The sequence below is a fragment of the Ammospiza nelsoni genome, chromosome 9, assembly GCF_027579445.1.
Source record: "Ammospiza nelsoni isolate bAmmNel1 chromosome 9, bAmmNel1.pri, whole genome shotgun sequence".
NCBI lineage: Eukaryota > Metazoa > Chordata > Aves > Passeriformes > Passerellidae > Ammospiza > Ammospiza nelsoni.
In genome coordinates this window covers 13899139-14142931 of record NC_080641.1, presented here as the reverse complement: position 1 = coordinate 14142931, position 243793 = coordinate 13899139, and the positions used below count along the sequence as shown (strand labels likewise).

The following is a 243793-nucleotide window of genomic DNA, read 5'->3' as shown; positions in this document are numbered from 1 at the left end:
GCGCCGCCGCCGAGGCCGCCGCCCGCCGCCACCTGCCTCCCCCCGGGGCGGGACTTGGCTCCCGGGGCCGAGAGGCTCCCGCTGAGCCGCCGGGGACCGCGGGGCCAGCCCCGCCGCGCCTTTGTGCGGGGCCAGCCCGCGCCGCCCCGCTGCCGCCGCGCCGCTCCTGCCCCCCACACGCCGGGCGGGTCCGGCCGCTGCTCGGGCGCCGCGGCGGGGCTTCCCCTCTCTCCGGCCGGCCCCCTGCCCCCCGCTCCGGGCAGCATGGTGGACCTGGACAGCGAGGTGCCGCCGCTGCCGCCGCGGTACCGCTTTCGGGACTTGCTGCTGGGCGACCAGGGCTGGCAGAGCGACGACAGGTGAGCGCGGGCGCGGTGTCCCCGGCTGGGTGGCGGCGCCGGGCAGCGGCCCCGGGGGAAACTTCGCCGGGCAGGGACTGCGAGGGCCGGCCGGGGCTGCGGTGCCGCAGCCGGGGCGAGCCGGGGCATCCCGCGGGCTCCGAGCGCTGCCGCCGGCGGCCGAGCCGTGCCTGCCCCGCGGCACCGCACGAACAGCGCAGGTAAGGATCGTGTCCCTGTGAAAGCGTCCCAAACAAAACAGGCTTTGGCCGTTTGTCCAAAGGCTAACTGCGGTATGCTTTCGGTGTCCTATACCCAGGCTTCTTCACATGCAGTTTCTTTCCATGCTGGGATCCTAGGCATGGACGGAACTACCATGATTTTATTCCTTTATGAATTCCTTCAAGTCTCTCAGCGCCTTTAATCACACCCGACAGAAAAAGACTTGTTTGTTTCAAGTCAAATGTTTTCCTTAAAATCATAAACAAAGAGCCCTTTACATTGAAAGAAACAAGCAAACCGTGTGCATGTGTTCAGTTTCCAAATGCTGAATGAACAGCGTTCGTGAACAGCATCATTCCACTCTGCTGGACCATACAACCTTGTGTCTCAACAGACACAGATCCCATCTTGCAAAATTATGTGTCATATCCAGTTTCTACTAACACTCTCTTGTAGTCAAATGTCAGAAAAGCAAAATCGGCAAGATATTGGATAGATTTTAATTCAATATATTTGAATTGTCAGAGTATGTCTTTAACTTGACAGTCAGAAACTTTTGATTTTAATGCTGTTCTACACTGGTCAGATTTTCACTACTTTTCTAAGGAGATGTGGATTCTTATTGATTGATAATCACAAGATCATGGAAATATGAACTAAATATTACCCTTGTTTAGGAGAATATGCTCTACATTGAAGCAGTTAAACAAGTGCTGTTTATTCAGACAGTTATGAAATGGTTAATGACATCTTAATATAGTCACAAAAATGAATGCTGTTGGTTAGAAATGACAGCATTGTAACTACATAAGGGAGAGTTAAATAGTATGCTCATCAAAGCATGTTTTTACTGTTTAAAAATTATAAGTGTACTGTAATGTAGTCATTATTTCTGATTCTTTGAGATTTTAGAAAATGTAATCTTAGCATTTTACACCTGCATCTTATTTCCTGCTGGAATAGGAAAAACCTCCACTGTCATTCTTATTTTCACAACTTATTTGTTTGGGTTTTGATGGCTGAAATTTACAAAACATGCTTTGTATACCTTTTTGGATCACTCTGGGGCTTAACGTTTTTTCCACCTCTATTTAAACTTCTGTCAAGCACTTCCCAGATGTCAATTGTTTGACTTGCACTTCATGAAGTTACCTTCTACGGCAGAAGCATCATCTGGTCTCAAATAGCAAATAGTGTAACTGCACAACCCAGAGCTTCCTTTTAGCTATTATCTATTTCAGGTCTATGTGCGCTTAACAAAATCAAAGTAAATAATCCTTAAAACAATCTTGATAGCAGAATTATAGCACAGAAGTCTCCCAGAGCATGCTTACCTTTTAAAAACTCCTGCAAAGAACCGGTGAAAAATTAATTAAATATCAATTTTAATTATTTCATTAATATTCCAACAAACATTACAAGAGAGATCTCTGGCACAATCTGAAATACAAAAATGTAAATTGCTTCTAGATTTTTATGCACTGTCTGTGCTGAGGCTGGGCACAGCTGCACAGTGGTAGGAAGGTGTGCAGGGAATTCCCCACAATGCAAGCAAGATCGTGTTTTACATGAGGCTGTGACAGGAGCATGCTCTCCTCCAGCTCTGCAAGTCACCATAGCAGTGTTTTTGGATACCAGCTTTTCAGTAACTGAAGGAGAGCTGTTCTTACCAAGATCTTGTGTGTTATCTGTTGTTTGTCTGTCCAGATTCTTACTTTCCTGAACTGGAGGCTTTCATGTGTAATATTGAAGTATTCATTCCTTCCTATCTTGCTGGACTATTACTATCCATTATAGAAGAAGCATGCGTGCTCTGCATAGAAATAGTGCCAAGTGGAATATTTAGAATGTTAGACATACTTCCAGGAAATACTGAATGAGAAAGATTGCAGACTAATGGGGACCCTGAGATCAGCTTCTTATTAGTTTGCAAGATTGGTGTTACACAAATATATATTATCTTTGTCTGCTTTATTGTCTTTTCTTTGCACTCTTAGGTAAATGGTTCTGGGTTGGTTTTGGTGAAGCACATCCTTTGTGTTCTGTTCTAAGCAGTGTGCAATATAGAGGGGTTTGTAACCCTTCGGTTGAATGGATGTTAGCTATGAATGGAATATCTGAATACTGAAACACAGTTAAAGTACCCTTATAGCTACTATAGGCTGCAAGTGATCAAGGATAGTTCATTTTAGTTTGTTGGACTTTGGCTGAGATGCAAAAATTTTTCTGCCTGCTTCCAGTTCACTGCAACTTTTTAATTCCACTTGCTCTCAGCTCTGGCAGTGTGATGTTTGCTAAGGGTTTTCCATCTGTGTGATCTGTGAACTTCTGGTCTCTTACCAGCCAAGCTCTGTCTTGTCTTAGTTCCATTCTCTTTTTGATCTTCCCAGTCTGTTTATCCTTGGGGGATCTCTTTTCTCCTTCCCTTTTCTGGCATAATGCTTGCTTTTTGCTGATAGAGTCCATCTCCTGGTTTTCAGATGGTTGTTGGTTTTTTAGAGTGGAGAGGAGATGGAATTATTCCCACTCAGGATCCTGTGTTGCCAAATCAGTTTTAATAGCATGGTTTGCCATTATATGTTATATGGTAGTATTTAATAATAAATAAGACTGAAATTCTGTGACCTCTCCTCTTTTTGTTGAAAGATATATTTCTGACATAATCCTAGTTCAATTTTGGAGCCTCAATGGTTATGATGCTTTAGGGCGAGAGTTTCATCACCTATTTCTTTTAACTGTTCCTGTTAATTTATAAAATACACATGTGCTAAAATGCTTAGGTGATTGTAATAGAACTCTCATTCAGGAATTTTGTTCTTAGATCTCTACCTCTTTGAAGACAGCTTTCTATTTTTCATTTTTTTTTCCTTCCTGGGGACTTCTATAGTGGAGCTTCACTCAGACTTTTCTTTTTAGCTATCTAGTTCATGATCCATTCCTTACCTGATACCATTCCTGAATGATGCCATTCCTGTATTTCTTCAGTACAGTAGCATCCATCTCACTGCTTTTGCATTTCTGCTTCCTCCCCCCAGAAATTCTGCTTTCATAGCTTAGATTCATAGCAGCCTTGCAGTTGGCTTCAGTAACAGATGGGTTCTGGGCTGTCATCTTCCACAAACCGCCAAATTGGATTGTATATTATTTTTCATGAAAGAAGTTGCTGTGTGCAGAAGAACATGCTGAATCTTTGACAAATGATTTTGTTCAGTAAGAAAGCTACTTCGAATAATTTATTGGCATTCCTGAATCTGCTGAGTGGTTTGTTTTTTTTTCCCAAAAAAAGGATGATAAAATCAGTTTTGGTTTTTGCAAATCTAGATTTTCAAAGGAACCTGGTTCCCTTTGAAAACTGGAGATGATGTTTGATGCTACCCTCCACTCATTTTATATGGAGAACGCTTCTGCAAAGCAGTGTGTAAAATACCAGCTCAGCTAGAGCATGTGTGTGTGTGTGTGTCAAGTGGGTGAATTCTGTGGCAAGTAGGGCAATGACTCAGGTTTCCTCTGGCCGTGGAAATATCCCAGGCACTGGGCTGAGGGTAAAGAGAAGATTGGATCCTTGACTTTTTCACTTTTTCTGTAAATATTGCTAATATCCCTTTATGAATCTTACATTTTTCTTTCATTATTAAAGTATTTGCAGATGAAACAGACTGTTTTGATTTGCTGGATATTCTGAGATGTTTATTGACCTTCATCATGAAATTTACCTTTCGGTTGGGCTGTTGGGAAATGAGCAGAAATAGAGGGCGAACTCGGTGATTAGCACAACTATTCACCTGTTAATTCAGCCAGATTTCACTAAATTGTGATTGTAATACTAAACTATGCAATGAAATGTTTCATAACCCTATTGATCATCAGTCCTTATTCTTACCAGCTGTGTGGAAAAGCTACACAAATAAAATTAGAAAACATCCTACCTGGTGAAGAGGTGACATGTTCAAAGTTGGTCAGTTGCTGCAGAGGAGAGGATAAAAGACAATGTTTAAGTTCCCATGTAAGTTTGGGAAAGCTACAATGAAGAGGTTTTTTGTACATAAATAGTTACCACGTGCTTCAAAACAGCCAAACCACAGCATGCTAGAGGTGTAAAGAAAGAATTCCAAGTTAAAAATTAAAAGCATTTACATTCTCTCCATATCACTGCCTTTTTATTAAGGCCTTTTGTATCTTGCAGAGCACAGTTTACCTCACATTTCTTAAATCATTTATGCCCAGACATTTAATCCTTTCTTTAGAAGCTCTTGAAGATATAAAAACTGCATTTGGTTTAGTGAATTCTAGCAAGACGGGAATGTTTCCCACCACTGAAGCATGACTGCTTAGTCGGATGAACTGTTCAAATTCTCCTCTGCCTGCTCTGACAAAAATGTCTTGAACTGTGCAGGAATGGTTTGGCAGCTGGAGTGTCCAAGGAAACAATATGAACAGATAACTTGTGGGTAGTTCAACCCCCACCTTCAAAGCATCCGATTTCATAACTTTTCTATATGCTGCTGCAAGATATTTTTACAGTTTCAGTCATGGAACAAAAATTTACATTTTCCAATTCTGTAAATTTTTTTTCTATTCTGTACAGATATAACAAGAACATTAACTGGTACTGGAAATTCATTTCAAATCCTGCTTCTGTATTGAGATTAAAATTTGAGTCATTTTGCTACAGTATATACTTTAATTTTAAACTTATAGAGCTAAATTTTACCTTTGTGAAAGAACTGTTCTCACACTGAGTACTTATAGGATTAAATTAAAATCAGCCCTCCATTCTGGTGTCCTTTCTGCATAAATGCACATTACCACCTGGCTGGAAAGGAAGGAGATTCACATAATACAGAACACCTCCACACATCACTTGGACAATTGTATCCTGCTGGCTGTCACGTTGGCTGCTGACTTTCAAGGAACAGCTCCCCACTGTAAATCTCAGAAGGCACTTTAGCAGTCATTGTCACAGTGTGAATTAGTGAGTGAAGCCTTCCCTGTGCCTTTCCTTTTGGAAATCACCTGAGATTGTTAAACTAAAAAGGGATAAAAAGCCCACACGTTTCTGATTCAAGTGATTTAAAACAACTGAGTCTAGATTCAACTTGACAAAAAATTCTATTATAATTTCCTCAAAAGAAAATTCTATTACAGTTTCTTCAACATAATCCTCCTCTTTCCTTCAAGAAATACTTTAGTCAATTTGGCATCCACATTTTAGAAAACATTAGTTTACAGGAATTCTTTCATTTAACAGAGGCTACAAATAAAAGGACTTGAGCAGACATTGTCAAATTTATCTTGATTTGCCCTTGTAACTAAATTTTCTAAACCCATAAAGAGATTTAGAAGCATAAACTCTAATGTAAACGCTTGATTTTGATAGAAATTGCTCAAGATCTTAACAGTCTAATTCTCTAAGAGAGCAAGTGCTTTCATACCTTGCAATCAGACTAGTAGTAGTTGAAAAGTTTGGGTTTCCCTAAACCCTGAAAAAGCTTGCTGTGTGCACTGGCCAAGCCATTTCTCACTGCTTAAAGAAAAAAAAAAAGAAAAATATTGATATTGATGAAACTGCTGCATTTACCAAAGCAAAAGAAAGGCCTGAGTTTACACTCTTGTGGGAGGTTTAGGAGCACAGGCCCAGGAATGTAAACTGTTAATATATTTCCATACTCATCATCCTTCTAAATTGATCTTGTCTGGGTCCCTGTTACAGATCAGACACCTGAGAGAGGAAGTAATGCTTTGTAGCAGGCAGTGCCACTAGCCCCATTCTAATTTGTGTTTTACCATAGTGCTTGCAACAACAACAGAGGCCAAAATGCAGGATTGTTTCTGTGTTCCTGTGTTTCACTTAAACCAGCACACACTGTGGAACTGGGAAAGGACATGGAAAGCTTAATTTCAGTGCTGCTATGACCGAATCTGTCCAAAGAAGCTGTTGGTAGCACATCCCAGCAGAAGTTTTGTACTGCACAAACCATTTAAGTGTCTCATCTTGAACACTCTCCCAGACCAAGTAGTTTTCCTCCTCTGGGACAACGTGATGCGCAGTTTGTAAATGAACTTGGTACTTCAGTCATTACTTAATTATAGATTTATTGCTAAAGCTCTTATTTTTCCATCTGCAACTTGACACATACTACTTTACATCTGGCAGACTCTATAATACTCCATAGGGAGCTAAAGCAGTTCTTTCCTTCCTAATTTTATGATTATTATTCCATCACACCCAACTATTAAGAGTATTTCTTTTATAATAGTAAGTTCTGTGCTGCGCTCTGCGTTTCTTTCATAGTGACTCTTCTATACCAAATGGTAGCATTGATTCATATTGTCTTCCCTTTATCCTGTAACAAAGAAATAGATCACTTGGAGCATCAGAAATGTCTGCACTTTCTTTTATAGAAAGAGTAAAGTTGTAAATCTGCTAACCATTTCTGTGCTATACGTTCAGTTTCTAGACTTCACAATCAAAGGTGATCTTGATCTTATCTGAATTCTGACACAGTATGCCCAAATACTTATACTAATCCACTTAATGCTTGAAATGTGGTTTCTTCACCTTTTTTCCAAGTAAATGAACAAGTTAAGTCCTTCCTGCAGGCCTCCACTCCACGGTCCCATAATCTGTGTCATTGGAGAGAATGCCATTCAAGAGCTGGAAGTGCTCTGCAGCACAGAAGATTTGGTGCAGAATACTTTGAAACAGCTGTTAAAGATTTCAGCCTCCCCCGTGCAATCATCTGCTAATTATGTTAGCAGTCAACTTCCTGGTGGGAAGTAGCAATAAAACAGAAACAGTCATTAGGAGACAAAACCCAGTGTTTATCCTCACAGATAAAAACAGTTATATTATTATTTACTCAGAGGTATCTTGAGGGACAAATCCTGTCTCCACTTAGGGAGATACCTGTTGGGAAGTGCAATATTTTTGTGGTGGAAAGCAGGTTGCCAAGTCTGTCATTTCTGTGCCTGCCTTGCCAAGTACCAAGCTATGGAAGATGTGGCAGGAAGGAATTAGGTTGTGATCAGTGCCAGTTATCTACTGAGGTAGCAAAAGAGAGAAGGGTGCCTACCCTTGTGCCTGGGTGTGACAATTCTCCTGCCAGATTTAGCCATTAATAACTGCATCTCCAGCAGCCACCAGCACAAGGGTCATGTACCTGGCAGGGACAATGACACAGCTTGAGCAGCAGTCCTCACTGTGGTGTAGCTCTGCCAGGAAAGTCTGGATTCTGTACCCTGAGTCAAACCCCTTTGGCATTTTGTAAAGAAAAGTGTTTTGCCCTTTAGCTTTCTGTGATGTTAAAGTTAATGGCATTTGCTGTGTTTATAACTTAAAGTTACAGAGCTCCTTCACAGCGTAGTGATTGTTAAAATATGTAATAAGGAGTAAACATTGAAAAATGGCCTTGCTAATTATTTGTTCTGAATAACCGAAAATGTTCTAGAGGTTTTATGTTTTTCTCACTTTGTTTTCTCTTGCCCTTGTGGCTCAAGAAAACTGCAATGCAGACAGAACCAGGGTTACCAAAACCCAATCTGAACCAAATGCCCATGGGAAAAAACCCCAACAAGCTGCACTGCAAATGGAAAACTGTGGTTATGCTTGTCACTTATGAATTAAAGCTGTTGATACACAACATTCCCTGACCCTGGAATGGGATTTAGTTTTTCATCTTCACACCAAATTCAAAGGGAGCTGAGGGCACTGGTCACATATCACTGTTGCCCTGTAGTTCTCACCATGGAGCAGAGACAGCTCTAACAGAGGGACTGAAGGCTAAGCTCTATATTTAGCTGAATGTACCCTTTTGAGAAGTGAGCAAGCTATGTTTTCACTGTGTACAGCAATCTAGAATTTGATCATTGTTCAAAGGGGTTTCAGTTCAACAAATACCTTTTGAAAAGCAATTTTTGTAGATAATGTCCTATCCAAAACATTTAATTACTGTTTTGCTCTCTCAGTAGTAATTCAAAGAACATAATACAAACACAAAAAGTAGAGTAACCTACTCTGTAATGGGCAGATGTTGATTAGTCAACCTCATTTTATTAAGACTATCAAAATCTAAGTATATTTTTCACCCACCTAAAATTCTCATCAGAGAGAAGCTAATCTCACCAGAGCCATTGCAGATATCCTGTATCTCACTGACACTGAGGACTGCATTCAGTGACCCACGTGATCATTTATCTTTGTGCCAGCACTGACCACAGATTGCAAGAAAACTACAATTTAGCTAAAATGGTACAAACAACATTCAAAATGCACTGAGTTAAAGTCTTGATTAGTTTTCCCTTCATTTTTTCCTATTTTTTTGGCAGTTCACAAATCACAGTTTGAGTTCAGAAAAGAACAACAAAGTGAGTTAGATTCATGCAACATTATGAATCCATTTGAGACAATTAATTGTGGCAGTCACTGTGACCAGCTCAGCTGATGATTCAGAATGTTGGGATTTCAGTGTGATGTAGCCAGAGCATTTCATGTAGGAAGAACAAGGCTGGCTGCTGGGAATGTTTCAGATTATGGAGGAAGTACCTCTGACTGTGTAGGAGAGAAGAGAATTTCAGGAGCCTCTACAAGGCACTCTGCTGGGATATAGCATGGGCTGGTCTGAGAGTGTTGTGCAATACCTCCGGTTTTGCTCCTAATTTCAGATAAGAACAAGCTGTTAGAAGATCACTGTTATCAAGATTACAAGATGGATGTCTTCTTCTAAGGCAGATGAGTAGGACACAGAGCTGTGTAGCACCCTGCTGCTATTGACTTCAGGCTTAGCTGAACTGAGCATTTAGAAATTCTTTCCCTTTCTGGGATGGCAGAGCCACTTTACAGTGACAGAAGTGGCCAGATGGAGAGAGCTGGGAATACTGGGAATATTACTGTGCTTTCTTGTGTCACCCTAGACATTGGAGAATTGGCTGTCAGACCTCCTGGCATCCATACACCCTGTTCTCTCCTCATTGTCCCCACATATCCCACCTAAATCTGATCAGCACTAAGGCAGGTCAGACTTGCAAACAAGATGACAGAACAACAGCTGTCCTGACCCACCTCACTGATACAGTTAGCTAAAGAGATTTTAAATAACCTGTCAAAAAAGCCAGCAAAATCTGAAATTTATGCATTCATTTTGGAAGTTATATTTAAGGGAAAAAAAAAATAGTGTTTACATTGACTATGCCGGTATTCTGAAGGCACTTGCTAAATGATTTTCTAAGCACACACAAGGCACATTTTGAAAGCCTGACGTCATTATTCTGAAAAATTAAATACTGGGCAAACTGTTCTGCCAGCCATAAAACGGATGAACAGCATTTTACTTCAGAGAGTACTAAGTGTTATTTAATATGAATAAAGATGACAGAATTAAACTTTTAAAATATTGTGAAATTTGATATTTTATATTTTTCTAAAACTAATGAAGAGATAATTGAAACCATGCCTTATGATTAATCAGGAAGTGTAATAGCTCACTCTGAATAAGGAGACTGAGATTTATATGAAGTAAGTAATTATGTGTACCCTGTTAGCTGTGGAGAGAGCAGTATCAGACAGGTGACATTTTAGAGATAATAATGACTTCTAAAGCACTTGTTCAATTAAGCGTTCAGAGTTCTTGAATCATTGCCACTCCTTAATGAGACATTTATAATTTATATGAAAATTTTGTAATTTTTTCCATGTAAAACAATAATAATATCTGTGCATCAGGCTGCATTTGAAAGGAAGGAATCAATTCCCATCCACTGTTAGGTATGTTGCACTGTATACGTATGTGAAGCTGCAAGTATTCAGAAATCCTACATATTTTATCCTCCATCTGGATGTCATCATTGGAGCCAAAGCAGCTTTAAATACTAGAGAATAAAGACAGATACGTATCAAGGTGCAATTCTTTTGGAAGGAGTCATCACAGGAAATGTCATCAGCACTCTTTTCCTGATGATTTGGTAGAGGAAGTGGAGTCTCCACAACCTTCATCTGTGGAAGAGAGCAGACACTGTCTCTGTGGGAAGCATCAGGAGAGACACCTCCTGTCAAACACTGGGCTTTTGGTTTATGTCTTTTCCTGAGTCTGCTGAATGCTCCTTCTCTTTGTATTTATCTGTTAAATACACTCCTGTTGTGTACGTGTCCTTGTGCACAGCTCCCATCACTTCAGGAAAATTGCTATAATCTGATATTCAGCCCTGTATTACTTCTCAGAGTTGTTGGCATTCTAATGGCATATTTTGGGGTGTTGTCTAAGTGTTTCCAGATTGCATATGTGGACTGTCTCAATATGTAACTTTAAAAAGACACTCCTTTTTATAAAGTTACCCTGCTCCTGGGCATGTGTAAAAAGCATATGTGGTATAATTTTTTTTTCTTTTTCACTTTTTAACACTTCAGCTAAAAATGGAATCTCAGAGAAGTTCTTTCTAGGCTTGTTAAGGTGTCTGTGGGAAGTTCCTGACAAATTTCATTTGACTTCTTATGACTTTTTCCCTTCCAGATCAGGCATGGCTCCCATAATTTCTTGCCCTGTAATAAACAAATATTTTTAATCTAAGTAAACCTGTGGACAGGTGGGGAATTGAGCAGAGTACAGCAAAAAAAGACTTAAGTTTTTAAACTAAATTTATGTATTGCCTGTGATGTCATTAACTTGCATCCTACCTAATCCTTTCCAGCTAGAAGGAAAAATGGAGCTTGGAGAAGAAATAAACACACAAGGAAAAATTAGATGACCTCATGTAATGTTATTCCATGCTCCTGCGTGTCTTGTGACAATGGTCAGTACATAATTTTGGAATATGATCCAAAAGATAATGGTGTAATATTTTTAGTTACTAAAAACTCTAAAAATAGTAAAAATATAATATCATTACCTTTAAGAGTGCTGTTATTAGCTAGTGATATTTCTCCTTTGGGAATACTGCTGGCTATGAATGGAATCAAGAAAGAGCTCTAAAAATGAAACTTCATTGTGTATTGTTTTGGGTATTTTTGCTTACAGAAAAATAAAAAGCCCAAAAACTCTGTTCCTTATTTGCCATGCTCTCCTCTTTTCCTAGTCACTCCACCTCCAACAGATCTATAGTTGAAACTATGAAACTCTGAAAGCCAAACACCAGTGTTTCACCTGTGAGATGCCATGTCGCATAAAGTGCATTTGTACTAATTGTCCATCACTAGTGTACATTATTGTTTTGGCCAGAGTTGTATTCCCTATGTGGCACTGAAATACTGTACACCTACTAAATCTACATGAAGAAAGTTAGCCAGAAAGTGTCCTGACAGTTATGAAGGATTGGGGCACCTATAAACTGCTTTTAAAGTAATTTGCAGAGAGATTTTCATCTTTTCATGTTGACTACCACCTTCTCCTAAAGAGCAGTTCATTTCATGGGTCTTAGTGTTAGTAGAAGGGGTTTGTTTTTTTTCCATTGAAGTACCAGGCAATACAGTATCATGACTTCTGATCAACTTCATTTACTGCACCTTGATCCAGTGTAACTTATTAAGGCAGCAGCTCTAACTGCAGAGAATTCCCTATATATGGAAACCTCAAAGCTGGCTTCAATTGCCTTTATCACTAGAATAAATATAGGCATAATAGGTAAAATAGAAACACAATTGAAACAAAAGTCCAGTAAATTTTGTGCTGAATTTTTCACTATCAAATGTAAATAATAGTTTATTACTCTAAGTCTCAGTTGGATAAATGAGTCCTGATAAATGCATGACTACATTTTCAGCCCCTACAGAGTTAGGATGCATGTATAAATAGTTGGAATTGGAATATATGCATTCCATGTATAATTGGAAACCATCCTGTGCTACCATATATTGAGGTTCATGGGGCATTCTGCCAGTGTACCCCTCTTATTTTCTATATTTTAAATGGCAATGCACACTGTCAGTTCCTAAATAGAATATTTCAGGTGACAGCTTAGCCACCAGTGTTTGACAATCTAAAAATATTCTAGGAGATTGAGAGGTTCACAGATAAGACATGTATCAGTCAAAATGTTGAAAAGAATATGCAAACTTGTTATTCAGTATTCTGAGGATGGAGGTGCTTTGGGTGCTTCTGTAAATACAACCTCTCTACAAGTCCAATGCTAAACAACAAGCAGATACAAAAATAATAACTGCATATTACAGCACTTGGTTTTCTTACAAACCTTAGCACCAGATCCCATTTCAAGTATTATTTCAAGAGAATATAAACTGGCTAATTTGGAGGATCAGGAGTCTGGGGAACTAATTAAGAACCAAAGTATGACCAGTGTTTACTTTAATTTCACTTATTTTAATTTGGAAAGTACCCCAGGCTGAAGTTTACAGCGCCAAATAATAAACTGAAATATTCTTTTGTGTGTAAAACTTTACTTTAAAATGTAATTTATCATCAGAAATAAGCTAGGATTAAAGTAGGTGGCATTTAGGTAGCCAAGAGGAAGTTCTGCTCTCATTAACCTTACAAAGAAGTCTCTCATAAATTACTACGTAGCTCTTTAACCATAGACTTAAATCTTACTCTGAAGTCCTGCTGAGATTTTGATAGAATGTTACAAAGATAAGCATTAAAAAAAAATTACATGTCAAGTTGGTCTTCAGAATAAAAAAAATGTAGTCATATGTGTTTAAAGTTAATTCAGTAGTTTAACTGAAAATTTGGTGATTTTTAAAGGCACGATAGACAAAAGCCAGAGAGGTATAGAAAATTTCTCATTGGTATTTGATCATCTCACCCATTATATGGCAGCATAAGTGGGATTGCTGGATAAATGCTGAAATACTGGCATAGATAGACTCAATAAATACAGTAGGAATGCTATTTAATAGTATATTTGAATATATCTGAGACACATTTTTCCGTATCCAAAGGAAAAATAGTTCAATACCGTCAACTGGAATAAAATTACTCTGTTGATGAATTATACTAATTTCCTTTTCAACTGTGCAGAATTGGGGAAAAAAAAAAAAAAAGATTCTGAGGAAAACAAAACCAAAAATCCAGGTAGACTACTTTATTTAATCTCTGAGTCTAGACTGAATTGGCTGCAGCTTTCCCATCAAATTCCCCCAAGTCAGCCATTATTGCACAGCTTCATTAGTGATAAGAATCTGGAGCATTTTGAAGACAAGGCATTTTACACTCCATCATTTTAACTGAGACTGTTTCATTCACATTTTACTGATTATGATGTACATTTCACAGCACTCTGAGGTATGAGAGCCTGATTGTATAACTTTTATCTATTTGTAGTTTTTTGTGGAAACCTTTTAGAGCTGAAGAGTAGAGTGCTGAAATAAGCAAGAGACCACAGACAACATGAGAAGCCCAGGCTACAGCAGGGGTTACAATCAAAGACATGCAAGAGAAGGGCATGTTTGCTCTTAGTGCCTGTGATAAAATGAGTGGATTGGATGTGTAAAATGCAGGTAGCAACAGAACCATTGTTTTCCTGCTCTTCCAGTGAAGTTGGTAAACTACAAGTCCTAAGCTTTGCATTGCCTTTCAGAAAATTTTTCAGCCTTCCAGCTGTAACAATGCAATTTCAGGCCCTTAGTTCAGTCACAGAGGTACCAGGAGAAAAAGATTCATAGAGCTATTAGGAAGGGAAGAAAAATTATTAAAGGCCTTGGAACTGTTTGATTTTCCAAGTTGCACAATCCTGGAAAATTTTCATACTTCTTTTCCCTTGTTAAAAATATATACCCTCCACTTGCATTGCAAGATAAAATCCTAGGAAAGGGTGCATGCAGTAGAATATCAGGAAACCTGAGCTTGAAAAGCTACTGAAGTAGACTAATTTCCTTATAACAAAGAGATGAAGATTGAAAAGTGAGCACAAAAATCCAAGTTCTTACCTCTGCTCCTGCTTCATGAGATATGAAGATGAATTCTTAGCCTGTGGTGAGACAAACAGCAAAAATCTCATTTAATGTAGCAGAATATATGTCTGCTTAGGGGGCAATTGTATATAGTCTTTTTAGCATCTCTGTGACCAGATGCACAGAGGTCAGAGTCTGGTTAATAAATATTGATGAACACATTTTTACCTAAACAATTAATATATCCACACCATAGAAAGAGAGTAAAGTATATTGACTTACAATTCCTTTGAGTTCAACTAAGTAGATGTATACAATTTGAAAAATATTTATTAAATGCTGTTGCTTTAGTGTTCTTATTGTCTGGTTTCAAGGCAAATAAAGATTAATTTTGCTTTGCTTTATTTCTGCTTTATAGCTGCAGCCAGCCTCTGCTTTGCTATGTCAATAAGTTACCTGTTTTATTCTACTAGAAGGCTCTCTGTTCTATGTGTACATGCCTTTATGAAACAGGGGTTTGTGCTATATTTTTTTTTCAAGTTGTTACCTTCTTATTCAGTATGTTCTTTTCCTCTGTGACTTTTAAGCTGATTTATTACATTAAAAATACAAAAAATGGCATGTTTCTACAGTATTTTTACTGATCATAGGCACTCACTTTATGATATATGAGAACATGTTTAATTTTTGTCTTGTTTACTTCTTTTCCTTTGTATGAGCATGTGATTTTTTACCTTCAGTATCAACCTCTAGAGAACCTTTTGAAATGCCTTATAAAAATTTTAGTACATGATGTTCACTTTAGACTTCCCCCTTATCTATCTCTTCCAATTATCTCATAATGGAGCAGAGTGCTACAGCTCATAGTCTATTTATATCTGTCATTTGCTTCATTCTTAGTTTGTTCCCAGGCTAATCCACCTTGTAGATCTTGGCATGGGGGCCATTTATTTTTTTTTCATCTCTTGTTGACATGCTAATCAGTACTTATATTTTTATATCATCTTGATGCACATTATGAGAATATTTTGGTTTGTCTTTTGCCGTGCATTTGTTTACCTGCTATTTTTAACTTTATTCTTATCTGTAATGCTGTGGTTACAAAATATGTCAACCCAGTGTCTGGCATTGGAGCCTAGACACTGTAGAGAAAGAGAGCAGCACAGGATTCCCCTCTCAAAAAGAGTAGGGCAGAAGTCAAGCCGTGTGCAGTGAGTAGATGGGGCACAGGACCAGGATCTATGGATCAAATATGAATTGAACAATGAAAAATTCAGGGTAGTGAGCAGCCCTTAATCTGGAAGATAAATGACACTTGAGAGACACTGTTAGAGGGTTTTGAGGTTGGCTTGGTTTTCTAAAGACATTTGAAGATAGCAAACATGAAAGTGGAAGAATGAATGCAGGAAGAAGGGCCAAGATTGCAGCAATAAATGGAACCCAGCCGTCCCCTGGGCAGAGCAGTGGCTCAATAGCCTTCAGGTGTAGATTTGTGTTTGTGTACTAGTGTGGGACAGGGGATTTAGCTATTGACTCTGGCTATCTGCAGCTCCTCCAGAATCAGTTTAGCACAAAAATATGACCTGTAACAGCCTCCTTTTGGGGGCACTGTTTGTGCACCTTCTTACTTGTACGTCTGAATTGCACTGCTGACTATAAAATCAAAATTGATCCTTTTACAGGCATAAACACTACAAATTGAAATAGGGAACTACAGAATGCTTTATTTTAGTAACCTAGCAGTGTAGAATGCTGTTTCAGTTGATGCTGAAAATTTACACAGCTGAAATTTACGATTCTACATTTTCTAAATGCCATTTTTAAAAGGGGGAAAGCTCTTACAATATTTTTTTTGCCAGCCATATTTGTCTTTCCTCAATTAGGTTTCTTTTAAAAACTGAAGGGAGTCTGCGCAAAGGCAGACTTAGTCTGTTACTTAGCAGAATGAACTGGTCTGTTTGGTCATTTATTTAGCAGACAGTGGTAAGTGGCAAAAGGAAATACTGTAAGAGCAGAGCAAGTAACACACTGTTGCTGATTTTAATATAGCCTCATTCTGATTTACTTCCATTCTGAACATTTCCCTCCATCAACACATCTCATTTCCACAAATGTCCATATTATCTTAATTTTGTTCTTACCATCAATATAGTTATTATTGAAACAAGTCATCAGCATTGTCCCAGCGATACCCAAGTGATCCACATGCTGTGTTCTGAAGTGCTAAAATGTGCTCTGGAGCTCTTCTGTTAGTTAACATTTATAGGCAATGTCATTAAGAAAAGGTTGCAGAGAAGTATTTGTAGCATCTTAGTAACTTGTGTTTGTGAAAAGGGCTTTGAATGGATGATTGTTAGCATGGTCAAGTAACAATGTGATGCGTTCTGCAAAAACTACCTCTGTGATCACAGTTAGGAATGCACTTCCATGAACATCACCCTGCACAATCCTAGAGCAGAGCTTTTGTTGCCTTCCCATCCATCCTTTCTTCCCCTTATTTTGTTTACTTGGAAATCTAAGAATTTGTCCATTGTGGCAGCAAATTTCTGTTTTCTTTTACACCAGTATGAAGAGACTGCAATCACTGTAAGTCAAACACTGCAAGTGCCCTAGGGGTCTGCAGGGGACAGTTTCCCACTGTCCCACAGTGCTTACTCCTGCCCTACCTTTGCATAGGTGTAAGAATCACAATGATGAAAATAAGTCTGATCACCAAACTGATCCGACTGAAATTCTCCAAAGGAAAGAATATGGACAGTGTCCAGTTAGAGCAAAGTCCCAGTCAGACTAATCTAGAAGTCACCCGTTTGTAGGGGTGTGAGCAGAGGCACTCTCCCTCACTTGTACAGATGGCAGCTTCTTCCACTGGTCATAAACCAGCATCCTCACTTGACAATGTGCCTACTGCTGTCTGCCAGCAGTCAGCACAGCCTGACTTGGGTGATGTGGAGTCTGTGTCTGGTTTGTACGTGAATCTGTACTGGTGCTTTATCTGGTAATGAGCAAATCAAGTGTTGGTTGGTCACTACTGATAGATTTCATGATAGCTGCCAAGCAATTGCATTGTTGAGAGCAGTGAACGACATGTTCATAAATAATCACCTGTCTAGTTCCAAATGTAAATCAAATAGCTACTGTCTCTGTAAACTAAAAACTGCCTAGATGACTCTCCTGAAAGCCTGATAAACATCCCACAGATGATTGAATGAAAGCATACAGCTGACTATTCCTTAATGATTTTGCTGCTTTTGCAGAGATCCTAAATATATACTTATAAAAGAGTGTATGCTGAACACACACACACACACACAAGCACAGACATTTCCCAAACTATGTATGTCCTTGCCTACAAGTTGATCAGTCATACCCTTGGTGTTCTGAACCCCTCTGCATTGCCAGGCTCTGGCAGCAGCTCTCTAATAGCAGGCTCAACCCAAAGCCCAAGGCTTGGTCCTGTCCTCCTGTCAGGGCTGCTCTTTGTTGCTCTGCAGGCTGCAGGAGAAAGGGAACTTTGTGCCCTCTGTCCAGCAGCCTGAGCCTGATGACACTGTGTGCTTGCTACTACAGACACTGAAATCATGGGCAGCTGCTTTTATTTGCTGCATCATAAGGCTTTGCTACTGTTTCCACCAACCTGTGCCTAAGCCTTTTTGTGGTGGTTGCTCACTATGACTCCTTTGTAACATTTTTTTTCTCATACTTTTATGTTTCTGTTTGTTTATCTTCTAGTTGTGGGGTGTTTTTAAAGACACAGCTGGAGAAATAATAAGTGCTATCATTTTGGCCTTTGTGAATTTCTGCTGCAATAGTGATTTGGACTGTCAGACTTCTATTTACACCCTGTTGCCCTACAAGGCACCTGTCAAGCACAGTTTTCAGGCAATTTCTGTGGAAGTACAATAATCTTAACTTGCCAGTCCTATATAAATAAACATGTTTACACTGCACCGGAGATATGTACAAGGATTTACCTTGCACACAGCACATCTCAGCCAGCCTTGTTTGTGCTGTATGAGCTGCTCTGAGCTGCTCTGCTGCAGAGGGCCCTGGAGAGCAGCTTTGGCACCTATTCCACACCCATCACATCCCTCTCCGAGGGGATGAGGAGGTGACAAAGCAAACTGTGCTGACAGCTAGGGGGTGGCAAGAGGAAGTTGTGAGGATTAGGGATGGGAAGAAGGGAGTAAGTAGCAAAGGTGATAACAGGGAGTGAAATTGAGCACTTGTCTTTCCTGAGCTGAAGGAAACAGCCAAGAAGTCAAATAATCAGAAAGATGCATCACAGGTGTGGAGACTGCACACACAGACTACAGATAAGAGCACTGAAGACTAAAACTTCATTCTGGTTAAGTCAGATTTAAATATGTGAAGGTTCTTGTGTCTTAGGAATTTCACTGCCTACTTTCCTGTGATGTGGCAGTAAGTCCACTCGTATTTGAAAATGTAGCTTGCACCTGGATTGCCTTTGCAGAAAAATGGGCATGGGTGAGTTGTAGACTGAGTACCAAACTTTCACTGGAGATGGGTTTTACCTGCAAGATTTTTTCTGCAGCAGAGTAAATAGTTTTTGAGGGAATTATGTGAGTCAGGTTTGGAGGCATCATCTTACTATCACATCGCAGGAAATATAGAAGGCACATTCTGTTTTAATTGGGTCAAAAATCCCAGATAGTGTTAAAATTGAAATGAAAACAAAACAATACTTTGGCTGATGAATGCATTTCCCTTGGAAAAACTGAGTCTACTTTCTACTTAAACAACTGTAAAGAAAATATAAAATACAATTACCTCATTGAACAAAATCTTCAGAGGGAAAAAAAAGGACATGTTTTTGACATGACATGTTGACATTTCTATCTTAGAACATTGCATTTCTGAAATTTCTCTCCTTATGAAATGTTAATCAGTGGGAAAGACTCCATATAAGATTGTGTAAATTCACACTGAATGCTGTAGTTAAAGACCATTTTTCATAAAGATCCATTTCCTTTTGGGTAGGTACGGCTAATATTCCCCTATAATTTTCCCCTATAATCCTCCTATAAGGTAAAATTGTAGATTAAATTACTAAATCCCAATATTTGAGTTTGGAAAAAAAACCCAGAGCCTTTGAAATACATTTTTCTGACTTGATATAATTGTACTGTGCATTTGTTTCAGGAAACACTGAATAAATTGTTGGCTATAATTGAAGACTGCCAAGTATAACTAGCATAATACAGTAAAAAATAACAAAAGAACAAAAGCTAGCAAACAGAAGTAATAATAGAACAAGATGGTGACAATAAAAAGCTGTGGAATTATATTAGAGTCAATATATAGATATGCTCTATTGAATATCACATTGACCTCCCAGTTAAATGTAAAATACACAATGTAAAATACATTGTACAGTTGACATGGAAAGAAATTTACCTTTATTTTGGGTGAAAAATACTAATTAAATGCTTTATGTAATTTGAAAACACCTAGTTTGAATATGTTTACTATTTGATTATTTTACTCAGCTTTAAGTGAATAGAATGTTCCATCTCAGTGGAACATTCAATCTCAGTGATTGGATCAAATCTGCTAGGAAGAGAGTTCTCATTTCAGGTAACATATTAACAAGTCTTACTTAATATAATATTTTACACTTGGTCACGTGATACTTAAAAATGACAGATTGGGATTCACCCACAAAGTTTTTTTGTTCCTTTTAAAAAATTTTTTCTATCCATCTGCTTTTTTACTTCCTTCTGCTTTACTTCTGCTTTGATTTCAGAAAATTTAATCTTATTTCAAAGTAAAAATAAAACTGGGATTAGCCATCTAATCTGTGGGGATACCAAGGTGGTCAGCCTTGTTCTACTTGCTGGTTTTGAAAAGATAAAAAATGAGAACTAAAAGATCCTGAAAAATGAGAAGTAAAAGATAACTTACTGAAGAGGAGTAGCATAACAGTCAGAGACTTAGAGATGAGAAGTAGAGTTTAAGTAAATAGTGATTTGAATTTCTGTGGTAATCAGAGGCTAACTGGAGTCACTTGCAAGGGACCAAAGTGAGAAGAGTTTGCTCAGCATTTCCCTAATGTTAAGACATGGGTTTATCCTTTCTCTTGTTAGCAGGAGACCAGAGTTCACACAGTGTCTCCTGCTGGTTTAAGCTCTGGACTATTACACCTACAACAAAAACCCCCAAACCAACCAACCAAAAAAAAAAAAAAAAAAAAAAAAAGGCAAAGATGGCACATTTCATTTCCAGGTATTCCTTTTGTGTAAGAAAGGTGTATGGACCTGTAAACTGCCATATCTAAAGTAAGCAATGAGTCTCTAAGATTTTTGTTCATGTAATTCTTCAGGCATAACAAAATCTACCAGAACAGTTTGAGGCTGTTATTTCTCTGAACACCTGTTTCTATCTTTATCTGGATAATCTCCATGACAATGTCCCTCATCATGTTTACTGCTTGTTTTCTAAGAGAAAAGTGTTAAATAGGGGGCAAATTGAATCAAAACTTATTAAAATAAAATCTACAGAGAAATAACATCACATGTTTGGGTAGGAGTGACTCAACTCCATCACTACCATCCATCTATTTTGGACATAGAGTGGATATTTTTACAAGTGGTCACCATTAAGTTTCTGTTGAGCTTGAGGAAGAAGGATTTTTAAGGGCCATAGCACCACGAGATGCCCACATGGCGTTTAGGTAGTGCTGCAGAGTTTATTTATTAAAGCCTTGATATCTGTTGGGTATCCTAATATGCAATAGTAGAAGTAGATTTAAAGTTGAGAGAATAGTTCAAGAGGAGAGAAAAGTTAAACATCTCAAAAGACAGATTTCTCAAAGTCATGAAATGATAACTTCAGGAATAGTGAAGTTACAGAGTCCAAGTCACAATTCCAGATGGTGAGAGTGTAAAGAAGAAAGATATGTTGAAAGCAAAGGTCCATGCAGGGAATTAGAGCAAAGAAAAAACCCCCTGGGTGGGACAGTGTGCCATTTCCTCAGTGTTTTCAAGTCAAATAGTCAAACTGTGTAGTCCACAGAGGAAGAAAGAAAGGGAGAAATCTGCAAGGAACTAGAGAAAAGGAACTGTTGACAAAGGGACTGGAAGTTTTCTTAAAATTTGGATGGATGAACAGGAAGAAGGAGGAGGTGGGATGAGAGGACTGTGGACAGTGAACTGTGGACTCTGAGCATGGATGAAGTGGCAGGGAAAAGGTTTCAGATGACCAAAGAAAGAGACTGGGGGCAAGAAGGCAAATAGATGGAGGGCTACCAAACTCCTTAAAACACCCCTGACCCTGCAGACTTTTTTCAGGATAGACACAGCTGTGTCTACTTGGGAAAATAATTAAGGGTTTTTTTTTGAGAGAACAAGAGTCTTACTGAGGTAACAGTTAATTGGTAACATTACATACACACAGAAATTTTGTAAGCAAAAATAAACAGCTCCAAATGAAAGGTGTGCAGCACTCAGCATTAAAATCCTGTAGTAGAAAGTACTGTTAAATTTTAAATGCACAACTTGAGACGTGTTGTTACTCTAAGAACAGTAATTTGTGTGTGTGAGATGTTTGTGCACACTGCCTGACCCTGTGTGTGCCTCACCCATCACAGAGGGGACAGGGAGGGTGCTGGGGTTGCAGGGGAAGGGTCTTTTAGATCAACCACTGATGAGGGATGAGCAGCTGTGATACAGATCAATAGAGTACAAAAAATAGCTTACAATGGGTTACTTTGTATTTTGATCCTAATGCTCTAATGCAGTTAAACCCAGGCTGGCAGAAAGGAGTTATCACAGAACACCTGATTTCAACAAGTTCCTTTCAAGTCTCTTTTTGAAAAATAGTTGACACTATTATAAAAAGAAAAAAAAAAAAAAAAGGCAACAAATTAACTATCCTGCTCTTCAGGTTTGGTTAATTGGCACAACTCCATAAAACTGAGCAGTGCCTGGAATCAAACTCATGGAGCACATCCTGTTACTCAGACTTAGCCAGTAAAAAAGCCTTGCATAATGGATTTTCATTGCAGCAGCTCTGAGCTGGATGTATCCTACATGTGAAGTATTTTTGCCCAGAAGTTAAAAAGAGCTATTTTTACATGCAATAAAAATATTTTAAAATATCCATTTCCTCACCTTGTATGGGAAAAAAAAAAAGTCTTAGAAAATCTACTAAGCATCTTCCTTCACTGGTTTTCTTTGAAACTTGAGCTTCAAAGTGCACTGTTTCTTAATGCATCATTCACATTTGTTTTATTAACTTTCTCACATCAGCTAATAGGCTTGCAACAGAAAAGTATATTTGCAGTAAAAAGTCAAGAGTGTGAGGGAAACTACTTAAAGATTTCTTTTCCCATAGTAAAGCATCATAGTATTTTCTTCTTTAACAAATTTTCTAATGACAATTATTACAGATTGCAAGCTCATTCTTTTTATCACCACACCATTACTAGAATGGTGAATTCTTGATGGATTTTCATGAATGCAGGACTGAGATAATTTCCTTTTTTGAGTGTGCAAGTCTGTGAATAAGGGATTAACACAAAAGTATTATTAATTGATTGAAAAGCATGCATACTACCTGCTGCTGAGTCTCATCTCTTGCTGTTAGTCTTTGTCTTAAAAATCTTTCCCTCAAAGGAATGAAAAAATTGAGATCTTCCCCACAGAAATGTTTGATAATGTCATTTCCTCTCTCTGTTGCTGTAATATTAAATTGCTGCCATAGACCTGTATCGGTTTCACAAAGACAGTTTTATGTAACTGATTGCAAAAAGGAGCATGAAGCTGGCTACATTCAGATTTCAAGATACATTTCTATTTATATCCATAAAAAGGGACACATGTACCATTTAAATTGTAAGGAAGATAATTAAAATTAAGGGCTGAATATTTTAGCATTTTGATGTTTGAACAATTAAGTAAAGGAAAAGTTTGCCTTGACATAGAAAGTGTTTTTTTGTGGTTGCAGATACAAATTTTTACTTGTGTGCAACCTGAAAAAGTTGGTTTGGCCAGTTTTTTCATGCTCTCTTAGCTTTGTTTCAATCAAAGCAGCACTTATGGAAGGGAGACACTAAAAAGAATTTGAGCATAAGATACAGTTCTGATCTCTGAGATTATTTATGCACCCTTAATCCTTTATTTTATAGCTTGTTATTAACTCAGCTTATGCTATTTCTGTTTCATTAAAGCAGAGAATTATTTACAGTGACACTGGTAACACCTGGTATCTATAAATCTGTTAGTTATGTTAACATCCAATTACATCATCCAGTGAATATAGATATGCCTGGAAAAACATCACTAACTCAGATTCACTGATATGAAAGGGAGCTTCTAACTAAAAAATCCCTGTGGAACCTGTGTTCTGTCATGTAGTTTCCCAGTGTCAGATATCATAAAGAATCTACAAGACAATACTGCACAAACACAGTTCTGCGGAGTTCTTGAAAATATTTATTGGCTTGTTCCTATTAAACTGATGAAAATCCCCATCAGAAAATGCCCTTATACCTGTCAGTGTTAAGTACTCTGAACTTGTTAGAACCATATTTAAGAAAGTGCAGGACCATATTGCAAAAGTTCGATTTCACCAGCACAGTGCATGGCAAACACCTTCAGTAAGTGTGCTTACTGTGCTTTTAAAAGAGAGTTCTGAGTGCTCCAGAACTTGCAAAACTTCAAATAGAAGTGTTACCCATGACAGTCATCCTTAAAACACACTAATCCTTTTCAAGCTGCAAGAAAAAAATACCTATTTCCTTTTTTATTGCAGTAAAGTAAGATCTGATAATAGCAGTTTACTTCAGCAGTTCAGGTGCTTAATTTTTAAGCACCCATCTATAGCCTATATAATAAGCTTTCAGGTCTGAAATCTAACAGGATTTCACATATATTGAATTGCCAAATCCAAATAAAAAACCTCCATATTCCTTTCCTATTTTGAGGCTTTCTTTGTAGGAAAAATATGAGATGTCCTTTTCCAAAATGACAGATTTAAATAAATGTAAGTATTTTACTTCAGATTGGCTCTGTTTATACACTTAATACCTTTTCTTGATTCCAACATCAATAAATAGTAAACATAAGTATTTACCGCTCTTGGCATGCACGTAGTGAGAAATCCAGCTCATACTTTCATTTGTGAAGTGATTATTTCTGCCAAATCTGGTTTTTAACATAAAAGGAAGACAATTTGTAGCTTTGAGGGTGGAAGATAATACTGCTACTGTAGTAAAGTGTGGCTATGGGGTTAGAATGACATTGTAAATAGTAATGGGAAATGCAGGAAAAATGCAGAGCACAGAGAGATTGGTCCCAATGTTTTACAGCCATCAGCAATCCTCTGCATTAGTGTCCTTGACAGGAATTAGGATTTTCCTGCTATACTTTGTATTACATTAAAATGTACTTCTCAAATTACATCTTAACTGAATTATAACAATGCTGTGAGGACTTGGGGTACTTCAAGATGATTGTTGCAGTTTGAAAGATTAGAAATTATTTCAGTGACATCTCTGTTCTTTGGGTTTAAACTAGTGATGGCCACTACCAATGGTATTGAGTTTTAACACACCACTCTGTGTTTTCAGGACAATAATGGAACTTCAGTGGTTTTTGCTAGAGGTGCATCATATATTTGTGCATTTTCAACACAGCTGAAGAAAGAGGCAGTAAACATAAGACTAAACATAAGACTTGTTCTTTTAACATCCAAAAGCAGCTTTGCATGTAATATTCAATACCAGCTACATGCACTGAAAAATTCTGAAGCTATTAACTGACTACAAAAACAAAATCTTTAGATTCATCAACCATTTCTCTCCCATATTTATCCTTCAGCTTGACTTCCTTCTGGTTTGGGTAGATTGTCTTTTACAGGAAGATAAACATGAAGCACAAATTGTTGAAACTACATTTTCAAGTTACATTATAAGTACAGAATAAACCCCAATGTATTCTGTAGACCAGGTGATCTGCATGTGTTTGTACTGTCACCCTGATCTGTGTGGTGGGCCATTTGCTTGGAATCAAATTTCAAATATCCTGCAACAGAGTAATCAAGTGTTATATAAGTGTATCTCAAGAACTTCACTCCCTCACTTGAAATATCCTTACTAACCTTTACTAATTTAGTCCAGGAAAATCTTGTTAAAGCCCTTTACCACTGCTGCTACAAAATGTTCTCAGTATTTCAATGGGGGTTAAAATTTATTTTTTGTAGGTTCCCAAAACCCTCCTTTTCTAGGCTACCCTTCATAGTGGGAAAAATTCAGAAAAGAGCAAATACTTGAGGTAAAACATTAACCATTTAAAGATTGTAAGGAACATTCAAGTAGAATGAGGGTTCTCCTTAGAAATAAAAAGTAGTCTTGGGAAAGATCAGTATTAAGAGATTTCTGCCCTTGCCAGAGACTCCTTCAGCCAGTCATACTTTACTTAGTAAACAGCAACCTTCAGGAAACAAAGTGAAATATTCTCTGGTAGCCAGAGTATCAGGAGAGTGCATTGATTATAGATGTGTGATAATGTATTTCTGCAAGTGTACAAGGCCACTACAGTTTTTACTAAAGTTTAAAGAAGTCAGGCGATAGAGAAGGAGCCACAGAAGTGGCATTAGCAGCGTTTGTAATCCATTTTGCCATGGAAACTGCTGCACTGTGGAATCCCAGTTTCCTGTGAGCACAGGTTTCTAAGAAAAGCCAAGTGGACAGCTGTTAGAAGGCCATCAGAGCAATTCATAGTGCTGGTGATAGGAGGGTGATTAGCTCCCACAGCCTCTTCCCTCTTTGTCATTAAATCACAGCCCACTAACGCATGTTGTTTTTTCCGGGTGATTACTGAAATTTTCTTACCAGAATGCTGATAGATTAATTCAGAATGTGTTAAAAAAAACCCCACCATGCATCTTTTCAATAACATCCCTTACTTCAATAGCTTGTGCCTCTTTGTTTACCTCTTGAAATATATCCTTGAAGATTAAGTATGTACACTTAGCATGTAGCAGCTGCCAAATCATGGGAGATGTTTCCCACTAAAACTGTCCCTGCATTAATAACAGTAAGTTCCTTGGAAAATAGATTCTTAAAAATAAGGTTGTGCTTGTGCTTCCTTTGAATAGGAGGTAGTGTAATTACCCATCTTGTAAGGAACACTACAATAAAACACACCAAAGGCAATGGCTAGTTAAAATTACCTGACTTCACTGAGTGAATCACAGAGCCTTCTTTTTATGACCCTGTCCTACAAAGTGATATGCCTAAACTTCTGGTAGTAGGCAGGCATGAAAAGTCACATTGCCTGAGATGTCACCCATTCTAAGTCCATGAGTAAATAACCCATCAATTCCATAGATGTATGGAAATATCTGGTATAGACAACTGTTTGAGAGACAGTACAGGTAACAATATATTGTACAAAAATAGTTTCAGCAAAAGGCTTCACATGCAAGAAGGGAAAAACTAAAGTGAGGGTTCTGCTAGAAGAATATGACTACCTATAAAACCAAGTAGTTGACGTACAGTTATGTGATGAAAGACTGCTGAGAAGAAATGCTGAAATAAAGTTCAGACATGCTTATGAACAGAAAAAGTACATGCAGCTGTACAAAACATGATGAGCTACAGAGAAAGGGAGATGTAGAGAATTAACTCACTCATGTGGTGTTACTTTATTCTTGAGCAATAATAGACCTTCCCCAGCTGAGCTCTGAGTGCTCAGGAAGGCACAGATGTGCTGGGTAGAGATTCATTGCTGGGGGACAACTGGCTTGGGGAGGGAGAGTCAGTAATTTGGGCAGAGCAGGGACTTCAGTGAGAATGAGAGTAATGCTGCTCTCATCTTCCAGCAAGCGCTGCAGCTCCACAGCTCCGAACAGCCCGAGGTTTTCTACAGAACTGGAACCCACCTTCCTCCCTGGCCAGTCCCTGCAACAGTTCTCTCTTCTAGTCTGTGTAACTATTACATGAGTGGTACTTAGGTGAACTGAGGAACAGACAGATGAAGTATATCCAGGCAGATCTCAGAGAATGGAGGAAAGATGCCCCTGTTGCTTTAATATAATCAGGAGGAGGGTTATTTTCTGTACAATATTGTGTGAGCGCAATGTAATTTTGCTTTCAGCTCTCACTGTTTCATGGTGACAAAAACAAGTTCAGAGAGGGTGGTTTTGTTTGGTACACAAGTGATGATGGGTGAGTACAAACAAATGGACTGAAACATGAACATTGAACAGAAATATGAACAAGACAGAAAAAAGAAGGATCATTAGAATGTCACTTTTACAGGAAAGGAGTTAAACTGAGATGGGCGGCTTAACCTGGACATCCAGGAAATCTTCCCTACTAATATGCAAATAGGAGAATGGTCATCCAATGAAAGTCCCAAAAGCATAGAGCCTTCTTATTTTCCAGTGTACACTGTTTGAGTAATATGAAAATTATTCTGCATGTAAAGGGGATAAATGAAAGGTCTTCTGCCTGGTGGTGGTGAGGTTTTTTTTTAATTTGGTTTGGGCTTTTTTAAAAACTTTCAACATTAGTCATTCAAAGCCAAGTGAGCTTTTGGCTGAACACTCACTATAAGTCCCTCCAGTTTTATATCATGAATAGCTGATTAGAGAAACAAGTTATTATGAAATATTGATTTATTATCTTTCATAGCCAATCCTAATACTTTCTTTTTTTTTTTATTTCAGGGTGCAAGTTGAATTCTATATGAATGAAAATACATTTAAAGAGAGACTAAAGCTCTTCTTCATCAAAAACCAAAGATCAAGTAAGCAGTTGGATTAATTTCTGATAAATTTATGGTACTTTTAAGTAAAATCAAATTCAGTTGAAGGCCACAGTGAAGTTATTAATTTTCTTCTGAGCTTAAATATTTGAAAATAATGTGCTCGTGCAGGATCAAGCAATTAGTGATGTCACAAACTATTAAATAACATCATGATTTTATTTCTGTGTCGTGATCAAGTTGACTAATTTGCAATGATCTGCCAGCAATGCTCATTGCTAAGTTGTGACCTTGTAACTAGGAAAGCAAAGACACCTAGGATGGTAAAGGAAAAAAGCTGCAAAAGTACCCAGCTTTTTGAAGAATTAAGTATTCCTAAAATTTCAAACTTTATCTGCACTGAAAAAAAAGATTTTGGAAAGGAGACTGTTGGGGATGTGGTATTTCAGAAATGTAGTCCCTGTCATTAGCTTATAGTCTAACAACTTTTAGTCTCAACAATATAGTCTAACCTAAATATATCTTCATTGAGATATGTGCTTAACGTCAGCGGCCATCATGGAATAAAATAATGGGGAGGAAATAAAATATTCATCTTTTTAAATGTATCCATGCAGCTGGTCCAAGTGGGTGGAAACATGGAATATTATCCAATCTTGGTTAGAACAGTGGAGCTCATAGGTCAGAAGATCAGTAACTGACCTCAATTTTCTTCTGTGTAGCAGGACTGAAGTTACCTCACTTTGCCTTTCACATGTAAAGAACTAAAATTACAATAGCTTTATATATAAAGCTTTTAGACTACAAAGAAGATGTTTTTCCTTTGTACAGTTAAAATTGTTTCATGGTTTTGTGTCTGGAAAAACACAGAAAAAAATAAAAGAAATTTGATGTCCCAGTCTGAAAATATCCAGACAAACAAAACTAGGGAGACTAGATCAAGCTTTCAGAAATAAGACATAGCAAAAAATCTTCTATCTGTAAGAGCTAGCAATAAATAAATACTAGCTTTATATCAGAGACCTTGATAATTTTATTGGCTAAACTGCTTTCTTTCCAAGTGTAGGAAGAAGAATATTCCTCTAGAAGGAAAGTAAAAAGGAAAAAAGGCACCATGAGTAACAAGAAAAATCCCCAAGCCAAAGTAGTCAGTATTAATAAGTGCAAACACTCTTTCTGCTTATGCAGATCTTGGTTCTTGTCCAAATACTCAGAACCAGAATCTCCTCAAGGAAAGCCTCCAAAGAGCTGCTGCTGACACTGTAACCTGCCTCTCAGTACAGTTCAGTGGACTCATTGAGTCCTGCACTGAAGCAGGAGGAGTCTCTTGCCCAGAGGTACCAGGGAGCTGATAAACAATGATAATAGATTTTAGACAGTGTTCAGTGAGAGCACTAAAAACCTTCCTTCCCATATTAAAGATGGACTTGCTGTCGTTGAGAAAAAATTTGTCAGTAGGATCAGAAAACGTTTTGGATAGTGTAACTAAGTCAAACCTGTTCACCAAACAGTTTTTGATAATATCACACGGTTTTGCCAACCAGAGCAGTCAGGTCTAGAATTTATAAGCATTTTCTACAGAATACTGTCCTGCTCTAAATCACATATGGGCCAGTAACTTGAAATATCAACTGTTTTATTAGTTATTATCCTTGTGTAAACTGATAAAACAAGTGTTAATCTGTGTCTCATGTCAACCTAGCTTCCACTTCATCTTCTGCAAGCAGATGTCTAATCAAATTCAAACAATGTATAAAAAAAAATCTTACAAAGGTGTCACTCAGCACCCTCACAAAAAAAAAAAAAAGAGAAAGAGAAAAATGACATAGTCATACAAGCATGACTTGCTTGTAACCTGCCAAGACCACACACTAGATTATCACAGCCAACAATAAGTCTCAAAGGGAAAAGATAAGTGAAGTTTCGAGTCAGTGAAGAGGGAATAAAGAATAACTATCACTAGGATATGAGCTATTAAGAGCATATTTTGGCCCAGCTCTTAGAGCCAGCTGCCACTGAAATAATTTTGCTGAAAATCAGCAATATATTAATGACTTATGAGAAAGGAATAATGGGAGGCAATTCTAAAATCGTCACCTGATATCTGTCACTCTGTTTAGACCAACTCTCTAAATCTGACATTTGATCTACAAAAATGCTTGCAAGGAGAGCACGAAGAAATTATAATAAAAGGGAAAGTCACAGAATTGGTAAAACAGTGTATCACTCTATACTTAAAAATGCTTGCAAAAATAGCAAGTACTTGTTTAAACTGAGAAGAAAACGTTAAGATTGGACATAGTTATATTTAGTACACAAAACAAGTAGATTTTGAAATGTTATTATCAATTCTTCTTTTAAATAAGACAAGAGTATATAACAACTTTGTTACATAGACACAGTGAAATTGCATTCCCATTAAACAATATATAACTGCATAACAGAGCATGAAGGGTGGAGCTGAACACAAGTTTCAGACACCACTCATATTCAAAACATAGAGATATTCTGTGCCAATGGCCCTGCTACTTAAGCAATCTGGCTCTGAATGGAGGAAAAGAAATTAAGTCAAGCAGACGATGTTGATCCATTGACAGCATGTGAAAACAGAACAGAAATAGACAGGAAGCAAACAAATATGAAATGCTTCCTTTGTAGCAGAATAATGATTGAAAACCTGTTTTAAATGCCTTCTGTAGTGTTTGTGCACTTCCTTCCCACATTTGAAATCTTACATCTCCATGATAGTGGAACACATGCATTGCTTCCAACTCACATGAGAATCCCCAGCTATGAGGCTGCAGAATCTTTCTACCAGAGAAAAACCACATTTTTTAGGCCTGCATTAATTACCCAAACTTCAGCAAGGCTGGTTGCATATGTCACTAATGGTTGAGGCATACAGGGCAAGAAGTGACCCAGGACAGACTTGAAGCCTGTTTTTCCTATTTATATTTCAGTAACTGACCCAATCACCTACACTACATAACCCATATTTTGCCTTGTTTTACAAACAACCCCAGCCACAAAATGTACTCTCTATTGAAAGCCTTAGATAAAAACATGAGTGGTTTGAAAACCCTGCCTCCCATTCTGTAGGAAACAGCCCTTCCTATGAAGATATCGAGAGCCTGAGTTCCAGAGCTATCAGAACTAAGATTTGAGTTAAGGGTTTGAGGCAGCAGGCTGAACCATCAGTCTGCTGTACTGATGTTTAATCAGAAAAGAACCATTTTCTCTTGCCATTTAAACCAACGTATAATTTCAAAGCATGATTAGAAACCAGGCTGCTATCAATGCAGAAAACAAGTGCTTCACACCAAGAATAACATTTACAGTGCTAAAAAGCAGGAGAAAAACAATAGACTCCTCTACTTGCCCAAGAAAGTTACACAATACAAAACTAGTAGGGTTTTTTGTTTGTTTAGGTTTAGGGTTTTTTTAAAACATTATCTGCTCTCCTAGTTGTAATAGCCTGGCAACCAATAGGGCAATCATTCATATTCCAGCAGACTTCTACAAAAGGCTTAGGACAAACAAAAAATTCATGTTTTCTTCAGCAACAGTTCAAAAAAAGCTGCAAATAAGGATCATAGCAATAGCCAAGTCAAATAACAGGATAACACTTACTTTCATGCTTCCTTCTGTCCTCTTCCCCCCCTTCAGCCATTTTGGGGAATAAATAATCAGTGGCTAATTACTCTTGATAGGGGAGCAGGAATCCTTAGGTTAATGTTCTCAAGCCCAATTGCCAGTAACAGCTGTGGGACTTCTCACAGGATTTTAACCCTTAGTTCACAAAACAAGGTGCTGTTAAAGTCCATCCAGTTCTTATGTGATAACTGCAACTTCACAGTTAAAGTAATAAGCAGTTTTATGTAGTAAACCTAAAGATTTTGCTCAAAAATTGAATGGTAAAATATTTAAGAGTCCATTTCCTATTTTTCTGTGTTTGTAGTAGATGGAGTTTTAATGTGAAAGGAACTAGGAGACATAAAAACTGATTTATCAGTTTTACCTGATTTTGAACTTAGGACTGAGTAACATTAAAAAGAAAAAAAAGCAATATTACCATAAAATGATTGTGATTCTCTCCTTAGAAGGGAATGTACGCACACAGCTTTGGGTATGCATTATTTGGGTAGTTGCTGAACCACAGAAGTATTTACATTGAGTTCAACGACCTGCTGAAGTATTTGCAACACAACCATAAAGCACAATGTCCTTGCTGTGACTGGGGCAAGGGAAGTCACATCTGGGTAAGACTCAGAGAATTCTCCTTTGGACAGAAGGGCTCAGCCACACAGACCTGGACTCTCAGTTTGCAAGACTAAAAAAAAAAATATTGCTTAAGTGACCTCCAATCCCCTAACATTAGTCAACTCACAGTTTTAAATTGATTAGTAAATGAATGCTTACCTCTAAGAGTCAGAGGAAAATATTCACACTAGCAAAAAAGTCTGCTGAATTCAATAGTAGTACTAAAAATTTAAACCTTAATCCTCCAATGACTGCAAAATCACATAAAAATACAAAAAAAGTTCCATTTCAGTAGGTAATGGCTCCAGTTGGCAGTGAAATAAATAACCTGTGTGATAGCAGTAAGTGCCCATGTGGTTCCCTTTGAAGGAATCCTCTCTGTGCATTAAACCTATGTTTGTGTCACATTTTGTGATAGTATTTGTGGCCTATCTATTCAGCTAGAATATTTACATGGTCTGTAGTACAAGCTGTTGATTCAGTTCAGTTGTGCATTCAGCATGACTTTTACATGTCCTGATTCTTGAACGCATAGTTATTCAACTTCAGCATTAAATAGCTCCAGTTTAATATTTTATAAGTTGGAATAGAGTTATATATTCTGTATGTGCAGCTACTGCATGAAGACTTTTTTAGATATTAATATTTAACTGCTTGCCACTGCATACCCCCTGCCTATGGCTGAAAGTTGGTCTTTTCATGTTGGTCTATCCTGTTTCTCAAAAAGCATTACATAGTTCTGGTTCCCCTCCCAAGAAAGCAAATTTTTCAAACTACCAAAGACCCAAAGAATGGCATCAGTGAAGGATTAACAGCATAGAATAGCTTTCAAACAAGTGACTGCATAGTCCTTTACATTTACATTGGTTCCTTTTATTTTTACCTTGAAGGTCAGTGAAATTTTAAAACCTCTGAACTTATTTTCTCCTCTTCTTTTCTTCTTCTTCTTCTTCTTCTTCTTCTTCTTCTTCTTCTTCTTCTTCTTCTTCTTCTTCTTCTTCTTCTTCTTCTTCTTCTTCTTCTTCTTCTTCTTCTTCTTCTTCTTCTTCTTCTTCTTCTTCTTCTTCCCTTCCCTTCCCTTCCCTTCCCTTCCCTTCCCTTCCCTTCCCTTCCCTTCCCTTCCCTTCCCTTCCCTTCCCTTCCCTTCCCTTCCCTTCCCTCTAGGTCTGAGAATACGATTATTCAATTTCTCTCTCAAGCTCCTAAGCTGTTTCCTATACATAGTTCGTGTGCTCCTGGATGATCCTACACAAGGACTTGGATGGTAATGTTTGAGGGTTTTTTCCTCATTTCTGCTCTCAAAGCATTATTTAAGCTATAAGAAATAAATTATTAAATGCACGAAGGGTTTGTTTTATGTCTTCCAGATACTTTGAAAGAATTACAAAGCTGCTCTTACATTGTGAATGGAAATAAGAACTAAAATAACAGTAATATTTTTCCCTTTACCACTAAGATAATCCTGTCTCTCTCCTTAGATACTGTGCATCAGATGTAATTGTGCAAACATATATTTGAGATGTGTTATCACATGACATTTCTATGTAAAATTGCAAATGTCTGATTCCCAGTTTATGCAACAATTCTTTTCGGATTTTGCTTAAATCACTTAAAACCCCAGATCCCAGAAATGGACAGTCAAATATATGAAACTGAGCTTTCATGCACATGATATTGATGATCATTTTCTAGCCTTCTGCTTTCTCTAAACTCTTCAGAGGAGTGAGACCAAAGGTACTTTCTATACTCACAATGATTTATGGATATCATTTAGCACAATGATTTCTGGAATGATGTAGCACACCCTGAATTGCCAGTACGGTATTCTATATAACCCTTTTTTTTAAAATGTGTTACACAATTAATCACCAAATGTAGAAGAAATTGTGATTTATTTAATCCTGTACTTCTGTTGTATTTATATCCTGGGAATATTGGATTTCTTCAATTTTTAATGCTAATAAGGATCACATTTTATTAACATACTTTCTTTCACTTGATTTGATTCTTTTGTCTTTAAATGCTGAAAGAAACAAAGCACATAAGAAATACTCAGCTTAGGATGATAGAACCAGCAGCCTTCACACAGTTTTACATAGACACACATACTTCACACAATTTTTACATAGAGTTTGATTTCTAATTTTAATATTTGGATATCAGTTATATCTAGTAAGGGTAACACCAAAAAATCTAATGCAGGAGAAATACTCTATTTTGCAAGAATGAAATCCAAAAGAAAGAGAGGTTAAGAATATTTGCTTTATTCAGCAGTGCATGAGAGAAGGATATGTGAACAGGAAGTACAGAAGATACATTTGAGATTTTTTTGGGGGGCAAAATTTATTGTGAGAAATTGTAAGTTCTGGAAAAGGGCCGTGAAGAGATTTCCCTGAAAAACAAGACCCATAAAAAATTACTTTTGACTCTATATATACCTTAGGATATCAGATGAAACAAACAGTAAAGTTTGCACAAGAAGTTGTGGAGAAGAGGAAATCCATCCTTAGAAATTTAGGCTAAGGGATTTAACATTTTCCATCTAATCATGGTTTCTGGCAAGCTGCAATTCTTTATGAGACCTCTGGTGAGCGCAGATGAGTATATTGTACTGCATGGTTCTGTCTGGGTGTGCAGGACAGGTTAGAATATCAGACCTTGTGCCAAATATACTTCTGTATTTATGTGCCAGGATGCATATTCATATACATCTGCAGACTGCTGAATGCCTCACACTTCTCCTGGCATGTCCTTCAATCCAAGTGTTTTACAATTCACCAGAGAGTGTATTTATATTTTCTATACATGTTATTCCCTTACATGGTGTTGTGGTAAATCTAAGAGACTAGTTGGTGTGTTCTGTCTCTGAATAACATTTGTCTGCCTGAGAAGATTCAGGTGAGTCCTGCCTGCTTACTAAGGCCTTAATCTTAGAAGCTGTGCCAGACAAACAAATGGCACCCCATTAATGCACTAGAGATCCTGAGGGCCTGATACCAAAACTCCTGCTTGAATGCATTCTTAAGGATGTGGTGATGTGAAAAAAAAATAATTTCTAGGTACTCTGTCACAGCCCAATGAAAGAAACTACTCAGCATCCTGAGATTGTGGCCACAGAAAATGTTTTCATCTGGTTGGTCTTAAAGTGAAAAATCTGGGAGGAATTCTTTTCATCAGATTATTTCCTGTTTTTCAGAAATGCCTGCACAAGTTGGTGTCTTTCATTTACTCCTTCAGGCACAGTGGGTGTACAGGAAAGAGCTCAGGAATAAAGCATCCTTATTAATTAATGGGTACAGTTTAACACTGTCCCACTCAAAGCTGGTCCATGTACAGTTGTTGCTAATCTGTGGGCTGCAGATCCCTTTATTTTCTGCTGACCTTGCTTGCCAAGGATGAGCAAGGATATTTGTCATCATTTACAAATTATATATTCCCACATCCTTATATGACCATGTAAAAGGAAGATTTGTGCCAGCAATTAAAGGCAAGATAACATGATGTGTAAAATGGCCAATATTTTTACTTGGGTATCAGTTTTGTACTTGAAATACTGCTGCATATATCTCCAGCCCTCCTCACATCCTCAAAAGAGGTTAGCAAGTGTAGTTTGCTGCAGTCTTTCTTGTTGAGAATGTGCTCTTTGTATCACAGCCTGTCGATGGGATAGGATTTCTAGGGTTTCTTGATCTTCAGTATATATTGTGTACTTAGTTCATCTTTACAAAGTATCATTTCAGTTGTCTTGTTCTTAAATTTGAAAAGAAATCTTCAAAAAATGTAACTGGAATGCTTCACACTCCTTTATCTACAGATATGGAACACGTAGAGCAGTACTTCCTAAAAGTTACTTTACTTTTAAAAATGTCTATATTGATTGCCTTGGGTTTCAAATTATTGCATGTATTTCATAGACCAATTAATGATGTAATTAATATGCCTTTCCTCCCATATGTTATGACTGTGTTCCCATATACATTTGCTAATGGAAATGGACTTTGCATGGATGGTGTGGCAACTATCAGTAAGGAATTAAACCGGAGTTGTTCCAATCAAAACTACACACCTGGAACAATTGATTGGTGAGTTCCTAAGTTAAAACTGCAACCCAAAAGTCCACAGAATGGTGGGAAGGGACACAGGAAGACAAATGCATTTCCGTCTGGAGTGGTGGCATTTTAACATATAGTAGGGATTTTTATAAATCTCTACCCATTACTTACATTTCTGAATGTTCAAACTACATTTAATATTTTAATTATTTCTCTTGATTGCAAAGTGAACTGCTGGACTGGATGCTGGTGTGAAATCTGGGTTTCATCAGTGCTGATACCTTGCAGAAATAAAAAAGAATGCCCTTAACTTAAAAAAACCAGTTCTGAGTAGCAGTATTATTAACAGGAATTTATTGTGCCATTGTCCCATTCCAGTGGTGCTGTGTCAAGTGCCTATTAGCATTGATAGGATTCTTCCAAGATATCACAGCCCCTAAGAGTTAGATACCATTTATATCATTGTATAGATAGCAAATCGTTCACACAAAAGGACTGTCAGTTTTCCACAGGAACCTAATGATTTGCTGTGGATTAGAAATACAAGATATGTCAATAGTCAGTAGGTAACTACTGATTTAAAGCTTTTATTACTAGGATTTTTTTTTTCAATAAGTCTGCTCTAATTTCCATTCACATGTACAACATTTTTTTTGGTCTGAAACACCAGATTGTGATTAATTTCATATTTATTTCCTTACTGTAATGAACAGGTCTCCCATTATTTGGGTGAATCGAAGCTTACCTTTATGGGGATTACAGGTAATATGTGAATGACAAATTCAGTTATTTCCATGTAACAACTGCAGATGATATTGATTTACAGAGCTGTAGCAGTGTTGAAGGATACTTGGAAATGTTGATGTCAGCAAGGAAATCTTGAACACCAAGTACAGAAAAAGCATAAAGATCAGCTGATCTGTTCTGATTCTCTCTGTGAAATGTGGTTTTTCACTAAGAAAAACTTACTACTTTAGCTTCCAGATAGGTTATACCATTATATTCTCTCACCATGACTGGTGCAATACCAATGCAATGATTGTACCTCTATGTAATACACAATTGTCTAAGGGAAGAAGCCCTTGAAAACACTGTAGAATATGCACAGTTTGAATAATTTTTGACCTAGTGTTCAGATTATAAAATTTAATTTAAAAATATTGAGATATTTATTTGTCTATGCATGCAGTACTTTTCTAATATGTCTCTTTGGTAAGGGTAAGAATTTATTTGAAAATAAAGCCTGAGTTTATCTAAAATTATTAATATATCAGCTTTGGAGAAGCTGATATATTTTGATTGCCTATTTTAATAATTGTGTATATTTTAATTCTTTCCCAAGTCATAGCATCTTTTTAAACTTTTAGATAGAGACACTGTGCACCCTTCAGAGTTTTCAGCTGTAGGGAGCATTAATTTAAGATTTAAAATCCTGAGGCTTGACCTCAGGCTCCAGCCTGGTAGAATCCATCTTGATGGAATATCCCCATGATACACATTAAAATACAAATACTTTCTGTGCAAAGAACATCAGCAAATTCTTAGTATCTATAAAGTAAGATAAGTATTAGGTATTTTGTTTTACTGTTTTGATATTTGAATATTAAGGTATTTTAAGCTATTTAATACACCCACTAACTACATAATCTAATTGGAAGCTGGTAAAATGAGCTCTACTGCATTTAAATCTTAATATCAATAATTGTTCATCTGTATAATTTTTTTCTGCTTTCAACTTTCTGTATTATACACAGTAAGAAAAACAGTTGCTATTCCACACATTCACAACATCTTCACAAGAAAGTAAAGAGCTGACTGAGTTTGCTTATTTACAGCTTCTTTCTCTCTCTCTCTGTCATGTGGGAAGATTTTGGTACTGCTTAGGAATAAATGAAACTCAGAAAAATAACAATATCTAAGCTTCAAGCGAAATGCTCTTAGCTGAGAGAGTTTCAGAAGTTTCATGGAAGAGCTGTTTTATATAATCTTTTATTTTCATTGTAATGTTAATATCTATTCTCTAGAAGCTGGTATTAATACTCATTTTTTTCACTTCACTTAAGGTGTCTGTGGCTGTAATAAGTCTCTTTGAAACTCTGTTGCTAAGTTATCTAAGCTACAAGGTAAGTACTCTTTGTTACTTTTAGGCAGAATTAATTAAAAACTAATGAGTTAAATATTTCAATCTAAAGTTTATGTACCTGTGTCCATGCTGGTGTACAAAGCAGGGAGTTGAGAAAAACACACTTTTTGAGGATGGCATAAAACACACAGGCAGCCCTGTTTCCCAAATTTATGAGCAAACTCTAATATCTAAAGAGGGGAAGTCAATAATTAAATGCTCATTGTTTTCCATTGTAGTTTGAAAACACATTCTCAAAGGTGACCTTGATTTTTTGAAACTGATTTTAAGTTGTGCAGTTTTATTTGTCTGTCCATAATGTATTGGACACAATTGTCATTGATTTTAAATCTGTAGCTGTTCAATACATACAATTCAAGGTTTAGCCCTCTAAAACTGTGCCCAGAACAACTAGGCCAAGACAGTACTTAAAAACAAAATAATCAGATATCTACATACTTATGTTCATCTGTGTGATGCTATTGGAATAACATTTCAAAATGTCTTGAAGTCATTTGATGTGAATACAATGTATTTTTGTATTTGCATTCTCCTTTAAAAGTTAATTTTTAAAATATAATTATTCAGTTTTCTTCATTCTATTTTGTTCTGCTATATCTCTGCATTTTTAGTATCTTTAGGAGAAAAACACCAAAAGCATTTGAAATCATTTACCAAAGAAAATATGAAAATACTTGGTTACTACAGCTGAAAATATCTTGGGGGATAATTTTTTGGTATTATACTTTGTATTACTGACACTCAGTAGCTATCAGAGCCACTGCTGAATTTAGAGACTTGTATTTCAGTGTGCTTGCCAAGTGATCGTGGCATAAATGTTTTCCTTAGTGCCCAATAATGCTAAGAGGCTTGCAGTTGTCTGCTGTCTAAAAATTATTCTTCTTAATCCTTGGAGCATATATTATTTAAAGGTTGGGGTTATAAGTGCAAATCAATTATGAGCAGAAATAGTCCAAAATTTATATCCTGGTGTCTAAACAGTAAAGGGCAATCACATTTTGTGCTGTTCCTGAGTTTATTGGGCAGCATTTTATCCTCATCCATTCTGCTTGTAATTTGTTTCAGTTTCAGTGGGTACAAAAGATGAATGCTTGGCAAATCTGCTTCCATGAGAAGTTACTCATCAGTGTGTGATGGATGGAAAGCTCCACTACCCTGATTTGCTGCATGCACCTGTCACAGAAGTTGAGGCAATTTTGTGGTTCCACTCCCTTTAAGAGAAAGAACTAAGGGATTAATCTAAGGAACAACAAAATTTCTCAGTCACATCAATCCACTTAATGCAAACACCTCCTTTCCTCTGGTCCTGTTTTCCTAGTTTTATCTTCACCATTTTTTTGAAGCTAAGAATGGTGTTATTTCTTCCACTGTAAGGCTTTTCTGCACAGCCAAGGTGACCAAAGGTGCCTTGGTTTCTGTAAATCTGTGGCAGATTACTTATTTTGTGGAAACATTTTCAAAGCTTTCACCATTTAGGTGACTAACTTCTACAAGCCAGAGAATTAACAAGTGAGAAAACAAGAAAAAGATGATTGTGTTTGCATTGGAGTGCACGTTACTAGGATTTCACAAATAACCTTTAAAATGAATAAAGCGGTCATTTGAGAGAATACTCTGAGAGATTGACCTTTCTGATACCTGGCCCATGACATATGAGAAATGGTTCAACATGCAGAGTAGTGAGGGCAGAGTAGCATGTCATGCTACTGTGATACAGTGAATTTGCATTTTTTATAGCTTTTAAGTGGAGAGGAATGCAAAGGATGTAGCACAGCATTGTGATGCTCATCACTTGGATCCAGGAATTGAAGGTTTACAATCTGCATTCTCACAGCCTAAAGTATTACAGGAAGGTTTGTCCTTGGCCAGAATTCTGAAAGATGTCTACGTCCAAAACCTCCATTGCCAAAAATTACCACAGACATCTGGCAATGCTGCTTATGCCTGGTGCTCAGGTCCTCTCAGGGCTTTGAGCAGCACCATAACATTCTCACTGCAAAAGGCAGTTTTGCAGAACTCATGATGCATTTATGCATTTCCATGTGGAAGCCAGAATCCTACAGCTGCACACATCCCTAATTACCTGGAGCCCATCCATACTGGCACTTTGCCTGCACAGTTAAATTATGTGACATTTCTTCTCTGTAATGCAGAAGAGGAAACTCCTAATGTTAAAAATGAGGAAATTTGTGAAATCACAAAATGGTTACGTTTGAAAAATCAGATTTGATTTTGATTTTACTATTCATACAAAACCCTCTCAGTTTGCAGACTCATGATTTCACTTGTATGTCTGACTCCAACCAATTGCAATTACATGGAAGACAACAATCCCTGTCCCTGAGGTATAGTGGCTTCCAGATGTGGAGAGTTAAAAATGGAGAAAGAATTATATATGATAGGGAGGTTGTATTTAATTTTCAGTGGCTGTATCAGGTGGTTATTTTTTCAGCAAAGATGAACATGTAATTGCAACTGAAAACATAATGCTCTACTGCAAATTCTTGTAATACTGCCATGGTATATGCTACACTATTATTGCATTACCTGTGATGGAGTCCTGCTACACAGCATTAGTAAAGCTGTGAGTCACTGAAGTTCAACTACCTTCCTTTTCTAATATGTGGATTTTCTTCTCAACATTTAATCAGTCACAGCCACTGCACAGATTTGGAAAAAAAGTAGAATTATCCCCATCCTGTTGCTAGCAGTATGTAAATTAAAAGATCAATGCCAATCCACTGAAATATGTGGGAAGACCTCTCATTTCATGGAAGCAAGATCAAGTTCCAAAAAGCCCCGAAGTGTACAGAACAACACTGTTCTGAAGTGTTGGTGGCAGAAACAGAGAACTTGATATTTTAGTCCTAATTCAAATATTAAACACTTGATTTGTTCCTTACTTCCCTTGCCAAAACAGTTGGGAAAGAAAAGATACAAAGTAAGGTAAATGATAAATGCAAAGGATGAAAGGAAGGAGATTTAAAAGTGCATATCTTTTACTTGGGAAGTACATTATGATAACCTGTAGGAAAAAGGTTCCACAGTGATCTGTATGCCATATTCACATGTGTTTAAATCTGAGATGAATGACATTCCTTAATTTCAGGTGTGGGAGAGACTCCCTGTGCTTCATTGGGTCATCACATGTATTTCTCTTCAGAAATTTGCTTGTAAGCTGACTGACATTGTGGGTTTTTTTTCCTTTTCTTTGAAGGGAAATATCTGGGAACAAATTCTGAGAATACCCTTTCTCCTGGAAATAATTAATGCTGTCCCTTTCATCATCACGGTAAACATATTTGAATTAATACATTTGCACATTGCACTTCTATAGCTGCACAAATACTCTTACTTTTAAAAGATTTTATTTAAATTTTATTCTAATGTGGATGATGAGTTTGTGCCTATGGGAACAGAAATTTGCCAACAAGAAGAAAATAATTTGCTGCTGGAGTGAAGCCATACAGATAACTTTTCACTTCTTCTTCCATGGGCACAATCAAAACCAAAACCCTCTAACTCCAACTACAGCACAATCAATAAAATAAACCAGATGGTTGTAGAAATGGAAGAATCACTCATGTCTGCAGTGAAAACTGTGTTCCTATTTTATCTAATTATCTTGCATGTGGTTAATCACAAAGGAAGACAAAAATGTTATTTAAAGCCAAATCTCACGCTAGAAACACATTAATAGTAAGTGTTTTTCCCAAGTGTTTCATTGCTGCTTGAATAGTAAAGCTCTAATCCTCATCAGAAAAGCTCCTAATGAATTTGTTAATTCTTCTTGCAGATTTTCTGGCCAGTCCTAAGAAACCTGTTTATTCCTGTATTTTTAAATTGCTGGCTGGCAAAGCATGCTTTAGAAAATATGATTGTAAGTATGCAAAGGAAATAAATATTCTAGAGTTGTGAGGTTTTTTGTATATTGTCTTTAGGGGGATTTTGGCAGTACAGTCTAACCGTAATAGGAAGCTAACCAGATCTGTATTTAGATTCTCCAAATGGTCAAGCATTACTAAGCTACTTTCTGCATCAAAATGAGAAAAAAGTAAGACATGAAATGAAATCTCAATTAGTATAAATTGTTACTGTGCCAATGCAGGAAATGGCAGTGTATGGTTCTTTTGCTACTCTGCCATTCATACACAATTGCAGGGAACTCAACTGTTAGGCCATAATTGGGCCTTGCAGCCTGTAATTTGTAAGCTAGACATGAGCAGACCTCAAGGCAGCTTGCAATAGGATCAGAATTGTGCTGGGACGAACAAAGAACTACTTAAATAATCACAGAATCACAGCTGGCCCTTCTGCACCTTCTGTATTATCAGCAAACTCATAAATTCATTTGGGTGACTGCATTGCTATCAGGGTACTGCATATTTCCTCTACAGAATCAGATCCTGACTTACTGGTTCAAACCCAAAAATAACACCTATTTTCCATTACTACAGAATGATCTTCACCGAGCCATCCAACGCACACAGTCTGCAATGTTTAACCAAGTGCTCATTTTAATATCTACCTTACTATGTCTCATCTTCACTTGGTAAGTGGCCAAATCCCCTCTGTTTTTGTTATACATGTTGGCTTGCCTGGTGGAAAGCATGCAGTGAAATAAGAAGGGTGAAACACTTCAGTGAAAGTGTTAACTAGCACCTGTACTGCTGGGGTGTGGAATCCTTCTCACTCGAAGGAAGGAAATAGAGATGATGCAAAAACACAGGATAAAGCAGGGGGAGCTTTACATATATACCAACCTCAGCAGAGAAGTCACTCACATGTGAAGAGTACCAACAGAAGTATATTGACCCACACCAAGGTCTCCTTCCTCTGTCTGCTGGGACAGAGAAGTATGTGCAATGTCTCAGCCGTAAGACTTTGACTGAGTCAGGTTCCCCTAAGGATTACAGGGCATAGCTGTTTATAATCCAGATTACAGACAGTGTAGAATGCATTGATCTAGAGTTCTGATGGCACTGGATGGTAGGTTCAAACAACCAAAATGTATTACTCTGAAGAATGTTTTGCTGCAAGACCTGAAAAACTTGAATTGACATCCACAGAAAACACTACTCCATTGCCCCATGTTAATATTGTGCCAGAGAGATACGGTGTTAGCCAGGGCTGGAGGCACATGAAGGAGGCTACATGGTTAGTCTGGCTATCCAGTAGCTCTGTAGCTTACTTAACATAAAGAACTTTCTCATGAGTGGTGCCTGAGAATTGAGAATCATACTCAGGGGGAATACAGGGCTGTGTACAGTGTGATACAAGCTGGTGCACTAAAGGACAGTGAAGAGAGAAGATGGTTCTGTGTGGAAAGGCTAAATCACCTGTATTTGTTTTGCCAGACAAGATGCCTTTAGGTCAGCACATTGATAAAGTTTGGTGTGTCATTTTGGAGACAGTAATTAGATTTTCTCTTACTTTATTTCTCTAGCTTGCTTTTCTGATAGTCACTGTTATGTGCTGCCTAACCCTTTTGGTAATAAGTGTATCATAGCACATGGCTTTTTAGAGGAGAAGTTTGCTCTAGCCAGGCTAAATGAATGGTCCAATTTTACCCTTTGTCTTAGGGCCACACACACGCTTAATAACAAATGCTGCCTGTTCCAGACAGTAATGAATTTTTGTGATATTTAAACTCCTGTTGAACCTGATGTAATTTTATATGCATAAGGACTTGGACATTTTTAATATTGCTTTTTAGTTTTTTACAGTACAAGGTGCTATTGAGTAAATATTCCTTCACCTTTTTTACCTACCCACTTCAATATTTTACTGAAATGCTGCACAGCAGCAAAATGCTGCTCACCAGCAGGGTCTGTGGTAACTGACAGTAAAACATGCAGGAAGTGGCAAGCTCACCTGTAATTATGGCTGGGCTCAACAGCTGCAGATACTGCTTCATTATAGTTCATTATTTACTGACCTAGGACTGACCCTGCTAGACTTGAAAAGAAGCTAAATGAGATGAAACACCCAGTAAAGCAGTAACTAAGGAAACAAAGCACTTTTTGACTGAGAATAGTAGTTCAAACATCTGCAGCTTCTCTAAGACTGGAGTCATGTTCAAGTGATTGTTACTCTTGTCTATGTGAACACACATAATGGCATTTTTACACATTCTTTCTTTATAATACTGATTATATATTTAAAATACCCAAAAGAACCTCTATAAACAGTCCAAATCAATTAACTTAGAGTCTGATTATGTTAATTTATGGTGAATTTGAGAGAGTGTTTAATTTTATAGACATCATATAGAGCTGATATGAGTTCCTTCTAGCTGAAGGAGGACCCAAGTCCACTGCTGGAATCTGTGCTCTTAAGGGTGCCTTTCACCAGACTGATCTTTCATGTTTCTGCAAAGGCAGGCAGTACCCAGGTTACTAGCCCCAAACATGTTTGGGAGCCAGCACTGGCACAACACACAAAACTTTTCAGTCCTCAGCAGTCTGTTCTCATTAGCATGCTTTGGTTCCATTTAGAAACACTGCCCTGCTCCATGTAGTGCCATGGCTCAGTAAAGCAAAATGACTAAGCCTGGATTAGTACAGTGCCTCCAGTAGCAGGGCACTTTGCCCTCAGAGGATGAGGGACATGCTCCTGGTGTGCTTTTGGCACCACTGGTACCTGCCCTCATTGAGCCTCCCTGCTGACACTCAGGGCCTGGGTGGATTCAACTGAAACCCCACAGCCCCCTTAGCTCCTGCCTGCCAGGCTTGTGCCATCTGCTGCAAGAGCAACATCAGCACTTATGAAGCCAATATAGCTTTAAAACACAGGGTTTTCTGTTCAAAGCCACCTTTTTTTGGCAGACACATAGACAGAGATGGAATGGAGCTTTTTATGGGAATTACATGATTTTATAAGATGGTATGAAGCCCAGAAAGATTCCTCACGGCTTTGTTCCTGTCTGCATATAATAAGAATTTTCAAAATAACTTTACCATAACTAGCAGGAAACCCACAGAAAATTATTTTCACCTCGTACATCATTTGTAAAGCCATCATTTACATTTCCACATCAGAATCTTATAAGTGGTGGTTACAAAGATAGGCACATGCCAGTTTATGTCTTACAACTCAGGTGGAAGTTTTCCAATGAAAACTGAAAAAAATAAGTTATCTGAGGTTACAACTGATTGGCTAATCTCACAGTTTTTAGATACCATTGTTCAGGCTGTCCTTTGCACTCAGAGTATAGTAGAAAAAGGCTTCTTCTGTGTTTTTGTATAGAGCTGACAATTTTCAATGTTATTACAGAACAAACAGTAATCACAACAAAATTTATGCTTTACTCCACTCTTTGCTCTTTGGCAATAATTGTTTATGGATGTGGGGGTGGAACTCATTTGCAGGTCAGTAAATCTATAAGACCATTTTCAAGTATCTGTAATTTATAGATTACATACAAGGGTTTTTTTTTTCTCTCTTATTTCCTGACTTCAAAGATAGATTAGGCTGTCCAATGATTTTCTTTCTTTAAACATCTCAGTGGCCTTGTAACCAGAGCAATTTTACATCTACTAAAATATGTGTGCTCCAATATGACAGACTGTTCAGCAGTTACTATTGAGAGTGTTCTAGTGAGAGTTATAGACCTAGTCATAATATGTGTTGTGTCATTAAGCTAATGGATGTTTGCACTTGTTTGTCAAATGGAATACTAATTATTTCTGTAAACTGTACAAGAAGACAAATAACAGTGAATGAGTATTTCAGGCATCTTTCTGTGACACAGTGAATCATCTATTAAGAGTTATTTTGAATGTTAAAGCAGTGTTAGTCATATATCACCAGTGTAGAGTGATTAGCTTGTGAAGGAAGTGGCTACAAATTCTTTGAGATGGACAATTAATTTTTCATACTCAAACCTGCCCAAACTTTGCTTATGCTTTCATGGAAAGCTCACTGAGGTCAGTCTTAACATGTTTTTACACCTCAGTGCTTTCATCATAAGAAAATAAGGATGTTTTCACTCAGTAACTTACAGAATACCTGTAGAATGCCAGTGCTGTAGCCTCAATGGCAGTTACCCACTCACAGTTCTCATCCAGAGGGAGCAGTAGGAGTGAGTTGCTTGAAGGGATGAAGACAAATCCCAACAATGATCTAATCCTAACAAGACAAGTCAAGGCCTTATGATTTGGAACAGTGTCCAAATTCCAAATGTGTCCAGAGAAGAAAAGCCACCCAACCAAGAAAGGATTAATCACAGAAGATTTTAGAGAGGAAAAGGTATCTCAATGCTCCAGTTCCCTTTATTTTCAATAAGTAGATATAAACACCTCAGAAGGTGATATGAAGGGAGCTAAATCACCCCATGGAGGTCTTGACTTACCTTTCTGTGTTAATTGTGACTGGAGCATAATGGCAGTTATCCGAGAAAGATGTCTAACCTTAAGTAGGATGAAAAGTGTTGGTGTATTATGTAATGTAAGATATAATGTGGATTTTTGGGTCTGCAGTTCTTTCTGTGATGTTATGTTTTGTTTTACATCAGTCTCAGTGTTCAGGATCAATCTCAGTTTGATTGAGAGAGATTTTCTGTATATCAGGACAGCACAAGATAAGAGTGGCTTTCTGTCTTTTAGAATCCAATTATTCTAAAGTATTAAAGCATGTGAAATTTCAGGAGATAACAGAATAAACAAGAGTTTCAGAATTTAAATCCCAGAATATTATAAAACACTAATTGAAAGTTCAAAGTAACTGTAAATAATACAAAATGAATTATTCAGCTATTACAAGAATCCCACACAGCACTGAAGTAATAGCAGTGGTACTTTTCTTTCTCTGAAACCAAGCAGGTCTGTCAGGAACGTATTTGTTTCAAACACGGGGTCTCTGTTCTTTTCTCTGAAGTATCCCAGTGCAGCGCTCTCCAAACATCAGCAAGTAGATCTGGAAGTGGGGCAGTGGCACATGCAGTACCTTCCACATGCACTGGAGCAATCCCACCCTCCCCCTGTCCTGCTGCTCAGTTCCTGGAACCAGGGCAGCCTGGGTGGGTGCTTTCTCTGGGCATGTGTGCAAGGAAAATTGAGGTCGAGTTCAGACACTGCTTTAACACTTCCTTAAGTGAGGGGACGGTGAAAAGGCTGTGCAGCTCCTGGGAGGTCAACAGCAAAGCATTTCCTAAAATATCCCCTTGCTATTTGTGAGCAAATAATCTACAAATTCAGCTACAGTTGATGTGAAATACTGCCTTCTGGGAGAAACTGTGTGCCTGAAATCAAGGCCAACATTCTTGTGAGCTGTGGTACGAAAAACACATATTGAATACAGAGTTTATCTCTTTTAGGTACACAAACTTCTAAGTTGGCTTTGCTGAAATCTGCTGTATGAGACACATGCAAAAACAGTGTTGCCAAAAATAGTTGCTAATTTTGATTATTTAAATGAAAGAAATTCAGAAAAAACTCTTAGAGTTTCTCTTGGAATTCATGGGATAGCCACACTTCTTTCAGCATTGCTAGCACTGGGATCCATCTGCTTACATGCCTATGATTAGTACTGAAATGGCCAAGGCTTTTCAAAAGGTGACCAAATGTAATAGAAAATTACCATGAAAGAATGAAATAAAACCCACAATTGTTTCTTTGATGAATGCCTTTTCATATTTTTATGCAACTATTGTATTGTGACAAAACAGAAATATTACCATATACAATTTTCTTTTTTGCTAGCTCTGTATTTGTAATAATACACTTCAAAAATATTTTTGCATATTTAAGTTCAAGAGTTCAAATCTGAAAAAAGCATGTGGGTGATTAGTGCTTTTGAGGAGTGCTGCTGAAGATTGTAGGATAAGCATGGGTGCTGGTTGGCTGCTTGTGAAAGGCAGATCAGAAATCATGTATTACAGGGAGAGCAGAAGTATTGAAGCTCAATCAGAAGTCTTTTTGGCTACCCATCAAAGACAGTTTCTATGGAAACCTAGATAATTATACAGTGATTTTCATGCTATTTTAGTTATTAATTTGGTAGTGACATAATATTTCCTTTGTTAATCTTTTTAGATGTTTCTACATAGTTATTTCTAAAATAATTAGGTCAGCATCTTTCCTATGGCTCATGCAGGGAATTCTCTGTGCCACTGATGTAATGGAATATTTAAAACTAGACACAGACACCAGCAAAATTAATAACAATTTAAGTAGTCTATTTACTGTGATCTGTGGAAAAAAGTCATAAAGGTTAGAAGGTTCAATCTCAATTATCTTCCTAGTGTGAGAGATACGTTTATAGTCATCTTGTTTGCTTAAAATAAAAAATAATCAGACTAAATGATAGCTCAGAAAGCTGCCTTCACAAAACCTCTCTGAAATGGAGTATTATTTATAAGCAAATTCTCACAGCATTATTTATAAGCAAATTCTCCTATTTGGAATATATATATAAATATTAAATTAAGCAATTCAATAGTGTGATTATCTTCTTTTATTTCACCCTGGAAAATGAGTCAGCTTCATGTACTTGTGATCTTTTTAAGCTACAAACTTTGCTAATTTGACCAGGTTGCAGGTCATTTGTTAATCTGAAAATCAGTAGTTCCAAACTAAATGTAGATAAAGGTGGGCAAAGTTAAATTTGTATAAATTTGAAAAGCAAAATTAACTTACCCACATTTTTTGTTCTCTGTTGTAGCATACAGTATCTCAGTATTTCGGTACAATACCGTGTGTACCTTTACATTATCGGTCAGGTGAATCATCCTTTGACAATTAATGTAATTGCAATTTCACAGTCTGTTCTGTGTATAGTATATTCTATAAACCAGTATTTTAAATTGGCACTGGGAAGAATTTTCAGCTTCTCTTGCAAGGCCTTTTCTCTTGGTACTCGAAGTCAGACATCGAGTACTTACTTACCTTTCTGAAAGTTCCAGCCTCTATCCTCTGAAGCATTTTTATCTTTCTCTTCTAATAATTTTTTAATGCCATGTGAAGTATTGAAACTTCAGTAATCAGAATATGGATATTTAAGGAGAGTGCAAATCATGTATTCAAAACTAAGCCCCTGCCCAAGAAGGAGATAAAATGTCACTCAGGCTCCTTCCCAATATTTTCCCCAATAACTTCCATGGGATGTAAAAATCTCTCTCAAATAGAAAGTGCTGCTGATATTTACATCAATAATCTTGACTACATTTAATTAAAGATGCATTGAGAATATTAGGGAGTCACAATATTTTGGAAAACATGATGGACTCTGAATATGCAATTGGGAGAATTTCAGCTTTTATTATCATGACATCCTGCAATAGAGTAATAATATTACCAGATACCATGACAAGCAGAGCTTGTTCTGGCAGCAGAGACCAATTACCATTACAAATGGAGGAAAAAAAAGCAAATGATTTTGAGTCATATAACATTTGGACTGTTAGAAATACAGTTCTAAGACTGCATCTCTATGGTGTCCTTTCTCCAGCAATCGTATTTTGAATTCTGTGAGAGATAATAAAATCAAGCTTATTGCGAATATTAACTAATTATGATTTGCCAACACATGCAAAGCAACATGTAAAATTCCTCAAAGTTGGTCTAAATGCATTCCTGTTCTTGTTCCTTTGCAGGAACAAAGCATAAAATAGAGTGCCTGTGAGGAATCTGTAATGCTTCAGTAAAATTAAAAAAATAAACACAGCAATATATGTCATAAAATGGGGTTTGGAGAAAATCTAGAAGTGATTATCCAAAGAGCAAGATTAAATAAGGAATAACAAAGAAAAATAGAATGCTATATTCCATTAAAAAACCCCAGACGATGACTGTATTTTAATATGTGCAATATGCATTTGAGATGTGCATGTCTTCAAAATTATCAACACTTGACAAAGATTCAGAGGAAAAATGCAGTTAGATGAAAGGATTTGACAGAGGGAGCCAGGGAGGTGAACTAAGCAGGCATGCAGATTATTAGGATTTAAGTTTTCTAATTGCTTTCCATTGGTTTATAAACACACAAGCTTGTAAATAGATCCCTTGTGTGAAAATGTAAATGTTACATATGCAAGAGATGTTTGTTACCTTCAGAATAACCGTGACAAGAATAACTTCTGGAAAATAAAATGCTGGAATGAAAGTTGATCTGGAGTGTAACAGAGACTGCAGGATGTGAAATACTGTATGATCACACTGGCAAAATAAATCTTAGGTTTTGGTTTGGCTTTGGGAAGATTTAAATAAAAACAGGTAAAGTTCCTCTTAAAGGGTCAATTTGATATACAAAATAAGTGTTAGAACCCTCAGTCTTCCATCTCTTTCCTTACAAGAAGGCATTACATTTCATAAGCTTCATTTTTTTCTTTGCAGTAAAAAGAAAAACTTGATACTCACATGCTGTCTTTGAAACTATTCTATCATTGTAGACAGTAGCAAATAGAATGCCAAGTGTAATAATGGTGAGCAATTATGTTGAGAATGTTCATGGTAAATACTTCACCATTCAGTAGCTGGCATCAAACCATCATCACTCACAATTCCTGGCTCAAAAATAAAGTTGTCATTAGCATGCAGACTTAAAAAAATAAATGTATCTTTCATTGACTGATTTATTAGGCTGATAAGCCATTTATTTTACTTTACAAAGATTTGGTGTTTGCAGTGGTTTATGCTAACACATGTAACTGTGTTATCAGATGCCATCAGTTATTCTGGTTCTCCAGTGGGCATTATACTGATTTGGGATCAGCATAACTCTTCGGTGCTTTGTTGACTTTTGTTGTCTTTTTCACATTCCAACTATGTTTTAAGGGTGTGAAATTTAGCCAAGTTCATATTTCTCAAATCAGAAAGAGAAGAGTTAAAAAAGTTGTTTGATATACCTTTGGCCATACAAGCATAACATGACACCAGCCACCATTCCCTCTCTCTGTGTCTGTATTCAGCATAACTTTTTGGCATGTTGAAAGCACATCTCAGAGGCTTTGACAGAGATCAGATTGTGATACAAGATCATCTAAAAAGAAGGATTTTAATGCACTTACCATGGTTTTTAAAAGGAAAAAAATCACATCTAGAATGCGCTAAAAAAATCTATTCTGTATAGTTGATATTCCATTGGAAATTACTATAATGTTTAGACAGATGTTTTTCACAGAAGTGAAGAGGCACAGTCAGCCATAGAGTGTCACACTTGGGTGATAAATACACATAAACCAGTAGTTTGTAGGTATAGACTTTTTAGGGTATAATCCAAATAAACAGCACTCTGATTAGTGAGTTCAGTACTTCCACTAGCAATTAAAACCTTCTAAAAAAAAGTTTAAAAAGTTAGTAAATTAGTTGACTTGTGTTATCTCAGTCAAACAGCTAACTGTACTTATAAAGGAATTCAGATATATTCCAAAAGCTGTACATGTGCCCCCATTCTTTGCACAAACACAGCTGTATTTTTTTCACATTTCTGGAAGTTGTGCATTTCTGCCATACAGAAGTGTATATTAGAGTGGAAGTGCCTGAGTTACAGCGATAAGGCTGTGACTAAAAATAATCAGTGTTCATTAGTAAAAACTGAAGACCAAGCCATAGCTTGACTTTGTAGACTCCAAACTTAACAGCAGGCATGGAACGTGACTGTCAGTTCCTCTGGGCACAGAGCACTGTGATGACCCTGCAGAGCAAGCAGGGCATTCCCTCCTGCTGAAGGGCATCACAGCAGAGACAGGGCTGCTTAAAGGTACCCAATGCATTGCAGTCTGCCGGGACTGCAGGCTTTGTTCAGAACTAAACTCTTTGTGGCGTTCTCTTTCAGTTACTTTTTTTTATATTTTAGGTCATTATTACCATTGGCTTTTGTCAACTGCCTTAGTCAACTGCTGTGAATGAGCACTTAATCTGCTTTTTGGTTTAAATACAGTTTAAATATTTTGCAAGTTTCTTTTCATTAGAGCTGAGCAGAGGAAAAACAAGTAAATGCAAATATCTTACGCAAAGGAGTTAAAAATAAAGTTACTGATGAGAGGGCACAGCTACATATGGGCATGTACTTGCATTTACTAAAATTGGATAAATCACTGAATATTTCAAGTTGGAAGGAACCCATCATCAAGTCTAACTCCCTGCTCCTACAGGTTTACCTAAAACAAAATCATATGACTAAAAGCTTTGTCCAGATGGTTCTTGAACTCTGACAGGCTTGGTGACAGGACCACTTCCCAGGGGAGCCTCTTGCAGTGCCCAAATGCCCTCTCAGTAAAGAAATTTACTTCTGTTGTGCCTCTCCCTGTGGCAAAAGGGTCATCTTTTAACTGTACTCCTTCACTTGATCTCTTTTTGTTCACTTCACTAGTATTCTAAAACTATAAAAGAAAAGAAAAGCACAAAATATTCAGCCAACTTTAAGACAAATATGAAATTTGTCTTAAATTTCATATTGAAATATTCTTCTTGAATATTCAGAGTGAAAATCTAATTTTACAAGTTGTAGTGCGTGTGTTTGTGGTAGGAATAAAATCTTACTGAATATTCTCCATGGGATAAGCAATCAAGGGGAAAACATGCCAGACAAAACATAGCAGAGATTATAGAATATGCTGTCAGTCCTGGTAGGCACAGTGATCTTCCTTCTTCTTCCTCCCTGCCTTCACCTCTCTGGTGTTGTGATCATTAATCCTATTTTCCTGACTGCTGGATGAAGTTCCCTTCTCACTCACTTGTCTCCTGTTTTTTGCTCTGTGCCCTTGTTTTAGATGATGAGTATTAATCATGTACATTATTTTTTTTCCTAAACATGCTTGTGTTTGTTAAACAGTTAAACCTCACATTTCAAGAGTCTTGTGAGGTTTTGGATTTCAATGATTTTTAAAAAGAATAATATGTATAGATCCATTTGAATTTCAGCCAAAGAAATTATTAGACTTGGAAATTTTTCTTCAAGCAAGCACATTGTCAAAGCAGGTGTCCCAAAACAAATTTCTGACTTTCAGCGAACTCTTTAAGGATAATAAATTCAGGATTTTTCACTCAACTAAAACATGTCATTGAAATCACTGGATTTCAATGGAAACCAGTGTTAACAGTAGTGAGGAGGAAAATGATGATGGTGAAATGCCAGAGCTTGCTGATCAAAGTGAACAATACACAGTGAGAGAGTTCAAGGTGTACAAGCTCTCTGGCTCATGGCTAAAAGAATTGCTGGGTTTCCAAGCAGGAACTCCAACCACAGAGGAGTCTACCTTGTAATGTATGACAGAATATATTGTTTTCATCTCCTCACAGATTACCTCCTGTAATTTTCATCCCATTACACAACCTCTATTTAACACTTCCCCCCTTTCTGGTGTTTTAGCAAACCTAAGCATTAGGTCTGGTGCTTAATTATATCTTTTCACAGGCGAGTTGTTTCCTTGGTCACTGTCCAAAGGGTTGTCTCCAGCTTAGACTGTAGGTCAACAAGGAGGTGACTCTGAAGTAAAAATACCTTTCCATAAGGAACACAAATAAGGAAAATTTATTTATGTGGCACACATTTTCATGTGTGCTGCTGTTTTTTTAATAACAATTATTATGAATTAAAAGAGCCAAAGCATACCATATGAGTATTTAAAAAAAACCCAGGCTATATTTTAGATGGCACTGCATTTCCATACACCCCTTTATATCTTGCACTCTGCTCATCAGGAATCTGCAGACAGTGTTCTAAGTGGAACAGAGTGGGTATATCAGTGCACTTTTCTTGGGTCTGCCCGTACAGCCACCCCTCTAAGCAGCTGTGTGGACACTCCCCTTGCAAAGCAGCAGCACAGCAAATGCTTCCATTCAGCTCACTGCCTGTTTGAGCTGTCTTTGCCTTAAGACTGCCATGGAATCTAGCAGCTACACTGAGGACAAACTGAACACACATGCAGAGCATTTACTTTTGTAGCCCAGATCCAGCAAACGTTGCTGGCAAGCTGCAGAGCTCTCTCTGTAATTATTGGCCAGATTTTCTACTTCTAATGTTGACAGGGAGGTTATAGATCTGACAGTAACTGGTGGCCTTTGTTCTTTACTGTAGAGGTGACCTCACTGACAGAGGTACCAACACTTAGAATACCTAGGCATATGAAAGAAACTTAAATGATGCCAAAATTGTGCATGTAACAGCCAAAATATTGAAGGGAAACACTCACCATGAGAATAATGACCATTGATGAGTCAGTGTTTTCACAGGGCATCTTGAAATGCAAGAAATGTACACCACTGTCCTCACATGATCTGACTACAGCCTTTTATCTTAAACAATCTTTCTATATTTAGTTTCCAGAAGGGAGGCCAATAGAAAGTTTCCCATTACCCCAGGTTTCGGGAAATTTAAGCTGGAAAGGGAAATTCCACTTGAGAGCTTTCCAAAGGGCTGCATGCCTCATGGCTGTGGTTAAAGGGGATAAGACAAGAGGCATTTGATTTGAGTCACTTGCAAGTTTTACACCACTCCAGCCTGTATTTGTTATTGGTTTGAGTTTCACAGCAGGATAAGCAGTACAAGAAAGTCTATTCCTCCTGAATATTACTTATCTGTTATTTTCTAAGTTCTTTTTTTTTATGGTGCTAGCATCCGTAAAGTGTTGCAGCTGGAGTAAGGTAACTCAGCTTGTCCTGAAGCAGTTGTTTCAATAGCAGCAATGAGAGCAGCAAAAAGAAGTTGCACTCAAAGTGCAGACAGATGAAGGGCTGTCAAGGAGATGTAAAAATGGATGTCAGTGTAAGGACAATCCACGAATATCCTTAAAAATCAAATGAAAATTCAAAATCTGATGAGAAGAAAATTTTGACTTAACAATAAAATTAAATCCACTTGACATTAAAATATGCCATGACTTGAGTTAGGTTGAAAATTAACAAAAGGTTTCTGTCAGTAGCTAACAGAATATTTTACATGCTGGGTTAGGTTTTTCTTATGCACATTTAACAAATACTCAGATAATGAATCTTTCAATTGTTAGTTCAGTTTGATTGAGGGAGTGTGGGTGGTTTGCATAACAACTGTTACACCATAAGAGTGTTTCAAAACTATTGCAAGAAACATTAAACATGATGTTCTAAAGCATAACATATCGGGTGTATTAAATTAGAGGTTTGAATTTGAATTTTCCAGCACAACACATATAATTTTTGAATATTATAAATAGATTACTTAATTATTCTTCCCAAGGAAGGATAGGTATAGAACGTCACCTGATTCTGTAGCACTCTGCAGGTGAGGAGTATCTGGTGGTTAAGGAGTGAGTGCATGATTCTGTTCCCTGAGTAGTTCCTGACTCCTTGTGTGAGCAGACCAGAGCCTCAGGCTCCAGCAGGCTCTTGGGTGCCACAGTGTTGACACACTGAAGCTGGGCTGCCAAGTTTTACTTTGTTTACCATCAGAGCTCAGGGGCAGACTGAAAGCACACACAAATACAAGTGCTCCTTTGAGCTTAGAGGCTGCAGTGTGGCCAGACCTGCCTGTGGAAACACACTGAGCTGAAGGCTGCCCACAGAGGCACCCTGCCAGTGCAGCCTCAGCGACCAGAGCTCTTTAATTGCTGCTCCACTTCTTATCCCACCACAGGCAGCAGCAGGAGTAGAAGGGTTCTCACTCAGATTCAACAAATATTTATATACACTTGGTCATTTCATAATACCCAATTCTGCTTAACAAGATGTTCTGCAGTTGCTGGAAGTCACATGAGTTCCTAGGGGGAGAGTTTATTTTTATAAGTTGAGCTTTTGCAACCATTAGCTGCATATAATGTTCTGATCTTTGGGGAAGGAAAATGCTTATAAAGGACACCATGGGTAAGTAATAATCGTATCACCAACCATCATCATTTGGGATAAAGATAAAATTGGAATACAAACAAAAATTACCTTTCCATCTGAAGAGAAAGTCTGAATTAATTTCTGACATGGTGGCATTGTTGTGTAGTGAAAGTAAATTCATCGTCCTTACCTCAGCTTGTGTTCCAAGTCCACAGAACTGAAAAGTTTGATTCAAGGCCTGCTGAATTAATCCAACTCTTCCCCTTCCCTATTGTGATTCTGAAAAAAAAAAAAAAAAAAAAAAAGGGACAGTGTTGTATGAAACTAAATCCTGGTCTCTGAAAAAATATATCTGGAAAAATAGAAAGATTTATGTTGAACTGTCAGATGAAGTTACATTAGAGTTGCAAAAATATCTGAGATTGTTACAACTTTTGTCCATTAATATTAAGAAACCACAATGTCCAGTGTCTGTTTTGTCCTGTCAGGCAATAACTTGCAGCTGATCTGCTGCATTTGTTAGATCAGTTGTTATCAGCTAAGAACAGCATGGGAATTTCTCTACCTATTTACTTTAAAGGCAGCATGCCAACCTTCGTCTTTCCAGTCAGCAGTTCCCTCATTTCTTTTACTGTCTTATATGCAATTAATATTTTTTTGTCTTGAAATTCAGTAATTCCTACAGCTTTAAAACCTTTTATGTGGAATGAAAAGTGAAAATAGCAACTTCTCATTGTAATGCTTAAATTTTAAATTTTTATTTTATTTACATGATTTATTTTACATGATTTATTTTACCAAATTCTGTCATATTAGCTTTATGAAAGTTGTACATCTACTTAAACTAGTGGGGTTTTTTTTCTATTTTAATATTGTTTATGGAAAATTGCTTTCAGAAAATAAATTAGAAAAAACCCACACATTTTAGAAAAGACCTGAGAAGAGGCACAAGCTTGGAAAAAATAAAAGCATTTGGTTTTTAGCAAGTCAAAACCTCATCTTCAGGGCTTTTGGATGGGATTAGCATTTTGTTACTGGTCAGAGTATTTTGTGATTGTTGCTTCACTCTTTTACTTGCTGCATTTTCTGCATATCCCTTGTTCTTTTTGTTTGCCTCTTCATTATTTACACAAGAGTCAGGGTTTCTGTCAGAAAGCATCAGGTTCTTAGGTCACTGGTAGGGTGATTACCAACACCTTCACATTCTGCATGTATTGTCACTCAGAAGTCAACAGACAGTATTTCCATATGTATCTGATACAGGGAATGAAAAAAATGCACTTTAATGTCACTCCAGTTATATTAGTATTCAACCCGGAGTTTGTGAAAATTGCATGTCTAATGATCACATGAATACTAAATCTCCACACTGAGAATTGCTGTTCCATAATGTCTAATTTTAAAATATGGGACAAAACTGCATCTGGCTCTACATGATGTTCTAGAGAAGACTGAACACCCCACAGAGACAATTTCTAGTATGAAAAACTGTTCTCCTCTGTAAAAAGCAGGGCATTCTCCACATACAGCATTAGTCCCAACACCAATTTCATTTCAAGGATTTAAGACTGGCACCAGTTTAATATTAACATCTTTGGCAAGTAGGGAGCACCTTTTGCCAGTTTTTTAAGCAAGACCTCTATACATTTATCAGACTTTTATGAGATATTAGATCTTCTAGAGTGAGACTGAAGAATGAAATGTTCTATAGGTACATTTTATTTCGGTGTAGAGATTGAGGAAGTTTCCATAAGCAGTTACAGTCACTAATATGGTAAAATATGTCTCAAATGCTTCTCTGTATTTCCTGGAAAGTCAACATGGTCCTTTTCTTCAGTATTTCACTGTATTTGTACTTTACCCATGAATATTTGCTAGAGTTAGTGGTCTGTTAACAGTTTTGTTGACTGATAGTTAATTCCAATTTTTCTCATAGAGAAAAAAGAAAAAATCTGTGATAGTAAGCCCATAAATTGTTAAAATAACATTAACAACAATTGGCAGTACAGGACAATCAAATAATGAGAGTTTAATTTCTAATTTTTTCTAGCATCACAATTCTCTGGTCAGATATGAGGAAATTGTTCAGAGTTTTAGATGTGAGAAACTGCTGAGGACATTTGCTTAAGCAGGATTGCTACTCTCGTGAGTGAGTTGAGGTGTAGCTTGTGTGGTACAGAAGCACTGAGCCTCTGCCCCAGAGTCACACTGAATCTGCTAAAATGGATCCATGTGGATTTCAAGACGTTCATTAGCCAGGCCCTTCAGCCAGCTGCTGCAAACATGGCAAAGTCATTACACAAGGTGGAGCTCAAAGGTGCAGGTCCAAAGGGAAGTGCTGGCAATTGCTGCCTAATCCTCAGCACACAGAAGGAGCTCTGACTTTTGGCTCAGCCTCTGGTGCATTATTCTAGACCTCAAGAAGCTGCATGTGTAAACAATAATTTTCTCTAAAAGTGAAAATGTAGAAATCAGATTAATTTGTCAATGCTGACAAATGAAAATATAAACTGATATCAAATAGACTCTAAACAATTGGTTATAAATAAGGGTAGTTAATATACAGTGTTTGCAAAATACTATCCAAATGGTTCTTGTTACATCCATTTCTGTGACATGCTTCTGCAGCATGATAAAAAACTGTCTCAGGAATTATTTTACTCTGCAGTATTTATTTTATTTATATATAAGCATGTAGAGACAGCTTATTTACAAACAGGAGTTGGTTTTGGCACATAAGATACTCAAGCAAACAAAGATTCCTGGAACTAGAAAGAAAGCTTCCAGTAAAACAGAGACTGAACTCTCAAATGTTCAAATAATACCCAAAATAAACATTACCAATCTTCAGAGATTACATGTTATTCTCTTTACTTTTTGTTTTCAAAGTGCAGTGGTAGCAGAGTGTTTGGAAAGATACTTCCATCCCCTGGATCTTTGTAATACATTTTCTGATGGTACTTTTGCTTCAGCAGACACTAGTTTGGCTTTCTATGGGGTTTTTTAAAAATACTAAATCTCTGCATTGAAGCAATTTTTTTTTTTGTTGTGAGTGCCTCCCTTAGATCCATTGTGAAAAGACAACCTTCCTGAATTCACAGGAGTCCTAAAATTGGCATAGAAGGTGATGAATTGGCCTTATGTTTGACTAGGGACTCCCTGTGTACTGATTATTACAGTGGTTTATTTTCCCCACAAAAACAAGTAGGTGTTAGCATTGCCTTTACTGTACATTCCTTTCCTGCTTGAAATAATTTTGTTTATCCAAGGATGACTAAATAAATTACTTAGCTTCAGGAGATGAAAGAGGAAGAGGAAGCAAACAAGGAGGTAAAAATATCACGAAAAATATCAAACCAGCCAAAATATGAAGCCTGAATTACTGCACATTTCATTATGTCAGGAAACATAAGAAATAAGTGTACTTTTACATGCAGAATTTATGCTGAAAGTAATGATTAACACTTCATTTCTGAAAAAGAAAGCTGATACTACTACTTATCTAGGAATTGGGATGTATTAAAAGATGTCAATGAGCTGTGGGGAATGGAATAACTAATCCATGTGGACTTGGCTTCTTGGGTATCCACTGATGTTCCACTGCACTCTCTGCAGTGTAATCAGGTAATTCCCAGACAGGTGGGAATGTGCTGTCAATGCTAAGTAACATTTCTCTAAAGGCATAGTTGGTGAGCTGAAAGTGTAATGTTCTTGGGAGAGTAGTCACAGAGGTAATATTTTAATTTTTAATTAGACTGTCTCTTTGAAAATCATTTTTTTTCTGCAGTTTGGTACTCTCTGGCTCCAGTAAAGACAAACAGCAGAGCACCAAAACACCCAGACTTGGTACCCTGATTTTGGATTTATCATTCCCTTGTATACAGGGTGAGGGCTTCAAGTACAGTTTGGTACAACTGCAAATGAGGCGCAAATAATTTTGAGGAAGGAAATAAATTTGATCAACAAGTTGTTAAAAGAGCTGAATTTCTTCTTCTGCAAAGAAGCAGCTCCCTCATCTTGCTGACTTTAATTGTTAACTAAACGTGGGAAGTTCTGGCTCATGCCCACTAAGTTCAATGAAAAACATCTTGAATACACATTTTGGATCAGACACATTATTTTGATGGCTTCAAGGAATAGGAATACATAGAACTGTAAGGGGATAGACCTGATCAAATGAAATCTTGATCTCACCAAATTCAATTAGAATTCTGTTGTTCATTTAGAAAAAGCTGAAATGGTTCATGGTATATTACCTTATTTCAATTCAGCTGGCTGTGGAAATCTTATTAACAACAACAACAACAACAATAATTCAAGATCTGGATTTTTCTATCATTAAGCTATTAAAAATGTTAAGATTTTACAAAAAAAGCAAGAAATAGACATTACTAATTCCTTGAAAATTAGAAAAAAACAGCCTGATGGTACCAAAGTTTTATATTTTAATCCATCCTGTCAGATACAGGTGGTAAAGCTGACCTTTTGCATTTACAAACATCAAGCAATTTCACAGGTATGAGCACCAGAAAAATTACATTTCCACCAATGATAGGCTTATGCATTATGGTTCAATACAACCACATCTACAGATATTTAATCTGCTGAGGGCAGTGGTGTAATAGTCCTGTTGGAGGGGAACCATATCCCTGGCTCAGTGCAACTGTTGCTTTCCTGGCCCTTATGAGCTTAATTCCTGAAGTGAAGGTTATGTATTTAGGGATATATCCACAAAAGGCAACTATAGAGAAGAAAATGCACACTGGTGAATAGGAATAATAAAAACAAAGAATTAAAAATCCATTTCCATTCTGCTTTTAAAACTAAACATAACGTATGTGAATATTGATATTAAAATAGCTCATTTTTCCATGCTTCAGTGCCTTTACAATATACTTCATTATTTCATATTAAAACTAGAAAAGGCTTTAGCTGAGAAACTTCCTTGTCTGAGACCAAAAGAAATCTTCATTAGCATAATTACTTACAGTCCTTCTGTTAGTATTTTCAGGGACAAAAATATAATTATCCTTTTACTAAAAAAAAACCAAAAAAAAAAAAAAAAAAACCTCCAGCAAAACTGTGAACATAGTGAAATAATGGAAGATCTGGATTACAACTCCAGTGAAAAATGTGGGATGAACTGGATAGGAATATAAATATCAGTTCTGACTGAAGTATGAAACTTAGGCAAACAACAGGGAAAAAAGCCCACCCTTTTTAGAACATTTTGAGATGTGTGAAAACTACAAATGCTAGAACTGTGAAAAGGAAACAGGGAATTTGATCCATATGTTCTGGAAATGCCACTGCCCACAGCTAAATTATATTTGGAGAACAGAACAGAGAAAAGAAGAACAACTGCTAACACTGTTATAAACACAGGGTCTCCCTGGTGATGCAAAGGTCTTCCCATGGCAGATATTAATGAGGGACTCTTACCATCTGGATACCATACATGAAGAAATAATATTTAGTGTGTTCTAGATTAATTACTGAGGAATATGGTATGATTTATTAATTATTTATCTAATTCTCTGAGGAGAAATCATCCTGCTAGCTCCAAGGGGGAAAAGTGCTTTTCAGGGTTGTTCACACATTGAGGTTTTTTGGGTTTTTTTTTTACGTAGATGAATATAATTTAAAAGCCTGAAGTGAACTAAGTAATTCCACTGTATCAGAGAAGATCATATTTTAAGCTTGGGAAGCTCTTTGCCGTGATACATATTTACAAAGTGAAATATTTTTGAAATTTGCAATGTTTGAAATAGCAGGATGACCTCTGGAGAGATTCTGTTACAGCTTCTCAAAACCAAAAGCACATCATGCTGATTCCAGGAAAAGTAATTACCAGTTAACTTGGGCTGCTGTTTACTTCTTCTCAGGAATGTGTGACTGGAAGGGATGAACTCCACTTGCTCTGCTATTACAGACCCAGCCAGCCCCGTATTTCTACTCTGTACTTTCTGTGAGCAGAATCTCGCCAGTTGCCACCTCCCACTTCTACCTGAAGGCTGACCCTGGATGCTCTGTCCTCTGATAATTCAGTACACTGCAGTTCTCATATTCACTTTGTTCCAGACAGTCAGTACCCATTTGTACCACAAGAAACCTCCCAATATTCAACTCTGCTCTCAGAACTGGTTCACATCAGTAACTCTGCCACAGAAAGGGCCAGAGCCTAGCACAAAGAGAGACAGATTTACAGAAAGCTGTATGTGCAGTTTTCTTGGCCATGGCAGCAAGCAAACCTCCCTGAAAAAGTTGAAACATATCTATAAAAAATGTTGAATGGTGGCAGCTCTATACCATCTGTTTTGTTCTGGTTTAGAAAGGAATTGCATCAATCCATGATGTTCTATATACCACCTCTCCTTCACAACAGCCACTAAGCACAACCTAGCAACAGTTGTGCCTATCATATTAGAATAATCAAAAATGTGTTTTTTATTACAAATGACTCTTGAAAGTTGTAACAATATAGCACTTCTGGTTTGATACTAATTTTTACTTTTCTTTGAAAAAAATGTCTTTGCTAAGCAATTTATAAATTCTGAAAATAGTTTTCTGCACGTATAATCATCAAGCTTGAACAGTTTTTATTTTTCATGTCTTTATTCATTCTTTTCTACGTAGTATTTGTGGAATTCAGCATCTGGAACGAGCAGGAAACAGGTTGACTCTCTTTGACTCCCTTTATTTCTGCATAGTGACATTTTCTACTGTGGGCTTTGGGGATGTTACACCCAAGATATGGCCTTCAAAGCTGCTTGTTGTCATTATGATCTGTGTTGCTCTTGTGGTGTTGCCCATACAGGTAAATGCGGATTATTTGTTTTCTCTTTAGAATTGTTTTTGAAACAAAGGAACTGAAATAATTTATCGTTACTGCTATTATTGCACAGAAAATGTCAGAAAAAAGAACCATCTATCTCTCCTATTGTGGGTTTTTTCCCTTGTTCCTGTATGTTCTCCTATATACTCTAGATTTATACTAAAAAACAGGGCATTGATAACAGTTTTTAAGTGCTGATGAAAGTTTTTTGCACCAGTCATGTACCACAGAGGCCTTCCTTTATCCTGAGATATGGATTTGTTATTAATGGAGCAATTACCAAAAAACCCCACAACAGTAGCCAGCACTTTCTTTATGAGTACAGCTTTTCCTCTGCAGGCTCTCCCTGTTTCTAATCTTGGTTCTCTCCACTTCCTCTCTTACTCTTACAGCTCAGTGCTAACTTGAAAAAAAATCTCATTAAATCTGCAACTCAAGCAAATTGGGTTCACAGCTGTGTATGGAACACATGCACACAGAGCCAGCAGCACAGTTAGGAATTTTTCATGCCTGCCTAAGTTTAGGACTTCTAACAGTTTCAACAGGGAAAGAGCAATTTATGAAAATCCAAGTATTTCAAGGAGTTAGTCAGCTTTGTTCAATTTGTACCAAGCGTTTTCCAGCTCATTAGGTGAGGCTGGATGGCAGAAACCCTGAGGCTACATGGGAAACCCTGCCAGGATGTTCACTGTTCCACACAGGGTGATCACCCACCCTTGTGCCAGCAAAAGAGGATGTGGGGAGACACTCTGCATTTTTATCAAAGCTTACAGCAGACCTGCTAGACCATGAAGCTCCAGAGTTTCTCACACAGCCATAGTTTCCAGTCTCTGCTTCTTTGGCAGAGAACTAAAGCTCAGTGTGGGCAGACAACACGCAAGCCCTGGGAAGGTGGAAGCTCAAGCTTTCAGCATTAATTTTCTTGAAGTTATTTAACACTCTAATTAAATATTGAATGTATGCATTCATAGCCATATGCACCAACACAATTATATTCTCACCCAGTGAAAAATTAGTAAAATATAGATTCTAGTGAAAACTAAAATGTGCTCTCTTTAAGAAATTTGGTGTTTTCTAGGACATAGAAATTTCATCCTTAAGGTGGTTCTGATATATACTTCAGGCTCCCACAGGAGCAGTACATAACCTAGAATCTACTGGAATTTCACATAAATTTACCTATTATTAGCTGCTTTATTTTATACCTTTGTAGCGATAATGGGGCTTCATATAGTTTTCCATACACATAGTGGAGTGGGAGGCATTCTCTCCTGAGCCCTGCAATGAAATGAAATCAGTTATTATTCATGATCCGGCCTCTCCATCAGTGGAAGGTGGAGGAGAAAAAGATGCTATCACACAGCCATACAGTTAAATTGATCTCAGTATTAAGCATGTGTTACTTACAAGAAGCTTTAACTGGTATTTGTATGTTTCTTTACAGACTGTTATTCTCTTACCTGCATATATTGTTCAGCTGACAAAGGCAAAATTTGTGTATCAGCAGCTGCTTTGTATTTAAGTTGGATCTAAAATTATAAGGCAGTTAAGAGAGTTTACAGAACATCACCTTCAGAACATTATAAAATCTCTGGGAACATTTACTGCCCAAACTAAGAGAAAATGGTGCCTCTTTCCAAGTCTATTCACAGTATGTGTGTGAAAACTTAACTTTTCATACAAGGGAAGCAATTATGTAATAATACTGGAAAAAGAGAGCTCAGAGGCATAAAATACTTAAAGGAATAAGGTACCAGCCATCATTCTTTTCTAAACTCCTGTGATTTAGTGTATTCCTATGGTATTTTAATGAATTTTCATTGCTGTTTGTATGCGATAGATTCTGGCTCTATTGCTGTGGTTTGTGATCACCTTACTTAGAGAACATTTTACAAAGAAAAAGATATTGGGGCTAAAGGCAGCTTTTCATTGGGGGGGTGAGGTGAACAATGCAACATTGCTAAGTCATTCTAGAATTGTAGCCCTCACCTACTGGTCTCTATTTCACTGACAGTCAGCATCTCTTGCAGTTTGAACAGCTGGCATATTTGTGGATGGAGAGGCAAAAGTCTGGAGGAAACTACAGCAGATACAGAGCTCAGACAGAAAAACACGTTGTGCTGTGTGTGAGCTCTCTGAAGATTGACTTACTCATGGATTTCTTAAATGAATTCTATGCCCACCCCAGACTGCAGGTACTGAGAATGGAAAAATAAATCCCCCAAACCCCCCGCCCAAAACCATTGTTTGATTGTTGTTTTGGTTTTTGCTTGGTTTTTTGTTTGTTTTAAGAAAAGTATCTGAAAATGTTTTTAATTTGTAAAACTGATTTTGGGAATAGATAGTTGAATTGGGAACCTATACCTGTAGTAAGAAGCTGAGATTCAGAGTTTGGAGGCATTTTAATTTGAGGTATTGAGGGGAAAAGACTAAATAGGTAGAAATAGTGTCTTGTTGAATTGTGCCAATCTTTTTAGAAACAGATATTTCCATGTAAATTCCTTAGATTCTACCCAAAAAACCAGAAAAGAAATGAAAGCTACTCAATTTAATTTTTCCCCATTGTTTTGGGACTGGATCCAAAAATCCTCACAATTAAAAAACATCTTTTGGTTTTCACATTTTGCTTTGTTTTTTGCCAGTGCTAGGAATCACAGTATGGGTCAGGTTGGAAGGCACCACTGGGGATCATCTGGTCCAACCTCCCTGCTTAGGGAGGGTCATCCTAGAGCACATTGTACAGCCTTGCAGAGATAAGATCCTCTTGGAATTGTGGAAATTAAGAAATAAATACATGTACTTCAAAGGACAAAGATGTTGACAGAATACACAGATTTTGTTAGTGCACACATATTCCCTAGGTAATGCAAACTTGTCAAATGGCTTATGGAACATCTAGAAGCTTATTTCTATGAGATATCAATTTGGATTTGTTATCATTGTCATTGCTACACACTCTCCCTTTTAGTAAACCTTTTCTATGTCTTTTGCTAAGTTACCTGTGGTATCATGCTTCATTAACCACTGCAAGAATCACACAAATACAACCTTCAAACGGCTGAGCAGCAATTTGCCAAATCCCAAATCCAATATATTCCCCAGAACAATTAGCTAGTAAGAGGCATAAGCAATTGCACAGAGAAATCCAGTTCTTTATAGGTACAAAAACAAATTGAAACAACATTTTGTTAACTAAGCTGAAGAATGACTCAAGCTCTGTGATACACTGGAAACAAAGAAGAAAAGCCCCAATACTACACAGGTAATTTAAAAGGGCTCATATACATTCCCTTCACAGCTGAAATTGAGTTGGGCTCAATGATCTTGGAGATCTTTTCCAACCTTAATGATTCTGTGTACCAAGAAGCTGAAGGATACAGATGGTGCACTGCATCCAATAACATTTTGCTTTCTTAAGAAATCTCTGTGTTGCAGGAGGGGAGATTTCTATCACCAGCCTGGCCTAAGCTCTCCTCTCCCATGTTCCACTTTTCCCTCCTTTTCATTTGTGCACTTATGGATTCTTCAAACCATCCTTGCTTTTCCAAGCAGCACAGGAAGCAGTTTGGATAGGCCCATTAATGTGAAGGAGAAATTTTGAGGAAATAAATTCTGCCTGTCAGTGTCTTATCTGAGACATTTTTGACATCTCAAGTTACTGGTGACTCATTCTCCAGCAACATTAACCATGACTATTTCCCCTTTTTCTTCTGTTTTGACAGGACTATTATGTGGTTATTTTGTGTCCTACGGAGATGGATGCTCAGGTCCGAAGGGTGTTACAAATCCCAATGTGGTCCCAAAGAGTTATCTACCTGCAAGGCTCAGCCCTAAAAGATCAAGACCTATTGAGAGCTAAGTAGGCAAATATTGACCATTCGTTTTTATCTTTCATTCATACTGTTTGATAAATAAGTTTAACAAGCAAAGAAAGCTGTGCTAGAAGGAAACCATATTTATTTAGAGGGTGAAGCAAAGCTCTTTGACAGAACTTGCTTTTCTTAATATCTGAAATTTTGAACCCAATGTACAGTTTTGGTTTTTTTAAGTTAGGGGTGGTAACATTAAGCAGCTGTTCTCCTATATATACCCGAACTCTTCAGGGCCCTCCTTTTACCACATACTTCCACCACTGCTAAGAGATGCTCTCTGCCAATTAATAGTGAGTGACATTTATCAAAACACATCAGTCAAGCAGAGTTCCTCACACACACCTCCCTCCAGTGCTCAATCAGATGAGCTGCAAAGGAATTCACAGTGAAATTCATGCAGAAGGGTCATCTCTTTAAACTCTCCAAAGAGAGGGAAAGGTGATTCTTAGCAAATAACTGATTTAACTCATCTGCATTGCTCTGTGCTTTAGATAACTAAAATTAAGCTATTACCTGTCTGGCTATTTGTGACATTCTTTACCTGAGGGGAGTTATTTCTAAGAATCTCATCAGTGAGAAGCTTCATGAGCAGTGTTACCTTCTCAGACTTCTGCCACTGAAAAAACAGTGTTTAAAATTTGACAAGACAAGAAAGCTTTGTTCAAGATTAGAAATTTTCTTTTGGAGAGATCCTTCTTTCTTTTTTTTTTTCTTTTTGCTTTCTTGCTGATTTCAAGAAGGAATTCATATGTGGATTTAGCTGACATTTGTTCTACACATTACAAGAATTAAAATTAGGCTGTTCCCTAAATATAATCTTGAATTTCACTTATAATAACCTGGAGGTAGTCAGCTGTGGAACTGTGCTTTTTCCTGCAGAACATGTAATTGAATGTACCTGTCACAGAATAATTTTCAACCTCTCCTGAGGGAAGAAGCATAGTGGGAATTTAATAGAACATTGGATATGAAATATAACCCAGTACCCAAGATGTTTGTGCATTTCTTTTTAATGAGAACATAATGTACTGAGGAGCTAATAAGGCACATGATAAAATTCTTCTAATAAATAAAGTAATATTTACCAACAACAAAAAATTAATCAAGAAGGGTCTCATTATCAAAATGTATCCGTATATTATATGTGAACCAATGTCAAAATAACATGATAAAGATAACACCAAAAAGTAAAGGAATACCAACAGCTGGGTGATGGCATCAGCAGTGAATAGCCAATTACAAAAGACTGCATTTTTGCGGAAAAAATCTCATCTAATTTTACTGAATTTTCTTTCCTATAACTTCTTTCCTGTCTTCCCAGTACTACTTCTATGCTTAGCTAAAATTACTCATAGAGATCCCATGATTTCTTCTAATCAGAGACACTGTGAACTGAAAGAGTTCATTTAGTGCATATATAGACAGAAATGTCTGTTATTTATCCCAAACACATTACTCTTGTACATCTACCCAACTTTCTGCTCTCACTAGGCAAGACGAGTCTGTTACCTGCCCCTCTAGTTCATTCTCACCAGTAATAACTTCTGCATATTGCACTCTTATCCACCAGGCAGGCTGGTGCTCGTTATTCACCTGTCATACATAAAGTTTTTATCATGGCAGATAAAAACTTTACAAATTAAGTTTAGGGCCACTCTGCTTTTACTACTTTGGCACAGATTTTACTGTCACCAGGGTAAGAAATGAGAACAGAGTCAGCTTTGTCTGTGTTCTGTGTCCCTGTGCAAGATCTGACTGTGTGACACAAGTCCATGGGTGCCTGCTTGGGCTGTGACAGGTTTGTCTCCTCTCTTCCAGGATGGACAATGCTGAAGCCTGCTTCATCCTGAGCAGCCGCTGTGAGGTGGACAGGACAGCAGCAGTAAGTGGGGAGGGAGGAATGATAGGATGGACAGGTTTTACTGCCCTTACCCCCTCTCAGCTCTTTATTGTGCAACAAGGGCAGAACAGCATAAATGTACTGTCATAGTAGATACATGGATACATTGATAACTGCTCATTAATCACTTCCAAGAATGCTGCTCTGTCAATATTCAAAGTACCTGAACTGCTCTAGATATTCAATTTAATCAGTTGTATTTATTAAATCAGAAAAGAGACAGGTATCAACTGACTGGTATATTCAGAACTAATGAAGTAAAGCCTGAAATCAACTTCATAAATAAATTTGTAAGTAATACAAGTAACCAATATATACACTATTTGACCATTTTTCATATTGGTCATTTTTAAAAATGAAAAACTGCAAGATTCTTTAAATAAGATTCTGTGGGTTTGCTCATGCTGATTGTTATTTGCAGTCAGGTAAGTTACTGTCCACAAGGGAACACTGCTAATACCAACTTCTGTGCAGTGCATCTGTGATAAAATAATAAAACTGTACGAACTAGAACTCCTCCAGCTAATGAAATTATCTACTGATCACAGATATCCAGAAAAAAATTCCACTGGGGATGGATTCATGAACATAACTTGAAGTTTTTCACTATGTGAACTACAATAAATTATTGCAGTCTTGCCTCATTCTGTTCAATCTTGAACTCCAAAGGGGTTCAGTATTAGTCTGAATATTCCTGAAGATGCTTGTAAATTGGCTAACAAGAAAGAACCAGTATTTATAATTCAGTAATTATATTTTAAGTGATCTCAACAAAAAATATTGTTTTGGTGCTACTTTGTAAGAAACAGCAATAATTTTTCTAAATGTTGAAAACAGATATAGTAAAAAATTGGAAATGAGAGTTTTGCATGATATCTGTAACATTACTTAATATATTTTCTATCACTTATTACTTCATCTGGCATCAGAACTTAGTTGAAAGATCTTAGCTAAAGATCCTGTTCTGGACCCATCCCTTGCAGAAATTCACTGAGGTCCCTGAGAGACAAACCTGTGCTCCTGCTATAACATTTAAACTTACTGACCTAAGGACTTTGAATTTGATTCATCAGCAGTAGACTCCTGAAAATACAGCAGTGAAAGCCACTGAACTGGCAGTAAGTAATCCCAGAGTAGTCAAGCAAGGCAGAACTACTGCTTGGAAGTGACAGAGGGTCTGGGGTATTTAAAGGTAATAACAAGCAGGAGTTCTTGCAAATACCTGGAAAAATACCTGTAACTTCTAGGAGACTGAAAAATTCCAAAATAGCCCAGGTGTCTTATCTAAATCAGCCACGATTTCATAATTCAGAACAAATCAGCTACAACATCTCATTTCACATAATGTACTTGAGAGTTGCACAGTGGTTACAGATGAGAAATCCCATAAAATCAGTGTGATTTATACTGCACTGGGAAGGTTTATGCAGCATTAAGGACAGCAATACCACCAGTCAGCTGCTCATCTCTGCTCATAACTGCTTCAGAATTTATGCAGAGAAAAGCCAATTTTCAGCTCTGCTGGACTCTGCTGTAGGGCAGGCAGTGGGCTCTGCATGGAGCTCTCAGAGCTCCCATCCATTGTGGCCAGTATGGTGCAGCTCTGGCTCTGGAGCCATGGCCCACTGCAGCTCTTCCTTCCTGCCCTCAGGAAACACCAGGATGGGACCTGGCACACTTCAGCTGCCACTGCAGACTTCTATTAAATCTCATTTCTCTTTGTACCTGGAGCACACAAACAGGCACATCTCACAAAACACTCTCTCCTGGTCCCTTCCCCTGGGCCACAGTGATATCTCAGGGTCAGTGGGTTCTGAAGCTTTGAAACAAGGTGTCACATCTCTGCCTTGTTCTCCCTTTTGCTGTCAGATTACATTTTCACAGAGAATGCAATTATTTATACTGCAAGTGGAAAATTATTAATTTTTAAAAAAACTATTTTATCTTACTGCCCCCTAGGGCTGTGAAATGAAATTTATTGTATTTCCTACACTGCTCCAGCCTCATGGTAGTATAGAGGTTTGTTTGTCACAGGGCTGAAGGAAGTTCAGCTGTCATCCCTGTAACAATCTTTATGAGTACCACTGATTTTCCACCCTGCCGTTGTTGAGAAGCTGACAAACTGCTAAAAGAGCCTTGGACCCTCTCCTATGCATGACAGCTGTCAAAATAAAAGGAGGAGATTCCTGACCAGAAGAGCTGTTGTTACTCAAGTGGTTTTTTGAGGGTTTTTATCCCCCCAGCTACAATGCTCAAGCAGAGGATTTACTCATTTGCCATGGATACCCCTGGCTGTTCATTGCTTGCTATTTTGTTAGTTAATAACTTCTAGTGACAACACTTCCGCTGTTGCTGACAGCTTTGTTCTAATGCTTTCTGAAAATTCAGAGATGGTCCAATTCAAGCTTGCACCTTTTTTTTTCTGTTTCATTAATCAAATTGTGTGACTCTGCTGTACTGGTAATCTAAATCACAGTGTCTTAATGGCATCACAATATGGATGCAAACATAGCAGGGTATAACTAATTTATCAAGTTATGTGTGGCAAAAAAGAGGTTCAATTAACAGAACTATTTTAAAATACATATTAAATGCATTTCCTTGAGTTCTTATGATTGAAATACACCCACTTTAAAACTTGCAGCTTTTCATACATGAACTTAAATATCACCTCTATATTAATCACTGTTTGTATCTGTGGTAATTTTTGATCACTGACTGCGGGTCATTGTGTGGAAATCACACAGAAGAGTGATCATATTTTTTCACTCACCTTCCAAAGAAGCATATATTTAATAATAGGAACAGAAGTATAATTTTGTTTCACTTACCTCTGTTAGTTTTGGGTACATATATACCATATATTGGGAGAAAGGTGAACATTTTTTAAAGTGACTGCAATATAGCATAGAAATTGCTACATTTTAAAACAGAGAGCCACAATACTGTATGAAGAGACTGAATCTAAGAAATCGCTTAAGGTGCCTACCTGTATTTTTCTTTCTCTCCCCTGGAGTCGTTCTTCAGAGTGGAATTTGGGAGAATAACTGAGCAAAAATCTTGGGAACCAAATAAGTAGCTATTGTACACAAACACATGGGTATACCAACTGGAAAGAGAAAAAAAGAAACATTAATGTAAGGTTATTGGATTAACAGTGCATACTCACTGAGTTGATCTATGGGTCTAGGTTTGTTTGAGTTTTTAATAAAATAAGTGTAATTTGAATAATTCTATATTGAAATCTTTATTCTTATATTTAACAATCATTGCACATTCTTTTAAAACTGGGCTTTAAAAAAACTATAATTAAAAAAATCCAAGAAAATATCTAACATAGAGATAACTATATTTCTAGGCATGTAGCATATCTGTGTGACAGCCATCTAGCACATTACCTAGTCACTTGCTGCTTCTAGCTGTGTTGGTGTGTCATTACCTTAAGAAAAACAAGAAAATCCAACAGCACACACAAACACAAAATTCTGAGGAGGGTAGCTTGCCATATGTTATAGAAAAGTAAAAAAAAAAAAAAAGTGGCTGCATACAAGGAAAACCTACAGCAGGTCACACCCATGCTTTTAAATCTCCTAAATGGCAGATCAATCCTACATCTATAAAATGACTAATAAGAAAAATGTGAAATAAGATATTTTGCCATCCTCTTATTACTCTATTTTAGTTTTTCTAGTAGAAAAACTTGCTAACATCTCAATTGATAATAAAATATTATGGTTTGAAAATGTCAATTACACTCTGTTCCAGGCAGAGATTTTCCCTTGTGTTCACAAGTCTGAAACCTTTTCTTACTGCTGATGCTGCAAATATAATGAATCATTCTTTACATTTTATCTTTAAATACCACCAATTTCATGACTAGGTAAGGCATTTCAATCCAGTAATGGATTCCTAGATACTGCTCTGAAATGTTTGTTTTGAAATAAATAAAAATATGATGGATGATACACTGGAATTAGTCTTATGTCACAAAATTCAAAATATGAATGCACTACCACATAGATGACTTTTATAATTAGCAATGTTCACCCTGAAGTTAACTCATTCTTGCCATGTGGTAACAAGAACAAAAACTTAACAGCCTGAAAAATCTCTTGGAATCTTTGGTTAATAGCTGGCTAAATCCTGACATCAGTTGTGCAAACGTTTTAGTTCCACAAAAATTCAGATCTGCTTTTAATTAAACTGATATTTTTAGAATCACCCACAATTTTAAACTCTCAGTTCTTGATGTCATCATTTAATGCTATTTTAATTATGAGTCTCTTTGTAAGGACATCTATGCTACATAATTCTTGATTAATTAGACATGACCAATCACTGCCATCTTAAGTTTTCACACAATCATTTCATATCCAAATGTTACTCCTTTCCAAATAACACAATCATTAGCATGTGCAGAAAAATAGGAGAGGTTCAAAATACCTTATTAGTGGAAGATTGCTGGAAATTAATAAGTAAAGCAATTATATAACTTGCACATAAACATCCATACCAGCTGGTGCCACATCATCTTAAAATGAGTTTTCTTCAATGGAGCAAGTCTGATAATAGATTCCTTTTCTAATCTGACATGGTTATTTTTATTTCATTGGCACCCCCTCCTACTCTTTCTTCTAGGATCACCAAACTATTTTAAGAGCTTGGGCAGTTAAAGACTTTGCTCCAAATTGTCCTTTGTATGTTCAGATACTGAAGCCTGAGAATAAATTCCACATCAAGTTTGCAGGTAAGTGGACGATTGCTGGCATTTGAAGCACTTGTCAGTGTTTGACAGTTTGTTTCATGAACACAACAAAGTGAGAATCCCTGGGCATATTTACTACTTAGAAACTGATTAAATGTGCAGTTTTGTAAAATAATACACATCTTAGCCATGGCAAAGACTTACTTACAAGCACTTTTAAGAATTAATATTTTTATGCTACATAATATAGAGAGTATGATTATTTGATGTGTAACTACTCCTTTATTCCAGATCCAGGTAAGTCTCCAGCTTACTGTACCCATGTCTGTAATTCATTTCTGTCTACTAAAACATAGTTACTAAGGGCTGTATAAGAAGATCTATTCAGATTTAGTCCAACAAATGATAGAGGGAAAAATCTTCTAATTGGACTGTTTTTTACCAAGAGGTATGTGATTTTACCAAGTGATTTTAATTGCTTGCAAATATTTTGGAAAGAGATATATAATTTAATTCTATATCTAGTAAAACGCATGCCTTAGAAACCATGGCATAAAATGCAAAATGATGTTAAGAAATCTGAGAAAATCACTCTTGTAACCACCTTTTATCTGACAAACTATTTCTCTGCATTATATGTTTCTCTTTCTTTCTGTCTTTATCAGTCACTTATGCAAGTACATAGATGTACAAATGCACACAAATGCTTTTGGAGAAATAGCTCTGAAGTAAAAGAGAAGCTTTCCTTTTCAGCTGCAATTTTGAAAATTCAGTTTTCTTGAATTATATTCCAAGGAAGAAAAGATTGCTGATTCATGAAAAAATAAAAACAACTTTGGAAAAATATTAGTCTCCTCCATCATCCCAGAATGTGATGAAAAAGTAAATTCCAGCAGAACTGCTCCAGAGCAACAGTTAAAGCTGTAATTTTAAAAGCTGTGGAATTTACCACTGGGTTAGAAAGAAGAAGAAGCCCCATCAGTGGCAGTTCTGAAGTTATAAAAGTGTAATCTCAAGTATGAAATGGCACAGAGGGGAATAAGGCTCATGCCGTGATGAGAATGATGGTACTTTTTCATCTCCCCCTTAAAACCAGCCAGCACAAACATAATCCCTGCTCCCTTAGCCATGGCCGCTTTCCTTTATCAGTAACTGTGTTAATTTGTTGTTCCAAATTGTGTTTTTAAGAGAGTTTCATTATTCCTAATGGCTTGTCTCTGTAGGAGCTTATATACAACTAGACTTTTAAAACAGAGGCAATTTTTCATGTCTGTTTGAAGTGTTATAGAATTTGGACCATATTAAAAAAAAAAAAAAAAGAAAAACCAAACTAAAAAACAACAACTAAAAAAAAACCTCTTTTGGTAAAATTTCCTTCAGTTGAACTTCAGCATCATCACTGGATGCTCACCTACTGCAAATGTTTAGGCATTGCTGGAGCCACGAGAACAATATTAGTTGGCATACATTTTCCTGAGAGGATCTCCCTTTGGTATTGATGTCACCCAACTCTTCATCATCCTGAAACATGTACCCAGTGGGGGCTGCAGACTGCAGACCTGTCCAGAGTGTTTATGAGTGAAATTTGTTACAACCACCTGGAACATTTTTCTAAGTGCTTTTCCTGTTATGATTCAGGGCTGCTTTATTACTGCCTTAATGTAAAAGCTTCTTTTAAATCTGATATTCCTTGAAAAAATGACAATTTTCTTCCAGAGGCTTCCCAGAACAATAGTGGGCATTTTTATAAACCTGACGTACTTAGTAATAGCATTTATTCTTCTTTTTTTTCTTTACACACTGGTTTAGAGACTATAGCTGTCAAAAATGAACTTTTTGAATTTAGAGGAAATACAACTAAATAGGCCTCCTAACTAAAGTTTAACTTTTAATAACATTAAAAATGTATAAAGCACTAGCAGCCCATTTTCTCAGCAGCTTATATTAGGTTGACCAGTCCTAGATTGCATGAGGCAGTCCTGAAATTCAGATACTGACTGCATGTTCCAATAGGAGTAGGGAACAGTATGTGGGAAAAGTAATTGCTATAATGTATTCCCATCCTGTAAACAAGACTTAAACATCCTCCCTGTCTTTAATGAGAGAATGAGAATTTATTTTTGTCCTCAAAGCAAGAGAATGGAGGCACTTTGGCCAGGCTCATATGACCTGTCAGAAAGTCAGGTTTCTTGACTTTCCACCTGGTGCCACACACACATCCTTGCATTCTGTGCCTTCTGATATTTTTAACAGTGAATTTTAACTATTTTGTTTACAATATTAACCTGCTTACATTGCTATAGTGGCATAAATGTTTGTGCCAGCAAAACCCTTTGCAAGTTTAAGGTGTGAACACTTTAAATACATAGCCACTGTTAACACCACAGTCATCAGATGGGAAGCTATCTTATCTCTTGAGCTGAAATACTTTGATTTCTCCCTAGTAATTTCCAATATAAAAATGCCTTGACATGCCCAGTTTTTCTTTCAGTAATGCTGGCAGTTAGATTCCTAATCTTCCCACTTTTCTTTCAAACACACAAGGCTACAAAAGGCCATGTACCCTTGGTGCAACCTCCTGGCCCTGCATTTCAGCACAAAAGGGAAATAAAGTGAAGATTTTCCACAGCAGAGCAATATATTTATGCAATTCAGAGACTACTAAATTCAATATTTTCTGAGCTGAAATTAAAACTTTTATAATTTTTGTGTGTGTCTGTATGTGTGTGTATATATATCCTTTACTTTGAATATTTGGAAATTATATATAATTACAATTCCAGGAAACGGGGATACATTTGACATTCTCTATTTATTCAAAATGCACCCAATAATTAGCAAAGATTATTGAAGCCTGACATCAAAGCTTCAGTAGTTTATTTCAAAGAAACATAGTCCAGATTCACCTAAATAGATATTAAATGCAGCAGATGATTAATCTGTCCAATTACAGATAAAAATAGTCTAGAGGTAATGGATGGGCATTTTTCTCTATCAGATCTGGTAGTGGTCATGTTAACTTATCAAATTGACTAAAGAAAGGTTTCTCAGAATAATTGTGCCAGGTCTAGGTCATTCTTACCACATGGCTGCTGCTGCAGGCATAAATCAGTATTTTGAGTCTGTTTTATCCTCAGTAACATCACAGAAACCATAACTCACCCCACTGCAGTACTACATCCATTTGAGACAGACTTAGCAACAAAACTGCTGTCAAAATAGATTTTCAACAGAAACAGTGACTTACGGAAATTCTACATGTAATATTTCTTTAGTATAAACTCAATCAAAATACTTCTTTCTCTGGCAAGCTGATATGACATATTTAATATTCACTTCAAGACAAACTGCAATTTCCTGGGCTGCCTCACTGTCACACTGCATGAGTAATTTGCTGATTCTGGTACCTGCTGTCAGGGGCCACAAGTGATGTCCCAGACCTGAGGAGGGGGAAAGCTGTCATCCAGCTTCCTCCCTGCTCACCTCTGAAAGAGGCAGCAGTCAAAGTTCTGTGTAATCCTCCTCAAGACAAGGCCTGAGCATACACAGAATACACAGTTAACATTATAGGAAGGCTGGAAACTGTCAAATAATTGGAGAAAGGAACAAGGCATTTTTGACCTGGTCTGTGTCTAATACAAGAACTTACCTGCAGAAGGTCAGAGTCTCAAACAGGTGCAAAAATAGTCCAAAAGTCCAGCTCCAAGGCTCCTGATGTAAAAACACTTGACAACACCAGGTGACTCTCTTACAGACATGATTAAGAGGCTGTTGTAGGACAGCAATCTCTGCTGTATGCTGTATTCTTTGGTAACATTATATTTTACATAAAGATCTGCCAAGAAAGATCACCATAGATGTTAGAGAGTAGAGTGTATCTGGAGGATTGAAGCTACAGTTTTCGTCTTCATTGTGCCATCTGTGATTTATTAACTTCCATTTGTATATATTTAGGCCAGCGTGTACAGTTGGGTTCAAATACAAGATCTGAAATAACAGAGGATGAAATCATTACCCTGTGTATTTTTTCTTTTATTTTCAAAATGTTTAGCTATAATATGACAACACTCCAAACAAAAAATAAGGGGAGGTTATTTGGCAAAATCCTAAACAAATTAAGAATTAGCAAGAATTCTCTATCTTTCAGTGTCAGGAATGTGGTATTCACTTCCATATATCTCTGTCATCTCACTAATGGTAATGGACTGCAGATACTCTGTTCAAGCCACCAACTATGCCTTACCCTCTCTAGTCTGAAATTCAAGTAGGTTTATTAATGGCATATGGTCAACTAAAAGAACATACTTCTATCTGAAACATTTTCTGCAGAAAATATTTAATTGCTACAGCTGAAATATATTTACAGGAAGAAAAATCTCATTTTGTCCTATATTTGACAGTGTCTTTATATAACTAAATTCATCCCTTCCCTATGACATTTAAATAGGCCCTGATTTTCAGAAAATAGGAGAATTAATTACTCAATTCAGTAGTAAATGATTCTGTTACTGAAAAGCCTCTAGATATTTCAAAATAAAAGGAACAGAGAAGGCACAATATGCCTTCACTTTTATTTTCAGGAAGTGTCATGCTTATAGCTATACAATAAATTCTGTCAGGAAAGCAGCTTAGAGAGGCAAGGAGGTTCTAAGGATTTCAGTGTCACATTGGTGAAACCAGAAGCAGATGTGCAGAGTTCAGGTCTGGCTGGGGAGGCTGTTTGCCTGCCTTTACTCAGCAATTTTCATGTGCCTATGTTTTGATCATCAGCTGTACTACTTGTAATATTCTTTCTGATTAGGAGCAAATTCTGATCCCATCAAAAGAACCAAAGACCATATTCAGAGGGGAAAAATTGACTTGGTATTAAATGCCTTCATGGTTTTACAAAACCTCTCTGAATTGATGTTTCTAGAAGTTTTGTGCTTGTCCCTTTTAATAGCTATTTCAATACTGTCACAGATATATGGGAATTACATTAAAGAATAATTTCTATTTCCTTTTCATGCCATCAGCAAGCCCTGGAGAGCATTTAACTGTGATCTGGGTTTAGAACAGTAGCCATCCATGTTAGATAGCACAGACAGGGAAAATCATACACAGCTGATTTCCAAGGTTCAAGCAGAAAGTTAAGATGTTGGGCCAACTTTTGATTGATCCATCTTCACCACTTTCCTAGACAAGGAAGTGATAATTCTGTTCTGTTAATTTTATAAAACAATTTGTATCCTTCTTTTTTTCCCTACAGATCATGTTGTATGTGAAGAGGAATTCAAATATGCTATGCTAGCTCTAAATTGCATATGTCCAGCTACTTCTACATTAATCACTCTGCTGGTTCATACATCTAGGGGACAGTAAGTATAGAAAAAGTCTAGAAAACAGCTTACCCTGGGTTCTCAAATAATTACAGTTTTAAAAAAGAAAATGGAACTTTCTGCTCAATAAAAGCTTCAAATGCCTTACTCAAGGCAGTATAGTTTTGAAGAGAAGACATCCTCCCCCAGTATTTAAGAGTTTATTGCATGCTGTTGTGCCCCTTCACAATATAAAATACGAAAAAATTGAATTTCTGGTTTAGTAGATTGAAGTGTTTCTATCACAAAGTTCTACTTATGAACACTAACAAATCCTAAGAATATCTATTCTCATAGGTTAATTTCAAGGTCTGTTTCAATGAACTAAAAAAAAATAAAATGTTCTTTTGATGACATATGGTATTTACTCTTCTATGCCCGTATGTTAAGAGGCAAACAAACATCCATGATTTTTAATTTTAACATGACCACACTGCTGGAAGGGGTGCAGAATTATGGTGTCTCTGCAGACTGCATAGTCACAGCAGAGCTTCTCTGAATTCACTAAAATAATTTTACCAGATCTGGTGTATCTCTTTTATGCTGTATTCTTGGAATAATAAGGTATTTTTGATTGAAATGTCGTGGGCAGACAGATGCAATAAAGAGTGAATCTCTAAATATATTTGTAGAAATGGAATAGCTGCGTATACACTATATAAGTCTTGTAACATGCTAACTTCTTTTTCAAGTAATCATGAACCCAGTATATATCTATCTATAAGCAGAGCTATTTAACCTTCTATATGACATTTCTAGTATTCCCCTTTGCCCAGAATGGGGAAAACAAATTCTTCCTGGAACTGTTACTACTGAGAACAACAAATGTCAAGATTTTAATGGCAGTGTGCACTAAAATCTCCTAGTAGGAGGACAACAAAACATTGTTTGGATACCTGCTGAGTACTGTGGTGAAACACATTCTTTATACATTTTTTTATCTGCCTACCTTGTAATTCTGTGACATGCACAGAATCCAGAGCCTGTTCCAGTTATTTCATATTACATGCACCTAAAAGAAGAGCAGTGTTCCTAACAGCTGTCAGGGAATTTTCCTTCAGCACAAAACCAAACACAGAAAAGGGAAATGATTTCTGCTGTACTTAATACTTCAGCATTTCATTGTTTAATACATTGATCATTTACAGATTCCCAACTGAGATACAAAGTAACTGTCTGAGAATTCAAAAGTGCCTAAGATTTCTTTTGCAATCAGAGTTAATAGATGTAACCAGCATAATAAAAATAACTGGTTTCTAGTCTGGTCATTGTATACTAGGAGCAAAAAGAAAAAGGTTTTTGCACAAATAGTTGTAGCATTACTTTGAATCCAGAAGGATTAAAATAATGTGTGTTTCAGAAGGAATGTACACTTTATGTTATTGTAAGAATACTCTTCTGTATTTATACAGAAAGACTGAAAAAGTGAAAATGTCTAGTTATTATTTATCTACTGCAGTCAGCACTCTTCAGAGCATTGATTCTCAGACAGACTCCAAAATAAGGACATTAGTCATTGTACTGCAGACATAAACTGCTTTGGATTTGACCAATTTATAGTTCAGAGAGGGTTGTTTCTTTGCTTTTCCAGACGTATTCTGTTGTTGAACAAGAGGTAAATTAACTGCTAGTTGTTAAAGTAGGTGAAATTACCATTATTTATGCATATGAAAGATGAAGTCAGATGAGCAGTTGGGTTTGGCTAAGTAAAAATATCAGGTGAAAGTAGATTATTTAAACTGCAAATAAAAATTTTATATACATGTATTTAAACCAAACCAAATACTAAATTAGATCTACATAATGAAAATAATTTGTTAAATGGATTTCCAATGTTAATAGTCAACTGCTTTCCTTTACATTAGTTCCTGTTTAATTATCCTTTTATTATCATGATTGCTATTAGTACCTGCATGAAACCTTATGTCGGACTCAGATTTTAAATACCTGTTAAGGTGCAAATAATCCTATTGTCTGTTAAGGTGCAAATAATCCTGCTGTCTTCTCAACTGTTTGTGGAATTCAAAACTTTAGTCTGTGAGACACCAAAATTCTACCTTGAATCTTATTTATAATTTAATTATCAATCTTAATTAATAATCTTAACATTTATCTTTAAGTGTTACCTGGTTATCTGAACTAGTAATACAACTCTATTAGGGTTTGTTTGATGATACAAGATACTGGAAGAAAATAACCTTTCTGACTCGGAGTTAATGTGATCTTTACAGTACAGCCCCATGGGAAGCTTTCAGACAACTCACTGGAACCAAGCAGACATTAAACAGGTGACCATTTTATTTTAGCGGGAAAAGTGAAATAAGGGAAATGTTCTGAAATTACATGGCTATTTGTGCTGTTCTATACCTACTGCACTATTTATAGTGTTGCGACAAAAGTGGTTTACTTATTTTCGTCTTGAAACAAAATGTTTTCATGATGAGAGTGAAGAAACATGGCAAATGGGAGAAAAATACAAATTGTGTTAAGGTATTGAGACTGTATAAATGAGCATTAAAGGAGCATGTCCTGGGACCTTGGGATCTTCACTCCAAATGGGAAAACACAGGACACACTTGGCAGATTCATGACCTATCTGCACATATCTGTGTGTATATGCATCAGTTCCCTCCAGTGAAAATCATGCAGGCAGAACCTTGTTTCCACATTCCAAACTTAATCAAGAAGTTCCCAGGAGCTCCAGGTCTAAAAGTGTTGGGGTTGCTGAGGTTTGGAAATTTTCACTGAACTGTTTGCATTAAGTATAATGCATGGAGTAAAGGGTGATCTGCTTTTTAACTTACTTTCTTGCACCAAAGAAAAGAAGCTATGTACTTGTAATAGTCTACAAGACACAGGAACCAAAAAATACCCAGCGAGTATAAAGATCACTGATAAGCAAATGCAGAAAAATCTCTCTCACAAATCAAATGACCAAAGACAAATGACTCTTTCCTACATAAGTTGGTATTAATAATACTCAGACAGGAACCAAAGAGTCTGCCACAAAGCATGTGAAGAAACTGTCTTTATGAATGTCATGAGAATGCTGCTGGTTTTACCTGTCACTTCAAGCTGCCATGGATCTACTTATTATGGTGTGATTTTAAAGTAATTGAGCCATCTCTCTCCTGGTGTTAAAGTACATACTCTCATATATCTATTACTTAGCAGAAAATGCTCTTTAATACACCAAGATAATCTCTGTACTTAAAATATAACCAAGATTTGATCTCAAATACTTCTTTCAGATTAGCCTATGGGACCTTTTCAGTAGACATTTGTAGTTTCTGTTGACAGGAAATACGAATTCTGATTAATAAGAATTTTGCATTAGGTGTTAAATTATTCTCTTTATGTTTCAGGGAGAGTCAGCAATCACCAGAACAATGGCAGAAAATGTATGGCAGATGCTCTGGTAATGAAGTGTATCACATCAACTTGGAAGAAAGTACATTTTTTGCAGAGTATGAGGGGAAGAGCTTCACATATGCTTCTTTCCATGCACATAAAAAGTATGTTTATTTTTCTTATCAAGCATCAGAAGTTCAAAGAAATAATTACTTGTTTTGCCTGCAGCGTGGCTCTGCACTAAAGGCACAGTACTGCACATTGATCTGTTTCTGGGTTTAAGCTGCTGGCCACTAATATGGATTTATTTCTGTGAGTTGGAGCTGGTCAGGTAGAAGCTTATGTTCATCCTGAATAGCCCATCTCAGTCTGAGAATAGTGTTCTATAAATATAAAAGATAAGATGGACAACCAGCAAAAAAAGGCACTTTTTGGAGGTTTTTCAAGAACCACAATCCTTTTCCAAGTCCAAAACAATCTAGAAATGAATGGGTGGGAGGGTGTGGGGTTTTTAAAATTTATTTAGGACTCAGCTGGAAATCTGGCTTCCTTTGTCGCTTGTTCATATTAAGGAAAATGTTCAATTTAAAGGTGTCACATGGTACATTCTGGTAATTGTTCAAACATAAAACTCTTTTTTCTGTTAGATGATAACATACCTGCTTTAAGGTCCAGATGATGCATCACTTTTCCAGTGCTGCTCTGTGAGGTGAACATGAAAAATAAACACAAATCATGTATGTTTATATATTTGATGAAATAAGCATTTATCAAACCCTAAATGCTGGGTTTATTCTCATACTTAATCAAGGAGAAAAAGAGGGTTTTTTTCTGTAATTCCTTTTTTTCTATCACTAATCAAATACATTTTATAAGTGAATTGGAAAAATGAATTATGAAAATGGTCTCCATTACCTACAAATAATGGAACAATTTAACATATTAATAATTTTTCATATCATGTATCCATTTTTCTACCAATATTTTCCCAGAAAGGACTATTCATCTGACAGAAAAAATCAACTAGAACAACATTAGGAGAATATTATGGGCATTACAAAAAACACTCAACTGCCTGGGAATTCATGAGCTCATAAAATCTGCTTGATTTGATGTGGCCTATTTAGCAGGACACATTTTTCAAACATCCTTATCATCCAGAAAGCTGCAAATGTTCATAATGTGCAAAGAATAAAAATATACCTGAGGTTCATTTTTGACAATGGAAATTCTGGTGTTTGCAGGACTATGCAAAATGAACCATGCCTTTCCTTTTCTAATTAAGGTTTGGAGTCTGTCTGATTGGTGTTAGAAAGGAAGATAACAAAAACATTTTGCTGAATCCAGGTCCTCGATATATCATGAGTTCTACTGATATATGCTTTTATATAAATATCACCAAAGAAGAGAATTCTGCTTTTAAGAAGCAAGAAAAGCATAGAAAAAACCATGAATCAAAATTATCTTATCATGGAGCTTCTAGGTTACCAGTACACAGTATAATAGCCAGCATGGGTAAGTAAAAAAAAAAAAAAAAAAAAGATTACATCACAACCTATTCTTATTTAATGAGTAGCACATTTTAAAGTATCTTCCTAAGCTTTTAAGAAACTGTAATTATGAATAGAGAGAATGACTAGAAAAACTTAAAACATTTACCCTCATATTTAAAAAAGCCCCACAGACAACAACAAAACCCAAACCAAACCAAAGAAAAACCCAGACAAAAACAAACAAGCAGACAAACCAAAACCCCCAAACAAACAAATGGAATTTGATTCTCTTTTACTTGACAAAGTGGAAGTAAACTTAAGACTGTGGTATAAAAAAGTAATAATGAAGTGAATGCAAAGCAAAACCAGTGGGTAAATCATACGAGTACTTGTTTGTCATTCATACCTGATTGTTTCTAAGAAGTTTTCGTGAGCTTCTTTAATTTAACAAACACCTTAAGTAAAATCTGCAGGTTGTTGATGCATAGTAATATGGACTGGTTATATAAGGTATGATTTTAAAGAGGCAGTTAACAAGAAGACACAGACTAATTGTCAGGAAAAGCGTTGCTTTCCTTGAGTACAGTTGAAATATTTGTTTTACTTTAATGGAATAAATGCACCCAGGGCAGTGCTGCTGCCAGTCCTTTGCCAGGCAGCCAGGCAGTCCCCAGTAAATCGGGGAACACCGTTCCCACGTTCTGAGCAGCACTGAGGAGACGTTTTCCCTGTTTTCCCTGCCCAGGGACCGTGGCCATCGATCTGCAGGACACGGGGTGCCGCGGGGCCAGCGGGGCCACGCTGGCGCTGCCCGCCCAGGGGGGCAGGGAGGGCAGGAGGCCCAGCATCGCCCCCGTGCTCGAGGTGGCTGACTCCTCCTCCCGGCCCACCTGCGACCTGCTCAGCGACCAGTCCGAGGATGAAACCACCCCCTCCGACGAGGAAGGCTCTGCAGGCTTTGAGTACGTATGCTAAATGTCAAATAAAGTGAAAAGTTAACTCCATATGTAAAAAGCATCGATAATCCTTTTTGGAATGCAGATCAATCTGAGCACTTCTAGGAAGGAAGTTCCATGAAGTGCAGTTATGGAATTATTCCCATAGAGGAAATGTTAGCAGAATGCCATAAGCCTACTTTGAAATACAAGAACACCCCGCAGATAAACTCTTCCGTTTGCAGGAGATTTTCTCTTTGCAGTTCTAAAAGCTGTAGTCATGTATTGCAGTGCATTCATAGCGTATTCTAGGGCTTTTTATTTTATTTCTATAATTATTACGTGAGCACTCAACAAATTTGTAAACAGATAAGTATTCCTGCCACGCAAATCCAGTGATAATCAGATCATCTAACAGGCTTTGGAATTCTGGAGCTGGGTGTGCGACTTCAAAATGCAGGAATGACAAAAAAGCAGTACGGGACAAAATTATCACATCTAATTCCAAATGCTTGTTAGTGTGTTACTGAAAGTAATGATGCATTACTCAGATAAACCGAGAAGATTCAATCTTGCTGTGCAGATGAGCAATTATGTTTATTAGGATGGCTGACAGGGGTGTTAAAACTGAAATACACAATTTAAACCAGTGCCTCAACCAGCAGAGTTTCCCATTTCCACCAATGGCAAGCATGAGAAGCCCCAGGGAAGATTATCAAGCTCCAGAGAAAAAATTAATAGGACAAGTCATCTTAAATGTGCAGATTGAAACAGCAGGATTTAAAAGGTCTCTCGTAAAAAATGAACTAAGGCCAATTAGAAATTTCATCTCATCGGGAAGAGGGTTTGCCATTAGAATTTATTTCAGCCATTTTGAAAGTACATTATTAAAGCTAAAAGGTGATGACTTCACTCATTCTTGGTAAATGTTTGGAAAACAAAATGGAGAAGGAAGAGCAGAAGTACAGTTACTTCTGCTTTCTTTCCTTCCTTTTTTAACTTAAAAGTTTCCAGTTCAAAACACTATGGCAGCACACTGTAATACAACAAATTATTTTCAAAAACCCGAGCAAAATTCCTTCAGTCCCCAACAGCATGGCAGCTTTTACTAAGTTCTGTTGAACTGGCTGCAAAATACATTCTTTTGACCTCTGTTAAGCATAGTTCATTTTGTGTGCTTGATCTAAAACTTGGACGTATGTATAAACATCCCACAAAACACTTGTGTAGGCAGCTGTGTTTTGGTAATTTGCTATACTGAAAAATGGTTTTTTTTTTGTATTTTAGGTATGCCAAAGGCTATCCTCCTTACTCTCCTTATATTGGAAGTTCTCCCACTTTTTGTCATCTTCTGCATGAAAAAGTACCCTTCTGTTGTCTAAGACTAGATAAGGTAAAGGGGGATTCTGCTACTGGATAATCCTGCACTCTCATTTGTCTCTTGCATCTGAGCAGAGCCAAATTCTGATTTCTCCTTAGAGATTAAGTTTGTGCAGTATTTTCTATAATACTATATTCTCTCCTCCTTTGCATCTCCAAGTTTTATGTCTAATGAGGTCTCTGTTGGGTCATCTGATACAATATTCACATCCACTGAACATGTTTTTTACTCTGATTTTAGGGGTGCCAACATAACTACTATGAAGATGCCAAAGCCTATGGATTCAAAAACAAATTGATTATAGTTGCAGCAGAAACTGCTGGAAATGGCTTATACAACTTCATTGTCCCACTGAGAGCTTATTACCGACCAAAGAAAGAACTAAACCCCATTGTATTACTGCTGGATAACCCGTAAGGAAAATGTTTTTTTTCCCCTTTCTGATAAGTTTTAAACTCATTTTACCATTATTCAATAGATGACCCCTTTTCACATGGCCAGCTGAAAATCAAAAACATTATGGCACACTTGTCTTTGAGAAAAGTTAGTGACAAAAATCATGCTGCATGTTCACTGTCATATACAAAACTGAACTTTTATTGACTGTTAATGGCCATAGTAAACTTAAATGTTCTTATTCTTCATGGCCAATATTTCAGCTAAGGTTTTTCTAAAAATTATCCCCAAAAATGTGAATGTTACTGCTAAAATTAAATAGCTTAATAAACACTGTAAAAAGCAAGCTGTATAACAGTTTCACAGCTACATGACAGCACTAACCTACTTAACACAATGCACTTAGTGGCCTGGACCAGTTAGGTATATTTTTAATAACTCTACTCTCAAAGATAAACAGTTCTTTAAGCCAAAAGGACACCCACAGACACATTTTATCTAAAATTATTTAAAGCCACGGATGAAAATTTAAACCTGCAGTATTATTGTTACTTTTATATCTCTTGGTGACTGCTGGAATTTTTCTCGTTGCTTGATTTTAATATTTCAGAGAAATTTGCTTATGTCAAGACTGGTTAATTTATAATCTGATAAATAATTAGCTTTTTGGGGTTTTTTTTTGCAACACTTTGGTACAGCTCAGCTACTTAAAATCACAGTTTGAAAGACACAGAAATGGAGGTCACCTGTACACAGAATAGTAGAACAAGCTAAGAAAGCAAAAATGTCTTGTAGGTTGTGATTCCAGGGCTGACACTTCCATTTGTGTAGATCTGTTGCAGTTTAAGTGATTTTTTTCTACAAAGGCCTGCTGTGCAGTGTCCCACTTTCCCTCAGGAAGCTCCTTAGTCACCTGTGTTGGCAAAACAGAAGGTTTTTATGTAGGTGCTATGGCATACAGTGAATTACACAAATCGAGAAGCCTAAATGAGGCTACATCACTTCCACTGACAGTGTGAGAGCAAAGCCATGGGCACAGGGGGCCCTCTAGTGCCAGCTCAGTGCCCAACTTCACACACTTCAGTGCTGTTCTGACACTTAATAGCTGAACACACTTTTGATTGATTAATGTGAAGTAAAAGCTCTGCTTGCTAATTAAACCAGCACCTTTACTGTTGTCTCTCTCTATGCAGCGTTTGCAGTGACTCCTCTGAAAGGGAGTAGGCTTGAAAGCAGTGGGTGTCACAAAACCCAAATGATGATTTGATTTCCACTTTACATTTTAATTAAGAATTGTTGATGCTTATTTTAAGTCCTCCTAAGACACCGATTAGAGTATAACTTAGTAGTGTGTCTTTGACGTTACTCATTTGTTCTTACATTTGGAATTGTCCTGTGCCATAACATTTCTGATTTTAGAGGTGCATTTACTAATATAAGCATGTTAATTCTGATCATTCTTTATGATCACAAAGTGTTGATTCACAGCTTTCTGAAAACCTATTTCCTGCTTTAACTGACATCATAATTCCAAAGTTTAAGAAAGTTTTTTGTTTTTTTAAAAACCCCAAACTACCAGTTGATTAAAATATTTTGGAAGAGATGCTGCTGTTGTGATACTGTGTTTCATTTTGTAATTCCATCTGCTGCTTAGGCCAGATATGCATTTTCTGGATGCAATCTGTTGGTTTCCAATGGTTTACTACATGGTGGGCTCTATCGACAAGTAGGTGAAATAACTGTTAGCAAACTTACCTTTGTAGTCTCAGTGGTTTGGTGTGTGTATTGTCATTGCATGTTCTGCTGTGTGTGGTGTAGTTGGAGATGAGCTTTCTGCATGCATAGTCTGTGTCTGTCTGCTGTAATTTGGGATTTCACATTTCTGATTTATAAAGGAGCTCGTTAGGGAAAAGCATGACAGGGAGCACAAGTTAACATGCTCAAAAACATAAGATTAACACTTATTTAGGTGAGTTCATATGTTTCTACAAATGAACAGATCATAGTCCTGATTCTAGTGTCAGTCTGTACTGAGTTAAAATTTCTTGGAATTCATTGACTCAGGTTTTGTAAAGACAGCTACAGAATGTAAACAGTCTTGAATGTGTCCAAAAGTCTTCATCTTACACTACTTAAATTATCACTTACTCCTACATTTCTGTCTTCACCTCTGCTAATATATGTTTATGGATATAGGTTTAGCAACAGAACTTTAATGTGAAAATCAGGCAGAAACAAGAGAAGAGCAAGGACTCTGAATATTTTAGTAAACTCCTTAGTGTAGATTGTAAATTTAAAGAAAACTGCTTCACTACATAGTGCATACTGAATTGAAGCTACAAGCCCATAATGTTAATTTCCCCCCGTAGAAATCAAAAAGCTTATTTCCTGCTTATAACAGTGACACAGTTACAGATTTACCTTGGTGATACCGGGTCCTTGTGAGGTTCAGAAAGAGCCCACAGAATTGTTATTTACTTTACATTTTTTCCTATAAAGCAAAAAGTGTCACAGGTTATTAATATCTACTACTTTATTAAGTATTAATTATGTAATAGTTATAAAAAGAACTCACAATGGCAGAATAATTAAATTGTTGTCTTTTTTCCCAACCTGAAAATGAAACATGAGATAGTTTTAGTAAGGAGGTGATCTAAAAGGAAAAAGACAAAACTCAAATGGCATCAAAATGTGTACTCAAGAGGGAATACTTGAAGTATTTAAAGTAATTAATAACTCAGATGTTAACCTGTTCTACTAATGTAGAAAATTAAACTCTGTTTAAATTTACTGAGTTTATTTCAAAATGGAAATTGCCAAATCCCTCCCTAATGGTGTTTTGTTGTTCTTTCAGAATTAAATGCATTTTTTAAAAAATGAAGCATGTAGTCTTTGGAATAAGTGATTATTCAGAATTCAGAAGTTCACAGTAATACCAGCATGAACTTCTGCATCTTTTCTGATGCAAAAATCACTTTAATTCTGGGTGCAAAAAGCAAATGTATAGTTTGTTGAGGGTGTTTTTGACATCTGTTATCATTAATAAGAATACTTCTAAAAATATAGTTCGTACATATTCCTTGTGTTTTCCTCACCATGCTTTTAAATCTTGTACAATTAATAGATCTGACCATCTGTAGATAAGAAATACATTGTAAAATATGCATATTTTCCTTTCTTAATTAAGGAATATAAAATACATTCTCAAAGTACCACCTACTATCTATAAGTATCTCAAATATTTATCATTTGTTAACCAGCAATGAAGTATCATCATCTCAGAGAGAAAACCACCAAAGAAATTACTTTCATTTACCATTCTTTTTTTGTTAGAAGTAGATGGCTCACAAAAAAAACATCTTCACCAAAATTCATAGCAGAGTTCACTTCATCAAAATATGTCAAGCAGTAGGTACCTTTCCCCTAGTCCTTGGGTAGGATTTGAGATCTGTAACTGAACAGATCTCACAGTTGTGTAGAACTCTAGTCAATCTTGAGAAACCTTTAGCTAGAGGTACCTGAGAAGTAGAGTTATAATACTTCCACATTAGCATTTTTCAAATTCTCCACAAGCCAGCCACATGTAACTGCTAAAATAAGAACAGCTTTTGAGCTTATAAAACATTGAAATGCAGAAAATCTGGGTAATTAAGAATATGCTGCTATTTTCAGGGATCAACTGAGAGTCTGAAAAATCAGAAATACAAATTACTTAGAAAAAAATTTGGACTTATGCACTGCAGTTGTTCATAGATCACATAAAATCAGTTTTTCTTTTGTTGTAGTCAACCATCAGTGATATTGCAGTTTCAAAAACAATGGTATAAATTCTTCCAAAATAAATTGTTAAAAAAACCCACGACACTTGTCAAAAGTTGCTTAGGATCTGTGGAAAATGTTTTTAAAACAGCTGAAACATGCTTCATTTTGGAGACAAAACTACAAGGCATGATGAGAACTGTAACTCAGCTGTCTGTGAGTGTTTTCTGTGGTTGGGCTTCACACATTGTCCAGCTGTGCACAAAGTTCTGCTGCTCTGCAGCTGCTCCTAAAAGCATCCTGAGAACACTCCAGCTAATTAATTAACATTTTGAAACCAAAATAAAACTGTGGGAACAAGCAATCAGGAGCATTTATTTGGGTTTTTCTATTGTCAGATGTAACTGAAATGGAGTAAGTTGTTGCAGTGGGTAGGGCCAAAGTGTTCCCAAGTAACTGTTAAAGGCTTATTTAAAAAAAAAAAACTGAAATAAATTTGTAATTAACAAAAGAGAGGGACTGAAGTAGATTCTATATTCTATTCTACCAATTAATTGAGAAGTTATCCTTGATTATATTAGAAGCTGTTACATAGCTGATCTGCAGATGCCAACCCATGGCTAATCTTTCAGGTGTTCCATATTTAAGTTGTTTGTTTCTTTCTCCCTCTTTCTCTTCACAAAAGCCTAGATGACTTATTAAGGTGTGGGGTCACCTTTGCAGCTAACATGGTGGTGGTGGACAAGGAAAGCACGATGAGTGCTGAGGAAGACTACATGGCAGATGCCAAGACTATTGTGAATGTTCAAACCCTCTTCAGGTAAAGCGTTTTTGCAATCTGTCTACACATCCTCATTAACTGCGAAATACTTGATGCCTCTTGTGCCAAGAGCTTTTCTTTTTTTTTTTTTTAAATTCTACTTAAGTTTTCCCTTGCATGAATTTGTGTCTTACACGGACAAACTTTTTCCCACCCTGCTTAGTAATTCACTTAGAATCCTGAGGTATTCTCCTGAAAGCTCAGATGAAATGCTGTGTGTCTCAAAACCAGATAATCATTTTGCAAGTTAGCTATCAGATTTACAGGAAGGAAAATAAAGTTACTCTTGAAGACATAGGATGAAAGATAGTTGAGGAAAAAAACTCACAATAATACTAAAGCCCATATGAAAAGCAGATCCTTCTAATGCTGAAAGGTAAATACTGCATCACTGTGAAGTTAGTAGTAAGTGTTCACATTTACTTTTGCACAAAAGTTAGGATTTTAGGCACAGATATACAACACTACATATGACAGCAACATGGCAAGAGTCATGAGAGTATATGATCAGTCTAGTAAACAGGCTGAGTCTGTGATGAAAATGAGATTTGCTGTTCCTTTTGACAACTCTCCTAATTAAAGCCTTTGTGTTCAATATCTTGGTTCAGTGAGTATGAAGAAAATATGTCACTTTGAGCTGAGAAAAATATTATTTTCTTAATAAAAACACCCAAAAAATCTCACACAAAACAAAACAGTCAGCTATGAAATGCCTCCCTGATTTGGGGTTTAAGCCTAGCACTTCCTGGTGTTCATTCTAATAAGACCTGGAAGGAAATTGAATATGATTCAATATTGGTTTTATTGCAGTTACCTGTTTTCTGTGTCAAACCTTCCACAAAAGACCAGAGAGAGATGCATAGTAAAGTGGTTTGAATCCAGTGGTTTAGAAAATTGAGCTCATTAAAATACAAGGGAGCTTGTAAATGCAGCTCTGTGAGAATGCAGTTAAATGCTCTTTGCATTTCTGCATGTGCTCAAAGGAAGCAAAATCTGCATTGCACAAGAAACGTTAATTCTGTCTTTTTCTAACATTTCAGTTTCTGAATTGGTACCTGATACTTGCACAGGTGTGTGATTCATACTCACACCTATGAAATTTGGATTGAAGCTAAAATTGAACTTTATCCGGGCATCATCAGATCTGCTCCTAACCATACAGTGCTAGGGCACTCACCAAGGTTTTTCATATATATCGGTTTTTCTGAAATACAGTTTACTCCCAAATGGAAAAAGGAGTTGTATCAAAAGTAAACGTGTAAAATTGGTTTTCCCCTAGCTGTGTTCTACTTTGTAAAAGAGAAATTACATATGATATGTATGCCATTAGATGCTTCTGTACACTCCTTCAGTTGTCTTGCACATTGTTTGCAACTAGATGGCAGCTTTAACTCGTGTATAAACTCTATGTCTGGGTCAGTATTACTTTAACACTGCATAGTTACAATCAAAGTAAGTTAAAATACCTTGGTTTAAGACTTAGCAACACTTTTTCATAAAATTTTGGAAACTTTCACAAATAGTGTATTGCATAAATTAGTTTGGTTTTTTTTCCCTAGGAGACATATAATAATTTCACTGCATTTTTATAATATGTGGAAGTTGTAGAAATAAGTAAGCTTTGGGAAGAGGCATAAAAAAGTGGTATTTACCTGTTCTATAGAATAAACTATATTCATTGCATGAAGGTAAATACTTTTCTAAATGACCTTTAAAATATATTGACTAGCTAATAATATCAGAAAGTAATGAAGAAAAGACTGGACATGGTAGAGAGCAGGAGCACTTTACACCATTTTAATCCCCCTGGATTTAATATGCTGTTTTCAATGATATCACAGCATTGACAAAGGTTCCACTTTGGTCTCAGCAGGTGAGACCATTCGGAGGGTTCAGGCTGATCTAAACACCCCTGGTGTGAGTTACTCAGGCCTGAAAAAGCCATGTCAGAGAGCTGCAGTAACCCAGGCTCTTCAGCCCCAGCTGGCAGTTCTCACACACCAGTTGTGTCATTATTCCCTGATTGACATAAATCAGCAATCCTGCTTTGCCAGGAGAGTGTGCTCCCCACCCTGGAAGGCAGAGGCATTGTTTATAAGGACAGGATTATTAGCACCTTTAGGGCTACAAGCTGTGCCATCCCAATTAAAATGGTGACACAGCACTGACTTACCTGCCATTGGAGTACAGAAGTGTGACTCAAATGGGCACACTGACCAAGAACGAGTTACCACACCTCAAAAATAAAAGGAGAAATTAATAGTCTTGGACTACACCTTAAGGTGCTTTTCACTTTTGAAAATTAAACAGGAAGCCAAGCACCTGTAGACAGGTGTGAGCCCTCCTCAGAAAAATAGCACATTTCCCCAGGCAGTAGGTCTGTATCACTATAAAGTTTTATGGTTAACCTCTTCAAGGCTGTTTTAAATCCTGCAGGAAGCCAATTGCCAGCAGTACACATCACAGGTCAGTGTTTTGGCTGGTATCTAGCTGTCATCACCAATTTAGAGATAAACCAAATGAGGTGCTATGATGGCATTGCATGGTTTTCTGGGTTTGTCATTGTGGTTTGGGAAAGAACTACATGTCTCCCTGGCTTGTCTGATTTCCAAATACGAGTTCAGTAGCAAGCCATGCCTCCCATCAGGCTGGGGGGGCTTTCTCTTCCCCATCAGTCATTTCTTACTAGAATGGGGTAGAGGAGATGTATCTTTGCCCAGAAGGAGCCTGCTCCAGTGCTAAAAGCTGACAGGCAGTGTGCCTTACACCCAGAGCAGGATGCAATCTGTCCCTGACTTCCTAGAGAGCAATTTCCCCTAATTCAGCTAAAAGGCTGAATGCAATCTGTCCCTGACTTCCTAGAGAGCAACTTCCCCTAATTCAGCTAAAAGGCACTCGAAAGTAAAATATTTTACCAATGCCCATTTTTAAACTGATTTCCTAATATAAATCTGTTTTCATATCTCAGTGAAAGACATGAAACCATATTTAAGAGAAACATAGCTGCCTGCATTTTTTCCTGCTGTGTATATTTTATCATGAGATCAGCTTTTAATTTCCTATTACTCCTAACTCTGAATTCTGTAGTGTTAGTTTTCAAATACAATGTGGAATTAACACATACTGGCAGACAGTCTGGATATACATTTCCCCACATTCAGGCTTTGCTTGAATTGCCATTTCAGGGATGTTTCTCCCTGCAAAAGTGAGGGAAAAGGACAAGACTGGCAAAAGGGTGCACTGAATTCCATTTGACACTAACTCACCAAATGCTGCTTCCATGGAAAGTGAGACAGAAACCACACCAATGATGTAATTAGTATTACAATTGCCTATTGCTAAGTGTAGATAAGTAGCCCCAGGGTCAGCAAAAGAGGCTACAAATCCACATCTCATTTTCTGACACAATCTGTAGAGGAAAGAGTTAAATAATAATATATTGTTCTATTCCAACTTGTTTAGTATATAAATAGTGTAAACTATGATTTTCTAGCTGTTTCTTGGAGCCCTGAGTACTGGGGAGGGGCTCTTGAGTCTGCTGCTTGAAGATCTGTGTAATTGAGCCAGTTCACAGTAGAGCTCTCTTCACTGCTTTTAGTTACTGGAAGGCTGAATTGGTGTTAAGTTATAAATACTTTTTATATGTAAATATTTCAAAGTGAGAACATAAGTATACATAAACATACATTTTCTCAGCAACTCCCACAAGTGTCAATTTTCATCTATATTGCTCAGACTGTAGTCACAGCATACAAACAGACCTCAAGAAAGAAAAATCAACTGGAAAGGGTACATAAATCAGTCATACTTTACATGCAACCAGGTACTAAGTACAAGCTTTAAAGTTTTGCATTTTTTGTTGTTTCCTTCAGATTTGTGATATTGTACCAACTATGAAATAAAAATAATGAAATTAAGTTTTTTTTTTTTCTAGCATTTAAGTATTTTGTCAGCTCAGTGTGTGCTTCTTGGTGAATTCTACAGAGAATGTGTTGTTGGACCAGCAATTCACTGGGCCCAGACCCACCACAGGTTCAGGGATTTCATTTAAAACATGGGCACAAGCACAAGCTGAAGCTTAGTGTAGAGCCTTACATTTGTGAACTGTTATAATTAGAAGTATAACCATGACATTATTTTAAAATGCAGGTTGTTCTCCAGCCTGAGCATTATCACAGAGCTAACTCACCCAGCCAACATGAGATTCATGCAGTTCAGAGCCAAAGACTGCTATTCTCTTGCTCTGTCCAAATTGGAAAAGGTAAGAAGATTTGCCCACCCCTACCCTCAGTTTAAATGTTATGTTTTTATTACTTTTTCTGATTTTATAACAAAGATTTCAAAATAAGTAGAAACAGTGATTTATGGTTGTAGAACAACTGCAAAAGATATTTTTTTTCAAATTTCTACCCTCATTTAATAATAAAGTTTGATTTGATTTAATCATTTTACAACGTAATATTAATCAACCAACTCTCTGGTGGAATTTGCTCAAGGAAAATGAAATATTTTTGGATAATTAAATATTTAGAGCTAATGTTGTTGTCCAAGAGGCTGACACAGACAATTAACATGGAACATCTTTTAACTGACTAAATGCTTAAAACATACAGCTTTTATTATAATGTATTTTTTAATTCCTCTTCATTTTAATGGCACTATAATTTTGTCTTCTCTACACATTTCTGTGTATCTGTGGGAGATATTGGCATTAATGGGACAGTTTGAGAACAGTAATTGTTTTCTGTCAGGATGAACAGGGACAGTGACACTACTTAAATGTTAGCTAAAACCTTCATAGTCTATATGTATATTTGACATTTTCAAATTGTGGAGCTGTGGCTGTATGGAGATAAATCTAATCTGCTTGTTCAAAATACTGTTACTTAAAACAGGTGGAGCATAGGAAGTAATATTGTGCATCTGTTTAACTCTCTAAGCTCAAGCACAATCCTCTTTCTCACAAATCTTCCCTGGTGATCTGACCTACCCACCATATTCTGAGTTTGTGAGAGACAAATAATATCACTGTGACAGTCTTCAAGGGCAGAAATCCTTCACTGCATTCTTTTCTTTTTCCCTATCAGTCTATCAATCACTATGATTGCTGGATTTCCTTATGTACCCTCCCAGCTGGTGCACCTCAGATATCTTACATATCTCGGTGAATTTGAATTCATGCAAAATCATTACCATCATACAGATTTAACATATAATTTCCATTTCCTAGGTGTGCCATAAATTTCCTAAATTTTGGGGAATTCAGAGTTCACTATTTACTGTACAAGATTTATGTTGGTAATTTTAATATATACTTCATGAAAAGAGCCTTTCCAAAGAAACTTACCTTCCCAGTCCAGGTTCTTGAATGCTGCCAAAATTCAGCCTGTGTGGATGACAGGAGAAGGATGGGAAGTAAATATTTTACTTGGTTGAATATCACACTTATATGTACATATTTACACAAGATGTAAATATCTGGGTGGCCTTTAGTGACTTGTTATCTTTACCTGTAGCAGCATGAAGGCTTGATCTTGTGTTTAGGTGGTGTCCTGACAGAGACGTGGAGAGCTCTGGAGGAAACCAGACAAAAGTTAGAGAGGAGCTGTTTGAGGAAGGAGGCTCAGCTTTCCTTTAAGGCTTGCCCCTGTGGCTCCTGCAGTTCCTCCCTCCGTGGTAAATCCATGAAGGATAAGCTACAACTGGCTGGAATCTGCATTGCCAGTTCTCTCAGTGCAACAAGGGCCAGAAGCTGGCTGGGGCCTTCAACCCTGTGTTCAACCAAGCTTAATGTCTTGGTGTACTATGACTGACAATGGATAATTTGAAATTATTTGTTAACATATTCCCTTAATCCGATTCTAGTTGGATTCTGGAATTCTCTGTGGGCTGTCTACTTCAATGCAGTGAAACCAGGATTTTTATCTCAGTTCTTTCTTTCTTTACATAGGCTCCTTAATTTCTCAAGGAAATATTCTGGAAATACTTAAAAATATTTTACCTTCTTGACTATCTTATTAATTTATTGTGCAAAAGTTGTGAGGATAGGTTGGAAGCTGAACATTTAATAAACTTCCTATCCAAGCTATGCTCTGCTGAAACAGAGGTAGATAAATTATCTTAAAGAAAGAACATTTTCTTCATTGCTCTTGCAGTTGCCTGGTGTTAATATTTCCCAGTCACTTCATCTTAACATTTGCAGAGAGAACTTCACAGGTGGTGCTGTAGTTCATTTGATCTTTCAGAACTCCCTCATGCAAGATGAAAGGCAATTAAAAACTCCAGTAAAAATTACCTAAAGCAGTCAGACATACAGTTGCTTGTTATTTCTGCATTAAGCGCCTCATTTTCAGAAAGACTGAGAATATCAGGCAAGTTGCCTTGAGGTAGCAGTGAAACACATTTGCAAAATTGGCTTTTCAACCTAATGGGCTGCAGAAGACAGATACACAAATCAGATGTCCATCTGCTGTTGCAGCTGCAACTTTTCTTATTTTAGAGATAAATAAATCTGACAGTAAACTCAGCACTGACACAGGAGAAAGCAGTGGCCTTTATACAACAGAGGAAAGGAAAAACAAAACACCCACACTCTAAACTTGACATGTGTCTTCTCCATTTGTCTTGCATAAGGAGAAAACTGAGGTAACCACTCCCTCTTTCTTGAAAGAAAGGGTTTGTAGTGTTTTGGATAGGATTCACACTTCAGTTTGCTGTGGTTTTTTTCCAAGTAAACATTGCAGGCGTTACTGATAAAAATTCTAAAGCTGTAAGTGATCATTTTGAAATAATGACAAGTTCCTATATCTTTTGATCAAACCCAATCCTGTGATTTTGTATCTTTCACAGGGATAAGCACACAGATATTAGGGGAGCAGAAATCTATCTGGCATGGCCCAGTATATTTGCAGTCATTTGCTCACAGCCAGGCTGCTTTTTTAACTTCAGGATGGGGCCTCCTGTTTCCTATCTCCATTTTCTTTTCTTTAATATAATTCAGGTATTAAGCAGATTTGAATTAACATTAAGTAATAAAAAACAATAATGACATATGAGTTACAAAAAGAGATTGGTACCTCTTATTATTCCTGTCTTATTTCACATAGATTTCTAACAATTTACATAAATTGTAAAATTGTACTAGCAATTAGCACACAAATTTGACTGTTGAACTGACAGGTTTTTAGGAAGTTGTTCCATATCAACACCAGACAATTTATTTGTTCTTTCCTAGAAAATAGGATTATATTTCTCACAGATCTCTTTGAAGCAAGAATAAAGGAAAAGCAAGGCTGTAGAAGAGATGGAAGAAAACTAAACTAGCCTGGTCCAGTTGTATGAGGGTCAGCAAGGCCAAGGGCCAGGTCCTGCCCTTGGGTCACTATCACCTCTGCAGCACTGCAGGATGGGGCAGAGTGGCTGGAAAGCTGCTCAAGGATGGGGGTGCTGGTTGACAGCCTGAGCCAGGCTGTGTCCAGGTGGCCACAAGGCAAATGGCATCCTGGTCAGTACCAGAAAAGGTGTGGCCAGCAGCACCAGGGCACTGATTGACCCCTGTGCCATTCCTGCCCTTCTGTACCAGATCCTGTCCCTGTTTCCTGTTCCTGGGAGACTTCCTGGACCACCTCCAGAGACTTCCAGTCCACTGTCAGCACCAAGGAATTGGAGCGGGTTTACAGGAGCTAAGCACAGCTGATATCCCTCCATCTTTTTCAAACTGAATGGGTGGAATATGCCCATGCAGTTTGAGATGTGATGACTGAAACATATACACTGATCAATGTCTTTCAACCTGAAAAACTGCACCTGTTGAACAAAGATGCTGCATACTTGTTGGAAGAAACTGTGTTGAGAATAAAAGGCTTTTACACTTTTGACTTCTTTCAGGATAATATCTATTTCATGTTTTTGTTACAGTCCTTCCAAAACCAGCATTAAAAATGTTTTCTGTGTTTTAATTCCTTAACAGAAAGAGCGGGAGAAGGGATCTAATCTGGCATTTATGTTTCGACTGCCCTTTGCTGCTGGCAGGGTTTTCAGCATCAGCATGTTGGACACATTGCTTTATCAGGTACTATGAACAGTAATGTGACTTAACACAAGTACTGCCATCCATTTTATTGTGCTTAATTGCTAGATGACCCTATTTTCTGCCATAGGATCCATTAAAGTGTGTCTATACCGGGAGCAATCAATGGCAAAAGACAACGGAGCATGCTTGATGTGTTAGTTCAGTTTTCAATCCCAAAATCACCCTGTGACTGCACAAAATCTGATGTTAGATAATTTGATACTGTTAATGTACCTCTCCACAGTCATATACCTTTGATAAGGCCTACATAAATTACAGATTATATAGAATAATAAGGCTTGTACTCTGCAATAAAAAATGCAGTGCCCATTCCCACACATCATGTCCCTAACAGAAAGGAACAGAATTACTTTAATATGTAATTTATTAGTCTCCCGCATTTGCTGATAAAGGCCTCAATTACTTCATAGTGTCCTTTCCTCTTACTCATGTTGACTAGAGCTGCAGAGGCCCTGTCATTACGCTGTAAAGTAAGCCATGCTTGCCCTTGCAAGGAATGCATTCAGTGGTTACAAAGAGACCACTTTGGGGAAGAAAAGGCAACAATGCAACATTGTGGCTCAGAATCCAGGAAGGAGTGATGACAGTGAGAATCAGGAAAGAGCACAGCTTCAGAAAGTTGAAGATAAAAAAATCAGAAAATACAGTCAGGGCAAATGGAGGCAGTAGTTGCTAGTTTCAGGGTGGAAAATAGGCCAGTATTGCTCACTCTTCAGCAGTGCCCAACACTTCTGCACCCTGTGACACACCAGGATGCCCAAGGAGCAGCCCCCAGCACTACCCTGCAAGGATCAAGGCACACAGCACCAGCAGGAACACCACCATGGCCCATATCATCTGCTCACCTGAGCAGCCTCCTGCCTTGCCTCTACCTGGGGATAGCCTGTGGAGCTTTAGTTCTCAGGTGGAAAACATCCTTGCAGGGAAATTAATTTATTTGGTAATTTGGTGCATGAAAGGTTCTCTTTCATCGCAATTCTACTTCCAAATCAATTTCCTGAAGGCAAATCCAACATAAATATAAAAATTCCTGGAGCTAAACTTTTCTCAAGAAGCCATTAATATAAAAACCAGTCATGTACATGGGCGTACATATTTAAGGTTCTAGAAATAAATGTATTTGCATATAAAACATCTTCACAATCACGTCCCAGAATATCAGGATCACATACCACAATATTAAAAAAGAAATATAGTAAAATATAGTAAATAATATAGTAAATATACCAAAGACATATATATAGAAACTGATCTGGTAATCATCAACAGCTCCCTCCAGCACATAAGTGACTTCAATATTTTATATTTGCTTCTAGACAAGAATAATCATGCATTGACTTGACAGAGTAACACCACTCACCAGAAAGTGTTTAAAACAAAAAGCCTCACATGCTCATTGTCACTTTAATTCCACCTGTCCTTCCTTTGAACTGCTACTGCTCATAAGTGATTTGTCATTTTTCTAGAATTATCTTTCTTACTCCAGGTTAGAAATTCTAAAACTGCAGCTCTTTCTTCTTTTTCATAGTCCCATTTTCTGTCTTTTTCTTCTGCAAGAAACAGAGCAAATGACAGGGGGAATGTCAGGGTTCTTCCCATTACAGACTGAAAGAAAAGCCTTTGAATTATCTTCAGGACAGTGACTGAAAAATGAAAAACTTGGTCTTGCAAATGCTGGTGAATAAATTTGTTAATCTAATGAAAATTCCATGGCAGAAATGATGCTGCCAAGATAACAAATATGTTTAATTTGCAAACAAATTTTATTTGAGATGCTCCTTGGCATTTAGCCCGTCACAACTGGGAGACTACCAGTGCAAAAATTAAAATAGTTGAACCACTATGTATCAAATGAAATCCATCTATTTTCTGATTTTGAACAAATCCAGATTCTACAGCTCTAAAGGATTTCTGTAATACCTTTGTGGGGTGTTTCTTTGTGAAAACCTCTTGGTTAGCTATGTATTTGCATGAGGCCAGCAGAGCTACGGTGTGTGCTGCGTTCCAAGGGCTGCAATGCTGCCCTGCTACACCTGAGTGAGTACAGGCGGCAAAGAACAGCTCAGCCACAGCTACAAGAGCACCCCCATGGACCCCTCTTATTCCAGCAGCCCAACCCAGGAGGAGAAATATTTGTGATTTTAGCTGCTGTAAGGTCCATTTCTGGTCTTAGTCTATACTTCTACACTAAACTTAATTTCTACCTTTTGACCAATAGCAACACTTTTTAGCAGAACAACAAGGCATATCAACACTTAAAAATCCTTCAGATTATTAATTTGAATAAAATAATAGCAGTGTCACCTCAGAGGGACCCATTGAGGACTGCAGAGCCATCTAACATCTGCCAGCATTTCTTTTGCACAGAAGAGTTCATTATAATTTCACACCTCATAGGGCTAACACCTCACTCCACTGACACATCCACCTTTGCTTTTCCTGTGCCTTGTTATCCCTTAGTCTGCTGAATCTTGAGCATTCCTTTAGGAAATTTAGGAAAACTTCCTTTATATAAGTAAATTCAGCCAAAAGAAAGTGATTGGTATTCCTACAGTGATTAAGATACTTAAAGAGATGGACTGTAAACACAGATGTATAATTCCTTTGAAAGTCATACATAGTGCTAATGGTTGCCTACTCCTCTGTTCATTAAAGCTTTTTTTCTTTCTTTTCTGTCTCTCCTGTTAAAATATCTTGCAGTCATTTGTGAAAGATTATATGATTTCTATCACAAGACTTCTGCTGGGACTTGACACCACACCAGGATCTGGGTTTCTTTGTTCTGTAAGTTATTAAAAAAAACCCAATCAGTACAGAGTACCAGAGAAGATTCTGTACTGTCTGCAAAATACTTCAACTTTCTTTGTATGGCATTTCCTTTTGTGAAAGTTCAAGGAAGGCCATCTGTTTCCTTTTTCATCAGGGAGAAGACAAGGAAATTAAACAGAAAACATACTCATTTTTAGTTCCATAGCAAAAAACATCTCCCTGAGAAAACACAATGCATTTTATTCAGCAGAAAATTGGAAAGTCAGGAAAACACAGAAATAGTGCATTTTATATGAAATAGCAATGGCAGTTTAGCAACCAGTGTAAAAATTAAGTATATAAAAGCCAGGAACCTGTATTGTGCAGCCCGACCATGACTATCTCCCAATCTCCATTCCTATGGGCAATGAAGGCCATGAGTAATTTTTAAATAAAGATCAGCTGTATTAAATGACTAGGAGTTGGAATTCAAAAGTCATCTAGTTATTATATGTGTCAGTATTCCCCAATGCAATTTAACTGTGTATATACACAAAAACACAACAGAAGTAATTTTTACTAAAATAAACCCCACTTTTCTGTTTCCTCCCATACCCACTATACTCTGCATAGCAAACAGCTCATTACAAGTTGAGTTATTTACAAGTTGCTTTGTGGCCATCTATAAAGAATGGCAGGAAGGTATCAATGATGGCTTAAAAAAGTTGTTTAAATAAAAATAACATATTTTTTGGCTAATCATTAAGCTTCATTACAGTGAATGTAAGAACACTTGAAAGTACAATTGAATCTCTAAAAACAAACTCATACATCTCAAAACAAGGCTTGTAATTAAGTAAGTGAGCTTCATGTAAGACTTCTATGCCACTTATGCTTAGTGTATTACTTCCTCCCCTCCCTTCAGCCTGCAGTCTGGTGGACAAAATTCAAAATGCTCATGCACTTCAGTCTGTCCACACCAGTTTCTTACTGCTGATAATATTCAGTTTATTCATTTATATTTTAGTCAAAAATAGACACTGGGTGAAGGCTGCCTTGTAAATTTTAAATAATCTTAAACCAAGACCAGAAGTTCATAATGTGAAACTGCTTCCACTACAATGTCTGCTAAACAGGGAGAAAGCAAAAGAACCTGTCTGACAAACTCAATAGAAGTTACAGATTTGTTGTAGAGCAAAGGTGCAAAACTACAATGGGATAATTACCAGCTAGTGTTTAGTTTTGGTTTTTTTTTTTTTCATGAGCTGCAGAGTGAACAAATGATAAACCCTCAAGAGTTAAAATTCCTCCCTCCTGTTATTATTTGCTCAGATGAAAATCACAGAAGAGGATCTATGGATTAGGACATATGCCAGACTGTACCAGAAGCTTTGCTCTTCTACAGGAGACATTCCAATTGGAGTCTACAGGACAGAATCCCAGAAGCTCACAACATCTGAGGTGGGTCACTCACCCTGCTTTCCATTGTGTCTGACTGCAGAGTGCACGAGGCCTCTGCCGGCACCTGGCTGGTCACACAACCCAGGCTGAGCCCGGGCTCCAGCAGTGCCCTTAGCCAGGGCACACCTGGCCTTTGGTTCCTGTGCTCCCCTCCGGGGGAAGGAGGGAGGGAGGGAGGGAGGGAGGGAGGGAGGGAGGGAGGGAGGGATGGATGGATGGATGGATGGATGGATGGATGGATGGATGGATGGATGGATGGATGGATGGATGGATGGATGGGAGCCAAGGGGCAGCTGGGCACGGCTCAGGAGCGAGCTCTGCTCTGACCTCACTGTGCTCTCTAACAGCAGGGTTTGTACCAAACCCTTCACCAGGCCCTCTGGCCCTTGTGCCAACAATGTGTCCATGTCTCAAAACAGGTGGCATTTCACTGCTCATGTGACCTTCTAATTCACTCTCTTGTTGCTCATTTCTAGTTAGTGCTATTCAAAGTACTGTGGGATCTCTCTAAATTTAGCTGCTGAACAGTGATAATATTTTATGTATATATTTCTGTGTTTGCCACATAAATGTATACATTTCTCCATCTCTCTGTTTATAAAAAATAGCAAAAATACTTTTTCCTGATATTTAACATACTTTTTTTGTTTGGGCAGCTTTGATTTCTGTCATATATTATCCATGTGTTTACATGACCATTAGTACTGCCATCTCATTAAGCCATGGCTTTCAAAGGCAACAGTGAGCAACAAGTCTCTCCTTTCTTCTGAAATACTCAGACATAGTTTAAACTAATTTCCAAGATAGATAATTTATATTTTCTTTTCCATATTTCAGAAAAATATTAGAAAACATTCAGGCATATAATGCTTAATGGCAAGATTTGCTCCTGAGGAAGTACATTCAGCTGAAGTTAGTTTTATAAAAGGATGATAAAAAAGCTGTGCAAGATCCCACCCAGCTCATGGGAATATCTCTTTGTGGACCATCACTTTCCCTGCAGGTGGCTTTTACATCTTAGCCAGTGGACTCTGTCACTGCAATGATCTCTTTTGAGCTATAGCAGCCTTAACATAATCCATCAAAATCATTCCTTGGAGAAGAATGTAGTCAGCCTCACTGCTAATATGAAATAAAGGTCTGTAACAGCCTTCCACAAAACAGAGGACATACTAGATTTTAAGAATTCATTAAATAAGGATAAGATAAAATTCATGGCAATGCTTTATTCTCACATTCAGGGCTGGCTCTTTAACTTCAGGTCCACAAAAAGAGAATTAGTAGTTCTGCTATTACTTCCTATCAACTTTCACAAGTAATCTCACAAAGCATTAGAGTTAAATCAGGTAGAAGATTAAGGAAGGGAGGTTGGAGAAACCTCCTAGTTAAATTTTCAAATTATCAGGTGATGGACAAATGTGGAAGAATGGCATTCCTCCTTTATTAAGTGAAGAAAATGCAGTTGTTGGTCTTTCTAAGCTGAAGTCTTTAAATGCAGACCTTTAGTGGAATTTTCACACAAATACTTGTGCAGTTTCTTGTTTAGTGAATCAGAATTTGTACAACCTTTTTCCCCTCTAGAGAGGGGCAGGGAAATCTCCCCTCACCTACCTATTCCCCAGAATACAAAAGAGCAACATCTTGCTCTGCGTCTGTGGCCTTTATGGATAGACCTACAAACACAGAGATGCTGAAAGCCCTAATCTTTCTGCAAAGTATTTATTTTGAAGTTAAAGGATTTTTTTACTTATTTCACTAATGAAATATTAGCATGGGTTATCATTTTAGCTTTTCAGTACATTAAGCCAGAAGAAAATCATTGGGTAAGATCTTTAAAATGGAAAAAAGAGAAAAGTACTTCACTCTTTTTACTCAGGAACTATGAACTTATAGCCATAAAGTTGAAGGTTTATAACTCAGAGAACCTTCAACATGATTATCAATTTGAGTTTAAACAGAAATAAGAAACTAAATTTGTACTGCACATTATTATTATGAGGCTGCTGTCTCATAATAACATGGGTAACTCGAGTCACGAGGACAAAATATGCCAATATTAATATTTAATACGTACAGTTTATCCTTTGGCATTCCTTTTTTCACTGTGCAAATGAGAAGCTCTCGCTTCACTGAAAGACACTCATAACTTCTTTAAAAATAAAGCAAGTTTTTAGTGACCCGGTAACTAAATAAGAAGTGAATCTAGCCAGTCTCTCAATGACTATCATGCCTATGACCCAAACTATTTCCACTACACTAAAAAAATCTAAAAAAGAGATGTGAAATCTTTTTCATTACCTGTATGGCTGCTTTTCTGTGGCTCCTGTTTAACAGTCCATATTTGTTTCTTTAGATTCACTTCTGTTTAAATTGTCTCTTGTTTTCTTTTTCCCCTTCCTTTGTCTTCTTTTTCCCCTTCCTTTGTCAGTCACGAGAAGTGTCTTCACAAGTATTTGCTTATTGTCTGCCTGTTTCTGGGTGTCCTGGTTGAGGCAAGCCTCACACAGCTGCTGGCTTGCTTGCTCCCCCCCAGGTGGAATGGGGAGAAAACTGGGAGGCTGAAAGGGAGAAATCTCTTGGGCTCAGGTAAAGGCAGTTTGATAACTTAAGTAAAAGCAAAACAAAGCAAAGAGTTTGCTCACGCTTCTGATGGGCAGGGGGTGTTTGGCCATCTCCAGGAAAGCAGAGCTCCATCAAGCATTTCATTCCTTCTTCTTCTTGCAGCTGTTCCTGCAGAGCAAAGCAGCCTGGATAAGGGATATCACTTTGGTCATTTGGGATCAGGTGTCCTGGCTGTGTCCCCTCCCAAGTTCTTGTGCTTTCCCCAGCCCACTTGCTGCTGGGGTGGGTGAGAAGCAGAAAAAGCCTTGGCTCAGTGTGAACACCATTCAGCAGAGGGGAAAATATCCCCATTATTAACACATTATCATCACACATCCAAAACACAGTCCCATACAGGCTGCTATGAAGAAATGTAACTTAATCCCAGCCAGAAATTGTACAATTGGTTCAATTGTGGGAGTGAAATCCTCAGAGAAAATGGAACTGTGCAATGGATCATCCTTGAGTAAATGGATCTTAAAGTTAGTCCATTGTTTTGGACAAAAACAGCTTGCTAAAATCTGAAAGCTGACAGACTGGGAATTTCAAAGGTGTCCTGTGGAATTTTGGTTCCTGTTGGGCCTGCTCCTGCTGAATTCTGAAGGCAACAAATCATGTTTACAGTGAAAAGATCATGTGGTGAAAGCCTTAAGCTTACACGCATTAAATGCTAGTGGAGCAAAATCCCCAAGTTTATCACAGAAGGAAAATGTGGCTGTACTTAGCAATGGTTTAGATAGCTTTTGGAGCAGAAAAGCATTTCTAGAGCCCTGGATGCAAGTAGCACTCTTGGTAGGCAGAGCAGTAAAATTTAGTTAGTATAGCACTTGCAGTAAGGTAAAAAATAAGTGACTGCTTCAGGCTAGAACAGAGGAAACTACACCTGCAAATATTTCACATCTTACACACAGCTCCCAGGGAGCAGCAAGGCAAGGGAGCAAAAATCTGAAGTGAATTAGTGATTGTATGTTATCAGCACAGATAGCTCAATCACCATCACCTCAAATATGTACACTGGTGTGCCTGTGATTACATTCCCATTCCTGCCCATGTGTTGACCAGCCTAATGTTTAGATTTTAGGGCATGAAACATTCTATTAGAGCATCATGCCTGAGTAGGTCACAGCTGTCTGGCAGCACAAGTGAACAATCACACCCTTCAGGACACGCAGTGAGACAGGAGACACATGTGTGAGACAGGAACCTGCCCTTAAAAACAAAAAGCAAACAAACCCAAGGGTTTAAAGGCAAGTGTTTCTTCTCTGTGTGGCACAGGAGTAACACTGTGGCATCAGTTATGCTTCTCATGCAACAGATTTACCTGCTATGGAACAAGAAAATGAAATTCAGTAAAAACAATCAAACCTCAAAGTAATGATAATTATGAAAGTATTTTTAAATGAAGTTCAAGACTGGTTAAATCAGAGGGGGACACACAGAAGTACTTTGCATTGGAGTTTTATGTTCTGTGTGTTTAACAGCTGTCACTGGCAGACACTTTTGTGCTGCTTTTGAAAGAGAGTTTGGGCTTTGATTTTGCTTTAAGTTGAATTCCTTCCTCTTGCATACAGCAAAGAGCCATTCTGCATGTTCTCAACAGGCAGGATAAAACCTTCATCATTGCTGAAGTAAATATTTAGCTTTATCACCTTCCTTTGTGCTTTCAGTTCACCTATGCCAGTGTTTCAAAACTTCAAGCTAAGGATTTACAGATTTCACAAAAACAAAATATTTATTCTTTCATTTGGCCTCACCCATTTAATCTCTGACTCAAGAAGTGACTTACCCTCCTGTAGTGATGATGATTGGTCTCTGCCTTTACTGCTGCCAACAAGTATGGTTATTTGTTTTGCCAAGAGCTTGACAAGGAAAGCTGCCAATGCAGGCAGGAAGAAAGGCAAAACAAGACCATCCTCTACACTCAGTTCATACCAATATCAATTTGTTCCTATCAAATAGTCCTTCCTACCCATAAGTAGCTCCTTTTCCTATGGAATATAATCTGTCTACCTTAGTCGTTACTGTAAAATGCCCACAAACCCAAAATGACAGTCTGACAAACAACAAAATCAAATTACATTCCTGTTCAAAGGGATCAAGGTTCTCTCTTCTTCCCTAACCTCAGCGGAGTCAGTAAAAAAACTTCAAAAAATCAGGTTGTTTAAAAAAAAAAAATCCAACCAGAAATCCCTTTTCTATTGCAGACTAAGCCGAAGAGCCTCAATAAATTAGCTGGTCTTTATTTGAGGCTTATTGCAAGATCCTAGTCTAGAATATTAAAAATGTGATTTTACTTGAAGTGCTACAAGATCAACATCTATAGTGTTCTTTTTAATTATGGGGTTTGGTTGTTTTGCTGATTGATTGGGTTTGCTTGTTGTTTTTTTCTTTTACACAGATAAAAGCTAGTTTGTTCAAAAGTTAAAAATACAAGTATCTTTCACACTGTATTCAGCTTACTCATATCAATACTATTTTATGGACCCCAGAAACCTCACAGATCTGTGGTGAGCCTCTTACAGATAGGTTGTATTCAGCACTGATAAGGTCAACAGAATCTTGCTTTCAGATTTCATGTTAGTGGACAAAGGACATTGAGTAGCTCCTCTGTTAAAGTTCCTTTATTCACTGATTGCTACCAGCATATTCTGTCTGAGGGGATTCACACAAACTCACACTGTTCATTTATATCATCTTTTATACTTCATGTATTCATTTTAAACACTCACCACATTGAAATCTGTGACCAGTAACTTAGTAATGTGCTTTTACTGACACCATCAAGGACTTTGCTATTCCAGCATCAATAAAAGACATACAAATAGCACAAGAGGAACTCAGGATTGTTAAGGAAGTGGTTTTGAAATTAGAAATTAAACTACTCATTAAATCTAAAATACACATTGAAACAATTTATCTTAACGAAAGTTATCTTTTGAAATGTTTCCTCTTATGTTCTCTAGGAACTTTTCTTTGTTAGAAATACACCTGTAGTCCATCCACCTGTGTTATTTCAGTACTTGTACATGCACATACCACTGGTCTTATTTGGGTGGCATAAGGAAAACACAGTAATAGAGCAACAGTTTTTGGCTCTTAATTATGGGGAGGATTTGTCTCTACATGGGTACTATCACCATTCTTTATGGTAGGAATCAATTACTGCTTTCACAAGGGGTGCCCTGAATCACACTGAAGGTTATGCATCCTAATTTCATGTGTGCTGGAAGGTCAGGATGACCTGGGAATGTGAGACACAGTTAACAGGCATGTTCTGCCTGTGGTCATAAGAGAGTACTGAAAACAATGCAGCCAAAGTTGAACCATTACTTAATGAAGGCACAACACATATTTAAAAAGCAGTTACACAACTTGGATTTCTGAAAATATGCAGACGGGGAAGAAAGTCATTCAGAACTGATTCCTGGATTCAGGAAGAGCAATATTAGAAGGCTAAATTTGCTCTTCTCGGAATCACAGTGCAGCTGGCCAGAAAGTAACACTTTTGCTAACCTGCTCTTGCACTTGATGAAAGTATTTATGTTATAAATGAGCTTTTTACATGAAAAGTCAAAGTCTAGTAAAGAGTGCCCAGTTCAGGAACACTTGCCAAGTACAAAGAGCTGAATCCCCTCAGCTCCTTTGCAGCCAAACCCCATGTCCAACTGCAGTGTTGGGAAGAGGACATCTAATCTGCTTCCATCTAATACAGCCCTTCATCTCTCTTGTGCTTTTCCTTTCAAGTCTCAAATCTCCATCAGCGTGGAGGATTGGGAGGACACCAAAGACACCAAGGAGCAGTTCAGCTGCCGCGGCAACCACCGGAACTCCACGTCCAGCGACCAGTCCGACCACCCGCTGCTGCGGAGGAAGAGCATGCAGTGGGCACGGCGCCTGAGCAGGAGGGCGCCCAGGCACTCTGCCAAAACTGCTGAGAAGATCAACCAGCAGAGAATGAACCTCTACAGGAGGTCAGAAAGGCAGGAGCTCGCTGAACTTGTGAAGAACAGAATGAAGCACCTGGGCCTTTCTCCAGCAGGATACGGTACCGCTATACAGTACTTCAGTAGCAACATTTGCATGGTGCAAGGTGAACTATTTGTAAGAAATGGTGGAGCCAAAACCAAAATACTAAGTTTATGATTGTGCTTTTTGTTTTGTTGGTTTAGGTTTGGGTTGTTTGCTTTTTTAATTTACCAAGAGTAACTTGGAATCTTTTTAATTCTCACCCATTCCTATGCTGAGATGGCAGGCTCAAAAGGTAGCATGTCAGTCACATTTATATTTAGTAGATGATATATGCATGCTGAATTTATAAACATTCCCCAGTCATTGAACAGCTGCACCATATTTCCACAAAGCTCTTGAAATAAAGATGAAGACAGGGCTGTTGTGAAGTTCACTCATATGTCAGGGTGTGGAGTTGTTTATACGTGAGGGATGTTTCCTTTTCTCCACAATTTTCAAAAATAATGCCAAATTATCATATGAAAGTCATTTTTAGCAAGCATGTTTCCCTAGGTCTTTAGATGCCATTTTTATCCATCAAATAATTCTCCAGCAAGACTGGTTCAGGTTACTTTTTAGTTTGTAGGATTCTTTTGGGGTTTTTTAAGCTATGGACAAGAGCTCTGTAATACTTTTTAACACACGCACCCCAGCTGCCAAGGTTGCCTTTCTCCAACCTTGGCCCTGTAGCATGTTGGGTGGAAACCCCAGGACTATGGGTTCTGATTTCCTAGAAACACCAGGAATTTCTATATCTGTAAATAGAGGCTCTTTATTCCACACCCCATCTGAATAATTTCTATGCCTGCTTTCTTACAACATGTTTCTATACACCTCCCTGCAGAAAGATTCAGGCCTGAGTATTTTCCACGGATTTCACAGGCCACAATAACATTTCATCAAACAGAAAAATGTTTTGTAAATTTAATTAACATTTATAACAAGAAAACTTTGTTGTATTCCTGCTTTTCTTTTCAAATCCTAGTTAAAAGCCAAAAGTAAATATTCATTTCATTACTCAAATTTAGGACTATTAGATACCATCTACAAAGCAGTAAAATCTTCATAGTTAAATGCTTTACCTGATAACATTTATCTGAATCTGAGTTATAGTTTTCCTAAAAAGCTGCAGAGGATTTAACACCGAAGCTCTGCCTCTCCTTTTGCCTCTCCTCTTTAGTCTGATAAGATTAAAACCAGTCTCACTGCAGCAGCCCAAGGAGTGTGCCAACAGAAAATGATACAAAATAAATTGCAATGGCAGCTACAAAAGTGTAGGTTAGACCTTAAAAAAAAAAAATTGTCAGTCTTCATTTCAGCCCATCATTAGGAGAACAGTTAAAAATGCAAGAGACATACCACTTTCCATTTATACAGCCTTCACATTTCAAGCCCTTGGCACAGGTGATAAAAGGGAAGTGCTTCCTAGATAAATAGAAAAAAGGGAAAAAAAGGTTTATGTTGACCATATCTGGATATGGATGAGGATGCCATACACCTGCATTTAACCTTGGTCATCATTTGAACTTGATACCAGCCAAGCACAGGAGTCCCTGCCCACCAGAAACTTACCTAAGCTGCCGGACAGATTGGTAAATCACACTGAAATTGGGTTACATTCAAATTCTATGACTGAAAAAAACCCAAGACTTTTAAAACATTAGAAAACAGGATGTTTTTACAGCTGATAACTCAAAAGATAATCTGATAATGTCAGGGAGTTTCATTGTGAGTACAGTTGAAAAGAAATTGCTAAACTTATTTGAAATCACTCTGACACCAGACACTTTTCTGAAGGTCTATGAACTTTCATCAAATTAATATGTCAGAAGTAATGCTTCTCACAATTCATTTGTAAATGTAATTTACTTGGTAATTTTTCCCCCTGTCCTCTAGATGAAATGAATGATCATCAGAACACCCTTTCCTACATCCTGATCAACCCTTCTCCAGATACAAGATTAGAGCTGAATGATATAGTGTAAGTTAAAGCACATAAACAATCACAAGACCTGCAAAAAAAAAAAGTAGATTTCTATTTAAAGAAACATCTAATTATAGTACATCTGTATATACTTTAAATACACATATAAATATATAATACATATATTTATAATGTTGTTAACTTGTCATCCTCCTCTTACTCTGCATTTTAAACTGAAAAAATCTAACCAATGCTACCACGGGAACCAAACCAAGCTCCTTCAAAGTCTAAGTCCTGCTCAGATCTTTTCAACATTACAACTGTATGCACTTACCCTGGTGTGCAGCATATTGTTTTAGTTACAGCTGTGGTTTCTTTTTGTAGATACTTGATCCGACCTGACCCATTGACTTATGTTCCAAATGCCGGACCCAGCCGAAAGAACAGCTTCTGCAATACAGTGGGACAGGACACCAGGGAGGAGACACAACTTTGATATGGAACTCACCACAACATTCAGAGACAGTTTTCTACACATGTTGTTTCCACTAACCATTTTGCAAACTGAGTGGTATATTTTATTCAGATTTTGGAAACAAAATGACAGTGGGTAAGTGACCAAATGCAGAAATGCGGTGCCTAGAAACTCTGATTTCAGGGATTGTCAGGTCTGTGGCCTGTTCAGTATGGAAGTTGAACTTTGTCAGCCTAGCAGAATGATGACAACCTGTTGCTATTTAACCCACATGAACAAATGTCAGATTCTACCACGTTTTGCTTAGATGCTCCTAAGCATATTTAGGTGGCAGCATGTCAGTGACTGAGCTTCTGACCAGTGTCAGATTATCTGATGCCCATAGGGAGACAATGCCTGATTTGTAGTAGCAAATATGTTAGGACCTAAAGCTGCCAACAAGGCTTTGTGTGTCAAGAATTCAGTCTTTGAAATTATTTTCAGTCTCAGCCTATCTCCCATTTTTTATTAGCACAGATTAGTTTCAGTCCCATTTTAGCCTCCAGGACCTGGGTTTTTGTTCCCTGGGTTTACACAGACCAGGCTGAATGACACAACCTGGTCACGCTGCAGAGGCTGAGATTGAGACACATCAGTGACAGAAGAGCCCAGCTGCAGGAAAGTCCCTCCCATTTCACACAGGCAGCTCTCCCAACACTGGCAAAAAACTGGGGAGTTACTGTGTGAAGCTGCATACAGGGGTAGCTCAGGTGAAACAATCCTTTGAACCTTGGTGGGTTTTTCTATAGAAACCTGAGTGGATTATAACACAGAAGTGAGAGCATCCCTCTAGGGAATGACTCCTACAACAAGCCCTTAACATTTTCATGATTATGCCAGAACTACAGTTTGTCCATAGCATTTCATGCCTAGTCATCCAGATTACCCAAAAGTGATACCTTTTTACATGAAATTACGTATCTCATTGAAGATTAAAGAAATTTATAACCCATTCACAAAATGAATGTAATTCCACATAGTTTGGAAAAGCATTATGGATCTAAAACCTCTGCTTTGGCATGAGGTACACACAAAAGCATCTGCTTGTGTAAGAAGCAACTAAAATTGGTCAGGCCTTCTACAGAATTAAGCATGTCTGTCCATGATCTTCCAAAATCATTGTCACAAATAGGGAAGAACATACTTGAGGTTTTAAACTCCCTTCTGTTACAAGTGTCCATATAGACCCAAGTAATTTTGCAGGTAGTCTAATATGGGAAAAATTATTATTCTCTGAACTCTCTTGAGGTCCTATTTGTAAAAAAAAAAAGAAAAATCAGTCAAAACTGCTTGTATTCTCTTCTATATTAATTGGTAGAAGTACATTCTGTTTCTAAAACAGAAATTACAACCAGATTGCCCAGCAAGCAGCTCTTGAATGTGAGCCTGTTTATCAGCGTTGTACGGATACTGAAATCAAGTCGCGTTCATATTAGGAATGACAGCAAATCTGCTTTTACTTCCTGCCTTCCTTTTAATGATTGCAAGGTTTAACAATTCAGTGGTTCTGCTTAGAGTCCATTATTGCTCAGAGCTTTTCCACACTGGAGTCATTCACTAGTTTATTCACAGATAAAGTATTTCAAATGGGCACTGTGGGAAACAAACAATTGAAACAGCTGCACAGACTGAAGTCTACATTTTTTCAGAAAGAAAAAGAAACAGTATATGGTACAGGATCCTGTCCAAGACCTGCCATAGAAGTTACCCAGAAGAGTTTGCATGGGCAGTGTGAATAACTTTTCTATTTTTAATACCTTCAGGGAGAAGACTCTATTCCAGTTGAATATTTTTTTAAAAAATACAAGTTTCTTAAAAAGGTTCTTTCCAAAATATTAGACGGATCTGTTGTTGCATACGGAAGGCTTCTCTAAGGAGCCTCAAGGAGGCAGAGAGGCTTCCAGAACCATGGCTATGCTCCAGCAGGCAAGCTGGAAACTCTGCTTTTAGCCTGAGTCACAGTTCACAGGAATTCCTGTGTGTGTGTACAGCACACACCACTGATTTAAGGACTCTCTGCCAAAAGGATCCATAGTGAGGGCTTGAGTCCTCCCATTTAACAGCCCACAAAGCAGCAGAAACAAGCAGCCAGCTGTGTCCATTTGCCCACTTAACTCAGCAGAATTGCTGCTCGGCTAGATTAGAATAGTGGCATTTAATGTGACCCGGTATTTCTCCAGGCTTAATGAATTTCTAATTGCTCATTAGCCTCAGAAGATTTGCTAAAGCAAACACAAAGACAGCTGGAGACACTTGGAGTCCCTAAAATGAATGCAAGGCAATCTTTGTGAACCAACCACTTAGTTCTCTTCAAAATCTGCTGGAAGACAAGCAAGGTAGTAAAAACTAACAACAGCTTCTGATGAAGCAGAAGTTCTAATAACCCATGAATAAAGTATCACAAAGTTCAGCTGTTCAGAATAATGCTGTCTTTCATGTTGAAAGCAGAACAGGTTTGCTTCCTCTGGAGTATCTTCACAGACAGACTGCATTCTAGTGGGATTTTGATCTTCCAAGACCAGCCTAAGCACCACTACATTTTCCCTGAATGAGACAGTATGCACGGTCCCTCAGTGGCCAGGGAGGTGATTCTTTAATGGTCATCCTGCAGGCAATCTTATGTTCACACACTTTTTTCTCATCATGATTATCAGAAATGTAACACAAGCCTAACTGGACTGGAGACCAGACTGAGGAACAGGAGTCTCAAGGCTCAGTGCTGGAGAAGGGATGATGAAGTTCTAGAATGGGCAGGGTCGAACGACTGTTGAACAGAGGGGTGTGAGCAGGCAACAGTGCACTCAGTAGAGGGAGAAATGTGGAGCTGTGAAAAAAAGATTATTTCTCTCTGTATTAACTGTATGTATTTTTCCTCCTGGCTCACTTCTGTCAACAACCCAAAGATGGCCCTCTTCCCCAGCACTGCCTTAGCACAGCCCAAGCAGTTTGGCACCCAGAGTCACAGACCCAGACAGGGAAGTGCTAGCTGATAATAACTGCTTCATTCTCAAGGGAATTTCCAGCAAAGCCGGAACCTATGAAAATGTGTTACCTAGTCTGCAATAAAAAAAGTCTCAAGAACTCTTTCAATGGCATGCAGTGTGTTTCATTAACTGTTTCACTCCAATTCCACAACACACATGAATTCAGGTACAAAGTAAAAAGCATAAAGTTCTTGAGTTTTTGAAACTTGCAATGGAAATGAATAATTGAAGTTGTGACATTTTGTCTCAGTAGTTAAGATCAGTTATTTCCCAGCATAGATATTTTCTCTCTCACAAACAACTTTATACCACAACTACACTTTAACAACTTCCAAGTATACAAATGCAAATTACTGAATATTACACTGCTTTATTTACCCATGCACCAAAAAAAGCTAAGGAACAAATAAATGTTAGGCTTCAGCAAAGAGGAAAACTGAAATGACATCAAGTGCAGCAGAGGTAACACACAATTCTCTGGTTTCTCTGGAGAGTTAGGGCTGTAAGTAATCATTCTGTAATTTTGGAACACTGACATGAGATTTTGCAGCATTGAATTCTGCTTGATATCCAATGGAAACCAGCCACTAAAATCTGGAAATGAATTAATAACATGAAGCAGTTCTATGCAGGTACATCAATTTGTACCTCAAGGTTATAAAAATACTTCTTCAAGGCAGTGCTATAAATGCAGAATTTATAAAACTAAGAAATATGCATGAAATATGGTTGCATATTCTTGATATTCTATTAGAAACAACCCTACCCACCTTGAAACAGATGTTCAATGAATAAATGTCTAAAGAGCAGCACTTCAAAATTTCAGCCACTGTTCCTTGTGCTTGTATGGAATATGCATTGCAGTGACACAGGAAATGAGTTAATAATTCATATTAAGTTACGAGAGATGACCCAGACTATGCTTCTTTTCATTTTCTGAAGCTAATTGAAAATATTAATGATAATATTGTTATATACTTAATTATTGCCTCCACTGCCAATGCAAGGATGTCAATAATGGTAATTCAATACAAATATAAACTCCTAAGAAACTTAAACAGGCCAATATTTCTATTTCATTAAGTAAAAAAACAAGCATTTGACATTCCTGTGAACTAAATTTTCTACAAAATCTAGACTTTAAACTGCTATGATTTGGAACTGGCCCATGCCAACCAGCAGAGAGACTGGGAGGCAAAGCATGGAAATGAAAGAGTAAGTACTACTTCATGTGCACACCAATTACTGATCCTACTGATGACTTCTCCTATTTCTAGTATCCTTTCACCAGTATGGGCTGGCTGATGAACTGGTTCATTTTGCTGGCAAGTCTATAGCTTTTAATAGTTTTAGGTTTGGTATTTATTCCTTCTAGGATTTATAAACTCTCACTGTTTCCATAAATGTACAGTGGTGTGGCAGACTTCATAGACTCCAAGCAAAAGCAATGAATTAGTATCTTTATAGCCTTTTATTTGTATAGCTGGCAAGTCTTTGTTAATGCTTATTAGTGATGATGCTGCTTGTGCACTCAGCTTTAGGTTGTGGTGAAGCCTCCATTACCTTATCTTATACAATCATGGAATCATTAGGGTTGGAAAATGCCTCCAAGATCATTTAGTCCAGCCTTTCACCAAGCACCTCCATGCCAACTAAACCACACCACTGAATGCCACATGCCATGCCCTATCACTTCTTGGGACACCTCCAGCAATGTTGACTGTACGACTTCCTTGGGCAGCCTGTTCAAATGCTTGACAGCTCCTTTCTATGAAGAAATTATAGCTGATGGCCAACCTGAATCTCCCCTGCAGCTTGAGGCCATTTTCTCTCATCCTGTCTCTGGTTGCTGGCAGAAGAAACCAACCACCTTTCTATGACCTCCTTTCAGGCAGTTGTAGAATGGGATAAGGTCTCCCCTGAGCCTCCTTTCCTCCAGGCTCCTCATCAGACCTGTGCTCCAGGCCCTTCCAGGCTCAGTTGTCCTTCTCTGGACTCACTGCAGCATCTCAAATTCTTCCTTGGACTGGGGGGCTCAGAGCTGGACACAGGATTTGAGGTAAGGCCTCACCAGTACTGGGAACAGAGGGACAGTCCCTTCCTTGGTCCTGCTGGCCACACTATCCCTGATAAAAGCCAGGATACCCTTGGCATCCTTGGCTACCTTGGCACAGCTGGCTCTTGGTCACCTGCTCTCAGCCAGCATCTCCAAGTCCTCTTCTGCTGGGCCCCATCTTCAGGAATTACCTGGAGAACTTTATTGCCATCCAGGCAATAGGAGAACATGTGAGGGTTGTTGGGTTTTGCTCACCTTTGTGGGTTGTTACTGCACAACCGTGCATGACATGGTACTCCCCACGCAGGTAAAGGGAACAGACTGCAGAGTCGAGCTCATTGCATTGTTTAATGTAAGATAAAGTTGTCAGCTATACAAGTGATAACTTAAGTTTTAGCTTTCATGTTTTTCAGATTCTGCGCTGCCTAGGGGTGTAGCTCTGAGCTTCATATGAAGTGTCAGTAAGTTCTCTTCACAAGGTAGGTAGACAAAACAATCCCATTCCAGCTTGAGATCAAGGACAACCATTACAATTTTCAGGCCCAAAAGTATAAACAATGAAGAACTGAAGAGAGCAACAAGGAGGATGGAACTTCACAACCTGAAGCTGTAATTGGACAACCCCAATATGCAATGGACCAAGAAGTATAAAAGTGAGAGGCCTCGTGACCAGTCATCCATTTTTGTGACCATTTTGGGTGTAGCCCAGGGCAGGCTCTTGTACTGCCCAAGGTGTATCCATTGAGACCTTTTAATTAATACCTACTTTATTTCTTTAGTTCTGTCTAGTCTCTGTTCCAGGTTCAGCCTGTCTAGGCATCACAAGATGTCATGGTTTCTATCAAGTAATCAACATATTATGTCCAAAAAGACTAATTTTTTTAACACAACTTCCTGTAGAACTTCTAACATTTTAGAAATTATGGAGAGACCTCAGGGCCAGGAAAGCCCTGAGGGAATGTTGTCCTTGCTAGCTGTATCTTTCCTGAGGTAAATGCAAAAAGGTCTTGAAAGTCCAGATGAATAGGTGCCCATTTGAGATAGAAAATTTGTCCTGGGTAGGTATTAGCTGAGTAATAATATTCCTTAATAAAAAGGTCTAAGACCAAATTCCTGTAAGGGAGAAATGCATTGTGTTCAGTGGCTGCACCACAGGTTCCCACTGTCTGTCATTGGAATGGAGCTGCACAGAGCACACAAAGATTGCACTGCAGGATTCAGGGGCTTCTTCATGAAACACCATCATGTACATTTACAAAATGTCATTGGGGATGCATATAATGTATACTCACTTTTCACTTCCAGCTGAAGTGTTTGGTATTCATGTGATTGACATTTTGATTTCCATGTGCATCTGATAGGGATTTGGACTGAAACTTTTATCTTCTGAGGTTAGTAAGCACCATCTTATTTTTTACTTAACTATAATGATATTTTGTACACAGCTGAATGTCCTAAAATGCAATTTAATATATCACTAACAGGACAGTCTATCTGCATTTAATTTTCCTCTTTTTATTACATCTCCATGATAACAAATAAGTGGTATCTTGTGTGTGAGGTTTTCTATGTATATATAACCACAGAGAGTAGTAGCCACTCTGGGCACTGAGATCTGGGAAATGCTAATGTTAGATTTTCTGAAGATGGACTTTCTGCCCACATTTCCGGCACTAATTCCCCAGCACAGGATATCTGGTATGCTTCCTTCTTCGGTCACACTGGAATGCCACATGAGTACATTTAATGGTACATAGGCAAATTACATCGAGCAGTATGAAATTAACACATTAACTTATTCATTTTTAAAGAAAGAACAAGTTTTATTGCATTGTCTTTGCTTTTTCTTCAGTAGGGTTGATATGGTCTCTTGCTGGCTTTAAAAATTAATTGATGCTTCATCCAAAACTAAATAAGGTAAATCAGAATTCACTCAACAGAGAAAGGCTTCTTTATGGAGGAAAAATCATTTGAATTCAACCTAATACAAAACCTAGGCACCTGATTCAGGATGTCCGTGGACCTTGAAAGTTATCATTACACAGGTGTGCTGTTGCTACTAAGAAAACATCTGCTGCTTTGCCCATTGTCAAAGCAAGTTCCTAGGATGCTCCAGGATGGACCTTTCTTTCCTGACATGTGTGTTTCTTCTCTTGCAGTGTTTCCCAATAGAGTATGTGCTCATGTGGCTCAATGTGATGAGATGTAATTAACTCATTGTACACACAAGGAGAAAATGGAACCTTGTGTATGTTAAACAGCGATTTAGGAGATGGTGCTATTTCTACTCCCTTTGCATTAAGACAAAACCCTATGTAAACATCTTCCAAATGTATAAATTTAATCATTAAAGAAGCATCTACAATTTTTGCAGCCAGGTCTCCAGAAAACACGTAGCCAGTTCCTGAACAGAAAGGGTGGTATTTGTTTTCTGGGAATTCTTCTTCTGATAGGTACCATTTACTGGCTTTATTCCGAATAGGCCTGTGCCCTGTCATTAAATGGCCTGTGAAATAATTCTGTGTGGGAGGCGGGAGAGGCCTGAGGAGCTTTTCAATTAAATGCATCGTGTTGACAAAAACATCACTGTCTGTCTTCATAGCAAACCTCGTGCCACTGCAGTAGGTGGCCACCCAGCTCATGCCCATCAGAGTTTTAAGAGTTAAGTTGTTGTAAGTGTCCAGGAAGTCCTGCTGGATGATGTCATGATATTGCTCACTTTCTCTCAGCAGAACGTCCCCTTTGTCACCCCTGGGGTCGCTGCCCAGCGTGAACAGCCGAACAATGTCCGCGCCGGGAACCGCGGCTTCGCTCGCCCAGCTCTCCCGGATGGCTTTTCTGTGCTGCAGCTCGGCTGCTGTTGTTGATATCAGCAGTACCAAGAAAGGTGTTCTATCTTTACACTTCTCTTCTTTGTTAATAATGAATGCAAATAGCTGTGTTGGAGTGGGCGTGGCTTTATTCCCAGATTTCTCATTTTCAGGTGGTAGTTCTCCGTTTTGTTTCCCTAAGATTTGTTTGAAATTTATAGATAATTTTCTAAATAAACTCTTTTCACTTTCCATGTGAAGATCATTACTTTTAGGTCGAGTAGCAAGGTGAGGAGAAGTATAAAAATAGGAAATCAAATATATTGTAAAAGAGATGGTGAAAACCAGGAAAAGACTTCTCTTGATGCATTCCATGGGACAGAAGAACCCACTCCAACAGCTCATGTTGGTAGCTGTGACAGGATGCACAATAAGTGCAGATATTTTGTTAGAATAGCAGCTAATTGTTTTCCTCCGTGACACAAAGATAAAACCCACCTTCAGGCTTCTAATTCCTCAGGATTCCTTTCAGTTTCTTATTATTAAAAGAATCCCATTATTTCATTTTAGAATAAATTGCAAAACTTTTTATCAAAGACAAAAAAAATTAAAATTTCTGTATTAAATTTTCAGGCTTTTCTTCCTAAGAGAAATATAGTATGATAGAAACAATAAGAAATAAATGAAACTAAATAAATACACTATTAAAAGTAATAATTTCATCAGATAGAACAGAAATTATTCAGATCTATATTAAATATTGAAATAATTGTAAAATATAAAGACATTTTAAGTTCCTGTAGGCTTTACAGAAAGTTATCACATAATTGAATCATCCAGAGTTAATGAAATATTATGATTGATTATGGATTTATAGCATTGGAGGCTATTATGATAAATCAAAAATTTAAAGCATGGCTGAAAGTGATTGTCTGGGCTCTATAACACATTAATGCAGACAGATTTGGAGATGAATTGCCCCCTGCCAGCAACTATCTCCGTAAGGAATGCCTGAAACAACTGTCTTAATCTAGATCCATACATTTCAATTGGCTTCAGCTGAGGGATCCCATCCTCCCAGACTGCAGACAGGTAAATTATAAATATTGGATCGGTGCACATTCAGAACTTTGGGTAGTTCTTTGTGATTTCCATAATGGCCAATTTGAAATTTTGGGTTCCTTCAATGAAACAATACAAAAAATTATGTAAGCCTTGGAGATGCTCCACAATTTACAGGGAGAAGAATATAATCACATGTATCCCTCACACCCAAGGGAGCTGCTTACACCCAAGAATGCCACCTGGAGAGAAGGGCAAGTTAACTGTGTTTAAGTGCTTTTCTGGTCTCTACATGTATTTGAAATGGACATGAAAAAGTATAGTAAATCATGTTTTTTTCAGATTTTTTTGTACCAAAACTTTTTAACAGATGCAATGTGTAGCTCACAATCAAACAGCAAAATTAAAACAGTTTTTACCATCATCTTTGAAACTGTAGATTCATCCCAGTCATACAACCATGTGGGTTTTTTTGGTAGATTCTTTAGTAGTTTGTTGCTGGTCCACAAAGAAATTACAGGTTTAGGAGGACTGAAATAATCAGAGATCCTACCTCTGTTCCCATGGAGAATCAGGGGACAAGCTCAAAGGTCCTTGACTTGCTGTTTAAAGTCTTTTCCAGAGGAATTGTGTATCAACACAAAGGAAAATGCAGCAGGACATTCATCTTTCTATTTGATAAGTTTAAAAATACTGTCACTTGTAGAAATGAAGAGACAGCCTATAAAAAGAGATTTAATAATTTTAGAATATGCAACAGAAATGCAAAGTAAAAAATCAATTTATGCTCAACTATAATTTAATCTGAGTAAAATAGATCTTTTTTAATAGAAATGTAAATATTGTATGCTGGATAACCTTTGGCCAGCATCCAAACACTCACCCAACATGCTCACCCCACTTCCCCTCAGAAGGACAAGGGGTGAAAATAGGATGAAAGAGTTCATGGGCCAGGATAAGGGGCAGAAAGATCACTTAGCGGACACCATCTAGGACAGAACAAAGCTGGCCAAGATGACTTTAAATGTGTTGCTATTTAAAATACATTTGGATAGTGAGAAACAGAAACAAAAATAAAACCCAATAGCTCCTCCCCATCTTTTGCTGGGCTCAACTCAACTTCTTTTCCTGCCCCATCAGCAGCAGAACAGGGTTGGGGGTCAAGGTCCCTCCCTATTCCTCCTCCTGTTCAAACAAATCTGCTCCAGTGAGAGCTCTCCAAGGGCCACAGTACCTGCAAGGAATATCCAGCTGCTGGAGGTTGAGAGAAAAAGGGCACAAATAAATGTGTGTGGGGAATAAACTGTGATAAACTGGTCAGTAGTTTAATGCAGCTCACATGTACCACATATCTACAAAACATTAAGAACACAGCAAGCAATAGCATAGCTCTAGCAATCTTTCTTATGTTTTTAGCTGTTTAGAAACAGTATGTTTTGGCATCATAAAATATTAAACATCCAGGATCTAAAAACAAAGTAATGTGAGAAAGAATATGGTCACTATGACATCAGAAGTCGAGAGGCATTTCTGTTCCAATTAACTGCTTTACTGTTATTTGAAATATAAGAATTCCAGCATGTCAAAATAAAAGAGCAGAAGATAGTTTTCAATGTTGTAAGTGTACTTCTGTACTGCAGTTTTCTTGAAGAAGCTAAAAATATTTTGTCAAAGTGTTTGACTTTTGTTTATTTTGACAGTGCAATTCTATTAGATGAAGTCCTAGTTCCACTGTGGAAAGAACAGAAACTTCAGAGAAGACTTTTCTAAGAGGTAGCTAGAATATTTATTGTTTAAATTTGATTGAGTTATTACAAGATTAGTAGAAAATCCATGCTGCTAAAGAGAAAGAGTATCTATCTCTTCAAAATTAGTTATCGTTAATCTTGGTTATGGCTTTTTAAAATGCCAAGAAGCTCTCAAAATACAATATGACTTTTCTACTAAATTTTTTTACAGAAAAAAGAAAAATACTTTAGAAATAAATGTTTACCCACAATAATTACCCATACCATTAAACCAAACCAGTTGTAATTATGAAAATTATTTTTCTAAAACCAATTGTGTAGCAAAATACAGTGCATATTAGGTTGCCTTGGAATACACTGATTATTCAGATCCACACACATTTAACTACATTCAGATTTTAAAATTACTTCATATGTGCTAAACTCCCCCCCCTCCCCATAATTAGGCCTTATTAAAATAATAAAAAGGAAGAAGATGACTGAAAAGGAGTAGAGAAAACAGGAAAGGCATAGGGAAAAATGTAAAATTAATATGGTACTGTTTTCTTGTCACTCCTGTTTATGTTATCTTTGCCTTTATTAGAAAAGATATATTTGAGAGCTCATGAGTGAAAATCTACCTCACAATGTTCTAATTCTACTCTGTCCCATCACAGATTTTGGAAGGACATAAAATTGAGAATACCAACCCCTCCCATCGTAGCAATGCTTTGATATTTTCCCAAATTCTTGAAGTAAGGAGCTGAAGTGCAGGCCATTGAAGGTGCTCCCACAAATGGCAAATTTCTAAGTAATCTTTTGAGGAAATGCTAGGTGTGTTTCAAGGCTGCCAGAAAGCATGAGGTAGGGCTGATTTAATCCCAAACTGCCAGCTGGCAAACAAATCACAGCATCTCTGCTACTTGGCCTTGGCTTAGTTAAGCCAGCTTTTAGGTGAAATGTCCAAAAAAGACTAAGCTGGGGAGTGGGGAGGTGCAGGAGGTGGGGAGTGGGGGAAGAGCAGGAGATGGGCAGTGGGGAGGAGCAGGAGATGCACCCACCTGGACCGAAGGCAGTGTCTCCTGGAGAGGAGCTCTGCCAGTGTTCCGCAGCCCTTTGGCTCAGCACAGGCTCACCGTTCTTTGGGAAGAGCACGCTGTGCAAAGCCCTGGCCCCACCTCCTGCAGGCTGTCTAGGGGCTCCCAGGGACAGCCCTGGAGTCTGTGAGATGAACCTGTAACTGTTCCACCCCTCTTTTCTGAATCCTCTGTTGAATTTCAATCCCCCGTGCCTCAGTATTTGGGGGATGAAGTTGGGCATCGCAGTGGCACTTGATCTCAGTGGTTCCAAAGAGAAGCATCAGAGATGTTGCATTTTCTGTCTGTGCTATTTTGTTATTGGGTTATGGGTGGAAAAAAGCTGTCTTGAAACCACACAAGGAGCAGAGAGCTGCTTGTGCTCCCTCTTACCTGCACCATTTGGCTTCCCAGAGAAACCAGGCGACCCTTCTGTGGTTACACGCAGAAACTCACCTAAACATGTGCTGCTGAGGTGTGACATGGATCCGTGCTGGAGACAAGAGAGAGTGAGGAAATAAAATTATCTTGATATGTATTCTTGGAAAGACCTCAGTTTTTCAAAGTTTAAAATAAGATTGTTATGAGTCAAAGACATGGGCCGTGATCCTTAAAACCACTGCCTGTTACAATGATTACAGCAATTTGAACAGCAGAGGGCTTAATTAACTGTGAAGAGAATCAAGCACTTTGCATAAAGCACTGAAGTATATTAATAACAATTGAACATATTTAAGGAGCATATGGAATTAATTTAAGAAATGCATAAAGTATTTTTCTGCTAGGGTAGTGTAAAATCTTTGTATATGTCCTTTTGTGATTTGAATTACACATAGACTGAAGCAATCTCATCAAAATGCTAATTTTATAGAGGAATAGCACCTTTTTTCCCCCCCCATTGGAGTATTAATACTTTTTTTTTTAAAAAAAACCAAATATGTGAAAACCGGAAGAAGAATTTTAGGTTCTTTTTTTCTTTGCATAAGTGCACATTGGATTTAAAAATAGTCTCCAAAGAGAAGTGAACAGCAACAGCTATCCTAGAATTTGCTTGTCCCTAGTTATCTGCTATATAATTTTTTCTTAAAGTACATACAGAAATATGGCTGCCGTATAATTAATCAGACATAAACAGCACAATTCCCTCTCTGCTTTTATGGAAGTGAAGTGCAACAGAGCTTGTCATGGGACAAAAGGGAAGCACACTGTCTGCAAGAAGCCAAGAATTTCTTGTTAGTCTAACAAAATTGTCCTATCAGAAAACAGCTACTAGTTTAATTTTTAATCAGCAAAGGTGGGAGTGAAGAAAGGAAAATAGTTCTGCATGCAGTCCCTGGTACCTCCCTCTCTTCTCTATGTCACATTCACCTTCTTCCATGCCCCTTCTGAGTCAGTGGCACCAGCTTTTCTCAAGGAGATGGACAAGGAGAGGGGTCTGTGGCAAACTGCCAGTGCCCCACAGTCTCTACCAGAAAGAACATCCTGCTGTTGATGGCAGTGCCTTTGCTACCCAAGAACCCAGCAGTGATAATTTCCACATGTTTGGCAAGACAACACTTTTTCTTTCTAGGTTCTCAGTTGCACATGAAGCCTGATTTTATTACACATGCTGTGTTGACATTGAGTATGTCCTCCTTGTGTTCTTTGACTAAGTGACTATGACTGAATCCAGCTTTATGCACTGCCAACTGTGCAGCTATTCTCATTGCAGTGAGTAATTAGCAATTGGTCACACTTTTCCTTGGTTATCATCCCATATCTACATTTCTCTATACTTCTATTTCAGGGCCATAAAAACATACTCAAAACAGAACAGCTATTTACTGCAGAAATAAAGACAGGTAACTAGCAGGTGTTGGGCCACATGGTTGTGGAAAGGAATTGAGTAACAGAAGTAATTCACCACACAATTTGCTTTTCCAGCTTGAAAGAGCTAGAGCAAAACTCCACCCTCTATCCTGTTAACTGACCTGATCACTCAGTATCCATGTGAACGATAAACTATCTATAGCTATTAACAGTAGTTATTTAGTACATATATAACTATGTGCTTGGGAGCATAGTACAGAGAATAATCTAATTATACTACAGCAATTTGCTATCTCACTTATCTTTACTGTAATTAACTGTTATTAGCCTGTAGATAGGGCAGTGTGAAAAAAATCAGTTCAAGATTTGGAATCAGCAAGGAGAGAGTTTATATTTAACACAAACAAAGAAAAGGTAGCTTAGACAGAGGTTGGAAACATGAGATTCAATATTTGTTTGCTGCAGCTGTGTCTGGATTCTTAACTAAATTTATCATGGGCACTAGAACAAGAACTGCATCTCTTTTCTTTATTAACTTTAGTACTCGGCTAGGTTTTTATTGGAATTGGAATAAATTAGAATAGCTATTTGTATTAGAGATGTTTAGCTAATTTATATTTTATAATTAAAAGTTCTGACAATAAGGAGTTACTTAGATCAGTTACAACAAAAATTAACATAAATTTAATTATGGATGTTTATGTGTGGCTAGTTCATAAACAACTCATCTGCAGGATTAGTGTCTCCTAATGCCTTATGTGGAGTCCTATAAAAGCTGCAGGATGCTGAAGTCTTTCTTGCCTCATCTCTTGGTTAATCATGAACTTCTGTAATTTAATTCAGCTGAAAATGACATTTATAAAGCTTCAGTATTTGCTAGAACACAAGCTTCTAGCTTTGTCTGCACAGGGGGATGTGCACATGGGAAGTCCTGAGTGTTTCTGTTCATCTGCCGCTGGGGCAGATTCAAGGGGCTCATTCCCTGCAGGGGCTGGGAACGTTCCTGCACCAGTGGGACCATGTGTGTTCCCCATGTTCTTCAGGACATGGACTCACCACAGGATGCCAGAACACAGGACCAGGAAAAGCAGAACCCCCTTGGCTGGGAGAGGCACTGAACCAGCCCTGTCCTCTCCTGGATGGAGTGCTGCCTTCATCTCCTGTGGGTGCTGCCACATATTTGAATGTCACTCTTACACATCAGGCATGAGCAATGAATGCTCCTCAGCTCTCCAGAGATGAAATCAAAATGTCACCTTGTGACTCAGAGGTGAGATTAGGGGAGATGGGGAGAAGCTGGCTGCCTTTCCCACACAGCAGCTGCTGTGAGCATGGGCAGAGGCACTACACAGAGACCCTGAGAAACACAGGCACCACTGGATTTTTGGGTGCTGTGAGGACAGACTGGAGATTAGCTGAGACTTTCAGCTGTAACTGTGTACATCTCAATTCCAGTCCATGTGCTGCTGTATTTGGTAAATAATTTCACTATCTAAAGCTACACAAGGACACACAAGGTGATGCTGACCACTGGAGCTCCCAGGCTTGCTGAGAGTACCTGATCCAGGCACAGCTTTCACCATCTGTATTTTTAGGTTTGTGCTTCTTTTCTAAACCTTTAAAGATAAGCTGCCATAAATGAGGGGGGAAATCATCTTCATTCAGGGCTTGTAATGAAAAATACGTAAAGAATTATATCTTACTGAGGAAAATATGCCATGAATTCCACACAGATTAAATCCTCATTTTTAGACTATTCCAAAGAAATACTAGCATAGCGATCCACTTATCTCTCATCATCTAACTTGGCCAAAGACATCTGCAAATCCAGGTGCAAAGGTGTCTGGTCTTCTGGCATAACTGTTTCAAAACCACATCATCACATTTCATTCCTAAAATAATGAGAAGACGCAAAGAGCAGGGCTAAATAAAATTTAAAATCACTTTTACTTCCCTGAGTGAGAATATCTAAACTATACTCTTCCTGACAAATACTTCACCTATCTGCTGGACCCCCAGGGATTTATTCTCAGTCCTGACAGTCAAGAAGGATTAATTTAGGAGATATTTAGCAAGTTGTCATATATTTGCCACGGGCAGGTAGTTGCACTGTCTCATTTGGACAGCTTTCAGCAAAATGGGTCATAAAAGGGCAAAATTTTGGTATGCAAAAGGTACTTCAAAACAGGAACTTCTTACAAGTATTCTTAAACCCCAAATACTTTCTGAGCTGATTTTTTAAAAAGAAATTCTGGGAAGGAAGATTTTTCTCATATTATGACTTTGAATTACAAGGGGAAATAAGGTTTTGTATCATGTCTTAAATCCCACATTAGGTTAAAAATAAGCATGTACTGAAATGATCATATGAATCATACTGGACTGAAGGATGAATACAAACAGGACTCACTTTCCTGGCACTCCCACAAATGTTCAGGTTACACAGTAGACAGAGGAGTTTTCATTGGGATGAGAGGCTCTACTTCGGTTATACATAACTGGTTTAAAGTATTTGTATGCATTAGTTCAAAGAGGAACTAATAATTATTGTGTGGGTGTAACTGGCATTCCTTTATCGGGCCTCAGTCTTGGCTGGGCCTGTAGATGGTGCTGTAACATCACTGATAACAGCAGTGGACCGTGAGGATATTCCCTTTGTCACTGGCCAGTACCCAGCTCACGTTACAGATCAGTCATAAAATCCATGTTATCAGTCTCCATAAAACCAGCTGCAAGTACCAGTTCAGCTTTATTGGAAGAATGTCTGGTTTACAGCATCTGAGTTTGCCTTCTTATTGTCCATGACAGCCAAATCATTATTTCCTACAACAGATTCCTCTGAAAATACTTCACTGTAATAAAATAAAAGATTTTTTTATATTACTGTAGAAAAATGATATTTAAATTGTCATTTTAGTCTGGTACCTAAACAAACATCACTTTTATGTCAGCAGTCTTTAAAAAAGTAGCTACAAATTCTTAGAATGTATCATGCAGTCTTTACAGTACATACTTTTGAGTACTTAAAACATCAAAAGCAGAAACAAGTAAGTAAATTGGAGTATTTACCAATAAATTTCATCAGTTCAGAATGAATTTATGCATAAACTGTGCCAAGAGAAAATGCACGTGTCTTCCATATTAAACAATGGATTGTGATGACTGAGCTGATTGCACTGAAATTATTTCATATGTATTTTTGGTTCAAAAGAAGATTCACTTCCTGTGGACAGAGTTCCTGAGTTTGAAAACTCACTTTTCAAAATCCCTTTTACAAAGCTTGCAGAAAGTGTACTTTCCTGGTCATTAAGGAGAGCACAGGAATAGAGTGAACCTTAATCAAGACACTGCAGTCAGTCCATTGTACTTACCATAAGGAGGTACCTTTCAGTTCTTTGGTCACCTCTCAGGCTGCATTCTGAAATGAAGAATAAGATACTCTCTTCCTTATGTCATGGATTTACACTGCAGTAGGACCCTAGCACAGTTTTGTGCGATCCTCTTGACTGGGTTGGAATTCACATCAGAGGAGTTGTGTGAACTTGTTTCTACAAGCATGGTTAGTTCACATCATTTGTGAACAATGGAGAGGGTTTAATCTACAGTTTTCTCAAACACTGTAAAAAAAGATCACATCAGCCACTAAAAATATTTAGCTTCCAAACAGGAAGCTAAACTGTTACTTCCTTATCAAAGACTCAGAATATTTTCCTCATGGTTCTGGATTATACTGCTATGTTTTAAAGACAAGATTATGATGGCTACTAGGAAGTTATGTGAGCAACAGAATTGGAAGTTATGAAAAATTGATTACAGCATATTTGATGCATATGGCTGGCCTAGGAAAGCAATGATGTCTGCAATGTTCTAAAATTAGTACACAAAGTGGTAAAAACCTGTAACTATTTTGATGACTTGCATTATTCTTCAGTTATGCTCTCTCTATTTCTCTTAGTGGTTTCTGCTACACCAAGTAATGTAGTAGCTGAAAATAAATGCAGTTAAAAATTGCCTCAAGGCAAGTACAGAAAGAAGCATTTAGACATGCATATTTTTTTTCCTGAGTTCTAATGTTCTTCCATTTTCTACCACACCCTGAGCTCCTCTATTTTGTTTACATGGTCTATAAATCAGTTTTGTACTGCAGATCACTGTCACATATAGTAAGAACCATAGTTTCCATAGTTTTGAAATGTAGGAGTTATTTGTCATAACATGGAAGTAGCAGAAAAAGAGAAGCCACACTCAGCAAAGAAAGCAGTGGAAAGCAAAATTAGTGATGCTGCACAGACCTTCCCAGTTCTCAGATTTCGCTCTTTGTTGGGTATTTCTCTCATAACCGAAGATTCCAAAGGAAGAAAGAGCAACTGCTCCCTGCTGTCCTCAGAGGATCAAGTGATGTAAAAAAGCAAAGGCTGCAAGTCTAGAACTCTGTGACCACTTGCAAATTTCTTCCTTACTGTTAAAGCAATGAGGTATTTTCAGCCTTTGCATGACTGAAATACAATTGTGTGGTATGAGGAAGGAGAACAGAGCATTGAGAGCTGTAACAACACTAATCTGTGCTAAATTCAGAGATAAGCAGGTCACTATAAACACAGCAGCAAGACCTTTGGAAAATCTGACAATATTTTAATATAAACTTTTATGGTTAGGATTGAAGTAAAGAAAACCTTATGGAAGTAAATAAAGTATTCTATTGTTCTACCTATGGCAAAAATAAAAATCAATTGAAAGTTTCTAACTAAATTTTGATAAAAAAATGCATGTCCCTTTTACAAGCTGGCTGTTCACTTTGCCTGGCATGTAGCAGAGTCCCTTAATTCACCTGTTTTGGTGCTATGTCCATGGGCTTAGAAAAGAACTTTTCCCATCAAACCACACTGACCAGGGAAATGAACCTGGGTTTCACACATCCCAGGATACTGCTTCACTTACTGAACCAATACACACACACTTCTACTCTTTTCTCCTTTATATCTTCTGCTTAAGGGCTGCAGTGGGGAAAACCATCAATTTTCAAATAAATTTAAAAGGTTTTGATTGGTTTTTGGTGCAGCTGAAACATTCTTAATATAGGAGAAGTTTCCAGGAAACTCTCAGCATTAGTAAAAATACTTGAGGTGTGTTCATGAAAAACTAACTTTCCTTAAGCTAAATTTCCTTCCTTTAATACCATGGTGTGTTGGAATTCAGCTTTTGTCCCTCCTTTCTTTCGTATCTTGTTCTGAAGTGTGGGAAATCATCAAATTCCTTACATCACCCCCCTAATTTTTTATGCAAAAATATGCAAATACTACAATTTAAAACAGTGCTTATGATTTCCTTCCTTACAGAGGCTGCCACAGTCACTTTATCTCCTTGTAGAAACCATTTTGTAAATAATAGTAAATGGTTCTTCTGCTAGACAATTCATATTACTGCTCACAAGGGCCATCAAGTTATGGATGCACTAAAAGGCAGCAGAAATAAAATACCCACCACCTTAGAGCTTGTGATGTGTCCAAAAATCTTGGAAATTCTAATAGGCTGTGATATATTTTGTCACTGCAAGTGACTTTCACAATTCACTGTGCAACAAATGATTTAACCATTGCCAGTCTGTTCTTGGGAATCAAAGGCATGAATTAAAATGCACTTCCTTGATATTTGCAATGCCATCCTCCCATAAGCAGAAATGTATGGAAAAGAAATCCCTCTTCAGGGTGAACTTCAGCTAGCAGTGTGAGAACCAGTTGGAGAAGCTTTGGAAATAGCCCTAAAAAATGTCACAGAAGCATTCCTTCAGCTTTAGGGTGGTGCCTGTGTGTGTCAGAAGATGTAAGATAGGGTGTGGAACTATGTGAAGCTGTTATTTAAGTCAACTACCATTTCATTTTCCTCATGCTTCTGTTTCCAGCTTTCCTTTTCTTCATCCAGTTTTAATTTAACCTTTGTGACTTGTGTAAGAATATTTATGTGAAACAGAAACCATACCCTCTCTTAAGAGGATACATCCTGATCCAAACCCAATGTTCTTAGCAGTTTTAAGTTTGGTATGGAACAAAAAACAACCCTATAGGATCTCTTCTGTGCACATACAATAAAATGTGCAAACCACTCTATGAAATAATACATAGACTTTATTCCTACCTGTCTAACTGCACTGCAACATGATATACTTTACATTAGCTATTACTTCTGCAAATTCTCATTTTCTCTGTCAAATGATGCATGAAAGTGAGAATCACTGTAGCTTAATGGAATAAGCCTCTTATCAGTGCTATATATCAAAGGCATCCCTCTCCAAACACCTAAGGACAGAGGGATCATTTGTTCCAAAACAGTTTCACTTGGATTCACAGTAGGTGGCTGGGTTTGAGGTTTTGCTGCTGCTGTTTATTTTTCCCTTGCTGTGGGGACAATGGTCAGCACTATGCTGTTATTTGTTCTGTACAGGCTTAAGTGTGCTGGGGGTCAGCAGGGGGTTACAGATAAGGAATGATGTCAAGAGGGCCTCCTCTGTCTTTAGAGAGGCCTTCTTGACATCATTCCTTATCTGGATTTGTCTCTATTGCTCAAGTTTGGAAAAGAAAAAATACATGTTTGAAATAATTTATATAATAACATCAATGACTGCTGTAACAGCATCGACATAATATGAATAATATAATAATTAATTAATTGATGAAGCAGCCAAGAGGAGGCTGAAAACAGTGTTTTATATCTGAGCTGTTGTCACACAGGCAATGCCCAAAGAACAGCAACACAGGTTTGGGGTAAGCCACAAGGAGTGATGAGGCAGGAGAGGGGAGAGAAAGAGAATTCAAGTCCATGACTACCTTGCCGTGGGCTGATCTCCTCTGCATTTTTCTGAGCAGTATTTTGTAGCTGCAGGGCAGACAGCATGATTCAAGTACCATCCTGGAAGGGAGGCAAACAGGTGTATGAGGGGTTGTGTCTTTCATTAATGGAGATCATAAAAAAACATTCCCAATTTACCTTTATAGAGGGCAGAGGGAAGTCCAAGGCTGTGTAAAAGGTTTCAAACAGCACAGCAGGAATTAATTCAGACAACTTCATACATGTCCTCTTTTTGCACATTGTTGAAAGCCAAACTTCAGCTGTCATTTTCTTTAATCATACCAAGCTTTTGATGTTGTGGGAGAAAGTGAGTCTGAGTGAAAGAGTTCAGCTGGCTGCCTACTATTCCTTCCCTTTCCAAAGTCCCACTTCATTATGAAGCTGCATCTTGGCTAGATCTTCTAGCTCTATGGAGATTTGCCTTATACAAACTCTGCTTCATCTTCTTAGCTGCAGCCTTTTTTAGATTCAGTCAAATGGTATTTAATTCTTTTTTCATGGGACTATGTTATTTTAATGACTTTCATATTATTCTTACTTTATAGGATGTGTTTCTTGTCTTGAGAAAAGGGCTGTGCCCACAACATAGTTTATGCTCCAGAACTTTCGACTTCAATCTAATTTTTTTTTTTTTTTTGTAATTTCCTGGTCACTCTCTGACATTGCATTTATCTGGGATGATTTTCTTTCTCTATTTTACCAAATTCTTAGCAGCATCTAGATGAATCAAAGAGTGAATTATTTCAGTGAAATTTCACAAAGTTTGAAAAAAGCTAATACATATTTGAATATTATTAAGAAGCTGGACAAACAGATTTGAAAAAGTTTCTGTCTTTGCAGCAGAGCAGTGCTGTACCACTGTGCTCATGAGTATTCAGCTCACAGGTGAAGCAGTGTGAGCAATAATGGGGCCCAGATGGAAAAGTGCTGACAGAGGCAGCTGTACAACTTCCCAGGTATGAAGGGACAGTAGAGCTGTAGGCACAGAACTGATATTAGTTCATTTTTTTCTTTGTGAGGTCATGAAGGTTTTATTTTTCTAACCCTTTATTCTCAGTTCAAAGAACATTTCACAAGGGCTGACTTGGTGAACCAATCTTTTTAGTGTGATTTATAGAATCAAGGCATGAATCTTTAAACCTGGTGATATAAATGGTGTCTTCAAAGTATCATGAATTGCTGAATATTATATTATTTTCCAGTTTTAAAAGTTCTGAAGCAGAGAGCAAAACCAGCACCGTATGATGATTGCCATCAATTACACAACACAAAATCAGCACTGATCCTATAGGTTACAGGGGACTTTGGGCCCCAAGTAAAGAGGATCTGTAAACTCCAAATCTAAGAATAGAGTAACCAGATTAATAAAAAGGGCTGAGTGTGATCATAGATATCAGCAATAAATACGGAATATTTCCATCATATTTAATGATCATATTTTGTCTACTTCAAACACTTCTGAACTTGTATTGGAAATGATGAACTATTTCCTCACCCATACACACCTACTTATGTAAAGAAATGGCTGACAATCAACTCTCCTTTCAAGGCCACATTATCTCTACAGGACCTGCTTCCTCGGCAGGTGAAGGTGCCTTGCCAGTTCAAGGATAACAAATGAGAATGCTGGAATGAATAAAAGAATTAGTGCACTTAGCAGAAACCATGGGAGACTGGGCAAAAACACAGGCAGCACACTGCCTTAAACAAGAAAAAAACAAGATACGTTTGGGAAAAGGTGCAAAACAACTCCATACTCATCAGTACCTTAGCAAAACCCACATTTGTCTCAATACCTCCTTACAATGACATCAGAGCAGGGAGAGCACAACCTTGTAATCAACCCAATTGTTCAAAGCCAATACTCACTGCTCACACCCCATTTCCTTACTTGTGCAACTCTAACTCCAAGGATTTTACACTGATAATAAGATCAGACTCTCACTTCCTAAAAAAAGAACCAAAAAACAACAAAGTAATGAACAAATATATTTTAAAAAGACAAAGAGCATACTAGTTTAGATCCCAATTTCAGAAAAAAGAATAAACCTCTGCCATGTTTCTCACCACTGGCAGTAAGAGGAGACAAGAGAACAAGTCTGGATGTGAATAAATGTATTTATGATATTTTCTGAAATAGATCCCATCCCTTCCCAGCCCTGTCTTCACTGATTACTTACTCATGCTCCTTCCTCTTGTTATGGTCAGCATTCTCTTCCATTGTGATCACAATTAATGCTTGTTATTTGTACTGTAACAGAAATTCTGCATTTAGGTATAAACATAAATGCTCTAAAATGTTAAAATATATTTTCCACCTTTTATTTAATGTCAAATAACCCTTTGATTCCATATAACATAGTGATACCCAGAAATAAATGAGAATGTCCAGAGAGATGTTAATTTGCATTAATAGAACTGAAGTATCAGTTACATTGCCGGGTGTAAGGCACAGGTCTGATGTTGATGAAAATAGATAAGATATAGGGGAGCTTTGTTTATCAATATGATAATTTGTGGGGGGAGGGGGAGAGCAGAAGGAAGCTGCACATATATTTTGCACAATAAACATACGTGATCAGAAAAATTCTTTGGAATTCAAGTAACAAACCTGTAATCAAAACCTCACAGAAGAATAAGCCTAAGGTTGGATTTTTTCTAGTTATTATTAGTAATTACTTGTAATAGTAATAGTAATTAGTTATTACTTTGTAGGTGACAAAAGAATCCTATGCATTAAATAAAATTTTTGTTTGAAAATGCATCACAAGTCCTTGGGATTTTCAGCTAGATATTCAGCTAGATTTTGACCTGGCTAGATATCCCCCAGTCCCCCAAAAGTCCCTGTGCCAACACGAGTCCAGATGCTCCAGCCAGCCTGATCCTGGCTGTTGGTTTGACTTCCATCTCTGCCAGCTGAATCCTTAGCAGGCAGTCCCTGCAGGATACCCTATTTTCACTTCTCTAACCCCCTATTTTCACTTCTCTACTTTTCAGTTTACTTCCCCATCCCTACTACCAGCTTCCTTTTTGCTCCCTTTCCACCTATTTATCCACCCTGTTTCCTAATTTCCAATCAGCTTCTGCCTCTGGTAAGGGCACTGGAAACTCTTGATTCTCCATCAGATTACAAATCCCTTTCCAAGATTCCAGCCAGATACCCCAGGGTTGTGTCTCCTCCTGCCTGGCTGGGAGCTCACCTGAGGGAAGGCGTGTGCCTGCTCTCACAGGGGGCTGCCACATTTCCCTTGTCTAACAGAAAAACACCAAAATCAATAGTTTCAAGGAGATGTAAATCTTCCTTTTAGGATCTCCCCTCAGCTGTGCCCAGGTCTCTGCCTGCTTCTAACCAAAGCCTTTTATCCTCCTGCCTTGCTCTAGGCATGCACACAGTGCATCTATCTAAAATCCCAAATTAAGGAGTATGGATGTAAAGCGGCTGTTCCTTTCACTGACTCACTGCAGGGACTAAACATGGATTATAAAAATTTTAAAAATACAGAGATTTTATTTTCTCTATCCTTCTCATTTCAGGTGTTTCAGGGGTTAGTGGATGCTCAATCAAGCATTAATGTAAATTAACCAGGTTGAAGTAGGAAAACCAGTTACAGGGTGGTCACCTGAGCTGATCCCAATCTTGCTGTAAATCAAAACAAACAAACAAAAAGTAAATACAACTGAAGAGAGAGGATTTCCATTGCTCTGCACCGGTGGATTTGGTCTCAAGCGCTCAGTGCCTCACTGGTAGCACAGTGTGATCACCTCGTGCCTGTGCATAGAGATTAGCAAGCAGAGGGGTTTGTTTCACCTGACAGGAGCACAAATTGGCATGTGGGATGGAGGGTCAATGGGCACTCAAGCTGCAGGGCAGCAGGGTGAGGAGAGCACCAGAGACAGGTGGCAGCAGCAGGGAGGACAGGAAGCAGCTCCTTGCTGCAGCCAGGGCTGCTCTCACTGCCCCTCTCTGTCCCTGCTGTGTCATCTCACACTCTGCCTCCTGCCAGGTATCTGCATCTGTCACTGTGACTGTCGCTCCCTTACCCCAAAATAAGCCCTGCCTCACCTGAATTGAATATGAGGAAGATCTGTTTTTCTCCTGATGAGTCACCTGGGTGTGGATCATCCCTGGCTGGATCAGAAAGTGGAATGCACTGTTAGTTCTGTCAGGAGAGAGCTTTCTGTGGTCACTGCAAATGGCACAAGCACTGTACTAAATAAAGTATGATTTGAATTAATTTTTATTCCCAAGTGTACCAACATGAACGTCTGGCAAGCCAGGACAGTAATTAAAAATATCTGTAAACAATATTATTTGTTTTGATTACATTCATAACTCTGAACCACTACTGATGCAATTGCCAAAGTAAACAAGTTGGTTTTCTTTACTCTTCCCCCATGTTCATATAGCCCTGATTTCTTCAGCTGCTGACATTCTATAAATGTCATAGTTTATGAGGAAATAATAAAACCCCAGGTAACACCACACAACACCATGACCTTTAGCTGAGGGATTGCTCTAAGTTCTTTAGTAAGCTCAGTAAAGAAATTTGGAGGTGAAAATTCAGGTTCTAGGAAGTAATTGAAGACTTCAAAGGTCACAGATTTTCTGTCTGTGAGTCATACTCAGAAATATAATTTTTTTTCTAACCTGATGTTTGGAATTTGATTTTGCTAATGACCTACTTTAGCAACAAATGATAAACAGCTTTAACTGAAAATGTGAAAATTTTCATCATTATTTGGAAGTGAATTTGTTTATAGTGACCAGTCCAGTCAAACCTAAAGGCATTCCCAGTATTAGGATTTTTGCCTAGGAAGTAGATTTTGTGAATATTCTCACAACAGCATTTCTGGTAGATCCTCTTAACAGGTACATGTTGGCATGTAATGAACCATTCCCAAAATCCTGTAAGAGAAAAATGGATTTTGCTGATATTTTAAAAATATTCAGAATCACTTTAAGAAATTTGAATTCTGTCATAACTTCAATAGATGTTTTGACATTTGAAGGTGTTATCATAACTTATCTGTCATGAAATTTGAGGAAGGATCCTCCTCTAGAGAGGATATCTGTTTTTCCCATGAGCCTAGGCATGTGGATCCCAGCAGAATTACACAGATTTTTAATCCCCAGACTTCAAAAGCTGAGGAGAGTACACCAGTTTAGTTTATACTGCCTAGAAAGAGTCAAGCTCTTTAGATTTTCTAATAGGACAGACATTAAACCACTTCTCACCACTAAAACAGCTCCATCTAAAGCTGCATTAACATAAAGCTACAATAACCAGAAGCAGTAGAACTAAAAACCTCAAAAGCTAAACAATTAATACTTAGCAAAAAAATCACTATGGTTAAAAAAAAGGAGAAATAAAAATAAGCATATTGTATGTAGGTACTTGATAAAGTAAGTCAGGGCAGTGCAGATTTAAAATAACTGCAGTGACAGTGCCACAAAGGCAGGAATAGTCACAGAACAGTCACAGCTTTTCTGTGTGCTGCATTTGGAATGAAAGCAGGAAGAACCAGCCATCCTCTGGGAAGCTGCAGGGATGGAAACTTTACTATAGGCAGCACAAGAGACACGTGACAACTTCCTCCAAAATGAAGCACTGCTAACCCCAGAACAGATAGGAGATCCCATGTAAATGAAACACATTTTTTTGCAATGACATAAAATTTCATAGAGATTGGTGACATTGGAAAAAGTGAATGTCAGGTCACTGCTACAGGACAGTTTTCATTTTGTTCAAATGCTCTTAAACCCACAACCTGTGCTTTAATACTCCTGGGATGAGAAAACATAAGTTATATCTTTGGGATAGAACAGGAAGTCTGAAATACACTCAGAACTTGTCCTGGACAATGACTTCAGCGTGAGCTCACGTGAGAGCTGTGGTTTGAGTCATGCAGTTTCTGCATACACATATAAAAAGAGAGATTTTCCTGCCTGGGTTCACAGCTCCTTCCTACTCCAATCATGACTTCCAATAGATTAATTCCTCACTTTCAGAAAAAAGTGCCAATAGAGAACATAGAACAAGAAAGTAATTCACACTTGCCTTAGCCTCAGGTTTAAATTACTTCATTCAGCTCCTAAAGCATCTTGATCACAATTCAAAAAGTCCCAACAATTGACAAGTGGCGAAATGAGTTGTTTGATCAAAGTCTGAAGTCAGCACTTTGTTGCAGAGTATGCCATCTGTTCATTACTGCCACGCAAGGAACACACCAGCTTGCTGCTGGAATGGTGTGAATTGTGACACTGCTGGCACACACACCCTTAGGAGCACTGCTATAATATCGATAATGTTGTAAGAGGAAGGAAGCATTTGAGCAGTTTGCCATTTATAACCCCAATAAGCTATAAATGTTAATGGTGGTATGAGCAATGGGGGTCTCTGAACTCTCCAAGTCACGCTGCTTTTAGGTAAGAACTGAGAAGTCAGTTCCAAAATAAATATTAAAAAAAATTCAAAAGTATTTTTAGCACATGTAGAAACATCTCAGTAGTAGGTCACTCGGTAATTCCATAGAGAAATTTTAGTGTTTTGGTGAATTAATGCAAAAAAAGGGTAAGCACTGCCTCACTATAACTCTCTGAATTGTAGAGGTGCCATTTTGTAACATTTATTTAAAAATATCACAAAGCCATCAAACTTACCAACTTCTTGTATCATGCACTATAATCTCCTAAAGCCTGAAAGCCTGAATTGTAGAAAGAAATTCCTGTAAAATTTCTCACTATGCTACAAATTCCTCTTCTAAGTCCTTCTCCATTCACATTTTATGGATGTCACTTTTTTGCAGCTCACACTTTCAAATTTATTAAGTCTACATGCATTTTTTTTTTTTTTGTCCAAAGCCACAGTTTGTGCTTAGAAGGCTTTTGCATGTCATTGCTGCTTGGACCTCAGGAAAATGATCTATCATTACATCTCAGTCCTCCACTACCTACATATATAATGGATTTTAGAATAAAAGATTCATCAGAAAAAGAGTAGATGAGATCATATGAGATCCCTTTTAATAAGGGAACTCTTGCACTCACACAGAATAATTTTAGGGAAAAGCCTATTTTATACCAAGATATAACTATCTCTTCCTTAAATCTTGAAAAAGAAATTTTCTATTCCAGTTGCCTACTTTTAGCTGTAAAATCCACACAAAATTATGATTATCATTGCACAGTAAACAACATTATTATTGATAAATAATAAAGGCTTTGCCAATGTAAAAAATGCATTTCTTTAAATTCAACATGCAATGATTATGAAAGACAGTATGAGCTTTATCTCTACAGATTTTGCAGCGTGACTCATTCATAATAACCTTTAATACTCTCCAACAAAAATCTGCTAAAAATTATTGTCATAAAAATGAATATTTTAAATATACTTTGCACATCTAACACTAATTTATCAATTCATTTTTCTAGAGCTGCATTTTGCGCTTGTATTGCACATCATAAAAATAATAAATTTGGGGCGGCCTCACAGATAGCACCAGTGTTGTGTCCCAGTTGTGACTGAATGCAATAATTGCTGGGCACTGCAAAGGAGTAAGAAACAGATTTCCTATGTAGAGCAGCATGGGGAAAGTATTAATTAGAAGTTAATAGGAACCTAATCTGAAGGTCATTTAGGAAAGGTCAGGTGAAACCATTTCAAAGAGGAAATGGAATATGAATGCCTCTCTGCTTCTCCCTTCCATCATTAAGCACTCATTAGGAGACATGATTAAGGGAGGTGTTGGAAATCCTGCCATGAGCTCCTCAGTCTGTGCAGCAGCTGGCTAAAGATCGTTCTGCAGTAGATTGAGCCATCTAATGAGGTGGTCTGATAAAGATTTCAAGCAGAAGGAATTGTGTTCTTCAAAAATCCTCAGAGATTGAGTTTTCTTCTGTGTTGGAATTTTTTTTTTTTTTTTTGTGAAGAGAGAAAATTATGAATTCCTATACAAACCCATTTGTCCCTGAAGGAAATTAGCTTTGTAAAGGGCAGGGGTCAGGAAACTGGAATTCTCTATTCAAGATTCACTAGTAAGAGAATCTGTTCAAGGTATTTCATTATAACTTTGGCAAGAGTGAGGGGGAAAATATACCTTGTTCTCATTCTTGAGGAAATCTTGCAAAGATTTGCTGCAACAGCAAAGCAAAGCTCTGAAGCAGCATCAGGGAGATCTGAATTTTTCCTGTGAGCTGTTGAGAGGTCTTAAGGTGGGGAGATGGAGGTCTGATAACACAGTTCCTACTAGGGCTCCTGTTGCAGGAGGCTGTGGATGGAAGTGGAAATCTCTGCTTATCTCCTCACTGATCCATTAAATCCTTCACTGGTTCACTGATCATCTTTGAGGGTAACTTCAAAAAGTTCCTGTGGTTTGTAGGAGTCAATGGCTTTGATTCCCCACTGCATCAGAGGTTTGGGGCTTATTGCAAGTGAGGCAGAAGCCAGCTGCTATGGGATCCTGCAGGGGAATGTCCTTGGAAGTCACTCCAGTGACATTTCTGGCTCTGGCTGTAGGAAACACAACCAAGGAAGAAAGGATGCACTTTGGACTCCTTCCTCAAGAAATCCTCTAAAAAAAGATGTCCTCTGTGGCCTGGATTTTAAAACAGACTTCAGCCTACCTGGCTGATAGGGACACCTGGTTCCCATTTGGCAAACCTGGGGAAGGGATCACTCCATAAATGCCACATCACTGATGGCTCCAGTCACAAATCTGACACCTCCTCAGATCTGGGGCTGCCTTTGCTCTCCAAACTGTCCCTGCACGGAATCACAGGTTTGCATCAGCTCCTCCAGCCCCATGGTGGAGATGCAATAAGGTTAGTTCTCCTGGGAGTTACTGATTTCTGCACAAGGCATGTAAATGTTTAGAAGGAAAGAGTAATCCTAAGAAGAAAAATGTGTGCTGCTCTCCTGTCCAGGTGCAAGGGAATGTTTTTAATCAAGTTATTTTTTATTTTCTAATTTATTTTTGATTTTTCCTACATTAAACAATCCAAAGCAGTTCAGACTGGCTTCTACTTGGTACCATGCACTTGTTAAGATACAAAATTGAAGGAAACTAAAAAACAACCACCTAAACTATCTGCTCAAAATAAAGTGTCTTTTTGCAAATTGAAAGCTTTCCAAACCATCTTATTATAAAAATATCATAAGTAACTGACATAAATTAAATTTAAATTAAAAGTTTTAGGAGATGAAAAAAGTTATTTTGCATTTCTTCCCATTTTCCTCCAACCAGGACAAAAATACCTGTGCATTCAGCTCAATACACTCATCGATACAAACCCATGGAAAAAAGGTATTCAAGGAGCGGACATTCTCCTGGCACCTAACTTCATTCTCAGTTTAGTCATAATTTATGAAGAAAAGAGCTTTCACTGTCTCCCAAATGCAGCAGCCACTTCAGTGCGCATCATTTTGTCTGAAACAGTGAAATTACTCAGTCTCAAATGCACCACTGAAACAGCCATTTCTGCTAAACATTTGCAACAATTATTTTTTGAATGGCATTTAGAGATAAACCAAAAAAATATAAAAGTCCCAAATCAATATAAAGATTTTTAGAAAGCCTCAGTCTTTGGTTAAGAGTTTTCAATTGCTGGCAGCAGCAAACATTTTTTTTTCTGGAGAAGCACCTTTGTCCTTCTCACGATTACCTTAAGAGCTGTATCCCATCTTCCTCTCCAAATGATATTCATATTTCCAGATTCTTCCTCAGAGCTGTTTGCAGAACAAGAATTCCACTTTACTAAGATTCTCAGAATTTAAAACATGGGTTTGCTCTGTTCTAAAAGAAAACATTATAATTCATAAAGGCAATACATTTAAATGAAGACAATTTGTTTTGCTCCAAGCAGATATTTTTTTAACTTTATATTTGGTATTATAACATCAGATATATCCTATACAATATTATACTATATATATATATAATATATAGGAAATATATAATATTGGTATTATAAGCTAAAAAAAAGTTATACTGTTTGTAACATGTTTTAACATAGAATAATGAAGGTTTGCAGGCCCTTTTCCTTTTTTTTTTTTATTTTAACACATTTCTAAGAATAAATCTCTGCTTTTAATTAAGGATTTTGATTTAATTTGAGCCTCACAGAAATAGCTGTGATGCATTTCCTACCTGGCTCAGTGAGGAACTCTTGCCACGGTGGGGTTGGTGCAGGGAAGTGTCCACTTTGGGGTGTCCTGTACAGACACTGCCAAATTGGGCTAATTTCCAGATTTCCTGTGGGAAATTTAGGTGTTCCGTTAAAAAATATCCCATTCTCTGGTGCCTAAACTCTGTCTGAATTCAGATATCCTGCAGGAATTCCCAGGTATGGGATCCCTGAGAGGATTTCACTGAGAGCAAGACACAGAACCAGCCTGACAAGCTTCATGAGGACAAAGTCACTGTTAGTTCTTTCCAGTGATTCTTAAATATTCTACACATATTGCTGTGTGAATGTCAAAGCAAAGTGCAACAAGAAAAATGTTTGTCTATTCCACACAATGCTGTTATTACATTGATTTTTTCCCCCAGTTTCCTCTGTTACGGAAATCACTTAAAGTCCTTCATGTTTCAAACATCACACTCCACGCTCCTCTGAGTGACAAGTCCACCTCCCTCACAACATTCCCTGTTTGACTTAGTACAAAAGCATAACCAGCACCAAGATATCGAGAGTGGGAATGGCTTTTCAGTAAGATATCTTAATGCATTTAAAACATTTTTAATGGTTTGTTTAGTTGAATTTATCAATATTTATGTATAAACTAGAAATTTTAAAAATATCTATACTTACCCTTTCAAAATCCATTTGGATTCTTTGACTATTATTGAGGGAGCATCAGGCACTGACGTGCATACACTTATATTTACTGTGCTCCATCACCACTGCATTCAGGTGTGCAACACTTTTTATTTATTTGCAAACCTTGTGCAAACTAAGTCCAGAATAAAGGACTGTATGAAACAGTTTGGTTCTAAACAAAAGCACCAGGTTGAGCCCTTACCCAACAACACAGGGAAATAAAATTCATGTTCTGTGCAATAACACACTCACCTTTTCCCCTTATACATGAGAAGGGAATTATGAAAAGTTACACATTAGGAATATGTGTAACTTTTTCTTTTTCAAGTGATGATTAAGCGTCTTCCTTCTTCCAGGAGCTGCTCATGGGAATATCCCAAAGATCCCAGTTGTCCCAGGGCCATACACCAATCTTACTGCAGCAGTAACCTGGGTGTCCTCCTTCAGGTCCATCTAAAGCTGGCCATGCAAGGAGTGCCAGCAGGAAATCCATCCAGCTTAATTATTTTATTGCCTTGGCTTTTCTTAAGCCATTGGAACTTTGCTAGTATCACTTTTTCTGCCTCTCGGGACAAAATCTTTACACCAAGAGAAGATAAGGATAAGATCCATCCTTGAAACATTATAAATACTTGTAGATTCTACCATAAATCAGGAAAACCTTTCCTTCCTTCACTAACTTTCAAAAAAATAAAGATTTATAATGGCCCACTAAAGAGAGTGTGAACAGAGTCTATAAAGGTAGAGCTTCTCACGGCAGATTTCAAATGTTTACTTCTTTATCCACAACAACCTGGCGATAGGGGATGCTATGTTTCCATGGACATTTTAGTCCCAGGCTCACATTGTCTACTTCCACTCTTCTGAGACAATGTTCTTGGGTTTTTTTCCCATTAAAATACCTACTTCTACCTAGCACACTTCCATCTCTCCATATAGCTTTCTTCACATGCCTGCCTAGCCCTTCTCCAGAAATACAAGCTTCTTTTTCATTTGGCTGCTGTACTGCACTTTGGGAATGTTCTCCATTCTGCCTAAAATGTCCTGGATTTTTGCAAAGTGTTCTGTCATGCCACGAGGATGAGTTTTGGTACCACAGCACGGTCCCAGAGGAATGAGAGGAGCCTTGGAACAGGTCTGGCTGTGTGGCCTCGTCGTGTCTGCCACAGAGCAGAATCCATTTGCTGGGTACAAGATGGACCCAACTGAACCAGGGATGATTTGTTCCACAAGACAAGTCCTGTGAGTGAAGATCATTTTCAGCTATCAGGCCAACACCTGCAATCCAAATAGTGATTAGGCACTCCAAAGAGGATGGCTCATCACTTAGACCCTGGGAGTTAGAAGCAAATTAAGCAGGGTGGTTTCAAAAAGGTCCAGTTTTCCACTGCTTGGGAGGAGAATTTCCCTCTATTTCAGGACAATGAGCGCACTCCATGACCACTCATCTTAATTATGAGAGGCACTCATTGCTTCAAAACCCAAGAATCTTATTTCTCCACAGAAAACACGGCAAGTGTTCTATTAGCTTCAGGAACTATAATCCTGTCATTAATGTTTTTTTTATCTACAGAGTTTAGGCTGCTTTGTTTTATTTTACATAAACCAACACATCACAGGTTTGACAGTGGTTGTATTGAGCAGACAGACACACATCTTCTTTTAGACAGATTAATGAGAGGTTTTATGAAGGAGAGAGCTCATTTAGGAATTATATCTGAGGCTGCATTGCAAAGTCTTGTCTGCACGAGTACATTAAAGGTGATAAAATATTTAGAACTACTTTAATGAATCTATTCTTATCTCTAAAAGAAAAAGAGAGGGGGGCAATTCATGCAGTTAGTGCTTAATGGAAGAGGTTTATGTGCTGATGTGTACTGTTTTGTTAACCTACCTCTAGTTAATTCATTATCTATTATTGAAAAGGCCTCTCACAAGACATGGTAAGAGATTTTCTCCTGTAAGCCAGGCCCAATAATTAAGAGAGTGGGCTGCCCTGGGTTGATAGTACCACCAGTATCAACCATGCTTCCCTGTGTCATCTACTACGTACTCAAGATCTTACAGCTGCAGCCTTTTGTCTGCCCTTGTTTTACAGAAAAAAGAAAAAAATTGAGTGGGAAAACTACAGATAAAGTAGTGAAAAACACTGTGCAAAAGCTACAGATAATATAAGAGAGCACACTGACTTAAGTAAAAGGGTTTTTCATTAGCTTGGTAAAAATATGAGGGTTTTTTCATTAGCTTCAGTGGCAGGGCTTTTATGCTAAAGCAGATTTTACTGGAAGAACTTCTGCCAAATTCACTTCTATTTTAACTGAGAAATACTGGAAAAGCAGTTCCTTTTCCTCTCATTTGGCTCATTCTTGTCCAACAATGTGTTTTCTGGTGTTTAAAAGTCATACTTTTAAAAATTTACATTATATTTATTCCCGATTTCTATTAATTTTCACCAATGAAGCATGGTACACTGGATTTTCCATCCAAATATTGCTGGAGTCTCTTCCATGAAGAGACCCGCTGGCTTCTTTTCTATGTGACAGAAATGTCCTAATGGCAATGAAAAATGTATTTTTTTCCCATTAGGGCAAAGCATGCAGTATCATTAAAGCAAGGACTGAGAGTTAAATGATCAGGGCCATCGAGCAGCTGTGGGCAGATCATTTAGAGCAGCCTTCCCCAAGCCGTTGAATCAGACAGCCAATTTAGATTTCACATATGCAACATCCATGAAAATCAGGTCAGTCATCTGCAGTGCCCCTATCCCAGTTTATCACACATGCCTTGTGAGATAATGCTAATCTCTGTGACAGTGTTTCTCCCTATCTAAGATGAAAAATGTTTTGAGTCTTTCACAAAGGTATCTAATAAGGGTTAACTAATTAATTTAATGCACAACTATTACTAAGTAATTAAACCTCTTAAAGATCCACAGATGAAAGCTGCTAATGAAGCTCTGTCCTTAAGAAGCAGGTGCTAAGAAATGTGTAGTAGTTGGAAGCAGTTCTAATGAGGTCCCAACATACACCCCTCACTTCTCACTGGCTATAATAACCCATTTGGATTGGAAAAAGAATGGTAACAGGTTTTTCTTCTTTCATGATTACAAGAAAAAAGGGTGAAAATATACTTACTGCTCCTCATGTTGCTGCAAATTGTGACACTGAAGGGCTGACAACTGCATTTCTGTGTGAAAGAAGACATTAAAGGTTTAGAAAGATTAGAGAAGAAGCTGATTTAGAGTGCAACATTATCCTCTGACCTACTACATATAATGAGTAATGTGTTCTAAAATTGGAGAGCATGTCCAGACAGGATGTGGAAAGGTTATGTCTGAATGATGCAGCATTATTAATTGCTGACTATTCAAGGCAGGTTCCAACAGAAAGACACTTCCTGTATCTTTTAGGATTTTTGTCTCCTACTTCCTACAAATATGCAGTTATAGAGAAAAATGTATTCTTCCACTTTGCTCAAGAGTCATGGAACTTTACCTAACTAGTGACTTAAAAAAAAAAAATAGCTAAAACTAGCTGCTGTCATAAAAATTCTGGGCTTTGCAAGTTTAAAATTCAAAGTTGAATACTTTAGTCCCCCTTTTACATGCAGTATTCCTCATTCAGCAAGCAGAGACCTTATCTGTGCCCTACAGATGAATTTGGCCTCAAGCAGGCTATGCTCATGAGTTATCACTGTAATCATGTCTAATTGTCTTACAAGTGCCTACAAAACTGAAGAATATCCAGGTTAAATCACATCAAAGATAATGACCTTGACCAGAACTTCAGAAGTACACCTCACACTGGAAAGCCTTTGATTCTTTCAGGCTGAAGGAGACTCCAGTTCCCTTTTTTCCCAGTTGAACTGGCTTTGCTGAGCCCACGCAGCAGAGAAGCCATAGCTCACTTTTATTATCAAACAAGAACTTGAAAAAGGACAGAAAGGTTTGGAAAACAAATGCAAAACTTGCAGCAGCCTCTTAGAAGTACTTTTTGAACGCTAACCAGTGCCTAACATCACAGCATATTAAACACCCTCTCTCCTCCCTATTTCCTCTAATACCAGATACTAGCAAGAGCAGCACTTTAGAAATTTTGTGCACTCTCTCTTTTCACTTTGAAATCAAGCCCAAAACTTTCTGTCAAACCAGCTCATTAGTATAAAAAGACTCTCCACAGCTAAAGCTGTGTGATATACTTAGCACATCATGAGGGCACAGTGTTAATTGTTTATAGCAGTGGAGATGATTTTGCTGTTTCCTTTCCTGATCACCACTTCCACAAAAAAATTCATGATGACTATTGCATTATGTAAAACTGTGTTCAATAAAGCCTTTTTTAACATTTTTTTTTCTCCTAATGTGCATTGGACATAGTTAATGTGAAATCTGCAAACTAGTGTCACATCCCCAGTTATGTTTCCATATAAGTGATTCAAACATCATATATAATTAGAAACTACAGAAGTGAAAGAATTTTGTTCTTCCTGATTGAGGTAGGTCAGCTCCGTCCCAGCTGAGCCATCTTAACACTTCTGAGATGCAAATAATATTTGAGGATCCTTCCATGAGAAGTGTTATAACATAAGGATTTTTCCCCATACTGGATCATGCAGAATTTAGTTATTATTTCTGTAATTATATAATGCAGTATTGGAAACCATCAATGAGACACTCAAGGGAAAATATGCCATTGCTTCATGATCCTTTAGCTGACATGGTGGATGGGGTGCTCTGGTAATTAACTGTGTGATTTTGTTTTAAGAGACAGATGAATGGAAACAGTACCCTGAAAAAAACACCCATAGGAAGAAAAGCAGCTGAGAAGAAAACACCACAAAGTAGCAGCTTACATCTACAAGTCAAAGGCATCACTGAGACTGCAGCATCCAAACAGGCAAGAGCTTCAGAGCCTGCAATCCTCTTCAAATCCCAGCAAGCAAGAGACTGAGGTACTTCTGTACATTAGAGCAGAGAGAGCTTTTAAAAGTGAACATAGAAGTGTATAATGCAGAGAAGGGCCTGGTAGCCCTGGGAAGCACAGAGGATAAATTACAGCAGCAAGATGACTTTGTTATTTAGTAATATAATTTGGTACACAGGAGTATCTGAGTTAGGCTCAGATTTTCTTTCTCTCTCTGAACTGAGGCTGGGGTGAATGTGTAGCCATGTAGCATCGTTCATGTCCGGAAGCAGAGACAATGTGAACAGACATAAAACACAGTAAAAGAATCCTGTCAACAGTTCATGGTCTGAGCTTCCAAGGCATGAATGAACCCCCTTTGTTTCCAGATAGGGACTTTGTTTGCATTATAAATATTCCAATGTACAAAGCAGAATGGGTTCAGCACTTGGAACATCAGAGCCGAGGGTTTGCACAAAATGAGCCACTGTCATAAATCCCCCCCCTACAAATTTCAGACAAAACAGTGAGGAGAGGAGCTGAACAGAAAGCCCAGGGAGGTGAAGCCTCAGGCAGCACTGGCACTCATGGTGGAGATGCCCAGCCGTCCCACTGAGCAGGGAGTGTTTCACAGGCACTGCTGCCCCCAGGACAGGCACTTCATCTCCCACCTGAGCAACAAAGCTGCAGCAGGGAGAGCACCCCAGTTCCCCCAGCATGAGCAGCTCTGACAGGGAGGGATGAAAAACTGAGCACCACCAAAGGGAGGGAGCTGGAAACAGGGAATGGCTGAAAGCTGAGAAAGGAGCCCCATGCACAACTGCCCTTGCCTCAGACCAAGCTCCAGCACTGCCACCAGCTGGTTTTATACAGGGCAATGCTGATATTCGTTTTTTATTAAGACATAGCACATTTAGAAGAAATTAAAATCAATATAGAACAAGGAGTGACAATTTGCCTGTCCCCAAACATTAAAGCAAAACCCAAAATCTTTGACCACAAAAGGAACTGTGAGGCCCATTTTGAAAATATGGGTATTAGTGTTGGATGTTTGTCAGTAATGACTCTGTCCATGATTCATGAGACAGGTTCCCAACCCCTACTAACACCCTCAGAGATACAAACAGAACTACACCAGTGTGGGAAGGGATCTACTGAGCGGAGATCAGAGTTAAAAGTGGTGATGCCACCAAAACCTGCTCTGTGCTCCTGATGGGCCAAGCCTAGCACTGACAGCCCCCTGCTGCAGGGAGGTGATCACTGCCCTCAAATCACATTTAGTCAGGTTAACACCAAAATACAGTGTGAGAATTCCACAAGTGCTGTGTCCCTCAGCATCCAAACACTGATTAATTGTCACATCTGACAACCCTGAGATGAAAGTGCTGGTTTCACACAATCACAACTGCATCTTTGAATTGCTTTAAAAACAAACAACAAAAACCCCACCCAAAACACAAAAAGCCTTTAGGGGGGGGAAAAACCAAACCAAATCAAAACCCGCAACCCAAACAAACAAATACCCAAACTCACAAAACAAACAAACCAACACCCCAAACAGCTCCAGAAATAAACTGGTCAGATACAAAAGAAAGACTGATGTTAATAGTAAGAATTCTTTGATAAGGGAGTACCACAATGTAGAAATTGCTACTTTCATTCTGGAGTGCAAGCAAACATTAGATTGGCTGTTAATGAATATTGGGGTTTTAGACCCACATAACTGTCCAGTTGTGCACTTGCAGACTGTTACAAAACCTCACATGAAATAAAACAAGTGCAGTTTCTTTGGATCCTTCACAATCCACTGCGAATTATTCATTCTGTGCCACAAAATTTAAGCTTGAAAAAAACATGAGATCCATGTAAAAGGAAACTTATCAGTATTAAACAATGAGAACCTTAATTTTCATATCTTTATGTAAACAATGTTTTAAAGTGGTGATAGAAAACCCAAAGTCCATAAATCTGGATGCAGAACAATAAATCTAGCAATGATCTACAGATAATTGAAAAAAATTCTCATCAGTTTCAACACACTGTAAATCAGGCTTGAGTATATTTGTGGATAATAAACTCCTTTATATGTATTTCCACAGATATGCATCTTTTTAATCGGTATTTGAATACATTCAGAAGATGAAAGAGGTGGGAAATGCTACTTTGTGGATTCATTTTCTCTCTCTTGCTAATCAGTTCTCAGTGATCTGACTGTGAAAATATCACCTTATTTTTTACCAATGAGGTTTTATCTCTGAATACAGCATCACAGATCTGGAATGGATTCAGTTAGGGAAAACTAAATAAATCACCAGTTCTGAATGCAAAAGAAATCTCAGACATGCCAGGTCCTGGTAAAGACCCCCAGCCTTAGCAGGAATGGAGGATTCTTTTGCCTTCCACAAATTCTTTCATTAATTAAACACCCAACCTTAATAGGTCACACAACTCTAGAGATTATTTTTTTCAAGCCTGCTGCCTGTTTTACATTCAAAGAACATAGAAAATAGCATTTTTGCTTATGAGTTCACAAAGCTCCTGGCATAATGGGAATATAAAAGCAGAATGTGTGCTCTTCCCCGGAGCACTGGGGTTTGCATAACGTGTTTTACATGCTAAGCAATTCTGACAAAGTGATATTTTTAATCTCCCCACAAAACACAGGCTGGTGTTCCCAGCTGCCCCATGAGCAGCCTTTCTCTGAGCAGCTCCAGAAGCATTATTGGAATTCTAGATGCATAGGTGGCTGTAATTCAGATCAGCTGATTAGAGTCTGTTTTTCTAGGTATGAAATCCTCCCAGTAAAAATAATAAAAAAATTCCCACATTAAAAGCCTGAAAGATTAGGTCCAGCTAGCCAATAAAACTCTAATTGAGCAAGATCCCAGAGAGAAAGACAAAGGATAGCATGAAAATCTGCATCTTGGTTTTAATGTAGAAATTCAGCTCTACTTTGATTAGGCATTCAGACAGCTCTGATGGCCTTCTGACATTTCTAAACTAACAGCAAAAATAATAAAGATGGGAGCAACATGATTGTATCTTAAAGCATAGCTTCCTAAAACCCACCTCATGCAGTTATTTTTTGGTTTGTTGTTTTAGCTTGGGGTTTTGTTTTGTTTCTTGCTGTAAGAAATATTTTATGAATAGAATTGATTTCTTTAGAAACATGCCACTAATGGCATTTTAATTACATTTATAATATAGAACAAGGCTAATTAAAGATGGTAAAAAATTGATTTTTACCAGTGCTATCTTTATACAGCAATTGACAACTGCAACTTCACTAATATGTAATTTTAATTTACTACAGTCCATTTTATCAAGCATAGTTGATTAACAGGAAAAATGAATGGATTTCTAAATTTAGGTCTCAGTTGGCAATAATTTTGTGAGATGTGATTTCCATTGCAGTTTCTGCTGTGTATAATAAAGCTGCTACCAGTGGGAAGGTAAACTACATGCAGGCTCACAATTTGGAAGACACTTAAATCTTTGCATTTTGCCAAATTTATTTTGTAACTTTATTAGTAGCAGGCAGTGTAATTCTGCCTGTGTCACTGCATCCAACACAACCAAACGCACAGTCTGAGCACAGCATTTTCTAAGAATGCTTTCCCTTCAAATACTATGGACTTGATCTCATCTGGTTTGGAAAAAGGGAGGACTTTCCAGCAGTCCATTTGAAATTGGAGGAGCGTGGAAATCAGGCATCAGCAGGAAAATCAAGTGGTTTTGGATTTGCTCTGTGCACAGTGAGATGAAGCAGCACATCTGCTCTGTTCAAAACAAAGCAAGGCAGAGCTCCAGCCCATCAGCACACACAGCAGCCTTGCTGTAACAGGGGCTGCTGTTGGAGAAGCAATTTATTTCTAAGGACACATGTGAGTTTGCCTTGCACAGATAGCAGGATTTAATAGCAACTGTATCTCCTCACAGGTAATTGAACATAATTCTGTCATTTTTATCAACAGGGGTGTAATGCTGTCATGTTCCAGTTCCAAGGAATATACCATTAAGTTATTATTACCAAATAGTCAAACATCAAGCTAATTAGACCTAATAGCTGAGTTAAGTGATTGCACTTAGTATTTATGGCATCGTGCACTTACACTTGAATTCTGCAGGCTCCTAATTTGCCTGCAAATGCTTTGTTTGGGATACTCTGGGATTTTCTACTTGGCTGCTAAGAGGTGAAGCATAGTTTCCTCAGTAACTTGAGTTTTAAGGAAGCTTTTTGCCCTCCCTCACATGGCCTGCAGTTGTTAAAGGACAGGGTCTGTCAAATGACAGCATTTGCCATTTCAGAGCTCTTTAACCACTCTCCAGTTAATTCATCACTTTCCAAGGGATCATATGCGGCTCTCCAGCCAGAAATTCCCAGCAGCACAGCTTAAATACCCCCGTAGGAAATCTGGTTTTTCTGCATAGCACAAAGGACACAGAATGAAAGCAGCAACTCTGCTTTAGCATTTGTCACCTCTAAGGACTTAAGCCAGTGCTGGGGCTGGACATGGATTAGGAAAGTCATCCTCAGAACCCAGGCAGAATTCTGAAGAAATGTAATAAAGAAATGTAGCTAACCAAGGCTGGTACTGCCTGTTCTCTACGCAGAATTAATATTTTTTTAAAAGGCAAGAAAAGAAAGCTCAGTACAATAAGAGGACACAGAACTGGAGAATGGGTGAGGTTGGAAGAACCCCCTGCTCACACAGGGCCACCTGGAGCAGGTTTCATATCCAATCTCATGTGCTCTACAGAAGATAAAGCATCAACCCTGTAAGCGTCTACCCTTGTAAGCCTGCTGAAGACTTTGGGATCTCTGCAGCAGACTTCACCTAAACTCATCTCACCCAACTGTCTCCTGAATGAGATAATTTTGTAACTCAGGCCAACACTAGAAGTAATTCTGAGATCAACATGCTAAAAGCAAACCCATACACTGCTTTACCAGGATGAGCAAGAAGCAGTTAATTGCACAGCTCCCAAATGTCATCCTTCTGGTATTTTAGCTTGTTTTGTAAGAATGTTGGTTTTTTCTAACTGACTAGAGGTGAAGGGTCAGGCTTTGTCATGCTTCATATACTCACCAAAGAATAAAATATTTAAGTATAAACACATTTCTGATCATCACTTAGGGGGCTACAGAAGATGTGTCTAAAGCATTACTGGCTGCTGTGAGGGGGGAGTAAATCCCCCCTAAAATCAGAAGCTCTGGGGACCTGAAATTCAGCGTTAAAACCTTCTGCCCCTAACAGCATCCAGGGTCTGACCTAAGGACAGTGTTATGCAGTTAGGCCTGAGAACTTGCACACTGTGGATGCCAAAGGCTCAGAGAAGCAGCAGCCAAAGGCTCAGGTGTTGTAGGAAACCCCTCCTAACATCTCACTGCCGAAACATGAAATGGTTTCCTGCAAACTACTGAGAGGTAAACTGGATTTTTTTGTTCTAAGTGGACAGCAACATTTTGCATTTATCATGTAGCCATAGGGTTAAGAAAAATAAGTGTCTTCATTTACATTTGCTACAATGCATATTCCCACAGGCCTGTGTAAGGAAAAATCCTAAGGATAATGAGACCATTCAAAAATTCTATTTCCTTGCAGATATTCTCTATTTCCAAGGGTAGGTTCTTATCACATGCTGTCTCAGAAATTCTCATCTGCATATCTATGAAATACCCAAGTCAGAGCCATACATATACAACAATTAAGCAAGGTAAAGACAAAATTAAATATTTAAGTCTCAATAAATAACCAGATGTATTTAGAACATGCACCTAAACTTTCTTGTCACGTGGTCTCCAAAAACTGCAATGAAGAGAACCAGAACAAAGCCTGGAATGCCAGATGGATTTAATCTGGAAAAGTAAGGATTTCTGCCTTTGAACTTTGATGCAGTCTCCCAATTATACCTAACAGACATTTACTTTCACAGAATAAAAAGTTACCTCAGAGTGATGTGTCTGTGGAAATTTCTGACATAAGGTACTCATTTAGGACAGCAAATGTTCCTAAAACCTGTAAAGTAAAAGGAAACTCTGTTTAAAGGTTTAGATTTAAACTCAGAAATAAAGCTCATTATACAAATTACTAGGAAATTTGTTTTTTAAATAAGTGAGGATTTAATGTTTAAAAAATACATTATGTTTATATCAAAATACTTTTGGCATGGCTCTCTGAATTTCAACAGTGATGAACATACATGAAAACAGAAATCCACATCCTTCTTAACAGCTTGCTACTCACCCACTTGGTGCTGCAGATGGTACCAGAATGTTTTCCTAAATATCTAAGCTTCTTTAAACCAGAAGAGATGAAACAGCCTTTCTTCACCAGGAATCAACCTAAGTTTAGCTTTCAATTGTGACCTTTTGTATTTTCAACAACTGAGGAATAGGGAAAACTTGTGTTTCATCTCTGTGCTTTTTCATCTCCATTTTCCATTTGAAGTATAAAGACAATTTCCAGTCAGTGTGGGATGCTAATGGCTCATTACATCTCCAGGCTAGGAAATGCTGCAGCTCCAGCTGCACAGCACTGTGTGGGTCTGCTGGTTCCCAAATTAATGGGAAGATTTTTGATGTGGAATCCTGTAATGTTGACTTTGCTGTTCACTGAGTGAAAGCTGTGCTGTTGTCTCTAGTGCGGTACTCACTCAGACTACCACAGAAATTGAGTCAGAAAAGAACTTTAAGATCATTGAGGCCAATAATCATCCCAGCACTGCCCTGTTCCCCACCACGGCCCTCAGAGCCACAGCTGCACCTCTTCCATCCAAACTCCTCCAGGATGGGCACCCCAGCACTTCCCTGGGCTCCAGGGATGACAGCCCTTCTGGGGCTCCCAGAAACCTGGGGGAAGGGACCAGCCCGTGGGGCTGGAGTGACTCAGGTGCAGCACCTGGCACTGGGCCTTGCTGGGCTTGGCAGAGCTCGCCTTGGCCCATCCTTCCAGCCCGTCCTCAGTATGGAACAGCTGCTGTCTGACACCTGCTCCAACGCACTTGGAGAACATTTCTAACTCCAAAGCACTTCAGAAGCATTGGCAGAATTCACTACGTGGGCCAGTATCTTGGGTTTGCTGTGATATCCGCCAACATCTGAACATAATTCCCTTCAACATTTCCTTTTCCATCTGAAGGAGTGAGAAAACTGACCAGCCTCAGAAGTTTGTCAGCTGACACTCAAACACAAGTAAGAAAACACAGGATGACCCTAAAACTTGTTTTGTATAAGGAAGCTGGGACTGGCAAAGGTATTTTGAATGTAAAATGTCCAGTTCACTGCTTAAAATTCACAGGGAAAAACATTACAGTCATGCAGGGGCTCTTTGATGGACTGTGTGAAATGAATAGCTGTTAGCTATTGATTTATGATGGAAAACAGGCAGTTCTCACTACCAAATATCACAACCTGGTTGCCACTTGTCCTGTTCTGAATTTTAATAGAATTGACACAAGTTAAAAGAGATTTAAACTTGAAATTTACAAAATGTGTACAATGATGTGCAATAGTTCCATTTATAAGATTTGAAAATGCAACAGAAATTGTAAAATAAGATATCCTAGCTTCTATTTGCAGTACTGGAACAAAATTTACTGCACAGCATTCGCCAGAAAAAAAATAATTCTAACAATTGTGACTATCAACCATTAGCCTTACGTTGTAGAAAAATAATGATTCTGTAATGAAAGCAAAAAAAAAAAAAAAAGTGATCTACTTGGCTTCTTGCCTAGTCACAATGGTCCATCAAAAGTAGAAATGCTATGAAATAATGAATCTCTGACTTAATGGCTTAGATACTGTATCTTCCATCTCTCTAGAAGAAATGAAAACCAAATAGTGTTATTACAGAAATGATTGTTCCCAAGTACTGCAGTGTCAATTAGGCATTAAGGACAAACAGCACCACAGGGAGTCAGACTGGATCCTAACTTGGTCCTGACTTTGGGCCCAGTTTAACCACGTGGTCATCTGTGATGAGAATTGCTTCAGCGCGGCCACTCCTGCACGGCAGGAGAGGAGGGCAAGAAACAACCAAGACAAAAAGCACAAATAGGATAAGCTATGCAATGAATGAAACCTGGATACTCAATGGAGAAAATTATAAAATGATACCAAGGCAGTCTGTCAGCCCAGAAGGCTCAGAAAGCCACACACAAGAAAAGTATGAAAATGTTCTTCACACATGAAATATATGAAAATGTCCCTCTGGCAGAACAGTCACTCATAGCTGAAGTTGCAGTCCTCAAAAGAGCTAAATACCTTCTATTTAATACTAGAATCTACCTGAAGGTATCTAAAAATCCATAAAATCACTTTCTCTCAACAACCATCAAAAACTCACCTTCTAAGCTTGCAAAGATATGCACTATGTTGATCTAGATGAGCAGTTTCAAGGAAAACCAGCATTCAAAAAAACACCTTAGGCAAATTTAAGCCATTTGGGTTCTTTAAATAGCTAAATTAGTCCCTGATATTTTAAAGAAATTAGGAATCTTTGCAAATTAGAGGGGACAATAATGTTTTGACACAAATAGCCCTAAGATGTATGCTTCCTCAAAATGTTATAGCAGAAAGACAAATTGCTTATGTCTTTAATTGCATGAAGTGTGTGGGGAAATCATTAAAGAATATACAGGTAATTATCTGGAGTATGGATGAGAAGACATTTAAATGTCAGCAATTTCATTAATTTTAGAAAAGACTGAGAGATGGCAGAGCAGAGGGTAACAAAGCATGAATGGCTGTCATTAGGGGCTAATAGAATGTTAGGGGGGTTCTGGCTCTGTAAAATTCTGTAAAACAGGTTGGTTTTGAGGTACATGCACAAACACAGCAATGTGTTACCATTGCTGTGTACAAACAAACAGTTACCAACATCCTCAAATCATCCCAGTCAGGCCCACTGTAGCAAATGATTCATGATATTGTGATTATTGACCCTACTGCCTCAACTCTGTGGTTTATGGACATGACACAAAGATTTATCATGACAATGCAGGTGCCTCATGTGCTTTTAGCAGGACTTTAATCCAAAATCTACTTGAGAGAATAAGAATGCTCAGTTTGTGCAAACCCCACAAGGAAAGCATGGGGTGCATTTCAAGGCAGTAAAAGGATGAGTTAAAAATTCACAAAGGAACTATGGTTAAGCAGAAACTTGCTTCAGCAATGGAAAGGTTAGGGGCAACTTGGAAGACTATAAATGACAAACAAATTCATTAACTTTAGAGATGAATAATTCAGACACAAAATTCCTATCAGTAGTCCAAATTTTCCATCTTTCCTGCACCTCACTTTCTCCATGTGAGGGAGTCAGTCTGCCTATACAGAGTGGTGTCAGAAAAACAGTGCCATACACTGGTTCAGAATTTTCTTCCTTAAGATGAACATTTTGGTCCTCATTTTCAGAGGACGTGGGATTCCAGTTGGAATCTCCAGTCTATGGAGATCAGAATTAAAGGATACAAAAGTCACAGTCATCCTTGTCACAAGGAAATATTCCCTCCCCAATGCAATGGGGCAGCTTCAAGTGATCAAGGGACATTGAACTGCTCCTTTTTGCTAGAGCTGAAATAGAAAAGCTGGGAACCATAATTTTGTGGCACAAATTATAGTACCACATTCTGTGACATCCAAAATTCAGTTTATGTTCTCTCATAGTAGTGCTTACATGCCAATTGGTTACTATAAATGTGATTAATACACTTCATACAGATTAGCAGTTTTAAAAGCATTTAAGTTTTTGTGTTTTGATTTAATAAAGTAATATATGGAAAGAATATGTCTTGGATTTCTGGAAGGAAAAGACACTGCAAACCCACCTAGACAAGAAGTGTTTTTGGGGAAAAAATATTGATTGTGTAAACACAAAATCAATTAGATTTTGATCAACATCCTGAACAGTTTGTCAAGAAGCATTAAGACAAATCAGTAACCTACCACAATGACAATATCCCAAGTATTTTATCCACCCTTTCTCTAAGAATAAACAATGACAAGCAAAAAAGGAAATTTTTTCATTTCAAGAGCATGGTCCTTGAGACTAAAATCAGACCCCAGTAAGGTGTTTGGGGTTTTTTTTGCTTGTTTTTTTCCTGAAAAGATAATTTAAAAAAATTAATTAAATATTATTTATCTCTCCCTGTTATTCAGTTCCTGGATAATTAGAACAGAGTTTTCATCTCCTGTCAGGCAAAATACTGTGTGGAAAGCTAATGATGCCACCCCCAAAGTATCATTAGGTTACTTGATGGAGAACATGATTTATGTATGTTATGGAAGCACTTACTCCAGGGATCTTTTTCAAGTCAGCAAGAGCAAAATTTTGTTCTCTGATAAACAGGAATGTAATGACAGGCTATTACTTTTGGGTGGCTGATGTTAGATTTCCTGGAGTTACAAAGAAAGCCTGCTTTTGTTCTAATAGCATGATATATTTCTGTGGTGGAAATAATTAATGACTGTGCAAACTTTGGCCAGCACTGCACTGACAAACACTGTTCAGCTGTACTCTTACACATAGGTAAGTTTTAGAGTAAGTCAAATTCAACCTCCATTTTCAGAAAGAAGCAAAGAAAACTTATCTCCAGTTCCTGCATATTCACAGGCTTTATACCTGGGCAGGAAAAAAAAGTTTTACTTTTCAGATCTGTTTAAAAATTAGGTTCAGCTACTTCTTTAGTCATAAAGACGTGCAGCCAGAGAAGTACTTAATTCCTGAGCAAAGATGAAGGTGGAGAAGGACCTTCACTCACAGCTACTACAGCAGAACTGTGCCATCACCTACTGAGCTGAACAGCACCCTGTGAAGGAGGTTAGCTGGATGAAGCTGTTCTTAAGTCCCAAAAGGAAGAGAAAACACCATGATCAAAGGTTTGGAGGTTCCCCCCCCCCTTCCTTCCCCCATTCTCCCCTCCCCATTAGCAGCAGCATAATTTGCTCCACTAAAGCCTTAAATCTAAGGAAAGTATGAATGCAGGCATCTAACTTGGCAACGATTTTACAAGTGAAATACTTCAATTGATAATCACAGAAAAAACCCAAGCAACTTGCAGATAACAGAGCTTGGGACTTGCACATAAACTAAGCTTGGGACACATGGGGTAAAAGGCAAGGCAGCTCTAAGGTGCAGTTAACAAATTCATACACCACGAGACAGCAGCCTCTTCATTTTGGCTCAGCGTACCCAAAGAGTTAAAAGTTTGCTTGTTAACAGAAAATAAATGAAAATTTCAGGCCCCAAAGATGCAGAGAACATACACAGAGTCCTTACCAATTATGAGCTGAACACAGGTTAAAGACACTTGCTCCTTATCTCACTTACTCTTCTTATATATGGAAGAGAACAGATGTGAACTTTTCACGTGCTATTTTCTCTGCTGGATCATAGAAGCAGTGCTAGAACTGCCTGCTCCACCACATCAGCTATTAGCCACCCTTCTCATTTTTATGGTCCTGGAGGTTTCTCCCTTTCTCTTGTCAGGCTACCACACATTTGGCAGTCTGAGTGATGGGACGAGTTTCTAGCACAGAAAATGTCACTGCCAGCACTGGAGGCTATGTTGGTATGACAAGCAGAGGAATATCAACCACAGAAAAATATCCAAGATCTGGAAAGCTCAGCAAAAAGGCTGAAGTGTTTAAAGCTATCTTGCAGATTCCTTGTATCCTCTTCATCTTCTAACCATAATGTATCAAAATTCTTTGACTTGCTTAAAATTGTCAGTGAAATGTGACTTTACAGATAATAACAGAAGGCCTCTGCAGAATTGGATGTGAAAAAATTAAAAATATTTAAACAATACTGGGCATAAACATTTTCTTTACAAATGAGCACTGAATCTGTAGAACCAAATTCAGTTATATTTGCATTTGTTCATTTCACACCTTCATCAGACTGATGTTAATAGAAGTAACCTCAGGGTATGAAGGAAATTAAATTGCTGAAATATCCAAAAGCATTTTGTTAACCTCAAGCTACTTGGGAAATAAGGTGCAGCTCTGCAGACTTTTATTGTGAAGTAATTATTATAATTTGCATTCTGGGTTCTTACAGGTACATGCAGCCAAATGTTTCTAATCCCTTGGGTCCAGTTACCTCATGATAATCATGCCAGTTGGTGCCATATTTAGTTTTACTCAAAATACAATGCTCAAAGTTAAAATTGACACTTTCTGAATCTAGAGAAACCTGTCAACTTTTTTTTCCTTGTGGGTTACTGCGTGGGATGAGAGGTCCTTCATAAACAGCCTGTGAGCTGTGAATTTCTTTCCAGAGGTCAAAAACTCTGAGTAGTTTAAACTGCTTTTAAGGAAGACCCCAAACTTATTCCTTCAAAAGAAAAAGAGCTGGTCACAAGACAGGTGACAAGTAACTTGGTAGCATCAACCTTTATGAGCAATCACTCCTGACCACTAGAATATTTTCTTATAACACGTGAAAAGATAAAGTTGGGTATGTTCAAACCTGAGTGCAAGGTGAAACCACTGAGAGATGCACAGGACTTTTCACAGCAGAATCTTCCTCTGCAAAACAAGTCTGGACTTCGCGCCTGGCACTGTGAATTTCCTGCTGACTTGCCATGCCTGCAATGCAAAGGTAAAATTTTGTAAACTACAGGAAACTGGCATTGTACAACTGCTTTGGTTCATAGGGAGATGTTGCAATAGATTAAGGAGAACCATTTCCACACAGAACGTGAAATAAATTTACTGAGAAGTGAAATAAATTTACAGAAGCAATTACACACAGACCCAGGTGCCTAAAGAAGTAGTGCTGTATAGAATGCTGATATGTAACCTGAATAAACAATATCATCACACAGTCTACCAAAATTCACAGTTCCTGAGGGGGTATCTGCCTGAAAGCTTCATGAACAATCACAAAAAACTGCTCACATATGCATTTCCCAGCAAATAGCAGGTCACCCAACATCACCCAACCCAACCCAAAAAATCACCCAACATCCTCAGTCTACATGAAAATGATGTTAAAATGTTATCCTGTTTTAGCCACTGAAACAAATAAGATGTTTGCTTTAGAGGTGACTGAGTTTTCCATAACTTGATCTTTCATTCCCCTTAATCCTGTAATCTCAGACCTTAACTAATACGTCACATCTCAATTCCTTGTAAACGCAGCATACACTAATTAATACCTCAGATCTGGATTGAACTGTTAAAATCCCTCTACTTAATTGATGTAGAATCTTAGAAAATACACAAGAAACTTGTTACTGATGGTTTTTAGTATCTCATCAGCCAATGTGGTGGGGTTTGGCCTAGAAACTGGCCTGAAACCCATCTCTCACTTGCTGGGAGACAGAATAAGAATAACTTAACAGAGCACACAGTTCTTACCAGCATTATTTATTGTGAACTAATTCACATGGTAGCAAGCAGAGGCTTTCTGTTATTTAGAAAAATGAGAGCTCTTGTAGAGCACAGTTCCAATATATAAAAATGTTAAATTAGGAAATTAGCATTCTAATATATACACTTTCTAAAATCAGTATTTTAGGTAGCAGGACTTCATTGTAAATACAAACTCTACTTCAAAATCAGTGGAGAAGTAATAAAATTCATACTTTTTTCCTGTGTCCAAAGAATTTATGGTGGTTTAGCACTGCATCAAAACAGAATAATTATATTTTACAAATATTTTAGAAAATTCTATCGAAGCTGAAATTTAAGCATTATTGTTGGATACACCCATGCTAAAAATTTTTAACAACACATTGGTTGTTCAACTCCCATTATGAACTGAGAGACAATCCTAGAACTAAAATACGCCAAATATCGACATATTAACCTAAGTTCAGTCACCTTGGGTAAAGCAACAGTTTGTTGTCATGGAATGATGGAAAGAAAATCTAAAAGCTAAAATCTAAAAGCTTTTGAGAAACTTTGCTCTTTTCTGCTTTCTACTGATAAATAAAAAAGAATAAATATAAATTTAAAAAAACTACCCACCACATTCCAGTCAGTTTTGGAGAAAACCCTGAGTCTTTCTAGTCAAACACCTCAGAAACTCTCCCATGTACCCAAAGCATTTTATTTATTGAGATGGCAATAGAGAGCACATGTCCAAGGTTTATAGTTTGGAGCTTTGAAAAACAAGAGTTGAGCAGCATTCAAAATAATGTTTTTATTAAAAATTACCCTAGATCACAATGCTGTAAAGAAAATAAATCTTTTTTAACAGAAAACAATTATATTTTTGTTCATCTGATGCAGTACAGTCAGGGTAACTCTCTGGGTAAGAGGACAAAAGGCTAACAGCCATTTACTCCCTTCTTCTAATGTAATCTTAGTAGTTTCAACATCTTCTGAAATTATTTCTCTATGGCTACTTTGAAAAGTTACACTCACCAAAAGAAATTAGTAATAAATTATAAGAAATATTGAATCCTGCTAAAAACAAATAACTTTTTCCCAAAGGGTAATGTAAAAGATCTCAGGTTTACTTTGAATATTTTTTGAAAAATCTAAAAATATTGGGTAACAGAGAATGTCATGGAAGGGGAAGCAACCAATGAATGTGCAATTCCTTTTACTTATCTTTCTCCACAGTTCATTAGAAGCAATTTTCAACAGTTCAATCAGAACAAAAAAAAACATGTCAAAACCAGTCAGATACAGTGGGGCTGTACCTGTATCTTTCAAATGCTCAAGGATTATCTTTTCCCTATCCCACTCTTTAGATAAGACTTCTCCCAAGTAGCAAAGTTCCCATGGACTTAAACAAAAACAGGAGCTTGGCCCATGAGCAGAACAATTCCTTATGACAGCACTGCTCCCTGACAATGTGGGATCAGAAAGGAACAGCTTTATATCACTGTGAAGAAGCTGCCAGATCCAAATACAAAAACCACATTGTCTTTTTTACAGGTAGAAAGCCACCAAGATGAACTTTCCCTTTGGGGAGGTACCTGCAGTAACAGGTATCTTAAACCTCTTGAACAGATGAAAATAAAGGTGATGAAATCAGGAACCTTCCCTTCATAATTGCTTTATTTAAAAATAAAATTGTTTTGTTCCCCTCTCAACAGCTGAAAAATTCGTTCTTCTAAATGGCTGTAGTGCTCAGCAGCACAAAGGTATTTTTAACAGGAAAAGTTGTGTATTATGGTGTGCCCAGCAGAAGAGCAAAGTTTCACCTGCTATAAATTTGTTTAGTTCTACTCAGTGTCAAGATTTTAATTTACATCAGCTATACCTAAATCTAAACAGCTGTATCTAAATCCAAACAAGTTTGGCTCCAGCAAGACATGCGAAAAACCCAGACAAAGTATCTATAATTAGAAAAAAGATTGTAATTTTATTACAGATTGACATTTGTGTAAGAAATATAACTGTTCATGTCAGTTTTCTATCCTTTGGACTACTCAGCATGAGCTATCAACCAAGAGCAAGCTAGAGATTTTGGGGCATCAGAAGAGATCTTTGTTCCCATAATAAATCTCTTTTGATAATTTATTGCTATTCACCATACAGTGACCAATCACCATTTGCACCACTGTGAATACTTTCATTACAGGTCACTAACAAAAAGAGTTATTTCCAGAATTTGAAAGACATCTTTAAAAGGTTGTCTTTTGATATGAATAGAAATTTTAAAACATAAACAGAAGAAAACAAGATGCATTTAAGAAAGAGCATAATATGCACAGTAAGAGGAGCAGACAACAAACCATGGCCAACTTGCACACTAATGTAGTATTTCTCTCAAATTTTAAAGGTAAAGTATAGAAGGCCCTGCTTGAAAAGAGTCAGATGGTGATTTGCTCAGAGAATAGAGAGAGAAAGATCATTTCTCTTTATATGTATTTTTGGTGACAAACACTTCTAACTGTGTGAAAATGTGATACTTTTCCCTCATTATCTTAATTCAAGCTGCCTTCCCTAGCATCAGTGTGGTTTTATGCTGGACACTTTTCAGTCATCACTTCACAAACAAACAGAGAGCAACATGAAGAAAGTACTGAAGAGTGGAAGGAGGACTTGGGTAGCAATTTACCCAAGGTGTGTTTCCAACAGTGAAGTCAGTTATCTCAGCATGGTCAATTATCTGGATGATGTTCTCTCACCCAGCTGTGCTTTCAGCTCACCACTGTGCTCAGGTGATGCAGGAGGGGTTGTGGTGAAGAGCAAGACAGAAATTGTCATTTAGAGAGATTTTAGGCAGCTAAAAAACCCCAACACCACCTCCACAACAAAAGTCAACACATTTGAGCAAATCTCTTTGTAGATAGTAGAAAATCCTTATAGCTGAGGAGGAAAAAGTGTAATTTCCATTGGATATATTTCATATGTTTTCACCCGATCACTGCATTGACAGTGACCCACATCCATTAACTGCATGCATAGGTTCATAACAAATTTTGTTTTACAAAAGTCAAACAGATAAAGAAAACATTCATTTAGGGCAGAAAAGGACAGAATCTGTTCCTCAAACTATTAGCAGTTTCCATATACTATGAAATGAAGAAGGAGGAGAAACAATTTTCATTACATACATTTGGACAGTTACTGAACTCCAGGGATATAACTGTTTTTTAAAAATGTTCTTTTAAAATGAAAATATTTTTCATAATTACAATAATGTATTTTTCCAATTTAAGTTGAGTTGCACAAATTGAAACTGTAAATGCAAAGGCTTTGAGATCAGGTAATGAGCTTTCATTCAATAGCATTTAACTTGATGTAGTTCTAGTAATTTAGCCTGTAGCCTGCACTGAACTACAAGTGAATTTTCTAAACATGATTTAAATGTATTTTGCATAATTTTTTTTCTGAATTTTAAAGGAGAGAAAAGAGATGGATTTAATTTTCTTCTTTCTTACATCAGGAGATAATTTCAAAGTGGAACTCAAAGAGATTTGCAGACAAAATGCTTTTTCAGCCTTCAAATCCAATGCTTTTCTACTGGTTATTTTAATTATTAACAACCACCTATAATTTTAATGGGGTTGAAAGTAAATATGGCAGCTAGCACACATTCCAATCAGTGCATGTAATTGGTTTTAAGTAACATTTTTAGCCCAAACAGGAATTTGAGGTAGTTTGTCATACTACATGAAAACAGACGTTTTCATAAAAAAGCTATAGGACGTGGAACAAACAAACCTCATGGGTTTGGCCTGCTGGGACACAGAGCTGTGAAACTGCAGCCTGGAATGGCAGAGCTTGGCCTGCAAGGGTGCCTGAACCACGTGCAGACCATTAAACACAAATGCAGATTGCCCTCTGCTCCTTTTTACCCCTGCAGCTCCCTAAATAATGTCAGTGCTCCCCCTCTCCCTTCTCTGTGTGTATGGGCTTTTTAAATTAATAATTTCCAGTGTCTGAAAAGACACATAATGAGGGCAATCGTCCTTTTAATGGCAGCAACTCTGACAGGCAGGACATGAAACCAGGGCCCTCAGTGCATGACAGGGAGAGGGGCAGGCAATCCCTGCTGCCACCCTCCAGGCACACACACACACCCATTACAATCACCAGCAGCTGCACTTTAGGACAGATTTGTGCATTACTAGGCAACATATTGTAATAAAGGAAAAATATACTGTGCTGCAGCAAGGATTATGAAATACCTCAGAGAATGGTAAAACATAATTAATAGGATATTGCAGATTTATAAAGCTGTAATGACAAATTTGCTGTTCATAATTTAAATTAAACTGAACAGTTGTATGTGCTCTTCACAGGCACTGTAAAGACAGGTGAGCTCTTTCAACACCAACCTTTTTCTGAATATGGCTTTGGCCTACAATTAACATGAGAGTGACTCAGAAGAAATCTTTTATATTTGTGCTTTATGGGACCATCTTAACTGTACAGGGGTGAACAAGAAAAATTCATAAATCAGGATAGTAAAAATATTGGTGATCACAAAATGTTCAAGACTAGAGTCCAGTAATTTGACTTCTCTATTCAAACTGATGAAAATTCTTTAAAGAAAAAAATAAAAATGGACTTATCCATAGCAAGACAGGACATGACCAGCCAGGCTGCTGATTAGGAGCACAATGACCAATATCACTCATGCAGTGAATTTATTTCAGCACAGGAATCACTCCTGGTGAGAACTCAAAGCGTTTGCTAGGGACCCCTGAGAAGCACACAGTGAATGCCGAATTCACAGCTGGCTCTGTGCAGCCAATTGTACAGCTCACAACCAACTCTCCACTGGATCTGCAGTTCCAAAGTTACTCTAATTGCTCAGAAAATTCCATCGGAATTTGTGCACCAGAACAGAAAACAAAGGCATCACCTCGTGATCTGCAGCATGTCCTAGCAAGAATGTGTCCTAATTTGAAAAACATAAGGAAAAGAATACTCATAATTGAGATGCTTTTTCATTGCAGCTGAATATATCCACCTAGCATGGATGTATTTTCCTGCCTGTCAGGAAATCACTCCAGGGCTTTCCAAATGTGGGTAATGAGACACCTTCAGTCAGTTTGTGCTGACTCTGAATGGACCTGAGCCAATTCCCACAGGGGAGCAATCTCCCTTGTCACCTCTTTATCTGTTACTATCATCTCTCAGCCATATGAGGACCATTTTAATGCTTTTGGTTTATTAAATATTTTACCTGTTTTAAGGCAGGGTTTGCATGTTAAACACATTTAAGATGAGCTATTTCAATTGAAATTAGCCATTTGATTGGATTCAGTGTGAAAAGTTTTTAATTTTGTCAAAATTTGAGAACAGATTGCTTTCACTAAGAAAGCTTTCCATGCCTCTTAAATCACAGATAATTTAATTTATAAATGACAAAAGGGAAAGGAAGTGCTAAGACCTAGCTTTAATCTTTCTTGTACTAAAAGATTATTGGTAAATATTTTTCAGTATTTTTATTTTACAAATTTTAGAAGGATAAGTATAGCTTATCCAAGTAGTTTAATTTTCCAGAACCCCTTTCTTTCTGGCCAAATATTCAGGGTTTTCTGCCACTTTCCATTGTGAGCTTCTCCAGAAGCTGAGCAAAACCAGTGAATGCTCTTGACAGGTCCTCCATTATAATTTATAATTTTTAGTAGCTGAAGTGGTTTTGCCTCACTAAAACTGACTGTCAAATAATTCCAAATGATGAAAAAGGAAAAAGACAGGTGGCCAAATTCTGAAGCAACACAAGATGAAAATCAAGGATCCCCAAGATGCAGCCCCAGTAATCCAGAAACATACATGGATTCAGTTTGAAATTATGTTGTATTTCAGAGACAGCACTAACAGAACAAAACAGCAAAACAGCCATGTGGAGCTCTGGCTATGGAATAGCTTCAAATCAGAAGCAGCCTGGGTGGGAGAAGAACAAGGGGCACTACACCCACCAGGTGGGAACAACAGCTTGGGAAGGAAACAAAGAGAACTCTAAACAAAGAAACAAACAAAACCCAACCAAATAACCTATCCCCCCCCTAAATCCCCTAATTTCTGACAAAAAGAGTCAATCACCTCAAATCTCTCATTCTGGAATTACCAGGAATGCCATATGATAGGCTAGAAATGAACTTCAGGTACTCTAACTTCTCAGGGAATTATTAAAATTGCCTCACTGGAATTATGTCAGTTATGTATGTATTGTAAGTGTTAAGGAGCAGATTAACTAAAATGAGAAAAATATTTTAAAACTAAATCTAGAAAAGCTTTAGTCAAGTAGTCTAATCGAGGTATTTGGCCATGGAACAAATTTGAGGGTTTATTATTACCAGTATTTAGGAAAATAGATCCTTATTTGGGATCTGTCAACCTTCAAAATGTTATTTTTTCTCAGCTCATCTTCAAAAACATTTGGATCCAGTGATACAATAGAGAAATTTCTGTGGGGAATTTTCAGATTTGGGCCAGATTAATTAAATAATTTGTGTGCAGCTTTGGAACTGCAAGGTTGTTTTTGAAACATGTTATCACTGCTTCTGCTGTGACCCAAATGAAAGAAAATTCCATTTCTGGGCTCCCAGAGGAATGCTCTGGGAATGTTTTCAAACTGAAGCACAGAAATGGTGGGATTCCTAGTCCCTGTGGCTGAATAAATGGGAATACATCTCAGGGAAAAGATTCATAAGTTTTATGGAAATGTGAAACAATATCTGCATTTATAATTAAGGCATTTACCATCTAAAATATTGAGAAAATGCTGAAAATCAGCCAACTGTGAAGCAGAATGTAACATAAACAAACAGGTTGCAGAGCAATTTAGAAATTCAAGAAGTGATGTAATTCTCATTATCATTCATGTATCACAGGCAGCTAATAATGGTATCATGAGGCATGACTTTTTTATTAGCATAATTTCCTTCTTGATACTGCCATTATGGCTGTCTTGTGTTGACAAATGACTGCTGCCCATTCCTACATCTGCTCCCATTTCCCTTAGACAAATTATTTTGTGTTTCTGTTCTACCTAAAACAAAAAATAACCCCCCCAAACAATCCTTTTTATTTTGTTACTGTCTAATTACTTAGTTTTCCATATTCATTTATGCCATGTTTTTTTTATGGTTACAGCTAGTTGAAGTACACTGTTGTATGTTGAGGATCATGAAAAATTTCATAGGTGTAACCTTTGAAAAATATTAATTCTGCTTCTTACTAATCATTATGGATATATATTCTACTGTAACTGTGTTTTGGCTGGGATGTACTCTGAGTGTATTCTGCATTATAATTTTTATATGGGGAAAACCACCTGGAAACAATCTTTAGATTAAAAAATTACAATGAAACGTTATTGTATTGCATTGCTCAAAGTTCCATGCAGATGTTAAATTAATGCAATTTATCTGCTCTACAGCAGAGTTTCAATATCCAGAAACTGTGAGGATGGTGTTTAAAGCACAGAGCTACCATTATAGGTCAGATTTTCTAGGAGTACGGACCCTACAAAATTAACTTTAATACAGATTAAATTTAATTTTACATCCTGGCATCCTGAGCCAGGATTTTGAACCAAAGTTTCCTCCAGTCCTTGAAGTGCTCCATTGGTTTTCAGTAATGCCACCTACTGAGGTACTCTCCATGGAAATTAAAAGAATACCACAATTCTTTTCATTAGGGGCTTTTCAGCAGTGCTAAAAACCTTTAATTCTGTAACACTGTGCTCTTTCTGAGTAAAATGCATAATTTCTGGCAACAGATCATTAAAAATATATGATATAGCATAATGCCTGCATATTCTCACTATTTATGAAAAATGTTTCTACTGAATTCATTAGCTGGCTTTTTAAGGATTCCCTAATTTGTTATTACCTAAAGATTTTTAGCTGGTGAGTAAAAAACTCCATGCAACTATTAACAGCAGTGGCACAAAAATTATGTTGAAAATTTCTTTTTCTACTTTTACTTGTAAGAAGAAAGCAAACGTACAGGAAAAAAGAGACAAGAAAATGAAAAATAGCTTACCCTTTGTCCTTCCAAATCAATAGGTTAATCAAAAGAATCTTAAATTACATGACATTGGAATGCCCTACAGAAATGAGCCACTCTAAGATCTATACTATCTTTACCAAGGACAAGATAACCTTAGATTGGGCATGTTGTGTACAAAATTGATTGGTTTTGTTTAAATGCAATGTTCCTAGGTTAAATGAATACAAAACCTACCACAAAATAGAAAGTAAACTATGATTTTGCGCTACCAAAAAAAAAACATTTTAAAAATATTTATCAATGTCAGCATGCTAAATTAAAAAAAAAAACAAAACAAAAAAAAGAGAAAGTCTCTTAAATCTCAAAAAGAAGCTCCAAAGAGTTCCAAAGCAGTTTGGGTCCTGCTGCCAATGCAGACACACTTCAGAGCAGCAGGATGGGATTGGCTAAAATACACTTAACACACACGAGACAGGGGCCAAATCAGCAGCACACAAGAACAGTGAGTTGAAGGCCCAGGCAAAGTCTGACCTTGCCATCCACTCACAAGTCCATTTCCTGCTGTTCCAGCAGCAAAACAAGAGATTTGCCATTGTATCAGCCTGCCCCTCGCAGGGCACAGCTCTCTCCAAGGCACCCATCAGAGGAACAGCAAAGAGAACCAAGCTTGGTGCATCCAGCCTCTCACACCTATCAGCACCTGCTGCTCAGCACTGAGCAGCACCCAGGTTCCGAAACAAAGAGGAATTTCTGGCAGAAATCTGCACAGCTCAGTACTGGAGAGCAATGCACTCATCAGGAACCAGGAGACCATCACAGCCAGGAATCGCTTCTTGCACACAACTTTTCCATAAAATGAAACATTTCACCACAGAACATACAACTGTTGAAGGCATTTAAAACTGGTCAGCACAATCAGTGTTTATTCAGCTTTCTCATTTTGTCTCCTGCAGGTTTCTTCTGATGGTATACAAGCAAACATATTGCTGTACCAGAGATGTGAAATAATGAGCTAACCACAAATATTAATTTAGTACTACAAAACCAGCAGCACAATTACTGTCATTACTTTATGTTCATTATAATAATATTATTCTACAAATCCTAAAAAGCAATGTATAGATATTGATACACGATTAATGGCAATCTTTTCTCACCATTTTGTTTGAATTTATATACTTTTCATAAATTTCAATACTTCAAATTACTTTCTAAGTTTTCTGGCATCAGGCACTAAGATGAGAGCCCAACATTTTTCTGAAGGGATTAAAACACTGAAAAACTGTCTTTGAAGTATTTGTGTGTGTGTATGTGTTCAGGAAGACTGGCAGAGCTGATGACTAATAGCAAAATCAGTATCTGACCATAATTATCTATATCACCCCATCATGGCAAAACCAAACCTGAGATTCTAGGAGATAAGCAATGTGGAAGCAACAGTCACTTAGCTAAAAATAGACTGAGGTTGAACTTTGAGGGTTTAGTGAGGTCTAAAAACGGCAACATTTTTGTTTCAGTGTGATCTACCTTCCTCAGGTTCTAGGAATTGTACATGTTGTGTCTGACTTTCACTGTCTCATAGAAAAAAAAAATCGACTTTCAGCTTCCAAGTCTCAGATCTAATATAGATTCTGGCACATCTGTCATTCTAACAATGATAAAACTGGCTGCTCTGAGATCAGATCTCATTTTTCTAGGAACTCTGACAGCTGTTATCTTAAAAGAAACAAAAATTGAGATCTTAGCTGCCTTTTAGCCAAAGGACTCTTCTTACTCTGATGACTGCTCTTCATTCCACCCTCTTCCATTTTAAAAACTGAATTATACATTTAAAAAATTTAAAAAAATCAAACAAACAACAACCTGTGTGAAGAAGAGGTTGGGGGACCCAGGGCTTTCTTCCCTTGTTCAGTAGCTTCATAAAGAGCTTAGCAGACATTTCCTCTGTTCCTGCAGGGAAACGGAAGGATCCAAGCATGCAGGATTTTCAAGACTATGGAAACAAAAGCCACAGCATCCCACACTGTAGAAAGTGAAAGGGTTTAAAAACATGACTGCTTGAAAACGCTTTCTCATGTAAACACCATGTGAAGGAAAGTGGAGAAGGAGAAAACGAATAACTGAAAACATCAGCAAGTAAAAAATAACTCAAAGTTAAAATTTGTTTCCAAAATTAGGTAAATTGATGGGATCCAAAAGTGAACAGGCAAAAGTCAAAACGCAGTGCTGTTGTCTACAAAACTGACCTCAAAAGCTCAGGTCAGTTGAACATAAGGGACTCATTGCTCACTTTTACCTCTATTGCCACCATTGCCAAAACCGGGAATTAAAAATAATGTATGGTGTTACTGAATTTTCTGTTTAAAGCTCTGCAGACATAGAAATCACAACCAAATCACGTTCTTATTCCAAAATTATCACCCCAATATCTTCCCAATAGCAGCTAGCAGCAGTATTTTCAATCACAAGCACCTGCCTCCTGATAGAAACTCTATAGCCAGTCAAGACACACTCCAGAAAAGTCTGTTACTGTATGGAAACCAAACCACCAGCACCCACAGGAAAAGGAGAGAGCTTCAGGGAGACTCTGCCACAAAATTCTTTGCACAAAGTTCAGAGTTTCTGTACAGCTGCCCACAGGTCCTGCTTCCCCAGTGGTGCAGGTGAATCCCCTCCTGTGGAGGCATTTCCTGGCCAGACACACCAGGATGGGGCTGCCTGGAGCTCCCCGGCTGTGAAACAGGGAGAGCTGGCACAAACAGGACAGCTGAACACTAAAAACTGCCTTCTGTTTGTCCTATTGGACTTCTCAAATAAATTACATCTCTGCAGCTGTGTCTCTGGGTAAGTGGTTTATTCCAGCGTTTCTACCTTTCCCACACCAGCCTCTGTCAACTGCAATCTAAGTGCCAGGTGAAGAACTTGACCAACACTGTTGCTGAAATAAATAAGAATTTAGTTAAGTGTTTACGTCTGAAGAAATCAGTTCCTAATGATGATCAATATCTACAGCTCAGTTTCTGGATTCCCAGCATCTCTTAAAAACCTGAAAACAGTTTGGCTCCTGTGCATGTCACATGGAAAGCTCCAGGCATTTCTTTTTTCTCACTGCAGTTTAAATTTCTCTTGATCCACTTATAAAGAAGATGGAATAATGGAAAATGCATCTTGTCACACTTTATTGCATTCTTGTAAACAGGCCAAAATCTCACTTACTTCTTACAGAGACTAAACATTTAGTTCCTTGGCAAAGATGAAAACAAAGTGAAAGAAAAGCCTTAATGTATCCCTTGGAACAGCAGGCAGCATTATAGCACATCCCACGAAATGAGAGGGCAAGAGAGACTCTGCAGAAGGCTTCTCAAAATAAACAAGTTTTTTAAACTGGGAAAATTCCCCCCAGAATTTCACAATTTTCACACACCAAAAGAATGAAAGGCAAGAACAACGTTTGCTTGGCAACCTGATATTGTTACAGATTGAGAACTTCCAGGTTTAGACAAGCAGGACCATGCCACCAAGCAACAAGGATTTGCAGCTGTAGCCTCCATCTTATAGTTTTCCTTTTTAAAAGGCATGATAAACAGAATTTTCTTTTTATGTTTGTTCCTTTCTTCATTTCATTCACAACAAGACCTGTCAAGATGTCCTCAAGATGTATCTTGAGGATTGTGCAAAATTACAATTTTCTACTGGGCAGATGAACTTCCACTGCGCATCTTAAGGAAAAATGCACAGTTATTTCAGGTAGCAAGAATTTTCTGAATTCTTCACATAGCAAGTGGAGAATTTGGCTCCATTTTCATATACAAGACATCTTTACAGAGCCTGCAGTTAAAATAAAATTTTCTGACTCATGAACTGCACTGATTTGTTCTGGAACCACTCCAAACATCAGGAAGAAAATCCTCACTGTTTACAAGTTACTTACTGGGTAAATCCACAAGCATGTTACAGATGACTTCCAAAGCCTACATTAAAACAACCATCAAATACTCTAACCTTCCAATAAAAATCAAATATTCTAGGCTATTATCTAAAGTAAAATAAAGCATTTTACAAGTGCAGTGCCAAATGAAATTGAGCGTGATAATATTTTAGATTAAGCGGCGGTGTCTAAAATTATTGGCAATTCTCACCACTGAGAAGATGTACAAAACATTCATAGAGATCAAAGTTACATGAAAAGAAGCAAAAATATCTAAAAATTATTTCACATGTGTGAAAGACTATGTATAAGGGGAATGACTACACTTGTAAAATGACCTCAGAAGCCTGAGCAGCTTCAAAATTCCAGCACTTTTGTAAAACCTTTTATTCTGCCTCCCTTCTCTCCATGACAGATTAATCAGAATTTTAATACCAGCTTTTAAGTGAAAATACTAGCTTTAGATGAAACCCATATCGCTCCAACTTTTTGAAAACTAAAAGAAATTGAGAGTATTCAAAGACAGGCATATTAGATATACTTTCACTGTATCCTGAATATTGCATATCTCATACAATATTGTTTGTGAAGATAACGAATTGGGTGCTATGACTATTCATGCTTCTATGGCATTTTATGGCATGAATTAGTTAATTTTCTTCCTTAAATGAGTCTGATAGATACAGGAGGATAAGAAGTTAAAGGAAACCTTAATACAGGTAGGTCCTTTATCCCTGTTCATATTGCAAAAGACAAATAGTAGAAGAGCCAGTTATACCTCAAGATTATTCCATTTTCCCACTTTTATTACATTTTTCTGCTTTTAAATTGATAACATGAATTTCATTAGTTTAAGCTTTTCAATTCCTGACTCCTACAGAACTGGACATGACTGAATGAGCACAAAAATTTTACTCCTTTTTCAAAAGGACACTTTTCATAAATTAGCAGCATAAGCCCTGCTGGGAATTGGTTCAGCCTGAAGAGAAGTTTTGTTGGTAGGCTGAGGTTAAATGAATGGCTTTTTTTTGCATTTAATGGAATCCAGGCTATAACTTTAATTGCAGTTATAGTGTAATGTGTTTGAACAATTTCTAAACCAAATTCCAATCCTCAGGTTTGAACTAACCTTTCCACCTCTTCAACAAATGCAAACAGAAAATGTGAAAGGTCAAGGCTGTAAGTTGTTTATATGGAATGATATTGAAAATAACCTCAGGAAAAAAAACACCAGAAAGATTTAGAACAGAAATTAATCATCTGCTTCTACACAGCTGATGAAAAAACTCTTGCTGCATTTGATCCAGTGAAGCATTAAAGTTTAACTACACTGGGACAGGGAATGCTGTCCAACAGAGCCCTCAACAGTCAATTGATGTAAATGCTTCAGGTCATAAACTGTGGTAAAAACAGCTTGTGATCTTTATAACTGAGCATGCATGTGCACATACTGCATGCAATGAAAGCTAATTATTAGTTCAATATTGCTACTGATTTTAGTGAGAACAAATTTGCAGTTAATCACAAAAATACAGCTGTATGTACTTTCAAAAGAAAGCATATCACAGTTTCTTGCCCACATCTTTTGTATTTTGGTGGTGGTGATAATGCACAGTTATGTACAGTTTATGTGCTCAGTGAATCCACACAGATGAGCCAAGAGAAGCTTCTCTGACTGAAAAATACTTAACCGAGCAGGAAGTTCAAAATCTCATCCCTGCCATAAACCAAGTACTTCTAGTTCCAAAGCTAGAGAGGGTGTGTGGACATCTAAATTCAGTGAGAGCTCATAATCACTTGGTTCAAGCTGGACTCTCTTGCACGCCACCAGAGATTCATGGTACACATAATGACCAGCACAGCACAGAAATGCCTGCCAAGATAAGAAACTCTGACTCTGGGCAGGGTGAGAAATGTGAGAAAAATCACTGTTTCAGCACTCCAAAAGCTCCAGACTGAAACCCAGTAATTATAAAGAAAAAAAAAAAAAAAGGAAAACTCCCTAGGATTTGAATAACTATTTTTCTATGTACTTGAAAATGTGTGTGCATTTGTTACTTTTACCCTTTATTCTTCTCCTGTAGGTGATGTTACTCAGCCTGGTACAAGTAGTCATGGGAATAGCAATTAAATCCATGTCCCCTCACAATTTTCTGTGCTTGACTCTCACTGTAAACCCCTAAATCTTAAAAGCCCATAAGCTCTAAATAACTGCCTTTTCAAACTGATATTTTAACACCTTATTGTTTATTCCTCCAGATATAATGTGGTTTTCTTTCAAAATTATAATGTTCTGGTATCTTCAATTTTATATCTTTACTCTTGGTCTCACTAAAATTTGGGTGCACTTGAACTCCCACCCTCAGCATCAGGACACAACAGAGACTGCAGCTGTGGCAGCCAGGGCTGCTTTCCACAGGGCTGTAAGGCTCAGCTGCAGAGCCCTGGTTTTACTGGTGTGGCTCATGCTCATGTTTGACTGATGGTAAAACTGGGAATAATCCAAAGTGCATATGTGAGTTCCATTTGTTTTACACTCCTGCAACGCCACCGACTCGGGCGTCACAGCTACTCCTGATTTACACTGCCATAAATCAAACTGCAATCACAGCCTGGGACTGCCTCAGCCAGCCAACAACTGGCATTTCCACATAATTAATGTTCCAAAGAGTTAATGTCCTACTTATTTTTCAGAATTCTTTACATTGTGGTTTTCATCTCTGCTGATTTAGCTGTGTAATTACTTTTCAGTGGTGGCAACAGAGAACATGCTTTCTCCTTGCTGTCAAGGCAGCATTTGTTTTGTCACTGAGACTGAGAGTAACCAGCAGGGGCAAAAAAAACAGAGTGGGTAAAAAACAGGGCTAATGGTGTAAATAATTCAGTTCAAGAAATGCTTTTTTTTTGTCCTCCCAAAAATGGCATCATAGGAGTAAAACAACAACAAAAAAAATACATCAATTATCACATAAAAAGTGAAACAAAAAGTAAAAAGAATTAAAGGAACTATTTCATAATTATAAAAACTTAAAGAAGTTTGGGTGTGAAGAGAGCAGAAGAGGAAGTCAGAGTATTCTAACCACAATTAATTGCCATAGCCAGTTATGTGCCAGCTACTGAAATGACACTGCTGAGCCTCAAAACTCCCAGAGATGGCCCAGAATTGAACACTGCACACTCAGAGCATTTTGGGGGAGAGTATTTTAAAATGTATTTTTCAAAAAATTCAAGTTAATTTGTGCTAGATATTATCAGTGGGACCAAGGCAAACCACGGAGAAGCTTTAACTGAAAGCACATTTTCAATTATTTACTTCAGGCACTGACAATAAACTGGTCAGGGCAACCTGAAACTCATTATGAGCTAATTTATATTGCTGAGCTCTGTGCTGCTGCACTTAGCCTGATACAGTCACCCTCAGCTGAGAATTTGTACATTACACTGTATCTCCTAACAGGCAGTTTATGTTTTAGGATTACCAGTCTAATCCTATCAAATTCAATGCTGCCAATATGTAATCCTGATTAATGTTAGTGTTTTCTAAGAGTGGCACCAGATCAAAAGTCATCAGCAGAAGTCAAATGAAAACTCTCCTCCCTGGATTTTAAATCCTACATACTGAATATAAATTTCTGTATTATCAAGATTTCTGCTTCCACAAAGGGAACACAGTTTTGTGAAAAAAATAAAAGGGCCATAAAAATGAAGCAAATTATTTTTTCTACTAGAGCAAGAAACCAATAGTTTCCAGCTCAAGGACAAATCATCCAACCAGTAGAATGGGATGCAGTCATTACTGCTTTAGTGCTTTTACAGTTAATGCATAAATGGGAGAGCTAGACATTACAGAAGCCCTTATCTAGATATTGTGCTAAAAGCAATAATGGGATTTTAGCACTTAAAAATGGAATCTAAACTCTTAAATACAAAATTGCAAGTTCCTGTTTAAGCCATAGAGATACCTAAATTAGTTGGTTGAGAAATGTGCCTTAAATATCTGCTGGCACCTAAAACTCATAGCATTTTTTGCAAACCTTCAAATGTTGACAAGGGCAAATAACTCAGTGCTTAAGATCAGTCAAGATTCCATCAACCTGTCATAGTGAACTGCTCTAGATCTACTCAATTTCTCAAGCATTTTCTTGTGCTCAAATCTTTCTCAGAATTACATGGTGTGGGGTTAGGAAGGAAAGGTAAAAAAAACAAGGCAAAAGTTGTTTGTTTTACACATCTGCTCTACAAAATAAATATGACTCAGAGTATCTTTAATCCATGCATATACTCCAATGTGAAAGTGTAGAAAAACCACACATCTCCAAGGATTAATGAGTGTATCCTAAACATTCTCCATTTTCTGTCAGCTGCAACAGCAGCAGTGCTCCCACCTTTGGAAGAGGACATTGTGATTTGGTTCCTCTGGTGGCAATTTTTCATACGTATTTTCCATCAGACAATCACTAAATAAAACATCCCATGAGGTGGGGTAGGGACAGAGCCCTGCAACTCCTCAGGGGATGGTTTTAAACACGAGGTTTAAATTTAAACCTGTGACTGTACATTTCCTTCCTCTCCATCTCAAAGAAGGTTTTTTTCCCCTTTTCAAAGGTGTGCAGCCATAATAGATGAAAAGTGCAGTTCAATCTATCTCCCATACTTCATAGAGACGTTTCAAACACGTTGCTTAAGAGAGTAACTTTTCTACAGTCCCTTCAAAGAACAAACTTGCTTTTAGGTGTCAGCTTCCGGTGACACTGTGTGTCTCTGAAAATTTGGCTGGAGACAGATGCCACCCTGCTGGGTTTAGAGTGCATTTCAGAATGAAAGAACAAAATTATGAAGACTTCCTCAGTGGTTTTCTGATCAGTACAAAGACTGGGTTTTATTCCACTTTCACTCTAAGGGGACAAACTTTCAAAGCATTGCTTAAAAGCCAATACCTAACACCAAAACTCTACATGATTCTACACAATGGTTTTAGGGAAGAATTCTGCTTTTGGGGATGAAATAAAGGATTTTAAAATTATGCCTATTATCTGGAAAACTCATACTTTCAGCCCCTTTCAAGACAAATTTTTACATTGCAATATTCATCTTCCGAACATTTATTCATACACCTGATTACACATTAGAGATTAAAAGCTTGATCTTCAAAGACCCACTGATTTTAATAAGAACACTAATGTAAAGGTACCATTAATCTCAGTTTTTGAAGTAGGAAAACTACAGAACAACTAAATTAAGAGTGCTAAACAATAATAGCAATAATCAAGAATATTTCACAGATGAATTTGAGATGGCCTTTAAGATCAGAAAACTGTGGTTTTTTTGTAGAGGACATCTGTCACAGACTGATGCACTTCTGAACACAAACACACAAAAGGATGCACAAAAAGCATTGTACACATCCAGCAACTATTGTGGAGACTCCACTGAATCACATCACTGATATGGGGAGATGTATATGAACAAAACCTTTAAAATTATTGTGCCTGTGCTTTTTTCCTCCATCAGTGTGTTGAAAGCATTGAACAGTGATTATATGAATAATCATTTATGGTGCATTTTAGAGTTGGTGTATGTAGGGGAAGGAGTATATTCATAATCAATTTCATTTCAAGGAAAGACATGCTTGCAAGAGACGTGACATGAAAACAAGAACCTGAAAGTTTCATACACTATGTAATCTAAAGTTTTTAAGTCCTGAAAATGCAAAGCAGCTGCCAATTAAAAGGTTAAACTGAAAATTATTGCAGCAGTATGAGAAAAACCCAAATGGAAACCAGAAAATCTAAAGGACAAATCAAGCATGATCATATGATTGCATCTGAGGTTCTATGAACTGATCAACACATCATGTCTGAAATAAGGTCTTCTTGCTGAAGAAGAACACTTTATTTATTGTTGTGGCCTATTAAGCCCTACCATTGCTATTTGCAGGCTGCAGACACCTCTCCCCTGAGAACTGCACTGAGCCCAGCCTGGAGAGTCATCCCGAAGCAATTAAAGCTCCATATGTTCAAAGGGCTACAGGAATGAACCCTGGCTCATAATTCCTGCCATCACCATCCTCAGTGTGGAACTCCATCATTGTGGGGTCACTGTGGTGCAGAGAGCTGGGGCTGAGGTAAAGTGACACTGCCGAGGATAAGGGACAGGATAAACTTGGAACTGCCCCTCTCAAGTGTGACTGTGACCAAACAGTCTTTTGGTTGGTCAGGAAAGTGAATGTATTACTTCTCTCCACAGAATTTGTTGTACGTTCTAGAAATATTAACATTAGTTCACCATTCTGAAGAAACTTTCAGATTTGAGAAGCTACTAATACAATTTTAAGTGGGTTTTTTTTTCCTACCCTGAAAACAACAGCTTGTAGCTTTAGCTTTTTTTCTTTATTTTAAATTTTATTAATAGAGATAAATTCAGAATCTCCTCAGCATAAAAACGATTGAAATTTTTCTTCATTTCTTTTCAAGAGCTAAGCAAGTATTACAGCATCAGTTTTTCTAATCAGCCTAAATCCTCCCCATCTCACAGGAACAGCCCATAGAAACTGATAAGGGCCAGCAAAGAAAGAAGGTGATCAGCATAGAATATACACTTCTTCATCACGAAAAAATGCATCACAGTTTAAAATCTCAAGGTCTTAATTGGCATGAAAGAGCTTCTGAGGGAAAAGATAACAAAAATTGATACAGATTTTTCCCTGCAGTGAAAAAATAAGATAAGGCTTATTGGCATAAGCAAAGAGAAAAATAAGACTGTTATGTGTGGGGTGAGAGTTTGTAAGAATTCACTGGGGAGGACTGCATCTCAGTGGGCATACATAAATTTGTTATTGAAAAAATAAGATGAACTAAACTACCAAGACAGACTGAGGAAAATGGTGTTAAGGAGATAAGTATTGCACTACAGCAGCATTAGCAATAACTAGCACAAAAACAAACCAAACCAAAATAAACCCACCCAACGAAAGAAAAAGCTTGGGAGTTTGCCCTGAAGAAGGGCTGATTCCACCCTGAAATCCACATGGTCTCCACATGAACAACAGCCTCACATAAGGCTGCTCCTGTTTGGTTTAAAGTCAGCTTTGGAACATTTTGCTTTCGCTCTGTGCTGCTGTCCTTCATGGATGGGCAACTCATGGGTGAGACCTTTCAAACTGCAGGGCTCCAGCACAAACCAGTCTCACTGGAGAGTGGCAGTGACCCAGGGTGGGACAACAAAACAGAAAAACCACAACACATCCTAACAACCAGGGGGGCTCCATCACTGGGGGCCGTAATAGAGCAGGGATCCACAGCAGGCCCAAAGGCTGCTCTGTGCTCACGTTTCCCCACAGATTCTCTTGCCTCTGCCAAAGATGTCAGGAATTTCCACCCTGGACACTACAAACCCCTACAGACACTGCGGTGCAAGGGCTTGAGGTTCAGATTTGATCAACATCAAAGCTTCTATTCATATATGCACCAGAAAAATTATATCTATTTAGTTCTTCATAGTGACTTTTAATGCTGCTTTAATGAGTTAAAAACATATTCCCAACAGCTTTACTCAAACCTGGCTGTCTGTGGAAAAAATACAGAAAAATGCAATAGGAAATACCTATAACTGTAACACCTTTAAGCCTCAGCCCAAAGCATCCCAAATCTTAAATGATTTCCTGGACTATCATTCAAGAATCATTACTTTCTTCCAGGGAGCATTCCTAGGTTTTTGTAGGATTCATTGTGTACTTTAGAGGACAACATTATATTATTTAGGTTATGAATAGTCCTTAAACCATCTACTTTAATTATAACATTTCTAACTTTATCAGTTTAATCTTATCACTAAGACCATTCACTTACATTTCCTGTCCTATTTTTTTTTACAGTAGAATTTAATTATTTTTGTCACAATAGGATATTACAGCACACAATAAATTCCCTTTTAGCACCTAATAAATTCCCCTTTTATTCCTAAAGAATGCACTGAGTGAATCCACCAGAATATGACCTGTGCATCTCAAGCATCCATCACAAACCAGAGCAAGGAATCAAAGTTCATAACTACCAAAATGGAAAGGCCCAAATGCTCAAAGCAGTTTTAGGTCCTTTCCAACCTGTGTTGGTATTCTTCCATTTCCCCACCCCTGACCAGGTTAAAGAGAACAAGACCCCCAGCAGTTCATTTTTTTACCTCACGGTGTCTGTCAGCAGCTTCCTTCCCACTGCCACACTGCAAGAGTCTCATGCAGCAGCCAGTGTGCACAAAAAAAATCAAAGCACAGAAATGGATAATTCTATAAACCCCATTTTTCCAAGCACAATATTATTTCACAGGCCATTAAACCTCTTAACATGGTGATGCTGGGAGATCACTGAGTCCGCACTACAATGGAGCTTCTGATGATTGTTGTTCCTTTATAGAAAACAGTAACATGCTAAACAGATATTTTTAGTATTTTTAATTGAAATACTACTAGGCTGAGAGCATGTAGAAGACATTTTCATGGCTGAATAGATCTCGAAAAAAAAAGGTTTTGTAATGAAAATATTAACACGAAATTTAGCTATCACACTGCCATGAAAACGGTTATCCTCCTTTTCATTGTGATAGATGCTATACTGCTTTTGGCTTTTCTCACTGAAAGGAGTCCAAAACCTCCACAGAACTATCTGGGTTGTTATTCCCCACCCTATGTCTGTGAAGGTGATGAATCTCATCCAATTGTGCTGCCCTTCATTTGTCACTACTGAATTTCTTATGAGTTTTCCAGACAGATTTGGAATCTTGTTTGGTTTTTTATTGATGTTGGTTTGGGGTTTTTTGTTTAGCTTTAAGATGATTCTTAAATGATTCATCATAGGATAGAATATCTTCCAATAAAATGAAGAAGGCTTATGAGGCTCATTAGGACAATACATGTTTTTAAGCCAGGTACTATCAAAAAATCCATATTTATTTAGTCATAATGAGCAATAGAAGCCACCCTGAGAAAGTACTACATCTGAAAGAAAAAAAAAAACTATGAAGCTGATTTAAAAGGAAAAGAATAGTACACATTAAATATTCAGTGGCCCCCTAATTTGTATTCATTTCTGTTTTCTCTTAAGTGACAAAGGAACATGGCAAAAGGAAAAAAAAGTTACAAAATCAGCAATATTTAAAATACAGATGTCACTTAACTCACCAAACTCATTATTTTCTCCTTTTTTCTCAGGCTATAAACAGCATGCCAAGTAAAACAGTTCTATGTGTGGTGATTTCTATGCATTAATTTATTTTACAATTTTCTGAGGAACCATTTCAATTCAGTGCAAAAAATGCTGGAGGCAACTGTGGACTATTTGATTTTTTTCCAACTGAATAGTTTTACTATGTGATTCCAATAACTGTCAGTTTTATCAAATAGCAGAACTTTTCCATTTATTAAATTCTGCTTATTTAATTAATTTAAGACTTGCTCTAGACCACTTGTTAGTGTTTCAGTTTGTCCTTACTCCATAGACCATTCCAAGACATCCAGCAGGAAACAGCAACTCCAAGTTGCTCTACTATTCACTAAGTGTGCAACCAACTGAATCCATTATTTACTTTATGGAGGCATTTCAGATGGTTCACATTTCACTGAAATCAGGCTGCTGAGACTCCTGGAGTAATCTGACCAAGACTTGGTCAGGAGTGAAGTCCTATCTCATGTTACCCTCTGTCCACAGGCCTTGGCACCCCAAGAAGCCTTTCCAAATCTAGGGCATCTGCAGCACACCAAGCTTGATTTCTTTTGCCTCTGTTTGGATTTCAGTGTCTGCAGAAATGTGAGCACAGAAAATTTAACTCTGGTAAAAATAAAGGAGGTGTAAGTGTGCTCAGAGGTAAGAATGATCGGCTTCCCAGGAAAGCTACATACAAATGGTGAGTTAAAAAGAAAAGTAAACAAAATGCTATATATCCATTCATTTAAACTACTTAGCTACTAGTTAGGATTATTATTAAGTGCAAGGTGAAGTACAGATTATGACATCATCACTGACGGATATTTGATCTGTTAATCAAAAGGGTTGAGAAATAGACCTGTTAATAGTTAAGTACAGATTTGATAGAGGAATTATCTGTGTAACTATGAATATAAATGAAAAGCTAAAGAATGAGGCCAGCCCTGGGTACAGCTGTATGGCAGCTGGGATAGATTTCAATCCTGAAATTATGTAAGGCCACCTAGCCAGGAGGAGAGGTTCCTGAGAGGGAAAGGATGAACACAGGAGCACGGAAGCAAAAAAATTGAGATCTCATTGTCTTTGATATATATAATGTATGTGTGTAGACATCCACATGAAAGCACATCCCTCCTTGTCTGCCACATAACAAACATTGTCCTGCCTGCTGACAGGCTCCCTCCCTGCTCCTGATTCTGCTTTCAGCATTTCATGGCACTGTGCAATCTCCTCACTCACAAGCTTAGGCCTGTACAACACACGCCGGTAGGTGGAGAGAAATCTTTATCAGTAACTCTAAGAGCACTTACTATTCTGAAAGACTTTGACAGGTCTTTTCACATGAAAGGCAAAGGGGAACTCGGATAAAAATCATTCAAAGCAGGGGATGTCTCAGGCTGGCTGTCAAATGGTCTGGAGCAAGCATAAAGACAGCCAGTTTTAATTGGAAAAGCAAGTTTATCCCACACAGGTTTGGACAACGCCTCTCTCTTCAGAGGGGGGAAAACAGCTTGCCTGTAAAACTATTTGTTACTCAAGCCTAGGATGGCAGAAATACAAGAACATTTCCAGAGACTTCATTCAGCCTGGCTTTGATTTGGCTAATCTCCTCAGAGACCTGCAAGGCCAACTACACAAGCTACAAAAATGACTAAATAGTTTAGATCTCACATAAGGCTGACACTTTTAATCAGCATCCATTTTGTTCAGTTAACCAACAATCTCAATTTTAGCTGTCAGAACTAAGGGGATCACATCTGATAATATTTAATTCTATTTCAACCTCTAAAGTGCTACCGCATTTCAGGCTTTCATAAAGTAAACCTGAATTTTCACTGTAGTGTGGCGTGCTTCAGAATAAGTGTACACATATTTACAGCCTAGCACATAATGAGAGGCTCTCCTTCACCCTCAATGTTTTATGATCTTACACATTTTTTAACGATGTTCAAAGAAACAGGAGATGAAATAAATATTTACCAATTTCAGACATTACTGCTGAAAAATAATGACTTCTTGAAAATATTGACTTGTAGATTATAACAACAGCTGAAGGCACTAGGTACCTTTGATGTTTCTAATTCAGGGTATTCATTTAGTAAAAGGATTGGTGGCTAAGGAATTACTTTTTTTACACTGTGATAATCCATCATTGTATGTGTGATTCTTTCCACACAACAAAAAGTGAGCTCAAATTTTGTACAAAGTTGGCTTAGTGGGGACTAAGCAAATTACAGCTGGTAGGCAGAGGGACTCCTTTATTTTTTCACAGTCTTTCAGATCCAAACAACCATCTGAGTGTCTAAGGAGGGAGCATCTCAACTAATTAATGACAGAATCATCTGAAATAACACAGCAAGCTGCTTTCCTACCAGCTAAAATTACAGACTCAGACCTTTCTCTCTATTAATTTCTCTTTAATCCTCAGGTGCATAAATCCCTGAATTATGAGATTGATCCACCACAACAGTAAAAAAAGTATTGCAGAGATTGAAGAAAGGTTTCATTTGCAACATGCACAAACAAGAAACCAGCAAAGACCAACAGAATCCCACATGTGCAAGTAATGTGCAATAATGGTCTGTATATGAGAAATTCTTCATGTCTGGACAGCAGCCCAAATGCCTCACAAACAGATCACAAATAGTCTTCACAGAAACATCAGGGAAAGTTAAAAGAGACTGCCCAAATAATTCTGTTGGTGGCTTACTCAGGTCAGCTCAGAACAAAATTCTCCATGCAAAATAAATAAAATTAAACCCCTGCTTTCAGAAATCCATTTTTGGGAAGTCTTTAAATGTGAACTGACTCTGGGACAGTCCTTTAACCTCAGTCCTCACACTAATTTCTACCGGTGGTTCCAATCAACTCAATTCCTCTGCACACTCTGGTTGATTTTCTAGGGAACTTTAAACTGTGAATGACAAAACCAAGGATGCAGCATCCAGAAGCCATGGACCTCATCTTCCAGATCTATTTTAAGCTGTTACACATAAAGTGCAAAAAGACATTGCCACTGGTAAAGGCAGCACCTTTTCCTCCTCCACCTGTGCTTTACACCTTCCCCACCTGCTCAGGGTAGCACTCACCCTGCCTGCATTGTTTCCATTGCTGAGAGATCAATTTTAACCTGCCCCCAGCCAAGGAAAATCTGTCAGAGCTCATCATGCTCTGCAGGCAGTGCTCACTCATTTACAAACCCTGTCCTTCTCCTGGAGAATTAGAGAGAGATCACTGCAAGTGAACTAAGTGAACACAGCACACCGGATCATAAGCCAGCACCAGAACCCTCATGGCTCATCTCCACAGCTTTCAACAAGAGATTCAGACAGTGCCCAGCTATTTTCTCAATTTTTCAATACTTTTTGGAATACCTTAGAAAAACCTAGAGTGTCATAAACTGAAATGTTAACAGTTAACTGTTAACATAACTTAAATAACTAACTAACATAACTTAAATGTTAACAGTAAACTGAAATGTGAACAGACACTGCCTCACAAATTTGCTGCGAGCGAGCAGCATTATCTACAATCTTCCTCACCAGAATGAAATCCTAAATAACCAGATGACTGGTCAGCTTTAACACTGACTGACAAAGGTGCATAAATGAGAAAAATGCACTCTGGGAAGCATGTAAGAGAACTCAGAAAATATCATAATCTTTAGCTGTCCAGATGGTGCACTTAGTGTTACTTAGCTCTGGATCATGAACTAAGCAGTACAGAAAATTCTTGACAATCTGCATTTTCAACAAGAGTGAGTCCTTTCCAGATGATTCCACAAAAAAAGAAGTGGATAAAGATACATTCTTTTGAGCTTGTTCTTTTTATATTCTAGTGAACTTTTGCTTCTTTGAACTCAGACTTTAATCTGTTTTCAGGTTGTCCTACTTGCAGAAATGATGATCTGTTTATACAGTGGGTATGCTGGTGATTTGTAAGAGCAGGAAAAGTTGTTGAATTTCTCTCTCTAGCTCTTCAGAAGTGCTTCAGGACACACAGCCATAGCATATCTGTGCAATAGCCGCAGGTATCACAAGCAAGCAAGACAGGAGAACAAAAATGAACCACCTGTGGTCAGACAGGCTGCAGAGAACTTGCACCAATAGCAGTGTCCACAGTTTAGACAAAACTGCAGGATTAAGTTTTTAAATAGAATATATTTTGAGAGAACTGACAGAAGGCAAGCATTAGAATGGAACAGAAAGCTACTAGAAAATGGGGATAGATTCACCCTTTGACAAAATCAGTCTATCAGAAAAAAGGAATAAATCTATTTTTAAGCTCCCAAAGTACTGACTATATCACTCACAATCATCTAAAGGATTCCAGAGATAACAGCCCAAGAAAGAAGTTCAGTCTCTGTAAAGGACACTCTACAGCCACATCTGTCCATTTGAGTCCTTTTTCCCAGAATCATGTACAACTAAATGTCACAATTATTTTAATGTTCCACCTGTTTAGGCACACTCAGTAACTATTCTGCCTCATTATGCTGACACACAGAGCAGCCTGCAAAATCTTGAGACTCTTCATAAAACACTACTATGTTTCATGAATAAAATAGCAGCAAATTGAATGATGATGAACACAGGTTTGCTTTGGAGTGAAAAAGAATCCTGCACTGTGATGGAATCCAAGAAATTTTATCATTGTTTCCTGATCAGATGTCTTTGTACTAATGGTTTCAATCCCAAATATATAAAAATTTATTCAAATTTCACATTTACAAAATCCCCTTTTCTTTAAGAGACGCCTACTGGAAATCTCTCTTCCATCTCCAGCTTCATGCAAGGTACTCTGTTCTGAGGGTACTTGTTACAATGCAAAATATTCTATTTTCAGCAAGACATGCTGCAAGTCCAACCCTGCTCCTGCCTCTGCCTTGAAAACTTAGCAGAAAATTGGACAATCCACCATTATCCACTGTAGAGGGAGCAGCATCTGAGTGATTGTGAAATAACATTCACAGATAATTGCACGAAAAATTTGGCAACAAAAAACCAATGAAAAACCTTTTAACCTTACTCAGCTGATAGCAGAGATTGGTTGCAGAATATCTTTAAACTTTTGATTTCCTTAGTGAAAAGTAGCACAAAAATTTACCTGTATCTTCAGCAGACAGATCTGCATAACACTGTGGGAGCAGAGCATTTACTCTAAAAGTATTGGCTTGTTTAGTAGCTGAAAATATTTTCCTATCTTAAATATTTTCAGTTATCCAAATGAATGACATAATCTGGAAATTCTCTGCTAAATGTAATTCCTGGGGGTTTTCCCCCCTAAAAATGTAATCAGCCCTTTACTGAGCTTATATGAAAAATGTCCCCTGATTCAGCTGCCCAGTTTTGCATCACAGGTAATGGATGGCTGAGGAAAATGAAAACAGGTGTATTTTATACTCATGTTTATCCAATTTGCCTCATGAATTAATGAATATATTTATAGAAACCAGGAGTTATATACTGAATACTCACAGATTAAGAAAATATTAATAAAATACTCATTGTACAATGAATAATTTAAAGAAATATTATTTCAGAGACTCTTTACCATCCTCATTTCTGGGTCACAGATGCTCTTTGTTTATTAAGACCTTGTCATTTGCTCCTCAGGAATACCCTGGAATTTTAAAATCATGAGGAATGTAAAGAATTTACAATATAGGAAAACCAAATAAAAATATTTCCATTACTGTACCAGATCTACATAGAAACAATTAAAAAATTAATATTTTTCAGCATTAGTTATTTATAATTATTTTCTAAGGAGAAAAAACCCCAAACCCCCGATTCCACCTCCTTTTTTGTTCCTAATCATTTGAAGAATATTTCTCTATCAGAGATTTATGAACCAAACCTAAGTACAGTGCCTTGTTTCTTTAAGTTGCCCTTCTGAAAGTTGCTCTGAAAGTTGCCCTTCTGAAATCCTGAAACATTAAATAAGGCCAAAAGAATCCCAAGAATATTAAACGGGTAAATTACAAACTTGGTTTTCAGATATTAAAAGCAAATATACCCTTCTCACTTTTTTCCTTGCAGTTAAACTGTCACTTTTCTCATCAATATCTCCTTTTATTTGCCTTGCTCATTTCCTCCTGAGGCATTCAGTTGAAATAATCTGTGGCACATCAACTGATTTCAACTTAGCTACAAAATGAGTGTACCTGTCAGGAGTATATTTACTTTGAATATTACACAATTGGAAACCATGAGAAAAATGAAATTTTAGCAGTCTCTTTTTGGAGTAGAATGACTGAACATATCTGAAGACAGATTAGAAAAGGAATGACATTAAATTGTTGCCTAAGATACAAGGATCAACAACTGAGCAACACGGAAATTTTCTTCCAGCTTTAAATTTCAAAGCAAACCAACCAAAATCCCCACCACCTGCTGATTATCCGAAGCCCCCAAATCACAATTTTCCTTCTGTCTTGACTCCAAAAAGACTCCAGGATCCAAAAATACTCCTGTTTTTCTGCTGCATCTTGACAAAGAATCTCTCTCATCCTACTTTCATCCCAATTTTCTATGCATCTCCCGTCTCTGTTCTATTCTTTACTGTAAGTTCAATTGTAGAGCATTTATTCTCTATCTTATCCTTTGCTCCTCACATCCCAGTTCTCTTTCATTGCTTTTTAGCCTTCAAATAAATTTTTCTCATTGCCCTCTTTCCTGGACCATATCCTTAGCAGGTTCCCAGTGTCAACAGACCCTCTAAAGTTTCCCTTCACACAGCTGCAGTGACCTTGATGTAAAGAAAATCTTTATGACTCCATGGCTCTTCTTTAAGAACTGCCCTGAGACTGCTTAAAAAATAACAATACTTTTGTGTTTTGCATTTCACATAAAATCCCACCACAGCAAATGCTGTAGATCACAAATGCATTTCAACAACTGGCTCACAAGACTAAAATGCAAGAAAAGAAAGTACTTTTTCTCCTTTTGTATTTGTTAAGGTTTGCTTCTATTTAAAAAAAAGAGCTCATTCAAACCATGTCTACAAACAAAATATAAAAGCTGATCAGGTATAACCTCCCTGAGCTTTAGTCTGTTAAAGATAAAAGTCTTCAAGATACAGTATTATCACATATTTCCTCAAAATATATATATTTGTTTTCATAGCAAAAATACCCTCAATATAACAAAACTACTTTTGAAGTTAATTTTAGTATTAATTTTGAAAAAAATTCAAACACAAAGTAGCCAGTTCCCTTTGAAAGAGATCTTCTTCAGGCTGCTGCAAGTACATCTTTAGAAATGGCATTTACTGTAATCAAATTAGTATATTCCATTTCAAAGGTATGTTTATTTCCCTTCTGCTTTTTTTCATTTAGATCTCATTATACTCTAGCTCGATTCAGGGTCCATGGGTCACAAAGAAAACTTCTTTAAATCTGCTCCTGCAAGGTATGAACAATCCCTGAGTTTTGGGCCTTGGAAACACAGTTCACCTTTTGAAAAAAAATAGTTATTTAAAGACAAAAAGGTACAAGCCCTAAGCTGAGCAGCAGAAGCAGCAACAGGAAGTTGATCTAATTAGCCACAAAAATCAGGCAGGCTGGGAAAGAGAGTGTGAATCAGTGCTGGTTGTATGCAAATTGATCTGAGGCACACTAATGTTAACATAAAAATGTGTTGGAAGACCTTTTTCTGGCAATGAGCACAGAACGTTCCATCTAAGCCAGCCCTGCAGATAAGAGAGACAAGGTATTATGGCCTGTGCAGCATTAAAGATTTTTCTTAGAGGAACAAGGATTTTCTGATTAAAAGGAGGATTTTTATCTCATTATTTCAATAATCCCTAGTGTTTTTCCAATACTCACAGGTCTTGTTTTCCCTTGCAAAAGAGAAATGAATTTTCTTTGGTGAATAAAAAATGAAGTATCAATCTAATGGTTCTGATCATATTCTGGAGTCCTACATTTACATGTTTCCCCACACCCTCATGTTAAAGGCAGCCACTTCTGTTCAATGACTTCCTGACACTGCTGACACCCTTGCCCTTACTCTAGAAATACCACTAAGTACTTTTGTCCTTCACTTACTCATCTTTTCACCATTTAAAAGCATTCATCAGTGTAAGCTAGAGAAAGATGCACTTTTCCTTGGTTTCTGTATTGTTTTCTTGCACCTCACAAAGTCTCAGTGAAAAACACACTGGACACTGCAAGTAGGAAAGAGAACTCTCCTTTCCTGCTTGTTCAACGTAAGTTAAATAAGCAGTTCCTTGCCTAAATGACACCTAAGTGGACCAACTCCCTTCCAAGGCTCTTTGTCACCAGGTAGGAAACCCCAGGGCTCCTTGGGGCATGGCAGAAGCCACATGTCCCCAAGGGGTCGGTGAGAGAGCATCCCTTGCCTGCCAAAGTTGCCTCCTGGGCTGAAGCTGATCTGGGATCTCTCTCATGGATCCATCCTCGGATTTCAAACCAGCATCTCCCATTTGTGAAGCACAGCTCTGAAGTTCTGGCTGCTTTTCTTCATTCCAGCCTGGCTCAGAGCTTCCCAGCATAGGGACTGCAATGTTTAATCAGCAGTCAGGCTTTGTCAGGAGCTAAGGCACAGCACTTTTAACTCTCTGCATCTTTGTTAAATCCAATTCAGCTTTTCAGCTGCTGCCTTCAAACTGGATGCCTCTCAATTCAGGCCTCAGACAGCTAGAACAGCTATCCCCTCATTAATCTTTTGTTTAATTAGGCTGGAAACTGCTATGGCACAAGAAAGAAGAGAGCAGGATAATGGATTTGGTGATCTAAATGAATTGGCCCAGAGTGGTGAAGCCCAAAGGAAAGTTGAGAAGCTCAGAACATCAGGAGCAGCCAACTTCAAGGTGACTATACAACCTTACATTGGTTTGTCATTTTCTGTTGAGAGATATTAAGAAAATTGAGGTTGAGCATTTCAACAGAGGTTAAGAAAGTGAAAATTACCCTTTTGGTTGCAACCATGTTTTTCATTAGTAGGGAAACATGTCCTAACCTTGACAAATGCTATAATGAGAAAATTATTTTCTAACCATAAAATCATTTATAATCTCAGATTTACCTCAATGTTCACAATATTCCATCTCCCCCCCCAAATTCCAGAGCTGCAGAGGGTTTATTTCCCCAAACCAGACCAGTTCATCTGCCTCCCTGTTTTGCTGAGTCTTCTTGGGCAAACCCAATATTCTTAACAGAACATCTTTCATTATTCCCTAGAATCTAGCTCCGAGTTATGATTAAAACTGAAAGAAACAGCTGATCTCATTTGATCAGTGCTGTTATTTCTCTTCATATTTTTGCCTTTTTCATAGTCCTACTTTCCAGTATCTATTGTCAATACCTATCCTTCTTGTTCCTTCAGTCTGAGAAAACATCAATTTGTCTAGAATTACAAAAACCAGAAACCATTATTTACTATGAAAATATTTTCCCCTTCCTGGGCACAATCAAGGAAAATCGATACACTGAATATAGGTAAATATTAAATGAAATGCCTCAACAATATGGGGAAATATTGTATATCATAATTCTCACTTGTTGAGAATTATGGTATACAATAAAAATGGATGCTTGCAGTGCATCATCAGCTTCACAGAAAACATTGAGTTGACTTTGTCTGTCACACAGGAACTCTGAGGGGTGAATATATTTCATCATATTTCAAACACATGAACAGCAATATTGTACTGAATATTTACTTGATATGGTACTTAGATGAGTTTGCCTGAGGCAAGAAGTAAATGATGCTTTATCTCCTCTCAATGTCAAGTACACGGCAATGCAGGGAGTGGAACTAGTGCACAATCTGACAGAATTGCTGCTCTGTTATGGGCATTCCTAATCCCTGAATATCTGCTTAGATTTCCTTCCTCCCCCAGGGTTGATTACATGTGGATTTGAGGAAGGCACGTGCTCCACCAGGCTGCTTTCTCTCTGCACTCTGGGGAAGGGATAACTCTGCTCATCACAGCAGCCACTTCTTATAAACCCAACTGAGCCCAAGGCTCAGCAGGCACGGACACGGTTTATTTTGGGAAATAACTGCATCCAGAATGTTCTGTACATTGTTTCAGAGCAAAAAGGAAGAACCTGAAGGCCCATGGGTTCTTGAATTTCCCCAGGTTTTGTTTCAGGTTTTATATGCAGAGGACATTGGCTTTTTCTGTACCACAGTCAGCCATTCCATTATAGAGGAAATTATTATTTACCAATCTTAAAAAATGATGTTTCTATAAGGTCTCCTTCAGCTCTCATACAGTCTTTCATATAAACCCGCAACTCTATTTAGGCATTCAATAAATCACATCTGTATCAGCTCTAAGGAGTATTCAGGGATTTTAAGATCTAATTGGAACAATCCAGGGAACCAGTCAAGGTTATTATGATCTGTTTGGTCAATCAGGCTGTAATGTGTGAGATTTTGGTGTTCAACTCAAGGAATCTCCATGAGATTTTAACTAAGCCTTGAAAAATTCCAATGTCATTGTGCCATTCATTATCTTCTGTGTCTCAGTAGATTCACATATGAGAGAGGAAAACACTCAGTGATTTCTGATTGCAGCAGGGGAGGGAAGAAAAGCCACTGTTCATTTTCCTCACTGTATCCTAATTCTTAGTTGGGAAATGACAAAGATTTCTTTCCTAGAACCTGTATCTAGGACAGAGAAGGGTAGTGTAGTAAAGAGGGTTATTGGTACCTGGGATTCACATTTATTTATGGAATAGGCAAAAAAAAATGTACTTCACTACTCCTCATTATACAAACATGGCATAGGTGGTCTCTCCTCAAAACTGCATATCTTGATGAGCACTTTCTGTCTGATTATCTTGAATACATCTTTTACAAGTAAGTACAAAGATAGTCTTAAAACCATATCTCATTTTACTTTTCATTGAGCTAAAGAAACCCTGCAAATGAAAAACAATTCCAAGTTTGTCACCTTCTCATTTCTCCACCAAAAATATATGCCTAAAAACCTATTAATTATTGTTGTCTTTTGTTGCATATGTTATTGGCATTCAAGCCAGTAACTTTAAGTGTAATTTTGTTTTATCTGAAGATACATTTCCTGACCAAATGAGCCTCCTTTCTCCCTAGGTACTAATCCATATTTAAGAATACTATGCTGTTCCAACCTCAAGCAATTTAAAAGATCATGACCATCTGTTAAGTATTACTTGCAAATTATGCACTGGCATCTTTACTTGTTGACACAAAAAAAAAAAAAAAAAAATTATAAAAACCCCAAACCAAAAGAATCCAGTCCCAAACTATCACATATTAACATATTTAGGATTGAGAAAAACTCAGATTAGTCTTGACTGTACTCCCTCCCTTCTGAGGTCCAGAAGCACATTCCATAGGCTCTACACACATAACTGGAGGTGCTTCCAAACTTTAGAGAACCCACATTTTGTTTTGCAAGCAGTGCATAATATCTTGTATTACTGAACAAGACTGCTTTAGCACAGTGAAATGTAAACTGGTGAATTTACTTAAAATACGGTTCTCCAGTAGAAACTGTTTAAACCTTTCACCAGTCAGTGTTACTCAGGACATTTCTCCCAGTCAAGACACAAAATAATTTTTAGATCAGTAGGAGACAAAGTAAGTGTTGCAGGAAAGGCAGATTGTTTTGTTTACTAAGATGGCCCTTTGTGCTGCAGAAGTCGTGTTCCAGATGAAAGGCACTTTCAGCTGCTGTCAGGGGAAAAGCACATAAAGAACTATCTACATTGTGATGTGGGGCTGTGAGATGACAAGGTGACGCACGAGGAAATTGGCGTGGCCCAGCAAGGCTTCCTGCCAAGCCAGGCTTTGCAGATGGAATTGTCACAAAGTGCCCAACGTGGCTCCTGAGCTCACACCAAGTGACAGAGCAGGGTACTCCCAGGAGAGCAGATGTTGGGATTGCTCAGAGCATTCTGTGAACACGGGCAGCCCGCACGCACTGCACAGAACATCCCGGAATCCTTTTATACACGATACAGCAAACACCCCATCCATGGCATTGTAGTGCCTTGCATGAGCTGCTGTGCCCTTCAGAACACACCAATGGCTTCTCCAGCAGAAGCCACCCAAACACATGGGCATGTAAAAAACAGAAAACAAAACAAGTTTCATGCCTGCAACCTAACAACTGAAAAACCTGCTGTTCCTTCTCTGATACAGGGCTTGTCCAGGTCTCAGAGGCTGTCATGCTCTGTATTTCTATAACCATTAAACAAGATGACCATTGACTTCTTTTGTCCTGTGCAAAATCAAATCCCTGCATGATTCTTAGTGAATAACTGCCTCTCAAAAGGAAGGCAGGAATGCTGGACTCCAAAAATTCCTTGAATTATTTTAATTTTTAAAACAACAGGAAGCAATGTTAGAACAAACAGCCTGATAAGGACAGAAAAACAATACCCAAAGAAAATTTGGGGTGTCACGGCTGCTCAAGACAGCAGTGCTGGGACAAGGACAGGCTTGCAGCTTGACTCAGGGCCACACTGTCACAAAGAGGGGGACACCATGGCTGCAGCAAGACCTGGCAAAGGGCTGGGACAGATGCCTGGTGCAAAGGGACAGACCAATGTTTAGTGAGAATCTTCAAAACAAAGCTGTGCATCTAAAGGAAAAAGTGTTCTCTGGAATACAAACCAACAGCTTGGAATGAAAGATCCAAGTGCAGGGAACGTTCAAAGAGACAGGACAGAGCCTGGCCTCTAAACTTTTTTTTGAAAGAGACACTAATCCCATAGCACAGGCTGGGAGATCCATAGTAAGTAAATAAATAAACAAACTGGAATAAAGGAGCCAGTGAGAAAGCTGCGAGCATTAAGCCGGCTTAATGGACTTAATAGCAAGAGTGTATTTTTCTGTTTTTTTTCTCTTCTTTCTCCTACTTCCTAAACTCATTCACTCCATGTTTCTGGACCATATAAGTCCTTATAATTTGTAAGGTTCCCTGATATCAACCTTAACATATCAATAAAGCACGCCCCGAAATCAATTTCCCTGCTACGACTTTTTGTTAAATTAACTTCTGCTTATTCGAGACCCATAATATTTTTGTGCTTCTGACTCAGATTTAAACCCCATACCACACCATATCAATTATTCCCTGTTGCAGGCTTTAAACAACTATTCATTGCCCTGAAGTCTAAAAATGTACTTACACAGTTACAATTAAATGCACGACTCCACTTTTGGACTGAGGTCACAGTTTAACACCCTAAGATTGATTCTGTAAACCTACACATTGAAAACAGTACCAAATGAAACCTTTCTTCAAGGGAAGGAAGAAAAAAAAACCAACTCTGGGTAACTTTGCAGGAAGATTAACCCAGTTATAAAATAATAATTAAATGTATGAGCAAGCAGATCACTAATTAGGAGAACACTTAATCACCTGAAAATATTCTTTAAAAATAATGGTAGAGCAACTGGCAAGTGACAAGGACTGTTCTGGAATCATAATAAAGCCTACTGGGACTACATCACAAGACAGTTAATTTATTTAATATAGCAGCTCATAAGACCTTTCATATGCACTAATAACAATAGAAATTCTTATTTGTTGCATAATCAAAACCACATATTCCTCCTCTATGCTGCTACTCACCCTAATACAAGTCTTATGAGTATTCCAGGAAAATAGTTCTGGTAGATGGAGAGGTGAAAATAGTGATTTACTAATGGTCTTTGTTTCCAGTCAAAACTGAACGGGGAATTCTCCATCTTTTCAAACACTATGAAAATGTCATTCTAGAACAAATAGAGATTTTTCAATGAAATTATAGAAGTTGCAAAGTGGAGAAAAAGAGTATCCTTAATTCTAAACACAACCTTTCTCCGCAGACTGCATCCGCATGCTGTAACACAGAACCTGCCTGGTGGCAGAAAAGGAGCTGCTGAAAGCACTGATAAGGTCCCTGAAAGGTGACTCATTTTGGAGTAGGCAGGTGCAACTGATAGAATAATAGTTGGTTTTACAAGGTGACCTAACAGTTTGACAAGGTAAAAGTTTGTGTGGCAATACCCAGTAACTTTGCTTTGGCATTAACATGAGAATAATGTAGCAGGAAACTGAGCAACTTACCTTTAAAAAGCAATTCTCGCTTCTTTATTGTCTTGCAAACAGCTTATTCTGAATCAGTCATACTGACATTTATTTCCTTATCAGTTATCACCAGAATGCTTGACAGCAAAAGTGCATTTTAATCTGTTGTGCAAATGCTTAGAATTCATTTATATCCTAAAACTAATTTAGTCCATTTACCTTAGTACTCACACAAACTTTTAAAAATAGCTGCAGACCTATTTTCCTTCTCACAGATGGACAAAGTTACATTGCAGCTCATTTAATTTGCCACAGATACTGAAGGGAATGGCAGAAGTCATTTACTTGTCTGTCACATGGACAAAACTTGACTACAGTTCAGTTCCTGTTCAGGACTCCAGATATTTTCTCCAGTTATAGCTCTATAAAGAATTGGAATCTGGGCTTGATACTGAACAAATATTCCAGAAAAACTAAACCTCAATTAACTTATATCTACCAAATAAAGCTACTGGAAGTTTTAAGTGAATTCAAATATTTTCCATGTGGACACAATCAATTCTCAAACATTTCAGTTTGCTGATATGCAGAGCTATGCAAAGAAAGAGCTTCCAGTCCTCCCTATCTGCCAGATTGTCACACAGGCTACTTCAAACGTGGAAGAAATTCTCTCTGATGCTCCCTTCAGCAACCCTGAGCTTTGATGTACCTGTGCCTTACTTTTTTTCTTTACGGACATCAGACCTCCAAAGCTGAAAATCTAAAGCTTAAGTTTCATCATGACAGACAAGAGGCACGAACCATGAACTAGAGAAATGACTTGAAACAAAAGTGGGAAGGGGAACACTTATCCCCAGCCTGCTGCAAGCACAGAACGGGACCTTCCCTTCAGATTGCTGCTCTGACCCAAGCCTGCAGCACGTCCAAGGACCAGGGACAGTCCTTGTTTAGCCACATCTGAGATGTGCCAGGGTTTCTCTGCCCTTCTGACAGATGCTGCCCCTCACACAGAGCTCCTCTCTCGCCTGCCCTCACTCACCCATCCCTCTGGGCCTTCCAGCAGCTCCACGGTGTCCAGGGTCACCCAAGGAGGACAATCCTGCAGTACCGCCCAGCCTGCAGACCAGCCAGCCATGGGCTTGGAGAGCAGAGTGGAAAAACCCCTGGAAACAAAGCAAACCAAGAACTCCCTGTTGCCATTGACATAGAAGTGAATAAGCTAGAGCTGTTTCAGGAAGGTGGTGATGACAGCAGGTCAGAGCAGAGCACACTGCACACACTTGCATTTTATTGCTCCCATCAGCTGCTCCCATTTATTTCAAGAGTTCCTGTCTCAGTGTCAACAACTGCTGCCATCACCAATTCTGCACTATCTGCCTTACCCCAAAGCTTTTCTTGGAGGCTGTAAAATGCCTGAGTTTAACTTGCTCACAGATTGCTTCAAACCTACAGTGCACACCGGGGATTACTTGATACCTTTGGGGACAACAGCAGGAAAATAGATCTGAGACTGGAGACAGGTAAGGACCATCAGGGAAAACCTTATGGTCCTTACCTGTCCCCTAAGGACCATCAGATCAACATCAAAAGTTTAGAAAAAACTCAACCGTCAAAATACTCACTTTTACTCTGGGTATATATTAAGCACTGAGTTTTCAAAGGATCCTTTAAACATTATGAGCTCTGCTCCCTATTTCCAAATGTCTTCAAAATTCTAATCTTAGTGGACAAAACCACTAAGTTCTGCATGCAGCAACTTTGTCATTAGAGGGTTTTAAGATGATAACACATCAAGCATTTGTCATGATGTCAAACCAAACTGATTTATAAAACTAAGATTTAAAATATGTTCCCTCCAAAACTTGGCTATTTCCTACAGATAAAGTAAATCCTTTCTTTTTCTCTTTCTTCTGCATTAATTTAAATATATCGTTCACTAAAAAACATTTTTACAGGAACCAGAACAGAAGGAACTTCAGGTGACTTAATGATAATCCCTCTCTAACGATGGATATAATTTCACAATAAAAGTTAACATTTGGTAAATTCAACAATAAAATATACCCTTCTTGAATACAGCACACATGCCTACAGCAATATGTGTGTGAACAAATGGAAATTGGCAGTTTTGCTGAGAAAGCAAACAGAAAAAGTGAAACAAATGAAATGAAGGAAGTAATTGGAATATACTGTGAATATACTAGCATAACATTATCACATAGATATTTTTCCAATTAATTTTTGGGGTTGCTATATGTGAGACTTTTATAAAGTCCTAATTAGCTGATCCAGCATCCTTTAGTTCTCATAACAATGATAATTCATGAGACTTACAGCACACCAATTATGTCTCTCAGTAGAAATGACTTGCAGAACCCTTTTGCTTTCCTATATTAAAATGACAGACACTACTTTGTCCTTCACTATTCCCTTGGCCATAAAAAATAGATCTCCTTGGATTTTAATGAGGTTAAAAGAGGTACAAATTATAACAGACATATAAAATATTGTTTCTGAAAATAAATCATTTGATAGATCATTTATAGCTCCTAATTTATAGAGATTTAAAGGATGTTAATATGAAACGTTCTATGTGATAAAGGAGTTAACCTCCTGCCTTTCCAGCTTTTCTGGCTTGCTTATATGAACTGAACTTTGAGAAAATTTCTTCTTTTTAACCTTTTTCCCCCACTCTCCCTGGGAAAATAAAAATTATATGTGTGGACAAAGAAGATAATTTATAACCTCCCCTATCCAGTTGTACTGGGAAAAACCTCAAATCTCTTTCTTGAATCTTCATTCATAAATGTTATATTCACGCAGATTGCAAGCTAAGTGCAGGATATTCTCCAGAAGTCAAATTACAACAAGTAATACAAATCCTGGGCTGGCTCAGTGACTGTGACCCTGCAGAAGGAAACCACGGAATCACAAATTTGGCTTGTAAAACCCCTTAAGATCATTGAGCTCAACCTCCAAGTGGTAAGGCAGCACATCCACTACCCCAATCCTACCACAGACAGCTGGTCCATAAGGAGACAGCCTGGGCTCAAAGGCCCAGCAAGGGGGCAGCTCTGGCCCCAAAAGGGCTCAGAATCAACATCTTAGTCTGGGTAGCAGATGTGGGAAGAGATACAAGAAGTATTCTTGACTGAGAGATGCTGTTTCACAAACTAGAAAAGACACACGAGTTATCACAGAGGCCTCTTACACCCTAACAAGGGTTTGAGACTTGTCCCTGGGGATTGAGGGTGAGGATCTTGGTGTGTGCCCCACCAACCACTGGAAGGTAAGGTACATTAAATGCTAAATTACATTATTTCTTTGCTAGCTGTAACATCAACAGGCACCTTTAACCTAGTGCTGTATTTGTTGACTAGTAGATTCTTTTTTCCTTATTCCTGTGTAGCATTAGTTTAAGTCTCATGTCTGTTAATTTTGTGCCTATTAAATAAATAATTCACTCTATAATAGACTGAATCACCCATTATTGCAGAACTTGGGAAAGAGAGGAGTTTTTGGGGCTGCCTCAATAAAGCCCCTGCCTGCTGCCAGAGCCTGGCAAAAGGCAAGGACTTATCCATTCCACCCTTCGTAACACACAGCCGAGCTACCACTGAGCCCTGTCCCTAAGTGCCACACCTGAACCTTGTGGAAAAGCCTCTAGGAGTGGTGATTCTACCTCTTTCTGGGAAAACCTGCTCCAGTGCTACATCACCCTTCTGGTGAAGATATTTCTCCTAATACCCGATATAAAACTGACAAAAAATACCAGAATACTTCTATGTCAGGGCACTTCATGACACTACTTCCCAAAATAATCTTTGCAGATAAATATTGTCCTTTTTCACTCATTTTTCCCTCCAAAAGATTTCAAGAGTGCCACAGGCTTTAGACTGCCCAAGTTTTCCTTTAGTCACATTTTCTAGAGAAGCAGATACATAACCATAGCAAACACTGTACAATCATCTTAATCTCTCACAAATTAACCATATTCTAGCCAAGAGTAGCTGGAGTCCTTTATTAAAAAGCTGGAAAAAAATTATAAAAGAAAAATATTTGCAATGAAATTAATTTCTTGTTTTTGTCATAATTCAGAAATTTCCCAGAGCAATCAGCCACAATACTCCAGGGAGCAAGTTAAGTATTGCCTCTTGAGGGAGTCCACTTCTGTTCCTTTTCCTGAGGTTTTCTGCTCTACTTCAATTCATCAAAGAAAGATCCTTTAATGATCTCTTAATTTCCTTATTAATTAAATGTCCTGTAATATTTTGTATGGCCTTTATTGATCCCCTTTTTCTCCTTAAGAATGCTAATCAAGTACCCTTTAGTTTAAAAATTACTCCACTGTTATCCCCAGAGAGCTGATTCTTGCACTTCTCTGTGCCTTTATGCCAGAACTGCAATTATATAACTGTGAGATTTAACACATCTCCCATTATCTAGATATTTTCGCTGAGGAACCCAATTTTTCTTTACTGATTTTTTAAAGAGAGACTAAACCTGATTTTAGCAATGTTGCTCAAGTAGGTGCAGCCACCAAACAGCTTTTAGCATATGTGCAGTTGATCATTATTGTACTTCATTCACACAGAAGCAGCAATGGATTAATTTCACTTTTCAGATCTGGAGGTCAGTGGGAAAATAAAAAAATACCTTTTCTTTAGGTAGTATGAGTTGCCTTCAGCCCACCCCACCAACCAGGAACAAAACATTAAATTCTTCCTAGAATCAAGACCTGCATTACCTCCCACAGCTGCACATCCCTGCCAGAGGCATTTGGCTTTCTTATGGGCTAAAGCCAGGTCTCTCCTGGTTTCATATTAAAGCATCATGGAAAAGTGGGGGGCTGCAAGCAGCAGTGGCTCAGGATTGCAACAGAAACACAACAATTCGCATAACAACAAATCCTTATTGGCTCAGTGACCAGTTTTATTGGTGTGAGAGGTTAAACTGCTCTTTGCAGCCCCAAAACTTTATCAGGCACCCCAAATGCTCTGCACCTGACCAAACTCAAATCAGGGAGGTGGGCAGCAACCACTGCGTCAGCTGAACGTTAGTTCAGGGCTCTGATTTCTCAATGTGTTGTGCTCTGAAACTGCTTTCTGAACATATGGCTTACCTAATTGAGGGTTTGGACCAGCACCAAAATTACAAACTGCGTATGCAGGCTGAAAATACAATGATACATGCATTACAGCAACCCAAAAATAGAGGATGAGACTGAGGGATCATAAAAGCAAAAGAAATAATTAATTACGAGGAAAAGAGAAGTAGTTAATTAAAATCATGAGCTTACAATCAGAGCTGGAAAAATTAAAACTAAAATCCCAGCAACTTGGCATGCTCTGATTCACATCCAAACAACGCCAAACACAGCTGTGAGAAGGAAATACATTCCATTGGCCTGCTCTAGCAGGCATCCTCCCCATGCAGAGAAAATGCACAAGCAAGCTGTTCCAAAAGTGACTCCCCAACACTCTGTGGGGTGGTGAAACACACTGCATCCTGCCTGGGGGCTGTGAAACACACTGCACTCCCTGCCTGCGAGCTGTGAAACACACTGCATCCTGCTGGGAGCTGTGAAACACACTGCACACCCTGCCTGGAGCTGTGAAACACACTGCACACCCTGCCTGGAGCTGTGAAACACACTGCATCCTGCTGGGAGCTGTGAAACACACTGCACACCCTGCCTGGAAGCTGTGAAACACACTGCACTCCCTGCCTGCGAGCTGTGAAACACACTGCACACCCAGCCTGGGGGCTGTGAAACACACTGCACACCCAGCCTGGGGGCTGTGAAACACACTGCATCCTGCTGGGAGCTGTGAAACACACTGCATCCTGCTGGGAGCTGTGAAACACACTGCACACCCTGCCTGGAGCTGTGAAACACACTGCACACCCTGCCTGGGGGCTGTGAAACACACTGCACACCCTGCCTGGAAGCTGTGAAACACTGCACTCCCTGCCTGCGAGCTGTGAAACACACTGCATCCTGCTGGGAGCTGTGAAACACACTGCACTCCCTGCCTGCGAGCTGTGAAACACACTGCATCCTGCTGGGAGCTGTGAAACACACTGCATCCTGCTGGGAGCTGTGAAACACACTGCATCCTGCTGGGAGCTGTGAAACACACTGCATCCTGCTGGGAGCTGTGAAACACACTGCACACCCTGCCTGGGAGCTGTGAAACACACTGCACACCCTGCCTGGAAGCTGTGAAACACACTGCACACCCTGCCTGGAGCTGTGAAACACACTGCACACCCTGCCTGGGGGCTGTGAAACACACTGCACACCCTGCCTGGAGCTGTGAAACACACTGCATACCCAGCCTGGGGGCTGTGAAACACACTGCACACCCTGCCTGGAGCTGTGAAACACACTGCACACCCTGCCTGGGGGCTGTGAAACACACTGCATCCTGCTGGGAGCTGTGAAACACACTGCATCCTGCTGGGAGCTGTGAAACACACTGCACTCCCTGCCTGGAAGCTGTGAAACACACTGCACACCCTGCCTGGGGGCTGTGAAACACACTGCGCTCCCTGCCTGGGAGCTGTGCTGGAAGGGCTGCACTGCACAGCTCAAGTGCTTGGCACAGCAGCCTGATAAATATCTACTCATGAAATTTACTTAACCAGAAACATTGACTGGAAACAGTTTAGAATAAACCATGACATCATGGCTCCTTACAGATATTGATCATAAACATGACAGCTGTTTACCTAAACAGTCTGTTCTGAAACATCTCTTACGCTGGTAAGTCTTGAATTCATATGAAAATTTTTGTTTTGACTACAAGCAAAGTTTCATTTTCTCTTCCAATGATTCAGCTCATTTTTTTAAGCATTAAATCTTAAGTCAATTGCTAATAGAAAAAACCCAAAACACGGCAACTTAGATTTCTGAGAATATTTTGTATCTCCTTGTTGGGTTTGCTTTGAAGGTTTTTCTGCTAGTTCAATTCCTTTCAGCTCACTTTTGTTTGATTCTTCTGAAACTTTCAATGCATTATTAAAAACAATTTTTACCTGGAATACATAATTATGTAGGGTTATTTTAGTTCATGTTAGATGAAAAACAGATTATGGAGTACAAAATGTCAGTTTTCACATTAAGCAAATCCAAATCCTATAGGCAGGCAAACCTCAGAATTTGTATTCTACACCACCTTTTTCTCATTTAGGACAGCTAAGCAGAAATGAATAGAGTAGCATGCTATTAAATATTACTACTTTTCCCTGCAATTTTGTGAGCTGAGGAATGCAAAGCTGTTTCATTTAGAGGACATTAATCACCCCTTAAAATACAGTGACAGATGGCAACATTGCATGTATGTGTCAGAAGAATGGGGTCCAAGCACAGAGAAACATGCAATCCCAACACACTTTACAATTACTCTTTCTGGTTTTGGGTTTGTTTTTGAAAGCTCCAGAAAGTACTAGGTAATGCTGGAGCTAGCACCAGAGAATGTTGCCAGGAAACACATGGGAATTAAGGATATTACCGAGGAAGTTTAGCAGCCCCCCTCCATGGGAGGAAATGGAGCAGCTTGGGAGGAGGTGATTAGCTGAAACCCTAATTGACTTAGCACAGCACGACTGCTACAGGAATTCTCAGGTGAGACCTTCAGCCAGTCCCAGAGATTTCCCCAGGCAGCCTGTGCCAAGCATTTGCAACCGGACAGGCACTCCTGATCCCCCAATGCTTCAATAACATGGAGAGAGGCACAGGGGTGTCTCAGCAGCTTCCCCAGGTAGCTCCTGGTTTAGGAGCAAATTCTACCCTTTTTCAGTAGAGAAGACACTTTGTGGGAAGAGATGTCCTGCAGATGAAAGAATTGTCCCAGATGGCTCTCTCCTGGTGATGTTTTGCACAGAACTTCAAATAATTGAAGGAAACATCACACATAAATTGGAGCCATCAGGCAGATCCCCGGGCCAGCTGGATACAAGAATTCAGCAGAACAGCAAAACTGTCCAGGGAGTCTTGGCTCAGTCCATCAAGTCACCATGCCAGGATCATAAGATTATCTAAATAAGCTTCTCATTTTAATGAGTTCCCACTCTGTGAGTTCAGTACAATCACCCCTTGAGAAGTTTCAGGTTCTCCTGAGAATCTTGAAACTCTTTTATATTTTTTTGGTCCAAGTTAGTTGTAAACATCAGGTGACTTATTCCTCACTAAATGATTCAATTCCTTGATGGAGAATTGGATAATATACACAATACAAACACATAATTTGTTATTATGCACAAAAATCTAGGTATGTCAATGTATATGGGAGTCTGAAAAGTAATTATTCACAGTGGAACAAAATGAGTTGAGAGAACTTTCTAGACAACTATAGGATACAGTTCTCATAGGTTTTACTAACAAGATAGAGTTATTTAAAGCTGATGCTATATAAAGCTGGAGGGTGGAAGCCTGAAGGTGAGAAAAACAGGGTGCACAAGAGCATTACACCATGCCATGGGAACAAACACTTGAGAAGCAGAAAATGGTTGGTTTCCAGCCCAAAGTCAATGCCAGCCTCTCTAATAAAACCAAGAACCATTAAAGAGTAAGTTAAGCTGTGACATTGTGATATGGACATAAGCCTACAAAAGTTGGGGACAGGTCTATAAAAACAAAATTAAACAAAGAAAAACCCATTATATTTATTTCAAGGTGAATTGCAAAAGCAGAAACTATTATAGACTAAGGTGAGAGAGGGATTCTCTTTTCAAAGTAATATTCTCTCTGTGATGCTTGAAAAGTGCCTGCAAGTATTTTACTCTGCAAAAGTTTTGAGATATAATGGTTTGGAGAAGAGGAGGAGGAGAAGTGGGGGACAGTTTACACCTTGTTTTTCATTTCACAAGTGTTTAGACTTCAAAGCTATGTTATGATAGTGCCTGTTTAGTGGGTGGGAGGGTATGTTCTTTAATTGAAGTTATGTAAGCACCAAATACTTAGGAGTGGGGATCTTCATAAACATTCATCATGTTCAATTAGTATTAGCAAAGCCTATAGGAAAAAAAAAGTGTAAAACCTGACTGCCAAAAATAAGACAAACTAGAAAAATTGAATTTTCTTTCATGGCTCAAAATTCAGTATCTTCTGTTTTTCACTAGTGCAATCCACGTTCAAAGATCAGAATTTTAAATGGTGATTGTCAGTATTTTTGAGAGCACTCCCTTAATGACATCAGTTACAGTCATTGGGTATAACTGGGAGGGAAGACTTAGAGAGTTCTATAGTTTTTAGACTACCTGAAAAATCTCAATTGTCCCATTAACCTCATACTCAAAACAAAAAACAAACAAACACAACAAAAAACCCCCAAAATAAAACAAAACAAAAAAACCCCCAAAAAGCATATTCCTACTTGCAAAATCCAAACACATTTATATTCCAAATTGTTTGCTTTCCAGGCTTCAGGGCTCTGCTCCTTTTCCACTGCTTACAGTTATTTAGTGAGCAAGCTGTGCACTGCACACAGCACTTGGGCAGCTGAGGATTTTGTCTGCCACTTCCAAAATACTCATGGCCTAACTCTCATTCAGGTATTCCATTCTGGAGACAGTAATAGCTGTGACTTTGTATAATTTCTGTATAGAAAATATCTCACAGTCTCCCAAAAGTCAAAACACAGAAATGGAAAATTGCAATTCTCCATGTTTTCTTTAGTGCTGACCTTACTCAAAATCAACAAGATTCATGATCTAACTTTACTCTCAACTAGCTCAACTGTTGGTAGCACCCACACAACCTTTTACTCCAGACATAAAAAGCTAAGAACACATAAATACTATTGAACTCACATTATTATAAGGATCAAAAAAATGCATTGTAATGTAAGTAAAAATGCAATACAACTGTAACTTGTAAGTAAACTGTTGTAAGAACTGTAAGTTCCAAACTTGAAGTTGTAAGTACAGCTTAATTTTTAAAAAATATTCATATTTTATTTTCTTCAAATAAAATGTGTGCCTCACTGCAGAAGCATGTCAGGAAAAAACAGAGTAACTGTAAAGTGAATCAGAATCTAAGCACAATTATTGAATGAGAGACTTTGTTATTCCAGTGTCTAAGGAAGAAAAGCAGCTCATTTGAGCCTCCTACTAAGATGTAAAACAGGGAGAGTTAGTAAGACAGGAGCAGGCTGAATAGTAGAAAGGAGCAGAAAGTGACTCCTTTACTGTGAGAGGGGGTTAACCAAGCAATTCAGGATTTTTCCTGAGACAATTAAACAAAAACATCAAACAACTTGCACTGTGTAATTTCAGTGTGTCACAACACACAATCCAAAACCATGAAAAGTTATTTGGTAAGTTCATTATGAGTTGGACATCAGGGGAAGAACCTCTGCCTGCCCCCCCCCCCCCCCCCAGTGTTCTAAAAACACTGATTGTGGTTTTGAAAAGATCCATTATTACAACAGATAAACAAGGCTTTCATAAATTTATGCACTAGATAAGCATCACTTATCTATACTTTGGTCTTTTGCTATTTCAAATCTGTTATTTGATACCTGGTAATTTGCTTTGTGACTTTATCAATGAAAGCCATAGTTTATAAATGGCACATAGAGGAAAAAAATCCTTTTAATGGAACAGAGCTAAGCTTTTTCTCTTTTTTTTTCCCCTGAAGACAAATTGACAAAAGACAAGTGAAGCACACTCAGCTGACAATGATACAAGAAGTAAAGGAAACAGACTATGAAACAGGTATTTAACTGCTTTTCTCTTTAGACAACAAGGATCATCATTAAAGAGAAAGATAGTAAATCACTGCTAAGAAGGCATGTGTTGTAAATCTTCACATCCTATCCTATGATTTCGAAAAGGAGATTTAAAAATGAGGGGAAGTCAACAATCTGTACCAAATGGCTTGGAAAGAACTGGTTATCCTTCAGGGAGGGATAATTATCTCTGGCTATATCCATACTGTCTTCTGCTGGCACCAATGTGTTCCACAGTGTGAAACAGATGGTGCACACTCTCAAAGCTTCATGGTCTTATTGTGATAAACAAAGCCATGAAACACAGGAATAGATTGTGGGGACAGAGCATTTCTATGCTGAGAAGCTGGGCTAAAGAGAGCTCTCATTATAATCCCTGTGCAAGCCCCATTACCAGAAGAACATAATCTTTGTGCTCACAGAAGAATGGGGCTGGTTATCTCAGCTCTTCCACTGCAGCCATTTGTTTCATCACAACACATCAGGCAGCCAAGCACCCTGGAGAAGCACTGGGCTGCTCCTTCTCCAGTGTGGGCTCTGTCTGATGGAGAGGAAACCCCAGAAATTGTCCCAAAGCCTCTTCAGCTACTCCCCTCCCTCCACTCTGGTGAGAGCCCATCTGGAGCCCTTGGTGTGGGACAGATGTGGATCTGTCAGGGGGATGCAGAGCAGGACCATGAAGGTGCCCAAAGGCTGCAGCATCTCTGCTGTGAGCACACCTGAAAGAGCTGGGCTTGTCCAGCCTGGAGATGAGTGCCTCTGGAGAGACCTTAACCCTTTCCATGCTCAAAAGGGGCTTGCAACAGGGGTGGGACAGGCTGTTTAGTAGGGCCTGTGGCAATAGGACACAGGGTAGATTCAGACTGGATGGAAAAAGGACATTTTTTACACATAGAGGGGTGAAACACTGAGAGATTTCCCAGAGAGGTGGTAGATGTCTCACCCCTGAGAATATTAAAGGTCAGGGCAGACACTGGGCTCTGAGCAACCTGATCTGGTTGAGGATGTCCCTGTTGACTGCATGGGGGTTGAACTTTAAGACTTTTAAAGGTCCCTTCCAACCCAAACCATTATAGGATTATATAGAAAACCACAAAATCAGAAGAGTTGAGGTTGGAAGGAACCTCTAAAGGTCATTCTGTCCAAATCTCCTTCTCAAGTAGATTCCTAGAAAGGGTTAAGCAGGACTAAATACTCCCTCTTTGTGTGAGCAGGAGATCCTGGTAGGTGTTGGTAACCCCATGGGTCTTATCAAACTGCTTCTTTTTGATGGAATAATCATAGGAAACACAAAGAGATTAAAAATAGACAAAACTAACACGGTCTTAGTTTCATAAGCCCTAGGAGTGACTACAGAAATCATCAAATGCAGACAAGGCATTTCTTGAGCTTGGCTTTCCCTTGAGAAGCTGTATGGGCATACTAATAAACACTCTGTACCGGTCAATCAAAGTGCCTACTAAAATGGAAAGAGAACTAAGTTAATATTTCCTCATAAGTGTTTGAAAGGATCTCAGAAGCTGAGCTGATGGCATAAGAAAAATCTTAAACGAGACTGATGATTTGAAACCCAAGTCATCAATGGAAAAACAGATTAAAGCCATTTTTTGAGAGGACTGAATCACTGAATAAAATGCTAACATATGTATAACTCAGGTAATAATTTAAAAGCAGAAATTAATTAATGCTTTTAGTTTAATGTAACATAGTTCCACTACATCAGATTAATAATAGCCTTTTTCATAATAATTACTCATAATATTAATTACTTTAATAATACTAATACAGTCAAACCCATTGCATAAAGAGCTACACATGTGTTTAAAATTCTGCTGGAAAGCCAAATTTTTTAGATGACATCTGTGTTTCCAGACCCTTTAAAGTCTGTAGGATAACCAATAGATTTTAGCCCTCCTCAAATGAAAAGTATCAAGAGCAAGCTAAAGGATGGGTTGCTGGCTCTGAAGCTCATCCTGCAATGAACTTACTCCTGTGCTTAATGAAATACTAAACCAAAATGAAGCCTAGAGTCTTTAATAATTTCTGTTAGAACTAATGAGGAAAGAGTAAATTTAAACTATGGCTTTCTATTTACTTGTGCCATAGAAACTAGAGGCCTTGGGGCATTTTCACCTATGAATTCAGAATATTGTTTCACTGTTGCTGAAAATTTCCCTTTAAAATGGTATTTCAATACTGAAATTTCATTTTCAGATGTCAAAATAATGTCAAAGTCACAATATTTCTTATTTTTTAGGACCAAAACCCTTCCTGCTTAAGTTACAAATGAAACCACACCCTAATATCTTGATATACCAAGCACAATATGTAAATCAAATATAATTGCTATGGATTTGCTAAGTAACTTCCACAGCTCCATCATCCACGTGCCCTGAGTGTCACTTCATGTGATGTACCACAACAGTCATGCAAAGGGCAATGGGGATTTCTTACAAACACTGAGGCTTTTTTCATTATTTTGTAGTCAATAAATACAAATATTTATTTTTATACAGCCTAGGGGTTTTTTTTCTAGAAAAAAAATACAGTGTACACCATTATGACACTCTTTGCATTAATGTCATGAATTGAAACCTTTCACAGGACAGCACTTTCTTGTTGATTGAAAATACCTGGAACAGTAGAACATTTTTATGGGTTTCAACTCAGGAACTTGCTCAAAGTCACAGCTTTGTAATAAATGTATACTTCTTTTATGAAGACAGGGTTGCAGGTGTGGGTGTTCATACCTCTCTTTATCATTAGCTAGATTACAAGTGAAAAAACCATTCATGTTCTTGTTTCAAAGTGCAGAAAAAGGTTCTGCCCTGGGTGACCCAACATTTAGTAAGGCTCATGTATCTCACAAAGAGAAAAGAAAAATGGAAAATTTCTTCCACTCAGATAACAAAAGGGAATATTAAAGGCTTGACAATAGATGATTAAAAGGTTTACCTAAATCTTTCCTATTCAAAGAAAGGGTTCTTTTTATGGCATCCTTTTTATAAAAAACTGTAAAAGTGTATTATTTCATCAGGTTTTTGTAATTAAATCTCTCATTGTAAGGTGCCCAATCATTAGAAGCTCTTTCTACAACGTGAAGAAAATTATCCTGCAAGCTCTTGGAGTGGAGTTTTTGCAGTCACAAATAGAATGTAAATGACACGCCTCGATAATTAAGACACCTAGACTCAGATTTCTAATATCATTACTATAATTCAGATTCTGAGAAGGATATTCAATGTCTTACACCTCAATGAAGAATATCAAAGGATCAGCCATTAAGCTGACAAATACACTGACATGTGCTTTAAAATCCAGCCCCAGTAAAAATGCCATCTGACAAATCCACATTACAAATGCTAAAAATCAGCATTTTTTAAAGAAGCAAATAGAATTCCAACTTCAGCAAAAAAGTCAACAACAGACAATTAACTTTTGCAAACGAGTGACCCTGGTGTATGGGGTACTTTGCATTCTATCCAGAAAAGTTACAAGTTTTAAACTATAGACAATACCCTATATTATATTTAAGTAGAAACTATAGTTTGCATTGTTTAAACATAGGTTTAAATGTATTACATGGAACAATAACCCCTTTTAATCAAAATAAACCTTCACTGGGACTGCTCAGACTTTGCAAAGTTCTGCTGAAGGACTCAGTACTGTCCTGAGTGATGTGGGCACACCCTGGAGAACAAGGTGCTGCAAACAGGGCACTGCTCCTGCTCATCTGACACTGCCAACAGCAACACCATCCCTGCACTTCTGTGTTCTTTGCAGCATTTGAAACCATCCAGCCTCTTCCAAAGAAACCCCTGTGCTGCTGCGAGTTCCAACACAAAGCACAGAAACACCTATTGGATCAGAGTCCTCAGCATTCAAAACCTTTTCTATTCAGCTGTATCCAACACTTCCATAGGGGGCAAACTTGATGCACATTAAGGCAAACCTGCTCACAAATTTCTTCTGTTTACCCTGTCTTCTTCTATGTTGCTTTTCTCTTTTTTTTTTTTTTTTTTTGTTAAATATCACTGAGTATACGTGTACAAACAGAAAGCATTCTCATACAATCAAATTATCTACAGCCTTTATAAAAGGAACCATTTCAAGCATTAACTACCAGAATTTTTATTAAGGAGATTTAGTCCTTCCTCTGGCTGTAAAACTGTACTGATAAGATAAGCCTGAATTTTCAGTCTTTTAAAAAATTTTTTTTTGTATTCTAAGTGAAATAGATTAAGCTCTGAACAGATAATGGTTCATACAGTAAGCACTGAACTGTTAAAAAAACTATTCTACCAAAAAATATTAGACACAATATTGCCCTGCAAAAAAGACCATCAATAAAAAGCGATATTCAGAATGATGCAGAGGGTCAGACTTGGAGATATTTTCTAAAATTAATACCTATTGCATTCAAAGCTGTATTATTATGCAGCTAATCAGATCTGTACTGGAGGTTGATGGTAAAGTACTGCATAATGATTTTTTCCCCCACAAAAGTCTTGTTTTGATCCTGTTGTTTACTACATTTGAATAAAACTTTGTTCTTTTCTGTTCACATTAGCACGGTAGGCTTTTAGCAAGGGTGCTCCTTCTCTCAGGGCAAGAGGGAAAATCCTACTTTGATGACCTTTCCAGTGTCTCCAGGCTATCACAATTCCAGCAGGAACTGTGCTCCAAGGGTGCCCTGTGTCTTTCCTCAAGAGGAGAGTTGAGCTGACTACCCTGGATTTAATTCCAGCTACTCTGGATGCAAACAGCTTCATTTCTCTGTGGTTGCTGCTGCTGCACACAGGAACAGCAGAAGCTGCAGTGCACAAACTGCTCCTGCTCAGGCTGACAGATCCTTCAGGATCTTTCCAGACACATGCTGGTCTTCACCTTCTTGTCTGGAGAATGCCAGCTGTGACAAAGTATGCAAATTTAATTTAACGCTTTAATGGTTTGTGTCAGATTCATTAGGGAGCATGCTTTTTTTTTTTAATTAACTTTGCAAAAGATGACTTCTGACTACTTTGAACACGTGTTTGCAATTCATAAACATGCCAAACTCAATATCCTGCTCTTTCTGCTGACAGTTTTTAGACATTACTGTCCTACAGCAGATGGCTGAAGAGCCTAATAAAGTGATATTGTACAAAAATAAGCTTGAACCTGGAGTTATCACAAAAAACCTCCAAAAGAAAACAAACAAACCCTTCAAAAAAACAAACAAACAAAAAAACCCCCACCAAACAAACAAAACTGACTACAGAGCTCCCTATCTAATACACAGATATAATTCCTGCAAAGAATGTAATGGGCTTGTAGCATACTATCAGAAAGTCCTTCACTGGATCAACAACCTCTCTGGGCAAGGAAAGCTGCAACAATAGAAAACTCAGATGGCTTCTGTTGAACACTTCCTCAGGTCCCTGAGTCATTCTGTGTGCCCTCACTCTGCTTTCTTCAAACTTCTCCACACCTCAGTAGGGACAAGAGACAAACCTGGGCAGAGAGTTTACTTGAGAACATTTGCAGAGTTCTCCTTAGAAAGAGGTTAAAGATGCACTGATGGCTTCACAGAAATCTAGGAAACTCCAACTGAACCAGTTTCCTCAAGTCTGGCTTTACTGAAAGTCTGTGGTACTTTGGGGTTTTCTGTTTGGTGGGTTTGGATTATTTTTCATCTGTTATTCATCTTTCAATTATTTCAAAATCAGAATCACAATCCTAACTGAAAACACCACTAAAAATGCAATTAAGCAGGCACTGTGGTTGATTTCCTCTGATTTACACCAAAAACCTGCATATCCGTGTTTTGGCAATATTCTTGGGTGTTATTCTTCAGTTTTACTTAATTTCACAATGCAATCACTGTGGCAAATTGCTGCCTTTGTTTGTTAAATCAGACCCGAGTGTTGTCCTGTTTCCTGAAATTCTTAATTATAATACAAACAGAAATCCTAAATTGGATTTAGATTTAATTGTCGAGATGTTGGGTTTTTGGTTTTGTTTTTTAATTATTACTATTCTGAAATTCAGTTCTGAGTAAATGCAAAGTAAATGCAACAATACTATATGTTAGTTCAGACTGCAATAGGGCTGGATTCTACAAAAAACACCACTAAGAAGCAAAGACAAGATAGAAAGTTTAGAAAGGGACAGGATGCCATGGTGACATCACTACACCTTTAATGCAGAACCCACTGAGGACAATATTTGTGGCTGGACAAGCCACCCTTGACACACAGAATGTAATTAGGTTTTACAGTAAACATTCATAGATTATTTCTGAGCACTTGGTGTGTGCATAATGAAAACTCTTTTAACCTCTGAGAAGGAGGATTATTAAAATCACTTCTGCATGAATAACATTTAAAAGCCTGACCAAATCTTTACATTTTCCTTGCATGTGTGATTTGAGTTGGCTCTGTTGTGAGCCAATCAAATTTCAGCTTGTACCTTAAACGAAAATCTAATCAAGTCATAGCTGACAATTTCCTTGCTGCAGTTTGCCTGACTGCATGTTTGTTTATTGGAAGTGGTAGTGCTTAACTCACACGTCAACTACAGAAATCTGCAGAAATTTACCAGAATATACAATAAAACTCACAATCTGCTTTGGAACAATATTCACATATTAACTAAGGAAATTTGGGAAGACATTACCTAAGACAAATGAGCTTCATTTCGTTTTCATTACTTCATTTTCTTAATGTCCCCATTGATATATGGAGTCCCAGAGAAGCCTAAACGATGCCCACATTCCCAGACTGCATGAGATGAAATGGTACATGTACATGCAGTAAAGTAAGAAAGCATCTAAATACTTCAGATCAGATAAAAAGTGTTTCATAGCCCTTGTTCTCACAAAATAGTAAGGTGGTTTTAGTCAGGAGTTTGTCTCCTACTTCTAAATTGGTGCATTTATAAGAAAAGAACACAAGCTCATTCCTTTGCCCTTCCCACACACTCTGTATCCTTATTTGCTGGAGTACTTGGGTAAGTACATAAATATAAATATTTACTGAGGCGGGAGATAATAGAAAAATACAGACTTTTCTACTTAGTTTTTATTTCCTATGGGATAATACCATCATATGAATTTCCATTTTAGCGTGGTGCAAGCAACAGCTCTGTGTTTTGCATTGTTTTGTAAACACAAAGCACCACAGCGGAGGACTTGGGTCAAAGACATCAGACAGAGAGAAATCCTAGAAATTGGTCTTAATTAGCTCCATACCCTTACAGAGTTAGGAGCAATGGCTACGGGAAGGAAGAAATGGGTACAGGCCAGGCTTAAACAAGAGCCTAAATGACCTCCCTGAGATGTCCCAAGGAAAAGATGATGGTAAGATTGCTTCTAACAGTGCAGATAGTTCTAAGATAAATGAAGACAGCAGTAGGTTGTGAATTTACTGAGTAGTCTGAGCCTCGAATTTGCCTGTGCTAAATGGTTTCTTTAATCTTAGATTAATGAGTAACTAACATGAAGTCAAGGCTTGCAATCAATGGCAGCAGCTTCCTAGCAGTTACAAACAGAGCAGGCTTAATGGCCTTATTTCTGCTGTCAGACATTCAACTTCTTTAAGAGTGACAAGAACATTGTTAGATTTGAAAGAGAACAAAGGAAAAGCAACAACATAGTAGAGGAACCACTCCGTTGCCATTTCAAAAAATTCCAGTTGTTTCCTGCTAAATACAAAAAATGCAATAGCAACATAATGTAAAGCACGAGTCACCACAAATAAAACCAGTAATGCCAAAGATGCCTCAAAAAGACTGAAGAAGTAATGGTGAAATAAAACACAGTAATATGATTAACTGAAACACCTCAAAGGACCAAAAATAATATTAATGTTCTTCTCTTGTATTTGTTTAGGTTTTGTCTTGAGGGCAAATGAAAAAATGTGGACACTATTCTGCACATAAATAAACTAAGAGGAATTAACACACTCTAGTGCTTTACAGAAAGCTGTGGAATTATTTCCATTTTTTTTTTCATTTAACTCAATTCTCAATGGTTAATGAATCAAAGTATTTTTTCTCTAGTTCTTAGAGAATTCTTCAGCGCCTGAGTCATCAAATTACAGCTATGCAATAAATAAACATTTTAATTACTTTTACTTCTTTTTTTTTCAGTTTTAAAATACTATCGTAGTTCTACCACTGCCAAGAAATACAAGCCATCTTCCATTTCTTCTTATTTCAGGAGAAGAAACAAGTAACTCACTCCTTACTGTTTTCTTATTTCTTGTTTCCTTAACATCCCTTCAGCAGAAGAAGTTTGCCAGGAACAAGTTTGTTCCTAACCAGCACCAAACATAACTAAACCTTGTTCCTAATGAGGATCAAATATAACTAAACCTTTCCACATGTCAGGCAAAGCATTTTTACTACAGCAGCAATACTCCTATTGACCACTCTGAAGAAGCACAGTAGTAAATTTTGAGGAATAGAGGCTCGCTCACGGTAGTTTGTATGAGATGTAATTTAAATTTTGTTTATGAAATATGTATGAATTACAGGAAAAAAAAAAAAAAGCTTTGTCAAGAACTTGGCCTGGACATTCCCTCCTTCTCTCAGAGTTGTGTTCTCAGAAGAAAAAAAAAAAGAAAGTAAAAAGAAGGATGCAAACAAAATATTTTGCATCCTCTGTGCCGGCTTTTTCACCCAAAACAACCACAGTGGGTTTTGTGTCTCTCACAAGGCTCTTAGGAAGAGGCTGAGTCTCAGTTATTAGAATAAATATCTCAATTTTTCTACTACCCAGGAATCTACAAATTCTTGGGACTAAGAGCTCACTCTCAGTTGTGAAATTCCTTAACACAGCACCAAACTTGCACACAGAGAGCTGCCTCAGCCAACAGGCTCTTTCAGGAAATATTTAATTGCTGCAAACATGCATCAAAATGGCATTAAAATTCAGCAGCAGTTAGATGACTAATTCCTGTCAGAACTCTGGAAAATTCCAATTAATGAGCTTGGGAACATGGAGGCTAATAAGTGAAAATGCAGTTATTTTTAATTAAAAGGCACAGTGCTAATAAGGACCATGAGCATCACAAAGTGCATGCAAAGCAGACATGAACAGAGCAGAGCTGGCCCCCATAACTCCTGTGGAGTGGCACAGTGGCCATTGCCTTGAATCCTTTTCATCAGCACTTGACTGCTTGTTTGTTCCAGCAAATTACATTTTGTTAGAAAATATCAGTTTCACTCGGTGGGAATGACAAAAGATCAATAAAGTCACAAACAGGGAATGTATAATCAGCTCCTTCAGAGCTGGGAATATGGACAGTGTGTATGACAGATTGTTTCTGTGCTGCTGCAGAATACTGTGACATGCTCAACAGCACAGCTTCTGCACCTCCCAGCTTTCTTAAAAGGGGGAAAATCAGACCACTTCTGAAAAAGGTTTGTAAAAACTTCCATAGTGGGGTTAGCAAATTAAATAGACAGGGAATGTTCACAAAACTCTCTGCTTTTTCTGGTTTTGTTCTGCAATGCCCCATGTGAAAACAGACCAGCTCAAACGTGTCCAACAAACTGAAAGCACAATCAGACTGAGATGAAAAAATGAAAGAACCCTGCGTGAACTGTAGGGAGTGTATTTTTGAAAACATCTCAAGTCACGCCTGCATATCTTAAAATGAAATATTGTGACAACCTCCTGCAATGATTTTGGCAAGTAAAGCAGAGGGCTGGCTATAAACACAGCATAAAGGCACAATAGTCAAGACACTTCATCTATAAATCTTGGCCCTCTCTTTGATTAATCTCTCTAGTACATTGTATATTTACATGCATCTGAGTTGTTTTAGCTAAACAGTCTCATTTAAGAATAATTTACCCAAATTAGAACTTGCATTGTATTTATCTCTAATATTTATCCTTGTACTTCCAGCCATCTCCCACTCATGAAAATTCTCAGATGCTTTTGAATGTATCAAGCTTTTAACTACATCCACATTTAGATTTTAAAGTAAAAGAAAGAACAGAACTTTATTTCCCTAGCCCATGGAAGACCTATTAAAATAAAATATCCAATGAGTCTGTCCGTGGTTTGAGGAAAAAAATTGTGAGATTTTAAATAAACTTTAATTTTATAAAAGTGACATATTTTAATGCTCCTATAAATATAGCTCTAATCCATTAATGTGAAACACTTTGGGCATGTCAGGCAACAAGCTGTGTATTTAATGACATTTATTTTACCAATTTAATAAGGGCTCTCTTGCAGGTATTCAAATGTTCCTCTGAAAACAGCATGTAAATCACTATAAAATTGTATTTCATAGTAGGAAAAAATACTATAAACTAGAATAAAGGCTTGAATAGCTTGCCTGAGAAACCATCCTTTAAAAAACAAATGCACATGTAATTTTAAAGCGGCCAAGCCAAATTTGAATTGACTGAATCTCTTCAACATTTCACTTTCCTGACATAGCATTCCTGCCCATAAACTAAAAATAAAATTGGTTTTATTTTTAACCAACTATACCATAATATACACTCCCATGAATTATTTATGGTAAGGATTTTTGTTCCCTTTTTGAGTTTTCCCAAAAAATTGGAAAAAAGTACACTAAAATCCTGTGAGTCAGAAGCCAGAGGTTATGCATAAAGGAAAATAATAAGTGTTTTTAAATTTTTTTCTGAGTCGTCTATGATGTTTCTGCACACACAGAGAACTTGGCAAGTCTTTCCTAGAGGACTGTCCCACCCCTTCAGAACAGAGCCAGCACAGTGACAGAACACTCTAATTAAAGGGATTACCACTAATGATATCATTATTATTACCTTGTGTGTATCCCTATAAAACACCTGGGTATTCTGTGACTAGTACACAAGCAAAACAATATTGGAGTCTTTGTGCATGGACAAGAGCATACATGCAATAATGAGGTGAATTACAGAGTGAATCCCCACTGCAGATCAGCCCTGAGCTCCCAAGGACAAAGCTCCAGGACCCTGTGGGTGGCTGGGGCACTCCCAGGTGTCCCTGGGACCTGCTCAAGGGACAATTGCCTGGTCCAGGGACAGGGAGAAGTAGCATAATCCTGCAGCTATGTATGCTGCAACCATAACAACTGTAGAAAAGGCCATTTTAATGAAAATATGGGGAAAATACAGGGCAATAACTAGAGCTGATGATAGTTTTGGGAGACTTGCAGGTCCAGGAAGAACAAGTCCTGAGCACCTTGTAAAAGACGAAGAGAATTGAGGGGTTTGTACTTCTTTCTTTAAGCCATAGGAATTCATATGCTGGTGATTGCTCCTGAAGGGATCAGAGCATGCTATAGAATAGGAATTATCAAATTATAGATTTCAACTTTCCAGAGGCAATCTCTAAGGTGCCAACATACTTTACAACCTCCTGGGGTCTTTAGGTGGCAGCACAGCATATTAACAATCTGCCTGTCTCTTTTCCTCACAGGCAACAAATCTGCTTGCACTTTCCTGAAACAGGGTTAAGACTAAAGCAATTGCAAGAGCTGCATCACTTAATTTTGATGAGCTCTTCCATGAGGCTGCACAGGGCTTCCTGTGCTTGGGAGCTGTGGTTCCTCAGGGTATGGGGCAGGAGGTTTGCTAACAAAACAACAGCTGCATCTCACCACTGGGGTTAAACACCTGAGCACCACAGATGCTAAAGCTGATCTGGGGCAAGCCAGGGTTTCTGGAGGCTCCATAGGATTGTGCTGAAGCCAATCTACTCAAAAGGAATACACTGTGGCTGTCCTGGATAATTTTGAAATTCACAACACAAAGTTCTGAATGGAAAAAGATATTTCTAGCATTTTTAAACCCAAATGCTCATACTCAGTCTACATAACCAGCAACAGCCTTTTGAAACAACATTTGGGTAAACTTATAGCTATGAATGGAAAAGTGCTGTTAAAACATGGGGGAAAAAGCACCAGAGACCTCAAGCCCCCCTCCCAGCTGGTGGCTTTCACGTGTGGAACTTGTTAAGTACAACTGACACATGGTCTCATGCTGCTGCCTTTGCTCCCTTCCTGTCTCATTTTTCCACAGGAGGACGCTGATGGAGAGGAGGAAGAATAAGCTGTTGGTTTTACAGCTCCTTGCAGTGAAATTGAATCAGTAATAAGAGTCTGCACTGGAAACAGAACATGTAGAGCTCCTACTCCACCTTCCCAAAAAACCCAAAGAGCCACTGGGAGATACAGCAGGGAAGATGGGGGCAAAGAGAATGGGAAGTTCAGTTCTTGTTTGGGAACTGCCAAATTGCTCCAGCAGCTCTTGAAAACTAATCTGGAAGGAATTTTCTTGCAATAGTGACTCATGTTTTTAAGAAATTGTTTTCACAAATCTGATTTCCAAGATGGTCTTAAAAGTAACTAGAGTGTCAGTGTTATTTGGTGCTGCAGGAACAGACACAGAAGACACCATGGAAAAATTTAAATTGAATTAATGAAAGCAAAAGCAATTATCAAGATGCAATGAAGGCACCCTTCCTTCTCCCACTAGCACTGCTGTGCATAAGCAGGTGAGTGTTTAACGTGCTGAAACTCTGGAGAGTTCAGCCTGCACTGCTTTATTTCCTGACCGACTTACACCTTCTGAAATACAGACAGACACCTTTATTGCCTTCATTTCCAAAGGATGTGTTATTTCTGGTAGCCACTCAGTCCTGCTCAAGTCACATCTGTGTCACTGCTGTCACCTCTCACACACAACACTCAAAGTCCCTGCGCTGTTATATTGCTGAGGTACATGGGGATAGAGAGGACACCTATCAGTAACATAAGTCACAAGGTGAGTACACAGCTCTGTTCTTGCTGCTTCACTCACACCAGAACTGGACTTCTTCCTCTGCATTTCAGCCCCTGTGTACAATCTTACAGCTCACTGAGCAACAATTAGTTACCAAAGGAGAGAAGCATTTTGGCTGGAAAAGACTTTTAAGATTACCAAGTCCACTCATTTTTTGCTCATCTTCCAGAAATTTAAATACATACAGTTCTAGGTATGTAAAATTGCTGAGAGAAGGCATGATTGCCCTCTCAACTGAGCAGGAAAGAAACTTGACCGTAATTAAACAGTTTCTCCAGGCAATCATAGGTATCTTCTGCCATGTGCTAATGATGGCAGCCCTTCCACCACAGTCCTTTTCCTACAGAAAGATTGAGATATTATTCCTTATTCTTCCTTAGGAAGCCTGTGACAGAAGAGAGAAAATGGAAAAGAGAAAAAAAAAAAAGGAAGTGTGCCCTCCTTACACCCTTCTTGTTTTTCATTGCCTACAAACCAGTGCCTGCCTCTCACAGCAGAGCAGTTCAGCTGTGCTGCTCAATTCCTCCTCCTTTATACAGGAATTACAAACTCCTGCTCTACCCCCCCAGTCTGCTTTACTCAATGCAGCAAGGAAATGCAGATAAACTCTAAACTCTATTTCTTCTGAGTCACTCTATGCATGCTGAGTTTGGGGAGATGCGTGTGCAGCATTGCACAACGCTATCCTCAACCAACACCTATTCCTATACCTGAATTTTTATATAGCAAGGAAAATGCACGTTTACTCCATTCTCACTTCTTGCCTGAATCCAAGATTCAGAGCCTTTCATGTCATAGATAGATGGGAATGTTTCATAAACAAAGTTCAAGCCTGTGAAAATCAGACAAAGCATGGCATAAACAAATAAATGTGCCATAGATTTAGCTTCTTATCTCTTCATTTTCTGCATTACCTTTTGCATCCTTATCCTGGAGACCAGGTTTTATTCAAACTCTAAGTCTCTCCAAACTTGTTTGGTACAAAATATGACAGACAAAGAGCTCCTGGCTGCTGATACCACACCTATATTCATTCCTACATTACAAGCTGCCTTTTTTGTCCTCTCTTCAGTATAAAAAAAACCAAAAACCAAGGTGGGTCAGAACAACTCATTCCCTAACCCCTTGCAAGGGTACAATCTCATGTCCCCATCTCATCTGAGGCTCTCAAATTTTGGCATCTTTACATTTCCTTCAGTTGCCTTGTTTTTTTTCTTGGTTTGTTTTTTTAATGAAAAATTTGATGAAACCAGAAGGTAATTTCATGAAAGTGTCATGGCATAACAGAATAAATTAATGCCTTATTTTAATTAGAATGTGAATCCTACTGAGTTTAATTATGCCTTCTTATAAATCTGACAATAAGGACAACCTGCCAAAAAATACCCTTTTTTGTTTGTTTTCCAGGAGAAGCTGTCATGGTCCATTTGCATCTCAGATTCACATGACAATGTAGTCTGTGATTTAAAGGTTTTTCATTAATACAACAAACAAATCTGACACTCTGGGGCTCAGAGTTTGGTCCAGACTGGTCTAACACGTGAATTCCCTTATTCACCATTCCAGTCTAGAGGTCAGACACAGGGGTGAGGCAGCAGCTCCACCAGCTCAGGGCTTTCTGGGGCTACAACATTTACTAGAACTGGACAAATCTTCTAGAATGGAATACTCACATTTACTCGAATAGGAGAATATTTACTAGAATAGTTGTATTTATAATTTTATTAGAGACAGCAACAATTATCTTCTCATATTTAATTCCTACTACTTAGTAATTTCAATGTTAAAATGTATGATTTTATGGCTTTTTTCCCACAGCACTCTAATAAAACTCCTGTTTCTAAACATTATTAAATGTCATAGATGCAACCAATTTAGAAATATTCTAAATGTAAAAACCTTTATAACACTCAATATAATATCCTTATTGAAATTTCATGATTCATACCAGTAATAATTTATTTACCTGCATTTTTTTCAATATGTTGATTAACAGAGAGCTAAATTTGTAGCTTCATAAACAGTAGTGCAGTAGTGTGTACACTAGACATGAAAAATAATTGTTATATTAATCTTCTTGCCTTACAAATAAGGCAAAACATGAGAATTTATATTTATGCTTCCCCAATCCAACTATTAAATAAAAAATATTGTTTTAATTTGAACTGTACTTAAAAAAAAATCCTGCCATTCCTCCTGCAATTCCTCTCAATTAGTACCCTCACTAATGGATTTAGCAATCTCTTAAAAGCAATTAAATGGGGAAGTGTTACAGAAAAAACTGTTTTCATTTGTAAGGCATTAGAATGGATCTGAAATTTCCCTATAAACAATATTTGGCAAAAAGAATCCTCTTAAGTATAACAGAATCTGAGCAAGCAATGTGTGTAACAATGCAGCAGTAACCTTATTCCTGTCTCAAACAGGAAGAAATGTTAAGGAATAATAGAGGTGAAAAGTAATAAGAACTTCTTTCGGAAAGAAGTTTCTAATACGAAACTCTGAGTATTCTAATTAAACTTCTATGAGTATTTAAGTCACTTAATAATGGGCTTCCTATTCTTGCTTAGTTGATCTAGAGAAGGAAATTACATAAAATATTTAATATATGGGGAGATGGTGAGCCTACTTATTTGATTTATACAGTATAGCAATATAACTTAAACCAGTAAACCTCTTGACTGAAGAAATCCACTGCTACTGCTACATGCTTCTCATTCTCCCCATGCCAGTGTGAAATGAAGATATTATGGAAGGCCTACTAAGCTGCTCTATATTTCATACATAAATGTATATATTGTTGTCATCTTATTGCAGGGGTTCCATACTGCTGTCTCCTTATCACAAAAGCTCCATACTTTGGTGTTTCTCATGGTCATCTCCTCAGAGCACTGACTCTTTCTTCTTCACAAAGCAGCCACTGACTCCAGTTCCCCTCTCACCCAGCCACCCCACTCTTTTATAGCATCTTCTTCTCACTGGTTACAGCTGTGGCCTGTTAAAGTCAGGCCTGTTCCTAATCTTTGATAATTGGCCCAGCTGCAACTCCTTAGGGGTGAGATTACTTCCTACACTATCTTTATTTTCTTATATTCTATCCCCCTACATATATAATGTGATTTATTGTTAATGTAGGGAGTCTGAAGACCAGAGTACATCTTCCACCTTCAGATAAAGCTGTGCTGCCAAGCCACAGAGCATTTTCTAATTTGCTGGGCAGTTAGGTCTTGTTTACACACACAATGTGTTTAATAAACACCAGGAGACATCATAATGACCACAATTAAGGCAAGAGATATTCCAAATAACCTTGATTTTAAAAGGAGAAAATTATGAGGATACTTGAGGAAATTGTGTGCTAAATTTCAAATATAACATATGGGCTTGGTGTTTAAACCCTCTAATGAGCTCCTAGCAGTGCTCAGACTCAGAAGACCTTGCTAATTCCATTTTGTGGTTCTAAAAACCAGTGGTGACAGAGACCACTCAAAGCGAGTTCCAAGAAAAAAAGATCTCCCTGGCCTAATGTATTCATATTTTTAGTAGCATAACTCCCTCTTGCAAATATACTTCATAATCCTTTAAAAAAAATAATTTCAGTACATTTACAAGTATTTCAGCAACACAAACTGTGAATTCCTCCCCAAAAAGTAATAAAGACAGATGAGCTCCTGAGGAAAACAAAGGTAAACAGAATTGAGAGTAATGAACTTAAGTGAAAAGGGAAAAATATTCATCCAGGGAAGTGAAATGATGGAATAGAAATACATGGAACAAAACCTGTGGAGCACAGGGAGAGCTATGCAACAAAGTATATAAATCAAGATCAGAGCATATAAATCAGGTAGGAGGAAACAAGGTGGAAACAAGGAAAAATATTCTAATAATAATAAAAATACATTTTGAAATACATGACAGCTAGTAGGAAAAATAGCTATTTAGCTACTTTAGCTTGTGAAAAGAACTATATGATGGGAAGTTTGCTGATGAATGGACAGAACCCACCAAAGCACTGTGCCAGCTGTCATTGCCTGACTGCTGCGCCTCCCAACAGGGACAGCATTGTCCTCTGCAAAGATCCCCAAGTATTGATTTCTGAGAGAAATAAAAGGCATTTTCTCAGGTAAGCACCTCATAATTCAGCATAAAACAGAAAACTGCACTCTGAAAACAGCTCCACTGTTTACTCAGAACTATGAATTCTGTGCTAGTTTAAAGTGGTTTGGATTCAGACAAACGTGTAGGACAAGGCAGGAAATAAGGAAACAGACCCTGTGAGAGCAAGAAATCACCCAGATCAATTCACTTATGCTGCCTCAGTTTTGGGGGTTTATTGGTTGGTTTGAGGGGTTTTTTCTAGCAGAGATGTGTCAGTCACCTAACCAATCAATGCTATCTCCATCTCCATCAGTGATGTCTCAGGTCTCCAAGCCAAAGGTTTTGAGTCAGATTTGGGGAGTTTCAGAATGAAGTAGTCAAAATTCAATTCTAATTCTATTCAAATTCAATTCTAATCAATTCTAATAAATTCTATCAATTAAATTCTAATCCTACAACAAGTGTGGTCAGGAGTAACTGGGAGAGACCCTGAGCGGGAGCAGAATGAACCCCACAGCCCTGGAGCATCCTTCTCTGTGCAGCACAGCTGGAACCACTGTGCTGACCCACTGGACCTTCCTCCCAGAGCACACCACCTCTCTTGCACAGCAGGGAAGTTATTTCATTTGTTGTGCCTGACATTAGAGTGTTCTGACATCCCCTGCATTTAGTCTCCATGCTGACAGCTTGGCCTCAAGACAAGCACAGCTTCAAAGTACGCCTCTATTAGAAGGCACCAAGGGTTTTTGGATACTGCAGTGTTTGGTATGATTTAGGATGCATGGAATCCTTCCTCCTCCATGAATTTTTTTCTGTTTTACAACTGGTCTCCTGGGCAACTTGAAGGAGGAACTGGATTGTTTCCAGAGTTACTTTTCAACTCCAGGGCTTTGAACAGATATAGTAAATTAGTTATAGAGAGACCTAAGAATTATTAACAACAAAAAATACTTCATTAATCCTTTGGAAAAAAAAATTCTCTTGGTGCTAGTTATCCTATCATTCACCTACAAAAATCTCTTCAACAAACAAAACCAAGCTGAGATTCTGGCCTGAGGTGCAACACGGTTCTCATTTAAGAAACCATTACTCTTAATTTTGAAAAGCCCAAAGGCTATTAGGAAATATTAGTTCATATGAACTGCAATATCATAAATTTCTGATATGCATGTTATGGTATACAAAACACTGTAAAATTTCAAAGCAGCTCTCTATACAATCCATAGTCTACACTCATCCTTCTTATTCAACCTCTTGTGCTTGCATGATTTGGAGTTCAGCTCAGTCACAGCATAAGCCTGATAGAATATAATGACAACTCAGACTATAACTGGCAAATATAATTTGTATTCAAATCAGAAAAATGTATTCATTCTAATTTAGGAATATGGTAACATAAGGACAGTGGCATTTGCAGTACTGTCAGTTTTTGAAAGACTTTCTGACTGCATTTATTAGCCACATAAAGAGAATAGGATTTTGTATTCTTAGAAATTATGAACTAAATTACATTTTGTTTGCTTGTTGATGGTTAGTTGAATTCACCTTTCCTTCCAGAAGCATTCTCCATCTATAAGCTAACAACTAATTATTATTTATAATAGAACTATTAGCCACTGAGTAAAGTATTTTGATGCACATAACATCCAGCCGACAAACAAATTGGGTTTTCTCCAGAAGTTTTCAAAATAACATTTACCTTTAAAAAGGACACCCCACAAATACACAGCAAGCCAGATAATTATTTTCCTACTCCTTTTTTAATCCTGAGCAATTCTAACATACTCACTGCAATTTTTGTGAGTTCACATCACAGTAATTGAAATCAGAATGTGGGTGCATTTTTCAAATACAACAGTTGTTTGTTCAGCTGGTCACACATTTGTAAGTAATTTCTAGTGCTTCAAAATCACATCAAATGGATCCATCTCCCTCTCCTGCCTCTCACAGAATGAAATTAAATTTTCTGTAGCTCAGAAAATGTCCAATCCTGCAACATCCTATGCATTTTCAGAGAAGTTATCCGTGCCAATCTTGTAACAGTTGAATAGATTTTTCCCTACACTCACATCAACTAACTGATACATGTGTAGCTGCTTTGAAATTAGAACAGTGTTGTCATCTTATTGCAAAGCTTCCATACCTTCTTGGTGATTTCTCACGGACATCTCCTCACAGCACAACCAACTCTCACCCAGCTAAGCCACTCTTTTACAGCACTCATCCTTATTGGACACAGCTGTGGCCTGTTAAGGGCAAGGCTATTCCTGATCTTTGGTGATTCGTGCAGCTGCAACTCCTCAGGGGTGAGATTGCCTTCTGCACTACTCTCTTACATTTTATCCCTCCACAGAACAGGACGAGCCATAATCTTATTTAGTTTACTCATTACAAGATTAATTTCTGACATTACTCCCCAGAGTACAACATGTCTCAAGAAAGCAGTCAAGGAATTCTCATACACCTATTTAACATGTTTGTAAAAAAAATCAACTCTGTACAGGTATTACATCTAGCCTGGAAATGTGGTGATGAAACACCCTGTGTGACTTATGCTGCTGAAAGTGCACAAGGAAGACATCAATGGAAAGATTTGAAAGAAAACACTCGATCAGGAGGAAGTTAAACTGAAATGTGTGGCATACACCAGCAAAAGCTCACAGCCACCCCGGCCACTGCCCTCCCAACTCCTTCCATAAGGGATTTTCTCCTATAAGTGGGATTAGCAGCTCTTTTGCACTATTCCGCTCTTAAATCAGCCCCCAGAGAGGACCTCAGCATCACAGAGGGCAGCATGGTTTATTTCTCTGAAAGGTGCTTGGCAGTGGTTTCATAGTTACCGAAGATAAATGTCTGCATGCAACTGTGAGGCCAGCATGCTGCTTTAAGACCTGTTATGGTTTCACTGGAAGTCTTCTGGAAACAGCAACAGATTCTACAACTGCCTTAAAGGTTTGCATTTACATGAATTAACTGAAACACCATCCAATAGCCAAAAATCACAATATATAACGTATGCAAAGATAAACTGAGGAACTATGAAACTAAAACATGAAGTTACTCATTGTAACTTACCCAGAGTTTGCAGAGCTGCGTGTCCCCAGAACTCCTCACCATCACACAGAAGTTCAGCCCTGCCCCAGGCACCTGAAGAGCCCCAGTTTAGAAGGAGCCTGCAGCTGCCATCACACCACTGCTGTGGGTATCCGTCACCAGCCAGACCTGCTCCTCAGGGTCCAGTGAGAATGGATTTTATGTCCACTGGATGTCACAGCACATGGCACAGTTGAGACAGCCACAATGCACAAAGTATCATCATACAATATCAGAGGGCTTCAAGCATTCACCCACACAGAGTAACAGCCTGGCACTCCAGAAGGCTGCAAACTCTGCCCTTCTTGTTCTGTAGCCCAGCCTTTTACCCCCTCCTGTTGGTGCCCTGCCCCTGTGTGCCCTCTGTTCCCTTTGGTGGCTGCTCAGTGCCCCTGGGCACTCCATGGCTCGTTGCTGTCAGTGCTGCTCACCTGCTGCTCACAGCTGCACCCACTGGGGATGAGGCTGGGCCAGCCCCACTCACAAACACCACACACCGTGTGCCTACAACTGGAGGCCCCTGAGGGCTGACCTCTCTCCATAAATATCAGGTCAGGTCTGTCTGGCTGGATGTGATGGTCCATCAGGAATTTTGGAATCACTGCTCATGAGCCAGTCCTCCTTGTAAGCCCCTCAGGCAGCAGTTCCCATGGCTGGTGACATGTGTCCATCCCAGCATCCTGAGCCCAAGGGCAATACCCAGTGCCTGCCATTCCAGTAGGACACAGCAAGGTGCAGTGGATGTCTTACAGGGATTCATGCAACTAAAGCTTAACGGGTTCAGTATTATTTGTTCAAAATAATTGTTCACTCCCATGTTGCTCACAAGATATTTAGAGAGGCTGTGTCCTCTCACAGCTGCATATTTCTCAAATATTTATTTTCTTGCCTATTTCACCCACTTGTACAGCATAACCAACAATTACACCTGAGGAAACAATGCTACATCGCATTTTTTTTTATTTCAGGCCATTTTCAACCATCCCTTTCACTGTTTTATGGGATCACTGCAATGGTGCAATAGCACAAAAGGTCTAACTCTGTGGAAAGTTCTGTTCCACCTCTTGTAAGAGCCAGAAAATTTGGTATGTGCCACTTTGTGCATTTGGCGTAACAGACATAAATTAAAGACATAAAATGACAACAAAGTAACATTACAGACAATATCTCACACATAAGAGAAAACAAAAACCAAAAGCCTATTGTTATTCACAACTGGTGGTCAGTTAAAAAAGAGTATCTGACAGTTCTGGCTGAAAACAGTGCAAAAGCTGAAAAACTCAATGATTCAAGAAAAAAATGGCTTTGAAGTCAATGAAGTGCAGAGTCAGGATCTTATTCAGCAAGATGCAGGAATACATGCCTAACTTCAAACATCTAAGTAGGCCAGCTCAATTTATTTGCATTATGGCACCTTTACATAAAAATGCAAATGAGAATCAGATACATCTACTTCAAAGAGCATCTCCTGAAAGTGTACTCTGAAACCAGCTGGGTTCAGAACAGAATTACACACACTTTATGGCCATGTGAAATCCTAGGAAGGTACTGCCTCATAGTTCAGTTCCAGGCAAGGTTATTTAGTGTTATTTCTTATAACTACTTCATTTGCACAGTTCTGGACCTCTCAGAAGATCATAGGCTCCCACCTGAGTAATGAGTCAGCCTGAGTTAGAGGTGGTCTAATCTGACATTACATTCCCACAATGATCTTGGCATGAGAAAAAGCCCCCAAACCAGTTAAATGCAAAAATTATACATGAATATGAATTATCAGATGCTTCTGGTCTGGAAGGATGCAGACCTTTTAACAAGGCAGAATCTTTGCATTGTTCAAAAATTTAGAAAACAATAGCAACATATAAAATATTATGAAGCAGAGCTCCAACTGGCAAAAACTCAATTTGTGGATCTGTGCAAGTACTGTCAGCTATGAACATGTCTGTGTCAAACTGCAATGAAAAGAAAGATATTACTTCATTCGCTAGAGGTTATGAATATTTGATAGAGATTGCTCTACTACCTTAATGAAATCCCTCAGGGGCATAAAAATACAAAGTTAGCTCAGGGTGGTATCTCAGCAACACAGTCAACTCAAACCTAAGGTTGTTCCTCAGTGCAGAACATAAAATGAATTGCTCAGTACAAATAGTTTTATAAGTCAATGAAATTAGCTTGCAGACTGTTTTAAAAGGTTTTGGCAGTAAGATGAGTTTACGAATGCCAGTGACTTTGGGAGAGTGCAGCACTATATTGGTGCTGATGGCATTATACTTCCCTCCTTTGCCACTGGTGAGCTTCTAATGGGATTGTCTAATAAAGATATAAAATAACCTGATCTAGGAGTCTAGTCTGTGCTTCACAGGGTTTAGCAATTTCTCAAAAGTGTTGCAAGGACAGGCTAGATAATGGGAAAGTTAGAATAAATTAAGAGACAAAAATGAATTTGTGCAGCATGTAGACTGTGCACAACAGGCAGACAAGTTTGAGGGGAAGTCTGGTAACTGAAAAACTGCAGCTGCCTGCATGAACTCTTACTCTGCAGCCTGTTCTGCTATTTTTATGGTGCTTTTACAAATTTCATAATAAAAAAAAATTGTTCAGATTATAGAGTTTTCTGCTTGAGTTTGAAACAAATAATTTAAAACTAAAACTACCTTTTTCTACCTTTCTATGCATTTTCAGTCTATAAGTGTTCAGATGTCTTAATTTCTTTGCTGTATCACTGTTTCCTGTGTGTATTTGTAAAAGACAGACTAAACAGTACAGATTTTTTTAAGCCATCTTTTTCAACTGGTCATTTTTCATACTGTACATCAGATTTTCCTTTTAGTCCTCTGCTCATCTACTTCTTATTCAGTCCTAGCTTTCACTTCTGTGCCTCACTGGCACAATGTAAGGGTGAGCCTCAGTCCTACAGACACTGAAATTATACCTTTCGAAAGAAAAGTGCTATTATTTGTATTACTTTTGGGGGGTTTGAAACATAGTTCAAGCTAACATATATTTTCACTGAATGCAGATGTTAAGAAGGTAAAAAGAAAATCATGTATTCATTACTCTCTCCACCCAGAGTGGAGAACACAAATATATATGCAAGCCCAACAATATACTCCCAGAAGATTTTGGGGGGGTTGGCATTTCAAATAAATTTACTGTGCCTTCCAAAGATATAATTCTGTATTTAACACACTACTGGCTGAAAAAGTACTTCAAGGCATTTAACTTCCATCAGAGATCCAAACTTTCAGGGGTTTCATCACCTTACAAGTCCCCCCCAAAAGGGTGTTGTCTCTCAGCCTTCATATATTTTTGGATTGTATTTTGGAAGAGACAAGAACTTGAGTTTTTAAAGGAAACTGGGCAAATAACTGTTTTCCTAATTAAGATGCTAGATTTCTATTGTGCATTTATGAAATATTCTTAAATCTTTAGGAATTTGTTTTGATGCTTAACATGAAAATTAAAATAATTGTAAAGGTCACTACTTGTCTGTGTACTGAGAAATTATAACTACTCACTTCAGCACTGTCTTCATGTAATGATTTACCAATCCCTCTTCCTCTAATTTGAACTATTTTCTTCACTCAGCTAGTGCCCATTTTTGCCCCCCAAGCTCAATCTTTTTCATGCCTGTACTGTTCTCCAGTATTCATCTTCTCTTTTCTTGCAATGATGCTTAGACATCTATCAAATTCCTGGGTTTTTTGCCGTTTTGTTTTGTATAACAATGAAACTTCTGCAGCCCCCTTGCATTCACAGACCTAAACATACTTTGTAAGGTATTCTTGATCCCTCTTTATTGTATTATCAAATATAAACATTAGGACTCATTTTTTTCCTTATTCTACAGCTGTAGATGACATTATATTTCCCTATAAGTGCCACCAATGCCAGTGAGTTCAGGGAAGCTCAGATGCAGACATTTTACTTGACTCTGCTGTCACAGCAGCAACCCTATGGGAGCAGCAGGCAAGACCTCTGAATTATCCCATTTTTAATGCTCACTGCAACCCAGGGTCTCTGTTTCAACACCACAATTCCAAGCAGACAGTCAGCAATAAAGCTATTTCTAATCTCTAGACCTGTCATTTGATGTCACCTCATTAAAGGTTGTTTTTAAATACCCCACATATTGTATGAAACATCCACAGAGCATGACTGAAAACTGAATTTCCTCCCCTGTCAGCAAGAAGGCCCTGCTGCAGTGCAGTCCCTCTGCAACAGGAGGATTGGCAATGGACTGAAGCAAAACCTTCCTCTTTAACAATCTGTACTGCCTAAGCACTGTAAATGCAGCCTTGGGACTCGAGTGGTGCTGCTGTGAACATCTCGTGTTCATTAAGGATGGCAAAGCACTGCATTGCTAATTCAGGGCTGGCTGTGGCACTTGTGTCACATCCTTCATGGACAGCTGCACAGAAAAGGGACCATCCAGGCTCCTCATGAAATGAAATGGCCCCATTCAGAGTTGCACTTGCCATTAGCTGAGGAGATGCTTCTCTCAGATTAGAGAGTAGGTCACAGACTGTTCTGCAAGCATTTATGACCTCAGCTACCCCTACACGCTTAAATGTTCGACCAAAACTTTGAGCACTACTGAAACACCAATCCAAAGACCATAACAATCCAAGTGAACAAGAACTAGAGACAAGAGAACTCAGAATAATTCAGCAGGTGATTCTGGAAAGATTGCATTGCAGCAGCATAAAATCAATTCAAGTCATTCAAGTCTAAAGGTTATTCTCAGGATCATTCAGTGAGTGTTTGCCAAAACACTCATTTGTTGACATATCAGAATGGCACTGTTTATCAAATATTGATAACCTGTATCATCATCATCCACTTCTATTCAAAACAGAACTATATTAGGGGACAACCGATCTCATTCATATCAGGTTGGTATTTCAAAAATCTGAACCCTGAAGAAGCAAAGGCTAAGGAATACAGAGGGCTACAGAATATGGAACGTCTTTGAAAAATAGAAGTGAGCCACAGATGTCACAGGCTATAACTAAAGTGTTCTTTTTTGGCTCAAAATAAACAGAAATTAATGGCTCTAATGTAGAATGTATATATTGACTGTGCAGCTGACAACTTTTATTCTGCACATTTGATTTCAACAGGTAAGCTAAAGGCAAATGTTTAAGGGCTAACTGTGGCAATTGCCACACCATAAACTTTTTCCCCAAGGCACAGACTAACACTTTAGCTACCCACATTGTAAAGAAATATTCGTTTATATTATTTATTGTTGATTCTATTTACAAGTATATTTTGGAAAAAAAAGAAAGTTCAGCAGGACCACTGTTTACAAAAGAAGCTTGAAAGTTCTAGTGCTCCTCTGAACAACCTATGTCCACCCAAATAATTTGATAATATCACTGAAATAACACAAGACAAACACAAACATTGCCAAGAGCTGTCTGAGACTCTCTTTGGGAATTACCTCCACAAGGAAACAGCCAGCTTCACGAGGTTCCACCAGCCAGCTTCACTCTTGCTCTCCCTGGAAGGCACTGTCACTCTCTGGCCCAGCAACAGCTTGCCTGGGTTAGTCTGCTGTGATCAAGAGAGAGATTCTTTCAATACTTGGTAAGGGTAGTCAAGGCTAGTTACATTACTGTAACTCAGAATAGTTTATTTCATATGCAACTCTCCTACACAAAGTCCATCACACTTGTGCTGAATTACTGTTTCAAGAGTGGCAATTGCTAAAAGATCAAGATTGGTCATATCAATGCTTCATAAACAACAAAAAAAGAACCCCAGCAAAGCTTTGATTGAGCTCAGAAGCCCAAGTTTACCTCCTAAACCTTATTTAATAAACAGTGTCTGAATATGATCAGTCACAGCCTTTGCCCCAGTCATTGTCAGGGATACTTTGTCCTGCAAACAAGACTTTTACTGCTTGGTAAGTAACCTACCCATAAGGGTAAACAGATTTGCTCTGTTTGAAGACACCTGGCCTGAGTGTGATATAAGTACCTTCACATCAACTTTGAAATCTTATGGCATTTCCCTTGGTTCCATTTCAAATTATTGTTATTTCAGAAAATAGTTCTATTAGAAAAAATAAATTGAAAAAAAAATCTCAGCCCGATCTGTTTCTGGAATTCTAATCTGAGATGCAGCTAGGAATGGGCAGGATCTTTAAAACCCAATTCTCTTATATGATCAAACACCTTTGCTTATCTCTTGCTACAATATACCAAAGCAATTTATTCTCTACAATAACAGCACACCCCAACAAATAAATTTTTTTTTTCCTCTCTCCCTTGTGTCAGAGGGCAAGGCAAGCACCCACAAATGCAGATCATCCATTTTCATCTGATGTTTGCCTCCTTTTCAACATTTGTAAGTAAAGCTTGATAATACAATCATTTTTGCCCAAGCAAGAGGACAAAAGACAACAAAAATATATAAATTGTATCACTTGACCTACTGCTGACCTTCTGCAACCCCAACTCAGGAAGGCAAAGCAAAAGCACTGACAAGAGTCCAGAGGATTTCAGTGAACCTAAACAAGAATGGCCGTGACTGACATCAGCTGAGCATTTATTCCACTCTTCAAGAAGAGATTAACCAGGGCAAGAGCAAATAAATCTGCCCATTTTCAATTGATTCAGCCTTAATTAAGAAGAATGAGATAAAGACAAGTGCATCTGATAGCACCCTGTATTATCCTTTCATATGAATTTTGGTCTTAATTCAGTTTTGAATGCTGGAATAACCTCTCTGATCCCTGTGGGGACTCCTCGTGTCATTTGTCAAGTTCAGTGCTTGTCTGACAAAAGCCTGCAGAAGATATTGAATAAACAATCATGAAAATGAGGAACAGATAGAGATTTATGAACATAATCTGCAGAAAAGGATATCTTCCAGATATGCCATTCATCAGAGCTCTGCATATAAATTCCACTGAACTTCAAGGAAAATTCTGATAACTTTAAACTGCAGGGAAGCAAGGGACTTCACTCTCTGTGGTGCATTACTGCAACAAAAAACTCCTTACACACTTATGAGATACTGAAGGATAACTTGACCCAGCTACAAAGAAACCTCACTTTGATCAGTCATTGATGAGAAGAAAAGCCATGTTCATGTGATTAAAAGGAAAATTCAGTACAGCTACATTTGTAATTGTGTGCATGGACACATTTTTGGAAAACATGACACTACTGACAAACTGAAAACCAACTTCAGACTGAGGTAACAAATGATACAATAGGAATAAATTTCATAACACTTATCTATTAAATAAATATGTAAACCACTATACATGTAGAAAGGAGAAATAGAACAATAGAAATTAGTTACTTTAACATATTAAGGTATCACAAGCAGCTCCTTTTATTCCTCAAGCCCAGATGCTCAGCTCAATTTCAAGAAAGATGACATACCCATAGTTATCTACCATCCAGACCTTGATACAAAATAGTAGCTTTTTTATCCTAGCACATGAGTGATATTCATGAATTTAAACAAGGATTAGAAGTTGAGCTGGGATTCAGAGTTGCTACCTTACACAGGCTTAATTCTTGTTTTCCATACTGCAGACATTTGTGTAACAGCAGGCAAGAGCCATGCCAGCTGTGCTGTTTACTCAGAAGGCAGAGAAGGAGCCTCCTCAACCCCTTGGTCTCTCAGCCCATTTGCCTTCCTTCCCCTTCACACAAATACTGTCAGGTCTTTCAAAATCTAGGGCCAAAGGTGTGGTGGGAAAGAAGGGGTTGAGAAACAGAGAGGTTCCTAAATTTTACTGTACATTGTCAATAAAAAGGGCCATATTTTTAATTCATTATGTTTGTTATATTTAATAAAAGCCCCCAGATTAATAGGATTAGACTGCACATACATTTGTATTTATTTCACTGAGCAAATCATCACAGAGACAGACACAAGGGACAGCACCTTGCATAAAGATCCTGAGAGTCACACATGTAACACTAACAAAGGGATAACTTAGATAAAGCCCCACTGGAACATCCTTCACCCCACACAGAGGAACTTGCAGATTGTGAAGCATTCTGTAATGATATTTAGGAGGAAATGAGGTAATATTGTGCCCTGCTACTATCACACTGCAGGGATGTGTAGCACCTATAAAAGTGGGTTGTACCTAAATGGAAAGCATGTATTATCTTAGCAAGTAGGTAATCAACAAATTTCAGCATCTGGTATCGTGAAGAACTTGGATACAATGAATTTTGAGCAAGAATTTAGTAGAGATTTTAGTCATTTTGGCTGTTGGGTTTTTTTTTTTGTGTGTGTGTGTGCGTGTGTTTGGGATAGAGAAAGCTTCCTTGTACTATTTTTCCTCCTTCCCTGCTGAGGAGGTGAATCTCATGTCCCTCTATTCAGCACAAAGACATTTATTCTTAAAATAGCACTTGTGGATTTGCTTCAGAAAACTTGGACACATAGGGACTAAACATTTGTAAACAGAGCAGTTACACGTAGGAAAGAGGCCTCAGTTCAGAAAGAAAAACCTCTGACATGCATAAATACAGCACTGTTGGGCCCAGGGCTCAGACTATTTCACCCAGCCCTAATTTGGCAGCTCATCTCTCAACAAACACTCAGAGCAAGCAGCCCCAGTTTTCCAGCAGAACACTTCATTGTGTTAGTCTGTTGTGATCAGTATTTGGCCATCACTTGAAGGTGCATACCTCTGTCCAGCTTTTGCAACCTGTTTGCAGGTTCACAGGGCAGAAAAAGGCTGTCAGCTTGCTCTGACTCACATCATTTTCCTACTCTCAATCCAGGTTAAATTGCGGCTGGCATTTGTAGGCGATTCTTTTCCAAAACACTTCCTCATCTAAGCTGTATCTACCAAGGAGAGATTGCTCTGCCTGCTTTACTTCCCACTCCTGTGGAGAACCTTACCATGCCAACAAAGCAGTACAACTGAATGGACATTGTTCTCAGGTGTAAAGTCAATATTCCAAGGGAAAAAAAATGCCAATCAAAGGGAAAAAAAGCCCACAGAAACCTAAGTATAAAAACCAAAGATAGGCTGAAGGTATTTTAGTCCTGTGCCTGTTTCTCTATGGCAAGAAGACACAGCACAAAGAAAAGTTCAACAAAAGTTATTTGTAATAGAACCTGCTCAGGTTTGAAACTGAAAAAATAGCTGCAAGATGAAAAGCCAGCACTTCAGAACAGCTACATCAATTTGTGTAAAGGAAGAAATTAATTAAAAGTAGCTTTTTGACATTTTTAACAGTTGTAGGAAATAATACCCCGCACAGCCACTAGGAAGCCTTGGTATAATATAAATTTCATTAAGATTTTATCTAAAACTTTTAGGAGAAATCATACACAAAAGCAGCAAAAGTTCTACAGAATTAAACAGAGTCAGGACTGCCTTTTTTTTCCTAATAAAGCTGACCCTTGAAACTTTATTTAGTTTTTTAATTGATTTGCTTATTTGCTTTAAAACTGTTAATTTAGAGGTTTATTTAAAACAGAATGGATTTGCTGCTCAGAGAGGTGAACTGGTTTGGACAAGATGAACTACTAACCTAGCAGTAGATGAGAAATACAATGTAGAGCAGTTTAAAACAAAGTTTCGAGAACTCTATTCCTGTTTCCAAAGTTCAAAATTGCTCAACATATCCCTTGCAAAGGGATGTAATATCTGCCACCAAAGTCATGATGGAGGTCTATTGATACTACCATGATGAGTACTCTGGAAAAAGCTGGATTTTAGCTCTCTGCATACTGCCCAACCCTTTGGTCTGCAGAACAGACAAGGAAAATTCAATGCCTGGGCTCAATGCCAAAACACTTCTGCAGCTTCGCGTCACTCCTTCCCTCCACATGACCTAGAGAGATCATTTCAATTATTCCACAGACCCCATATGAGACACATCAGCTTTACATCACTCTCCTCCACATCTGAAATCAGGGAGCTCTTTCCCACAGTGACAAATGGGACTCTACAGGACTTTGCCTGAAGTTCCCATATTTTTCCTTGCTAATATCCACGAAAAGATACAGGCCTGCCAAGGGTATTTAATGAAGTCTCCACACTGGAATAAACCCACAGAAGACCCCCCAGCATGCAATACCATGATTGTTTGCATTACCACCTAACAACATTGTGTTATGCACTGCTTTCCTCTCAATAAAATGAGTATGCAGAGATTTTTTTTTTGTAACATGCCTTTAAAGAACAACATATATAGCTATAAATGAGTCTGAAATAGTGCATGGCTATACATGAAAGTCATATTAAATCCTATTCCTGAGAGAGAGCTGAAAGCCCTGTTTCTGCCAGCTCCTTGTCTTCTGTCATTTCTGATTACTGATGCAATATGTGTCAATGTTCAATAATGACTGCTGAAGTCTTCATGCTTGATGGCTTAGGATGTCATAATCAAAGTACAAGCTTTATTAATCCTCTCATCAATAGAAGCCACAGGGTGTCTGTCACATTTCATTTGTGTGTGCCAAGAGTAAATAAACTGCAGCAAATGAAAAGTGTGTTTATAAATATGGACAGATGTCAAGTGCTTTACACAGTTACCCATGCTGATGTTTCCTATTATAAATTTCCAGGCTTTACAGAATGCTGATAGAGCCATACTTGAAGATATCTCTGTTTACATGGATATTTTGTACCAATTCTGAATAAAATGAAAATAAAAATGATGAAACTAATGGCCAAGTGGGAAGAATTTCGTGTCTCAAACTGTCTCACAACTTTTATTCAGCTAGTATTTGGCTATTAGGGCAAACTACAACATCTGAAAATCTGATTTGCAATAAAAGGGCAATGTACAATGTGGTAACAAACATTGTATTTCTGGATTTTGGGCATTTTACGTGAGAGATGGAAGACACTCTGCTCAGAAGTGCACCCTGCAAGCTCATGCAAGTATTCGCCTTGGCAAGCTGTAGCTACCCCTGCTGTAACAGGACTGAGGGGAGTTCACTGAGATACAGAGCAGATTATGCTGGAAGGCAAATCATGACTGGCTCACTTTACACATGGAAACTTCAAGGCAAGAAGAGATAATGCTATTTGCTCATATCCCCGTGTTTTGTTCCTAGCTCAGTTTCTTGATTTGGAACATAATGGGCATGCAAAAGTTTGTAAAAATCACCAGAGTCTTCACAATAACAAATGATTTGGTGATAAAAACAGTAATCAAAATTTACCGTAATTGAACATTTTAAGGTGATGCATGCAAGAAAAAGATAGCTGCAATTTATGCCTGAGCACAATGAAGCCTGAACATGAACATTCCAAAAAGGGACTGAGGAGTTGTAATACATAGTCCTAACTGGGGAAAAAAGAGTGATCTCAGTGATGTTCAGAGAGCAAACACTATTCATTGTCACTGCTTACAGAGAAGCAGAGCCAGGAGATGAGATGTAATAATGCCATCATACAAACCCATGGAGCACTTGGGTGAGTGCTCAGTTTAGAGTTTAGCAAAAGAACCGGGGCAGAGTGAAAAGGCAAAGCCCAAGGAGGGTCACAATTCTGGCTCTGACAGAAACTCTTGCACCTGTGGCAGGGAATAAACTCCACCACAAAGCGGCCCTGGAGGATCATGGTGCTTGGGTCTGCCCAAGATCCCCATTAGTGACCAAGTGCTAAGAGCTCCTGGGGGAGAAACAAAGGCAGGCTGCAACAGAAATGGGCCTGGGGGATCAGATCTCGTGCCCCTGAACATGGCTGTATTTCTCCTCTGCAGAGATCACAGGTGTTCTTAGCCAAAAGAGGGAGAGCAGTCACTGACAGCAAAATCCCACTGATATACCCCTAGGACACTAAAACTGTATGCAAAGCAAATGAAAGAAGAAACAACCAACCATATCCTTAAAAAACCCAACAAAAAAACCCCCCAAAAAACAAAACAAAACAAAAAAACCCCCACCAACAACAAAAATCCTACCCTTAATTTAAGTGAAGAAATCTATGCAAAAATACCAAAATGAATTCACTTTCCATTAAACTTGTGAATGCAACATCAAATCACGGCTCAAATCCCAGTCCTGTTCATGGGCACCACAGCACTGCTTTGTTGATGTGATCCTCTCAGTGCTCCTGCTCAGTGCCTCCAGTGAAGCCCAGGCTGCTGCCAGGTGCAGCCCCTGGCATTTCTGCAAGCTCAGTGTAGGGACTTGCAAGGCCTCCCAACACCTGCTTCTCAGGTGTGCCCTGCCTGAGCTCCATTTGCTGCAGCTGTAACAGCAGTTTCTCCAGTTGAGTGTTTATCACCAATTTTGCTCATACTTCTCTTTCTATCTATATTATATCATAGATAACGCACATTTCCCTTGGCCTCTAAACTAGATTTTGAGTGTAACATCTTCCATGCAGGTAATAGCTTAGGGAATCGTAAACAAATGGAAGCAAAGATATGCTCTGCTCACAATTTTGATTATCTGCTCAGAGCAACAGTTGTAAACACCCCTCATGGTATCTCATATTTCAGAACCATTTATGTCCCAATTATCCTCAGCAGCACCTAATTAAAGCCTGCTGTTCTCTACTAGAAGTCAACAGTTATTTCTAAATTTATATCCCTTTTATAGCCTGACACCTGAAAGTCAGGAAAATAAAAACACATTTTTACTGGAATGAACTCAAAATTACCAGTTAATTCAGGAAATTTTACACAATACATGAACTTCTTACATCATCATTCTGAAACATCAGACTTTGATAATACACCAAGGGACAGCTTTTCTATAAACATACTGAAGTAAAGCTTTAAAAGTGCTGTATGAAATTTTGTTTACTAAAAGGCATTCTGTGAGCATAAATAATTATTAAGTCAAATACAAAGATAGTAGCTTTTTAAGAATGCAGAAAGCCACAATTAATTTATTTTTAACCACAGAGTAATGATACAGAAAAAAATTAGGGAATACCAATAAAAACATTTGCAGTCAAGCTTTCATTTTAACAGTTTCTCTAGCACTCCTTTTCTGCAGTCACACATGTTCTGTGCATGTGAGAGGTAACAACTTGTATTTCTCTTGTCTTTAGGGGAAATTGGAAAAAAACTCAACAAAACAGCAACCAAACCAAAACACTAAAACTCACTAAAGATTGCTTTCTTTTTGAGAAGAAGAAAAAAAAAACAACAAAAAAAAGAGTTGATTTGTGATGAAGTCAGCTTTTCATTGACTGTCGATTTAACAGGAGCTGATATGCAAGTCAGAAATCCAGTTCTTTTGTGGATCTTTGTAGCCAATCTAAATTTAAAGGCTCTTTTGGTATCCTGTTTATCCAGCACATTACACAGCAGATTTGTGTTTCCCTGCCTTCCAGCCATTCTGTTGTAGTTAATAAAAGTTTAAATTTGACAGGTCTGTAATTTCAAAGGCAAGCTGCATTTCAGGACACAGTCTTTTCAGATTAACTGATACAAATACAATATTTTTTGCTAATAAATTTGAAACCCATTTTCAAGTTTCTGGCCTGTACCTGATCTATTACATGACCCCACAAGAATAACAATATTTTTTTACATCTCACTTAATCGTATGTCTGCAAGGAAAATAATATTTCCTTATCTCTTAGAACAAAGGGTTAGTAGATAATTAACAGTGATGAAGCTTTCAAATGCCTTATCTAGGTTGTAAGATCAGGCTGGGTTTCCTGCTTTCAGCCAGAAGCTAGCAGGGCTGTTGTGGGATTGACTGACACAGACTCTGCTGTGGCAGCAAGGAAAAGCCAGTTTACTGCACCATTTTAGCAGTATTTATGGGTCACTGTGCTGGTGCAAGATTTCCCACTCCAACCCCTTTGTCCTGGTCCCCTTTAGAAACACAACCTCCTGATTATTCTCCTTTCACTGGTGATGCCCTTGTTATCTCTTTGACCAGCCAAGTCCTTGTTAGCTCTCCCCTTGTCAGAGTGACCAGACAAGGTGTCCTCACTTCTGTTCACCTTGGGTTTATCTTCCCCAGGGCCCAAAGGTCTGCAGTGCTGCCCAGCTCAGCTCCTGGGGCTGCCTGCACTCCAACAGCCTGGATGCACAATTCCACTGAACCAGAGGCAAACCAGTCACAGAAATTAATTACTGCACTATTAATTAGCCAGGATATCTCACTGGGTCAATTCAACTACACTTGTACAACGTGTTCTTCTCATTTGTAATACAGACACTCCTGAATGCTGTGGTTTTTATGAGCAGAGATTCAGGGATCACTATCACATGCTGCACCCCTGGGCCAGCTACGTCCATTGATTTCTGTAGCATCTTCAATGCCTAAAGTGCTAGGACTGATGAAAAGATATACAAAGTGCACAGTTCTCCTACTATTATTTATGTATAATTTCAGTCTAAATTAATTTATATATGATACCAGCATGAAAAACAAGGACTCTTTTCTACCTCATATCCTACTGGAGAATGCTCTATAAAAATAACAAGTGTGGACCAGAAATGTTCATTTGCAGACAAATGGAGGACATGGAGGCTATTGTTAATTTTTATTCCTATACCAACAGGCAAGAATGATGTATCTTTTCCACCAGTTAACAGCCAGCAGATTTGAGCCAACACATTCTATCAGGAAAATAGAGAGTTAGATCCAGATCACTGCATTTTCCATCCCTAACAGTGGAACAAAGGCAGTGCAGGCCCCTGTCCCAGTGCATCCATAAAACAAGAATTTAACCCCTCAGAGAGGAGGTGAAACTCCAAAGAGTAATTGTGTCAGTGACACAGAAGCACCAAAACAACTTCTGCAGTCCCACTGCACTTTCTCTCCAAGCTGCTTGTGAAATTTACTGAAATGGACATATTCGTATAAGAGCTATAATTTTATCATTTTTTCCCTGGAGGAAAACAAGGGAATTCTACAGAGCTCTCCATATCAATAATCCCATGCCATTTCACATGGGTGCATTTCAAAGGAGTGACTCCTCTCTAATTTAAAAATCTAGATGAGTAAATGCTTAATTCGGTTCAGAGGATTCTTAAATAGTAATATTTAATTTAGTCCAATGGGAACACTTTCAAAAACTTCAAAGGAAACAGAAAAGGAAATAGGGGAATGGGAGGTCACAGAATAAATAGAGCTGTTGTTCTAAAATAGAAAAGGACAAGTATATTAATATACTTGGATATTTACTATTTTTAGTTTATTTCCAGTCATGAATCAGGTTGTGTTGTAATTCTATCTTTAGATGAATCAATATTTACTAAAATAAGTGTACACATATTCTTCTACTACCCCAATACTTTTCCCTATAAACTATATGAATTATAGAAAGCAAGCTACTGAATGACTATTTCTTGGCAAGCACTACTAAAATTATACACATATAGTGATACTGGGGGGAGCTTCCTCTTACTTTTGTGTCTTCTGCACTTACCCAGCTCAATGCTATTCATTCTGATCTAGTAAATGAAATCTTGAAAAATGAGGCAGTCTGTTAATTTGTATCTAATATGGTGAAAAATCTGTAAAGCACACCTTAAAGGACCTGATAACATGGCTGGAGACAACGTCCTTTCCAAAGATGACAACAGGGAGGCTCTGCCCAGAAATGGTGCATTATGTGATGGAACTGGTGCATCTAAAGACAGAGACAGACCCAGGTGTCTGACAGACAGAATTGTGTGTTCCCTCCAGCCCTGAAATCAGCCACTGGCTGCCAGGAATCTGCCTGGGGTTTGGAGAGAAAAGTACGACAGAACCTTGACTAATCACTGCCATTGTCACAGACATCTCTTCCCAGAATAAGGCAGCGCTGGACCTTTATCCACTACAGCACAGAGAGGCAGCCCTGCCAGCCATTCCTCACAGGAAATGTGAGGAATGTAAATGGAATTGGGAATTTGGGGAAACCTGGGTCCCGGCCAGGGGTTAGAGTGAGAAATTCAGTGAGAGATCTCAGCCCCAGCTTTTCTCTCACTGGCCTGCACAGTGGTCATTCCCCTTGGTTAAATTGCTCAGACATTCCTCTACAGAGGACAATTCCCTTGCATTGC

At 38.0% G+C, this 243793-nt stretch overlaps 2 protein-coding genes and 2 long non-coding RNA genes across 4 annotated transcripts; 1 reads left to right on the top strand and 3 right to left on the bottom strand.

Annotated features, from left to right (window-relative positions):
• Positions 1–264: 264 nt before the first annotated feature.
• Positions 265–115562, top strand: KCNT2 (potassium sodium-activated channel subfamily T member 2). The gene is made up of 30 exons (XM_059477944.1): positions 265–359; positions 28087–28166; positions 33549–33648; positions 36410–36466; positions 37150–37198; positions 38500–38559; positions 41797–41871; positions 42376–42459; positions 43037–43131; positions 62957–63137; positions 65186–65350; positions 66878–67014; positions 68846–68909; positions 73566–73674; positions 78881–78989; positions 81221–81277; positions 82355–82504; positions 83626–83855; positions 84579–84795; positions 86056–86161; positions 86390–86562; positions 88200–88271; positions 90990–91124; positions 95274–95385; positions 99094–99195; positions 101917–102000; positions 103297–103425; positions 109771–110071; positions 111931–112015; positions 112343–115562. The coding sequence occupies exons 1-30, from the start codon at positions 265–267 to the stop codon at positions 112452–112454; spliced, it is 3525 nt and encodes a 1174-aa protein (XP_059333927.1). The 3' UTR covers positions 112455–115562.
• LOC132076690 (uncharacterized) lies at positions 9650–31809 on the bottom strand. The gene is made up of 3 exons (XR_009418957.1): positions 31755–31809; positions 14431–14471; positions 9650–11091 (listed from the first exon to the last, which is right to left on the bottom strand). It is a non-coding gene; the product is annotated as an uncharacterized LOC132076690 (long non-coding RNA).
• LOC132076688 (uncharacterized) lies at positions 54646–106115 on the bottom strand. Its single transcript, XR_009418955.1, has 14 exons — positions 105724–106115; positions 100577–100766; positions 96635–96697; positions 96472–96510; positions 93298–93360; positions 89121–89158; positions 88967–89036; positions 87292–87458; positions 83000–83042; positions 77282–77619; positions 71917–72036; positions 64361–64433; positions 56511–56599; positions 54646–55252 (listed from the first exon to the last, which is right to left on the bottom strand). It is a non-coding gene; the product is annotated as an uncharacterized LOC132076688 (long non-coding RNA).
• A 3347-nt stretch (positions 115563–118909) lies between the features above and the next one.
• LOC132076686 (beta-1,3-galactosyltransferase 2-like) lies at positions 118910–124667 on the bottom strand. Its single transcript, XM_059477945.1, has 3 exons — positions 124644–124667; positions 121938–122105; positions 118910–120735 (listed from the first exon to the last, which is right to left on the bottom strand). Exon 3 carries the CDS (start codon positions 120725–120727, stop codon positions 119615–119617), a length of 1113 nt encoding a protein of 370 aa, XP_059333928.1. The 5' UTR covers positions 120728–120735; positions 121938–122105; positions 124644–124667; the 3' UTR covers positions 118910–119614.
• Between the last annotated feature and the right edge of the window lie 119126 nt (positions 124668–243793).

What these genes read in the sequence shown, in the direction of transcription:
- KCNT2 (XM_059477944.1), top strand. Translation starts at nt 265, where the DNA reads ATGGTGGACCTGGACAGCGAGGTGCCGCCGCTGCCGCCGCGGTACCGC. An exon ending in ATTCCACATCAAGTTTGCAG is followed by an intron (nt 73,675 to 78,880) that starts GTAAGTGGACGA and finishes TTTTCCCTACAG; the next exon opens with ATCATGTTGTATGTGAAGAG. An exon ending in TGGACACATTGCTTTATCAG is followed by an intron (nt 99,196 to 101,916) that starts GTACTATGAACA and finishes AATATCTTGCAG; the next exon opens with TCATTTGTGAAAGATTATAT.
- LOC132076686 (XM_059477945.1), bottom strand. Translation starts at nt 120,727, where the DNA reads ATGAGCTGTTGGAGTGGGTTCTTCTGTCCCATGGAATGCATCAAGAGA.